The sequence below is a fragment of the Cryptomeria japonica genome, chromosome 7, assembly GCF_030272615.1.
Source record: "Cryptomeria japonica chromosome 7, Sugi_1.0, whole genome shotgun sequence".
Taxonomy (NCBI): domain Eukaryota; kingdom Viridiplantae; phylum Streptophyta; class Pinopsida; order Cupressales; family Cupressaceae; genus Cryptomeria; species Cryptomeria japonica.
In genome coordinates, this window is record NC_081411.1 from 542,369,404 (window position 1) to 542,593,803 (window position 224,400).

The 224,400-nt window shown below is 36.9% G+C and overlaps 1 protein-coding gene across 2 annotated transcripts; it reads right to left on the reverse strand.

Annotated features, from left to right (window-relative positions):
- Window positions 1-96,673: 96,673 nt before the first annotated feature.
- LOC131031148 (elongator complex protein 5) lies at window positions 96,674-203,858 on the reverse strand. Of its 2 annotated transcripts, XM_057962188.2 has the most exons (10): window positions 203,820-203,858; window positions 203,569-203,718; window positions 203,390-203,479; window positions 189,208-189,395; window positions 188,961-189,010; window positions 99,418-99,487; window positions 98,151-98,386; window positions 97,978-98,070; window positions 97,589-97,664; window positions 96,674-97,396 (listed from the first exon to the last, which is right to left on the reverse strand). In XM_057962188.2, exons 3-10 carry the CDS (start codon window positions 203,467-203,469, stop codon window positions 97,179-97,181), a joined length of 1,011 nt encoding a protein of 336 aa, XP_057818171.1. In that variant the 5' UTR covers window positions 203,470-203,479; window positions 203,569-203,718; window positions 203,820-203,858; the 3' UTR covers window positions 96,674-97,178. The 2 variants fall into 2 exon arrangements, with proteins under 2 accessions (XP_057818171.1, XP_057818170.1); XM_057962187.2 differs by lacking the exon at window positions 203,820-203,858 and having other exon boundaries at window positions 203,569-203,813.
- Window positions 203,859-224,400: the final 20,542 nt, after the last annotated feature.

Consider the following 224,400-nt stretch of genomic DNA (forward strand, 5'->3'; position numbering starts at 1 on the left):
TTCTTCACCGCTTCTGGAAGCTAACAACCCATCACGTGCTCTCCACTGTTTACTAAGATTTTGCACATTCTTGAGGTAGATAGAATCAATCTTCTCATGCAAGATCCTCAAGGAAATCCTTCACGCACACAAGGCTGACATGGCAACGTGATCTATTCTTTATTTCAATGCTAACTCATCACAGGATGTCGTCGGTCAAATCACATAGACTTGGAATGCATCAACCAGAAACCCTGAAGCTGAGACTACCAACCGGTAGTCATATCAAGTGAAACCCCGATACAAACTTTGCATATACCGGTTCACTTGCCAGTTTACTTACTTCAACATACCGGTTCACACTTCAACATATTGACATCAATGACACCATACATTATCATCATGTCATCAAACTCTGCACATATGCCAACAAAGGTTTCCCACCGTGGTTTTTCCCCTTATAGGGTTTCCACATAAAAATATTTGTGTCATGTGTTGTGGATTTTGTTTCTCTTTCTGTTTCATGCATTAAGTTGTACCGGTAATACTATAACTACTAATCTATTTTACCGACACTTAGTTTTAAGTTGGAATAATTTGTTTTGGGTTATAATTTATTAACAGCTAATTCACCCCCCTCTCATTTGTCCTTCCTGGTTCCTAACAAGGTATACTTCACATTCCTCTCTTCTATAGTGTTTTCAAAATCAAAATACTTCTCCATCTCCAAGATCCAATCCATCAATTCATCTAAATCTAACTTCCCATCATATTTCGGTGGGGTAAAATGAGGTTTAGTGTTCGCCCTACTCAAAAACCTTAAAAACCTTTCCTCCTCTGGATCAACTGCCGGTAGGTTCACTTGTTCTGCCGGGGCTTCTTTTCCTTCATCTTCGCTCACATCCTCAACATGTCAACCTCTTCTCTGGTTTTTCTCCATGGCTTCTAACCAGACTGCTATTCCTCACAACATCTCCATTACAACAGGGTCTGCATTCCCACACGCTCCAGCATTCCTAGTTCTTCTTCACACCATTGATCCATGCTAGTCCTCTGCAATTGTAGGTTGAATCTGCAATCTGCCACCCTACAACAAGATTCGGGACACACAACATCTAGAACGTAATTCACTCTGATACCACTTGGTGCAGTCATCGACGAAGAGGGACCTCAGGGAGATCAATCCAAATCGGTCAACAAGAGTAAACACAATGAAACACACAGATATGATGGAGGTAATGCATAACAGATAGTTTTATTGCATGAAATTTAATTACATCCAACCGGTAACAACCAGGTTACAACATACCGACACACAGGCTTGGTAGAATAGGTCACATCGGGACCTTGAATCAAAAGATCTATCTTCTAGGCACAATCTATCTATCTGATACTCTCTGATTCTCTGATTGATTAAATTCTAAAACATGATTACAAATATATATATATCGATCCAAAGGATCTGGTCAGTCCAAAAAGGATTAAAACTTGAAGAACAAGACCTAACGTGCAAAATGAACAAGGTCGGCCTCCACCAAGATATTCCTCCGGAAAATCCAAAGAATGAAATGTAGAAGGTCAGTCACATGCCAAGAAACATCGAGATCAACATCCAAGGCTCTGCAAGCTTCAGAATGGGTTCCAGTAGATCACTAGAATAGGTCTCAGGCAACCAATAACAAGAAACTATCAAGGATACCAGTAGCGATATCTTGTTGGAAAGTGATCCACATGAGATGTGGTTTGAAAGAAAGATAAATGATCAAGTCTTCAAGTAGAATCAAACTCCACAGGAATCGGTGAGCCAAAACCGGGACACATAGAAAGGAAAATTGAAACTACAAATAGAAAACAAAACATAAAAGAAAATGTTTTTGGTTGATGCAAGATTGTTGTGAACCAGGGATGCTCCTACATCGGTTATGTTCTTCCTTTCCACAACACCATTCTACTGAGGTGTCTGGGGTGTAGACAACTATCTCCTTATCCCATGGTTCTCACAATAACTATTAAATTCACCGAATGTGAATTCACCACCCTGATCTGACCTTAAGATCTTAATCTTCAACCTTGTCTTTGTCTCAACTTTAGCTTTAAAGATCTCAAACTTTTCAAAAGCTTCATATTTATCCCTTAGAAAAGTTATCCACATCATTCTAGAATAGTCATCAATGATTAGCATGAAATATCTATCACCTTGAAAACTCTTTATTCTAGCAGGACCACATAAATTAGTATAAATAAGATCAAGACCATCATTAGATTTGTCTTGTACACTCTTAAAAGAAGTTTTGACTTGCTTTCCCATTTGACATTCCTTACATACTGGATTATAGGGCTTCACAATCTTAGGTATATCTCTAATAGCCTTAGTTGAACTGATCTTTACAATGTAATCAAAATTCACATGACACAACATCTTATGCCATCGCCAACTCTCATCAACTTGTGCAATCAAACATGTCTTCTCACCGGAGTTCAAATGAAAGATATTGCCTTTAGTATGTGTATCGATTGCAATCTCCAATCCCGATCTGTTAATGATTTTGTATTTTCCATTCTTGAACTGTAATTGAAATCCCTTATCCACCAACTGTCCTACACTCAAAAGATTGTGCCTTAAACCTTCAACATGGTAAACATTATCAGTATTATGCTTACCATCCAATGATATAGTTCCTCTTCCTCTGATCATACATACTTTGTCCTCTCCAAATCTAACCAGTCCACCATTAAATTCTTGTAAAGATAAAAATTTCCTTTTATCTCCAGTCATATGATGTGAACATCCATTGTCTATCACCTATTCATCCTTGTCTTCAATTTTAGCAGCAAGGGCCTTTTCCTCATTTTGAATAATAGGTGTTCGAGCATCTTCCTTGATAGCCAAAAATACCCATTCCTTTCCATTGTCGGATCCACTAGCCGAGTCTTGTGTCGGTTCATCATCAGAATCAGTCACACCTTCCTCATCTGCATAGTAACATGATTTGTCTTTGTTTCTCATGTACTTATGCTTGTTCTGGTAATCATGGTTAGGCCTAAAAGATCTTCTAGCTTTCTCTTCAAATCTTGAATTCATTTCAAGACATGTAGATGCAAAATGACCTATCTTATTACACACAAAAAATTTAAAAGGTGATTTTCCTTCATACTTACTTCCCGCAGGACCTTTAGGTACTTTTCTAGGAAATAGGGCCTTTAAGTTTCTCAAACTCATCATCTTCTTTCCTCATTTCCTCCAGTTCCTTTACATATAAAGATTTCCAATCGCTCTTGCCGGTTGATGATGCAGATGTATGAAAAACAGATTCAGTCTTTGCAACTCCTTGAGGACAAAATTCTTCAAGCTCAAAAGCGGATAATTTTTCAACTAAAGTATCCCTGTTAATAGAAGTGTTAGCCATTGTTCTTAGCTCATTAATTACAGTAGCTTTCATCTTTTAAGCCAGTGGAAAATCTCTTAGTACTTTAGAGACAATCTCACCTTCGCTCAGAGATCCACCACAACACTGAATTCCCATAAGAATTTCATTAACTCTTTACATAAAAGCAGTAATCCTTTCATCTTCTTCCATCTTCAGATTCTCATACCTTACCCGGTAACCATCAAGTTTAGCAATTTTAACAATAGGGTCACCTTCGTTCAAAGCCTCCAACTTATCCCATATAGCCTTCACAGATGATTGGTCAGTTAATCTCATAATTTGTTGATCAAAAAATTTGCTTAAGAGTGCTTCTCTAACTTTACAATCATTCTCAATGTCCTTATCCAAAGTTGCCAAAGGAGGATTTCCAGATGTCAGATTATGAGGAGTATAGCCTTTCTCCATGACCTCCCAAATCTCTTTCCCAATACATCTCAAATGAGTTTCCATTTGAATCTTCCATACCCTATAATTTGTCGAATCAAGCTTAGGGGTTTCTCTCTAGAAAATAGATGTGCTCTGATACCAATTGTTAGGATAACCAGTGGACAATTGAGGGGGGGGGGGGGAATTAGTTGTCAACAGATTATAAAACTTTAAACACATAAAACCTTTTACCGAAATAACTGATAAAACAATTAAGAATAAACATAAATCAAAGAACAATTACCAACCATCCATAACATAGAACACCATGATTTATACTTGGAAAACCCGGTAAAGGGAAAAACCACGGTGAGAAGCCTACCCACAGTCAGATAATACTTATGTAGCAAGTATGTGAATACAATAAGAGGGACCTGCACATGCAGGAAGGCCAATAGCTGAGAGCACACTGCTCATCACAAAAGGAGCCTCACTGACTACAAAATAAATCCAGACTACAATCCAGAAAGATGAATGAAATGCAAGAATATCATCTCCTATGCCTGAGTAGTGTTCTAGTTAAGCTCAACACCAGAGGTTATAAACCTCTTTTACAAATCCAATTAGATCACCTATGATTGACCAAACCCTCTGCATATGATTACAACTCTATTCACACACAAATAATCCCATAACCTTTTTCTACCACATATATGATCTACAAAGAGATCTTACATCATATTTATACCAACCCGAGACCTAAACAATTAAGTCAACCACCTAAAATATAATACAATAGATCCGTTACATAATCCCATAAACCAATGATAAACCAAGTCGGCCTAAGACTGAAACAACATAAACCAAACAATAAATCCAACCAGTGATGCATCAGGAGCATCAACCAGCACGTTAGATAAACCGGTTCATAACCTAACAGAATAACCACTAGACCCAAAATAGGTTGCCATAAGACAAATGAAACACCATGATCATCTGGAACACAAACATGATAATCATCAACATCCTAATAACCTTCTAGAAGTCACACCAACACCACTTATCAGATTCATCAAAAAATCTTCAACAAAGCGTTGTCGGTAAAACCCTTTCTAGTACCCAAAAGGCTTACTAGAACATATGATAGCATCCAGATCATCAAATCCTAAACCAACTCAATGTGATACACATCAGGAACACATGAATAACCAATCCAAACCAATTCCAACAGTCGGACCAAACTCAGAGACAAATCTCCAGATCAACATGATAATCCAACCACTCTACTGAAAGTCGGTAGACAACAAAACAACTAGTGTTGACATTAATGATACACATCAATGCAACACATAATCAATTCCTCCAAATTGCTAACATATAATTCATTAAATATTACATAACTAAAAATATATATACAAGTAGATATCAATTGTAATGTCTAATTATAAAGTTCATCTAAAGATTGAATAATTGCATAACCATAGGGAAACAATGAATCCTTATCAATCAACCAATATATCCTATCCCTACACATAGCCACAAGGTTAAAGTATGAATGATTGATGACTTTCACACATAACAACTTAAGTATATTTTTTACAATATTACTAAAGAGCATAAATTACTGAAAATTCCAATCACCTAAAACATTTGACAACAACAATAAGATAAGACATTAATACCACAATCATGATTGTATCATAGTCATGTTCAATTTACATTCAGTTTATATCATTAATAATGATATTGGTCAATCTAAACAAGCAATATCACTATACTATTAAGTTTATGTTTTGACTAAAATGATAAAAGGTTTATAGTAATACATATAACAACAATAAAATCATCTAATAAAGGCCTCAAAGGGCTACGCATTTATTGAAGTTTCTTTTCATTGTGTTGGAAATATTTTTCTCAATGATGCTCCTTTGGTTATGGATATCATGGGAGATTTTGTGAATGGCTCTAATAGATGCTTTAATGGAGGTATATTGGCTATACACACACACACACACACACACACACACACACACACACACACACACACACACACACACACACACACACATGCCTAATTATGCTTCATTAGGCTTTAGCCATGACTTGTATGGGGGCTCTTACCGATTCTATTTACATACATCAACATGTTAAATTGTGGCCCCTTCTATTGGATATTAGAGTTGTTGGAATGTGTTGTTGTCATTGATGTCAACATATTCATGTGTTCTTGTGTTTCGATATTGCTGAGAGTTGGTTTGGTTGGTATATTTCAGATATGCTGATGTGGGTTTAAGGATTCAAATATTAGTATCTTCAGATGATTCAACATGAATTTCAGTATTCTGGAAGGTGATTTGATCGAGTTATGTGGTTCGGTGTGATGACTAGTTTTTCTATTGGTTCTACATTGAAGAGTTGTGATTTCTGGTTTGTATTGCTCTGAAATTGATTCATTATGTTGAGAGGATTTTGGAGAGTTTTTGGGACATTCATGTGTGTCCTCAGTCTGAGTGGTTCATGATTTGAAACTTCACAATCGTATCTTTCACTTTGCTAGTAAGTTATGTTGATGTTCCTGAGCTCTGGGAGAGAGATGATGATGATTCTTGTAATTTGAGTTATCACGGTTGTTGCGGTGGAATTCATGTTTCTTGTTGGTGTTTCCAGATTGTGTTCTATCTGTGTTGTTAGTCTGCATTGATTCTTGTCCACATTATTGAATTTTTTATTGGTTCGATGGTATTCTTCGTGTTACACAACTTTTTGGTTGATCTAATGGTTCTTGCATGTTGCGTATGATCTTGGTGAGATATTTAGTGGTGTTGCATGTTCAAGGATTTGATTTAGGTCCATGCTATGTCCTTGTCAACATTGTATTGGTCTGTACATTGATTTATGTATCATGTGATGTAATTTTGTAATTAGGTCTTATGAGTTGAGCCAACCTTGAAATTAAGGTTGATGATTTGTATAAATAAGAATAATAATCATGTAAGATGTGTGTCTATGTTCTTTGAGAGTGTTGCATGTAAAAACAAGAGAATTGATCTTTCAATAGTGCAAAGAAGAGAAGAGGAGTGTTGCAGAGTAGACAATTTGCTTAACTAGAACTGTGATCAGGCATTTGGAGATGCTATTCTTTCAGTTCTTGTAATCTAGATTGGTGTTCGATCTTTGTAAGATAGTGGGCCTTCCCAGGGTTGTATCCCTTTGTTGATTTCTAGTAGTGATCTCTAGGTACTGTACTTGAATGCATGTGCATTCCCCATTGATGCAGGAGAATCCCTGATTCTTGGCAATCTTGCATCAACCAAAAACATTTCCTTTCCAGTTTGTTTTTCAATTTTGTAGTTTCAACATTTCTTTCTATATTTTCTTAAATTTTCTCATCGAATCTTACGGAGTTGGATTTTCCTTGAGGACATGATAATATTCCTTATTCCTAAACCGCAAAGCATTTGGATCATTTTCTAGCAAATTATCGATTTCGGATTCTGAGACAGTTTTTTGGCTTAGGACATTGGAACCGCTTGGACTTATTTGCTATTGGTGAATCTTGCGGCTCCTTTCTGTAGCTTGCGGAACCCCACTTCATGGATTCCAATGTTCCTTGGCATGTGGCTGACCTTCCCTTTGATACACACTTCATCCTTTGGATTTTCTAGAGGAATCTCTTTGGCGGATGCTGGCCTGTTGGTTTTACATGTTTGATTTTGTTCTTCATCATTCAATCCCTTTTGAGATGACCGGATCTCACCGGATCATATAAATCATTATAATTGAGAATTATAATTTATTCCGGAGAAGTTAGAAGATAGATATTAAGATTTAGAGGTCTGGAGTTGACCAATTCTATAATTGAGCATGTATGTGGCAGGCCAGTGAGCCAAATCTTGTAACCCGGATGTTACCGGTTATCTGTAATCAATTTTTATGATCTAATTCATTCAGTTCTGCATTCCCTCCATCATATCCTCTTATTTCTATTGTGTTTACTCTTGTTGCTCAGTCTAGATTGATCTGTTTGAGGTCCCTCCTAATCGTTGATTGCACCAAATGGTATCAGAGTGAGATTTCATTTTAGAGATTGCGTTGTCCTGATAATCTTGTTGTGGGGTGGCAGACTGTGGATCTGACCTGCAGCTACAGAGGACTAGCGTGAAGATGGTTCAAAGAGGAAATATGAATGGTGGAGCGCATGGGAATGCAAACCCTGCTATGATGGAAATGTTTGAGAGGAATTGCATCCCGATTGGAATCCGTTGAGACAACCCAAAGAACACACCAACATATTGAAGATGTGAGTGAAGATGAGGTGGAAGAAGCTCCAACAAAACAAGTGGAAAATCCATCGGCAATCGATCAGAAGAAGAGAAGTTCTTGAGGGTTTTGAGTAGGGCGAACACTAAACAACATTTCACCCCACCGGAGTATGATGGAAAGTTGGATTCAGATGAACTAATGGATTGGATCTCGAAGATAGAGAAGTATTTTGATTTTGAGAACACCGCAGAAGAAAGAAAGGTGAAATATGCATGTACCCAGTTGAAAGGTCATGCATCTCTTTGGTGGGAACATTTGCAGGTTGATAGACAAAGAAGATGTAAAGAGAAGATTAAATCATGGGAGCGAATGGTTGCCAAGTTAAAATCAAAGTTTATGCCAGTTGATTATCAAATAAATTAGTTCTGAAAGTTGCAGAACTTGAAGCAGAAAGAATCTAGTGTAAAGGAGTATACCGAAGCATTCTACAAGTTGAATATCAGATCCAGACATGTCGATGATGAGGTTAAACAAGTTGCAAGATATTTGAATGGATTACAGATGTCTATACAGGATGAACTCAATTTGATCAAGTTGTAGAGTGTTGAAGAAGCTTACCAATATGCCCTGAAAGCATAAGAGAAGTTGAATAAAAGACATGAGAAGAGACAAAGAGGTAGAGGTAGAAGGTTTTCCAAAGGAATATTTCAAGGAGGAAGAGGATATTTTGGAGAAAGAGGAACTTGTATGGATTAGAACAAGGAAAAGGAAGTAGGCAAAGAAGGTAATTCATACTGAAAGGATGACATAAATTTCTACCGGAGGAGTGAACCTGATGGCTACCAGAATGAGAGTCTTGGAAAAGATGATAGAAGAAAAGACAAGAGAGTGTTTAGAGGAACTTTCTTTAAGTGTGGAGGAGAAGGACATCGTTCTTTCGAATGTAAGAAGACAAAGAACACTGGGAAAACAACACTAGTAGAATAAAGCCCCACCGGATCAGCTAACAAACTGGAAGATGGAGAACTGTTGATGATGAGAAGAGCCTTGTGTCATACTAGAGAAGATGAGGAACCCTTGTAGAGAAGAAATTTTTTCAAGACTAGATGTAAGGTATCCGGTAATTGCTGTAAAGTTTTTTTTTATTACGGGAAAAACAGGTTTTGAAGGGATCTCGAAACCCTTTACAATAGATCCTTAAAAGATAAGAGCATTAAGAAACAAGAAAAGACATTCCACAAAAAAAACCAGCATTAAGTGTTGTAAAGTTGGTATTGATAGTGGTATTTTGGATAATCTTGTTTTAGAAGAAATGGTGAATAAATTGAAGTTGAAAAGATTGAAACACCCTAAGCCTTATCGGATACCATGGATTCAAGATGATCATAAGTTGTGTGAGGCCCCACCTCGACTCAGTCTGACATTTCAGTGGTTTTTATATTGAGACTATTAGAGATACTTTATTTTGATGCATTTTGGAATTTAGAACTTATATGATTTCATGACATTGCTATATATGGATGATTTATTTATATGCTTTATGAGATAGAACACTACATGATTTTTGAATAAGATGAATTTGCGGTGATAAATGTCGTTATTGAAATTGCAGGACTTTACTATGATAATAGAATTATGATGTATGTTTAAGTATGGATCAACGTTATGAGAATTAGGATGAATTGCTTATGTGAAATTGCTTGGATAAAAGATGCATTTAAATTGTTCAGATGTAAATTGTATGCAAGTGATGATGTGTATTATTATTCCTGTAATTTATATTATTTGTGGATATTTGAAAGTTACTAATGTGTAAATTGAGATGCGCAGGAAGTTATCCATGTGACCATGGAAATATTACGGAGAACCAAACCTAGACTTATGTATGTTCGTAAGCCAGGGTTTGTCTATTTGGAGAGAGAACACCCCATTTGTGTTGTATTTTATTCATAATAGTATATGATGCATGTGTGTTAAGTGTTATTTAATTGATTCGTGTAAAATCCACAAGAGACGATTTCATGTATTAAATTGTAAAAGTGTTTTCTTGTGTCACTTGACACGTGTGGATTTAAGTTTGAATTTTTATTTTTGTCTCTTGGTGGGAAAGTGTTTAACTATAGCTTTTTCAATTAATGTAATGTGATGTCATAAATGCCTTGGGTAAAGAATCTTTGAGATGGTCAACATTGGTTTGACCCGAAAATAAACTTCAGAGGGGTTTAAAAAGGGTTAAATGGACACCTAGGGGTAGTTTAATAGGGTTTCCTAAAGCCCATAAGGTATACCTAAGGGTTAGGGGTAATTTAAGGCAAGTTTCTACTCCCAAGTGACCTTTTAGACACCCTAAAAATTGACTTTTCTGAGTTGTGCGAAAATTGAAATTAGAAGATTTGAACCTAGTTGTAAACTTTCCTTTTCGAATGAGAGTTCCCTTTCCCATTCTATCTTACTTTCCTCTTTAGTTTTTAGAAACTTGTGAGAACTCTCACAATGGGCTTCTTAAGCAAGAATTAGAAAATTTGTGGGTAATCACCCACTCTCCATTTTTGGAGACAAGAGAAATTTTGAAAAGAATAGGCTAGATTTTGAATAGAGAATTTTGGCTAAGGGTGGAAGGAGAAGAACCGTGGAATTGGGCTGCTCATCCTCAACAAAACTAACCTACCTTTGGGCAGATTAAGGTTGGTTGCATTTTTCTTAAAATGGTTTTTTGTTTGCATGTGTTTGAAAGTAATGTTGGTGTAAAAGATTTGCTTCTTTACATGTTCTTTTGGGAATTTCATTTGGTATTTTGTGTTATGTATTGTATGTGTTTTTGGGAGTCATCAAGACCTCTTGCTCTTGGGAGAGAGGAGGATCTTGTGGGTGGTAGCAGTGACAGCCCTCGAGCGAGAGACTCTCATTATGAGAGCGATCACAAGGGATTTTGTGTGACCCTTGTTGCATGGCTTGTTTGTGCAATGGGGGTCATAAGGAGGGAAATAAGGCATGAATGCCTTGGGGGGCATAAGGATTTAAGGGGTTGCTATACTTGATGTATTTGGTTTGCCATGAGGTGGCTACATGTTCTTCTTCATACTTGTAGTTCTCCTCATGGTAATTGGTCCACTACCACCCTTAAAAAGGTCATCACCAAGGTGTGGTGTAGTGTAGCCGGGATGGGAGTGTTTTTTGTATTTGTGTGCATTCCGTCCTTTGTGTTTGCATGTTTGTTTCCCATCTAGGGCTTGGTTCTTCGAGCTCGGGGGTGGCTACCAGTTAGCCTAGGCTGGGAGGTGAGCACTCCATGGTCATATCCTTGATCTTATTTGCAGGTTGTTGAAAGAAAGGGGTTGGGACAAGTGGGAGTTTGATGGAATTATTTGTTGCAGAATCTATTTGGAAATATGTAATATTCTAATTTAAAATGTCCTCATTTGAGTGACCTATTTGTAAAATGTCTATAGTGACTTTTAAAGTAATTCGTAGAAATGTAATAGTTTAGTTGCTATATTGCAAAAGCGGAAATGAATAAATCTGGATTCAGTTTTCTAAAGTGTTGTTTTCTGAATTTTAATGATTGTTGTGCATATTATAAATGTGGGAAAGCAACTGAATTTATTTTACCCCTATATGCTTGTGAAATAAATCCAAGGAATAAAGAAAGAATATTAATGATTGTATGCATGTTGCTTTGAATGTGAATATTGCAGTTTATTCTTCCAAATTGCATGATCCAAGTTTATGGATTCTAGATAATTATAGTTGCAGAAAATAAAATTTCATAATTAATTGCAGAAATAAAATCTAAAGTATTTCTTTTCTTTTTCTATAGTTTTAATTTAATAAATTCTAGATTTATTAAGTTGCTATTAAATTTATTGTTTTCTGGAATTTACTTAGTTGCAGAAATAGAAATCTAGAGTAAATAGATAATTGATTTAAATAGTTTCATAGTCATATAATTGCTGTTTTAAGTTCAATAAATTATGTTAATTACTTTTGTGTAGAAAGTGAATCTGAAGTTAAATAGGCTATCTATTTTTAAAAAAAACAATATTTATATAGTGCGGTATAAATTTATTTAAATCTGCCATTATTTAATTGTAGGAAATAAACCTATAGTTATCTACTTTTTTTTTTTTTTCTATCTCAGATTTTAGCAAAATCATATTCATGCCTAAAATAATAAACAGTGATCAAAATCTGGATACTTAAATTAATTTGTCTCAAGTTTTGTTTTGTAAATGTTTATAGCTTTAATATATATTCGCAGGAAAAATTTGGTCTGAGCATTATACATGCATTATATATATATTCATGCCTAAAATAATAAACAGTGATCAAAATCTGGATACTTAAATTAATTTGTCTCAAGTTTTGTTTTGTAAATGTTTATAGCTTTAATATATATTCGCAGGAAAAATTTGGTCTGAGCATTATACATGCATTATATATATATATATATATATATATATATATATATACATATATATATATATATGTATATGTATATATATATAAATGTATATATATATATATGTATATTTATATATATATATAAATATACATATATATATATATATTTATATATATTATATATAATATAAATATATAATAAAATAAATAAATAAATAAATAATAAATAAACTAAAAAAATATATATAAAAAAAAAATCACAGAGGTATATTACCTCGGCCGAACCCACTGTGCTTTGCACAGGGGTCGGCGGTGCCTCCCCACTGTGTGTTACACAGTGGTAAGCGACGCCTCCCACTGTGCAATGCACAGTGGTCGGCGGGGCCGAGGCCACTGTGTATTTCACGGTGGAAGGCGTCGGTCACGCCGCCCTCCCCCCACTTCAAACTACCTTCCTCCTCTGCCATGGCCGCCTAGCCCGAGGATGCATGGTTCGGCCCTGTGGAAAAAAAAAAGGGAGTTAACAAAAAAATATAATAGGAAGCCCTAACCCAAAACTTGGGGTTAGGGCAAGCAAAATATGATAAGGGTTAATAATAAAATATCATAAGGGAAGCCTTATTTTTATATTTAAAAAAAAGGGGGTTTTTTTGAAATGGGTATTTTATTAGATAGGGTTTGCATGGGTAAAACCCTAGGAAATTATATATATATATATATATATATATATATATATATATATATATATATATATATATATATATATATAAGGTTGTATTTATATAATTATGTTTTATATAAATATAAATAGGTAGAAATGGTTTAAGTTAAATTGTTATGAAATTAATATTTGATTTTGAATAGGTTGAAATGATGAAGATTAAATATTTACGAAGTTAATATTTATTTTAATTTTAATAGTTTGAGAAGTTTTAAATTAAAATTAAATATTTCTAGATTAACTATTTATGAGAACTTGAATTTAAAAGTTAGGAAATTTAACTCGATTATAACTTAGGTTGTCTATGGGGACATATTTAATCTATTGACTAGGTTTCTTGAGAAAATAAATTTAAGTTGTTTAGTATTCCGCAAATAAATTTTAAATTAATTACGTTACTTGCTTTAATATCAGAATTAGCTCGAATATAGTTTTGACAAAACACATTAGTGCTTGTCGTGTTAGCGAACTTTTTGTTATATAGTTATTATTTTTTTTAAAAATTATCCCGTTTTTGCCCTAAATTTTGGGCATGACAAGTTGTTAGTAAGTGAGCAATGTTTGGTGAAATTGAAAATTGGGAATTATCATGATGAAGTTTTGTGTGATATTATTCCTATGGACATTTGTCACCTTTTGTTGGGTAGACCTTGGCAGTTTGATAGATAGGAAATACATGATCGGAGAAAGAACATATACACTATTGTAGCGAATGGGATGAAACAGACCTTGTCACCCTTGGAGGAGCCTTTGAAGAGTGAAGTTTGTATGAATGCTAGAATCTGTTTGGTGGATGGAAGGAAATTCCTGCATGGAATGAGACATGAGAATGTGTGTTTTTCCTTAGTTCCTAAGAAGACTAAGAACCTGAAGAATGAAAAAAAACAACCAGAGGAGATAAAGGAGTTGCTGACAGAGTATGGGGACATCATTTCAGATAATGTGCCTGATGGATTACCACCTGCGAGGAGTATCAATCATTGCATGGACCTAATTCCTGGAGCTAGTTTGCCTAACAAAGTTGCACACTGAATGACATCGACAGAGAATGAAGAGTTGAATAGACAAGAGCAGGAATTGTTGAAGAAAGGTCTGATCAAAGAAAGTTTGAGTCCCTGTGCAATACCAGCAGTGTTAGCACCTAAGAAGAATGGATAATGGAGGATGTGTACTAATTTCAAAGCAATAAACATGATCACAGTGAAGGATCAGTTTCCTTTACCTAGGATGTATGATATAATGGACTGTTTGAGTGGAGCCAAATACTACATAAATGCATACTTAAAGAGTGGATACCATCAGATCTGAATTAGAGAAGGAGATGAGTGGAAGACAACATTCAAGACAAATGAAGGATTGTACGAATGGTTGGTGATGTCTTTTGGGTTGACTAATGCACCAAGTACTTTCATGAGATTGATGAATGAGGTATTGAAGAAATTCTTGGGTAAGTTTGTTATTGTATATTTGGATGACATTCTGATTTTCAGTAAGACAAAAGAAGAGCATTTGGTGCATTTAAGACAAGGTTTGCAAAGGTTAAGAGAAGAAAAGTTGCTGATAAACCTAAAAAAGTGCACTTTCATGAAAGAAGAGTTAGTCTATTTGGGATTTGTGATATCTGCAGATGGATTGAAGATGGACCCCGAGAAGGTAAGAGCGATTGTTGAATGGCCTACTCCAGAAAGCATTGGAGAGGTTAGATCATTTCATGGATTGGCTAGTTTCTACTGGAAGTTTATCAGAAATTGCAGTTCAGTTTGTAGTCCTATGATTGAGCCAATGAGAGGAGATAGGAAAGGATTCAAGTTGACAACCAGAGAAATAAAAGTTTTGAATTGCTGAAGTAGAAGGTCACTGAACAACCTGTGTTAGCTTTACCAGATTTCAACAAAGTATTTCAAGTGGATTGTGATGCAAGTGGGAATGCAATTGGAGCAGTATTGAGTCAAGAAGGGAGAGCAGTAGCTTATTTCAGTGAGAAGTTGAATGATATCAAGAGGAGATATTCAGTGTATGGTCAGAAATTTTATGCCATAGTTCAAGCCTTGAAGAAATGGAGACATTACCTGTTATCTAAGGAGTTTGTGTTGTATATTGATCATCAAGCCTTTTAGTATTTGAACAGTCAGAGTAAGTTGAATCAGAGACATATGAGATGGGTAGAATTTTTGCAGAGTTACACCTTTGTGTTGAAGCATAGAAGTCAGAAGTCAAACAAAGTTGTTGATGCATTGAGTAGAGGGAGGAATTTGTTGACAGAGATGAGAGTGACAATATTAGGATTTGAAGAGTTGAAGACCTTGTATGATGATAACCTAGATTTTGCAAAACCTTGGAAAGTATGTAGAGCACTGGTTATGGTAGATATAAGCAAATTGTTGGAATATTTCATTCAGGATAGGATGTTATTCAGAGGAATTCAACTGTGTATACCTAAGAGTTATATGAGGGAGAATTTGATAAAGGAGAAGCATAGTGGAGGATTTCTGGACACTTTGGTATTGGAAAAATAGGAACATTGGTGAGTGAACATTACTTTTGGCCTTTGATTCATAATGATGTTAGGAAATTTGTGCAGAGTTGTAGAGTTTGTCAAGTTGCAAAAGGTGGTAGTCAGAATGTGGGATTGTATAAACCTTTGACAGTACCGAAAATACCTTGGGAAGACAAGCATGGATTTCATACTTGGATTGCCTAAGACACAGAGAGGAAATGATTCTATATTTGTGGTCGTGGATGGATTCTCGAAGATGGCTCATTTTATACCCTGTAAGAAGACATCAGATGCAGTACATGTAGCTGACTTATCCTTCAAGTAAGTGGTGAGATTGCATGGATTACCTCATAGTATAGTTTCAAACATAGATACTAAGTTTTTTGGTTATTTTTGGAGAACACTTTGGAAGAAGATGAAGACAGATTTGAAGTTTAGATCTACTTTTTGCCCACAAACTGATGGACAGACAGAGGTATAAAAAAGGAGCTTGGTAAATTTATTGAAAGCCTTAGTTAGAGAGAAAAATGGAAGTTGGGATTTGATTCTTGCACAAGTAGAGTTTGCTTACAATAATTCATTAAACAGGAGTACCCGAAGAACGCCTTTTCAGATTATTACTAGAGCACACCCTAGAGGTCTATCAGAATTGAGAGATATTAGTAATGAAGACAAGCAGAGTGCAGAGGCAGAAGAATTTGCTCACATGAAGGCTTTACATATTCAGGTTAAACATTTGGAGGATATGAACAACAAGTATAAGGATAAAGAAGATGAGAAGAGAAGACGTAAGGGATTTGAAGTTAGAAATAAAGTGATGGTGTATCTGAGAAAAGAAATATTTCCAGTTGGAACCTATAACAAGTTGCAGATGAGGAAGTTTGGACCTTGTAAGATCTTGAGGAAGTTCAGTTCCAAAAATGCATATGAAGTAGAATTACTAGATAGTTTAAGTATTTCACCTATATTCAACATTTCAGATCTACATCAGTATCATGAATCAGAATTCAGTGAAGATGGTATTGAAGACTTGGAGAAACAGTTGCCCTGGAAGGAACCAAAGAAGATTGAAGACATTTTGGACAGTATGATTGGGCGTAGTACCCAGATAAGTCAGTACATGGAGTATCTTGTGAAATGGAAGGATATACCAATTGAAGATTCATCTTGGATTTCTTAGGAAGAGGTAGACCACCTTGGTTTTTCTCTGACCCCAGCAAAGTGAGAGACTCATTTTTTTTAGCAACCCTAGATGTTTGATATAAAAGCATCCCCAGTTCTTAGCAATCTTGCATCAACCAAAAACATTTCCTTTCCAGTTTGTTTTCTGTTTTGCAATTTCAACATTTCTTTTTGTATTTTCTTGCATTTGCTCACTAAATCTTGCGGAGTTGGATTTTTCTTGAGGCCATGATCATCTTCCTTATTCCTAAACCATGGAGCATTTAGATCATTTTCTAGCAAGTTATCGATTCAAAATTCTAAGACAACTTTTTGGCTTAGGACATCGGAACCGCTTGTACCTATTTGCTATTGGTGAACCTTGTGGTTCCTTTCTGTAGCTTTTCAAGCCATGGTTCATGGATTCCAATGTTCCTTGGCATTTGGCTAACCTTCCCTTTGATCCACACTTTATCCTTTGGATTTTCCAGAGGAATCTCTTTGGCAGAGGCCGACCTGTTGGTTTTACACATTTGATCTTGTTCTTCGGCATTTGATCCCTTTTGGGCCAACCAAATCTCCCTGGATCATACAAACCATTGTAATTGAGCATTAGAATTTATTCCAAAGAAGTTAGAAGATAGATCTTAAGATTTAGAGGTTTGGAGTTGACCAATTTTGTAATTGAGTATGTATGTGGCAAGCCAGTGAGCCAAATCTTGTAATCAGTTTTCATGATGTAATTCATTCAGTTCTGTATTGCCTCGACCATATCCTCTTTTTTCCATTGTGTTTAATCTTGCTGCCCGATCTGGATATATCTCTTTAAGGTCCCTCCTAACTGTTGACTACACCACCCATTGTAATATTTACACATACTACTGCAGAGTATTATCATATTTTGGGTAGGTTCCCATCGTGGTTTTTCCCTTAACTGGGTTTTCCATGTTAAAATATGTGTGTTATGTGTGTTGTTGATATGGTGTTTATTTTTGTTATTGTTGTTCTTGATCGGATCTTAAGTTGAGGTTAATTTGTTTAATTTTGGTGAAAATAGATTCACCCCCTCTTGGTTTTCCTGCATTGTTGTTGCCAACAATTGGTATTAGAGATAGATCCTTTGGAAGAAGGTCGATCGCTTAAGGAGATATGGGATGGAAACTGTTGTTTTCAAGATGGAGAGTCCGATATTTGGTGGAACTAATTACACCATATGAAAGAACTGGATGGAGTGTCATTTGAAATGTCTTGGAGAAGATTATTGGAAGATCACAAAGAATGTCTACAATGTTTCTCATAATGGTCCTACTACTGCAAATGAGATCAAGGATGTTGAACATAACATAAGAGGCAAAGAAGCATTGTTGAGTGCCCCGATTGATTCAGAGATGACTAATGTGATGGGATTACAACTGCTCATGAGATTTGGGAGAAGTTAGAAACCTTTTATGAAGGAGACAAACATGTGAAAATTGATAAATTGAATAGCTTGAAAGGAAAGTATGAGTTGTTGAGAATGGGAGAAGATGAGAATATTTCATCCTTTATGGTTAAAGTGAATGATCTTGTACTGAACATCAAATGTGTTGGTGAAATCATTGAAGAAGATGAGATTGTGGCTAAAGTGTTGAGATCCTTTCCTCCTACTTATAAACACAAAGTTGCTGCTATTGATGAGATCTGGATTGTGACAACTGTGGCAAGAGACGTGCTAGTTGGTAGGCTTGTTGCTTTTGAATTAAGTGAACTTGGAGAATCACATGGAAAAATTGAGACTGCATTTAAAGCTACTATATCTGAGAAGTAGAAGTATGATCCGGGAGAGAGTTCAACTAGGGTTTCCAGATATGAAAGGGAAATGAGAGAGATGGAAGAACATGAAAGAGAATTGGAGGAGCTTGAAGCACTTATTGCCATAAGATTGCCTAAGGGATTCGGTAAGTATGAAGGGAAGTTACCTTTGAAATGTTTTTCATGCAATAAGATAGGACATTTTTCTTCTAGGTATTCACAAAGAGAAGAAAGAGTGTCAAATTATGATAAGCCTTACAAGCCTAAACACAAGTATATATATCAGAAGAAGTGTTATTATGTTGTTGATGAAGGTGTGACAAACGATGAGTTTTAGAAAGGGAATTGAGAAGATGAATTTGTATTTATTGCTATCAAGGAAGATGATCCAATACCTATTGTTTCTACAAGTTGCATTGTTGAAGAGAAAGACTTAGCTACTAAGATTGAAGAGAAAGATGAATGGGTGATTGACAGTGATTTTTTACATCACATGACAGGTGATAAAGGTAAATTTGTGAATATGGAGAAGTATGACGGTGGTGTAGTAAGATTTGGAGACAACAAAGCTTGTGTGATGCATGGTAGAGGTTCTATTTCTCTTGATGATGTTTTATATGTTGAGGGTTTGAAGCAAAATCTTTTGAGTGTTGGACATATGGCTGATAAGGGATATGATCTACAGTTTAAGAATGGAAAATGTAAAATCTTGAAAAGCTCTAGTATAGAAATTGCATCATGAACTAAAAATAAAGGTAATATCTTTCATCTGAATGCTAATGAGAAAAGTTTTTTAATTGCTCAGATTGATGAAATTTAGTTGTGGAATAGGAGGACGTGTCATGTTAATTTTAACTACATGGTTAAGATAAGTTCTATTCAAGTTGTTAGAGATCTGCCTAAGATAGTGAAGCCTACTAGTTCGATGTGTAAAGAATGCCAATTGGGAAAGCAAACAAGAATTTCATTCAAGAGAAAATATTATACAGATACATGGGATATTAGATCTTATGCATATTGATTTATGTGGTCCTTCTAGGGTGAGAATATTGCAGGGTGACAGATACGTTATCTTGTTGATTGATGACTATTCTAGAATGATGTGGGTCACGTTTCTAAGGGAGAAATTTGAAGCACTGAAGAAATTTAAAATGTTCAAAGTTAAGGTGGAGACAAAGACAAGATTGAAGGTGAAGTGTCTAAGATCTGATAGAGGAGGATAATTCACTTTCAGTGATCTTAAATCCTTTTGTGAAGAGCATGTAATTAGGAGATAGTTATCTGCTCCACGAACCACTCAACAAAATGGAGTTGTTGAAAGGAAGAACATAACTATTTTAATTTGGATGCTTCTAGGACTATGATGATTGAAGGAAATGTTCTGCATATCTATTGGAAAGAATTTTTTAGCACTTCTATGTACACATTCAATCAAGTGCATATAAAAGGTGATTCCAATAAGACCCCTTATGAGTTATAGTTTGGTCATGTTCCTACAGTTAAATATTTCAGAATCTTTGGAAGTAAATGCTATATTAAAAGAGATGAGGATATAGGAAAATTTGATGCAAGATGTGACCAAGGAATATTTTGGGATATTTTACTAAGAGCAAGGCCTACTAAAATTACAACAAAAGACTGAGAAAAATAGTGGTAAGTGCAAATGTGAAGGTTGATGAGTGCCATGAGAAACAAACCAGAGCATGTAGATATGAATCTGATGACCAGGATGTTAGTTCAAAGAAAGTGCAGACTCAGAGCATAAAATAAAGTGATATGGAAGAATTAGTAAATCCAGATGTTGTTGGCGGTGAATAAGTTGAAGAGACTGAAAATCAGAACAATCAAAAGACCCCCAGATATGTAAGATTAAATCATTCAGAGAATCAAATTATTGGTGATAAAAATAAAGGTGTAATGACTAGGAGAAGATTTTTTGTTGAATAGACATGTTTGATTTCCAAGATTGAGCCAAAAAGATGTTGAAGCGTGTAAATATGAAAATTGGGTAAAAGCTATGGAAGAAGAGTTAAATCAGATTGAGAAGAACAATACATGGGAACTTTTTCCAAGACCTAAAGACAAGAATGTAATCTTTACTAAATGGGTATTCAAGAATCAACTGAATGAAGATGGAGAAAATGTTAGAAACAAAGAAAGATTGGTATGTAAAGGATGTTCACAAATGGAAGGTATTGATTTTGATTAGACTTTTTCTCCAGTAGCCAAAATTGAAACTGTTAGATTATTTCTCGCATATGTTGCTTATAATAATTTCAAGGTATATCAGATGGATGTGAAGTCAGCCTTTTTGAATGGTGAGTTGGAAGAAGTCTACATTGAACAACTGGATGGATTTTTATTGACAGATGAAGAAGAAATGGTATGCAGATTGAAGAAAGCCTTGTATGGACTTAAACAAGCCCCTAGTGCTTGGTATGCCAGATTGGACTGATATTTGATGAAGTTGGGATTCTATAAAGGTACTTCTGATAGTAATTTATACTTCAAGATTAATAATGATAACATTTTGATTGTTGAAGTTTTTGTTGATGACATTATTTTTGGAGGAGATGATTTGAGAAAGAAGTTTGCTGATGATATGCAAAAAGAGTTTGAGATGTTTATGATAGGTGAGATGAAATTATTTTTAGGACTACAAATTACACAACCTAATAAAGACATTTTCATATCTCAATCAAAGTATGTGAAGGAATTGTTGAAGAAGTTTGGGTTAGGTGATTCTAAACCTGTTGGAACTCCCATGGTAACTGGATGCAATGTGACAAAAGATGATGAATCTCAAAAGGCTAAACAAACTTTGTATAGATCTATGATCGGTGGGTTTCTATATTTGACACAAACTAGACCAAACATCATGAATGATGCATGTCTTGTTCTAATATTCTAGGCTAATCCTAAGGAAAATCATCTTACTACTGTGAAAAGGATATTCAGATGTTTGAAGGGAACAATTGATTGTGATTTGTGGTATCCGAACAATGATGATTTCATTTTGAATGCTTACATAGGTGCTGATCGGGCAAGTGATGTTGATGACCAGAAGAGAACTACAAGTGGTGCATTCTTTTTGGGAAAGAAGTTGGTTGCTTGGGAAAGTAAGAAGCAAGATGCTATTTCATTATCTATTGTAGAAGTTGAATACATTGTTGCTGCTAGAAATTGTACTCAAGTAATTTGGATGAAGCAGATGTTGAAGGATATTAGAATTATTTATAATGAGCCTACTCCTATATATTGTGACAATTCAAGTGCTATCAATATTTCTAAGAATTTGGTGTTGCATTCTAAGACAAAGCATATACCAATCAAGTTTCATTTCTTGAGAGAGAAGGTGAATGAGAAAGAAGTCAGAATGGAGTATGTATCTACAAAGGAATAGATTGCAGATATCTTTACGAAGCCTTTGTCTGTAAATAAATTTGTATATCTTAGAGAGAATTAGGGGTGATTTCCCCTTTTGATGTGAACTAGATGCATTGAGGTGCATCAATCCGATGGACTTCATAGTCTTATCTTGATATCTAGATTAATGAGTGGGTGTTGCTACTCAGGGGGAGTAGTCAGTGTTGTCGTTCAGGTATTCATATTTGAGATTATTTGGTAAGGGTGAGAGAATAATGTTTTGCTTAAGTTCCTTTTGCATTGATGTCAAAGGGGGAGAGAGAAGCATGTGAAAAACTATCTTTTCTATCTAAGGTAGAGAGCCATGTGTGTATGATCTCAGGGGGAGACTATTGGAGTTGATTTCTTTCTTTGCATTGATTGTTTTTCACATTCAGATATTTCCATCAATGCTAAAGGGGGAGATTGTTGGATATTAGAGTTGTTGGAATGTGTTGTTGTCATTGATGTCATCATATTCATGTGTTCTTGTGCTTCAATGTTGCTGAGAGTTGGTTTGGTTGGTGTATTGTAGATATGTTGATGTGGATTTAAGGATTCAGAGTTTAGTATCTTTAGTTGATTTAGCATGAGTTTCAGTGTTACGGAAGGTAATTTGATCAAGTTATGTGGTCCAGTATGATGATTGGTTTTTATGTTGGTTCTGCATTGTAGAGTTGTCATTTTTGGTTTGTATTGCTCTGGAATTGATTCATTATGTTGAGTGAATTTTGAAGAGTGTTTGGAATGTTCATGTGTTTCCTCAGTTTGTGTGGTTCATGATTTTAAACTTCACAAGCGTATCTTTCAGTTTGTTAGTAAGTTATGTTGATGTTCCTAAGGTTCAGGAGAGAGATGATGATTCTTGTAATCTAAGTTGTTGCATTTGTTGTGGTGGAATTCCTATTTCTTTTTGGTGTTTCTAGATTGTGTTATGTATGTTTTGTTGGTCTGCATTGATCGTTGTGTATGTTATTGAAGTTTTTATTGGGTCGATGGTATTCTTCGTGTTATACAACTTTTGAGTCAATCCGATGGTTCTTGTGTGTTGCGTTTGATCTTGGCGATATATTCAATGTGTTGAGTGTTTGAAGATTTTACTTAGGTCCATGATATGTCCTTGTCGATATTGTATTGGTCCACATATTTATTTATGTATCGTGTGATGTAATTTTGTAATTAGGTCTTATGAGTTGAACTGACCTTGAAATTAAGGTTGATGATTTGTATAAATAAGAGTAATAATCATGTAAGATGTGTGTCTACATTCTTTGAGAGTGTTGTATGTGCAAAAAAGCAAATTGATCTTTCGGTAGTGTGAAGAAGAGTAGAGGAGTGTTGCAGAGTAGACAATATGCTTAACCAAAATTGTGATAAGGCATTTGGAGATGCTATTCTTTCAATTCATGTAATTTGAATTGGTGTCTGATCTTTGTAAGGAAGTGAGCCATCCTAGGGTTGTAGACATTTGTTGTTTTTGAGCAATGAGCTCTAGGCAGTGTGCTTGAATACATGTGCATTCTTCATTGTAATATTTACATATACTATTGCAAAGTATTATCATATTGTGGGTAGGTTCCCACCATGGTTTTTCCCTTAACCAGGTTTTCCATGTCAAAATTTGTGTGTTGTTGATATGGTGTTTATCTTTGTTATTGTTGTTCTTGATTAGATCTTAAGTTGAGGTTAATTTGTTTAAGTTTGGTGAAAACTGATTGACCCCCCCTCTCAATTTTCCTGCATTGTTGTTGCCAACACCTTCCTTGTTCACAATCCTCCCCTATCATGATTTGTGAGTTGGATGTGATTTATAATGGGTCTTATTTTACTCATCAAAGTCTAATTTTTAGATTGAATTGCTTATGGTTTTCTCTTTCATACTTGCATAAGTAGGTTTTGAAGTCTTTGAGCCTCTCACTAATGGTGTAATCAATCCTTTTCCTTATGCTAAGGGTTTCTTTATTTAATTCTTTCAAACTCTAGAGGACATGAATTTGGTGCTGGATGGTCAATGGTTGATGCGAATTGAGTATTTCCTCTCTTTAAAACTATGGTTCCCTTATTTCAACCCTATGATTAGATTTCTCAATATTATGTCATTTTTGCAAGGTTGGCTAATCTTCCTCTCCAATTCTAGAAAGGTTCATACTTTTAGAATATCAACAACACTAATGTTTTTTTTTTAAAGGTGGATTCTATCATGTCCAACTTTCATCTCTTTAGTTGTTAGTATTTTGATAGACATTAACATTTCTAAGGCACTTCATTAAGATATTGTATTGATGATTGAGAATAGGAAATGGTTTCAATTTCTTGACTATGATAGCCTATCATTCCATTTAAATAATTCTTTGTTATTGGACATCTTTATTTTGAATGTCCCCATTCTCATCATAGGAACACAAAATATTCTATATGGTGATGAAATTACCTCCCTAATCCTATGTATATGGATGTTCCTATTATTCTTGATTCTGGTGGATGAGTCTCTTTATCCCACAGCCATTGGTAGATCATGATGTGATCTTAGAGGCTCCTTCTAAGGTAGATACTCTTAGGGTTGGTGTGGTTTAGGAAATTTTGTGACTCCCTATGAGGACTTTACCTTCTAAATTGATTCAAGTATCTCGTGTCTGATTCTATAGCCCATTTGGTAGACTGGGGGGGTATTTTAGCTCTTTCTTGGTCTACAAAATGTATGCAACATATGACATCTATTGGAATCAAGAATCACTAAGAGGGGGGGGGGAGTGAATCAGTGATCTATCGGTTAGCAAATTTTCAAACTTAACTTTAAACCACCAGATGCAAACACTTAATACTGAAATATAGAAACATTAAACAAACAACCACAAGATTATAACACCAGTATTTTTATGAGGAAACCCAAATGGGAAAAACCACGGTGAGATTTGAACCCACAATATTATTCCACTATGAGCAGTACCAAAACAATATTACAAAATGGGAATGCACAGGCATTTAGGAACACTACCTAGAGCTCACTGATCAATTACAATAACCTGGAAGGCTACAACCCTCAGGGAAGTTACAATAGCTCAAAAGGCTACAACCCTCAAGGAAGTCTCACTAACTTACAAGATAGTTACAGTGATGAGTTACAATGTATTAACTCTGAAATAACATTTATTATGCCTGGATGAGTTTGGGTTGAGTGCTAAATACACTGAGTGGAGCACCGTCTCTGCGTTGCCCTATTCTCAGTCTCAGTCAGCTACCGGATCAAGAATGTGCACGTGAAACTTTACCAAAATAGATTCTTGATTACCTCTCGCTTGCATACAATCACATCATATATCAAAAAGATCATCCACATCAAACTTATATACTAGCAACCACAAAATAGGTCACACATCATGTCGACCTGCTAGTGTAATGTGTAGTCACACGTCGGATTGACCAAATCACAAAGGTTAAATGTGGATCACCAAAACAATAATAAAATGATGTGTCTAAGTCAGCCCAATTATCCAAACACACTCCAATACACCACAATCATTGGAAAGCTTTGAAACCCAAAACTGCCCTGTTCTCCCTGAAATACCAGTTAACACTTGCTTCCAGATAAGAAGAATCACGACCACCGTATCGAATCTATATGATGAGTTGCCATGAATGACAACCCTAAACTAGTAATTAGCCACCAGAAACCACCAAAAATCACTAGATGAGTGTCAATTGCCAACAACATCCTTAATTAAAATTTCTTCCTCATTGCATGAGGTGAATTTGGTTGATTTTGTTGAGGATTCCTTCCTTTATCCATTATCAAAGGATTTAGATAATGGTGTGTTTTGGATGATTTCTCGATGAAGGAAGAGAGATTTTTCTAAGTTTGTTTCAAAATCCCATCTCTAGGTTAAGGGTGTGTAGGTTACAAAGGATAAAGCATAGCGTAAGTTGGTTTTTTTTTTTTTCCAACAATAGCTTGGTTTCAATTGTTTTGTAGAATAGTTATTTTTGGTACCAATTATGTTACCCACATTTATGGTCCCAAGTCCTATTCAATCATGACCTTTAACTCTTTTTTGTTTTCAATTGTTGGTTGGTTGTTTTTCTATTGATGTGTTGTAATAAGGTTTTACAAGCCTGATAAAACCTATTTACCTTTTAATAAATAGGTAATCATAAAACCCATGAATAACACAATTTATGGTCACTGCTCAAAATGATATTTAATATCAAAACATGATAGAGTTATAGGCAACTCCTATATCAATAAGTTCTCAAGTAAAAACTCAATTCATTTAAAAATAAGTTCATAGTGAAAAGTTCAAATAAGACCTAGGCCAATAATCACACCAAGCCATTTGCATACAAGATTGTTACCATAGTGAAACCAAACCTTAATTCATATGACCAAGATATCACATAGTATGTGAAGCAGACACCAGTTAGGAGGGACATCAAAGAGATCAATCTGGACCGGTCAAGAAGAGGAAAAACAACAAAAACAAAAAGATATGATGGAGGCAATGCAGAACAGATTGTTTTATTTCATGAAAACCGATTACAACCAACAAGTAAGAATTGAGTTACAGAAACCGGCTCATAGGCCTACTAAAACATGCTCAAAGTACATAATAGGTCACAATCGGGACCTCCAATCTCAAGATCTATCTTCTACGCTTAGTCTAACTACATTATTACATTTTAATGCTCAATTACAATGATTTATGCAATACAAGGGGATCCAGTCAGACCAAAAAAGGGATCAAAACCTGAAGAACAAGACCTAACGTGCAAAGCCAACAAGGTCAACCTCCACCAAAGAAATTCATTTAGAAAATCCAAAGGACGAAGTGTAGATCATGGGAAAAGGTCGGCCACACTCCAAGGAACATCAGAATCAATGCTCAGGGTTGTGCAAGCTTTAGAAGGGGTCTAGTAGATCACCAAAGCAAATAGGTCCAGGCAACCGGTAACATGAAACTATCATGGAAACCGATAGCGCTAACTTGCTAGAAAAAAGATCCAAATGCTCCATGGTTTGGGAATAAGGAAGATGATCAAGTCTTCAAATATAATCCAACTCCACAGGATATGGTGAGCCAAATCCAAGACAAATAGAAAGAAATGCAGAAATTGCAAACAGAAAGGAAAATAGTTTTAGTTGATGCAAGATTTCTATGAACCGGGGATTCTCCTACATTGGTATACCACTCATATACATCATTACCAAAAGCATAATTTGAAGCAATGAATTCTCAATCAAACTCAAAAATATAGTATAATCACTGCACACTATCCATCTAATTAACTTAAGCTAATGCATAATAGTATAAAAAATTAATTAAAAAAAGTGACTGAAATAATCAGTAGTATCAACCTATTTGACAATAGAACTTAATATGCAAGTAAGTAGACAACTCACATTACAAACACTTCACATAATCATAAAACATTTGGATGAAAAAACATAGAACCCAAAAATCAACATAGCTTATATAAAAAAATATTGAGCTGACTAAATATACAAGCACAAAATGTAAATTAATATAACCAATAATTATAAGAATCTCTTAGATTTTATTAGGTACTTTGTGAAAAAGTGATTAAATGATACTTGGGTCAATCAAAATGACATCTTCTTCCACAAAACTTTAATAGTATCAATAGAATCCTCTTTCTTAGTAAAACGCATTCCTCTATACTGTTGGCAACAACAAGAAGGAAAACTATGAGGGGGGGGGGGTATGAATCAATTTTCATCAGATTAAATCAATTAAGCACAATCTCAAATCGGATCAACTCTAGTAGAAAGAAAGATAACAACAACACACATAACACCAATATTTTTTATGTCGAAAACATGGTTAAGAGAAAAACCACGGTGAGAACCTACCCACAATAAGATGATACTTTGCAGTAGTGTTTGTAAATATTACAATGGGGAATGCACATGCATTCAGGAACACTGCCTAAAGCTCACTACTCAAATTAAAATGATCCGGAAGGCTCCAACCCTCAAGGAAGGTTCACTACCTTACAAAAAGATTCGGACTACAATCTAGAAAGAATGAACTACAAAAATAACATTTGCTAATGCTTGATGACAGTTTCAGTTAAGCTCAAATGTTTTTCCTTCACCTATCTCTTCTCAACACACCACACCAAAAGATTAATTCACTTTTTCACACATACACCACTCTCTGATAATACAGACTCAACACCTATCATCCTAAATTACATGAATATTACACCCATTTATACAAATCAACCTTGACTACAAGGTTGGCCAAACCCATAGCACCTAATTACAGAATTATATCACACGATACATAAATCAACCACCAGACCAATACAATTCCATAGACAACATAGCATGGACCTAAACAAACTTCTCAAATACACACCACCACACGAAATCTCGCCAAGAATAACAACAACACGTTACACCACCAAAACGCTGCATAACACTAAGAATATCACTAGACCATGAAGATCATCAAGAACTCGCACAATAATCAATGTGGAGCACCAAGAAAAATAGGGCATGATTAGGAAACACCAACAAGAATGTTAGAACAATCTGCAATAGCTGCACCAACACCACTTATGCAAATCTTCATCAATCAACACACTAATGTTCAAGAACACTCAACAACAACAACTTGGATAAGAAAGGTAGCTTCTAGAGCACCAAATCATGAACCACTTGAAATGAAGATACACATGAACATCCAAAACATTCTCCCAAAACTGCAATACAAGATATGATCATACCGGAGCTCACTGGATCAAAAACTAGACTCTGCCAACCACTGAACAGAAAGACCAAAACTTCAAATACAATCACTGGATAACCAAAACAATTATTTGCAATACCAAAACATAGGAATATGTTGGCATCAATGACAACAACATATCCTAGAAGAAACAATGTCCAACATATACATGTGTCTCCTTTATAACACAACGATGGCTTTATCTAGATCCAACTAAATTCTTTCAAAAATAATAGAAGATTCCAAGATATTGTTGGTTGAAAACTTGAAATGCCAAAAGAGATTTCAAAGTTAACAACATGAAAAATACTACCAGAACATAATACCATTACAAAAAAACATAGTTACAATTAATAAAAAATATATGTTGCATGATTAAGACCCAAGGATAACTCTATAACACAAAACAAATACTTAACATTACCCACAACTTTAGTCCTCAAGGACTAGTACATTGATTCTTAGTTCACTATTGCTACCAAAACCATTTTTAGATCTTTTAAACCTTAAATCAATTGAACCTACAACCTAGGGATTGTAATGGCTTCAATTTATTACTCAAGAAATTAATTAATTAATTATCTAAATGTATATGTATATGTATATGTATGTATGTGTGTATATGTTATGCATATATATTTTATATATATATATACATACATAACATACACACACATACACATACACATACACATAAACATAAACATACATATACATATGCATATGTATGTATATATATGTATGTTTATGTGTATATATGTGTGTATGTATGTGTGTATATTATATATATAAACACATACATACATTAGAATATCTACAATATATAATTTATATATAGCTATAATCACATACATATGTAATCGCTTTTGCAATGAATAATTATAATGATTGCATAAAACACATACAGTAGATGGACAATTGTGGAATAACCTGTTTGCATCTACATTTATTTTTTCCTAATTAAAAATTCTTTCAATATTTATCTTATAATTTTAATTTCATTATAATACTAGCGCAGTCACCGGTTAGGAGGGACCTCAAAGAGATCAATCTGGACCGGTCAGAAAGATTAAACACAATAGAAACACAAGGATATGATGGACGTAATGTAGAACAAAATTAATTATATCATGAAAACTGATTACAATCAAGCGGTAACAATCGGGTTACAAAAACTGGCTCACTGGCCTGCTAAACATGCTCAATTACAGAACAGGTCACAACCAGGACCTCAAATTTTAAGATCTAGCTTCTATGTTTTGTCTGTCACTTCTATCTAAATTCTAATTCTTAATTACAATGATATATATGATCCAAGGGATCCGTTCAGCCCAAAAAGTGATCAAATGATGAAGAACAAGACCTAACATGTAAAAATAACAAGGTCGGCCTCTGCAAAAGAAATTCCTCTGGAAAATCCAAAGGATTAAGTGTAGATCAAAGGGAAGGGCGACCACATGCCAAGTAACATTGGAATAAATTCTCAGGGCTCTGCAAGCTATGGAAGGGATCCGATAGATCACAAATGCAAATAGGTCTAGGCAACTGATACTAGAAAACTGTCTCGGAAACCGGTAGTGTTAACTTGTCAAAAAATTATCCAAATTCTCTGTGGTTTGGGAATAAGGTAAGTCCTCAAGAAAAAATCCAACTCCTCAAGATCCAATGAGCCAATGCTATAAAATGTAGAATGAAATGTTGAAACTGCAAAATAGAAAGGAAATAGTTTTGGTTGATGCAAGATTGCCAAGAACCGAGGATGCTCCTGCATCAGACATCTGGGGTTGTTGAAAAAGTGAGCCTCTCACTTTGCTAGGGTTAGAGGAAAACCAAGGCAGTCTACCTCTTCATGAGAATTCCAAGATGAATCTTCAATGGGTCTATCCTTCCACTTTACTAGATACTCCTTATACTGACTGCTTCGGGTACTACGCCCAATCCTACTATCCAAAATGTCTTCAATCTTAACTGGTTCCTTCCATGGCAACTGTTTCTCCAAGTCTGCAATACTATCCTCATTGAATTCTAGTTCATGATACTGAACTTTCTCAAAATCTTGCAAGGTCCAAACTTCCTCATCTGCAACTTGTTATAAGTTCCAACCAGGAATCTTTTTTTTCTCAAATACACCATCACTTTATCGCCCACTTCAAATTCCTTATGTCTCCTCTTCTCATCCGCTTTCTCCTTATACTTTTTGTTCATGTCCTCCAAATGCTACTTAACTTGAATATGCAAGGCTATCACGTGGTCTGCAAAGTCTTCTGCTTCTAAACTTCTTAGGTCTTCACTGCTAATATCTCTTAATTCTGATATACCTCTATGGTCTGTAAGAATCTCACAAGGTGTAGGCAAACTTTGCTTGTGCAAGAATCAAATCCCAACTTCTAGTTTTGTCTCCAACTAAGCATCTTAAAAAATTTCCCAAGCTCTAGTTAACTACTTCTATCTGTCCATTAGTCTGTGGGTGAAAAGTAGAACTGGACTTCAAATCCATTTTCATCTTCTTCCAAAGTGCTCTCCAAAAATAACCAGCAAACTTAGTATCTCCGTCTGAAATTTTGCTCTTAGGTAATCCATGCAATCTCACCCTTCCTTGAAAAATAGGTCAGCTATATGCACTGCATCTGATGTCTTCTTACAAGGTATGAAATGAGCCATCTTTGAGAATCTATCCACTACCACAAATATTGAATCATTCCCTCTTTGTGTTTTAGGCAATCCAAGTATGAAATCCATGCTTATATCTTCCCAAGGTCTCTTTGATACTATCAAAGGCTTATACAATCCCACATTCTAACTACTACCCTTTGCAACTTGACAAACTCTACAACTTTGCACATATTTCCTAACATCCTTATGAATTTGGGGCCAAAAGTAATTCTCACTCACCAATGCTACTGTTTTATCAACACCAAAGTGTCTGGCTAATACTCCACTAGGTTTCTCCTTTATTGAATTCTCCCTCATAGAACTCTTAGGTATGAACAACTGAACTCCTCTGAACAACATTCCATCTTGAATGAAGTAATCCAACCACTTTCTTCTATCTACCATAACTGGTTCTCTACATTCTCTCCAAGGTCTTGTGAAATCCATCATCATCATACAAGGTCTTCAACTCCTCAAATCCTAATATTGTCACTCTCATCTTTGTCAACAACTTTGCTAGATTTCCCACTTCTAAGCTTCAACACAAAGGTGTAACTCTACAAAAATTCTACCCATCTCATATGTCTCTGATTCAACTTACTCTGACTATTCAAATACTACAAAGCTTGATGATCTGTATACAACACAAACTCCTTAGGCAGCAAGTAATGTCTCCACTTCTTCAAGGCTTGAACTATGGCATAAAATTCCTGATCATGCACTAAATATCTCCTTTGGGAATCATTCAACTTCTCACTGAAATAAGCTACTGCTCTCCCTTCCCGACTCAAGGTTGCTCCCATTGTTGTTCTACTTGAAACACTTTGTTGAAATCTGGTAAACTTAACACAGGCTGCTTAATCATTTTCTGCTTCAGTAATTCAAAAAATTTGTTTGATCCGGTGGTCCACTGGAATTCCTTCTTACCTCCCCTCATTGTCTCAGTCATAGGGTTACAAATAGAACTGAAATTTATGATAAACTTCTGGTAGAAACTAGACAATCCATGAAATGATCTTACCTCTCCAATTCTTTCTGGTGTAGGCCATTAAACAATTGCTTTTACTTTCTTAGGGTCCATCTTCAAACCATCCTCAGATATCACAAATCCCAAATAGCCTGCACAAGGACTCAAACTTTCTCTAATCAAACCTTTCTTCAACGGCTCATGCACTTGTCTATTCAACTCTTCATTCTCTGTCAATGTCATCTGATGTGCATCTTTGTTAGCCAAACTAGCTCTAGAATCCTTGGGATCCAGTTCCATGCAATGACTGATACTTCTCACATGTGGTAATCCATCAGGCACATTATTTGATATGATATCTTCATACTCTATCAGCAACTCTTTTATCTCTTCTGATTGTTCTTCTCCATGCTCCGAATTCTCAGTCTTTTTAGGAACTAAGAAAAAAAACACATTCTCATGTCTCATCCTATTTAGTAATTTCCTTCCATCTACCAAACAGATTCTAGCATTCATACAAACTTCAGTCTTGAAAGGCTCCTCCAAGGGCAACAAGGTTTGCTTCATCATATTGGCCATAATAGTGTATATATTCTTTCTCCCATCATGTATTGCTTGTCTATCAAACTACAAGGTCTACCCAACAAAAGGTGACAAATATCCATAGGCATAATATCACATAAGACTTCATCATGATAATTCCCAATTTTTAATTTCACCAAATATTGCTCACTTACCAACAACTTATGTTCATCCCGAATCCATGTTATCTGATAAGGCTTAGGGTGTTTCAATCTTTTCAAATTCAACTTATTCACCATCTCTTCTGAAATAAGATTATCCAAACTGCCACTATCACTAACAACTTTACAACACTTACTAGATACCTTACATATGGTCTTGAACAATTTTTTCCTTTGCAAGGGCTCCTCATCTTCTCCAGTATAACACAAAGATCTCTACATCATTAACAGTTCTCCATCTTCCAGTTTGTTAGTTGATCTAGTGGGGATTATTTCCACCATTTTTGTTCTCCTGGTATTCTTTGTCTTCTTACATTTGAAAGAACGATGTCCTTCTCCTCCACACTTAAAGAAAGTTCCTTTGAACACTCTCTTGTCTTGTCTTCTGTTTCCAAAATTTTCATTTCGGTAGCCATCCGGTTCTCTCCTCTGGTAGAAATTTCTTAATCCTTCCATTATTAATTACCTTCTTTGCTTACTTCCTTGTCCTTGTTATGATCTGCATAGGTTCCTCTTCCTTCGGTGAATCCTCTTGCTCCTTGAAATCTTCCTTCAAAAAACCTTCCACCTCTACCTCTCTATCTCTGCTCATGTCTTTTGTTTAGCTTCTCTTATGCTTTCAAGGCATATTGATAAGCCTCCTCAACACTCTGCAATTTGATAAAAATGAGTTCATCTTGTATACACATCCACAATCCATTCAAATATCTTGCAACTTGTTCAACTTCATCATCAACATGTCTGGATCTGATATTCAACTTGTAGAATTCTTTGGTATACTCCTTCACACTAGATTCCTTCTGCTTCAAATTCTGCAACTTCTGGAATAGATTCACTTGATAATCAGCTGGCATAAATTTTGATTTCAACTTAGAAACCATCTGATCCCATGTCTTGATCTTCTCTTTACCTCTTCTCTGTCTATCAACCTGCAAATCCTCCCACCAAAGAGATCTGTGTCCTTTCGACCGGATACAAGAATATTTCACCTTCCTTTCCTCTACAATGTTCTCAAAATCAAATTATTTCTCCATCTCCGAGATCCAATCCATCAATTCATCTGAATCCAACTTTCCATCATATTATGGTCAGGTAAAATGTGGTTTAGTATTCACCCTACTCAAAACCCTATAAAACCTCTCTTCATCTGGATCAATCGTCAGTGGGTTTTCTTGTTATGTTGGGGCTTCTTCCCCTTCATCTTCACTCACATATTCAATATGTCAACCTCTTCTTTGTGTTGTATAAACGGCTTCCAACCGGGCTGCAATTCCTCTCAACATTTCCATCACAACAGGGTTTTCATTCCCACATGCTCCACCATTCCTATTTCCTCTTCACGCCATCTTCACCAGTCCTTTGCAATTGCAGGTCAGATCCATAGTCCACCACCCTACAACAAAATTATCAGAACAACACAATCTCTAGAATGAAAGCTTTCTCTAATACCACTTGGTGTAGTCAGTGGTTAGGAGGGACCTCAAAGAGATCAATCCAGACTGGTTAGCAAGAGTACACACAACAGAAACCCAAGGATATGATGGAGGCAATGCATAACATAATGAATTATATCATGAAAACTGATTACAATCAACTAGTAACAATCGGGTTACAGAAATCAGCTCACTGGCCTGCTAAAACATGCTCAATCACAGAACATATCACAATTGAGACCTCAAATATTACGATATAGCTTCTATGTTTTGTCTATCACTTATATCTGAATTCTAATTCTTAATTGCAATGATATATACAATCTAAGGGGCCCGGTCGGCCCAAAAAGGGATCAAATGCTGAAGAACAAGACCTAACGTGTAAAAATAACAAGGTCAGCCTCCGCCAAAGAAATTCCTTTGGAAAATCCAAAGGATGAACTGTAGATCAAAGGGAAGGTTGACCACATGCCAAGGAACATCGAAATCAACGCTTAGGGCTCCGCAAGCTATGAAAGGGTTTCGGTAGATCACAAATGCAAATAGGTCTAGGCAACAAGTAGCGATAACTTCCCAGAAAATGATCCAAATGCTCCACGGTTTGGGAATAAGGTAGATGATCGAGTCCTCAAGAAAAAATCCAACTCCTCAAGATCTGGTGAGCCAATGCCAGAAAATGCAGAATGAAATGCTAAAACTACAAAATAGAAAGGAAATATTTTTGGTTGATGCAAAATTGCCAAGAACCGGGGATGCTCCTACATCAAATACTCATCTAATAAGTTCATCCCAACCATTATTTGATTCTCAAGATCATACAAATTGAGAGGCATTTTACACTTCCTACCATAAGTTCCTTGACTGGTGTCATCTTGATGCCAAATTATAAGAATTATTGAATATGAACTATACTATATGAAGACAATTCTCCCACTTAGTAGACCGATCTATCATATACATTCTTAGGATGTCCTATGAGACTTGGTTAACTTGTCAATTTGACCATCAACTTTTAGATGATCAGAAGAACTAAAGTTTAGTCTAGTCCAAACACTAAAATTGATAATCTAAACAATTTATCAAGACTTAAAATATTAGATCTTGTGCTACATTTAGATCAATTATTTTATTTTGATATTTTCATCCACTTGGATTTGTTGTTTCTCTTTGCTTGGGATCTATATGGCTTCTTTGTTTCTCTTTTGACTCTCGTAATCATTTTTTCATTCGGATTCATTTCAAATCCTCTATATGATTTTAATTCTAATTTTACTTGGATTCTTTGATTTATATGACTCATGATCTTATTGGTCCCAATCAACAAGTTTAGGATGTTGGAAGCGATCAATCTATTCCATACACAATCGAAACCAATTATTTATGATGTGTTGTGTCAATTCCTTCCTTAACCTAATGAGATGGTGGGCTCAACAAAAAAATAGATGGGAGAAGAACTCCTCATCTAAAGATATCATTATCATGGATACAAGCATATTGATGTTGCAAAGAAAACAAGTGGATTGGATTGAGATTGATGGTATAGATAGAGGTGGAAATAAAAGGATGGGTGGCAGCAAAATTTTCATAGCGACTATAGATGGTCTCTATTTTAATAATTTTATTGGACAAAGTTACCCCAACAAGCATCAATATATCACTAACATCATTAAATTACTAATTAGAAAAAGTGTCTAGTGCCTTTATGACTATAAACACTTATAAAATTTCTAGGATGCCTTGCTCATGAAGGCCTAATCCTTTGCCTTGATATTTCATAATTCAACATATTTGATGTGTGATAAAAAATACTTGTTATTTTGAAAACATAACATGATTACATCCTTGGGTTTAGTGTGCAAATTATCCAATATGTGGTCCTCTCTTCATGATCTATACAAATGGGTCTTGGATTCTTGGAGGCCTCTTGTGATGAGTAAGATTGAACTCATCCCATGTGCTAAAGGTTTTTCATCTCCTTCTTTGCCTCCTCTGAGGATAAAAATTTAGTGTTGGGAATGTTGTCACTGAGGATTGCACCCATGATGCTAAGTTCGAAAACAAGCAATCCTATGAAACATGGAAACACCTTCAAGTCTATGGGTTGCTCAAAGTGAAGGTGAATCTCCAAAGATCAGGCCAACTTCCTGTTCTGATGGACCTCCTACACTAACTTCTTGTGGGAAAAGGGTAAAAGTCTTACATGTAATGAAAAACCTATCCTAATGGAGGTGATACACCAAAAATATTATCTGAGATCTACAACCTGCCTAACTCACAAAAAACCTTCAACAAATAACCTTGATTACTTCATAACTCAACTGAACATGTAGGTGCATAAAAAATTCCTGGAAAGGGATGAATTTAATGCACGCATGAAGGAAACAACAAGTTTTCACAGCTTCAAGCAATTAAAACCAACTAACACAAACTAGAACCTGCAACTAACATGTATCTCCTTGCACCACAAATTGACTGAAGGAGACAAATTAGAGGATAAAAATCATAGGAAAATATCAAATCATTCATTCACTAGATAATACAAGAAGTGCCAAGAAGGAAATCTGCTGCTATATTATTGAAAAATAAAGGAGTGTTGTTGTTACAAAAAATCAAAATACTGCTGAGCTACAATGCCTTTTTGACTCAAAGAACCAGGGGGAAAAAAGGAGAGAAGGAATATATAGAAATCATAATGAATCCCCTTCAAAACCCTCAAGTGACTGCATGAGAAAAGCCTTGGGCGAATTTGCCCCAAAATGGCATAAAAACTCATGCATCATACTGTAAAATAATAATATTTTTGCTCAAAAAGATTGCCACTGATCCCGCATGAAGGGAAACCCTCATTACTGAATGTGGAATTGCCAGTCTCACCCTGAATAGCTCCATTGAAAAAACAAACCTCCTGTTTTAAAAAAATATTGGCAACTGCTCTCCGTGTTGAAGCTTCTGTTAAAAAAGATTGAAAAAATGCATCTCTTTATTTTGTGAGCTTTCCAAAGGTATGTAACATTTGCATGTTCTGACAATAAATAAGCATCTGCATTATACTCTATGCAAAAATTCATCTCCATGCTTGGTGGGCTTTTCACCGTTCAAACAACCAATTCTGAGTCTATCGTGCAATTTTTATTTGCCAGCCATTGGATTGCCTCCATGAACCATGGTCGCTTGCATTTAAATTTTTTGTTTACTTCTTAGCGAGCCCCACCTTTTGTCGCCAAGTCGCTATGATTATCCATCGAGCATTTTTATCTTGCAGTATAGCGATGACCATTGATTTGTTAGGAACCTGCTTGCCTTTTAGTCTGCTTGTTTTCGTTTATCTTCCTAGGCCCATGGGAACAAGAAATGCTAATGAACTTTGAACTATTGAACCATTTAGAAATGGTGATCCACTTTGAACTGGTGAACCACTTTGAACTGGTGAACCACTAAACTTTTAGCCATTGAACCATTTTGAAGCCTTGAACCAATTTGAACCAATTCAAGTTCAAGGTTGACTTAGACATCTACTCATCTGTAGACTTTTTCCATGTGTCAGCCTCTGATTTGCTCTCAGGTCCACTTTGTCTTCCATCTGGAATACCATTTGGACTGGACCCACCTTGTCGCCAAGTTGTATCAATAACCTGGTGTGCAACTTTCATTAGCGCCTTAGCGACCACCGTCTGATCTTTTACCTAACCATTGGATGTGATTAGTCTTCTCGATCTTTACTCTTGGTCTGCCCATGGTTCTTCATCTTCTCTCTACCAGGTGGCACATCCTCATTTTCTCTTAGCCCACCTAGACGGTCACCTGGATGGCCACATCATCAGTCACCAAGTCACATGAGTTAACCAATGAGCATTTTTATCTTGCGGTATAGCGATGACCATTGATCTATCCTCAAACTGCTCGATCTTTAGCAGCTCTTAGCCGCTCACCTCCCCTTTTCCTTTTCCGCATGTTCTTAGTCACCAAGTTGCTATGATAACTGGCAAGCTTCTTTCTATAGCCGTATAGCGATGATCGTTGATCCTTCGGATTATCATTGATCTTTCTTGAACTTGCTCAACCTTTAACCCCAGCTGATCTTCTCTCTTGTGCCGCGTGTCAATGTGTGTCACCCTCTGATTGGCTCATGAGATTTGCTTGGGAACCACCTATCTATCAGGCCTACCATGCGTCCTACTCTGTCAGATCTCACTCTTTCAGCCAGAGTATTTCTTCGGCGAGCTGCTTACCAGTTTCATCGAACCTATAGTTTCATTGATATTATTATGTCGATGAAACTGAGCCTTCAGTGACACTTTTTCGGGACTCATCGTGGCCAAGATTTGCTCAATGTCGCCCATCCATGCCATGTCACTAGCCACTAGACCACCACCTATCTTGCCACATGTCACCACGTGTCAACTTGTGACTTTCTCAGAGTCTACCTCGGCACCACCTGGCCTGCCACCTATCACGGGGATATTCATTTCGGGCACTTCATAATTGCGGTATAGTGATAGTCATGGATAGCCTCAGAATGTCACTCCGTTGTTCGATCTCTCTTGATCTGATGGTCAATCTTTACTCTTTGTTCTGCCATGTCATCAATTGCCAAGTCGCAGCAATAATCCGGTGTGCATCTTTTCATTGCAACATAGTGACAACCGTTAGATCTCTGCAATCACTATTGATCTTTCTTGAACTTGCTCGCTCTTTAGTCTCTTCCTGCCAACTGGTCACAAAATTAGGATGCCTTGAGATGCGTACACATGGGGTCCACCAGGTCACAAGCTACCTCTTCTTGCCAAAAGCACGTAAGCTTTGACACTATAGTAATATGTGACGTTATATTTAAATATGATAAACTCCCTCCGCGCAGCCAATGTGGGATAAAAGGTCCTCCTGCCTGGCAACTGAAAATCGCTTGGAAACTCTAAGGCCTTTTAAAATCCTCTTTGGCGCCCAAGAAAAACTTTACACAGGCCGACTGCATTTCGCTATGAGCTTCTTTTGGCATTAAGGTTTTAATAGCCACACAATTTCATCTGCAATGGAGCATATATGTTTATGTGATCTACAACATAGATTTTTTTGTGATCTATAGCATGCTATGCTCAACCCTTGTGGGAGCCACATTTAACCCACATTCTATTTTAGTTTCTTGTATCTGCACATGAAGCAAACAAGTTAGAAGAAAAAAATAGTACATTTCTTCCTGGTTCATGATTTGGACCTTTTCAAAATGAATGCAAGGCTTCATTAAGGCACCAAATTTGGCATTGTGCAAAATTTTGGTAACAAGGAAATTTGTTGAATTAGGAGGAGAACTCTTTCTTTGTTAAGCCTTGGTCCACCTCCTTTAATACTCTTTTTGAGCCACTAAATATGCGCTTAGTGTGGGTTAGACTTTCAAACCTCCCTTTACAATTTTGGGAGCCTTCTTGCTATGAGGCCTGTTATCACTGTTTTAAAAATGGATGTTCTCAGTCCATAATTGGCTAGGTTTTTGAAAATTTTGAGTCTGGTATGCCCTAGTTGCTTCGAAATTGTTTTAAGTTCTAAGGAGTTCAGGGTTTTAGGTTTTAAGTCGCTTCAATATTTGAGAAAAAAAACTTTGGTTTCTAATCTTGCGTTACTTTATTCACTTAAGTGATGGGTCCTCTTGTTGTGCAAAGTGTTCCCCCCATTGCTATTTACCTAGGCGGTCCCTTTAAATGTTTTAAATTTTATTCGCCTTTAAATCTGCCTTTTCTAATGTTCGTCGGGCCTTGTAAAAGTCGATCAACTCTTAGTCAATCGGACGGCCCACGTGGATTCGTGAGATCAACATACCCGAAAGTTACCTATTGTGAAATAGCAAAAATGTTTGGTGGGACCTAGCTATGAGGACTTCTCCCTTGGCTAAAGGGCGATCAGTTTGCAAAGAGATCAATGGCCCGTGTTGATTCACAACCTAAAGATGCTCGTGGTTTACAAGTTGCGAAATGGCGAAAAGATGGTGGGCCCAGGTGAAGTGGTTAGTAGAAAGAGTAACAACAGTGCAAGTCTCTGAGATCGGACGACCCACGTTATTTTGTGAGATAAAGATGATCAAAGATTACTTATTGCGAAGTAGCAAAAGGTTTTGGTGGGCCTGACGTCCAAGCTTAGACTGAAGATTAAAGACCGGTCATGTTCTATCTGATCAGATGGCCCTCGTTATTTTGTGAGATCAAAGTGCACATATTTTAACTATTGCGAAATAGCGAAAGGTTGTGGCGGGTCCCAGAAGCCGGCGGGTTTTCTGATGAGTAAAGAGTGAGTGGTTCAGAGAATAATCAATAGCCTGCGTTGATTCGCAACCCAAAGATGCTCGAGAGTTAGTTTTCGTGAAATGGTGAAATGACATGGCATTCCAAGTGAGCAGTCCAGGAGGTAGGGATCATGAATCAAAAGGTTACACGTGTCCTCTAGATCACGTAAATCAAAGAACAAACTTGGTGACCAAGTGGTAGGCCCAACAAACAGAATGACGTAAACTAAAGACAAAGAGGATATATGTCAGGCACAGGTGGCAATGAAAGAAGTGGATCCCGCTGAAGTCTTTCAGTGAGAAAGAGGTTGACACGTTAGTCCAAAAGGGATCAAATGCCAAAGTGGAAAGCACTGATTCAGAGGGCCCATGTCTGTAGGTTCTAACAGTTTGATAAGGGATGAGCATCTCAAGAAATACTGATGGTAGGCGTTATTTCGCAACCCAAAGATGCGATCTTGTTACCATTTGCGAAATGGTGAAAATGGTTAGCGGTAACCGATTTGAGCACGGTTAGTAATATAAACTACCACGTTAAGATAAAGTAAAGACCGATCAAGTTTCAGTTGATCGGATGGCTAGCACAGTTTCGCGAGGCCAAGATGCAAGAAAGTTACCTATCGCGAAATAGCGAAAAGGTTTTTCAGTCTGTTGCCAATGAGGAAAAGTAAAAAGCTAAAAGTCGATCAAGTTTCAGTTGATCGGACGGTCAGCGTGATTTCGTTAGATGAACCTGCAAGTGCTTTACGCTTTGCGAAACAACAAAAGAAGAAAAAGAAAAAATACTCAAAGCTGCTCTAACCCGTTGGAGCCAAATTTTTGAATTCTTGCATGAATTCAATTCTGAAGGGACGGTCGAAGCATGCAGTGTTAATGCTACAGTTAAGGAGCCAAATTGCCGTATATGTTCCTGGATCAATTGAATGAGGATATCATTCCATAGAAGTAGTTGCAAAGAGAACTGGTGTAGAGCAGAGTTGCTTCAAGCTAAAATTAGGTTCCCTTGTTCTTTGTTTACCCTTTGCTTAAAGATTGTTGAATTGTGGTCATGTGCTGTTAGAAAATTGTTTTGATTGATAATTGGCTCAGTCGCATACTTTAAAATGGGACCTAGAAGAGAATTAATAGGGAAGGTAAATTACCAAGACCAAAATATTTGAGATGATTTTCTTGAGCAGTTAACCATGTTGACCAATGTCGGGGCTAGAGATAAGGAATTAGTACCAAAGAACCCTCGTCTGAAAATTGGGGATGGTTTATATGATAAAGGAAATTGGTTGAGGGACCCTGAAATAGGGATATCCAGTCTCAGTTTGTTTAAAGTGGGTTTTGGTCAGAGACATGCCTCTTCCCCTATGAATAGTATCTGGGATTTAGATGTGGGAAAACTTGTGGTCCCTGGTGTGTTCATGGATGTTGATTTGTTGACCTTAATAGCACAAAGTTATGACCCTGCTGCTAGATGCATCAGAAACATAAAGGGATCAGCCCTTGTTGAAATCAAGGATGAAGAATTTAGAAATGTTTTCAAGCTTAGTGAAGCTTCCATCTATCTTGAGCCTATTGATTTTGAGGCATTAACCCAAGTTTACAATGCCCAAAGAGATCATCTTAGGAGTGGCCCATTGAGAGAATTTTTTGTCAAAATAGGGGGATTAGCAGTTGTAGGCCCTAGCACAATGGAGCCATTTTCCTTGAATCTGTTTACCTTGAGAGCTAAGGGTATGTACTGGATACTGTGTCAAATTTTTGGGGAAGATGCCAAGAAAAATATGCCAGTCCATTATATGTTAATGATTGCCCAAATTTTGAACCCTTCCCTAGCCATAACATTTGACTTTGCTCCTTTCCTCACTGATGCTATCCATGCAGGCCTAGTAGGAATTAAGAATGGTAAGGTAGACAAGCCATTTGGATGGTATTCCTTGTTGATGCATATGTTTCTATTCAAAGGGGCTGATTATTTTGCAAAAGAGATGGACCTGGTTAAGGTCAAGGATAAAGAGGAGATGCTAGTACAATTGTGGAGTACTGTTCTATCTTGGAATAGAGAGGATGCAAGTTATTTGAAGTTTGATAGATGCTTTGCATTTAAAATTAGAGTTCTCTTGTGTGCAGAAAACCCTATGATTCCCAAGGCTCTTTTGGAATTCCTTAGGCCCAAAGAGTTTGCAGAGGATATCAAGATTGTTCATAACTAGGGAGATATGCATCTAAATCCTGTTTCTATTGTTTTGAGAGTATATGGTTTTAGAGGAACCCCTTATCTACTACCCTATCAGGTTCCATTAAAGATAGGGATTGCAGAAGTATTAAGACAGATTGGAGGAGTGCAGGAGGCCAAGTTAACTAACAGGGGTAAAGGGACAATTTTCCCAACCATCACAATGGCTCATCACTTTGTAATAACCAAACGTTGATGGAAGTGCTTTGAAGAATTCTTCAAGTCGTACATGTTATCAACTACAGTATCTAGGTGTGCAGACCCTGAAGATTTTTTCAACAGTATGTTCAAGAAGAGGGCAGTTTGTAAGATCAGGCCTCACCAATTCCAATTACCTAAAGATCTAATCAGGAATGAATTCAGTCTAGATGAGCAGGAGCTAAGGAAGGAGAAGTGGATTTCCTACAAGAGAGCCCTTGACTTCATCCACCAATTTGATTCTAGCTATGATCCTCTTTCTAGTTTTACCCCATTTGAGGAAAAGATTAAATTCTTGATTCTTTATTTTGAGGATTTAATGCAAACTCTGAAGGAGAAGAGAGAGGCCATAATGCAGAATGATCCTGATAGGGCTAAATTGCTCCTATCCAAGCCTTCCTTTGTCAAGGTTGTTCCACCAAGTAACAATATAATGTAGAAAAAATCTAAATACACTGTGATGATGCCAGTGTCAGGTGAACCTTCTACTTCCAAAGGGAAGAGGGCCATTGAAGATATTGTAGAGATTCAAGATTCACCAAAAAGGTAGAGGGTAGGAAAAGAAATTGAAACCGATGACCCTCAGTACTCTCCCTCTCAATCCCCAATTCATATAGGAGATGAGAAAGCTGTGGCCGAGCAATTATTACAATTAGGGAGTCTAGGTGAAATTGTATACACCTACAATGAGACTCAAGAAGGAATGATAGAGGAGCCACCCAGTGCTGAAATGGACATAACTGATGGTGAGCCACAAGGAAAAGAGTTGAACATCACTGTCAAGCAAGCTAGTGAAGAATTCCTAGCTGACAACAATTTTGTTGCATCAGGTGCTTTCATGCACTTTCTATGGAAACAAAATATTGATCAGTTCAAGATCAGATGTGCAAAAAGATGTGCAAAGAGAATAAGTGAACAACCTCATAAAGATACAAATTCAATAGAAGAAGAGGTCAAACAAGAAATGATGGCTGAATTGAAAGCCATCACTCCTGAGGTTGGAAGGGAAATGGTTTCAAAAGCCAGTGTACTAATTCTCCCTGAATGGGATATAGCTGATGCATTGGTCCTAGAAGTGGTCAGAAAGGAAACCAAGCCAATGAAAGGAGTGGTATTTACCAAAGATGATGCCTCCCTGGTAATGTGGTCCCTTAAAAAAGACGAGGGTAGAAGAAGGAAGGACACCTCAGAGTCTAGTTTCTTAGGAGGAATGATAGTCAGGAGAGTCCAGGATATAGGGGTGGTGGAAGCAGCTAGTACTGTTTTAGAGACTGCTAAATTCAATGTAGCAGTAGCAGAGAAGGAAGAAAAGAAAAGGATGATCTTCAAATTAAATTGGAGATAGTTCTAAAGGCTTATAATGAAGCAAATAAAGAGGTAGCCAGTAGGGACAGTACAACTGCCAAGCTTCAAAGTCAGCTGATGGGACAATACCAAGGAGGTGAGTCCTCTACCTTGGAAATCTCTTCATCTCCAGCAAGACCTCCTTCTACTAGTACCATCATAGAATTCCCTCCTTCTCCTATGCCTTCTGGTTTTCAACCAGCTGAGACTTATCAACATGAATTGGAGAAGATGAAACACAATCAGGCCTTATTTGCAAGCAAATATGAGGAGAAGATAAAGGCTACAATTTTGAGTTTTACTGATAAAGTTGATGCTCACACAGTACACATAAATATGAAGAGGATCTTGGACACTCTTAGTGAGTTAAATGAGGACAAGGCTATTTTAGAGCCCATTCTGAATAAATGGTTGCCCAAAGAAGTGGACCTAGAACTGATGTGTGCATCATATGATGAAGCTAGGTTTGATGCTATTATTAAGTCCACATGTGAGTTGACCAAGCATTTGACAAAGGTGGTAGAAGGAAGAGCTAATGTGGAGAGGAAGGCCAACTTGTATAGGAAAGAGTATACCGAGCATAAATTTGCATTGTTTCCTAGAGGTTTTGTTAATCAAAATCAGTTGAAAGATAAATAGGTATGGCTGGATGAGTTAGGGGCTAATTTATCCTTAAGGGTAAATGAAATAATTAATAAAGATGACACCTCACTATTTGTTAAAACAATTGAGGAAATAGAGAAGATCAAATCACATTATGGGTTTTTGGAGTCAGAGGTAAGGAAAGTGAGGAACGCTTGGAAAAAGATTATTGGCTACTCATGGCCTATCGATGATGTTTTTCAAGAGTGGTCCAAGAAATATGCGGTGCAAGAAGAAGATGCTCCAAGATAGTTAGAGGGTATTGCAGAAGAATTACCAACTGAAAAGGCCGCTGAGTCAGAAAGAGACTTGTAACTATTTTTTGAACAAAGTATAGTTGTAACAAATTTTCCTAGGGAAGTCCGAAGCTTTGTATGCATCCATGTTGTTATAAATGGATACCAGGACTATGGAAAAAGAGATCGCAATTAATTGTAAGGAAATGCTGCAGAAATTTATTTGAGCTTTTTTTCTAAGTCTTATGGAGAACATTCAAGTGTTTTTGTAATATTTTTTGTATTAATATCAATACATAGACCATCAGCTTTGAGCTTAGAATTTGTGTTGTCTTCAAGTGTGCTCACAAATATTTACTGTTTTCAATTTGAGTAATCTAGGGTTATTCATTTGAGTATGGGTTGTAAGGCAATCTTAAATAGATGCATTTCTTAGCTTTTCTCTTCAAGAGGGGAATAAATATGCAGGAATCATTTCTATCAAAAAATTCCTTGTGGGAGACTTTGAATTTGATGAATGCTATCTAGTTTGATGAGGGTAAATTCTTATGTATGTCAGGCATATGTAGGGTTTATGAAAGCCGAGGTGATGGGATGTATGGAGATGTTTAATTGTGAGATTATTGTTTAAACTTAGATGACTTTGTGGCCTGGATAAGGCACTGGTATCTATTGTGGTTATCTTTTACATATCTTGTAGGTCGATATTGAACATGAGCATAAGCTTTCTTTCTTTGTTTCAGTTAGTTTTGAGGCAATAAGATTCATTGGTTTTTGGACCGGTTTACTGTGGATCTATTTTAAAAGGTGTGAAGTCAATTCACATAAGTTATACCTGCCTGAACTTTGGATAAGTTTGAAGTGTAGAAGGTTCATCAAACCTTGTCATATGTTTCTCTAAAGTTTCCTTCTCCTTGCTTTCTCTTCTGCAGACAATGTTTATTATTTTATTATAAGGGATTTTAGGGGGAATCAGAATTTGGGACCAACAAGGCCATTGCTAACTCTATTGGTCACTTTTTGATAGTTGATGATTCTACTTTCATGGGACACTCTACTTTTGCTCATATTTTGGTGGATGTTGACATCTTTAAGACCCTTGGACTCAACCCCTTGATTATGAGGGTCTCCCCTTTTGATGTCGACAATTCTTCTCCATTGATCACCTGGCTACAAATTGTCCTTTCTCACACTGCAAGGGCTCTATTATGTAGTGGAAGGATGCTATTGATGACCATTTAATTATCAATGCTTCTAATTCATCAAGTGACTCAAATGATGATGTGTCTCTTGCTTCTGATGATGCTCATTTGAACCTATTGTCCCTCTTGTATAGACTAAGCTTCCTTGAAAATCTCACCACTATTCCTCTTGTAGTGTGCTTACTAGTTCATCTTCTACTACGAGTGTGCTTCCCCTCTCAGGTGCAACCACATATTCTTATTTATAGGATATTGATGAACCTTTTGTTGTTGGTGTGACCTCTTCATTCATCTTGGCCCATATTGGTAAACCTCCTCCCTGATGTGTGTACCCTACTTTTCCTACTACTTTTGTTCAATGTCAACCTTTGGTGGAGGATTTTCTCCCTCTTCCATACTTTCCTTCTTTTGCTGGTAGGCTCTCTATGAGGGTTTTCCCTCATGCTTCCCATTGTAATGGTGTTCTTGATGATAGTATTGCTCAGACTATTGTTAATTGATGAAGGAAAAGGTCTTTCTCCCTCTTTCCAAATGATTCCTCAAGTAGTGGGCAAAATTCATGCCCTCTTAATGTGGGTTATCTGTTTCCTATTAAAAGAGGTATGTTCATGGCTTGGGACATGTTGTTAGTGATTTGTTAATGACCTATGAAATGTTGTGAGTGGCTTATATTTGGACTACGAATCAAGACCAAAAGAATGTTGCAAACAACTTACAAGGTTCAATTCAACATTCCGTAGGTCATTAACATTCCTCGTGAAGAAAATAACACATATAAAAAAAAAAAAAGGAACGTTGCAAATAAATTGTAAGCAATTTGTTAATGACCTATGGAATGTTGTAAGTGTTGGCTTTGGCATGTTTGTCATTGATATCAATAAGTGTGCTTGTAGAAAAAGGTATGAAAGTGACTGGATAATATTAAAGATAGTAATATGAGTTTGTTATTGATGTTACAAGGTGACAAAGGAAAGGCATAAATACATGTTGATAGCCCTTCATTCTACTTCATTATGATTGCATCATTCAATTATGACAGTATGAATAGAAGTCTCATGGTGTAAGTTGTATTTGTATTTGAGATAGTGAAGTGTATTGTGGTTATCATCTTCTAACAATATCAATTTTAATCATTTTTAAAGCATGTGAGCATGACGATTAGTTTGTGAATGTTGTCTAGAACGTACACTAATAGTTTTATGTTTTGCCTTCACGATGACATAAACTTGAATCTGCAATCAGTTTTGATCCTATTATAGACTAAGAAGTTGAGGATTGTAAATGGATAATCATCATAGTGCACAACATACTTTATAACATATTCTTTTGAAGTTATTTTGTGGAAACATGTTAACATTGTTTTATCTTCTATTACTCAGGCGACAAGAAAAAGAAAAACTAGTGACAAGAAAACAAATGACAATAATTTTTTGAAACAATTGAAGAAGTTTAGTGTCTTAGCAAGTGATAATCATTTGTTATCAAAAGATATTTGAAGACTGTTATTAAATTCTATTGCTTAGACCATTCTATGCTCGGGTTTAAAAGATAGTTTAAACGTTTAATGACTAGTGGTTTCCTTGTCAACAGTTTTGTAACTATTCTCTCCTTCATCCAGATAGTAAAATCTATGTCGTGTTCAAATTGTATTGGAAAAAAGTTGAAAAACCAAGAGAGAAATGAGTGAGGATAGATAATATGATCTAAGGGATATGATGAATGTCATTTTTTAATGAAACAAAAAAAATTTCTTTACTACTGCAGAAGTTGATTATGAAAACCAGAGTAGTTCAAAGAGAATGAAAAGATGGTTGATCTATGAATATGATAAGAAGTGAAGTAATCTGCATAAGTTATCATTGTCAATGTTGCTTCTGATTTCATAATGAAATAATATTTACTGATGCAATGAGGGTTTGATAATGTCAATGAGCGAAGATTTTTGTTTTCAGTCAAGTACTATATACTTTGACATTTTTTATTGGTTGCAGAGTTTCTCATGAAGATAGGGTTTTTGTAAAAAGTATTCTTGAAGGGAAATTTATCAATGTGAAATTTACAAAACAAAGACTTGATCTCTGAGACAATTGGACTATGGATAGTTTGAAGAATGACAGTTTTACATAGAAACAGGGTAATCCTCTGAGATGTTCATTTTGTGAATGTGTAAGGAGTCGGTGCTTCTTCACTTTGGAGTTGGTGCTCCTAGAATTGCAAGGGGTTTATGCTCCTAGGATAGGTGTCCTGAATTTAGCTAGCGAGTCTTGGTGTTGGTGCTCCTAATTTGTAACCAGTGAAGTTTGGTCAGTGAGGGCTAATATAAATCTTGTTTATAGTTTTTTTCACCCTTTAAGGGTTTTCTACTCAAATATTGGTGTCATCGTGTTATACTTGTGTCTTGAATATTTTGATTGATTTATTCTTCTTTGTCAATACTGCCTTATGTTCTGCAACAATTGTTAATCTTATTATAATAAGGTTTTTGAATGTATAATAGTGAATTGTTATATAGATCACTGATTCACTCCCCCCCTCTCAATGATCCTAGTATTCCAACAAGTGGTATCATAGCAGTAGGTTCCTTGTAGAGGTTTAACAACCTAAGGTTGGTCTTAATAGTGGAATATTGATAGCCATGGCACAAGAAGATTCTTTGGTTGCTAAAGCCCCCTTGTTTGGTGGAAATGATTACGCCTTTTGAAAAGTGAGAATGCAAACCTATTTGGTTTCCCTAGGAGTATATGTTTGGTGTTCAATTGTAAATGGTTATAATGTTCCCGACACTATACCCATTGATATTGATGGTAAAAGGTAGTATAAGACCAATGCAAGAGAAAGCATTCCATACAATGTGGATTATCGAAAGATGTGTTTATAAAAGTTATGCATTGTAAGTCTTTGCAAGAAGTATGAGACAAATTAATTAGTATTTATCATGGAAACAATAGGGTTAAGCAAGCCAAGATCCAAAGTCTTAGAGGAAGGTTTGAGGAATTAAAGACGAATGATGAAGAAAAGGTAGAAAATTATCTTCTTAGGGTTGATGAAACAATGAATGCCATTCGTGGTCTTGTAGATGAGATGGAAGATAAAGTCATTGTAAAGAAGGTTTTAAGGTCTTTACCATCCTAATTTGAGTCTAAAATATCTGTCATAAAAGAAGCAAGAGACATAGATAAGTATTCCATAGATGATCTACATGGAGAATTTACAACATATGAAATGAGGACTTGTAGAGAAGAATCCTCAAGTAGAGAGGCAGCATCCAAGGCCGATAAAAAGAGTAAGGCACCTTCAAATTCTGAAGATTTTGAAGTCATAGAATCTCAACTTGCAAGAAAACTAGAGAAGGGTTCAGGGAAGTAGAAAGGTAAACTTCCATTCAAATGTTTTAACTATGGGAGAATAGGACACTTTACAACCAAATGTTCTTATGGTGATTCCAATGATGATGAAGACAACAATGATAGACAAGTTAAAAACAAGTTCTTTAATAATATAAGAAATTTATCTCCAAAAAGAAAGAGTTTATTTGTAGATGTTTTTTATAATGACTCTAAAGATTTTCCAAGTGAGGAAGGAGAGGTTTTGTTTGTGGCTATAGAAAGTTTTGATGCTGATCAGGAGGTTGAATGTAGTACCCCTGCCCTAATCAAATTTTAAAACCCGGTTTGACCTTGGTTGACTTTTTAAGTGATCTTCTTGGATGGTTGATTTACCATGTAGTAATGTTATAGTTAGATATTATGATTGTTGTGCGTACCTGTAAACATTATTTTCACACCAATTCTTATGTAAGATTATTTGTTCTTTTGTTTCATGTTATTAATCTCGGGCTAACACTTTCATTTAATATATATGTATGCATGTGTGGTTCATGGTTCCAGGAGATTGCATGTACAGTACCACATAGGTACGAGATTCGTCTCCACCTGGATTCGCAGGTTTGAGTGTACCTCATCGGTCCTAAGGAATTGGATTAGGTATTCATAAGACCCTCATCCTACTCTAGTTGTGCTCAAGTGAGTGTCGTTAGTTGTCTGTCATTTTCCCCTTTGGTTGGGTATATGGATTGTGTATTTGTTTGTCTTTCTTGGGTTGTGTGTTGTGCGTGTGGTAAAATTGATTTATTTAATCCCAAGTATTTAAATTAGATTAAATATGTTTTTACGCATTAGTAACTTAAAGGGAATAAATTAAATAGGACCCCTTTGTGTGATTAATCAATAATTAGATTTGCTCAATTCATGTTTGTAGCAAGTTTGATTAAATAGTTATTTTTAAATGATGAAGTTATTTAGTATATGCATTTTGGAAGGAAAGGTTAAATAGTATTCAAAAATAGAAATATTTTACCCTCTTTGGCATTTTGAAATAGAAATGTTAGTTTTAATTAATTTAAGAAAATCAATTATAGAAGAAAAAAGAAAGTTTTTGCATATTTAAATTGTTTGGGAAAAATGATTTTCAATTTTTTATTTGGAAGAAAATATTTTAAATCCAAAATAATGATTTTTGGTCAAACAATTTTCCCTTTTAACCTAGGTTTTGAAAAATATTTTGGGAGACTTATTTTTGGAATGGAAATTTTGGGCATTTGGGGGAGAATGATTTTCTTGAGCTTGCAGGTTGGGGTCTTCATCAAACCATTCCCAGGATTGCTGAATAACGTTGGATTCTTGTTTCTCTCTTTGGTTTTATTGTTTAAAGAGATTATTTTGATTTAGAAGAAATTTGGTTTGTGCTTGTTGAAAAACTCATATATTTTTGTGGAATAAGGAAGAGTTGTAGTTAAATCTCAAATTTAAACCCTCCTTGCTTTCTTTCCAACATCTAGATCAAATTTTGGTTGCTCAAATTGATTTCAAAATAAAAAAATTGGGGTTGGATGTTCATAATAAAATTTTGTTAAAACTCCAAATGAATGTTTTCAGATTCAAGTTTTAAATTGGGAAAATAGTTTGTGTTTGGCAAATTAGTTGGATAAATGTGTGTAAATTAATTCTATTTGCCCAAATATGGTATTTGGATGGAGAGATTTGCCCAATTTTATCTATTCTAGGTCTGGTTATTCAAAAAATTTAATATGTGAAAACCATGGCAATTCTAGAAATTTATTTCTTTTTTTGGTCTATGTCTGAGACTCTGCAAAAATTGGGATTTTCTTATGTTTTCAAGAAATAACTTTAAAAATATATATATAAATTACCACCCACGTGGTAGGGTATACCCCCACCACGTGGGATGGTAGCAGTGCTACCAAGGGTAGAGAATTGCTACCATATGGTAGCAGTGCTACCCAAGGTAGCGCCTGCTATCATTTGGTAGCAGCGCTACCCAAGGTAGCGACCTGCTACCATTGGGTAGCAGCGCTACCAATGGTAGTGTCTACCACCAAGAAGGCCCTTGGGGAAAGGGGGGGCCCATGTGGGTGTCCACGTGGGTCTACCCCATAATATTTGTTTCTTGGTTTTTACAAACAAAGAAATAATAATATAATTTAAAATAAAATAAAAATTAATATTATTTAACTCAGATTATTAAATAATATTTGGTTTTATTTAATTTATTAATTAATGTATATAATTAGATATATGTTAATTAATATTTAAGTTTGTTTTTATTTTTATGCAAAGAAATTTTGTTTCTTTGGGAAAAAGATTGTCAATTTTGGTTTCCTTTAAATGTATATTTTCATTTTTGGAAAGTATATATTTGTTTGCGAAGATGAGAATAGTTTATTTATTTCAAAAAAAAAATGGGAATGATGTTTTATTTTGAAAAATAAATATCATGTTTTAGTGGATTAATGTATATTTGATTATATCTCTGTATGTTTTGCATATAATTATAATTATATTAATGTGTCTTTGGTTTGAAAACTCATGAGGAAGTATTTATATTATTTTATGATGCAAAATGAATTATAGTGAGTTAGTAAACCATGGGCGACATGTACCTAGACAAGGTAGACAAATCGCAATCAAATTAGATCTATTAGAAAATTGGATCTATGGTAATGTTTAAACAATATGGAAGAAGATTGTCATTTGTGATTTATGTCTATGCATGTTTAATTTTATGTATTCGCATTTGATTAAGAAATGGAAATTTTTTTATTGTGATTGGTGGCTATTGTCATATGTTTATTTCGGTACCTGCTTAGGTCCTTGATCTCGAGGTTTGCATGGTTTTCTTGTGATTGTTTGTATCTAGTCATGTCCTTTATGTGAGTGGTGGGTGTTGTTATGTGGTTGACTGTAGCTGGTCATGTCTCTAGTCAGAGAACTATCAGTCAATGCACCTCATATGAAGACTTGTTTGGCCAAGTGGGTATTCCTACCATATTGAACTTTGTATGCTTGTCTTGGTGTATTCCTTGGTTTAGGAGTTCGTTTGATTATATGTAGTGTCATATGAGAGGGCGACTTTCGAGTGTGGGTCGTGCCCAAAGTGGTTGCAGGGTAACCCATTGAAAGTGTGTCTAAATAAGTGATAACCTAATAGCATATTAGAGAGATTAGTTAATGAAAACACTAAGTAAGATAATTGTTCCTCATGCATGGGATGAGGGCTAGTACAGACTCGACATGCAGTGAGAAGGCCTGAAATGGCAAACCAATAACCTTGTCTTCACAAAAGGATGTGTTGGTTCCACATGAAACTTGGATGGGTCGGAGGTTCAAGAAAGGCTGCCAGGGTAACCCAGTAGATGGGGTCAAGACCTATGGAGGCCTACCAAGGTAACCATACCAATTAATGTGATGACACTTGTCCCTTATGTTCACTAGGGTGCAGTTTGTGTTGTCTTTGCTAGGAGCATTGTTGTGGAGTCATATTTGGTTGTTTATGCCCTTGTGAGAACCTGATATTCATGTTAGACCACGAGTTGCTTATGATGGGTTGCGAGGACTTAGTTTCGCGGGTGCTCCAGTTGTTCTTTTGAGATTGCTTCTTATCATGTTTCAGATGGATCCTTTTTCTTCTTCTGGGATCATTCATGTATCTTCGGACCGATGTGGTTGTATGTATTATTGGTTTATGTACACCTTGATGGGAGGATGTAAATGATGTGAGCCATATGTATTCTTCACCCTATTATTTATTAGAGGGGTCTTGCAGTTGAGCAGACCCAAAGATGTAGCCCACTAGGGGTGAACTCTGATATCATTTCGATGTTATGTGGCATTTGTGTTCTTTTGTTTCCTTTTTATTTAGCATGTATGGATGGCATTATGGTTTAAAATGTATAATATGGATTAGATGATGTTAATCATGAATGCATGTATGTATTTATCTTATTAAATGCAGTAATATGGATCATGAAGAATGTAGGTTGGTAAAATGGAAAGTATTCATTAGTTTTTAATGCAATTAAAGTATGCATGGAAATTAGATGCATGACATATGTTTTATTGTAAGATTGAACATAATGTATGGTTAAATGGTAATGGATGAACTTAATCATGTTATCTATATTTTTAACCCATTGAATGAAATTATCCTTTGTTTAAAGTTTTATCATGTCATTAAGATAATCGACTTAATTGGATTAATTAATTAGCATGAGTTGAGTTAAGTGTTGAATCAAGTAATCACGGTTGGAAACTCTTTAGGTGTTATTTAAGTCTTCCGTTGTGTAATTCTGAGCTTAATGTTAACTCAATGTATCTTTGATTTTGTTTTAACTTCAAAAAAAAATAATTGCACTCTATTCTTGTGTTTTAGCTTTATCCCTTCGAGCTTTCCTGGTGGGGCATTACATTTGGTATCAGAGCCAATGTTGCAAATAGTGGGATATGTGGTGTCGCTTGTGCCCTTAGTTGGTGTGAGGTGTATAGACCTTGTGTTGTATGCTTGCCCTTCTATTGTATGCTTGTGATTGAGGCATATGATCAAGATCTTAAGGACTCGTTCTCTGTTCTTTTTGTGTATTCTTTCGAGCAAACCTTAATTGTGTCTAACATGTGTGTTCACACCTTGCTTTCACCTTCCTAATGTTGGTTCTTTTGAGTGAATATATGTTCTTTGTTTGCATATTAGATATCTTGGTCTATGATTACTCTTATTCAAAGAGAGATTCGTATGTACCTCCCTTTTTTATTGTTGTACTCTTTAGACTAATCCATAGGGTTGGTCAGTGCTTGTTTTGAATCTAAAAGTACGAAATGAGCTTGTATTAAGATTATGATATAGCTTAGTGTTGTTAATTTGAAGGATTTGTATGGTAGATGTTGGGTTCTTATATGTAGCGAAGTGAATGTTTATCATCCTTCCTTCTCTTTCCCTCTAGAAATTAAAATGTTTGTTATATGTGTATTTATCACTTATGTAAGTTTTCTAATTGCAAGAGAAAGGTTATGACTTCTTGAACCCTTGTGTGAGCCTAATTATGCTTCTGTGTATTTAGATAATAAGAGGGCTTTGGGTTTAAAAGATCATGATGTTATTGGGAGGAAATTGTATGTTTCATACAAGAATTCACCATGTGTATTGTAGGAGTAACATAATGAATTTCTATCTTAAGTAATGTGTTATTTTGTACGAATAGTGGATATGTGAAACTGCCTTGTTTGTAATAAGATGTGTAAAAAGGGAACATGTTATAGTGGATAAGAGTGTGTTAATGTGTTCCATGAAAGATCTCTTTATGTGTTTCATAATATTGACTCAATTGAGGACCTATTTTAACAATGCTATATTGAACTTGCTTTTGGATATATATAATTGACTTAGTATGAATAGAAAGTGCAAAAGAAAATCTTGTTTGATGTGCATGCATAAATATGTATTATTTAGTTGATAGCTCTTCGTTTACCTTCTTATTGTACTTTGATTTTTGATCAAAAGTTTCAGATTATGATATATTTTGTATTAATTAAGAGTAGTGAGTGTTTGCAAGAGGTCTTGCATTATCGAAAGATTGTCTGTCTTGATTTTTTTTTGGAAATTAGGACATTCAGTTGCAACCATAGTATATTGGAAATGTCATGTTAGGCCAATTGGCATTCTTCTAATTGGTAGTGAAATGAAAACCATACAATTAAGATGATAGACTTATAGTGAGAAATTTTAGCATGATTATGTGATCTTGTTAATTTTGTGCATATGTATGAAATGGGTTGACTATTAAATTCTCTTCCCCTTCTCTTTACCTATATTATAAGATTTTAGAAACGCTAGTAAAGAATGCATTGAATTAAATAGAATGTATTTAAAGCATATGAAATTGTATTTTTGCATTTTGGCTTCATATTGAAAGATGGAAGTCTTACGCTTTGGAAAGAAAATTTGCATGGTTAGTATTGTGATTATGAATTTTGAATGGTATTAGTGAAAGATATAGGAATGACATTACTTATGTAATTTTGAATTGTAAATTAATTTCAGTACTTGTACCTAGAATAAATTCTATTCAGTTATTCATGTGGGAAGCATAATTAAAACCTTCCTTGAGTAGATGATAGGGTACTAAAAAGTATTCCCCATAAATGTGAATAAACCAGTACTGGTGCTTTCATTGTGTATTGTAAGAAACCAGTGCTTGCTATATGTGCCCATGGGACGGTGAAGTAATCAACCACAAAGGATATGTTTACTTATGAGTATGGGAAACCATATTGTTTATGTGATGTTGCTTATTTGTTACCCTACTGAGTACCAAACCATGATTTGTTGGTACCTCAGTATGTAAAGGGGTAGTATTAGGAGTCACCATTCCCTGAATAGTATTTTCAGCGTACGAGTAATGCTGGTGCAAAGTGACTTTAGCTTCTCTATTTTGAGGAAAAATATAATTATGTTATGAAGCTATATTAAAGGTGTACTCAATACTTTCCCTTTTTGATGAACCAACTTATAAGGTTTATGTGTGTCGGCCTATTCCTCTCTTTTATTTGAACATTTTGATGGCAGTTCTTGAGCATAGAGATGATGTATCTTGGAGAATCTTTTGCCTTGTCTTTATGAAAGGTATGTTATTTACACATGAGCTGCTAGTTAGCAGGTGTTAGTAGACATGTGGGTGGACCTTAGCCATGTGTACCCCTGGCTTATGGCGAGTAGCATGAGAGGTACGTCGCTATGCGGGATGTGACCCACGCATGCCTTTTTTCGTGAGGTACACTACCATGCGGGATATGTCTATTGCATGTCTTCTTCGCTTGGAGTATTGCCATGCCACGTGATGATGTGATGCAGGGTGATGTCGAGGTGTACACTGCCATGTCATGTGAATGTGTGACTAGGCTGCACCACACGATGAGCTACTGTGATAGCTAGACGATTGTTCCCTCCTTCCTTGTTGGTAGCTAGATACTAGTCACATAGTGATGTTATGTGCAATTATGATATTCTTATTTATTTCTTTGTGGACCAGTAATTTATTCTATTTTAACTTTGAAGGTTTAGCCACGATCTTGTGATCTTTTGCTTACTTGATTTGGTGTTGCAATTCCAGAATTTTCTTGCCTTGCTATTGGAATTGATGATTTATTATCTTTATTCATCTATATTTTGGGTGGCTAAACTAGTTTATCCTTATTGTTTTCATATGTTGGTCTTGTGTTGAAATGTGAATTCCTCTCCAAGGATGCATGAGGCGGTCTTGGTTGAGTGTATACAAGGAAGTAGACGTAGGGAACCTTGAGGATGGGGGTATGTGAGGTTGTGATGCAGCGAGGATCCACTACCTACTTATGTGTGGTGACTATCTCTTGAAGGCTAATCACCTTACTCAACAAGGGATGGTCACGAGGGTCTTGTATGGAAGGTAGCACCACTATGGTGTGCCCTAGCACCATCAAGCCCTTGAGTGAGATGTTGGATATTTATGATCATGTTATTTGTTCTGAGATCAGGCATAGAGATGTTGATTGTGCATGTTATATATGACCGAGCATTAGACATGCTCACATGTGGCCTTTTGAGTTGTACATTCCAATTATATGGGTGGATATTATGTGTAAGCATGAAGTATAATGTGTTATTTTGTCACTATGTTATGGGACATAGTCATTGGAAATGTTTTTATATGCTTGGAAAGTGTAAAAAATTGTGTTCTTTATGTTGCTCTTATTTCATAGAAGTTAACTTGGTTGTATAGTTTGAAATTTGAAGGTAGTTCTATGCGATAAGATTCTATGAAAAGGTTGGATTGGTAAAAGAAATTGATCATGATGGCATGGTTTGTCATATTTGGTAGATGAGTATGGTAATTGTTGTTTACCTCTATTAATGCATTAATTTGGTGTGATTAAATGAAGAAAATTCTTGAGAGCGGGGGAGTCAAGCCAATGTGGGGAGCAGCAGAGGGGGAAGGGAAGAGGAGCGGTGGGTTGTAAGTGGGTTCAGGCTACGCGGCTTGGCCGATTTTCCATGTAGGCAGCGAGTTCTAGCGGGACTGTGGGCTATGGGTGGACCTCCATCCCGGGTGTGTTGGGGAGGGGTGGCTTGTTGGGGTGTTTTTTAATCTTTCGAGCCCCTTTGGGGTTTAGGGTGTCGACCGTCTCAAGCTTTATGGTGAGTATTAGTGGGGAGGCCTCAAAGGCTCAGCCAGTCATGGATTTTCATGCCGCGGTGGGCTCAAAACCCTCATCACAAAGCATGAAGACTTTCAATAATGACTTTTTTTCATCAGACTCGGGGTCTGGTAGTGTCGGTAGCTCTCGTATTTCAAAGATTAATGGTTGCTTGGAGAGATGCAGTGAGAGGCCAAAACTGGTTATTCCTCCTGAGATGATAGCGGAAGACGTCGAATATTTTTCAAAACACTCGCTATATTGCAAGTTTTTGGGAATGAGGGTTTCTTTGCAGTTCTTGGAAAATTGGGTGCTAAGGACTTGGGCTTCGGAGGGGGAAATGGAGATTATGTTGCTAGCAAATAACTACTTTATGGTTACCTTTAATTTCATGGAGGACCGCAATAGGGTCTTTGAAGGTGGTCCGTATTTTTACAACCAGGTGGGGTTGTTCATCAAACCTTGGCATGCAAGGTTTAACCCCTTGGAGGAACTCCGGAATAGCATTCCTATGTGGGTCTATTTACCATGTTTTCTTGTGAAATGCTATCAGTAAGATGTGCTTCGGATGCTAGCCGCTCTGCTTGGGAAGCTAGTGGGATCCTCTATGCAAACCCTGGGGAGAAAGGTAATGACCTTTGCGCGTATTTGTGTTGAAATTGATCTTAGTAAACCTTTGCCAGATGCTATAGATATGTGTGCAGGCTCTTATTCTTGGGTTCAACAGTTAGATTATGAGACTTTACCTTTTCGTTGTCATTTTGTGTCATGAGTATGGTCATTTACAGTAAGTGTCCTAGATATAAACCAGTGGTGCACCAACCTCAGCAGTTGGAACCGAGACAAGATAGGGCTGAAAAAGGGAAAGCTGCTATGTCTATTGAGGTTGGGGGAACTAGTGGTTTTGTCCCAGTTAAGACTAAGAATAGGAACCGAGGACAAAAGAGGCCTTCATAGGAGAGACAGGAGGAGGATACCTTTAATAGATTTGAGACCTTAGATGACCTTTGCCACCAGGAAGTTAATCTGGGGTTAACCCCACTGGATCAAGGTGCATTAGGGGGGGCTCCAAAAAGAGCACTTGAGGACCCTATCTAGGCCCTACTAGTGGTTGGAAGCCACCAAATGGAGATGGATCAACCAGTAGGGGTTCAATTGGGACTCTCTTCTGGGGTTGAGGTGAATTTGGTTGAGAGGGAGGGATCTCCAATAGCTTTGAAACTGGAACCGGCTGGGGCCAAAAGCAGTAAGACCCCCACTCATCTAGGTTTGCATTAGAAAGATATTAAGAAAAGTGCGTCAGAGAAGAGCTCGAAGGTTGGCAGAAAGAAGGATTTGGACAAGATCAAATTGATGGGGGATACTTTGGTTGAGTCAAGGTCGGTAAAGACTTTGGATTCTCACTTTTCCAATCCTCCAAAATGATTGTGCTTTCATGGAATGTGAGGGGCATGAACAACGGCCCCAGACAAAAAGTTGTTCGGGAGTTGATTAGGAATCATTCGCCTGATGTCTTATTTCTACAAGAAACTAAACTTACAGTGGAGAGTATGATGGGTCTGGTGCTGAAGTTGTGGGCTCGAGGAGAGTGTCAGTGTGTTGGGGCAAATAGTTCCTCTAGAGGGGTGGCCTGTATTTGGAACCCCTTGAAGTTTCGCTCGATCAAGTGGGTGGCCTCTCGATCTTCATTATCCGGTGTTATCTCTAGTCTCGAGACTAGAGAATTCATTTTGTTTTCCAACATTTATGCCCCTATTGATCTTCAGGGGAAGCAAATATTATGGTCTCATATTTCCTGTATGCGAAGGCTAGCCCCTTTACATCCTTGGATTATGGCAGGAGACTTCAATGCCATCCTAGAGCTGAGTGAAAAGAAGGGGGGGGGGGGGGGGGGGGGTGATGCGGTTGGAATCCTCTTCTTTCCTTTTTCAAGATAATATTTCCTTGCTACAACTCATTGATATTAAACCTGGTAATGACTTATTCACCTGGAACAATAGGAGGGTGGGAGAGTATTGGATTGCAGAGAGGTTGGATCGCTTCTTGGTTTCTAATTTTTGGATTGGTGGGGGGTGGTCCACTAGTTCGGAGATTCTTGACTGAAGAGGGTCGAATCACTGGCCCATCAAGATGGTTTCTTCTTTGGCTTGGGTTGCTCACTCACCTTCACTTAAATTCTAACTGATGTGGCTTTGAGATCCTTCTTTGCAAGCTTTGGTAGCGGAGTGGTGGAGGAAAGGGAGGCCGGCCTTTGGCACTGCCATGTACTCTTTTGCCAAGAAGCTGCAATTTGTTAAGTTTCAACTCAAACAGTGGAACTGACAGGGCTTTAGGAACATTTTTCATGCCAAAAAAGCTTCTCTAATTGTGCTGAATGGGATCACCAGCAAAATCAGAGAGAAAGGTTTGTCTGAGGACTTGCTCAAGGAGGAATATAGGGCTATCAAGGTGGTTGAGGAATGGGAGCTTAGGGAAGAAATTTACTGGAAGCAGAGGGCTCGTATTGATTGGCTGAAGGAGGGGGACAAGAACACTGCTTTCTTCTTCAACTCAGTGAAAGCTAGAAGGCATGGAAACTCCATCCCGATTCTGGTTAATGACAAAGGTGAACAATGCTTATCCTTGCAGGAGATATCTAGGGAGGCATCTCAGTATTTCTAGTCCCTTTTCAAGGAGGACTCGTAGGGGGAAATGGGGGAGGAGAACTAGGTTCTCGCTTGCATTCCCTCTCTTGTCATGGAGGAGATGAATGAGAAGCTTTTGTGTCCTATTTTGTTGGAAGAGCTTGAGAGGATTGTCTTCCACATAAGGAAAGGAAAAGCTCTTGGACTGGATGGGTTCCCAGTAGAATTCTTTCAAGAATTCTGGGATGTTGTCAAGCTGGATTTACTGGAGGTGGTGCAGGAGTCCCAGAGGAATAAGAACATGCTTCAGGCATTGAATGTGACTTTCATTGCTCTTATCCCCAAATGTGAGGGGGTTGACCAGTTAGGCCAGTTCTGCCCCATCTCTCTCTACAATGTGATTTATAAGATCATCTCTAAGCTGATAGCAGATAGATTAAAGAAGTTCCTGGGGAATCTTATCTCTGAGGAGCAGAGTGGGTTTGTGGAAGGGCGTCAAATTTTGGATGGGGTAGTCATTGCCATGGAGACCATTCATTCTATGGCAACTTCCAAGGAAAAAGCTATGTTTATCAAGATGGACATGGCTAAGGCATACGACAGAGTTCGGTGGTCCTTCCTTCAAAAGATCCTCAAGGAGTTTGGTTTTGCTGATGAGTGGATTCAGTGGGTTATGAGCTATGTTACGACTACTTCTTTCTCTATGCTCATCAGTGGAGATCATACTGAGTTGTTTGGTGCGTCTAGGGGTCTCCGTCAGGGGGACCCCCTCTCCCCTTATCTATTCATTCTTCTGGATGAGGGTTTGGGGAGGCTGATTAAGCATAATGTGGGTCTGGGGATTATTTAGGGTTGGAGATGGGGTAATGACTTGCAGCCGCAGTCTCATCTGCAGTTTGTGGATGACACGACTCTTATGGGGCTTGCTCGGATCAGAGAAACTAATAATCTGCATATGGTCTTGGATGTTTATCTTGCGCTGTCAGGCTAGCTGATCAATGAGGATAAATATTCTATCCTCTTTTTCAACACTCTTGAATCTATTCAATGGAGGATTGCTCTTATCTTGAGATTCCAAGTTGGCTCCTTGCCATTGATTTATTTGGGTATCCCTATCTCTCCTGGTAACCCTCCTAGGGAGTCTTGGTAGGGTATTTTGGATAAATTTAGTTTGAAATTTGAACATTGGACTCATAGATGGCTATCCTTTGCTAGGAGGGTTCAGTTGATTTATTTGGTGGTTCAGGCTCTTCCGATCTATCGATGTATGCTTCATGTGGCTCTTGAAGGGTCTGGACTCTCTGGCTAGGCAATTCTTATGGGCATGCAATCTTTCCTCTTCAAAATGGAGTCTTGTCAATTGGGACTTGGTTTGTAGCCTGAAGTAGTCAGGGGGGCTTGGTTTAAGGTAGTCTATTCCTTTTGGGGAGGTGTTGGCAGGTAAATTGTATTGGAGGTGGTGTGTGGAGCAAGATCGGGGATGGGCCAGGATTTTGGCCAAAAAATATATGCAGAGGATCTCAATGGAGGAAATCCCTAGATATCCACTTGAGGGAAAGGGATCTTTGATCTGGTATACTCTCAAGAGGGGGGCTTCTCTCATTAAGGAATGACTCTTTTGGATTTGTAGGAGGAGGGAAGAGGTCCTTTTCTGGAACGACTCCTAGGATGGCTACCCTCCCATTCTTGATCAATTCCCTAACCTTGGGAATCTGTGCCAGAGGTTTTTGGAGGCTGGATGGTCAAGGGTGAGTGACTTCAAGGTTGTTTATAGGTGTGGACATCTGGAGTTGGAGAGGTGGAAGTCTCATGTTGAGTGGCTAGTTGCTGGGATGGAGGAAGAGTGTGCGGAGTTGCAGGGCATTTTGGCAAATAGACACTGTAGCTCCCTCAAGGGTAGGGATGGGCTGGCTTGGTCTCCCAATCCTATGGGCGTGTTTATGGTGGCTAGTGGATATCGAGAATCGATGTACCGAAGACTTGAGGGAAGAGAGGTGAACTGGTGGAAACGGGTGTGGAGTAATGTGTCTTGGCCAAAGTGTAATTGCTTTGCTTGGACTTTGGCTTTGAATAGATGTCTAACCTGGGACACTATCCTCAAGCGGGGATTTATGGGGCCCTCTATCTGTGTTTTGTGTGGAAATGGGGAGGAAGATTCCTCACACCTATTCTTCAGATGTCCCTTCTCTCAGCTTATTTGGCATTATTGGTGGGGGGTGTGGAAGCATCCTTGTATCCATGTGGATTCTTTGGTGGAGTTTTGGAGTAGTTTGGGCAAACCTCCTATCTTGTCCTTCCTTTAGACTGTATGGTATATTGGGCCCATCTTCATTCTATGGCAGATATGGCTCGAGAGGAACAGGAGAATCTTTCATGAGGTCAGACTGTTAGTTCAACAAGTTTGGAATAGAATCATTGCAATGATCTGGGAGACGGTGGAAGCAAAATGTGAGGTCAAATTTCCTTTGGGTAGGGATGAGACTAATATTGTGAGTAGGCTTGGTCTGCAAGAGTTGTCTCCGGCCTCAGCTTGTGTCAGGAGAGGTAGATGGGCCATGAAGATGGTGCAAAGGATGGGAAGGTGGATACCCCCTTAGGATGAGTTTATCAAGATTAACACTGATGGCTCATCTAGGGGTAACCCAGGCCCTGCTAGAGTTGGTGGTGTTGGCAGGAATATCATGGGGGAGGTTGTTTTCCTATTTTCGATGCATAAACGGTGGCAGTCTAATAACTTTATGGAGGGATTGGCGATTCTCTATGCCCTTGAATGTGCTTGGGAACTGGGTCGAAGGAAGGTGATTTGTGAATCGGACTCACAGATTGTTGTTAACTTGTTGACGGAGCAGAAGGTGAGTGGGATTCAGTGGTAGTTGGTAGGGATTATTCAGCAGATTCTCCAAATTAGTTCTTTAATGGATCAGGTCTCTTTCATCCACATCCCTCGTGAATGGAATAGAGCTACTGATTGTTTGGCCAATTGGGCCTCGGAACATGGTAGTGATTGGAAAGTTGAAGGTTGGGAGCATCTCTCCAGAGATTACTGTCAGGACTTGTAGAAGATTTTTACTGAGGACATGGTTGGGTATGAAGTTGGATGATCTGGGGATGGTTTGGTGGTTCTTTCTTGGAGCTTTGGGGCTCTGGGTTTCTATGTAATTCTTATCTCTAATTTTCAAATAAAGTTTTTACCCCTTTTATTCTAAATGAAGAAAATTCTTGTTCACTGCTATGATTGTAGATAGTTCCTAGAATTTTATTAGAAATGTAGGAGTTTGGATGTATCTTACCATTGGACAATGGCATTCGTAAAGGATTTAGCAATAATGTTTCATTTATTTGTGAAAAGATGCATTTGTGTAATTTGATATTTGTTAAATAATTTTCAGGGCTAATGTGTGTTGCATGCTTTCCTTCTAGCCTTACGACTTCCAAGAGTAAGTCAGAATCTAAGGGGGAGGATGTAGTACCCCTGCCCTAATAAGATTTTTAAACCCGGTTTGACCTTGGTTGAATTTTTAAGTGACCTTCTTGGATGGTTGACTTACCATGTAGTAATGTTATAGTTAGATATTATGATTATTGTGCATACCTATAAATGTTGTTTTCACATCAATTTTTATATAAGATTATTTGTTCTTCTGTTTCATGTTATTAATCTCAGGCTAACACTTTCATTCAATATATATGTATGCATGTGTGGTTCATGGTTGCCAAAGATTATAGGTAAGAGGTTCGTCTCCACCTAGATTCGCATGTTTGAGTGTACCTCATCGGTCCTAAGGAATTGGATTAGGTAGTCGTAAGACCCTCGTCCTACCCTAGTCATGCTCAAGTGAGCGTCGCCAGTCGTCTATCAGTTTCCCCTTTGGCTAGGTATGCGGATCGTGTATTTGTTTGGCTTTCTTGGGTTGTGTGTTGTGCGTGTGGTAAAATTAATTATTTAATCCCAAGTATTTAAAGTAGATTAAATGTGTTTTTATGCATTAGTAAATTAAAGGGACTAAATTAAATAGGACCCCTTTGTGTGATTAATCAATAATTAGATTTGCCTAATTCATGTTTGTAGCAAGTTTGATTAAATAGTTATTTTTAAATGATGGAGTTATTTAGTATATGCATTTTGGAAGGAAAGGTTAAATAGTATTTGAAAATAGAAATATTTTACCCTCTTTGACATTTTGAACTAGAAATGTTAATTTTAATTAATTTAAGAAAATCAATTTTAGAAGAAAAAAGCAAGGTTTTGCATATTTGAATTGTTTGGGAAAAATGATTTTCATTTTTTTATTTGGAAGAAAATCTTTTAAATCCAAAAAAATGATTTTTTGTCAAACAATTTTCCCTTTTAACCTAGGTTTTGAAAAATATTTTGGGAGACTTATTTTTGGAATGGAAATTTTGGGCATTTGGGGGAGAAGGATTTTCTTGAGCTTGCAGGTTGGGATCTTCATCAAACCATTCCCAGGATTGCTGAATAAGGTTGGATTCTTGTTTCTCTCTTTGGTTTTATTGTTTAAAGAGATTATTTTGATTTAGAAGAAATCTGGTTTGTGCTTGTTGAAAATCTCATATATTTTTGTGGAATAAGGAAGAGTTGTAGTTAAATCTCAAATTTAAACTCTCCTTGCTTTCTTTCCAACCTCCAGATCAAATTTTGGTTGCTCAAATTGATTTCAAAATTAAAAAATTGGGGTTGGTTGTTCATAATAAAATTTTGTTAAAACTCCAAATGAATGTTTTCAAATTCAAGTTTTAAATTGGGAAAATAGTTTGTGTTTGGCAAATTAGTTGGATAAATGTGTGTAAATTAATTCTATTTGCCCAAATATGGTATTTGAATGGAGAGATTTGCCCAATTTTATCTATTCTGGGTTTGGTTATTCAAAAAATTTAATATGTGAAAACCATTGTAATTCTAGAAATTTATTTCTTTTTTTGTTCTCTGTCCAAGACTCTGCAGAAATTGGGGGTTTCTTCTGTTTTAAAGAAACAACTTAAAAAATATATATATAAATTACCACCCACATGGCAGGGTATACCCCCACCACGTGGGATGGTAGCAATGCTACCAAGGGTAGTGAATTGTTGCCATATGGTAGCAGTGCTACCCAAGGTAGCAACCTGCTACCATATGGTAGCAGCCCTACCCAAGGTAGTGACCTGCTACCTGTTAACAAATTTTGCACATGCCAAATATAGTGCCCTAATGAAGCCTTGCATTCATTCACTTTAAAAAGATTAAATCATGAACCAAGAAGAAATGCACTGTTTTTGTCTAACTTGTTTTCTTCATGTGCAGATACAGGAAAGTAAGACAACATGTGGGTTAAAATGTGGCTCCCATGAGGGTTGAGCTCAGCATGCTGTAGATCACAGAGACATTTATGCTCCATTGCAGGTGAAATTGTGTGGCCTATTAAAACCTTCAAGAAAATTCATGTTGGCAAGTGTATCGCCGAATTCCCTATGTAGTTGATGAAAGGCCAAAAGAAACTCAAAGCAAATGTAATCGTCCAGTGTAAAGTTTTTACTTGGGCACCAAAGAAGGTTTTAAAAGGCTAGAGAAACTTCCAAGCGTTTTCAGTTGCTAGGCATGAAGAACATTTATCTCACATTGGTCGTGGGGAGCAGAATTTTTGTATTTAAAACTGAAGTCACATATAACTATAGTATCAAAGCTTACGAGCTTTTGACAAGAAGTGGCTCGTCGCCCAGTGGACCCCACATGCGCTCACATCTCAAGGCATCCTAATTTTGTGATTGGTTGGTGGGAAGAGACTAAAGAGAAAGCAAGTAAGGAAGATCGGACGCAGATTGCGGTGATCCAATGACTGTTGCTATGTCGCGATGGTTAGATGCTCGCCAGATATCATTGCGACTTGGCGATTGATGACATGGTGGAGCAGAGGGTATAAGACCAAGGATAGGTGGTGGTCCAATGGCTGGTGACATGGCATGGATGGGTGACTTATCAAGCAGATTTTGGCCGTGATGAGTCCCGAAAAGGTTTCACCGAAAGCTCAGTTCCATCGACATCGAGCAGACCTTGGCTGCGATGAGTCCCCGAAAAGGTTTCACCAAAATCTCAGTTCCATCGACATAGGGTATATCGAAGAAATCAGAAGCAGTCTCGCCAAAAGAATAAAGATACTGATGAAACTGCAGGTTTGATGAGACTGGTAAACGGCTTGCCGAGGGAGTAGTTTGGCTGGAAGAAAGATATTTGATAGAGCAAGACGCGTGGTAGGCCCGACAGACAGGTGGTACCTAGGCGGATCCCCAAAGCCAATCAGGGGGTGACACATGTTGACATACGGCACAAGAGCGAAGATCAATCAGGATTAAAGGTCAAGCATATCAAGGAAGATCAATGGTAGTACGAAAGATCTAAGGGCTATCACTATACCACTATAAAAAGAAGCCCACCAGTAGGGTGAGTGCCTATGTGAGATAAGGATCATGCAAGTCCAAAAGATCCAACGGCTATCGCTAAGGCGCAAGGAAAAGTTGCATGCCCAGTTATCGCTGCAACTTAATGACAAGGTGGGTCCAGGTCTAGTGGTGGTTAAGATGGCAGTCCAGATGGTAGACAAGGTGGACCTATGAGTGAATCAAAGGTTGACACATGGCATAGACAAAGAGAGCAACTCGGAAGAGATAAATACTGAACAAGTTCCTGAAGATCTAGCATTGGTTGCTATACCGCGATCGAAAGATGCGCGGTGTTTATTTGCCGTGACTGGGTGACCAAGTAGTGGGACCTGATAGAAAAGCATTCAAATGCAAGCATATCATCAACCATCAGAATAATTGTTTCAGTACTAACCCGATGACTCGATGAAGAAAGCAATGCTAGTTACAGTTAGAAGTCGAAAGTGGTGGCAAGCAAGGTAGCGTCCAGGGATCCATACGAAATGAGAGAAGAAGTCATTAGGTAGTTTGTGATCCATGCAAAACAAGAAGAAGTCATCCAGTTAATGCAGGTGATTAAACTTGAGAGAAAGTTTGAATGATTTTTTCTCATAATCTTGAGGTGATAAGGCTTGATGTTCAGCGCCACATGGGTCAACCTTTAGTTGACTAAGAAATTGAATTGAATTACCCAGTTCAGAGCAAGTTTGCATGAGTTCTTTTTGCATGTTTTGGAGCCTATTTTGGTGGTTTTTATTTCTACGAGAGGATCATTTTTTAGAAGAGATATTTTCAGTGTGAGTTCATCTTCACTCATTCTGGAGTTATCTTTCCTCTACTTTTTGGAAGGTTTTTGTATAAAGGGAAACAAGTTTTTATCTTTCTTCCCTAGTTCTTGATCATTCTCTTGCTAGTTTTAGCAGAGAATACATTCTTGTAGCTCATATGCAGTTTTATGACAAAATTCTTAATAAAAAATTATCAGCTTATGCCTTATGTCTTTACAGTTCATTTTCTTATTCATGATTGAGAATTAGTTTATTGTGTTATTGTTTAAATAACCTTTAAATTTTTTGTCTCATTTATAACTCACAGGTTGTGCATTGTGATAAATTGGTTCATTTGGTTGGTTGTGAAAGTTCTCTTTCCTTTCAATTTCTTGAAGTTTAAATCCTTTGCATAAAATATTTATGTGCTATGAACCAGAAGTCTATTTGTGCAGATTGGTGTTTTTAGGGTTGTATCTCTGTCATTTTGAGATATCTTATTGATGCTTCACCTTCGTTTAGCATTTGCAAGTCATTCTATTTTCATTCTTATTTTCCCTATCCCTTTTCTTAGTAAAAAATTTAGAGTTATTCACAGGGAACCAACCCTTCATCTGGAGGTTAAATTTTCACTATAGGCAACCCACAGGCCTGAGAATTATCTCGTGTGTCACCAAGTTGCTTGAGCTTTCAGCTTGTGCATTATGGGTGCAATTTGAGTGACAACACTACCATTTGAGAGCAGCGCTACCAATGGTAGCATCTACTGCCAAGTAAGCCCTTGGGGAAAAGGGGGGCCCACGTGGGTCTTTCTCGTAATATTTTTTTTTTTGTTTTTACAAAAAAAATAATAATAATATAATTTAAATAAAGTTTTTTTTTAATATTATTTAATTCATAGATTATTAAATAAGATTTGGTTTTATTTAATTTATTAATTAATGTATATAATTAGATATATGCTAATTAATATTTAAGTTTGATTTTATTTTTATGCAAGGAAATTTTGTTCCTTTGGGAAAAAGATTGTCAATTTTGATTTCCTTTAAATGTATATTTCCATTTTTGGAAAGTATATATTTGTTTGCAAAGATGAGAATAGTTTATTTATTTCAAAAAAAATGGGAATGATGTTTTATTTTGAAAAATAAATATCATATTTTAGTGGATTAATGTATATTTGATTATATCTCTGTATGTTCTGCATATAATTATAATTATATTAATGTGTCTTTGGTTTGAAAACTCATGAGGAAGTATTTATGTTATTTTATGATGCAAAATAAATTATAGTGAGTTAGTAAACCATGGGTGACATGTACCTAGACAAGGTAGACAAAACACAATCAAATTAGATCTATTAGAAAACTGGATCGATGGTAATGTTTAAACGATATGGAAGACGATTGTCATTTCCGATTTATGTCTATGCATGTTTAATTTTATGTATTCACATTTGATTAAGAAATGGCAAGTCCTTGATTGTGATTGATGGATATTGTCATATGTTTATTTTGGTACCTTCTTAGGTCCTTGATCTCGAGTTTTGGACTATTTTCTTGTGATTGTTTGTATCTGGTCATGTCCTTTATGCGAGTGTTGGGTGTTGTTATATTGTTGACTGTAGCTGGTCATGTCTCTAGTCTAAGAACCGTCAGTCTAACACCTTGTATGAAGACTTGTTTGGCCAAGTGGGTATTCCTACCGTTTGATTATGGTCTAGTGTCATATGGGAGAGTGGCTTTCGAGTGGGGGCCGCACCCAAAGTGGTTGGAGGGTAACCCATCGAAAGTGTGTCTAAATAAGTGATAACCTAATAGCATATTAGAGAATTTAGTTAATTAAAACACTAAGTAAGATAATTGTGCCTCACGCATGGGATGAGGGCTAGTACAGACTCAACATGCAATGAGAAGGCCTGAAATGGCAAACCAACAACCTTGTCTTCACGAAAGGATGTGTTAGGTCCACATAAGACTTGGATGGGCCGAAGGTTCGGGAAAGGTTGTCAAGGTAACCCAGCAGATGGGGCGGGACCTATGGAGGCCTGCCAGGGTAACCATACAAAGTTATGTGATGGCACTTGTCCCTTATGTTCACTAGAGTGCATATTCATGTTAGACCATGGGTTTCTTATGATGGGTTGCGAGGATTTAGTTTTGCAGGTGCTCTAGTTATTCTTTTGAGATTGCTTCTTATCATGTTTCAGATGGATCCTTTTCCTTCTTCTAGGATCATTCATGTATCTTTGGACCAATGTGGTCATATGTATTATTCATTTATGTACACCTTGATGGCAGGATGTAAATGATGTGAACCTTATGTATTCTTCACCCTATTATTTATTAGAAGGGTCTTGCAGTTTAGCAAACTCGAAGATGTAGCCCACTAGGGGTGAACTCTGATATCATTTCGGTGTTATGTGGTGTTTGTGTTCTTTTGTTTCCTTTTTATTTAGCTTGTATGGATGGTATTATGGTTTAAAATGTATAATGTGGATTAGATGATGTTAATCTTAAATGCATGTATGTAGTTATCTTATTAAATGTAGTAATATGGATCATGAAGAATGTAGGTTGGTAAAATGGAAAGTATTCATTAGTCTTTAATGCAATTAAAGTATGCATGGAAATTAGATGAATGACATATGTTTTAATGTAAGATTGAACGTAATATATGGTTAAATGGTAATGGATGAACTTAATCATGTTATCTATATTTTTAACCTATCGAATGAATTTATCCTTTGTTTAAATTTTTATCATGTCATTAAGTTAATCGACTTAATTGGATTAATTAGCGTGAGTTGAGTTAAGTGTTGAATCAAGTAATCATGTTGGGAAAATCTTTAGGCATTATTTAAGTCTTCTGTTGTGTAATTTTGAGCTTAATGTTAACTCATTGTATCTTTGATTTTGTTTTAACTTCAAAAAAAAATATTTGCACTCTATTCTTGTGTTTTAGCTTTATCCCTTCGGGGTTTCCTGGTGGGGCATTACATTGAATATGAAACATAAAGTGAATCAAATTTGATAGATGTTGATCTTGAGGGTGAATTACTTTGTGCACTCAAAGAGATTAAAAGATTAAAGGAGGCAAGCATTCAAAAATACCAAGCTTTGAAAGAGAATGAGAGCTTGATTAACAAAACCAAAATTATGAAATAGTTGGTTGCTGATTTGAAACTACAACTTGAAGAGAAAAATAAAATGGTAGAAGTAACAAAGTCTGATTTGACACCCAAGGATGAAGAGTGTAAAAAATTGGAGGCTAAAACTGTAAAGTTTAGAAAGAAACTAGAAAATATGAAAACACTGTATTAGAAGACATGTTGAGCAAACAAAGGAGACTTGATAATGTGACTGGTGTGGGTTTTGAAGTTGGACATAGTTCAAATACTTGTGATGATAAATCACTATATAACATATTCAAATCTAAAAACAAAAATGTAGATTTAGATGGTCAAGTAAAGGACAACAAAACTTCTCAAAATCCTTCAAAGTCTAATTAGAAACCCTCATTTAAAAGGATAGATTCAAATATGCATGCAAAAGGTTTCCTTTTAGATTTAACTCATATTTTGTTGATTATTTCTTCTATTGTAATCATTTTGGACATAGAATGAATGATTGTAAAATTTCTTTGAGAAGGTGTTCTAGATTTGATTTTGGTAATTTTTTTTATAGGATGAATAATATAAGATGTTTCAAATGCAATAACATTGGTCATGTGAGGAAAGATTGTAAACATATGGTTGGAAAGCAAAATGAGAAGCATATTGTTGATAGTGAGAAAAGTGTGAAATCTCAAAATTTGATACAAAGGCAAACAAAGTTTGGAAACCAAAAATGATGAAAAATATTGGTGTGTCTTTGTTTGTTCAAGCTTCCTTACATATAGAGAATAAAGATCTATGGGTGATAGACAGTGGTTGTTCAAACCACATGACTGGTGATAGGAAGAAATTTACTAAATTGGATAGTTATGAAAGTGGTTTTGTGAGTTTTGGTGATGATTCCTCTAGACAGATTAAATGTGTGGGATCTCTATTGTTGAATGAAAATATTCCTATCCATGATGTACAATTTGTTGAAAGTCTAAAAAATAATCTTCTAAGTGTTAGCCAAATTTGTGATAACAGTTACAATTTGTTGTTTAATGATCAAGGCTGTGAATTAAAAAGAAAATCAAGGATTTTGGTTGCAGTAGGGAAAAGAACTAAGGGAAATGTTTATAATCTAAAGGATGTCACAAGTACTAATGATTATGACAATATTTGTCTTATGGGACAAGTAGAGGAAGGATGGTTATGGAACAAAAGACTTGGGCACTTGAATTTTGACAATCTAGTCAAGGTAATCAAGCATCACAATGTGAGAGGTATGCCACTCATTCATAAACTAGAAAATAGTGTTTGTGAGGGATGTCAACATGGAAAACAAACAAAGATAAGTTTTTCTTCAAAAGAACATTCGTCTACTAGACCTTTACAACTTGTTCATACAGATTTATGTGGTCCTACTAGAACTAGGTCAATTAATGGAGAAAATTATTTTATTTTTTTGTAGATGATTATACCATAATGACTTGGGTGACATTCTTGAGACATAATTTGAAGCCAAATGACAGATTTAAGGTGTTTAGAAAAATGGTGGAGAAAGAATCTACTTTGAAGATAAAGTGCTTGAGATCAGATAAGGGTGGAGAGTATATTTCAAAAGAAACGGAGGATTATTGTGAACAACATGGGATCAAAAGACAATATGCTACTACAAAAACACCTCAACAAAATGGGTGGTAGAGAGGAAGAATAGGATAGTAAAGGAGATGGCAAGAACAATGTTGGATGAGGACAAGTTACTTGATATGTATTGGAAGGAAGTTGTTCATATAGTAGTATACGCATTGAATAAGGCTCAATTGAGGGTCAAAACCAAGTATACTCCATATGAGTTATGGTTTGGTAAGTCTGCATCTGTTAAGCAATTTAGAATTTTTGGTAGCAAATGCTTTATTAAGAGAAATGATGAAAACTAGGGAAGTTTTGAATCATGATGTGATGAGAGTATATTTTTAGGATATTCCTCACATAGTAAGGCATATAGGTGCTTTACAAAAGATTGAAAAGAATTATTGAAAGTGCTTATGTTAAAGTCGATGAGAAGGTGCAGGTTGATCAAGAAATGAAGGTTGATAAAATTAATATTGAATAAGTTAATAAAAAAAATTGAATCAAAATCTGAAGTTGAAATAGAAGCAACTTAAGAAGAAGAAGGGACAACAAGTGAGTCATTGGAGACAACAAGCAAACTAGTTCCTATCGCAGAAAATAAGGGACAAAAACTCCATCAAAGACATTGATAGAGTACCATCCACAAGAACAAATTATTGGAGACAAAGAGGCAAGTATACAAACAAGGAGAAGGGTTGCAAAATTAGGTGAGAAGGCTGACTTATGTTTATTATCAACAGTAGAACCTAAAAACTATATTGACGCTAATAATGATGATTTTTGGATTAAGTCTAAGGAAGAAGAGCTAGGAAAAATTGAAAAGAATAAAACATGGGAATTAGTCCCTAGGCCTGAAGATAAAAATGTAATGGGGGCAATATGGGTGTTTAGAAACAAGATGAATGAAAATGGTGAATTTGTGAAAAATAAAGCTGGACTTGTCTGTAAAGGGTACTCCCAAATTTAAGGTATTGATTTCAATGAAACTTTTGCACTTGTGGCTAGACTTGAGGCCACAATCTTCTTAGCATTCTCAGTTTATAAGAAGAATTTTAAAATGTATCAAATGGATGTTAAGACAACTTTTCTTAATGGTTATCTTGATGAAGAACTTTACATGGAGCAGCCTAAAGGTTTCATATGTAAAGAAAATCTCAATTATGTTTATAGGCTGAAAAAGGCTTTGTATGGCTCAAAACAAGCCCCCAGAGCATGGTACTCTAGGTTAGGCAAGTACCTTGTGACAAATGGTTTTACAAGAGGAGGTGTGGACAACAATATTTATGTCAGAGTGGAAGGTGATGGTGTGCTTGTAGTAGTCGTTTATGTAGATGACATTGTGTTTGGTTGTGATAATGATGGCATGAGCAAAATATTTTCAAATCTTATGCAATCTGAGTTTGAAATGCCTATTCTAGGAGAGTTGTCATATTTCCTTGGATTATAGGTCTCCCAGTTGGATAAATGTGTATTTCTATCTTAGACCAAGTATGCAAAAAAAATGCTCAAAATTTTTCATATGGAAGAGTGTAAACTAGTTGGCACACCAATGGTGACAGGATGCAAGTTAAGTAAGTTTGATGAATCACCAAATGTGGATCAAATTGAATATAGATCAATGATTGGTAGTTTACTTTACCTCATAGCATCCAAGTCTGATATTATGCAGGTTGTAGGTTTAGTTGCAAGCTATCATTCCTCTTCTAAAGAGTCATGTTAATGCAATCAAAAGGATCTTTAGGTATATCAAAGGAACATTAGATTATGGACTCTGGTATCCTAGGCATAATGATTTCACTCTCATTGCTTATATTGATGCTGATTGGGCATGGTGTCTTGGTGATAGAAAGAGTACTACAAGTGTAGCATTCTTTTTGCGCAATAGACTTGTGTGTTGGCAGAGTAAAAAACAAGAATCAATATCTTTGTCAACAACAGAGGCAGAATATATTGTTGCTTGTTCTTGTTGCACTCAAGTGCTTTGGATGATACAAACATCATCGAATATGAAGGTAAAAGTACCAAAACAAATTTCTATTTTGTGTGACAACACCAGTGCAATCAGTATTTCCAAACGTTCAGTTATGCACTCAAGAACCAAACATAAAGATATAGACATCATTTATTGAGAGAGCGTGTGTTAAATGGTGATGTTGCTTTAGAATATGTTGCCACTACTAATCTGTTAGTAGATATTTTTACAAAACCTTTGCCAAAGGATGTGTTTGAAAGATTAAGACAAATATTAGGGGTCATACCCCTCTCCTCTATCAATTAGTTCATTAGAAAGAGGATTGGTTTTAGGGGGGGTCTTCAATGCTTTATTATTTCTACTTTCATGAAACCTCATGCTTCTCCCCATTGTCATTAATCTCAGAGCGAGAGATGAGGATAGTAATTGTTGTGAAGCTAAAGAAGTTGTTGATTCAGTGGTAATTCTTGTGGAGCTCAAGTAGTTGTTGATTTAGTGGCAGATCTTAGTTCTTGAAAGATGATATATCTTGGTTCTTGAAAGATATTTGTTTCCTAGTTGCAGCTATTATGTTGTTTGGTATTAGTTTGCAGCTATTGGCATTGGTTTGAGGTTGTGGCTTGTTTGTAGTTTGTGTGGATAGACTGCTTGACAGAGTGTTGACAAATGTTTTGAATAGTAGTACAACAGTGTGTATATGATATTCTTTGACAAATGATTGAAGGCAGGTGGTTGAAGGTAGGAGGAGTCCAGGTATACATATTTACTACAAATATTGACATCAATACCAAAGGGAGAATTTGTTGCATTTGGCATGTTTGTCATTGATGTCAATAAGAGTGCATGTAGAGAAAGGTATGTAAGTGTTAGGATAATATTAAAGACATAGAAATATGAGTTTGTTGTTGATGTTACAAGGTGACAAAGGAAAGGCATGAATACATGTTGATAGCACTTCAATCTACTTCATTCTGATTGCATCAATCAATTATGACAGTATGAATAGAAGTCTCATGGTGTAAGTTGTGTTTGTATTTGAGATAGTGAAGTGTATTGTGGTTATCATCTTTGGTTATCATCTTCTAACAATATCAATGCTTAATAATTTGTAAAGAACACAAACATGAATATTAATTTATGAATGTTGTCTAGAATCTATAATAAGATTTTTATGCTCTGCCTTCACAATGACGGAAACCTGAATCTACAATGTTTTGATCTTGTTATAGACTGAGAAGTTGAGGATTGTAAATGGATAATCAGTGCACAACATAATTTATAACACATTCTTTTGAAGTTATCTTGTGAGGACATGTTAACGTTGCTTTATCTTTTGTTACTCAAGCGACAGGAAAAACATAAACTAGTGATAGGAGAACAAATGACAAGAATCTATTGAAACAATTGAAGAAGTTTAAAAATGTCTTAATAAGTGATAGTCATTTGTTATCAAAATAAATTTGAAGACTATTATTAAAGTCAAATGCTTAGACCATACTATGTTCGGTCTTAAAAGATAGTTTAAACGTTTAATGGCTAGTGCTTTCCTTGTCAATAGTTTTGTAACTATTCTCTTCTTCAACCTGATAATAAAATATATGTTGTGTTCAGATTGTATTGGAAAAAAATTGGAAAAACGAGAAAGAAATGAGTGAGGATAGATAATATGATTTGAGGAATATGATGAATGTTAGTTTTTAAATGAAACATAACATTTTGTTTTACTGTTGTAGAAGTTGATTATGAAAAGCAGAGTAGTTCAAAGAGAATGAGAAGATGGTTGATCTATGAATATGATCAGAAGTGAAGTAACTTGCATAAGTTATCATTGTCAATACTGCTTCTGATTTCATAATGAAATAATATTTACTAATGCAGTGAGGGTTTGATAATGTCAGTGAGCGAAGGTTTTTGTTTTCAACCAGGCACTATATACTTTGACATTTTTTATTGGTTGCAAAGTTGGTCATGAAGATAAGGTTTTTGTAAGTTTGTTAATGTGCAAAGTTGCAAAACAAAGACCTGATCTCTGAGACAATTGGATTGTGGATAGTTTGTAGAATGACAGTTTTACATAGAAACAAAGTAATCCTCTGAGATATTCATTTTGTGAATGTGTAAGGAGTGGATTCTTCTTCACTTTGGAGTTGGTTCTCCTAAAATTGCAAGGGGTTGGTGCTCTTAGGATAGGTGTCCTGAATTTAGCTAGTGATGCTTGGAGTTGGTGCTCCTAATTTGTAACCGATGAAGTTTGGCTAGTGAGGCCTAATATAAATCTTTTTTATATTGGTTTTTCACCCTTTAAGGGTTTTCCACTCAAACATTGGTGTTATGGTGTTATACTTGTGTCTTTAATCTTTTGACTGATTTATTCTTGTTTGTCAATATTGCCTTATGTTCTGCAACAACTGTTAATCTCATTATGATAATGTTTTTGAATGTATAAGAGTGAATTGTTATATAGTTCATTGATTCATTCCCCCCCTCTCAGTGATCCTAGTATTCCAATAGTAAGTTTGTTGCTTAATTAATAAAAATAATAATTTCATCCTTAGCCAAAAATTGTAGAAACTTTAAATTTTCTTATCTACAAGAAGACTAGATTGAACAAGGGTGGTTGGACAAATCTGATAAGTTTTATGTCCTCGAATAGTATCAATGTGGGTGCTTTGACCTCGATTTGCTTGTGTAAAATTTTGATCATTCTTTGGACAAGGACCTTGATGTATCCTTAAGTTGTGATTTTGTGATGTACTTGCACTATCTTCAAGATTATTGTCTTCTCTATCGATTAGATATTGGATATAGTTCTTTAGCTTGAAGTTTTAATGAGTGGAATGTCTTTTTATTTTTGTGACTCTTGTCGATGTTGGATCTTATGCATCTTATGAATTTCCTTCATGTAGCTTCTTGTGGTTCAACATGTGGGAATGTAAATGCTAGGAGGACCTTGGGCAACCTAAATGGGTTTGGAATCAACAATTCTGTCAATATCATGTTTATGATTGCTAAAGAACGATAAATTTTGAGAAGAGGTGTGGAACAACTCCTTTATTTTTTTCTTTATGATTATTCCTCACTTGTAGTCCTTAGAAAACATCCTTCATATCCAAGTTGGGTTGATTGAATTGATTGGATTGTCAATTAGGCTATGAAGGTTGGGGTGATGAAGGACTCACATGAGAAGCTAAGGTGCTTATTGTTTATTTAAGGTTTAGAGTCGTTCAAACACTTCTTGGTTTTGGCTTTATTTTTTATGCAAAGTATCCTCCTATGGTAGATTAATTTCTCCCTTGTGAAGTTTAACATGTGAATTGTTTAGATTAGAAGACTCAATGGATAATAGATTAGGATCTACATGTTTAACTCAAGTTCAACTTTTATTCTTATGAGGGACCTACCTACCCATGGCATCTTTGTCTTTAAGTAGGTGATCTAGTTGGGCATGACCTTATTCAATTTTACACAAGCCATATTTAGCATCACTTTATTTGCTTGATTGTACAAGGCTAGCATGGTCAACATGCTCAAAAGGGTTTTTGGCTTGATCTAGATAAAGGGGCTCATAAAAGTGAAATGAATTCATGATTTTTGTGTTGCTTTGATCGGGAATAGGCTTCACACAAAGAGGAAAATAAAGAAAACAACTTATATTAACCATGTGGGTGTGTTTCTCTTGTGAGCTCACCAATATATTTTACTTGGTCATAAATAGTGTCAGCTCAATATCTCATAAAGCTAATTAAAAAGGGTTAGGAATGTAACTATAGCTTACTATAATGTCCTCAAAAGTATAAGGTAACTTCAAAAAGCCAATCACTTATTGGTGCATCACCAAGTGTCAAATGGTCAATGGCTTCATATGCTAGGCTTAAATAAGACTCACCATGGGAGTCCTTGATATAACCAAAAGTATTGAAGCCCAAGTCCTTGAGTTAGAGATGTTATTTGATGGTGTGGCTCATGAGGGAAACCCCTCTCTTCCTTAAATTGGAAACCTGTAAAGGAGAATCCAACTCAACCCAAAACGTATAGCCCATCAAAACACAAGCTTTGGTTGGTAATTAAATCTCATTTCCAAGGTCACTAGAGCCCCTAGAAATAGAAAAAAGAAAAAAAAAAGTTCATTTATTATCCTTAATATCACACATAGCATAAGAAGAGAGCATACACAAACTAACATTACAATACACAAGTTAAGAGCTACTTTTTGTCCTCAAGATTGCATTAGGTGCAAAACGAGAGCATGCGCAACTAATCACAACTAAAAACAAAAGATGAGCAACATGATTGTTTTTTTCCCCAAGATGCATTAAGTGGAAACCTTGCAAAATAATGCACAAACATTACACAAGCCAAAATTTGAGAAACAAATGCTAAAAAAATTCAAAGGTTATAAAAATGCTAATTAGACACAAACATTGCAACATGACACAAACATTGAGCTAAACATTGACCAAAAATATACAAAATCAAGCCTTTAAAAACCTACAAAACCAATGGTAGATTAGGACAAAAGGTCTTACTAAGTGTGCTAGAAATGTATACATTATATTTGGAGTAAAACATGAAAGAAAATATACAAATTATAGGATACCTACTCCAAACCCAAGAATAACTCAAATTAAGCTAAAAATGCAAAGCCAACAAATACTCAAAGAAAATTTACCTTCTTGTTGAATGGACATGCTCTCAAATGTTGGTCATGTGTTGTCCAAGATTCAAATTTGTGCACCTATGTTGTTGATGATTTAATGAGAATTTGATGAAAATTCTTTTGACATTTCAGTAGCATGTACCTACAAATTGTAAATCCATCAAAATAAGTTTGGTGATGGATGATAGTATATTTGTGTTGATATAAAGATGGATGACCTAGATTTGATTGAAATGAAGGGTTGAGAGTGGTTAGGTAAACCTTGTTGTCTTCTAAGAAAATTTATGAGACTTTGATTTGATGTGGACTCAGTGAAGGTGACTCTAGAAAAAAAAAACACATACTAAGTGAAAAATCCAAGAAATTTAGAGATTTTTAAGGATTTAAAACTTGTTTCACGCACCCTTTATTAAATAAACCTTATAGACACAATAAAATAATCAAATAGAAGCTAATTTGATCACATGCACAAGTATACATCGATCACATAAGTATAAACACAAATTGTAGCAGAAAGAAATAATACACTTAGATATATAAGTATTGTCAAACGTATACAAAACTCATGGAATATGAAATCTATGACATCAAATGTTCCAAACAAATATTAAAACAATCAGATCTATGGCTTAGAGGAGCCTACATCCCTCCTGCGAAGACCTCTAAGGTAGGTCCTAGATGATGCAACAACCATAACCTCTGTCTGTGACTCCATGCCACCCTCACCAACGTCAGTTGTGCCTGTGTCTACTCACGTTCTATCTTCCTCTACCATGGCTACAACCTCAACCTCTCTATTTGACTACTCAACCCAAATCAAGGTCCTTGTCACTCAAGATAGGATTTGTAGCCTTAGTGATCCACTAAGATTCTTAATCAACCTCCTCTAGATTGATCGGGGTGGAGTCATGGTAAAAAACATATCTATGTCTAATATTAAGGTTGAAATGAATATAGACTAGATCATTCAACCTCTCCACAAATAGTCTATTGCGCCTCTTGGAGTGTATGTGCTTAAACATACTCCAACTATGCTCACAGCCCGAAGCACTATGTGGTTGGCTCAAAATGTGAATGGCAATCCTCTAACGGTTTGCTGCTCAAACAATTACCACAATCTATCTAAGATGAGAAAAAGAGAAAAATGAATCATGTTTCCAACTTTAAGTTTCAAGTTTCAACATTTAATAATAATATAAAAAGAGGATAGTTATGCCCTTAAATATATTTGTACCTGGCTATAATGTTGTCCTACTATCTTTGCATATTTGATGAGAAAAGAGCTCTCCTTGTACATTATTAAAGGCCTCTATCTCATGGAATATATGGCTGGTATCACCGGGTGATATTCGCTCTATCACTGAGCAGAGCCCGTTAAAAACCTCCTCATCCACTTTAAAATTGGAGTGGAATTGGAATGTTGAATTGAGGAAATAAGTGGCTACGTGGAGTGTCTTGTGAAGCTAGAGGTTCCATCTCCTATCAATGGTCTTACAAAGGAGACGATACTTACCCTCAACTCCCTCATAGATGGATCTAATAGCCTCCTTAACCCTATCCATGCCCTTATATATGTAGCCCATTGTGGACTTCTCCTTATCAACAACTCATAGGAGAACTACCAAAGGCTCGATGAAACACAAATATTGTTAAACATTAACTTAAGTGTGAACGAAAATAAGAAAATAAAATAAAAATATGAATAAAAATTAAAACATAATGTAGAATTAAATTTTCCTTTCATAATATTTGCACAAGGTGCCCAAAAGCTTAGCTCATAAAAATAACAATTTGTCACATCAATCCTTGCAGTGGTCATAGCATAGGATGAGGAGGTTCACTCCTCACCAACAAACATATGCTTCAAGTTTCCTTTGATTAAATCAAGGATTGTGATGAGATTAAATTAGTAGCAAATGTACTGATGTAAGGATGGGCCAACTCCCTCCACCTCGTGTATTGCCTCGTTAAGAAAAGGACCCATGTGTGATTGTATACAAATTTGCAAATACTTTTGGTCCTATCCACACATGTTTTGATCCATGGAAGCTTGCCAAGATCCTCCAATATGAGGTCAAGGAAATGGATGGCACATGCAATCCAAAATATTGTTGGGTGCCTCTCCATCAATAATCTACCTACAACAACATAATTTGTTGCATTATCAGTCACCACTTGAACCACATTATCCTCGCCCACCTCAAGTAGGACTTCCTCTAAAGCCTCACAAATGAATGTGGCATTTGTTGTATGTCCTGAAACATTAATTGACTAGATGAACACGATGCCACCTGAAAAAGGAGCAAAAGCAATGATTCAATAAAGCATAAATTAAAACTATTAATCACTGAATCAAATTCAGATTATTCACTGCATTGAAAAAATTACAATCACCTGTGGAAGAGACAACTTAATTTAGCATGTCATATTTCTTCTATTGATACAACCATTAGTCATAATGGTACAACCGATCTTGCTCCATACCAAGAATTGCTCCTCTATTGTGACTTTTATGCCTTTTGTGTCAAAATTGGGTCCTTTAAGTCATTTTCAATGTGGGCTTTCAACCCCACCCCACAAAGAGCTATTGCATCAACCATGTTTTGCCAACAAGGGGACTTAACACATGTAACAAATAAAATAAATAAGTATTGTAAAATTGAGAGTTTAAATTTGAATTTGACATACATGTAAACATAAAAGTTCATGAGACAAATCAAACTATAAATTTTAAAACAATCTGTTGGTAAACAGATTTGTCACTAGGGTCGTTTACCTAAAACTAGCCCTGATTGCCCGATAAGCAGTGACAAATGTTCCAACAGTTGGAGAGATTGTTCTGTGAAACACGATCTTCCTCTGCATTTGAGAGGGGCAGCGCCCTCGTATGATAGGGGTTTTTAGGATTTTTGTGTACTTTTAACCTAAAAATACATAAAGGATAAAACATAGAACTTAAACAAGAAATAAAGATAGAAACCCCAACAATAGACATACGATCATCAACTGAGATTTCTCAACATTGCAACAAATTACAAAGGGGAGTTTATAACCTAATATGATTAGCCATGAGATGATGATAAATAAGAATGACAAATCTCAACATATGCAGAGATAAGATACTTCGACACATTCAAACTGAGATACCAAAGTTTTCTTGTGCATCATCACATCAATTATACAAATCACATATGCATAAAAGACTACCAATTTGACATACGAGAAATTGGCAATGATAACATGTGAATACATTTAGAACACACGAACTAAGACGTATCCTTCATTATCCTTTTGGAAATATACACGTCCAAAATCCTTTCTATACATAGTGCAAATCAAAATATCATTAGAAGATTCTCCTAGAATTCCAACCGAGTTTTTCCCTCTGTCCAAAGTCTCCCACTACATTACAAATAGCCTTGTATTTATAGGCTTCCCAAAATAACCACCTTAGTAACTAACTTTATTCCTGGGTTAATAACTAACTCTTTTCTGCGTGAATTTCAAAGAGTTAATAACTTACACACTTATGCACAGAAAATGTCAACTTCCTAACCTTTAGCTACAATAAGTGAGTTAAATCACTTTTACAAATGAGAATTTGAAACCTTTAGCTTTGATGAATAACCAAGTAATAAGTTATGTTGAGGTACTTCTTTGTCTACATCCACTTCATTTGGACTTTCAATATGTCTTTCCATTATTGTGTGTTATGTAGTATACTATCCAACGCTCCACATAATGCCATGTTTTATGTCAAACAAATATGCACAGTGCCTATGCATTGCAATCTGCATCTATGAGTACCAGAGTAGCTGCAGTTATAACCATGCTCTAATAAATTGCCATTCACCAATCGTGGAATTCGGGTTTACACTTGCCACTACATGTCTTTGGAGAATCCTATCATATAATTTCACGTGCCTTGTGTGAACTTACGAATTTGCAACCTCATCTACCAGAGCGGTTGTGACCACAACACCTACGCAATTCTTCCATTATTATGCATAGATGGATGTCTATTGGCAATTTGGGTATATCCTGCGATTATTGTATTTGGAGAGATCTCATTTATTCCCCTCACTTGCTACGTTAATGCCTCCATGGTCTGCATTCGTTGGGAGACAGAGTTCTTTGAGGCGGATTGTCAAACATTTCACGTGCATTGTCTATTCTTCCACGGTGCATTCATGTTTGCCACGATATTCTGTCAAACAGTTCACGTGCCACATCAAGGCTTCCATGGTTTGCATTTGTTGAGGGACACATTTCCTTGAGGCGGTTTGTCAAACTGTTAAATGCCTTGTCTATGCCATTAACTATTGCCAAACACTCTACGTGCATTGTCTTTTGATGGATGTAATACCCCATTCCATTTTGTGGATAGCGTGCAACCATCACATTTCCTAAGACCACATTGCTGGAAGCAACGCATGTCAGGAAAGAACATTTTTGAAAAATTCAGTCATGTACGTTGCCTGTCACTTGATTCACATTCCTTGGAGGAATTATGTCGAATAGTTCACATGCATTGTCTGTGCATCACTGCATGTCATGAGACCACATCTCTGGGATTAACGCCTGCCAAAGAGACATTTCTTTGAGAGATCATGTCAAATAGTTCACATGCGTTGTCCGTGCATCCATAATCTGTAGCATATGTGGTATTATTGTCAAGCATCTCATGGATATTGTCTATTCTTCCCCATTCTGTAACATTCAAACATGTTACGTGTATTGTCTATCAGAGTCGTTGCACTTTGACAAAACAACTAACGATTCTATCATACATTTATAGTTTGCAGCTATTCAAACATATGATTCGAGGCAAATCACGACTTGAGATATGGTTCCATGGTTTGCATTCATAAGCACGTCGTGTATTGTTTACCAGAGCAGGTGCAACTACAACATTTGACGCGATTCCTTTATCCTCTTATGCCTTGATGAATATCGTGTCATATTAACTCAACCTCAGCTAAAGGCATTCATTCATTTTGACAATCTACGCATTCCACACTTCGCATCCATACTCCATTTCAGGTATGTCCATGCTTCTTTCAGTGCATTGATGATGTTCATAATCCTGCTATTTGAAGCTTTCTTTTCCTCTCTTTTTTTTAAAAATTCTTATGAAAAAGGGTTAAGAATGCTCATTTTTTTAGCATTTCTAACCTTTCTGACAAAGTGGGACCCGAAAGGTTAAGAAATGAGGTTAGAAATGCTCAAAAGGTGAGCATTTCTAAGCTTTTCATTAAAAGTTAGAAATATGGGTTAGAAATGCTCAAGTTTTTTAGCATTTCTAACCTTTTTGACAAAAGGTTGAGAAACGAGGTTAAGAATGCTCAAAAAGTGAGCATTTCTAACCTTGTGCTTCAACGAGCTATCCTTTACACCTTGGAAACCATTTTTCATTGAGAATGAATCAAGGAAGAATGCCATCGATGTTTGAAGACAATTTTCTATCGCAATTGACCAGACATATTGAAATAATTTAAAATATTAAATTATTATTTGAGAAATAATTTAAATATTTTAAATTTATTGCTTTGGCTGGAGAAAATGACATAACTTTCAAACGGTAGGGAGTTAGGTCCTGAAATTAGAACTACGTGGCAATGGAAGGGAAATAGGTCCACATGATTATTTACACCTCATGATGAAGCCTAGGATGAGATATTTTAATCATTTTGGGGCAACAGACACCAAAAATTGAAAGTTTAAAATATGACAAAGTATGAACTGGGTTCAAGTGAAAGTTGGCCACATGATACAAAATGACACTTAGATCCTAACTGACAATTTATTTCCCTCAATTTGAGATGATTCTCAAAAATCTTCCATTTTTCATATTTTGACTAGTAATGACCTTGGACAACGCGCTCATTACTTACGCATAAACACTCATTGGACCTTTACTCGGCATTGAGATCGATTTGAAATTTAAATTTTAGGTATGCCAAATGTGGGGGCAACAGCTGGCTCTGACTGGGGACAAGGACTGCAAAGGACGCAGGATGGACCCAAATCTCTGGTTTGTAGGCTAGTGCACTACTCATTGGGCAACAGTCTCACAGAGAAAACAACATAGGGAAAAGCTGGAGAAACCAGACACAAACCAAAAATGGGATGAACACAACAAAACTTCTAACTAAATTATGTACATGGTAGGCAAAGCCCACCTAAACGCTCTCCATGATTATCATACAAAACCATTCACCGGCTAAGAGAAATAGACACATTTGCGGAACAGTGGAGTACATCCATGTGATACCTGTAAGCTCAGCAGGCTGGCAAGATCAACATGTAGAAGATGAGAAATATCTTTGAGCAATGAACCAAACAACCATCTCTCGTCATAAATCTGCAGACTCTCTTGAAAGATTTGGGTACCATTTTGAACATTATTGGGAATTTGTGGCATATTCTCAAGCCTACCTATATCCTCTATCTGGAGATCCCTCTGATAGTCTGGTTTGCAACAAATTAACCCATGAATTGGAAAACCTTCATATAATCTATAATGTGAAGAAACTTGAGTTGACATAACCATTGAATATTGTTCTTGAGTATCAACTTGAAAATCACTTTTAGAAATACACTCATCTGAAATCAAAGGATTGAGGTACACACTTTTACCATAGGAGAAGTCATCACTTGAAGCCTTCAAACACCAATCTAGAATATAAACATGATGAGAATTAACTTCATGGGCTTCCTTCATTAGATCATCCATTACCTCATTTATCTCTACATTTTTGGTACAGTTCCCAGAAGGGGTGTCTTCTTGATTTAAAGATTCGAAAGGATGATTGCTTTGAACCTTGAATACTTCATAAGGTGTAGATTGCAATTCCATCAAGATAGGGACATTTGTTGTTATTCCTACATGGATTTCATCTTCAACTTGCTCATAGACATTTGTATTACTTTTTGTGTTCTCTTGTCCCAATGATTCCTCTTCATCACACTCTTCATGGAATTTGAAAACTTCATACTCATGCGGCATGTATGATAAAGAGTGAATGCTTGATGGTTCAACTTCTTTCACTTGAGACTGATCTAGGAGTGTAGTAAAAGTATCCATTTTTGAAGATAAGGAATATGTTTGCAAAAAAATACCTATGGGTGCTTCTCCATTGGTCATATCCATACAAGGTTGTCCATTAGGTATCATACCTTTGATTTCCTTGGGAAAGTTTTCATCTTCAACTGTTAGTGATGGATGAATGAGAATATCTTCTCCACATAGGAAGTCATCGTCAGAGGAATTGAGACACCAAGTTGGAATGAGAACTATAGGAGATTCTTCTTTATCCCTCTCCTCTTCAACATTTTCTTGAAGCTTGGGTAGTATGCATGTCTAGACAGAATTTGATTCATCATCTTCAAGCTCTTTATTTTCAAGTTGATAGAAGACTTTTTCTTTGGTATGACGATCCTCATAGTGCTCATGGCATTTTTCAATTCAATCTTCTTTCTCTATCTCACTCACCTTTAGATCTTTCTCTTGACATGTGTTCTTACAAGTAGATGTGACTTCATCTTCTTCTACATATACACACTCTAATGAGCTCCTTTCATTACTTTTCTCATAGGAATTTATATCAGTGAGAAAAAGATTCTCATTCTCATCTTTTCATTCAATCTTTTGCAATGTTTGAAGTAGAGAAGGATGCACTTTATCATGATCAAGTTTCCTATTTCCATAGAAGCCTTTCAAAAACTTGATATGTGAATCATTGAGAAATTGATTTTCTTGAGAAATAAGTGGAGGAGAATGAGCATCATCATTATTATCCATTGTTGATTCAAGAATACAATCACTAGCAAAAATGTGGTTCTCCCTTCCATCTTTTTCCTCAATCTTTTGTAGAGTCTGGAGTAGAGAAGGATTAATTTTATGAGGATCAAGTTTCTTTCCACTGTTGAAACTCTTCAAGAAGTTGATATGTTCGGGTTCATCATGACTTTGATTCAGTTGAACAATTTGTACAGAAGAAATGTCACTTTTGTCTTCATCTTTCTTGATTGTTGATTTGGGTAAATGATCATAAGCAACAAAATCGATCTCCTTTCCATCCTTTTTTTTCAATATTTTGCAACACTTGACATAAAGAGGGATGAATATTATCAGGAGTAAATTGCATTATTCATAAAATTTCTTCAAGAAGTCGACTTGTATGGGCTCATCAGGAACTTGCCTCTTTGGATATATATAATCTTCATCATCACTTTCACTATCACTTTCCAACTTTCCTTTGTACCAAACCATTATTCTAAATTCGATCTTTCAGACAGAGTCGCCAACCTTCATTCTGAAGAAGGTACCTTGAAATTTCCGAGGAACAAAGCACACTGGTAGCTCACTCCCTAGCAGAGCCGCCAAAAATCTGTTGGTCAACAAATTTGTCACTGTGGCCGTTTACCTAAAACTAACCATGTTTGCCCAATAAGCAATGACAAACATTCCAACAGTTGGAGAGATCATTTTGTGAACACGATCTTCCTCTGCGTTTGAGAGGGGCAACTCCCTTGTATGATAGGGGTGTTTAGGATTTTCGTGTACTTTTAACCTGAAAGTACATAAAGGATAAAACATAGAACTTAAACAAGAAATAAAGATAGAAACCCCAACAATAGCCATACGATCATCAACTGAGATTTCTCAACATTGCAACAAATTACAAAGGGGAGTTTATAACGTAATATGCTTAGCCATGAGATGACGATAAAGAAGAATGACAAATCTCAACATACGCAGAGATAAGATACTTCGACACATTCAAACTGAGATACCAAAGTTTGCTTGTGCATCATCACATCAATTATACAAATCACATATGCATAAAAAGACTACCAATTTGACATACGAGAAATTGGCAATGATAACATGTGAATACATTTAGAACACACGAACTAAGACGTATCCTTCATTATCCTTTTGGAAATATACAAGTCCAAAATCCTTTCTATACATAGTGCAAATCAAAATATCATTACAAGATTCTCCTAGAATTCCAACCGAGTTTTTCCCTCTTTCCAAAGTCTCCCACTACATTACAAATAGCCTTGTATTTATAGGCTTCCCAAAATAACCACCTTAGTAACTAACTTTATTCCTGGGTTAATAACTAACTCTTTTCTGCGTGAATTTCAAAGAGTTAATAACTTACACACTTATGCGCAGAAAAGGTCAACTTCCTAACCTTTAGTTACAATAAGTGAGTTAAATCACTTTTACAAATGAGAATTTGAAACTTTTAGCTTTGATGAATAACCAAGTAATAAGTTATGTTGAGGTACTTCTTTGTCTACATCCACTTCATTTGGACTTTCAATATGTCTTTCCATTATTGCGTGTTATGTAGTATACTATCCAACGCTCCACATAATGCCATGTTTTATGTCAAACAAATATGCACGGTGCCTATGCATTGCAATCTGCATCTATGAATACCAGAGTAGCTGCAATTATAACCATGCTCTAATAAATCACCATTCACCAATCGTGGAATTCGAGTTTACACTTGCCACTACATGTCTTTGGAGCACCCTGTCATATAATTTCACGTGTCTTGTGTGAACTTACGGATTTGCAACCTCATCTACCAGAGCAGTTGTGACTACAACACCTACGCAATTCTTCCATTATTATGCGTAGATGGATGTCTATTGGCAATTTGGGTATATCCAGCGATTATTGTATTTGGAGAGATCTCATTTATTCCCCTCACGTGCTACGTTAATGCCTCCATGGTCTACATTCGTTGGGAGACAAAGTTCTTTTGAGGCGGATTGTCAAACATTTCACGTACATTGTATGTTCTTCCATGGTGCATTCATGTCTGCCACGATATTCTGTCAAACATTTCATGTGCCACGTCAAGGCTTCCATGGTTTGCATTTGTCGAGGGACACATTTCCTTGAGGCAGTTTGTCAAACTGTTAAATGCCTTGTCTATGTCATTAACTACTGCCAAACACTCTACGTGCATTGTCTTTTGATGGATGTAATACCCCATTCCATTTTGTGGATAGCCTGCAACCATCGCATTTCCTAAGACCACATTGCTGGAAGCAACGCATGTCAGGAAAGAACATGTTTGAAGAATTCAATCATGTGTGTTGTCTGTCACTTGATTCACATTCCTTGGAGGAATTCTGTCGAACAGTTCACATGCGTTGTCTGTGCATCACCGCATGTCATGAAACCACATCTCTGGGATTAACGCCTGCCAAAGAGATGTTTCTTTGAGAGATTATGTCAAACAGTTTACATGTGTTGTCTGTGCATCCATAATCTGCAGCATACATGGTATTCTTGTCAAGCATCTCATGGATATTGTCTATTCTTCCCCATTCTGCAACATTCAAACATGTTACGTGTATTGTCTATCAGAGCCATTGCACTTTGACAAAACAACTAACCGCTTTATCATACATTTACGGTTTGCAGTTATTCAAACATATGATTCGAGGCAAATCACAACTTGAACTATGGTTCCATGGTTTGCATTCATAGCATGATGTGTATTGTTTACCAAAGTAGATGCGACTACAACATCTGACGCGATTCCTTTATCCTCTTATGCCTTGATGAATATTGTGTCAGATTAACTCAACCTCAGCTAAAGGCATTCATTCATTTTGACAATCTACGCCTTCCACACATCGCATCCATACTCCATTTCAGGTATGTCCATGCTTCTTTCAGTGCATTGATGATGTTCATAATCCTTCTATTTGAATCTTTCTTTTCCTCTCTTTTTTTAAAAAATTCTTATGAAAAAGGGTTAAGAATGCTCATTTTTTAGCATTTCTAACCTTTCTGACAAAGTGGGACCCGAAAGGTTAAGAAATGAGGTTAGAAATGCTCAAAAAGTGAGCATTTCTTACTTTTTCATTAAAAGTTAGAAATATGGGTTAGAAATGCTACCTTTTTGACAAAAGGTTGAGAAACGAGGTTAAGAATGCTAAAAAAGTGAGCATTTCTAACCTTGTGCTTCAATGAGCTATCGTTTACACCTTGGAAACCATTTTTCATTGAGAATGAATCAAGGAAGAATGCCACCGATTTCTGAAGACGATTTTCTATCGCAATTGACCAGACATATTGAAATAATTTAAAATATTAAATTATTATTTGAGAAATAATTTAAATATTTTAAATTTATCGCTTTGGCTGGAGAAAATGACATAACTTTCAAACGGTAGGGAGTTAGACCCTGAAATTCAAACTACGCGTCAATGGAAGGGAAATAGGTCGACATGATTATTTACACCTCATGACGAAGCCTAGGATGAGATATTTTAATCATTTTGGGGTAACAGACACCAAAAATTGAAAGTTTAAAATATGACGAAGTATGAACTGGGTTCAAATGAAAGTTGGCCATGTGATACAAAATGACGCTTAGATCCTAACTGTCAACTGATTTTCCTCAATTTATGATAATTCTCAAAAATCTTCCATTTTTCATATTTTGACTAGTAATGACCTTGGACAACGTGCGCATTACTTACGCATAAACACTCATTGGACCTTTACTCGACATTGAGATAGATTTGAAATTTAAATTTTAGGTATGCCAAATGTGGGGGCAACACAATCAAACAAAAAAGAATTACTTAATTGCATAGAATGAAATGGTGCAATAGTACCAAAGTCTCCAATTGCACATCTAGTTGCATTATGTACCTTTTTTTTCCAACTCATGCTCTCAAGCCATGGTTGGAAACTAGGAGTAATGCATGACACAAAATATGAATCCATCCTAGATTTAGGGACTCTAGGACCAATGCTAATACTCATACTAGCACCAACACTAACAAAAGCACTAGCACTGAGACAAAATGGGGGCATGGAAGAAGCCTCTCCAACACCACCAATACACGCCAACTCCTCCTTGTGCCTTTTTTTCAAAAAAAAAAAATTGCATTTCAAATGTTTATAATTGCACTTGCACCTCACAAATAACCCTAAGAGGTGGATCACATCCCACAGCATCATGGGTGGGTATGTGGGCAAGATGGTATTTCAATCTATTAATGCCTCCATGAAAAATTGTTCTACAATATATACATTTTGTCTCCCCCTTTTTTTTGCCTAGGAACAATTTCAACATGTTTCCAAGCCGTGGGATTCTAAAAGTAGACATTGTGAAAACTATCATATGAAAAGCTCAAAGTTGCTCCAATAACACAATTACAAAAAAATGAACATATATAAATTGCCATTTATAATTATTAAACTAATATGAAAAAATGAATGGTTTTCTCCAAAAAATAATGTAGGCTTTGTTCCAAAAAGAATTGAAATGTTAAAAAAACAGTGGAGTTTTTACTTTAAAAACACAAAATAAATCAAACTTACCTCATAGATCAAAATTGAAATGAAATGCAAACTCCTTCCAATTGTGGTAGAGAGCTCTTGATGCACCAAATGTGAGTATAAGTTGAACGAATGTGATTTGTTGATAGATTTTTCGTCTACCTCCTTGCTAGTTGCCCTACAATGCACTCTTATTTTTCCTCACAACTCTTTTTTCTCTTATTTTGCCAACAAAATGAAATGAAGTTAATTTTAGGGATATAAAGGAAATATAAGTAGAAAAAAGCAAGTTAAAACTTAATTTTTTGTGTTTTTTTTTTCATATTTGTGTTTGACTTTTTGGGTCAAATCCATCCCAAGGGACTCGATGAGTCCACCAGACTCCCCCCAAGACTCGTCGAGGGTGACTTGACTTAGGACTCGCCAAGTCGAGGAGAGTCCAAACAAGTCCCATGCTATCCAACGCTCCACATAATGCCATGTTTTATGTCAAACAAATATGCACGGTGCCTATGCATTGCAATCTGCATCTATGAATACCAGAGTAGCTGCAATTATAACCATGCTCTAATAAATCACCATTCACCAATCGTGGAATTCGAGTTTACACTTGCCACTACATGTCTTTGGAGCACCCTGTCATATAATTTCACGTGTCTTGTGTGAACTTACGGATTTGCAACCTCATCTACCAGAGCAGTTGTGACTACAACACCTACGCAATTCTTCCATTATTATGCGTAGATGGATGTCTATTGGCAATTTGGGTATATCCAGCGATTATTGTATTTGGAGAGATCTCATTTATTCCCCTCACGTGCTACGTTAATGCCTCCATGGTCTACATTCGTTGGGAGACAAAGTTCTTTTGAGGCGGATTGTCAAACATTTCACGTACATTGTATGTTCTTCCATGGTGCATTCATGTCTGCCACGATATTCTGTCAAACATTTCATGTGCCACGTCAAGGCTTCCATGGTTTGCATTTGTCGAGGGACACATTTCCTTGAGGCAGTTTGTCAAACTGTTAAATGCCTTGTCTATGTCATTAACTACTGCCAAACACTCTACGTGCATTGTCTTTTGATGGATGTAATACCCCATTCCATTTTGTGGATAGCCTGCAACCATCGCATTTCCTAAGACCACATTGCTGGAAGCAACGCATGTCAGGAAAGAACATGTTTGAAGAATTCAATCATGTGTGTTGTCTGTCACTTGATTCACATTCCTTGGAGGAATTCTGTCGAACAGTTCACATGCGTTGTCTGTGCATCACCGCATGTCATGAAACCACATCTCTGGGATTAACGCCTGCCAAAGAGATGTTTCTTTGAGAGATTATGTCAAACAGTTTACATGTGTTGTCTGTGCATCCATAATCTGCAGCATACATGGTATTCTTGTCAAGCATCTCATGGATATTGTCTATTCTTCCCCATTCTGCAACATTCAAACATGTTACGTGTATTGTCTATCAGAGCCATTGCACTTTGACAAAACAACTAACCGCTTTATCATACATTTACGGTTTGCAGTTATTCAAACATATGATTCGAGGCAAATCACAACTTGAACTATGGTTCCATGGTTTGCATTCATAGCATGATGTGTATTGTTTACCAAAGTAGATGCGACTACAACATCTGACGCGATTCCTTTATCCTCTTATGCCTTGATGAATATTGTGTCAGATTAACTCAACCTCAGCTAAAGGCATTCATTCATTTTGACAATCTACGCCTTCCACACATCGCATCCATACTCCATTTCAGGTATGTCCATGCTTCTTTCAGTGCATTGATGATGTTCATAATCCTTCTATTTGAATCTTTCTTTTCCTCTCTTTTTTTAAAAAATTCTTATGAAAAAGGGTTAAGAATGCTCATTTTTTAGCATTTCTAACCTTTCTGACAAAGTGGGACCCGAAAGGTTAAGAAATGAGGTTAGAAATGCTCAAAAAGTGAGCATTTCTTACTTTTTCATTAAAAGTTAGAAATATGGGTTAGAAATGCTACCTTTTTGACAAAAGGTTGAGAAACGAGGTTAAGAATGCTAAAAAAGTGAGCATTTCTAACCTTGTGCTTCAATGAGCTATCGTTTACACCTTGGAAACCATTTTTCATTGAGAATGAATCAAGGAAGAATGCCACCGATTTCTGAAGACGATTTTCTATCGCAATTGACCAGACATATTGAAATAATTTAAAATATTAAATTATTATTTGAGAAATAATTTAAATATTTTAAATTTATCGCTTTGGCTGGAGAAAATGACATAACTTTCAAACGGTAGGGAGTTAGACCCTGAAATTCAAACTACGCGTCAATGGAAGGGAAATAGGTCGACATGATTATTTACACCTCATGACGAAGCCTAGGATGAGATATTTTAATCATTTTGGGGTAACAGACACCAAAAATTGAAAGTTTAAAATATGACGAAGTATGAACTGGGTTCAAATGAAAGTTGGCCATGTGATACAAAATGACGCTTAGATCCTAACTGTCAACTGATTTTCCTCAATTTATGATAATTCTCAAAAATCTTCCATTTTTCATATTTTGACTAGTAATGACCTTGGACAACGTGCGCATTACTTACGCATAAACACTCATTGGACCTTTACTCGACATTGAGATAGATTTGAAATTTAAATTTTAGGTATGCCAAATGTGGGGGCAACACAATCAAACAAAAAAGAATTACTTAATTGCATAGAATGAAATGGTGCAATAGTACCAAAGTCTCCAATTGCACATCTAGTTGCATTATGTACCTTTTTTTTCCAACTCATGCTCTCAAGCCATGGTTGGAAACTAGGAGTAATGCATGACACAAAATATGAATCCATCCTAGATTTAGGGACTCTAGGACCAATGCTAATACTCATACTAGCACCAACACTAACAAAAGCACTAGCACTGAGACAAAATGGGGGCATGGAAGAAGCCTCTCCAACACCACCAATACACGCCAACTCCTCCTTGTGCCTTTTTTTCAAAAAAAAAAAATTGCATTTCAAATGTTTATAATTGCACTTGCACCTCACAAATAACCCTAAGAGGTGGATCACATCCCACAGCATCATGGGTGGGTATGTGGGCAAGATGGTATTTCAATCTATTAATGCCTCCATGAAAAATTGTTCTACAATATATACATTTTGTCTCCCCCTTTTTTTTGCCTAGGAACAATTTCAACATGTTTCCAAGCCGTGGGATTCTAAAAGTAGACATTGTGAAAACTATCATATGAAAAGCTCAAAGTTGCTCCAATAACACAATTACAAAAAAATGAACATATATAAATTGCCATTTATAATTATTAAACTAATATGAAAAAATGAATGGTTTTCTCCAAAAAATAATGTAGGCTTTGTTCCAAAAAGAATTGAAATGTTAAAAAAACAGTGGAGTTTTTACTTTAAAAACACAAAATAAATCAAACTTACCTCATAGATCAAAATTGAAATGAAATGCAAACTCCTTCCAATTGTGGTAGAGAGCTCTTGATGCACCAAATGTGAGTATAAGTTGAACGAATGTGATTTGTTGATAGATTTTTCGTCTACCTCCTTGCTAGTTGCCCTACAATGCACTCTTATTTTTCCTCACAACTCTTTTTTCTCTTATTTTGCCAACAAAATGAAATGAAGTTAATTTTAGGGATATAAAGGAAATATAAGTAGAAAAAAGCAAGTTAAAACTTAATTTTTTGTGTTTTTTTTTTCATATTTGTGTTTGACTTTTTGGGTCAAATCCATCCCAAGGGACTCGATGAGTCCACCAGACTCCCCCCAAGACTCGTCGAGGGTGACTTGACTTAGGACTCGCCAAGTCGAGGAGAGTCCAAACAAGTCCCATTTCTTTGCATCTAAGGCAAGTTAAGAGGATGAACAATTGAGATTGCATATGAAGTGTTAAAATTGAGTGTCTTGTTAAAATAATTGGTGTGGCAAGATGGAGGGGTGTAATTATCTTATTCAAATGAATGTATGTGATGTAAAAGTAGTTTGAATTCTGAATAAGTTTCTAGATTCAATGAACCTCAACAATTTTGTAAAAGTAGATGATGAAGTATAATTTCTTAATTTTAATTATGGGTGCACAGAGGAAAATGGGTTTTGACTTATTTAGTAAATAACAAAGTGGGAATTAGACTAGAGAAATGGATTTAGTTATTTATTAAGTGATGAAGTTGGACTTAAGACTAATACTCAATTAATAATATTATTTAATTAATTGGTGATACAGAGAGACAAAAATTAGTTTAATTAAATAAATATAATTTATTTAATTAATTTGAAAATTTGAGAATGAGATAATATGAGCATGTGGTTATATTTAACTAAGATGTTGTCAAAGCTAGCGGCTAATCTCCACACAAAATAGCACTATAAAAAAACTCTCAAATCTGCAAATCACGGTGTTTTTTAACCCGATTTTTTGTGGTTTTACAGCAATGGGGATGCAGATCATGAAGATTTAGCTACTGAAAATTTGGCGAAAATCTATTGTGTTTTGTAGATTTTAGAAAAGTACTGCTGTGTGTGGAGATTAGCCACGTCCGGTCTCAAAAGTGCCAAAATTGGTAAATTAGTGTAGTGATAATATCGACATAAAATTAGAGTATTGTTCGGATGCAATGTTAGGTGTGATGTCAAAGATGTGATATTCATGTACCTATAATTTAGGTCGATGAGAGATTTGTTTGACATTTATTCAAACTATTTCAAGTTGCCGAATCACTTGTTGCATATTTTCAGGTTCAAATTGGCTTTAATCAAATATTAGGTGCACCTTAGGAGTACTAGAATTTGCAACTAGAAATAGCCTTCGAAGTAGCTCACGCTTAACTCCAAAACGTATGGCAATTGGGGTAATCGGTTAGTAATCATGGGCACCAAGATTCAAATTATTATAATGCTATACAAGCTTCAAAGCAGAAGGCCTTGGCACCATCAACTTTCTAGCCTCAAACCAAAATTCATTCCCTGTACTCAATTTGAAAGATCATAACAGTATATCAGCCCTTTTGCCAATTTTTAATCAGGTTTACACGATAAGTTACATTTCCTTTATTGCTTTTGAAAGCAAGTTTGTAAATTCACAATAATTATTTAATCATTTTCTTCCTTCAAGATTATGATCTCCTATCACACCAAAACCTGCAAACCAATAAACTACATAGTTCTTGACGAAATTTTCTCACGCACAATTTGCTCTGCAAGGAAGAAAATATGCACGTTTTTGCCATTAACATTGAATTGAAAAGATAGGGTAGGGTACACATCCCACGATCCTATCTTCCCTGGCTGGTTTTCTCAATGATTTGGCATCGTGGTGTAAAAATGAAACCCTTTATCTTAGGACCCAACACTAAAAGGGGTCTCTACACTGAGCCTTCTCTGACCTGATCAATCAAAAATTACTAATATCGAATCTCAAAATATCAAAACTATTTTTTGTTTTCTTTTGATCTTCAGATATCCAAATCATCATCAGGATCTTCATCAGAATCAGGTGCCTCATCATCTGAATCTCGCACATAATGTATCTCACCTCTTCCCCCTTCCTTTGATGTAACAGATGAAGCAATAACTGAATTCCTAGTAGCTTCTTGAGAATCTGAAACAGGTGAAGCTTTCCATTCAGTACTTCCTTTTCTTCCATCATAGATATGTATCTCCTTGCCATTTCCTAAATACAACACACGCCATTGAGTACAAATAGCATCCCACATCAGAAAATACACAAGGAGATCTAAACAAAAAATCTGATGTATTTCATCCTTTAAAAGTGAATCTCTAGTAAAAAGAGAGAACAGTTCCGCTAAAAGATTATTTTCTACCATGACCATTAATGTTAAAGTGCACACATCCCCCACCCTACCTTGGTGCTCAAATGGAAGAGTAACTTTTGCACGGTCCTGACGTTCCCTCTCTGTCAATTGAAGATTGAATTGGACCTGCCATATTGTTTGCACTTAGTTTTTAGCTCAAGAATAATATTTACCATGCAAATGGAGAACCTTTGCAAAATAATGAAGGATAATCACACCATCTGGATTGATTTCCACTCTAATGCTGCAAGGTTCCTTCTAGAAAGGCATAGATACAATTGGTAGCATTGAACTAAATTTAAGAAAGGTAAGCAAGATCAGATAAACTGCCTTGTGCAGATTGAAAGCTACAACTAAAGGAAGTAGCGGCAATACTAACAACTCAATAACATTAAACAATGTGTGCTTCTTAAAGAGGCATGGTGCAAACACAACTAACCTGTGGAATATTACTACTTCCTCTAAGAACCAAATTCCCATGTGTAATTGGTGAAAACTTCACATCTGCCTGCTCCAGCATAAATTCTTCTATCTGAATCCAGAAGATTGGACAACTCACCAACTATGTACATATTAGAATTAAAGACAGTATCACTAAATTAAGAAGCTGACCTGTTCTTGAACTCTCCCATTTCGGCGTTTCATACGTAAACGAAACCTCCCTCTTTTTAAGTTTTCTTCTAAGGCAGCCAGATTGTAAGGATGGCTTTTCAATTCAGGTGAATCTCTAGGTAGAGGAGCAATTGGCTCTATAAAAGCTACCATAGTGGACATGTATTCAAGAGCCATTGAGGTCCTGAGGTTGTGTACATCAGAGTGAATCAACAATAAGACACATGAGATTTGATCTGCATGCCAAGTCAAAAATTGACATAAGAGACCCCTGTGCCAATCCATTTAAATTCAAATACTGTCTTGATCTGCAAATAATCACAATCAACTAAAGCCTCAAGAATTCAGTATAAAAATATTATCCAAAACCACAATTTTAGGATGGGTTTGTTACTTTGTATTCATTCATAACATCATTAGATTCTGCTATTAATGTTAGCCAGTAAGGTTACTTGGAAATTAACGATAAATCAAAACAGAAGAAATATCAATATTATCCATATTCTAAACCCATTATTCTAGGATGGGTTTACTCAAAATACATTTAGATGCTGCTGTTATCATAAGCCAGTAAGTTTAGATGGAAATCATTGATGACTCTCAATTGGATATTAATACTAGATAAAGTGCTCCTATGTCACATATACAAGGAAAACATGGCATTATGCATTTGAAACAACTATCATACAGTTTGTGAGTGCATAGGGCTATAATGTGAGAACTTGGTCCTTAATTTAATCAGCTTGCATTTGGACTTGGAGGGCCGATTACAGGATATTCCTTTTGGGAAAGACTTGGCATCATATTTGATTGGACTTGGAGGGTTGATTACAGGAAATGCATATAGGGAAAGACTTGCATAATGCACGTCTACTTATCCCACCTGCAATTATCTGCTTATCCATGTCTTATTTCTATTTTCTGTATTTCTCATTACATGTGCTTATTGCAATAGAGTAACAATTCTAATTATAAAAACATAAAAAGGAAAAAATGCATGGGTAAAGGATGGTGCAAAGTTGTTTTTCCTACTGCACGGCAAGATTCATATGTGCTTGTCTTGTGAAAGAGAGAGTTTCTGCATATAGAATTGATATCCTAGAGCTCCATACAGGTCAGAGCTGGACACAAGCAAAATTCATGCTTCTCATCTTATATTGGTTTCAGATAACTGCATCATGTGTTAAAAACTAACTCCATATTTGTAGTAGTCTGTCGTGTACATAATATATATACCAATGAAAAAATAAGGAAAGAAAAAACAAACCATGACAACGAAGGTTATTTATGAGGCTTGCTACCGAGGGCAATGATAGATGTCTCATCATGATGCTTACCTGCACAGTACAGTAATAATTTTCAAAAGACATTAACAGTATCCATAAACCAGTCTTGATTGACTGTTCTTCTGTGTGTGTAAGAATGTATAAACCCAAAGCATGAACATGCAAAAACCAATTATTTTCAAGTTGTATAATTGATAAAAAAACGACCAAGGCTATTTTTTTCCAAGACAATATGTCATTGAAGTTTTGCTTCCTTGGTATTAAAAAACATGTTTTTTAATAGTTTGGAATGGGTCTTTACCCTCCCTGCCTCTTGCTCTATTAACTAAAGAAAAAGCATTCAAAACTGTAGTTACCAGATGTGTGAAACACCATCTGCAACACAAACAGTCATTTCAATGATCTCCTGCAGTGTTTACAGTTTTATGCTTCCAGATTGGAAACACATTTCTCTCCTTTTGCTGCTTGATTTTAAACACATTCAAGGCTTCAATGGCTTCTCATTTCTTTTGTAAAACCCAACTTAATTTTTTCACATGGACTATTATAATTATAGAGCATGCTGCTTATCATGCAGAAGCCATGTGGCTGTTTTATCACATGATGCAAAGTGGTGTAGATCTGGATAGGTTTAAGGCATCTTCTGGAATAGTGTATATAGAGTAACAAGATTCATGGTTTTGTAATTAGGAATGGTTTCATGTCTGATTTTTTAATCTTCTAGTGTAGCTATGTATGGGATTTTAGAGCCAGACTATGCATACCAAGTGTTTCACTGTGATGTCCCAGATTAGAGCTACTGAGTCGACCTTGCTATTTTTGCTAAGATTTTTAATTAAATAAATAAATTGTTAAAATTATGAATAGTTTTTCCCTAGGCCAACTTGCACGGTGGAATTAAATAAATGTAATTATTAATAATTTTTCCAAGGGCCGACTTGTCTTGTTATAACAACTTTCCCCAAGCTGGCCTTGTGGCAATTTTACTTGGGCCGAACTTGGATTGTGTGTGCGTGTGTGTGTGCTGTGGTAGGGGAAAGCAACGAAGATTTTATTGTTTCATGCATTAAAACGAATGCAGTCAGATATTCCGACACAACCCTTAGTACTTTTCGCCTGGAGAGATGAAATCCCTGCCAGCCTCTATTTAGTATGGCAATCAGCTGATTTATTTCTTGTGTCAGGAACCCTAATGTCAATGCTAGTGGTTGAATGTATAATCGAGAGACAGTTTATTCAAGGTACTTCCTATTGCGACCATCATATGCTTGCTTGTGCCTCTAAACACAAGGAAGGAAGTGCTATCGGTTCACCGCTGCTGGGCTATAGTATCGTGTAAGAGAAGATTTCAGATAGTATGCTTGCTTCAGTTCATGTATGCAGCCTGTGGCTATTGGAGTATGTAATGTAGTTGGTTAATGAATGATATCTCAGATAAGCATTATCTGTGGTCACTTTTAATGAATATTTTCAGTTTATCTATTGACTCAAGAGTGCTGTACAAAGTATTTCCTATAGATCTGTTTATTGTAAATGTAGAAGCATTCATGTTACATTTAATAGATTGAATCTGGGTTACCAAAGCTTTAATTTGTTCTCTAAAAATATCATTATGGATTTACTGTTCTATTGAGAAATACAAGCTGGTATCTTTCAGTGGTATCAGAGCCACCTTTCTGCCAGCCTGTGGATTGATGAGTGACAAGGATCAGTGATATATACAATCAAAGGGAAAAGAAGAAGGCAATGGGTGATAGGGAAGAGGCAAATCCCCAAGATTTCATTAGGGAGATTAGAGAAATTAATACCAGCATGAGGGATGCCATGAGGGAGATGGTTCAACTTTTAAGAGAAATGAGACAACAACTAAGTATTGATAGGCCTGCTCAGAATGATGTTGAAGGCAGCGGTCCGGGTGGAATAAAATCTTCAGTTGGTGGTGAAAAAGCTTCAGCTAATGGTGGGAGAGCTTCAATTAATACCATGGCCTTCAGGGCTGAATTTCTTGACAAGGAAACACCTGAAGGTATTGGGGAAGAACAACCTAATCTAGAGGAAGAAACGACAAGATTTTATGATGCATCCTATGCTCTAAGCCTTGTTATAAATGTAGATCTGACTTTCAGGGACTATTATGAGATGAAGAAAGCAACTAGGCATGGGAGGAAAGGGTATAAAGAAAGAAAGGACATCCAACACCAATTGGGGAAGATTACCATCCCAATTTTTGATGGATCTCAAAGCTCATCAGTAAGAGCTTGGTTGCAAAAACTAGATACATATTTCTCATTGAATTCAATGCTCGAGGAAGACGCTTTCAAATTTTCCACCTTGTATCTGGAGGGTGTGGCTCATGAATGGTGGTACCATGGCCCGGTAAACCATGGGCATGATTCAATCACTACCTTGGAAGACTTTAGCCAAAGATTGTTGGAGAGGTTTGATAGGAAGGATCCATAAACTCATTTTAGAGAGTTAGCACAGCTGAAGCAAGAGGGTAAGTAAGATAGAAGACTATGCAGCACAATTTCAGAGGCTAGCAGTAATAATTTCTGATGTGTCAAAGAAAAGGCTTATATTCTTCTTTATAGAAGGCCTAATTGAACCCCTCAAAGGGTTAGTAAGAGCATTTAATCCAAGCACCTTACAAGAATTCATCAATAGGGGTTTGAGTTTTGAAGATTCATTAACTAAAAATAAACAATTCCTATGCCATCAAAGAAGTCTCCTCAAAAGAACATGATACCACCTAAGACAAATACAGTGGAGATGTCTAAAAATGAGCTGTGAAAAAAAAGGTTATGTTTCACATGCAAAGAATCATGGCAACTAAGTCATAGGTGTTAAGGAAAAGGATAAATTCACTATGTAGTAGTCTATGATGAGGATATTCAAGATGCAACGTGGGAAAGCATGGAAGCCGGACATCCAAGTTGGACGAATGGACTATGATGTCCCCGATTAGAGCTACTAAGTCGACCTTGCATTTTTGCTAAATTTTTAATTAAATAAATAAATTATTAAAATAATGAATAGTTTTCCCTAGGCCGACTTGCACAGTGGAATTAAATAAATGTAATTATTAATAATTTTTCCAAGGGTTGATTTATCTTGTTACAATGGTTTTCCCCAAGCCAACCTTGTGGCGATTTTACTTGGGCCAAACTTGGATAAGTTCTATATACTATATCTGTGTTGTGGTAGGGGAAAGCAACGAAGATTTTATTGTTTCATATAGGGGCAAAGCTGTTATTGCATGTTTTGGTCCTCACTCTATAACAGGACAGCAAGCTGGCAGCAAAGTTATAGCAACAAATTCCTTAGCAGAGAGTAGAGGTGCAAGGTCATCATGGACAAATGTGGTTGAAGACCCAATTTTGGGTCGTGCATGTCAATATGAATAGCAATTAGCGCCTACCCAGGATTCCTTGAGTTTGGTTTGTTGGAACCTGCAGAGGTTATCCGTCGAGACGTGGACCTTGGTTAGGGCCTATTGCGGAGGGGAGAGACATCATTTGTCACACTGAGACACATGAGCACGAAGAGTGTATGACCCCTTTGTTTAAGGGTTACTCAAAGATGGCGGTTTGGAACAAGGCAGCAGGAAATGGCAAAGGTCATGGAGGTATAATGGTTTTAGTGAAAGAAAGAGAAGGTTGTCTAATTCAGCTAGAAAGAGAAGACACAAACAAACAATTTTTATGGTTCAAAATTTCTGAAAATGGAAACCTCATTAGGATTGCAGCGTGTTATTTTGCCCCACAAGTCTTAAAAACATACAAAAACTATGGTTTGGACCACAAAGATCCCTTTGCTGCCTTGAAAAAAGACATTGCAATTTATGCTCAACAAGGCAAGATCCTCCTTGTTGGAGATTTTAATGCTAGGACTGCAAGTGAGAAAGCTTGCATGCTTTGTAGTAGAGATGATTGCAATCCTCTATGGCTCACGGACTCACGGAAGTCAAAGACCATTAGTGGACAAGAGTATTTGAAGACAAAAGCTACAATCGCTTTGGGGAAGAATTACTTACTATTTGTGGTGCTTTTGATTGAGTCATCTGCAACGGTGTAAGTACATGGGCAAAATCTGGCAATTTCACCTATAGCACCTACAATGGGGCAAGTGTTGTGGATTATGCAATTTGTTCTCATAGCCTATGTGAGAAAATGGAGGTAATGATAGTCAGTAAACAACTCTGGGACTTAAATCTGACCATAGGCCGTTCTATTTAAGCTTTTCATGGGCAGATCAAAAGCGTCAAGAGGTGAAAACTCAATGTACTCCGCATTCTTCAAATAAAGGGAGAGTTCTTTTAACCCAAAACAACTGCAATATTTTCAAGGTTGCACTTGAGAAACTTGCTAGGAAGGTGAGAATTCCGTTCCATGGTCTCCACAGCCATGAACTCACAAATCTAATCCATAGGGCATTGATGGAGTGCAAAAGGGCCAAGAATAAGAAATCTGAAACAAATTGCTTCCCGGTAAATGTTTGGTTTGATGAAGAATGTAAAATTGCAAGGAGGAATTTGAGAGATCTGCACAAGGAAGAGATCAACATAAAGGTAAGCAGATTTTAAAACAGAAAAAAGCTGATTTTGTGCTCACAAGGCAAGAAGAATTAATTTTCCTTTGTAAAAATAACCCCAAGTCTTTTTGGAAGGAGCTACAATCCAAGAAAAAGAAAACGGAAAACAACATTAGCTAAACAACTTTATGAGCAGGATGTTGGGGTGGAATCGCCTCCGATTTTCAACACTAATTCAGATCTTTTTACAAAGCAAGAAATTGAAAGGGGTATAAAAAAGTTGGGTGTTGGAAGCTAAAGACTTGGTTGATCTTCAAGTGGAATATTTGAAGTGGGGTTTGAAATCTTTGGCGCCACACATTATGAAAATTTTTAACAACATCATACAGCAGGGTTTTCCTAAAGATTGGACTACTAGTCTTGCCATTCCTCTTTTTAAGAGAGGAGATGTCAATAATCCCTCTAATTACAGGACCATTATGATTAACCCTTTGTTCGCAAAGTTATTTGGCAGCATGATAGAGAATAGAATTAGCAAGTGGGCGGAAGAGAATGGTAAGTGAGCAAAATGGCAAGTTGGTTTCAGACCTAAGCATTCCATAGTTGATCATGGTATCACTTTGAGACATTTAATTGAAAAAAGATGGGAAGAGAAAGAAGAGATCTTCTGTTGTTTTGTTGATTTCAAAAAGGCTTTTGACACAGTTCCTAGGGTTAAACTTTGGAAAAGAATGGAAGATCTTGGAATTCCCATAAATCTTAGACCTGCTGTCCATAGGCTTTATGAGGAGGTTAAAGTCAAAATCAGAACCTCTGATGGTCTCTCCAAAAGCTTTAGAAGCGATATCGGGGTCAAGCAAGGGTGTCCATTATCTCCTACGCTATTTGGTTTATACATTGACAAGTTGGAAGAGTGGTTAAACTCTCAGGATGGTGATGGTGTTCCTCTAGGTGAATTTGTGATAAAACTTTTGATTTATGCGGATGACCTCATTCTTATTGCTAAAACGGCTCTTGGTTTGCAAGAGCATTTGTATGCTTTGGAGCACTTTTGCAGAACGGTCGGGATGCAAGTCAATATCAGCAAGACAAAAATCATGGTTTTCTTTAATAAGCGGAAACGAAACCAACATAAGTTCTGCTTTGAAGGCAGTATTCTTGAAGAAGTTTCACACTATAAATATCTTGGGATTGACTTCAACAAAAATCTAAATTGGGATGGTTGCAGGAAGAAGAGAATCCTAGGTGGTTGGAAAACTTGGTATGCTCTTCAGAATAGATGTAGAGAAGCGGAGCTTTGGGATTGGAAGGCCTCCCGAACTCCTTTTGGGCTTTTAGTTCTTCCTGTTATTCTCTATGGTTGTGAATTATGGGCCAACAACACTTCAGGTACACAGTGGAAGCAGATCGAGCAAATCCAAAAGCGCTTGATAACAAACAAGTTCAAGATTAAAAATACAATTCCTTATGATATTATGTTGAGTGAGACTGGGGCTGCTCCTATTGAAGCTATTGCTATGGTCCGTCTCATTAGGTATCTCAAAAGAATTGGGCAAATGGAGGAAGGCAGATGGCCTAAAGTGGTTTTCAATGACACCTTGTGCAAAAGAAAGAAGACTTGGATCCAACAAAACATCAAATGGTTGAGTAAATGGAATATCTAGCTAAATTCATGCCCCACAAATAGTAAAGAGATAAAGGCTTTTGTTATGGATAAGTTTCACAAGTGGGCTTGGGGTAATGAGTTAGAGAGAAAGAAAAATATTATATCACGGAGTTCAATCCTACTTTTGATCATCATCAAAAAGCTTATATAAGGGCTAATATTTCGTGGAAAGCTAAGTGTATTATTGGTCAATTAAGAACTAACTCTCATCAGCTCCGTAGTGAAACTGGTCATTGGAAAAGACCAAAAGAAACTTGGGAGGAAAGAGTGTGTATTTTTTGCACATCTGGGAAAGTTGAAACTGAAAAACACTTCATTTTAGAGTGTGACGCCTTCAAAAATGTTAGGGACAAGTATAATAAATTATTGACTGAGGGATCTTGGTATGATTTTTTCAGCGAGGATTTTGTCGAGAGGTTGGGGCCACTTGTCAGCATTTTACACAGAAAGCGGGTAGATTTGCAAAAATCGGTTAGATCTGATGTGCTGTCCCATAGACTTTGTTAAGTCTCGTGGACATTAAAATAAATTTCTTTCTTTCTTTATATTAAAATGAATGTAGTCAGATATTCAGATGCAACCCTGAGTATCTTTGGCCTCGTGGGATGAAATCCCTGCCAGCCTCTATTTAGTATTGCAATCAGCTGATTTATTTCTTGCGTCCAGAACCCTAGTGTCAGTGCTAGTGGTTGTATGTGTAATCAAAAGACAGTTTATGCAGGGTACTTCCTATTGCAGCCATCATATACTTACTTGTGAATCTAAATGCAAGCAAGGAAGTGCTAACGGTTCACCACTACCGGGCTATAGTATTGTGTAAGAGAAGGTTTCAGATACCGGATAAGTATGGAGTTTCTGTTTCAGTTCATTTATGCAATCCGTGGCTATTGGAGCATGTAATGTAATTGGTTAATGAATGATATCTTAGAAAAGCATTATTTGTAGTCACTTTTAATGAATATTTTTAGTTTATCTGTTGACTTGAGTGCTATGCAAATTATTTCCTGTAGATCTGTTTATTGTAAATGTAGAAGCATTGATGTTACATTTAATAGACTGAATCTGAGTTACCAAAGCTTTAATTTGTTCTATAAAAATATCATTGTGAATTTACTGTTCTATTGAAAAATATAGGCTGGTATCTTTCATTCACAAAATGTCAAAGATAAGTTATTTCTCAAAGCTCAATTGTAGGAGTGTATTCTTCTTTAAATGTTTGTATAACATTTTTTTGTTCATGTTTCATTGTAGCTATGTATGTGGATTTTACAATAAGACTATGCATGCCAAGTGTTTCACAAAATCTCTCAAATAAGTAATTTATCAGAGCTCACTTGTAGGATTCCATTTATTCTCTCAATGTTTCTATTTATGTTGTTGCACTTTCTTTGTATCTGTCCTACACGTCCCAACATCAACTTTTCTAGAAAGTAAATTATGTCTTGACCGTATTCAACCTGCTTTTTTTTTGGTATTAAGCCTGAACTTACTATAATATGTTGACACGTAATTAACATCTCATATTTAATAAAAGAGTTGATATTAACATATTATATAAAATTATTCAAATGGCTTCAATGGCTCCCGCCTTTGCAACAACGACTCCTTCTCCCCTCTCAGCGCCCTCAATTGGCATTGGCCCTACTCTGCCCGTCGTCTCCCCTGCTACATGTGCGTGGGATGTCGCTGCTTTGTGTGCATTTGGGGCTTCCTCTATCGTGGCGTCTGTTCCTTCTTCCTTTGCGGCGCCGGTGGCCCCTACGTCTTGGCTTGCTGTGGGGGAGGTGGATGTTCTGCCCGACGATTTTGCTCCTCACACTATGGGCACTCCTCCACTCGTGGATTCTGTGCAGGTAGGCTTGGATGTTGCTAGTGCTATGGGCGTTGGTAATGATGTGGGCACTAGAGTTGTGGTGGCTCCGTCTGTTGCAACAAGAGATTCTGTTGCTGGTGCTATGGGCGTTGGTAATGATGTGGGCACTAGAGTTGTGGTGGCTCCGTCTATTACAACAGGAGATTCTATTGCCGGTGCTAACTCTTTGGGTGATGGTTTTCAGCCGGTTGCTACTGATGTTGTGGGTGCTAAGGTCCCACCCAAACCTTCTTTTTCTAGCAGGCGTAGCTTCGCCCGTGTGGCCAAATCTGCTATCCAGCGCTCCAAAGGGGTTCGTCCTCTTCCCTGTACCAAGTCCTCCCCTATGGTGGTTTGTGGACCAGATGTGGTGGACAACATCGGGTTCTACCAAAACTGTGCTTTAGTGTGTAGATTCTCTGGGCTCTGGCCTTCACTTCCGGACCTCCATCACTAGGTAAGTGACTCTTCGAGGCCTTTGGTGGCTCATGATATTGAGCTTTTTCCTTGTGCTGAAGGCTTTTTAATTGCTTCTTTTACATCTTCGATTGATCGAGACTTGGTTTTGGGCAAGTTGTGGGCTTGGGGTGTGCACTCCCTCTCTATTTAGCCTTGGACAACTTCCTATAACCCTCTCACTGAACCGCTTAACATGCGTCCAGTTTGGGTTTGCCTTCCGAATCTCCCTCTTCATTTTTGGGAGCATTCATGCTATTAGGCTATCGGTAACTCTATTGGTCGTTTTTTAAAGGTTGACGATGCTACGTCTTCAATGGACCACACTACCTTTGCCCATATCCTAGTTGACATTGACGTCTCCTCGCCTCTCCCGGGAGACACTGTTCTCATGGTTGGGGATTGGCCTATTTGACCATCCACGCTGTTGATCTTGATTTGGATGGCTCCTCACGGGAGGTTGAGGTGCCTCTTTCTGTTGTTGATGTTGTGGTCAATTCTACTGAATTGATCACCCTAGTGGATTCAACTCCTATCGCCTCTGACTTGTAGCTTCGCTCTACACCTACTAGTTCTGCTCCTAATGCCGCTTCTTCGCAGCTCACTGTTGTTGTTCCCCCTCCTATTCTGCAGCAGCGCTCTGTTGACTCTACTAATGGTATCCAAATGGGATCCTTACCGCTTGATCATTCTCTTGTGCATCCCAATGACAGTATCGCCTAGACTATGGTTTGTCGCAGGTGGAAGGGGAAGTCCTGCCCGCCCCTCCAAACCCCTCTTTGTCAAGGCACAGGTGTCCATTCCCCTCCTTGAGTTGGGTTTGAGTTGTTGAAGGTCTGACAAGTTCTTTTGTCCGACCTTGTCTTTCTGGGGCTTGCCCCCATGAGTTGTCTTTTTTTTCTACCTGAGGGCTTTTCTTTCGATAGTCTATGACTATGTTAAGGGTCGACACCCTAGTTAACGCTGCTTTTGTAATCAAAAACATATTATGTAAAATTCATTTCTTATGTGCAGCCCTTCCAACCTTGCTTCTCATCACATTGTGATGTGATTGTCATTTCCCACTTTCTTGTTTCTGGTAATCATGTGCAAACATAAGCACAAAATTCCATTACACATTTAGTACACAAAATTGAAAGCACTGCCTAGCTCTCACTACATTTCCCATAATCAATAGTTATCTTGCAAGAATGCTTCAATTATGCCTTTAAAAAATTAAAAAACATATATCTTCTAAGGAACACTATTAGAAAAAATCAATATATCCCTTTTCTTGATGGTAACTAGCCAATATCCACAAAGTTACAGTATCTGTTGATGTCTTAACTTTCTAGCCAAAAGCATTAAGATCTTAATATAATTTAAATCCAACCAACCTGTTGTGAGGTATTCACACATCGCCCCATTGCAAATGGGGACCCCCACTTTTTCGCTTTCTAGGTTAATTGTCTTAGCTTAAGTTGGTTGTTGTCGAGTCTTTGTTGTTAACCTTTTGTTCGCAGTTGCTCAGGACCTAGCCAAATCTTTCTCTTTTGGAGATGAAGTGAGGTTTAACATTCCCTTTGCCCAACCAAAGCATAATCCCTTCCACTTCTCTCGATCCTGTCAGTTGGTGCCCAAACCTAATCACTCCCATTTCCATTTCCTTCCATTTCCACCTCCCCTAACACTCTTCCCTTCCTTACCATACCTTCTAACTCACCTACCTTCCTATCCTCTATCCTCCATCCACCTTTCATACCCCATGCCTTAACCTCCTTCACATCTCTACATAACCTACCACTTCCATGTCCCTTACCTTACATCCCATCTTCTAACCTATACCTTTACCTGCCTAACCCTCTCCCCATCCTAGTATACTCATCCACTACCCTTCATCTACATTTACACCTACCTTTGCCCACACCTACATCTTCCACCCTCCTATCTCCATACCCCTTAGCCTACAACATCCTAACCTCCTTACCTACTTAATTAATCCCATTTCCCACCTTTATTCCTAATTACCTTCTTCCTACCCACACTTTTCCACTTTATCACCTACCCCATCCTAGCCTACCCATATCCTATCCCTATTCTAACCTACCACCCTACCCCTTACCCTTTTTCCTTGCCCCTTATAACTCCCATTATAACCTACATCCTCTTTACCCTTTCATTACCCCCTTATACCTCCCATTACATTTTATTCCCCAACCTCCCCTAACTCCATCCACTACCACTTATACCTCCTAACCCCACGCATCTCCTACTTCCATCATTTATATCCCTTATGTCCCCCTTTCCTCCAACATCCCATTTCCCCTCTTTCTCCACGTAGCAGCTTCCCTTACCACTCCCCCCTCATATTTCTCTCCACCGTATCATATCATCCTTTTGGGTCCCACACACTCAAAAATGGAGAATCAAATAAGATTGTTAAGGACCTTCCTTGCTGGGACCCACCGAGCTTTAGCCTGGGGATTTTAAGTGTATTTTAATTACCATGCCACATATTGCTTGGGCCCCACAAAATCTGAAATGGAGATTTTAAAAGCTTGTTTTAAGGCATAGTATTTCCTTTGACTTTCTTTACCACCGTAGCCTTGATCGGGCCCCACCAAACTCTAAGGTGAAGGAAAAAGTTTTTAAGACATTTTATTTTTATTTGTTTAAAAGGAAAGCAGCCACCTCATCATTTCTTTGACCCCTAATATCCCCAGCATGAGCCACGATGAAACACAATGTAAGGTGTGGCAATTAGGAATAAACAAGCTGGCCTTTGAAGGGAAAGATGTGTCACATAAACAAAACATTGGGGGGGATTTAAATTCAAAATCAAATCATAGGGCAGGCCCGAATATGATCTACAGCAGAAGAGCATAAAACTCTCAATTTGAACAAGGCAGATATAAAGGTAGTTAACTTCCAGCATGGGGGAAAGGTGAATCAGACTTATTTTGAAGGTAATCTCAATCATGTTGATGTGAATTTCACCAAGTGTCATCTTTCAGAGTCCAATCTGATGGAAGGTGAAGAATATTAGAATTCAAGACAGTAGAACCGAGAGATAATTCATTTCCAGATTGATAAAGCTAATAATGTTGTTAAGTTTTGTTTGATTCTTCTTAATTGAAATTGTCTTTTTTTTTTTACTTTCAGGTGAAAAAATAAAAGACTCGGGCAAATCAGAGCAGATCAGACCTAAATGAATTCAGGAAGCAAGATTCAAAAGGAGCAGACATAATTAGATGCAAGCCATCATTATCGTCCAACACTAAATTTACAATCAGACCTGATTTGAGGCCAATTTCTGCTTGAGATGAAGCAAAAGCAACTTGTTTGAAGCCTAATTCTGTGCTTAATTCATGGTTGAGGCAGAAGGATCTTAATTTGAATAAAGAAGAGCAGATTGGGGGTATTTCTACAGACCTGGTCCATATTAGATTCAAGTTGGATTTCATCAATCTGAAAGTGACAGATTTATGGGAAAAGGAAACCTGAATTTTACAAGGAAGAAGTGAATTCAACACAATCTAGGACAATTTCTTTAAGCACAACTACTTGTGCAAATGAGGACAAAATCACTGGTTTTCCTAAGACTTGAGCGTGTAAAATTGGAGAAAATTGGAGACCCCTGGGCTAGATTATCAAATTTCGCTCCTGACCCTTCCAAGGGTACATGAGCGAATTCTCTTTAGGCTCCCTTTGCCCCCCTATTTGGATCGAAGACTTCACTTTAAGGCTTTGTTTGATACGAATTCCATTCATTTCCCTTTGAGGAGCAAGGTCATGAGGTTTAGATATGAAGATTTGAAGAAAGAGATGAGAATTTGAGCTAGAGCATCAAATTCGCTCCTGACCCTTCCAAAGGTACAAGAGCGAATTCTTCTTAGGCTCTCTTTGTGCTTCTAATTTGGATGGAAATCTCACTTTAGAGTGTTGATTGGAGAGGAATCAAATTGAACTTACCTTTGGGTAGAATTTAAACAAGCTTGAACTTAGAAATTTGGAGAAGAAGTTAAGAATTTGAGCACAAGCATAAAATTCACTCTTCACCCTTCCAAAGGTATAGGAGCGAATTTTACTAGACCTCCCCTCTTCCTTCTCATTTGGTTCAAATTCATGCTTTTAGGCCTTGAGTGAAGGGGAGATGATTCTTTTATGCCTTTGAAGTACATTGAAATGAAGTTGAATGGCAAAAGGTTAAGGATTTGAGCTATCAAGCAAATTTCGCTCCTAACCCTTCCAAAGGTACAGGAGCGAATTTTCCTAAGGGTCCCGTACCTCTCTAAGGTACACAAGCGAAAAAGTTAAGACATGTTTTTGATCCAACATTTTGAGCAAGTAAGCCTTAAAGGTGACTTCTTAGTATGCCTCAATACCATAGCAACGTGGATAAAGGAGAAGAGTGAGTTTTTGATCAGCATCTAAGCCTCATGTTCCTAATTCGCTCCTGACCCTTCCAAAGGTACAGGAGCAAAATTCTTGAAAGGCTTCATTTTTCACCTAAGGCTTTGAATAGATCTCATCCTAAGCAAAATTGAAGACAAATTAACATGGTCATGATGAGAAAAGAAGCATGAATTGAGCTAAAAAGCCAAATTCGCTCCTGACCCTTGAGCAATTTTGAAGGCAGAGTGACATGACTTTCATGAAAGAAGGATTGAGAGACAAAGTTCTAAGCAAAATGAAGGTATAAATTGAGCAAAAGGCTAATTCGCTCATGTACCTCTCAGAGGGACAGGAGCGAATTGTCTTAGAAGTGGGTACCTTGCAAATGAAAACGTTTGAAAACTTTCTTGGACATGATTCAAACATTCAAACATTATAAGCCTCCTAAAAATAATTCCACACGAGCTAGTTTTCATCAATTTGTGTTCAAATTATGTGCATTATTGAAAATCGCTCATGTACCTCTCAAGGGTATAGGAGCGAATCAATGAGAAACCATGTACCTTCCGAAGGTACAAGAGCGAATTCATGCTAAAGGCACATACATTGCCCTCAAGACAAAGTGAATTCATCAAATTGTAAGCAATTTGGCACCAAAATAATCCAAAGTTTAGTCTCAAAAAAGGGAAATTTTAAAGCAGATCAGTCACTTTAAGGGGCGGAGTACATCCTAACAGCAGCATAATTCAAAAAAGGAAGGACTGAATTCATCATAGCAAGAGCAAATTTGCTCAAGCAAAGGACAATCTCCCCTAAACCTGCACCTATCAGACCTGCAAATCAAATAAAATCAGAGATTATATCAAATTAAGAGATTGTATAAGCTATATATCGTATGTGTTTGATGTTCATTTGTTTGTTTTGCAGCAAGAAAAGAAAGAGATCAGAAGGACCAGGTTGGAGGGAGATCGGAACGAGGACCTCAAGAAGAATATTTCAACATTAAGGTTAAAGGAAGACCTCTTCAAGAGGATCTCATAGGAAAACACAAGGGAGTCAAGGAAAGGTACACCATTCATCAAGTATACCAAGGATGAAGGAGGATTAACCAAGGTCATCGCAAGGGTACGTTGAACATGGTCGAAGAGGCAGATAGTTTCAAAAGAGTTAATCAAAGACCTCTTCTCATCATCATCACATTGAGTATCAAGAGATATTGCTCAACGTTCCTTGACCAAGCACAAACGCAAGACAAGGTGGCATCCAAGTCATTGTTCCTCTAGTCAGAAAGGTCCACATCAGCATGTCCAGATTTAATTAACCATGCTTATACATGAAGGCACAAACTCCGATGTACCTACTCCTATTTCCTATTGGTTCACAAACATTGAATGTAATTTTCTCATTGGCTAAGAGAGTTTGTTGTAACAAACCCTAATTAGGGTTTCCATCTTATAATCCTAGCCATTGATTGTAAATCAATCTGAGCCATTGAATTGTAATGAGTTCTCTATATAAATCTCTGGCTCTTCATTTGTAAAGGTTAATAGTCAATAGTTGATAGGCAATGAATAGCCAGTAGAAAAGAAATAGTGAATAGAATAGAAATTAGAGTAGAGTAGGAAGAGAAGGCAAGAAATTGTTGCCTTGGTTGTAAAAGATTCCACTTTCATTGAAGATATGGTGAAATATGTCATTTCTTTGCAATGTGCATGGTTTCTTGTTGAATCTTCATATTAGATGGTAGGTAATTAGATTGAATGGAGAAAAATTGTTGAATGCACTCATGTGGAATCCACCTAGTCCATACCACTAGCCTCTTACTAATTGTAAGCCCTGCATGGTCAACTGGCATTGAATAAGCTTAATCTCGAATTGTTATGCATCTATTGTTCATGCATTAACTTGAATGATGATCAGTGTCTGATGGTGTAACGATTTGAACATATTTGAAGCATCCCTTAGAAGATTGCACTGAGTTGGTGTCGAATTGTTCAGTTTGATGGTGAGACCTAGCCCAGTAGGACTCCACCTAGTCATTCATCTATCTTCTTGCATTCTAGGTCTTAGAGTAGACTTCCTGAACCCTCGATCTTTTGCCTTTTTTTTATCTCTCAGCTAGTAGGTAGGACTTACGTTCTAGTATATCAAAGCGTTCAGGCAATCAAATGTAAGTCCCCTTGTGAATCCAGCATAACCACATCACACCAACAGAGCTTATCCACACGTAGAGACCCTACATACCAGAACCTTGGAGTTATTTCGATTGATCCTTAGGCAAATCTTCAGCATTCAAATAACTTTGTTCAAGAGAGGATAAGATACCTTGGTATTTTATTCTGTGTTCGCATGTACATAAAAAACACATCAACACAACCATACACGTACAGAGAAATCAGAGCAGCTGATTGAAAAACTAAAACTATATCATTAACTAAATGCAATTAACTAATAACAAAATACATTAACCGCATAAAAGAGGAGATGCAGTGAAGAGGCAAAGATTGATAAGACTAACTTGTTGTACACATTAGTTAGCTTACTAGCATGTTGTTTGAATGAATTACAAATTAATTACTCTCGGAGAGAACAGAGGAAAGACAAAAAGCTAATGTTGTAGATCCATTATCCACGGAGAGAACAAATAAATGATCATACAAAATGATAGCAAATGACATGCAAACTGACGCTAACACCCCCCCTTAAGTCTAACTAAGGAGACAGAAAAGATGAAAGAAAAGAGGAAAGGGGGAAAACCCAGTGAGAACAAAAACCCCCCTCAAAATAGATGCTAACTAAGCATGACAACTATTGTGTTGCAATGTCCTTCACCCCAAGAAGGTCTCGAAGAGAATGAAACTTCCGCTCAGTGAACATCTTCATGAAGATGTCAGCAATCTGGTGAGAAGTGGGACAGGCTATTATTCCAACATAGCCCTATATACTTACAAGTTAACATGTCAGCAGGAGCAGGGTGTGTTAATTCAGACCTTAGAAGCATATATGCTTACCCCATAGCCTGGCAACCCAATAACAACAGTCTTGCTAAAAGTTAAGGTAGAACCATCAATGATGCTCCCCAATGAAGCCATTTTGACAAGATTAACAAACTAGTATATAGTGAATTGTTTGGCATGCATGTGGCAAGGTCATTGATTGGTTCTTCAAAAGAATTGGCATCATATCCAATGACATGGCTAAGATCCTACGAATTTATCATGGCATGTGTAATGTCTTGCAGAACTCAAATTACAATTGCACTGGAGAGGATGATCTTTTCTAGCTCCCATATAATCATGACTAGAATGAATGCAAGAGAAACTAGAAAGTGTGGAGAGATTTCTCCTTTCCATCACCTCATACCTGTTTGCATGATCTTCTTACCTGTTCATCCCTTGCCCTCTCTCAGCTAATCCCATTTGGGTGTGTTTCTCCTTGTCACTCCCTTTGCAGCTTGAAAGACACATGGACAGTTTTGCGGACAATGCTCATAGGGTTGTAAGTGTGTGATGTCTCCTTTTGGGATGTTCTTAAACCTTGCCCTAAAACCACCAATTCAATAAAAATAAGAAATATAGTACATTCAAAATACAAACTTACCAATTAACAATTTCCTTTCCAACATAAACTTTGTCTTAAACCTTGCAATAATGTTAGTCAACATTTGAAATGTAATTCATAAGACCAATTATTTCCACAAAGGTTAGGGATCCAACAACATATAAATGCATATATATTAATAGTCCTCTATAACGTCCCCAAATTTATTTATAAATAGGATTCTATAATAAATCATGTAATAGCATTCCTCATTGGGATCTAATCTATAGTTTCATTTCCAAGAATTAACCATAGTAGGGATTAGAGAGTAAGCACAATAGAGTGCTCGGAACCATTCGCCACAACTAAGCCCAAGGGCACAGAGCATCCAACCAAGACAACTCGACTTCTTGGCCCACAAGTGGTAGGAACTCTCATCAAAACAACTTGGGGTGGTCTACTTAGAGGGGGAACCCGTATTTTCTCTCTCAATCATGGCTCCACAATAGGGCACTCGAAACGTTTGCCACAACTAATCCCAAGGGCACGAAGCATCCAACCGAGACAACTTGACCCTTTGGCCCACAAGCGGCAAGAACATCCAACCAAGATAATTCCATCCAACTTGGGGTGGTGTACTTAGAAGGGGACCTCGTATCTGCCCTCCCTATTGAGGTCCCTTCACTTCCCACAACCAACCATCATGGTGATTGGAAAGGATAATACAAAGGGTGCTCAGAGACTATTCAATACAATTAAGCCCAAGGGCATGGAACATCTAACCAAGACAATTCAAACCCTTGGCACACAAGTGGCAAGAACATCCAACCAAGACACTTCCATCCACTTGTGGTGGCCTACTTAATTTGTGGGAACTAGTCTACTGCCTCTCCCAATCATGTCTTTTATCTCACCCATGCAGTGATTGTTTATAGGGAAACAATAGATAGATTTAATCAACAATGTAAGAGACTAAGAAGATTAGCTATTCCCAGTAATGATCATGTCTATGATATGTAAGGAACTACACATTTAGATAGTGTACTTCATACCAGTTATTCAAAGTCTAGACAATGCACCTAAACATGTTCGCATACCAAATATTCTGCTACTTCACTAGCAATCTTTGTGCCGAGTACAATATAGATACGTGAATGTATATTCAATCTCCACTTGATCGATTTCTTATACTTATTCTATTCTCTTTATTGATATATCATTATTTCTATTCCATAGATTTGTAAGTGTATGTATGGTATTTATGGTACCTGTGTGACGTTTTCACACATTGCCCCATTGCAAATGGGAACCCCCACTTTTTTTCTGCTTTCTAGATTAGTTGTAGTCTCTTTTGCTATTGGTCTTTCATTTGGAAGAGGTGTAGTATCTTAGGTGGCTAAGAGGTAATCAAGTCAAGTCTCTTTCTTTGAGTTGGAGTAAGGTCAGTTAATTTTCAAGGCTTAGGGAATGAATGATTTACAATGATCATTTCATTTGATCATCTTTTTCTTGCAAAGTTAGAGTTGAAGTGCTAAAATTTGGCTAAGGAAAATTGTTTTCAACGCTTGGAAAGATAGGCTAGAAGTCCGAATCACCGTGAAAAAGGCTCAAGGAGAAATGATTAAGTTATCAAAGTTGAGATTTTGAGGTCACTTCTGGTGGAGCCCTGTTGATGTGTGTTTTACGCACACAACATTACAGAATAAATTACCAAGATAATTTACCCTCTCTTGAACAAAATCACCTCAGATGCTAAGAATGAGATCAACTAAAATGATTGAAAGGTTTCTACATGTCAGGTCTTGATGAGTGGGTAACTCTATGGTCGAAGTGAATTGTTGTGTTCACTTGGGGACTTACGCAAATGTTTGGATTATCATGAATGATGTGGAATAGGTGTGCTGACAACTTAAGATTTATCAATATGGCTCTGGATTTACTTCTTACTAAAAAATGGGAATAGGATTCAGGACATCTATTCTAAGCCTAGGAATGTAGGAAATGATGAATGGATCTAGTGGAATCAAACCAGGCAAGGTCTCACAATTAGGTATTGACACAAGCTTAGTGCAATCGTCTAAGGTATACTTAAAGATTTTCAGGCTATCACCATCAAATGTTGACACCATCGAAGTTGATGCTTGTCAAGGGACGCGTAATAGTTGAAGTTAAGCTTACTTAAAATTCCAGTTGACCACACAAGGCACACTTACCAGCGGCAAGAGGCTAGTGGTATGGATGAAGGATTCCACACAAATGAATTCAACAAATCTTCCACTCAATCTAACATACATGAAAATAAATTCTAATCTAAAATTCTAATCTAACTTGGAGGAATTGAGAACCATGAATGCAAATACAACACTTGAAGAGCAAACTCACCAACAATTGAACAATGATTATGATTCAAATAGCTACAGCATATACCAACAATTCTACAAAAACTCTCTCTTACAAATGAGAGACAAGGAGGCATATATAGAGTCTCTTACAAAATGGATGGCCCAAATTGATCCAAGATCAACGACCGAGATCATGCCAACAACACCCTAGAATTGCCCTAATTAGGGTTTACATAAAAAATGGTGACACCAACATATGGCCGAATGAAAAGATACCTAGTCATCAAATAGGGAATCTTCTAGAAGATTCCTCCCTGTATCTCTCTCTCTCCTAGCATACTCCAAGAATCTAGCCAATACCGAATCTAACTCCTCCATGGAAATGCTAGGCAAGGTATACTGTTGTAAATCAATCACGTCCAGTGAATCCGAGCAAGCATCCAAAGTGTTCTCCCATTCTGGCATGAGCTTCTGCGAACTATGAACATGAATCAACAAAGAGACCAAGTTATCTATTTGACTCTTCTTCAAAGAGTCCAACTGGCAAAAATACATAAATTTCATCTTGTCTCTTAATTCGGCTAAGTGTAAACCACTAGCATCACTAACATCAACACCCAATAATTCCTCAATCGAGGCAAGGATCTTCATCTGAATGTCCTGAATCAACCCTTCCATCTCCATACAACTCGACTGGGCATTCTCATAAGTTGATTTCTTCACGACTATTGAACAATACCAGCCATGGAAATCAAATTTGACTCCACTGTGCACAATGTTCTCGCTGACCAAGGTGGAATTAGGAATCTTCTTCAAAGCTTGGAGGTGTGGAATAGTCTTGTCTTGAATAGGCCGGAATTCTTCCCAAATTCCCTCCAAATACTAGATTCTGAATACAAGCCCTGTTGTCCTATCATATGCATGGACAAACTGGGTAAGGAAATCATCTGCCTGCTTTCTTGCGCTCTCAATCTACTTTTCCACCTTCGAGAGTGTACCTCTCGCTGCCTCATAGTGTGAATGCATTCCATGGTCAACTGTAATAGGGGAAATAAGGATGGGATCTTCACGCCTTATCCCTGCAATATACTCTCTAAGTCTGACATTCTCTTCTCTGTACCTTCCTTTCTCCGCAATCTCTCTGTCTAATCTTGCATCGATTGCCTCGAGGTTTTCACCAACCTCCTGAAATTCTTGCTTTTTGGATGTACGACCAAGGGCAACTGAAGTGATCTGGAAATCCATAGGAGTAGCAATGTCTGCCGTCACGCCTGCAATAGGAACAACAATCTGCGCAATCCGCATTCTTGTCTTATCTCTATCTATGTGCGACAAAATCTCCGCTCTCTTGGGCTCTTTCTCCTTAGCACTCCTAGCTAGGTAGTCATCAATGTCGTCAATAGGTTGTACCTCTATCATTTGTTTACTTTTCTCCATACTTTTCATCAGGCATTCAGGAATAGCAGCCATCTCCATACCATCATCGAGACATATTTCTCGATCAAGTCCTCTCAATGCCGAGATAACATCATCATTATCATCAAGATTATTCTTGGTCCAATCATATACCTCATTTCCCAAACTAACTTCCACAAGGACAGTAAGGGATCCCGGCTGATCATCATTCTCATTAGGGGGTGCAGGTGTCGCTGTGGCATGAAATTCCTGAGTATTCCCTGGTAGTATCACTATGTTGGAACACTACTGAGTCTCCTTGTTATGTTTTGTTACTTCAATCACTTCGATTGATGAGACACTGAGAGCGGGTGAAGGAATGATAAGTGGAGGAATGATAGTCTTTTGTTTCTTCTTCACCTCCTCAATCTTCTTCCCTCTGGCCTTGACTTCTCCTGACGTATTTTTCCTTCTCTTGGGAGCTTGACTCTCTTCGTCTACATGAATCTTGACATCACTGATAGTCCTCTGATCATCCTCGGAAGTAGACTCTTCCGACTTCATCCTTTCATAAGTGAAGGGAACACCCATATCAACTAACTTATTCATCTGTATATCTACCCATGCATGGGAGAAACTAAAGACCTCTCTCATCAATACATTCAAGTCAATCTCTTCTGACTCTGACCAATTAGGCAATAGGATTGCCTTCTTCATTTCACTCTCATACTGTGGATGTGTATGATCTCTATCATCTAACACTTGATCAGGAATGAGGAAAAGTCCACACTTCCTCATAAAATCCACTGACATTATGGACCACTTTCTTCTCTTCACTGCTTGCTCGTCCATTAGGTTAGCCCAATAATCTTCTATGTCAACTTTGTGAATGAACTTCTCTCCCCTGATCCTTCCTACTTTCTTGTCTGGATTGAATCTTTCTCTTTTCTTGTATGTAGCAAATCGATAGAATGCAAACTCCTCACTTGCAGTGCTGGCGGCTATGGCAGACTGGCAAACCTCTGATGTCTTCCCAACTGAAATAGGGAATGTCATGCCTGTCCTGTGCTTCTCTCTCTGAATGACATCGAACTCTAGAAGCTGTCTCACCACTTCCAACAAGATCATTCTGTTGGTCGGATACCTAGGAAGTTTGTAGGGTTCAGATTGAAACCCATGAATCCTAAGGTATGTGAAAGTGGGAAACTAAATATACCACAATCCATATTTTTCTATTAACTTTGTTGCCTCCTTGGACAATCTTCTGTGGATTCTGCCTTGCAGCATCCGTGTGATATACATAGTGAATGCATCATTCACTCTCTTATAGTCTTCAATTCTATACATGCTCAGCTGGGGGTAGCACTCATGACTCCTAAATTGTCCTTGCCCACTCCCGACTTCACCTTTGCATATTAATCCTCTGTATGAAACAAACCGTGCAAGCAGGTATACCAGGTAAGAAGTTATGGCGAATGACTTGGACCGCTCTACATTCCTCAACTGAAAGTCCAGATTGTCACTTATAATCTTAGACCAATTTACTAATGTTCCTCTAAGACAATCCTGGATGAAGTAGAACATCCATCCATCGAATATTGCTCCCTACGGCCTCCCCATCACTCTGTTGAGTAGGAATATCAAATCACTATACTCCTCCTTGAAGTCTACGCACATGAGTGTCTTGGGAGCCTTGGAATGATGAGACTTAGGCACAATCATCCACTCTTTGTTTATCGAATTCTTGCATACACCCATCTTTTTCGTGTATCTTTTTTCATATTCATCCTTGGTCACATCCTTCATGTCTGTTCTGCGTGGAATCCCAAACACCTCTACAATAGCATCCTTAGCAAGGTAGGCAATGACAACGCCCTTAGGATTCTTGATCATTCTTGTGAGAGGATCATAACACCGTGCACACTCCAGGATAAGCTCACTGCACTGTATGGACTGTGGAAATCCAATGGCATGAAAATAACCACTCTTCATAATGTTCACATATGCTGGGGAAGGAACTTGATCTCCGACTCCGAACATCCGCCGTTGCATCTGGTCGTAGTCTAGGAAATGCATGTTTGTATCTGTGATCTCTTTCCATCTAGATGAAATCTTAAGCTCTGGATAAAATTCCTGACTTTCTAAAGATTTTAGCTAATTAGTGCATAAAGTTAGGAGAATAATCCATACACTTGGTAAATTTTGACAATTAGATTCAAAGTGTGACAACACTAAGGCATGGAAAACCTCTGTAAAATCCATTAATACCTCCTTATGCTTAGAAAATATGCAAGCTAAAATGAAAAGGAGTATACCAGATTAATGATGACTAAGGAAAGGTGTGAAAGGTTGTGTTTTCACACAACGTATGTCTGAAAACACCTTCCGCAGTCAACAATGGAGGTCAACAATTCTGAAGACAACCCGAAAATCAGGCTTTTAAAACATGTTGTAATCTTCAAAAATGTGCCTAAACTCGATAAAAATCAGTTTTAATGATGAAAACAATCATTTTCAGGAATGTAAGTGTGGCTGGTAAAAAAAAAATTTCTGAGGACAAGTCTGAAAAATTGATTACTTCAGACTTACCAGCAACTTGCAAAGTAGTTAAAAATCCCTGAAAATGATGGAAAATAGCTAAGGAATCAACTCCAAGCAAAATCGCCAAAGTGGTTAGGTGGCTGGAAATGAAAATTTCTGAGGACAACCGCCTAACAATGGAGTTTTTCAGACCTGCAACAGCGATAAAATGGTCTGAAAATGCACAAAAAACTCCACAAAACACCTCCAAATGCAAATCGCCTAAGTTGCAATTGGCTGGGCAAAAAAGATTGAAGTCTGAAAATTGATGGGCAGCCATTAATGGAGGTCAAATCTGAAGACAAACCTCAGATCTGAAGCGAATCAGCAAGCTTGGAATGATGGCAGCCACCAAGCATGCATGGAAAATCACCAAAATGTGGCACCAAACCTCTCCAAAACCAAAATCGAAATTTCTCCAACTATAGCGCCATTTTTTAAATTCTGAAAATGTCATTAATGGTAGCTTAGATCTGCAACAATGGAGGTCGAATAGCAAGCAAAAACTGGAGGAGAAAATCGCCAACTTTCCAGACACAAAAAACGCCACCTTTCACCAAAAATCGCCAAGTTTGAAAAAATCGTCAAACTTGGAAAAATCGAAAATTTGGAAATGGTCTTCAATGGTAGCAAGGGAATGGATCAGCAAGCTGGGAAAAATGGAGGAGAAAAGAATCCTCAACCCAACACTTCACTTCAGCAATTTGCAAAAATTCGCCAATAAGGGAAAGAAATCACCTTTCATGGAGACACCTGACAAATTTAATAATAAAATAATGTTGGAAAACTCCTCTCTTATACTTGCTTTTACCTCTTACTTTCACCACACAAGCAATGTGGGATAAAACACTTGCTTAAATACTTGTTTGGTAAAAAACTAACTTGCTTCTAGAAGGTTTAAATATTAAATGCTTATTGCAAGTTATTTAATTTTACTTTTAAAATTCTAAATAATCATTAATCATTATTTAAAAGCAATTAAAATGGGCTCATTTATTAAATATTTCTATTTAAGTCCAAATTGAGCCTCCAAGGGAAAATCGACTTTAGCTTGGATAAAAATCCATGCAAAATTTCATCAAAATGCACATAAACACTCCAGGGGAAAATCGATGGCAGTTTGGACACAAAATCCACAGTCCAAATTCACTTTACTTGCAAAAATCACTCCTTGGTGGAAAATTGACCTCAGTCTGGATGAAAATCCGGACTCAAAACTCACTAAAATGCTCTCAATGGAAAATCGACTTGGGTCTGGACTGAGAGTGCACAAAAATCCTCACTAACTCGTCATAAAACATCCTGGTGGAAAATCGACCCAGGCATGGAATCATCCTTAACGTAATCCGCACTATAATCCGCACTCTAGTCCGCACTCCTGGTGGAAAATCGATGGCAGTCTGGAAAAATCCTGACACTTAGCCAAATTTTAGCACTTCCAGGGGAAAATCGACCCAGGTATGGATAAACAGTGGTGGAAAATAATAGCCAGTATGGATTTTAGGAGAAACCCATGTGTAGTGTGGATTTTGAGTGGGGGAAAAGGGTGGGTAGTCTGGAATGTGAGAGGAAAAGCACCTCTAGCATGGAATTTGACCTTCTAACCCTTGGAATATGGATTTCCCTTAGGAATTTGACATTTTAACCACTCAAAATCACTTAGAAACTTCAAAATTAGACTGGACTTAGGCAAATTTTCCAAAAAGATGAGCAAAACGCAAGGAAAACATTGGGATAAAGTGAGAAATCAATTTAAATAATACCTTAGGAGCGAGAAAACAACTCCAAAAGGTCTTGGAATACCTTGGCACTTTAAAATCATTGATGTGCGTGTTTAAAAACACGTTAACGCTCAAATGGTCAACACAGACAAAACTTAGGATCATTGAAATATCAACGCTTGCAACTTGATCCTATAACTTCAAAAACCCTGGACGGCACTAGGCATGATAAAAACTCCGAGACTCGGGCACGGGAAATGCAAAATTGCCCACTATGCAGCCAAAACCCTAACCTAACAACGCAAAAAGAAGGAAAAGAGGGGGTCCCCGTTAGCAATGGGGCGATGTGTGAAAAGGTCACAACATTTTGTTATCAAAGTTGACATTTTGAGGTCACTTCTGGTGGAGCCCCAAAAGCACGACCTAAGCTCTTCACTTCCTATGACCCCCCAAATGTGCGACCTAAGGCATAATCACTTCTACTTCTCCCAGCACTGTCAGTAGGTGCTCAAACCCAATCACTCCCATTTCCATCCCCTATCCATTCCACCCTTCTATCCACCCTCAATTTCCATTTCCATTTTTTTCCATCTTTTCTTCACCTTCTTTCCCCTCATCCATCCTTCCTTTGGCATTCATCACTCCACTTCTCCTTCATTGTGCCACCTTTCCTTCCTTCCACCCTTAGCACATGCTTCATTTTCCCCCGCTTCCACTTCCATCTCCTCTCATTTTCATTCCCTACCATTGCCATCTCTCTTTCACCTTTCCATCTTTCTTTTCACCCTTCACCACATTCTTCACCTTCTCCCATCCTCCATCTGCCCTTCCATTTCTACTTTCCCTCACCTCCTTCCTTGATTGTTATATATAGCATAAATGAAACAATTATTATTATTAATTAATATAATTACCAACAAATAATTATTTGAAATTTATTTATTTATTAAATATTATTATTTAATAATATTTATTTCTAATAATATTCTTGAATATTCAAATGAGAGTAAATTAATATTATATTACAAACATAATTTATATATATTATAAATTATAAACATAATTTACATATTTTTAATTGTAACACAATTTATACATATTTAAAATAACAAATATATAATTTATATAACTGATGCTATACTCCATTAATTGGTGAAGAGATAGGAAGCAGCGACTTCTTTAATTGGAGACTTCCTTAATGGGCAGTCCACTTCATGAATAAGTTATTGGGCTTTCACGTTACTCAATGAACCATTTAATTAGAACATAAATCATTATTAAGGGCAAGAATTGTGTGTGGGGAGGGATGCGATCTTGGTAAAGATCGTATTAATCAATAAGCGATATTATTACCAACAAATTGTATTACACGATTCTTCAAGGAGAAGAGGCACGATTAGGTGAGGGGTTCCCACGTCTCTCCAAAGGGGCACACCGATGTATAAAATACATCTCAATTCCATTTGCATGAGGAGAGGAGGACGGGAAGATAGGAGATATTAATAGTCAACAAGATTGTCCAGATCAGAGGAGGATATCATCTGCAATCATCGAATAGATGGGAAATGAGTATAGTCTGTGCTCATAAAAGGACAAACAATAACACCTTTGTTCTTGGGGTTATTTTTCTGAGTTTGGAGCAGACTTTGGGGAATAAGACAAGGGAGGACAGCAAAGATAAAGTGCTGACAGAATCAGAAACTGTCAGAATGTTACAGACAGTAACATCCCTGCTCACCGTAATATGTGTGGGTATCACTTCAGCAATGTGTGGGATGCACTTAATTGGTATGTTTAATATAAGAAGCCTAATGAAATAAAATATTAATAAATTATAATAAACAAATAAACAGATACCGATAATAATATAATAATTATAATAAATAAATACTGATAATAGTATAATAATTATAATAAATACTGATAGTAGTATACTAGTTATTATTATTATAATATTGACTGAGAAATGTTTTGCAGATGAATATAACAATAATATATAAAATAATGTTTGGTCAGGCAAATAAATATTAGAATATAAATCAGAAGAATCCTTAATATGCTTGTCTGTTACAACTGCCTGTGTTTAAGAAGTTGGGAAAGGAGATGTTCCTAATAGGGGACATTACAATTGGCTTGATACTTACATTAAGAACTATGGATGTTTGAGAGATGAACAATTTATTTATTTAATTGATTGAATTGTGGACTATCACTGATTTGATATATGTTAAGGTGGAATTGTCTCCTAATATATTCAGTTTGAGTCATAAGTCTATTGAAATTGATTAATTATGGTTAAAGAATGCCTAGACCCATGAGGGGACATTACAAGTGGTATCAGAGCATAATTCTGCCAGCCTGAGGGACATTACACACTGTCAGTAGGTGCTCAAACCCAATCACTCCCATTTCCATCCCCTATCCATTCCACCCTTCTATCCACCCTCACTTTCCATTTCCATTTTTTTCCATCTTTTCTTCACCTCCTTTCCCCTCATCCATCCTTCCTTTGGCATTCATCACTCCACTTCTCCTTCATTGTGCCACCTTTCCTTCCTTCCACCCTTAGCACATGCTTCAATTTCCCCCACTTCCACTTCCATCTCCTCTCATTTTCATTCCCTACCATTGCCATCTCCCTTTCACCGTTCCATCTTTCTTTTCACCCTTCACCACATTCTTTACCTTCTCCCATCCTCCATCTCCCCTTCCATTTCTACTTCCCCTCACCTCCTTCCATTCACCTTCTACTTCCTACCTTCCACTCCCATCTTCTTCCACTACCTTTCTTTCCCTTCATCCTTTAGCATTCACTTTCCACTCAACCTTCTCCTTCCATCATCTTTACTTCCCTTCCCTACAACCACCCTTCCTTTCATCTTTACTTCCTCTCACTTTCACCCCCACTTCCTACCTTTCCTCCATCCCTTATACCTCCCAACTTCCCTTTGTTTCACTCTCTAACCCACATCCCACATTCCTTACCCCTTACCTTAGCATACCCTTCCACTGCCTCAATCCTATCCTAACCCGCCTTCCTTTCTACCCTTCATAACCCGATCATATCCTAACCTACCCCATGTTGTGACCTTTTCACACATCGCCCCATTGCAAACAGGGACCCCCTCTTTCCTGCTTTCCACGTTTTGTTAGTTTAGGGTTTTGGCAATCAAATGGCAATGTTGAGCTTTCGGGTACCTGAGTCTCTTTTTTGGAATGATCATGCCCCAGGGGTTTCCTATGTGTTATTAGGGTTTGAATTTTGAATTTTGAAGTCAATAGGATCAAATGTTTAAAAAATGTTAAAGTGGTAAGATGATCCTAAATTTTGTCTAGGTCTTGAGGTTGCAACAAGTTTAAAATATGAACATAAAATGTGTTAAAGTGTTGCAAATTTTGTGCTAGAATGTCAAAAGTCCCTATAGGAGTCGTTTTCCCACTCCTACGAGGTGAAATTAAAGTCTAAGTGCACAAAATCCCGATGGACTCCTATTTCCCCCACTCAAATCCAATTAAAATAATGAAAGTCCCAATGGAAATAGAATTTCAACTAAGCTAAAATGCAAAATTTGACAAGTTAGGGCTTTTTCAGTGTGAAAATCACCATTGTCCCAATGGGAGACGTTTTCCCCCCACGTAATTAAGGTTAAATGGACTCAGTCCCAATGGGAGGCGTTTTTCCACTAAGTTTCAAGTGTTTTGGGGAAAATCCCAATGCATCTAGATTCTCACTGCAGTTGTCCCGATGTAGGTCGTTTTTCCACCAAGCCTTTGAGAGCAAAAGTGTACAAGGATGGTGTGTCTAGATGGACCACGTTTGTCCACCAAGAGGTAAATGACCAAGTTAAGTGCAATTCATGTGTCTAGATGAGGTTCGAATCTCCACCAAACTGGAAAACAAGTGTGGTGAAATGAAGTGTGGACAAATTTACATTGTCCCAATGAGGTTTGTTTTTCCACTGGGATGAATTGATGAAGTTTTGATGAAAATTTATTGTCCAAATGGAATTCGAATTTCCCCTAGAAAGTATGTTGATGAAAATGACAAGTTTTTTTGAGTCCAGATGAAGGACTTTTTTCCACTAGGGTATGCCTTTACATGAAACGATGAATTTTAACTATCCAGATACGTATCGATTTTCCCCTCAAGGTTGCAAGTGATGGATTAAGGAAAATTTTAATACAAATATGTGTCTAGATGAAGTTCGATTTTCCCCTAGTTGGTTGAAATTGAATTCAATGAAGTTTTAAATGACAAATGTGCCCAAATGATTTTAGTTTTGCCTTGCCACAAGCATTTAATCATCAAGTGAAATGCATTTAATGTCAAATGTGGAATCCCAACGCTAATCTTTTTTCCACCAAGCTGATTGAAGTAAAATTTTATCCCACATTGCTTGTGTAGTGAATTTGGAAGGTGAAAACAAAAATAAAGAACCCAGCCAGCATTAAAATAATATTTAAATGCCTTTGAGGTGACAGTTTAAGGGCTGATTGGAAGCATATCCTTGCTGGTTAGAGGTTCGAATTTGTCCAAGTAAGGTGTAGCGCCATTTTTTGGAGACTTTTATGTGAGTGCCATTGCTGATTGAGGCAATTGTGTGTGGCGCCACCATTTGTGGAGGGGCTGCTATTTTTGTTTGTAACTGATTGTGCCATTTTTTAGGGCAATCTTGGGCATTTTCCATGTGGCGCCATTGCTGGTGATAGGGTGATTTTGCCCACTTTTATGTTGGACGCCATTGCTGGGCGTATTTGTGACATGTAAGAGGGTAGCATTGCTGGTCTTGAATCTGAGACTTCATTCCCATCATTGTTTTTAGACTGGTACATCGTTTTCCCAGCCATCAATTTGTGTTAAGGCATTAGGATTTCAAGACTTTGAAGGGGAGATCGACTTGAATGTGGGGGTGCACCATGAATGTGTTTGCTCCCAGCCATTGAGGTGTGGCTTTACTTGTGTTCTCAGACCTCAAAGGAGACAAATTCAGACCTGAGACTTGTTGGAGCAGCAAAGATATTACATTTTCAGACCTATGAAGGCTGTATTCAGACTTTAATTTCTGAAAATCAGGAATTATACACCATTTTCTAAGTGTTTTCAGACCTGGAAACACATTTTGGGCACCAAATACCACCATTTTCTGAATTTGCAGGGTGTCCTCAGACTTACTTATTGTGATCAGACTTGAATTAAGTCTGAAAATCAGGTTTATAGAGGGGCTGTGAGCTCCATTTTGATCAGAGTTAATTCTATTTTCAGAGTTTATGTTACTTATCATTGAAATTTCTGATTTTGAGCCTTTAAATGTGACAAAATCATTAAAAATCAAAACTTTGAGAATTCTGAAAATAAGTTATTAGAGATTTTTATCATGATATTAACTTCCAACTTCGTACAGGTCCCATGTCTAAGTCAGGGATATCGGCAAGGAAGAACCAATTGAAGATCATGCAAGAGGGCTTCTATCCGGAGTCACAGATGCCATCCTGGTGGGAGAAGGTCGCGCATACGAACATGGAGTACCTAGACATGAAGCAGATGAGGCGGGGAATGTTTGGAACAAAGAATCATCTTCCTTCCACCTTGTCAGCTAATATCATGAAGATTGGACTTTACCATGCAGCTGGCTTTCCACCATCCATCCAGTGCAGTGAACTTGTAATTGAGTGTGCAAAGCATTATGATCCGTTAACCAGAATGATCAAGTTTGTCACAACCCTTAATTATCTAAATTTTATTTAATTGATTTTATCTTATTTAATAATTGCAAATAAACATTAATTATTTTAAATAGACAAATTAATATTAATAATGTACTTAAGGAATGATTTTGTATTTTTTTTTTTAAATTGAAATGAAGAGTTTTCCAAAAAGAATTTGGTTAAGGCATGAAAGAAAGCGAGGAAGATATTACATAAGGAGATGACTGGTAATTATGAGGAGAGGGGTGCACGTATGTAGGGGATGGCCAACCATTAATGAGGCATGGTGTTCATGTCTTTCACGTTATTCCATATGACAGATCTGGTGGAAAAGAAAAGAGGGTGTGACAGCTCTTAAGAATGGCACGAACCCTCCACAATGGGGGATACAAGTCTGGACAAAAGGGGGGGAGGATTATGCTCCTCACTAGTAGCAACAATCAGGGAGATATTTTTTTAACGGATCTTTGATCTCATAAAAGGGAGGAGGAAGAAAAATTTTAAAAATCCATTCTCTGCAGAATTGGAAAACAGAGTATTCTCAACCTTAGTGGTTCCTGAAACCTACGTATTCATTTCAGCCCGTGAGATATCTCCTTGAGACATTCTGCCAAAGTCTAGTTTTGATGGCCTGTGCATTGTAATAGAGGATTGAAGAAACTAGAGAACATAGGAGATGAAGATGGAAGTAACGAAGCTATGGGAGCCAAAATCGGGTATGTACGCACCCCCAACTGTAGTCCCTAGCATGCTGAGAATTATATCTCAAACTTTCCATGAATCTGTATTGGCTTATAAATCTTTTATTTTTCCCTTTCATTAATTTCAATAACAATCTCCTTCATATCCATTCTCTGCAAATCTTGTGACCAGAGTGATCTGTGTGATCTTCCTCATAGTGTTATGTAGATCGAAGTTTTCACCTTATCCAACTGAGTGCCTGGGGTTCATGGTGTTAGCTAATGGTTGAATCATAGAAAGCATCAGCCTCATTGTTGAATGCTTCCTAGGATAGAGCGTATCGATAAAACTTTTAAAATGTTGTTAGTCCACAAAGATAATGTCGCTTATTTTTTTATTATGCTGTGATGAATGTTCTTTCCTTTCTGTTGCTAGACATCTAATGTTGTGCGCATTCTTGTAGCACAATTCCTCTTTACTGATCATTTTGTTTAGCATATAACGAAAAAAAATACCCCTATGAGCTGGCATCGTTCTTGAGTCATTTTGTCAAACAGATCAGGTACCTTGTTTGTGCTTCCATTTTTACATTTATATCTGCCATCACATTTCCAATTCCGAAATTTAAAAAAATCAACTTCTTTTATGCTATGATAGATGTCCCTTTCTATTTACTGGTTATCTGAATCGGTGTGCAGTCTTGTAGCACAAGCCTATTTTTAGATTGTTTCATTTAGCATCACCAGTACGCTCCACAAGAACATTGTCTGTGTTTAAGAGATGGTAACAATATGTACATCTCTGAGAACAATGTTCTGCATTTCCTCATGCTTATGCCTGAACACAAATTTTAATTCGCAACTAATACTTTCATTTAAAGGGCTGCAGAAATCTTGTCCCGAACTCGAGAGTCTAGTAACTCTAAACCCCTATTATTGTAGATCTATTGTTAGCTTATAGCAGCCCTAAGATAGAAGCAACAACTGTAGAGAGACCAACTTCGTTCATCTCTTTCCAAAACTCGTGAAGTCATAGATTTAGCTTTGAACTTCAAAAGTTGAGGGTGAAATTTGTAAATCTGCAAGCTGTAGCTGTCAAAGTTATTCTTAAAATCTATAATTAATGATCTTCATCACTAAGCCAAGGCCCAAGACACACTATTGAGATGTAATTATGAAAGTATTGAATAGTACGTAGCATAATTATAAACACTCACACCTTGAACGCTGCATAACACCTCAAATTAACCAAAGATATTCTTGCTCTTTGTTCTGTATAGCACAGCAAGAAAGAATATGAACAATTTTACGGTGAGCTTGTCTTACCTGATTTGCATTATTCTTAGATTAAGGATCCCATTAACATGATCCTTTCCTATTCACGCAGCCCCCAAGGCAGCTCTTAGTTGAATACACCAAATTTATTCAAACTTATTTTTTTAAGGGGTTTCACGTGAAAGGATGAGCACTTAACTAAAATCATGGGAAGGGACAAGGAATCATTCCCACGTCTTCCTTCTTGCTATTATCATTCTTTCTTATAAATTTAAATCACTGGTCTATCTTTAAATTTACTTCCTTGTCTCCTTAAAATATGGTTAGTACAAATAATCCAAGGTTCTCCCATAGTTAGAAGAGATGGTACTTTAAATATTTTGTAAATGCCATATATAGCTATTTTCAAGGGCAAGGAATAAAGAAAAACATAGTGAATAAATAAAGTATATTTGTTTAAAATCTAAGGTGTGGAGAGTAGGGGCCCACCCAAAATTTAAATAAGCGAAATCTAACTTACTAAAACTTAACCTTTTGTTATAAGAAGTTAGGTAATATTGTAAGCCTAAATTAAGAAAGAAAAATATTAAATGAGAATATGGGATTAATATTTATTTGCTAAGAAATTAGTAATTTTAATATAAAAGAGATCATTTTCAATTTATCTTATTTTATAGTAGATTTATAGTTCTGAATGTAGTGTATTTATTTTATAGAGAATCTATTGTTTTGAATGCAGTGTTTTCATTGTCTCAATGTAAGCAAGTAGTATATTTATTGTTCTGAACATTAGTTGTTGTTTGGAAAACTACAGAGATATCGATTACTTAAAATCATTAAAGAAAGTATTTTCTTTATAAATTCTCATGTATACGATTCTCATTGATCAAGGAAATTATAGCACAAGAACTAGATGTGAAATAGACGGAAACAATGGAATGATGATTCTTTCAAAATAGATTTATTTGCCATAATCAATTTATGGGATTGTATAAATAGATACTGTATACCTGAAATGAGGGTTAGCCAATAAACAACATAGACAAGCAAGTATACCAATGAAACATAACAAAACAAAGATCTAAATGACAAAACAAGTTAATCATCCATCTCCTAAGATTGTTCCATTGTTCTCTATCTCCAAGGATCCTTCAAATCAAGGTGGCTCTCAGCTTGGATGAGCACTTGATCTCTAGGATGACCACTCAGAATGAGGGATAGTTTGATAAAAGATCTACATGCTATGCAGCTAAGATCTTAGTGAATGATCTTGATATGAAACTAGATAATGATATTTTGCAAGGATAATGATATTGATATGAAACTAAATTAGCATGAAAATGAGATTAAGATGATATTAAGCTAGCATGAAAATGATATTAAGATGATATACTACTAGCATGATATGCTATGATATGCTAAACATGATTATTCTAAGATTATAATGCTACTAAAATGATCTAATTACTATTATCTAGAGTATCAAAACTCGCCACGAGTCAGGCGAGTTTCCCGAGTTGGTGAGTCGAGTGAAGCTCGGCGAGTTTTGGTAGCTCGTGACTTGGACTCGGCAAGTTTTTCGCATAAATCGCATGACTCGCGAGTCGGGTGAGTTATGGACAAACTCGCTGAGTCTAAGCTCCAAGACTCGCACCATGGCAGGTCACGTTTTGATTCGACCAGACAGATTTTGGTCACTGACTCCTCTTCGATCACTCTAGCGGAGATCGATCCAAAGTCTGAGTGGATCACTGATTCTACCGATCCCGTCTTCACTGAGGAGGACCATGAGTGGGTTGACCAGGCAGACAGAGAGGCTTGTGGCTATGGCAGAGGAGGAGGATAGAGCACAATCCGACACAGGCACAACTGATGTTGATCATTGTGGCACCTCATAGGCGGAGACTATGGCTACTCAGTCATCCAGGACCTACCTTAGATGCCTTTGTAGGAGGCAAACAGACTACTCTGAGGCTAAGGCTGAGGATGAGCTAGAGCCTGAGCCATAGACTTATTTTTGTTTACAGTTACATATATATTTGGGAATATTTGATGTCATGGATTTTATATACATTTGACAACATTTATAACTCTATATATCTATGTTTTCTATTTCCTTCAGCTACAATTTACATTTATACGCATGTGATGGATGTATGTTTATGTATGTGATCAAACTAGCTTCTATTTGATGATGTTACAGTGTCTTTAAGCTTTATTCAATAATGGGTGCATGAAACAAGTTTTAAATCGTTAAAAATCTCTCAATTTCAAGGGTTTTTTTATTTTGTCGAGTCATAGCCGAGTCACGAGTCGAGTAGGCCTTGCCGAGTTCGAGTCTGGGAACTTTGCTATTATCAAAGAGAAGCTAAAATGCTTGATGAAATGAGACCATAAATTAGATGCATGAAGACTTGGATTGATTGATAATGAAGGAAATGAAGCCTATTTATAGAAGAAATGGGCAATTGGAGCGTTAAGATTGAGTAATCTTAACAAGGGTTAGGATTGAATGATCTTCAATCCTTGTGAGATTTTCAAACCAATCCTAGGTTGACAAGTGTCAACATGAGGAGGCTTGAGAGGAGATGTAAGAGGCATTAAATAGCTGAGAAGACATGGTGGTTACTTTAGGAGGAAAGGTTAGGGTTGAGTTATTGGATAATGCCTTTACCCAAAGGATAAACTCTTGTGCAAGAGTTAATGGATAACCATGGTCAAAGCAATGAATGCTTGAAGAGACCTGTTGATGTGTTTTTTACGCACATGCGAACACATAATAAAATACCATAAGCATCTTATCACAATAATGTTAATTTTCTCTCAAATCTGCTCAAAACAAGATCCATTCAATGCTTTAGGTGAAGTATTATGTCCTTCCAAGAAGTTCGCTCATGTACCTTTGGAAGGGACATGAGCGAATTAGGAGCATGAGGCTTAGATGCTGATCAAAAACCCACTCTTCACCTTTGCTTGCGATGCTATGCTTAGAAGTCACCTTTAAGGTTTGCTTGCTCAAAATTTTGGATCAAAGACAAGCCTTGACAAATTCGCTTGTGTACCTTAGAGAGGTACGGGAGCAAACTTCTTGAAAGGACCTAATACTTCATCTAAAGCATTGAATGGATCTTGTTTTGAGCAGATTTGAGAGCAAATTAACATGATTTTGATGAATGAAGGATCAAAGGTCAAGTCTAAGGCAAGTGATGAGAAAAGAAGCATGAATTGAGCTAAGAAACAAATTCGCTCTTGACCCTTCCAAAGGTACAGGAGCAAACTTCTTCAAGAGACCTTGTACCTTGCTTAAACCCTTGAACAAACCCATTCCTAAGCAATTTTGAAGGCAAATGACTTGATTTTGATGAGGAAAAAGTTGAGAGATGAAGTTCTATGAAGGAAGAATTGAGCAAAAAGCCAAATTTGCTCCTAACCTTTCCAAAGGTACATGAGCAAATTTCTCTAAACCACATAAGCAACACCTAAGTTAGATGAATTCTTCCTCCCAAGCTCTTTTCTAGGGTTGAAATGACTTATCTATGCCTTGAGGAAGCACAATTATGAAGTTGAAAGCCTTGAAGAGTGAGTGATCATAAGAAATTAAGTGGAAATTGAGTAAAATGCCAAATTCGCTCCTGACCCTTCCAAAGGTACAGGAGCGAATTCTTTCAAAGTCTACATCTCACCTCTAGTTTGGGTAGAATCTTTAATCCAAGAACTTTGCATAGGGAAGAATGACCTCATCCAAGCCTTAAGGACCTACAATCATGGTTTGAGCTAGTAGAAATGAGTAAGTTTGAAGAATTTAAACACAAGTGTCAAATTCGCTCATTTCCCTTCCAAGGGTACAGGAGCAAATTTCTCCTAAAGTGCACCCCTTTCCTCTCAATTTCAAGCAAAATGGGTTTAAGTGTCTTCTTATTGATGATATGAAATGAGAAATATCATGTTAAGATGAATATATCATATGTGCTTAACCATCTTTTGTTTTCTTTGTAGATCAAGAAGACCAGAATAGAGGAAGAATGGACAAAGACAGGAAGGACTTCTTCAAGCTTCATCTGCATTAAGGATGCCTTAGATACATGAGAGAGGACCCAAGGTGCTGCTAGGGTGAAAGGACTTCGAATGATCAACAATTGCAAGCAATGGAGCTAGCCATCCTCAAGGACCTCATTCTATCATAGAGAAATCACAAGATATCAGAAGAAGGATCATACAAGCCTTTCAAGGCAAGATGAGCTTCCAGAGAAGAAGGAATGACTTGATCGTGAAGAAGCCTCATCAAACACAAGAGAGCCAAGGAAAGGTACATCATTCCTCAAGCACATCAAGGACGATGGAGGATCGACCAACGGCATCACAGAGAAAGTACCAGACAAGGTGGCATCCTAGTCACTATTCCTCCAATCTGAAGGGTTCACATCAGCGTGTCCAAATTCGATGAACCACACTTATGCACGAAGGCACAAACTCTAATGTACCTACTCTCGACCTTCATTGGTCCACAAACCAGAGTTACCCGGGGACGCGTCCCCGACCTGAAAACCCCCATCCCCGTCCCGGGGACTTGGGGACGGCCAGGGGACATTTCCCCCTGTCCCCAAATTGTCCTACATTTTGAGGGGACGTCCCGAAACGGGGGGACGCCTGCCCTAGCTCTAGGGGACGTCCGTACGTCCCGGGGATGACTGGGGACGACTGGGAGCGCGCAAGGGGCGCTGCCCCTTGACCCCCGTTGAAAAATATGGGGGGAAACTACATCGATAGAAGTAGGGAAAATTTAACCTCTTTGTTTTGACATTTTGTATGTTATTTCTTTAATATCTATAATGATATGCATATTGACAATGTGAATGAATTGAAATTCTACTTTATGAATGCATAATTGCATATTGTCTATTGAGTATTAACAATGTTGTATGTTCAGAATTTACATTCTAAAATGTTTTCAACTTTTCATAGTATCATACACATGCTATATCCACGTTTTATTGTTTTCATATGAATATAATGTATGTATGCATGCTTTATCCATGTTTTCATATGAACATTTAGAATTTTGAAATTTTCCTATATATTTTAAATTTTTCCTATATTTTATATAGCCCTCCCCTTTGCCGTCCCCCGCCATCCCCAAATTTGGCGAAAAAATTTGTCGTCCCGGAAACGCGTCTCACCGTCCCTGTCCCGGAAACTCGGGGTAACTTTGACATAAACTAAATGTGATTTTCTCATTGGTTAAAGGAGTTTGTTATAACAAACCCTAATTAGGGTTTTCATCCAGAAATCCTAGCCATTCATTGTAAATTAATCAGAGCCATTAAAATGTAAAGAGCTCTCTATATAAAGCTTTGGCTCTTCATTTGTAAAGGTTAATAGTTAATAGTCAAGAGTTAGTAGTTATAGAATAGTCAATAGTCAGTTGATAGGTACATAATAGCTAGAGTAGAGTAGGAGAATGCCAAAGATTGTTGCCCAAAATTGTAAATAAACTTCATTTTTCATTGAAGTTAGGGTGAAATGTGTTGTTTCTTGCAATATGCATGGTTTCTTGTTGGATCTTCAAGTTAGATGGTAAATGATTAGATTGAATGAAGGAAATTGTTGAATGCACTCGTGTGGAATCTGTCTAGTCCATACCACTAGCCTATTACTGATTGTAAGTGCGCCCTCCATGGTCAACTGGCATTGAATGAGCTTAATTTCAAATTGTTATACGTCCATTGTTCATGCATTAACTTGGATGGTGATTAGTATTTGATGGAAATGATTTGAACATATCTAAAACGTCCCTTAGAAGATTGCACTGAGCCGGTGTCGAACTGTTCAATCTAATCTTGAGACCTAGCCCAGCAGGACTCCACCTAGTCATTCGTCTATCTTCTTGCATTCTAGGTCTTAGAGTAGACTTCCTGAACCCTCAATCTTTTGCTCTTTTTTATCTCCCAACTAGTAGATAGGACTCAAGTTCTAGCATATCAAGCATTCGGGCAATCGAATGTAAGTCCCCTTGTGAATCCAGCATAATCACATCAACCATTAAGCTTATCCACACGTAGTGACCCTACATTCAGGAACCTTGGAGTCTTCTCGAATGATCCTTAAGCAAATCTTCAGCATCCGAGAGATTTTGTTCAAGAGAGGATAAGATACTTATGGTATTTTATTCTATGTTCGCATGTGCGTAGAAAAAACATGAACAGAATTGGCGCTAGAGGGAGGGCATGATCGCGATGAACGCCTGAGCAACTGAAATCCATATTCTATCAATTCATGTTTGCGGAAGTAATCATAAGGACTTTCTTTTTACCCTTCTCCCACACTCAACAGAATTAGGAGGACATGATAGCGAATGCAAACTCTTTGAATAGGTGAATCCAAGGAAGATCAGTGGAGAGTCATCTCAACGCCCGACAGAATTGAAGTACAAGAAAAGCATGATTGTGGAGACATGAGCGAAGCAGTTAATGTTGCAAGTCACCCTTTGGTAGACTTGCGAATCAAGGAAGCACTTCGTGCAGCTGGAACTAGTTGAGCTTTCAAAGATAAATTTGAGATTTGCAAGATCTCTCTTATTCCAAAAAAATCCAAAAAATAAAAGTGAAAAAACAAAAAATCAAAAAAAATCAAAAATCAAAAATCAAAAAATCAAAAAAAAAAAAAAGAAAGATTTTTCAATGGAGCGACAACAGTTTCATGATGAGCAAAATGTTGATTTTTCTCAACTTAGGTGGAGATTAAATGCACATCTTTATCCACGCCGTTTGGAAGGGACAGGAACGAATTTAGCTTGATAGCTCAAATTCTTAACTTTTTGCCATTCAATCTTGTTTCAATTCACTTTCAAGGCATGCATACATCATTTCCTCTTCAATCATGCCATAGGAGCAAGGTTTTGATCCAAATTAGAAGCAATAGAGGGATCTAGGAAAAATTCGCTCACGTACATTTGAAAGGGATAGGAGCAAATTTGACAATATTGTTCAAATTCTCCAGGCTTTGTCATTTGACTTGGTTTAATTGGACTTCAAGGGCATATATAGATCATTTCCTTTTCAATCATGGCTAAAAAACATGAATTTGATCCAAATGAGAGGGAAGAGGGGTGGTTTAGGAGAGTTTGCTCCTGTACCTTTGGGAGGTCAGGAGCGAATTCTATGCTTGTGTTCAAATTCTTGATTTCCTCTCCAAACTTTCAAGTCTAAAATGGCTCAAATTCACTTTCAAAAGCGAGTTCAAGCTGGTTTCCTTCCAATTCAAGCCTGCGAGTGAGATTCCATCCAAATTAGGAGGGCAAAGGGAGCCTAAAGAGAATTCGCTCCTATACCTTTGGAAGGGTTAGGAGCGAATTGGATGATCTAGCTCAGGGTCTCCAATTTTCTCCAAGTTTTCATGCTCAAGTCTCATGTGCCTTGCTCCTCAAAGGGAAATTAATGGAATTTGCATCAAACAAGGCTCTAAGGTGAAGTCCCCTATACAAATGAAGGCAATAGTCTCTCTTCTTCAAGGAATTCGCTCATGTACCTTTGGAAAGATCAGGAGCGAAATTGATCTTATCAATCAAATTGCCCTCATTTACCTTCATTCTTCATGGTCGCACTTGATCTTGGCTCCATCTTCCAACAAAACAATCAACTTAGACTTGAAAATGGGAGTCTTTGACGATACTTGTTCTAACGATTCATTCCTAGATACCAATTCCTGACTCATTTCAATTCTCAATCTCTTAAATCTCAAAGGCAAGACTTATGCTAAGATTTACACCTAGACTCTTGGCATGATGCAATGACCACCTTATCTCCAATCAAGACTTAAACCTAAGACAAGCCCATGGAGTGATCAAGAGGAAGATTTCAAAAGAGACCTTGACCTGGACCACCTATTGACCCACTTTAACTCAAGGAGACCATCCTATCCTAATGAGCCTTCTGGAAAATCTTCAATGCAAAGATTAATAGCAAAGACCTAAACGACTACGCTCGGAAGACTAACCCTAGAAAGCAAAAAGTAGGGGTCCCCATTTGCAATGGGGCGATGTGTGAATACATCACAACAAGACCCATGGGTTAGATAAGGGTTAAGTTAGAGAGAAAATCTCTAACCAAGGGTTGAGGTTGAGTTAACCATCAATGGTTATTAAAGACTTATGAGGTTAACTTGTTGGAAGGTAGATAACCTTCAAGACTTTTGTAAGAGCCTTACAAATTTGGGGAACTCAACAAGTTAACTTGTTGAAAAAGATAAAGTCTTAAATGCATCTAGAAGACTTTCTTCCAAATTTGGAGAAGTGACTTCCCCAAATTTAGGGATGTGACATGATTAGAAGAAATTAGGCTAGTTAAGTGTGATTTGAGATGTTCTAGAAGAATTTTTTAGGATGCAAGTGGGATATGTAGGAGAATGCAAGTGGGAGAAAATAGGATTTTAATTAAAATAAAATGTTTTATTTCAACTAAAAATGGATGCAACTTGCATTTGTAGGGAAACACAAGTGGTAGGATAATTTATAAATAAATATTGATTTATTTATTTTAGAAGATGATTTTAATTAAATGTAAATTCAATTAAATGTGGAAAAGGGATTTATTCAATTAATAGAAGAAAGGTTAATTAATCAAATATTAAATTTGATTAATATCTGAATAGAAGAAAGGAGACATTAATTAAAGCTTAATTAATTAATAATTGGATAAATGATAATTAAACAAATAAAATTTATTTAATTAAGTGGACAAAAATAGGTGTCTACAGATACTATTTCATATTCATTAGAGAATTCAAGTGGATATTATAACTATCACTTGTTAGTTCAAGGTCCATTAATATTTAGTAAAAAAGAGTGTATTTACGAATTATGCCTTAAGAGATAAGTGACAAGTGTTTTTGGCCTTCTTAATGATACAGCAATAAAAAGGTTATAGATATGCTATAGCTAATGGCAATAGAAAATAACTCAATACTCAGGGGAGCCTTCAAGTGTAATGTCCCCTTTTCTGCTCTAGTTTGTTTTGGGGTTTGTTGGCCAATTCTAAGACCCGTTGGTCAGTCAAAGGCAAAATTAGGGTTAACTATTTTCTAGGAGGATGTTTTGGCAATTTTGGTGCCTTGCATGTTGGAATTTTACAGTTTTGATTCTGGATTCCTTCTAGGTTTTCAGAGAGCTTTGCGATGGTGTGACATGCAACTGAATCCGAGGATTTTTCCAAACTTACTATTTTTAGTAAGTGGGGTGAGAACTTATTTTTCTGGGTTTTTCTGGGTTTTCAAAGACCCTCGCGATGGTGTGACATGCAAACGAATCCAAAGACTTTTTTCAGACTCACTATTTTTAGTAAGTGCGACGACTGCTGAGAATGTGGTTAAAATCACTTTGGAAACACTTACTATTTTTAGTAAGTACTATTTTTTCGCAGTTTTATTTTTAGCAGGATGTCAGCAGGCCTGTTCAAATGGCTATTTCCAGTAGGTCAATTTAAGTAGCTGGTCTTGCAGCATTTTTGGTGCTATTCTTGGCAAGGGTTCTTCAGCTCAGTTTAGTGACTATTTTTGGCAGGGCAATTCTCTCAGCTTGTTTCCCCATATCCTTGGAGCTTGTTTTGGCAGCTTCGATATTTGATGAAAAAATGGTGTTTTAAATTAAATTATAACTTAGGGCAAAGGTTGGATGATTTATTTAAAAGGGATTGCTTAAGTTATATTGATATCTAAGTCATTTCCTTAATTATATGTGGGCGATTTTTGGTTGAGGAAAATATTTTATAAGTGAATTATTGTTAAGGCAAGATGGACACCTATTGATGTGTCTTTTATACACGATCAAACACAAAATAAAATACCCAAAGGTACCTTATCCTCTCTTGAACAAAGCTTCCCCGAATGCTGAAAATTTCGCCTAAGGATCAATCAAGGCAACTCCAAGGTTCTAATGTGTAGGTTCTCTACTTGTGGATAAGCAACCAGTGTTCGTTGTGTTTGTTGTTTCATCAAGGGGACTTACATTTGACTGCCTGAGCATGTGATTTGCTAGAAATTGAGTCCTATCTACTGGCTAGAAGATAAAGAAATGACAAAAGATACAGGGTTCAAGAAGTCTACTCTAAGACCTAGAATGCATGAAGATCGATGAACGACTAGGTGGAGTCCTACTAGGTTGGGTCTCACCATCAGGTTGAACAATCCGACACCAACTCAGTGCGATCTTCTAAGGGATGCTTCAAATATATTCAAATCGTACACCATCAGACACTGAACACCATTCGAATTAATGCATGAACAACAGATGTATAACGACTCGAGATTAAGCTCATTTGATGTCAGTTGACCACGCAAGGCACACTTACAATCAGCAAGAGGCTAGTGGTTTGGACTAGGTCGATTCCACACGAATGCATTCAATAACTTCCTTCATTCAATCTAATTAACCATCATCTAAAATAAAGATTCAACAAGAGACCATGCATATTGCAAAGAAACTACACATTTCACCATAACTTCAATGAAAATGGAGTTCATTTACAATCAAGGCAACAATTTCTTGCCTTCTCTTCCTAATCTAATCTAATTGCTATTCTATTCACTATTCTAGCTACTAACTCCTATTAGCTAACTCTTAATTATTAACCTTTACAAATGAAGAGCAAGAGCCTTATATAGGGAGCCCTTTACAATTTGATGGCTCTGATTGATTTACAATCAATGGCTAGGATTACAAGATAGAAACCCTAATTAGGGTTTGTTATAACAAACTCCTTTAGCCAATTAGAAAATTACATTTCATGAGTGTGGACCAATAGATGACAGGGGTAGGTGCCTCAAAGTTTGTGCCATCACTGGTGAGTCAGGTACATTGAATCTGGACATGCTGAGGTGGAGCTATCTAACTGAAGGAATAGTGACTAGGATGCCACCTTGTCTGGTACTTGCCTTGGTTGATCTTCTTATGTCCTTGATGTACTTATGAATGACGTACCTCTCCTTCACCCTCATGTGTTTGATGAAGCCCCTTTATGGTCAAATCACTCCTTAGTAGCCCACTTCACCTTGAAATGCTTACAAAATCTTTCCTCTGACATTATGTGATCTCTTAATGTGGTAGGATGAGGTCCTTGAGGATGGTTTGGTCTATTACTTGCAACCCTCTGAACACTTGAAGTCCTTAACACTTTGAGTCTTCTTTTATGTGCTTGAAGTGTCCTTGATGAATAATGGAACTGGAAAAGGTCGCCCCTGTCCTGCCCTGATCTCCCTCGAACTTGATTTTGTTGATCTGCAAAATAAACAAAAGATGATTAAGTATACATAACATATTTATTCTAATATAGCATTTCTCATCTTAAATCTTCAACAGGAAGGCATTAGAATCAACATCGCTTTAGAACCTCTAGAAGGACAGGACCAATAATAAAATGCGCTCCGGATCCTCTCTAGGGACGGAACCTATAATGTGATTTTCGCTCTGGATCCTTCTCTCATGAAGACATCACATATTTGACCCTCAAGATGGCCTAAAAGAAGGATTTCTCTTTGGACCTTGGCCAAGGACAGGACCTATAATAAAATTTGCTCTAGATCCTCTCCAAGGACAGGCCCAATAAAGAAATTCGCTCTGGACGCTTTGGAAGGGTCAGGAGCGAAATTGACATTTAAGGACAAATCTTTCACATTTTGTGATCACAACTCACTCAAATGCATGCCTAGGGATACCTCCAAGTTCAATCAACCTCCATCAACGTTAGGCTTGACACAAAATTGGGAGCAAAAGAGATTTCAAAAAAATTCGCTCTGGACCCTTTGGAAGGGTCAGGAGCGAAATTTGTGATTTAGCCTCAATTCTATCACTTCATTGCCTCAAATCACTTTTCAAGGGCAAGTACATATCAATTATTTCCCAACCATGCCTTAGGAATCAAGATCTTGATCTCAAACATGAGCAGAATAGAGGTTTTAGGAATTTCGCTCTAGACCCTTTGGAAGGGTCAGGAGTGAAATTTGCATTTTTGGCCTAAATCTTCCACCCTTTCACCCCTCACTCGCTTCCAAGGCAAGATGACATCCTAGCTAAGGCTTCAAGGCACAAAATTAGTTCAAAAATGAAGCAAAGAGAGGATTCTATGAAAATTTGCTCTGGACCCTTTGGAAGGGTCAGGAGCGAATTTTGTCTTTTAGGCTTAAATCCATCATTTCCTTCACTTTCATTCACTTCTTAAGGCAAGAATATATCAATCCTCCCCCAACCATGTCCTAGGAACAAAGATCTTGGTTTGAACAAGGAGGAAAAGAGTGTTTTTAAGAAATTTCGCTTTGGACCCTTTGGAAGGGTCAGGAGCGAAATTCTCCCTTAGGCTCATTTCACACTTCTTTTCCTCTCAACTCACCTCAAACTTGACTTATCAAATCTCCTCTTACCATAATCAAGTCAATTCGCTATCTATTTAGCTCAAAACAAGGTCCTTTTAGTGTATTAGGCAAAATAGAGAGTCTAGTTAAGGATTTCGCTCTGGACCATTTGGAAGGGTCAGGAGTGAAAAATTGCATTTTCAGGCTTAATTCTCATTCAAGTTGCCTAGGACTTGTTCATTTCCCCTTTATCTTGTCATATTCAAGCCAACTTGCTATCAAAGTGGTGAGGAAAAAAGGTTTTCTAAGAATTTCGCTTTGGACCCTTTGGAAGGGTTAGGAGCGAAATTGATGTTTTAGGCTCAAATTGACTTCATTGACTTCATTTCCAACCTTTCCCTATCAAAACAAGGTGCTTTGCTTTCAAAAATGTATGGGAAAAGGATTAGTTCATAGGTTTGAGCAAGGTAGAATGCTTTATGAAGAAATTCGCTTTGGACCCTTTGGAAGGGTCAGGAGCGAATTTCTTCTTTTTGGCTCAATTTTTATCCTTTTTCACTCATCTTGCTTTAGACTTGTCTTCTTGAATCCTCTCCTTGCCATATATGTCTACTATTTGATGTCCTTAGTGAAGAAATAGGTCTTTTGGGGAATTTCGCTCTCGACCCTTCGGAAGGGTCAGGAGCGAAATTCATGTTTTAGGCTAAAATTCCCACCTCTCATTACTTCACTTAGTTTCACACATCAATTCTCTCTTCATAACGTCTTAAGGACAAGGTTTATGAGGCAAATTAAGACCAAGAAGGCAGTGTTGGTTGAAAATTTTGTACACTTGAGGAAATATACAAAATTGTGGTTTCAACCACAGCACACGAGTAAAAACTCTCCTAATTAAGGGAAGGCTCCCCCTATCTAACTACAACTTGGAAAGTAAAATGGGATGGGACAGCAATCTTTCTTCTTTTTTCAAGAAAGACAATATCCTTTTCTCTTCACAGAAAAGGATAGCGATTGAATAACAGCAGTAACCACTTTAAAGTGAAATAAGAGAAAGGAAATGAAGTTTCCTGAAAGCGTAAAGACTTCCGTCACTTCCTTCGGGATGGGACAGCAATATCAAGCTCAAAGACTTGACTATTGGAAGTCCTATCTACCTTTTGCTATACTAAATTTTACAATGAATAAAAGACAACAGCTCAAAGACTGGAATAATTTATTCTTTTAACACAAAGACAAGAACTAATGCAAGCTCAAAGACTTGCTGCTATTTCTTATCAAACAGTAACTTTTCCTCAAGAATAGACGCAAGCTCAAAGACTTGCTGCTCCTTCTAGAAATTTTCCTATTTTAATTAATCTTCTCTACTTGCAGCTCAAAGACTTCAAATCAGATTGGACTAAGTTCCTTTAGAAATACTTTGCATAGAAGAAATAAAAAGATTCAAACTCAAACGTGTAACTCAAAGACTCAAAACTTGAGTAATCCTTCTTTATTATTCTTCCAAAACCTTTCAATCCACATACATAAGCTCAAAGACTTCTTGCTATAAATTTGGCAGAGTTTTTGCTTGCTTTCCAAAAGATATATTTACAATGGACCTCTCAAGTATTTATAGAGGAGGAGCCTTGAGAAAAAGGTGGGAGGATCCTAACTAACTTGAGAGATTCTCTCAACCACCAAGACTCATTCAATAAATAACTGAGACTTCATTAATTAACTAAGAGTTACTCTAACTAACTAAGACTTATTCCAACTACAATCCTAATTGGACACAACTTGTAGTTGCCTTACATGTAATTACAAAAGTGCAAGTAATGTGTAACTTGCGTTTTACAAAAATACTTTTACATGTAACTTGTCAAAACAAAATTACAACTAAAGATTACAAAAGAGGGAAAATTTCCTGAAGACACGAATCTTTGAAATTTCCGGATGCTTGCTTGTAGTTCCTCGGGATTCGGTTCATGGGTGTTCTTAGCAACAACCATAGTCTTCACAATAGTGTTGTGACAGCGGAGGAGTGCGGAATTGTCTTTATCCAGGATAGACTAGATCTCATGCGAAAAGGCTTGGTGTTTCGTCAATATTTGAATTGAAGCTACCGAGAATTGTTCACTCCTCCATTCATTATGAATCCTCATCTGTAAATCAGCAAGAACCTCTTCTTCTGGAATCAGCTCTCCATCCTGACTTACTATATTGCAAGAGGCCCTTTCACAATGTGAGACAATACCTCGATAGACTTCATCCCGGAATCTCCTTGCATCACTAATCTCCTCAATGAGGGATTTAAGAACAAGGGTCTTGTTTTCCATGAGTTCCTCAAATTCCAAGTACATGACCCTGGAAGAGATGATGGCGTGCTCCTGCAAAATACTCAACTGTTGTTGGGGCATGGTACGCCAAATTGCTAGACTTTTCTCAACACTTTCCAGATTCTTTTTGAAAGTGTTAGAAGTCTGATCCAGTTTCTCCTCAATGGTTTCCAACTTAGACATTATTTGAAAAATGTCTTTTACCACTTGTATACATTGATCATGAAGCTGATCAACCCAGGAATCTAGTGCTTGTACTTTCTAAGCAGCCCTTTCCACTCCACGAATCGATTCTTGGGAACCAGAAGAACCTATGGAGTTACTCCCTTCAGCAGCAGGTTTTGTGATTTTATGCATGGCTGCCATGAGTTGTCAGTTTTCTTCTTCTAGCTTGTCTTTCTTTGCAAGAAGATCGTCACACCTTTGCACTAGTGAAGCAACAGAAAACTGAGCATCATGTTTAATGACCTCATGTGTTTGCTTGCCCAATTCTACCCTTGTAACCTTATAATCAGCAGCTGACATTTCATCAAGTGGTTTATCTGCAATAGGTTCCACAATTTCAGCTACTTTCATCTTGTTGCTATCAACAGTTACCCTAGAGATAGTCTTCGCCTTCTTAGCAACTTTGGATCTGGACTGTTTGAGTTGCTGGTAGTCAAAGGCATCAGGTGAGATCTCTTGCTTCTTTCTTTTCGAGGTGAAAGAACTAAGCCATGGAGGCAAAGTCATCAACTCACTTCCAGTAGCAGCCGTAGGCAAAGGAGAAGCAGTTTTTGTTTGAATTACTGTGGTCACCCTGGGAGGAATATCTGTTTGAATAGCGACCACGGTTTGCTCAGTTACCAATGGACATGAAGATTGCCTCATGAATTCTTCAAAACCAGAAGTAGAAGTATCAATTTCTGATAACTGAATGCAAGTGGGATTATCTTCAGGAACTTTCAACACACTTTCTCGTTGTTGATCAGGAGAAGGCTCGTATGCTGAAATGGGAACTGCATTCTGAGGAGACTCATCTACGAGCAAATCGGGAGGAGAAAGAGGCGTCTCAATGGAAACCGGAGGAATGACCTCGTGAGGCGAGTCTGAAACTAGAGACTTAGGGGCATCGTCAGATTGCTGCCCCTCTTCTGGATTATCCAGATCGATCACCCAAACATGGAACCGCAATTTCTCCTTCCCACGAGTAGTCGTCTCCTCAGGAGGAAGCACTACTGCACGACTAACTCGTAACTTGATCCTTGTGCCTCAAGATGAAGCACCCTCTTTGTTATCAATCTGAATCTCAGACTTCTGTCCAAGAGGCCCTGTAGAATCATCTTCTTTACCAACCTTGATTTTGATAAGTCTAACAGCATTACTTTTCAGCCATGTGTTAGTGTTGGCCAAGATAGGCTGAAATCTATCAAGGATGGAGACGCACTCCTTGTGTGACCATTGGATCAAAGGAAGTGGAGCTTCCTCAACCCTTCGTGAAATGTATTCAGGATCAAGTATATGCCCGTCATCGATCATCCCTTGTGGTATCCGCCAAGTTCAAGTCAACAATTTGCTCAACAGTGAGCCTGCAGTAATCCATCTTCAGAACTTTGGCTTCTGTGCGGAGATCTACCCAGATGTCTTCAATGCGATGAACATGCACAAAGGATTTCTTGATCTTCTCCTTCATACCTCTATAATCAAAATCAGCTCTAGGTTTGAACCTCTTAAGCTTGATTTCCTGCAATTCAGCCTCCATGGCCTTAGCCTTCACAGATGTGACAAGGGAGTATCGACCAATTTTCAATGGGTTTGTGCTAGAGATCCCCATTCCAACCTTGTGTCTAGCAGACTGAAAAGTATGAACAGCCATGATCTGTCTTCCCAACTCCATAAGAATTATCTTATCGGTTGGGTATCGATACTCAGGCCACCATAATAAACTCCAACGGCATCATCATATGGTGCGAAAAACCTCTCACGCTCCACGCCTTAGTAGGAAAGGACAAAACGATTTAGGAGTGTGCAAATTTATGAAGTAAAAAGCGCCCAAAATGTGGGTTTAAAGAACCACGTTTTTGCTGATTTAGCTCCAAAAACCAGTCAATATAACCTCCATTTGGCATGAAAGATGTTGATGATTGCATGAAAATAGGATAGAAGTAAAAACGCCTTTCCTCCCTAAAAAATCTCCACAAAAAATTGCTTTGAAATCTTCAACAAATCAATTTTTCATGCAAATCGGGTTTTGGGAGACACATGACAAGTTCGATTTGTCCAAAATGAGGCAAATCGGGTTTTAGACAGAAAATAACAAGTTTTATTTTCACTTATCCCATTTTCATGCCAAAATCGGGTTTTTAAGACAAATAGCAAGTTTAATTTTTCACTTTTTCACTCATCAAGCCAAAATCGGGTTTTTTTGGACAAATGACAAGTTTAAAATTGTCAAAAATGCATTTGTAAGGCAAAATCGGGTTTTTTGGAGCACACTGCAAGTTAAAAAATACTTGTAAAAGGGAAATAAAATCCCTACAACAAGTTAAAAACACTTGCACATATGTAATGGGGATTTAAAATCCCTATTACATGCAAAAACCATTAAAGTAGGGGTTTTTGAACAAACTGCAAGTTTACTTGCAGTTGAGCCAAAAAATCCCTATTTTAACTAAAAATGAACAAAAAACAATAAAAAGATAAAAACATTAAAGGGGAAACTTAAAATAAATTACAAGTGACATATTTAAAATAAAAGTGCACATGTAATTGATCAAAAATTCCCCTACAAAGACCATAACAATGAATATCATTAAAACTTGCAGTTTGAAGAAAATTCTCCACCTGCAGTCTGAGTTTTAAAACCCGAAATTGAAGGAAAGGCATAGCAAACGAACCCAGAATTGGACGAAATTCGAAACGTAGTTCGAGAATGGGCTGAAGATCAAGCCAATCCAAGGATTAGTCGAAATTCTGCCTCGGGAAGCGTGCCATAGAGTAAAAATTTCAATTTTTTCATAAAAATTTCACCGTAGTGGTCCTTCATTTTTGAAAACAAAAATGAGAACAATAGGCAGATATTAGGAAATTCGCTCTGGACCCTTTGGAAGGGTCAAGAGCGAATTTGAAGAATTAGCCTTAGATATCACCCAAACACTCAAACTTCACCCTCATTCATGTTGTTCTTAGCTCAAGACAGGCTGAAAAACCACCTTAAAGGAGTTCCTGGCTCAAAAGTTGGATTACAAGGACATCTTAACCATTTCACCTAGGTACCTTTGGAAGGACAGGACCTATACAAGAATTTCGCTCTGGACCCTTTGGAAGGGTCAGGAGCAAAATTCATGTTTTAGGCTAAATTTCTTCATTTTCCCCTAAACTTTAGACTTGGTTTTTAGATCCTTCCTTCATCTTAATCAAGTCCATTTGCCTTCAAGATGATGTCAATTCAATGCTTTTGATGACAAATTAGGTCTTTCTAAGGATTTTGCTCTAGACCCTTTGGAGGGAAATTTATCCTTTAGGCTCAAATCTTGACCTTTTCATCAAATTCCTAGGTCTAGACCTAATCATTAGGCGTTTCTCAAGGATAAATAGGTCAGCTTCACATCAATCAATGCCTAGAACTTCATCATTCATCAACTGGACCAATCTCAAACCCTCAAAGATGATATTCACTCACAAAGCTTCATTGACTTCCTCAAACTCAAACAAGACATAACCTAGCAACAAGAGCAAAGCCTGACCTAGAGAAGGCTTTCAAAGAGAGCCTGACCTGGACCATCTACTAACCAATTAGAACTCAAGCAAACCCTGCTATCCTAATGATCTTTCTGACAACTCTCCAATGCAAAGGCTGATAGCCAAGACCAGACAACCAAGCAAAGAAAACTAACCCTAGAACACAAAAAGTAAGGGTCCCCATTTGCAATGGGGCGATGTGTGAATACGTCACAACAACACCTTAGGAGGAAAAAGAAGACAATTTATGATATAATTCACTTTATTCTTTAAACGCCATAATTCACTTTATCAATGTATTTTTTATAAAGTGTATTTGCCACCAAGTAATGGGCAATTTTGGAAAAATGAAATGAAATGCAAATTAAGGAAATTGGAATGTGGTTGTTTAGTCCCATATTGGAGGGAAAAGAAGTTCAACTTGAGGAGGAAGTTATAAATATGTGCCTTGGCCTTCATTTGGGACTATCCAAGAACAATTTTATAACAAAATGTTGCCGAAATGTAGAGTGAAAGCTTCGGGGAACGCTTACCTCCTAGCCATAGCTTGATTTCTTGCTTGCAATATAGCAACTAGTCGAGCCAGAGACTGCTTTTCATTCAGAGGAGTGGATTGAAGATAATGTTGCAGATTTATGTATTAGTTTTCTGATTCTGGAGTGTTGTGTGTGGATTTTCAATTTGCTGGTTTTGGTGTGGCTGTAGCATGTTTTAGTTCATAACTCTTAGTTCGTGTGTCAGATCATTTAGGGTACTTGCTCATTCATTTCCTATGCCTTGGGTGATTCATCCTGTAAGTTTTTTTTAAATATCTTGGTGTATTGGATTTTATATAGCAAGTCGAACCTTTCAGCTGTAGGCGTCTTTGCTGGGAGGTGTTGGGGTTGTGTGTTATGCTGATTCTGATTTGTTGGTGCCATTTTCTTAAGTGTAGCCTTAGTCGCCTTAAGCCTAGGGCTTTTGAAGTGTGTTTAGAGACAATTTGAGTGTGTGGGGAGTGATTTAGAAGTGTTTGTGAGGATTTTAATGTAGCTGGTCTGTATTTCCAGCCTGTTGTTCATTCATATCAGATTTAGTTTTTTGAGGTTGAAGTTGGTTTTCAGGTGTGTGAGTCTATTGGTGTGGTGTGAAGAGTCTTGGTAATAAGTATTAGAATAATATCTTTCTCTTTGTGTTATTAATGGTCATTTAAGTTGTTTCTAATTTCGCCTCTAGTTAATGATTGTTTCTTTTAGAAACATCATCTTTGTAACTCTATTTAAAGGAGTTGTCTCCTTGATTAATTGGACAACATCGATTCTTTGAAATCCATATGCTTTTGCATCTGTATTATGGTATCAGAGCAAAAAGGAAAATTTTGTTTTTTCTAAAAATTTTTGAATGAAATTTTTCATCACTGAAAAAACAAATCTAGGGCCTGTGATTTTTTTAGAATTCGAAATTCAAATTTTTTTTCTGAAGGGTTTTCTTTCAGGAGGTTTTTTCTACTGTTCTTCGTGTTTTCTGTGGCGGATTTCTTTTTAACCAAACCTTCATCCCGCAATGACATTAATCCTTTGCGCGTGACGTGATTTTTTCCACATGAAAATTTTTTTTCTGCCTTTTTTGGATGGAAATCTGCATTTTCGATTAGGGATTTTACCCTTCAAATCAGGTCAAAAAAAATTTCTGATTGCAGATTCTTGGTGGGTTTTTCGAGAGCTCAACTGGATTGTTTTCAGAATTGTGGGTGCATCGTTTTCCATGCCTCGAATTTCGTGCCAACGAATTTCAATTCTGATTTCAGATTCTTTCTGGGTTTTTCGCAAGGATTTTTGGGTTGTCTTCAGATTTTTTCAGGCCAGCCGTAAAATTTTCTCAAAATCTGTGCCAATCGTACTTCATCTGTTTTTTGAAGTTTGTACCTGCATCTGCCTCTATTTTTTGTATTGGAATTTGTGTCTGACTTGTCTCAATGCATTGAACCTCGTACCTCAGGTTTTGTGCACTTAGCATCTTCTCAGTACTTCGTTTTTCGTGCCTCGAAAAGCATGAAGATGGCTTATGGGCGTCGATGTTTGTTTCAGTTTTTAATTATTTTTTACCAGAAAAAAATTCTGATGGGTTTTAATATTTTTTTCCCTTAAAAAAGTCTCTGGGTTTTTCAATATTTTTTGTCCTTATAAAAAAAATCATGGGAGGGTTTATGATTTTTTCCTCAAAAATTGTACTTTGTTGCATTCTGTTTTTAGTCACACCTGGAATTGTTGTGCGAACATCTGCACTAGTCTCTTATTTGCAGTATATTTTCGGGCATCTTGCTCATCTACAATAGTTTGGAGGGTTTGCCGATTTTTTCCTCAAAATCGTGACAACTGTTCTTGGTGTGTCTCTAGTTATAGGGAGGAACAGTTCTCCAACATCAGGTTGGACGGTTGGTGTTGTTTTGGGTATCTCCTGAAGTTCTGCAGTTTCTGGGAGGGTTGGTGGCAGACTCATCTCAAGTGGCAGAGTTAGTGGCAGGCTCTTGTCTTCTGTTGCAGCATGTTCTAAGAAGAAGGGGGCAACCTTCTCTGTTATTTCTCTTGGTAGTTAGGACGATGACCATTAAGGGAGGGTATTAGAATAATATCTTTCTCTTTGTGTTATTAATGGTCATTTAAGTTGTTTCTAATTTCGCCTCTAGTTAATGATTGTTTCTTTTAGAAACATCATCTTTGTAACTCTATTTAAAGGAGCTTTGTCTCCTTGATTAATTGAACAACATCGATTCTTTGGAATCCATATGCTTTTGCATCTATATTAATAAGTTGCGGTTGTTAGTTTGGGTTTTGGCATTTGAATATCCATGATGAACCATATTGTAATGCTAGTTAGTAGTACTAACAGCAATTTATTTGAACTCTCTTAGTCCCACTGCATAAGTGGAAGAGGCTGGCCTTGCCGCCTATCTTTTGGATAGTGATTTCTCTTAATTTGTAATCCATATTGTGCATTGTAAAGCTAGTTAGTAATACTAACAGCTATCTATTTGGATTGTTGCTCTTTGTCCCACTGCATGGTGTTGAATGCACTCATGTGCTTCCAAAGGAAGAGCAAATTAAGATTGAAGAAGATACTCTCATTGAGATTATAGAACCAGCTATGATAGATCAGCCACAAGGAGGTCTGAATTCTTTTGGTTCCCCTCTAATTGAGTCAAGCATTGTTTCATCACCTTCACCTCATCCTAGCAAGGAGTCAAACCATAGTTTGGGATTTGTTGAGTATGATGACATTCACCAATTAGCTAAAAATGATGATGAGACGAGCTTTGAAGAGGAGGTACATGAGACTTGGGGCAGCCATGTAGTCACTGCTGAAAGGTATGACAAAGATTCTAATTTTGGTATTCATCATATCAGCATGGAAAATCAGTTTGTGGTTTCCAATGATAACCATTGTTTGAGATGGGTATAGAGAAGACATATGACAATCCAGTTTTTGAGTGGGAAAATGGAACATCACTTGGTTCCAACATTGCACTTGGTGAAAATAACAATGTGTGGAAACCAAGAGAAGATTCAAGATCTAAGTTGGATGATACTTGGAGCTATGGTGAGCACTTTTTAACTGAGCAAAGTAATCAGCCTTTTAGTATTTGGGATCCAGGTGTGAAGGCGGATAAGGACGACTAGGAGACCGTGTGAAATGAATTTCCCTTTGATCCTGATGAGGCTCAAAAAACAGATTGTGTTGTAGAGTTAGAGGACCATATGGTTCTTAATGATGGAAAGTTTAAAGAGGTTCTGAAATACAAATCTGATTTACCTATTCATGAAGTTGGTGGCAAGCAAAAACTTGAAGATTTCATAGAAGTTGATCCTCTTTATGATATTGAGCAATTGCAGCTAGTGGGTGGTGAAGAAAAGGAGTCTTGGAGTAACTTTGAGGGCAATGAAGACAAGGAACAAAGTTTTGATTTTCAGTTACAGCCAATCACCAGTACACCACCTTTGCATGTTCACGAGTGGAAGGATAAATTCATGAGGTCCTTTGAGAATGAGAAAGTTCTATTTGGGTTTGACCATACACATAGTTTGATAGAAGAACTCTATTGGAAGGCTCAAATTGAAGAGAGACGAAAGGGAGTTAAGGATGAAGTTGCTCTCCCTAATTTGCAACTCATGAAAGACTTTGGAGACATTGAAATCAAAGTGCATACAATTGATCATAGATCGTGATTATGCCATCGGATCTGCAAAGAAGATCCTTAGTGCTTTCCAAGGAAAAGAGAGTAAAGTTGAAGAGCTTACTCTTGAGATTGAGTCAACAAAGGACATGTTAGAAAAGACTCAGTTGGTTCTAATGGAGGTAGAAGATCAGTTTGTTGATTTCAAACTTTTCAGGGAGCAAGAGAATGCACAAAGAGCTGAAGAAATCGAGCAAGTAATTGGTGAGCTTGATAGTCTTCGAGAAGAGTTTGATCTTGAGAACTTCACAAGTAAAACAAAAGTTGCATGTGCAAATTCGGATCAGCAAGATGGAAGTGAGCAAGAGGAAAGGGATGGCTTCCAAGTTCTTGATAACCCTCTCTTTGAAGTGGGTATCGAGGAAAGTTATGAAAACCCTCTCTTTGTGATGGATGATAAAACATGTGGTAAAGTGATCGAACATGAGACTGAGTATGGTTTCCAGTGTATGGATGATTTCAACATCTTTGGCATCAAGGTGTTGTCTAAACACAGTTCAGTAGTCGTCCAAGGTTTCATTGCAGCAGCAAAGAGTGAAGATTTCAGACTTGTTACTCATGAAGTAGGGGAGAAAGGACTAGAACGTGGTGATTGCATGCTTGATAACCTATTCCTTAGGTTGAACGACAATAAGGCTCATACAAGTCCATTTTGGGAGTTGGATTTGAGGACAACATTTGTTCCATACTCCAATGTTGTCGAAGCTTTCATGGTTAGGCTTCAAGGGTTTGCTAGAGGAGACATCAATTTCTTAAGTTTGCACATGGTCCTTACTAGCACTTGGGGATGTGTTAAGTTTTTCTTTCAGTGTGTTGAAGGTCACTTTCAGTTGGTTATCCAGGCTCGAGATCGTCAACATGATCTGATGGAGCTTATTACATGTGGAAAGAAGGATCTTTGGAGGGATAAGGAACAAATTTTCAGTCTGATGGTGTTGTTCCCTTCTTTACTAACCATTTGATGGTTCCTTTTGCTCATCAACTAGTGGATTGGGAAGATATTTTGAGCAAAGGATGGTTCTATGTGGAGTTGGAGTCAGTAGAGAGGAAATTTCCAGCCTTGGATGTGAGCAGATGTGTTGTTTTAGATGACGATTTCCTTTGTTGCAGTAGTTGTTCGTCTTCTTGGATGCTGATTTTCCTAAAATCAGATCTCAAGTCAATCATTTTAGTCTTGGTGGGTTGTTGGTGTACTCTTTTTCAGACTTCACAGTCTCCTGACAGGGCAAGTTTATGGTCTCAGATGAGAGGTATGGCGAGTTGGGGCAATCAGTATCTATGTATGGTAAGTGTTCAAGCTCTAACTAGTGGTTATTCTTATGCCCTCTCTTTTACTTATGACTGGGGCAGTGTTGACGTGTATTTTATACACAATCATACACAGAATAAAATACCAATAGGTATCTTATCCTCTCTTGAGAAAATAGTCTCTAACTGCTGAAGATCTGCAAAAAGGATCAGTTAGATGGACTCCAAGGTTCTTTTAGTGGGGTCTCCACGTGTGGACAAGCTTTTTTAGTGGTATGATGTGATTTGCTGTTTCCTCCAAGGGGTCTTACGTATTCAAAGCGCGAAGATTTTACTAAACTAAAAGGAACTTTTAAAAAATAGCAAAAGGATAGGGTTTAAGGAGGTCTAATCTAGCCTAACCCTATGAATGACTTAGCATGGATGAGACTTGGCAAGATTCAACCAACTTCAATTTTGCCATAAGATAACAACTCAATTGAAATTAGTGCGATCTTCTAAGGTAATATAATGATGTTCAATGCATCAAAGACCAAGGACACTACTATGAAGGTACATATCCAAGACACAATGATAATTGAAGATTAAGGACTCAAAGTGTTCTCCAGTCGACCACGCAAGGCGTTCCTACAATCAGCAAGAAGCTAGTGGTTTGGATTGCGAATCCTACCAAATATCAAATCTCACACTTAGTCTTTCAAATTAACAATCTACTTCGATTGAGCATGATTCAAGTATGCCAAACAACCATGAAGATAACTCAAGAAATTTGCAACAAAACACCATAACTTCAATATTTTATTGATTTCAAAGTCATCATGTACAACAATTGCTTGAATTTCTCTCTTCAAGACTCAATCTTGCTACAAAAATAAAATTGCTTCTAACTCTAATCTCTCTTACATCAACTATTTCACTATTACTCTATTGACTATTCGACTATTACTAAATGAAATGAAAAATGGGGGTATAAATAGCATCCCCAGTTACAATGAAAGGTCCAGATTGAAAACAAATCAATGGACAAGATCATGACACCTAAACCCTAATTAGGGTTTGTTACAAATGACCTCCTTTTTACTGCACAATATTAAATACATAGCCAAATATTAAATTCGGCACAAAAATCTAGGAGGTATCAACCAATGAGAAATGAGATGTCATGTCATCTGTAACAACCTTTCATCTAGAATCTTATTCCCTTTCCAATTCTCTTTCTTAGCATATGCAATGAATTTTGTCACGATTCCTTCGATTTCTGTGATTGGAATCTCGGGAAGATTCTTGATACTCTCTTCTAAGTGGATAATCTGATCGAATGCATCTAGAAGAGCTGCGTCCCAAGTAGATTCAAGTTCCTTCGTTCTATCAATCAGGAGCATGGTGGCATACATCTGATCATACTGCTCATCTGTAACATCTGCGTCCTTGCGAAAGATGATCTTGATTCTATCCTCAAATTCTTGCATATCCACATCTGTCTCGACCTCGATCCTTCTGCCAAGAATGGTACGAAGTACCTCAGATACTCTGTCCTGGATCGGATTGATCACCTCCTCAACTTGACCACATCTAACACTGATGTCCTCGAAGAGAACACTCTTTATATGGAGTAAGGTTGACCACTGAAATAAACTGTGAGAATCACCTTCCAAGATCCTCTCTTGCGCTAAAATTCTTCTGGATGTGTGTCTTATAACTTTCAAGACAGGGATGGTAACGTCCTTGGTATGGGCAAATGCAGCTACTGTTGCCATCAATCTGTGGATAATCTCAAGAACTTGGATAGCCTGATGAATGATCTTCGTCATCCTTGTAACAAACTCTATGGCCACTGTATGAGATCTATCCATCCAACTACATGTACGCTGGACCAGGTTCCTGAATCTTTCTGCTTCATTGATTGATTGAAGGGGCAATGCCTGCACTGGTGATCTAACTGGATCCTGACGTCCCAAAGGTTCGTTGATGTGACTGAAATACGTCCTCCATGCACCGACCTCTCTCTCAAGCTTTCTATTCTTTTCCACTTCTTCTCTAAGCTTGTCCTTCAATGCTTCAAATGTGTCGGTAGCATCATCCATTGTCTGCTCTGCAATGGATGGTCCTAACTCAATAGTCTGTATATGATAGTCCTCTGCTAGGATCTCACCCTCATATTTATCTGCTGCCGGTGTAGCTATCTGCAGTTTTCTGGATCCAGTCTCATCTCGAATCATCTTGGACATCTTTGTAGCCTTCTTCTTCTCTGTTGCTTCATGTGAACGTCCAACAAGGCTCTCTAAATCAATTGCACTGCCTTCGTCCTCTACGACGATCACCTTAGTCAATCTTTCCTTCAACCAATCTGGAATATTCGATCTTGTTTCTTGAACTTGAATTTCTTTATGTACTATTTCTTCTTGTCTGGGAGGAGATGTTATTTCATTATCTTCTTCTAAATCATAGTCTTGGAGAGATCCATTTGATGAAACATGTTGTGCTTGTCCTTCCTCCTGCCTGTCATTCTGTACCATCGACTCCATGGACTCTTCCACTCGAATTGTTCTATCCTCTTGCCTGGAAGAAGTACCTGGTGTTTGATCTTTGTTGGCACCTTTCTTTTTCTTGGAAGGCTCTTTCTTTTCTGATCTTTCCTTTCTCTTCGAACCTCTCGGATGGAGATTGCCCTCACTGGCACATCGAAGGTTACCTTCACCTGAATTCCTAGGATTAGGATTGCCTTCACTCACACTGGCTCCACCTTCGGCTGGTTTCTCTTCCAAAGTAAAAGACATAGCTATGCCTTGTTCTCTCAACTTTTGATGCTGAACGTCTACCCATCTGCGAGTACAAGACAAGACTGGTGCCATCAAATCATCTAAACCCACGACCTCGGGCTCATTCCAATCCAACCTTATTGTTTTGCTTTCTCTATCATAGGAAGACTGAATGTGCCTGCCATTGTCCTGAGCTTGGTCGACCACTCTGTAAATCCTGCATTTCCTGATGAAATCCAAAGGCAATCTAGAATGTATCTTTCGTTTCACTTCAAGATCATCTAGGAGGTTCATCATAAAATCTTCAATTTGGTGCTCATGTTTAAATCTTCTACCGACCGTCTCCTCTAAATGTCCATGTGGATCAAAACTATTTCTCCAAGCAAAAGATGAAAAAGAATACAAGGCTAACTCCTTCTCTGCGTCATCCATGGCTAAGACATTAGGACATACCTCAACCGAATTACCCAAAATAATAGGTACCTGAACTCCATTCTGATGTCTATGTCTGAATGCCTTCACATACCCTGCCAACTGCCTTGTTACCTCAAGTAACACAATTCTGTCTGTCGGATACCTTGGCAACATGTATGGAGGTAAAGGACATCCATGCACTCTAATGTAAGTGAATTTGGGAAACTGAATGAACCAAGCACCGTACCTCTTGACGAATTCCTGGGCATCCTGAGATAATCTATTGTGAATCCCTCCTTGCAACGTCCTTGTGATGTTCATCGTGAAAGTATCATTGACTAACTTGTAGTTCTTCCCTGGCGGATGATGCAAGTAGGTATAGGATTCACAAGCTCTGACCTCGCCGGGTCCTCTTCCAATCACTCCTCTGTGAGGTAGTCCTGCGTACTCAACGCTCCTGATTAAGGCATAGATGACATATGAACTCATGTGGAAGGACTTAGTAGCCCTGAGTCTCCTCAACTGTACGTCTAAGCAATGGCTAATTATCCTAGCCCAATGTATTGTACCCTTTCCTTGAACAATCACCTGGATGAAGTAAAACATCCACTTCTCAAAATAGAAGGCATGAGGTGCTCCTGTAACTCTGTTGAGCATGGTAATCAAATCTCTGTACTCCTCCTGGAAATCAATCCGATGCGGTGTGTTCGGTACCTTGCTTAGACGGGGACGACTCTTAAGTAGCCAGTTCTTATTGATTATGCTTAGGCAAGCATCTGGATCATCATCGTACACTGATCTGGCTCCTTCAATGCTCTTGTATATCATGTCCCTGTGCTCTGGAAGATGGAAGGCTTCACTTATGGCTTCCTCTGAAAGGTACGCCAAAGTGTTTCCCTCATTGGACACAATTGTCCTGGACTGTGGATTGTAGTGACGGGCACACTCGATCATCAACTCGTGGCACTGAATAGCTGGAGGAAAACCGGCCGCCTTGATGATGCCACTCTCTATTATTCTCCGGGCGACAGGTGATGGCTTGCCAATGTAAGGGACCTCTCGAAATTTCTTCGTGCTAAAGTTCCCCAAGTTGGTATCTCCAATGTTGCTCCACCTTGACACGATCTTGGTCTCCACTTCTTCGGTCTTCTGATCTTCTTTCATGAGAGCTGAGCGGCTGGTGGATGCTCCCGCCTTTGGGGTCGCCATACCTACACAACATTTCATTATAAGAACTTGATTTTGCAATGAATAGCATTGATTAGAGAGATAAAGTTTTTAGGAAACCTCATGTTAAGTCCTTAGAGTTATCATTTCCTAAAAAACAACGATTGAGCTTAGAAAATCAAAATTCAAAACTTCAAAATTTAAAATATGGCGATGAATGAATAAAGCAATAAAAATAAATCGCCATACCTCAAATCGAGAGCTAACTCTAGAATGCAAAATAAGGAAAATTCGCCTAGGCAACAAGATCGAGAATATATAGTCTTCAACGTGATCTCTTTCCTCAAAATATCAATTTCGCCACCCTTTTGTCCTTGACGTGATTCTCTAACACCTTAGCAAATTCGCTCAAATAGATCTTCAAGTTCGCACAAATGAATCTCCAAATTTCGCACCACCTTGAATGATATTAGCGCCACCTTTGGATTAAAATTCGCACTCCACACTTGAAATACTTCGCACTTCTTTCCTTCTCCTCAAGATCGCATGTAGAAAGCAAGAAATGATTATGTGAAAATGATTGTTTTCACCCTCCATATATAGCGCTTGCACCTTTTCATCCCTTAGGCCGACTTGAGGATATGAAACGATTTTTAAAATAAAATAACAAGGCCGACCTCCTTAAATGAGCGCTTGAAATCGATTTTATATTAATTAATTAATTAATTATTAATGCCTTACGTTTTTTATTTGCAAATTTCGATTTTAATAAAGGCAAAAATAATTAATAAAAGATCAACACCATATTAAATGCTAGTTTAAATAGGATTTCAATTTTTTATCGAACTTAGCATTTAAGGAAATTTGAATTTGTTTATTTGGCGCCAAAACTATGAAAACAAAGGGACGTACCTCATCGCTCTGGTCCCTTGGAGAGGGACAGGAGCGATCCATGATTTTGTCTTGATTTTTGCATTTTTTTACGTCCAACTCCTTCATCTCCACGTTCAACATTGATCATTTTGATGGTCCTTCGAATTTGATTGCCTTGTGTGCGTTCATGGGTCCCTTTTGGATGTTCATCGCCCTGGTCCTTGTCCAAAGGACAGGAGCGATCTTCATTTTTTCACGTTCAATTTGCATCTTTTATCTTCGATCTTTCATTGTTGGCGAATAACATCTTTTGCTCGTTCCTTTTGCGCTTTATTCATTTGCTCGCATGAGGTATTTGAATGTTTTGAGGGATCATCGCCCTTGTCCCTTGGAGAGGGACAGGAGCGATCCACGTTTTTCTCCTTAACGTTGGCAACTTTGTACTTCGATCTTCATTGTGATATCTTTCGAACACCATCCTTCACCTTATTCATCCTCGCCTAGCTTTGATCTTGAAGGAATATACATGCTTTTGATAGGATCGCCCTGGTCCTTGTCCAAAGGACAGGAGCGATGTGAGCTTTTTACCTTGATTAGCAATGTTTGGACGTTCAAAACTCTTGTATGTTATCCTCAAACGATGCCTTAGACCTTATATAGCCTTATGAAGCCTTGACTTAGCACGAACTTGGGGCAAAATTGAGAATCCAAAGCAAATCGCCCTGGTCCCTTGGAGAGGGACAGGAGCGATATGGTCCCTAGGTCCATTTTGGTGATTATTTAACGTTTGAAATCTTCATGCATCACCTTTCTACCTTTCCGTGGACCCACTAAGACCTTGCAAAATCTTGTCCTTACGTAAATCTTGCACACAATGACCAATATATCTAACATCGCCCTGGTCCCTTCCTGAGGGACAGGAGCGAACTAGGTCCTAGGGTGCAAATCTCTTCATTATAACGACCTTTGAGTGCTTGTGCATGATGAAGACACTCTGAAATGTCCTTTGCCACCTTGTCTTGACTTGGATCGATCTTGAACTTAGGGAGGAACGACCTTGAACTCGCATAAGAAGCAACATCACCACTGTATCGCCCTGGTCCCTTGGAGAGGGACAGGAGCGATCCTCCTTTTGTGGCTCTTATTTTACTTTGTCAAGTTCCAAATTTATATTCAACGGACTCGTCATGCCCCACTCCATTCGTCCATGCCCTGACATTATCTGCAACTTGGCCAAAAAAATCAATTACAACAAAAATCGCTCTGGTCCCTTCCTGAGGGACAGGAGCGAACTGGGTCTTAGCACTCTTGTGGACGTCTAAAAAATCTTCAATTTGTATACAATGCGTTCATCTCATGTTTTCCTTTGCCTTTGTACGTAAACTTGCCTTGATTTTAGCTTGGATCTTGCCTAATGAAGGAAATCGCTCTGGTCCCTGGGAGAGGGACGAGAGCTACAAGGTACCTCGCCCTGGTCCCTTGGAGAGGGACAGGAGCGATTTTAGCATTCTAGGTCATTCTCCTTCATTTTTGCATCTCAAATTATATTCATTTGGCAAAGCATCTTCCTTTGGACCCTTTCAAATTGTTAAGTCATCGAAATCTCGCAAGGACAAGGCGAAATTGAATTTGTAGCTCCGGTCCTTCACTGAGGGACAGGAGCGATTTTTCTCCTGGAGGCATTTCTGTGCTCATGAAAATCTTCAATTTATATTCAATGGAAAGATATCGCCGTTCTCCATCACTTCCAACTCGAAATTTGTCCAGACTCTGCAGGAGTAGTGAGATATTTGAAAATGAGCTCCCGTCCTTCACTGAGGGACAGGAGCGATTTTGCTCCTACAGGCCAAAATAACATGATTTTTCACATTTTAACACTTCACGAGGCGAAAACAAATCAATTCCAATGCCCAGGATCAAAATCAAAAAAGGTTAAAATTTGGTCAAAATATTCAATCGGACAAAAAAAATTCACATTTGGCTCTCAACACTTAGACAAGTTTAAGCTCTGCATCAACATTCCAATTGAAAATTAGACCATTTTGGCGAATTCATTGCATTCAAAATTTGCATCCTAGAAAGGAAGCTCAAAAACTCTCAAAAATGACTGGATTCTGACCTGAAAAGACAAAATTTAAAACCCTAAGGCTTGACCCTAAATCTAGACGACTAACTGACTAACAAAATCCTAAAAACGAAAGCAAAAACGAGCGAAAAACAAGCAAAAAGAGGGGGTCCCCATTTGCGATGGGGCGATGTGTGAAATGGTCACAACAGGCAGCGAACCTTTGCTTTCTATGGTTCATCATTCTGAGGTGCTAGAAGTGGGAACTATAAGAGATTTCAGAAGTCTCCATGGTTGTATCAGAATAATTCAATTGAGGCCTAGTAGATTCATGTGGAGTTATGAGAATAGGTTTGTTGAGCTCCTGCAAAGGATTGTTTTCCTCCTTGCAGGAAGATTTGGAGAAGTCACATTTACAGTCATGGCTCTGCATGACACCTTGGGGAGATATGTTGTGGAGTTTGATCGTGAGTTGAGTAGACTTTATTTTCTATTTCCCAAGCTTGTGATAGACAGTGGCATTGTTGATATTGATTACTTCGAGCTTTATGGGCATGATATTGATTTCAGTCCTTCAAGATTTTTCAGTTTGAGTATCATGGATGGTAACATTTTGGAGTCACAAGGGAGGATAGTGCAATTTGGCATGATGTTTTCACTGATGTGATCGGAGTGGCACAGCATCGAAAAGGCGGGTTGTTCCTAAGACGGTCATGGGACCTTGGGATTGTACTTGCTTGGGTGTGGATCAGTTTGAAATTTTCTAGAGTGTGGTGGCATTGTTGGAGGACAAGCAATTTTGGGAAGGGCGAATTGTAATGTCCCCTATTCCACTCTAGTTTGTTTTGGGGTCTGTTGGCCAATTCTGAGACCCGTTGGTTAGTCAGAGGCAAAATTAGGGTTTCCTATTTTCTAGAAGGATGTTTTGGCAGTTTTGGTGGCTTGCATGTTGGAATCTTATAGTTTTGATTTTGGATTCCTTCTGGGTTTTCAGAGAGATTCGCGATGGTCTGACATGCAACTGAATCCAAGGACTTTTCCGAACTTACTATTTTTAGTAAGTGGGGGCGAGTACAACTTTTTTTTTTGGGTTTTCAGAGAGCCTCTCGATGGCGTAACCATAGATGGACTACTCGCCGAAAAACTTGGCGAGTAGTAAAAACTCGACGGGTTTTTGGGTCAGGCAAGTAGTTACCACTTCTACTCGTCGAGTTTTTTGGCAAAAACTAGGCAAGTCAGAGCCAAAAACTCAGCCGCACCAACACAAAACAAAAATATGTCAAAAAGTTCATTGCATTTCATTTTTTGAGCTGCGTTTTTTGGTGAGAAGGGGGAAGAGTGACCAGCAAGGAGATTTCAAACTATTCTTGCTCATTTCAAATGGATTTGAAGGGGATTTTTCAAGGAAAATCAGATTCCCAAGTTAGTTTTTTTTTTTTTTTATATGCTTTTTTAAAACAATTTGTTTATTTTTTGTTGCATTTAGATGAATTAGAAATGATTCCTAGGTAGTCTAAATCCTTTCTAAGTTATTTGTACAAGATTTAACACTAGATTTGACAAGTTTTGTTGAGTTTTTCACATTTTTTTTGAAGAATCTCAGCTCAAAAAAAAATTCAAACCCTAATATTTTTTTTTTTAAACTTTGAATGATGTCTAAATTTATTTAAACTAATGTAGATAGTTTGCTAAATTGTTTAACTAAAATGTTAACTTTATCTTTCACTTTGTATGTGCAGGTTAAGTAAGCATTAATCATGGCAAGGGAGGAATGGCCACTAGATCCATGCCCATCTGGATATATAGGCACCTATCCTAAAGGTGCTAGAGATGGGGCATGGAGGTATGCCTATGAGGGACTCGATCCTGGATCAGTTATATGCATAAAGTGTGAGAAAATACTTCATGGAGGCATCAACCACCTCAAATACCACCTTGCAGGAATAGACAGGCATGATGCTAGAGCATGCTCTAGGACCAATGAAGAAATAAAAAGACAAATGAATGCCCTACTTGCAGCTGGGGAAGAGAAAAAATTGCAAAAGGAGAGGGAAAAGCTAGCCATGAGATCACCCATAGTTGAATCTCAAGGTGTTTCTATTGACATTGAAGAGGAACAAGACGCACTTGAGGGCATAGTGGGCTCTCGGCGTGGCCCACGTATCCGCAAACCCACCACCACCTCGCCCATCGCTTCTGCTTCCTCTAGTAGAGTACCTGGCGTTGTTGCATCATCACGATCAAGGTCATGTTGATGTGTTTTTCACGCACATGCGAACACAGAATAAAATACCCAAAGGTACCTTATCCTCTCTTGAACAAAGCTTCCCCGAATGGTGAAGATTTCGCCTAAGGATCAATCGAGGCAACTCCAAGGTTCTAATATGTAGGTTCTCTACTTGTGGATAAGCACCAGTGTTTGTTGTTTCATAAAGGGGCCTTACGTACTTTCTATGAAAGTTGGTTCTTGCAACTACTTAACCAATGAGGAACTGGGTTTTCCTAATACTAACCAATGTTTCAAGAAAGGGCAAAAGATAAGGGATTAGAGAGGGCTATGCTAAACTAGGCCTATGAATGACTAAATGGAGGGTAATCTTAGTGAAACTCTACCAATCTCAGTATTGCCATAGAACAACAACTCTACTGGGATTGGTGCGATCTTCTAAGGGAATTCAAAGATTTCTGAATCATTAATGAACATAGATACTATCAATAGGATACATATCAGTATTCAAGTAATGATTGAACCCTAAACAATTTCAATATCTCCAGATGACCACACAGGGCACACTTACAATCAGTAAGAGGCTAGTGGTTTGGACTATGAGCTTCACTAAAAGATCAGGCACAACATTTAACATTCAATCTAACTCTAACATCTAAATGCTATTTTCAATAAGAGTGATTCAAGAAGATAAACAACCATGTAAGAAGCCACAAAGATTGCAATAAAACACCATAACTTCAATATTTCATTGATCTCATAGCAAAATATAACAACAATTGTTCAACTTTCTCTCTTCACCAAATTTGTATTCTTTATGAATAACTACTCTTCTTCTCTGCTGCTAATAAACTTATTTCTCTTCTTCTTAACCTTACAAAATAAATTGAGTCAAAGCTCATATAGCACTCTCAAATACAATAAATGGCCCAGATTTAAAGAAGATCAAGGGCTGAGATTTTGACACCTAAACCCTAATTAAGGTTTGCTACAAAAATAACCCTATTTAGATAAGCATTATCAAGACATGGCCAATAGAAATTGGCACAAATAACGAGAAAGCATCGTCCAATGGGGATTGAATTGCCACATCATTTCATAACAACTTTTCATCTAGAATTTTGTTCCCTTTTCCCTGTTCCTTTCTGGCATATTCAATGAATTTGGACGTAATCCCCTCAATCTCTGCAATGGGAATCTGAGGCATGTTCTTCATTCGCTCTTCCAAGTGAAGGACCTCATCAAAAGCCGCAAGAAGAGTCATCTCCCATCCGTGCTCCAACTCTTTTGTTTTCTCAATCGGGAACATAGTAGTATACATCTGATCTCGCTGCTCTTTTGTGATTATGCTATCTTCTCTACAAAAGATGACCTTGATCCTGTCCTCCAATTCTTGGACGTCCACATCTGTTTCAATCTCTATCCTTCTATCAAGGATTGCACACAATACATCAAACACCTTATCCTGAATAGGATGGATAGTGTCCTCAACTCGGCTGCACCTACTATTGATGTCCTTGAATAGAACTTCCTTCATTTGGAGCAAAGTTGACCATTGTAGGAGATTATGGGTTCCTCCATCAATTATCCTTTCTTGTGCTAAAACATGTCTTGATGTCCTTCTTACCACTTGCAATACTGGGATGATAATGTCTCTAGTGTGAGTGAATGCATCGACAATTACCACAAGATTATGAATGATCTCAAGGACTTGGATGGCCCTGTGGACTGTTTTCATCATTCTTCCTATAAATTCCTTGGCTACCATGTAGGATCTATCAATCCATGTATCCATGAGTCAGGTTGAGTTCTTCATCTTTTCTGCCTGATTTATTGACTCAAGAGGGAGTGCCTGCAAGGGTGAGACTACTGGATCTTGTCGCCTTAATGGCTCATTAAGGTGGCTAAAATAATTCCTCCAAGCATTAATCTCCTTTTCCAGCCTTTTGTTCTTTTCTATTTCTTCTTTTAGTTTATCATTGACTGCCCTCACTGAATCAGTCGCATCTTCCATGGCTTGTTCGGAGGTAAGTGGGCCAAGATCAAGTGTCTCTAAATCATATTCTTCTGCCATGATCTCATCATCATACTTGTCCACTACTGGTGTAGCTATCTGTATCTTTTTGGATCCTGTATCATCTCTGATTACCTTAGACATCTTTGTAGCTTTCTTCTTTTCAATCTCCTCTTGAGAATTGCCTAGAAGGCTTTCCAAATCAAATACTTGCTCCTCATCTTCAACCACAACTACCCTCGTAAGTCTTTCTCTAAGCCAATCTGGAATGGAAGACTTTCCTTCTCTTACTTGCACTTCCTCAGGCAATGGCCTCTCGCCTCTAAAAGGAGATGTCGCTTCATCATCATTTCTTTCTCCTTGTTGCTCATTAACATCAACTTGGAGAGGAAGAGACTGACTTGATGAGTGTTGAGGTGTCCTTCCTTTGTCTTGTTTATCATTCTGTATCATGGACTCCATGGACTCATCTATCTCATAGACCTTCTCTCTTTGATCCTCTCCTTGACTTATCTCTTTTTCATGTCTAGAAGAAGCACTCGAGGGATGATCAGGATTTACTCTTTGTTTCTTCTTGGATGATTCTCTCTTTTCAGGTCCCTCCTTTCTCTTCAACCCCTTAGAATGAGAAGTGTTCTCACTTGCACTCGCCTCTCCTTCTTCCGCTCTTGTTTCTAAGTTGAATGTCATAGCTATGTTTTGTTCCTTCAACTTTGGATGCTGGACATCCACCCATCTGCGAGTACAACTCAAGACTGGATCCATCAATGCTCTCAAGTCCGCGACCTCTTGCTCATCCCAATCAATCTTCACTTCTTTCTCCTCTTTCTCATAGGAAGATTGAAGATATCTGCCACTGTCTTGTGCTTGATCTGCTACTCTATAAACTTTGCATTTCCTGATAAGATCTAAAGGCAATCGAGAGTGCATCTTTCTTTTTACCTCTACATCATCCTGAACATTCATCCAGAAGTCCTCTACTTGAAATACATGCTTGTACTTCTTCCCAACTGTTTCTTCCATATGACCATTAGGATCAAAATTTTCTCTCGAGGCAAAAGATGTGAATGAGTAGAGAGATAGCTCATTTTTTGCATCTTCAGCTGCTTGAGAATTAGGACATACTTCAATTGAATTTCCAAGTGAAATAGGTATAGGGATACCATTCCCATGCTTATGTCTTGATGTCTTAGCACAAGCTGCCAACTGTCTAGTCACTTCAAGTAGTACTACTCTATCCGTAGGATACCTCAGCAACATATAAGGTGGAGAAGGACATCCATGGATTCTAACGTAGGTGAATTTAGGAAATTGAATGAACCATGCACCATGTTTCTTCGCGAGCTCTTGTGCTTCTAGAGACAATCTTTGATGGATTCCTCCTTGTAGTGTCCTGGTGATATGCATTGTGAAAGTATCGTTGACTAGCTTGTAGTAATTCTTAGGCGAATGATGCAATTGAGCATAAAAATCACATACTCTTATCTCTTCGGGCCCTCTCCCAACAACTCTTCTGTGTGGTAGTCCTGCATACTCAAAACAGCTGGCCAAAGAATATATAACATATGAACTCATGTGGAATGACTTAGTAGGGACTAGCCTCCTCAACTGCATATCTAGATTGTTACTGATAATCCTGGCCCAATTGAACATTCCTTTCCCTTGAACGATCACTTGTATAAAGAAGAACATCCACCTGTCGAAAAAGAAGGCTTGAGAGGCACCTACAATTCAATTAAGCATGGTTATCAAGTCTCTGAATTCTTCTTGGAAATCAATTATGTGAGGTGTATTGGGTATCTTATTTAGGCGAGGCCTACTCTTGAGTAACCAATTCTTATTGATGAAGACAGGTATCAGGATCATCTTTGTAGATAGACTTGGCTCCTTCTAGGCTCTTGTAAATCATATCCCTCTGCTCTGGAAGATGAAAAGCTTCACTTACAGCTCCCTCTGAGAGATAGGCGAGGATAGTTCCATCCTTGGCCACAATTGTCCTTGAATGTGAATCATAGCGCTTGGCACATTCGATCATTAGCTCATGACATCTGACTACGGGACGGAAGCCTGCGGCCTTGATGATCCCACTCTCAATTATCTTCTTGGCTATGGGTGATGGCTTGCCGATGTAGAGTGCTTCTCGAAACTTCTTCACATTGAAGTTTCCTAAGTTGGTGTCTCCAATATTGCTCCATTTGGATACGATCCTCGTCTCCAAGTCGTCACCCCTTTGATCTTCTTTAATGAGGGCTTGTCGGGTAGAGGATCCACTTGCCTTGGGGGCCGCCATTTGTTACCTATAAAAAGGGGTTTAAGTTAGGTTTTAGGTATAGTCACAAAGATAGGCGATTGAAGACCTTAAAAAGAACAATTGAACTTCAATTTGAACTTAAATGAATAAGCATTGAAATTTACAAATTGAAATTACAAATGAATCAATCTAAATCATGAAGACTTAACTCCTCAAAAATAATTGATATTGAACTGAATCAGATCTTCATTAAAACTCCTTCAAATAAACCAGATTGCACATACCTTAATTTTGATTTTAGTTATCAACCTGAAAAAGATGGGTAAAAGGGTAAATTGTTGTTGGACTCGCCTTCTTTCCAAGTGATGCTTTCACAAGATAGCCTCCTTAATGATTCAGACCTGCAATCTAAATATGTGAGAATCTCCTTAGAAGGATCGGTATTCCCTCAATTCACCTTCTTAAATCTAAATTTTATTCATTGCTCCTTGAATTCGCACTATGGAGAATTAAATCCAGGTTTGAAGATTGATGGATTCACCTTGACCAGTCTTCTTAAGTCTTGAAATCCGCCTACTATCTGCTGGAATTCGCTTCTCCAAGTCTGTTCTTTGAATTCGCTAAGGAAGAATGATTAATGGTTTTAAGATCCACTTTCCTTTATAGGCGCTTTCACCCTTCCTCTAAAAAGGCCGACCTTGCTTATAAAAAATTTTTATAATTCCCTCTCCAAGCTGACCAATTTTTCATTAAAGTTTAAAAATAATGTTTTGGTGCCAAAGGGTGAACATTTGAAGTTTTGAATTTAATAAGTTTTTTAATTAAGCGAATTCGCTTCCTTAGTTGCTCATGTTAACTTGTCCTCAATTTTGCTCAAAATGATATTCTCTCAAGCCGACCTCCCAATGCAAAGCGCTTGTTCTTCACCTGATTTCACTCTTGTACCTTAGAGAGGGACATGAGCGAAATTCCCTTCTTCAATGCATTTCGCTTTGGACCCTTTGGAAGGGTCAGGAGCGATTTTTGTCTTTTAGACCCAAATCTTCCACTTTCTCATCCTTCAATTGCTTCCAAGGCATGATAACGTCTTAGCTAAGGCTCCAAGGCACAAAATTGGTCCAAATTCGAAGCAAAAGGGAGGATTCTATGAAAATTCGCTCTGGATCCTCTCCAAGGACAAGCCCTATAATAAAATTCGCTATGGATCCTCTCCAAGGTTCAGGAGTGAATTAGCAATTTTGCTCAATTTACCTCACATTTTAATCATTTCTCAGCCTTGAACTTAACCTTTCAAACCCCCTTCAATCATGATTATGCAACTAGCCTCCATCCTAGCTCGAAACAAGGTGAAAATAGGGAGTCCTAAGGATTTCGCTCTGGACCCTTTGGAAGGGTCAAGAGCGAAATTTGTGATTAAGTCTCAATTTTATCATTTCCTTTGCTCCAAATCACTTCTCAAGGCAAGTGCACATCAATCTTCTCTCAACCATGTCATAGGAACAAAGATCTTGGTCTTCAAACAAGGAATAAAGAGAGGTTTAATAAATTTCGCTATGGACCCTTTGGAAGGGTCAAGAGCGAAATTCTTCCTTAGGCTCATTTTACACTTCCTTTTCTCTTAAATCACCTTAAACTTGTCGTATCAAACCTCCTCTTACCATGATCAAGTCAATTTGCCATCAAAACAAGGGCACTACAATGCTCATTTTTACTTTTTCCTTCACTTCTTCATATGTTCCATACCTCATCTCGGTAGCATGCCTTGGTAATGTAAGAAAAGCATCTATCTGCTGTTGTGTGATGTCAAAATCAATCTCATAACCCATAGGTGGCAAAGATTGAGTTCTCGGTTCCACAGCATTAACATAGCAATAATCAGTGTCCACTTCAAAACATATGTCATCCTTGTATCTCTCCACTAACTTGGGTGGAATTATATATCTGTTATGCATCTTCTCCTGAAACTTGCTGAAATAATCATCCATAATATCATTAAAATTATCACCTAGCTTCTTGATGAAGTCATTGATTTGATGGGTGATTGGTCGGTGTAGCTCCCAAACAACTTTACCAACTGATGGAAAGAATTTCTCAAAATAGAAAAACATGCATACCAGAAGTGATCCAAATTTTAGTGTATTAGCCGAATTGTTCTTCTTTGGCTTCCTTATGGTATTGAGATTCTCAAACAGGTTTTTCAACAATACCTCACATAAATCAATTTTCATGCCTTTCTTCACAATTTTATATGCTAAGTCGACTGCTGCACAGGGTACACTGTTTTCCCTTGCCGATTGGAAGAAACAATAACCTATTACTCTAATGGCAAATTTTAGCTCTGCATCTGTGACATTGTTCAATTTCAGTCCCCTGCAATCAGATTCTATTCCGGTTAAACTGATTAATTCCTTTTGTGATATCATTTTTTGAGCTCGGGCATGATCATAAATAGGGTAGTCGGTGATCAAATGAATGATTTCCTTGGTGATCTTAAACGGTTGCTCTTCTAGCCACATGAAGTCATCATGAACTCTGCTCAGAACAAACTTGACCCATTGGGGTTTGAATACACAAGGATAGGTTAGGGCTTCGGTCAATCCCTTGATTTTGATGTGTTCATATTTGCTATCCATTTTACCATCGGTACACAATTCATCATATGTGTCTTTGATCTCAACATGACCTAGTTCCTCAACTCGACACTTAGTGAAGAATCTCACATCCTCGACTAATAAAACTCTATCCGGAATGAGTGAAAATGCAGTTTTGTCATCCGGTTCAGATGTAATTTTGGGAGTTAAAGAGTATTTCAGTGAGGGCTTTTAAATGTTCTCAACAACAACGGGCTTCTGGATCTTAGGTGCCATTGCAGATTTCAGATAAATACTAACAAAAGATCCTTAGGGTTTGAAGACTTTCAAACGGCAGACGCTTTCTACTTAGCAAATAATAACAACTTGATATGATCGGTAAACTATCTTGATAATTCGTTGTGATTGATGTAAATACCTTTGAATTTGATCGCCTTTGATTCACTTTGCTCTGCTTTCTTGAAAACTTGGTGAGTGAAAAATGACCCTGCAATAGCTTTAAGTATACAATATACCTTATCGGGCTTCATGCAGTTAGGTCAGAAAACATTAAATTCACTCAGTACCACTACTTTTTATGCTTTTACCGAGTAGCCAGACTTCCTGCATTTACCGACTTGACAGGCTTCCAAAAGACTTTGATAAAATTTCAAATTTTCTAATGCATCTTTAATTATGCAGATTTTGAATTAAGTACAAGATGAAATAGGAACTCTTAAGATTTGACCTTTGAGAGAATGCAGTCCCTTCATACCTTTACCGATTAATTTGGAATAGGTGCACCTAGCTCAGTAGATAAGGTGCTTTCTTCATTTGACACAATTTCCTTCTTTCTCCAAATCATTTGTAATTTGCCTTTTATTTCCTCAGTGTCTCCTCTAGGTTGATCTCTGCAATCTCTAGCCAAGTGTCCAACTTTGTGACAATGAAAACATGCCATACCAGGATTTCTCCATGATCTTCGGTTGTTCATTCTAAACCTTATAAAGCAGTTGGCACTTATATGTCCATATCTTCCACAACATTCACACCATATCCTTGTATTGTAATCCCATGGTACTGCAGAATACTGTCAGTAAGGATCTGTGTGAGTTCGGTAGCCTCTAGTATTTGTTCGGTGTGTAGACCACATATAGTTTTTCTGCTTAAACCAACACTCCTCAGTACTATGTCCATATCTATTGCAGTTTTTACAAAACCCTCTGAATTTTGCCTTCTTATAATTGCTAGTAGACTTTGTCCTACATTGGTTAGATGTGTGACCATATTTGTTGCAATTGTTACAATAACCATTAGACCTAGTGACATTCGGTTGCTTACCTTTTCTGATTTGGCACATGTTAGCAGTGTGACCTTGTTTTCCACAGTAGTTGCAAACAGGCTTCTTTCCTTTGATATTCTTCTTATTTCCAGCTTGCTTTGATGATTCTCCTCTCTCGGTTGTATGAATTCCCTTCTCAGTAGAGTCTTTTCCTTTGTAACCGAGTCCTGCTTCTTTGTTGGGTCTTCTTGTATTCAGTTGCTCATCCAACATCTTTGATGGTTCATAACTCTTTTTCAGTGTTTCCTTGGATTTCTTCTCTGTTTCAAGTTCATCGGTCAACCTTGATACTTCAAGTTTCAATGCTTGATTCTCATCATCTTTCAGATTTGCTTCATGATGTGCATAGCCCAATTGATCTGACCGATTACTTTGTATTCCAATCATCCTAGTGATTTCATCATTCTTTTCAGATACTAATGCTTCAAGCTGTTGTTTTTCTCTTTCTAGATTTCTTACTTTATCTTCAGCTGTCCTCAATGCATCAAGATTCTCAGTCATCTTTGTGCTGAAATGTTCATGTCCTCTTTTCATTGCTTTTAGCTGATCAGTCAGTGCTTTGTTCTTCTCCTTCAGTTCTTCAATCATCTCTTCAGTCTCTTCAGATATACTGTTCTCAGATGATGTTTCAATTTGTTCCACTAACTCTTGAGAGTCCTGCAAATCATCAGATAATCTCCTTCTAACTTTCAATGATTTTTGCATTTGTCTTTGCATGTCTGCAATCACTTGATTAGCATGATCCAACTCTTCTTGCAGATACACAATTTTCCGAGATTGTTTATAGCCTTCCATTGATAAGATCTTTCTCTTTAGGTTGTTAAACCTTTTTCCAAGATTCAAGCTCTGATACCAATTGTTAGGCCCAATATGGAAAGCTAATGTACTGAGAGGGGAGGGGTGAATCAGTACTACAAATCCTTTCTTCAAAAATATCTTCACTGATATGCATAAACCACAAACTGCTGTAACATAACATAAAGCTAAAACAAATAAATAACAATCATACATGATTCACTCCCTAACACATATATTGGTTACGCAGAAACTCTTGGTTAGAGAGAAAAACTGCGATGGGGATGGCACCCACAACTTCACTACTGCAATAATAAAGGTTGCTCAGTTAGAGCTACATGTTCAGCTATTTCTAATAGCTTACCCTGTTAGGAGTATCAAGATCGTTAGATCTACCTTGCTAAAGGATTTTACAACATTTATTCTAAATGATGCACCTAGTTAAAGGCTTTACAATTTATAGACTTTGTTAGAGTATTTTACCCTGTTAAAGGTTTCTCTTGCAACTTCAAATATTACAATAAAATCTTTACAAATATCTGCAACTTTACATCTGGAATGTTATAGCAGATTCTATGTGCTCAAAATGAGATTACCTTGCTTATAGCATACCTCGGTAACCCATAAAGTAACTCGGTAAACCCTTCTGTTTACTCTGTACCTTGACTGTTCTCTGAAATGCTTCTCGGTGACCTCTGTGTCTTTGACAGTCGCATTACTCAGTGCTTCCTTATCTGTCACATGTGTCTTGCTTCACACACATTCATCTCTTCTTTTTTCTTCTCATATTTTTTGATCCTCAATTCATGTTGTATAAATAGATATCTTATGTCGGTGATCAGGTTCATTGCTTCGATCTTACAAACATGATTTATCAAATGAATAACCATACAAAATATTTCATTGGATAGATGACCTCGAAATCATACAAAATCTTTAAGTGCAATTTCCAATGTAATAACGGTTCTATGTTCCTCGATCTTGTAACACGTTTTCCCATGTGTGTCTAGATTCAATGAATCTGGTAACACGATTCACTCGGTGTATCATTGTTTCTGCTCGGTAGACATGGAATGTTACTCGGTAGACAGCTCGGTGTATATTGGGCTCTGTGACTACTTTCTTCTATAACCGACTGCTCTGTGCATACCGACTGAATGCTTCGGTAGTAGGTTACTACTAGAGTATATAGAATGACTTTGGATATAAAACTAATGGCAACTATAATAAGTAGTAACAGGAACAATTAGAAGCAGAAAGATCAAATTTGCATTTCATAATTCTAAATCTTTTCAATGTTAAATGTAGTGTTTTAGCAGAAACCTTAAATTGTTACTTATGGGCATCTGTCTACAAGCTTTCTTTTTCCAGTTAGAGTCTTTTTGAGTTTATCAATAAAAGGCTTGTGGGAAATAACTATTTTAATCATGTCCATTAATATATCTATGTAGATATCGGTTACTGTACAATCTGCTGGCAAAATATTGTTGTGTGGGTATGTCCACCTTTATCATCAAGGTCTTTGCATTTTTTTCTAAATACACATTTCTTTATGACTGGATCTTGGCTTGAGGATATGCCCTTTTTTCAAGGTTCAACTTCATATTAGTCATGGTACCATGTATATGAATTTTGTTTTGGGAATGGAGGTTATTCTTGGACCATGTATATTCAAAATCCTTGTATTTAAACTTTAAAGTGCAACACTGTGTGTTTCAGGTGTGATACAAGTAGTTTTTAACTGGTGCTTTACATCTAAGAAGAGTTTTACCCTCACTATTCTCAATAATAATTCACTTTATGGAGTGAATCTGCCTCCTTGTTTGTCCTTCATAAAGCATTTAAAGTCAAATGCAAAGTATTTTGCCATTTGTGGCTCTATTGGTTATGCTGTTACTTGTGTATTATCAAGTACCATATTTATAATAAGAGTGCACACCTGGGCAACAACACCTAAGCCAGTGAACTGGGCTGCCCAAAGGCATACCTTCAATATCGTAAGATGGTTCCTAATTGGAGTAAGTTTTGTGCAGCCATTATACAGTGCTTAAGAAAGTGAAGCATCGTCTCCAATACAACCAGAACTTAACAAGTATCGTGTATTGTTGTTGGAAGCTTCCTTTTGAAGTGTGTCCTTGACAATGCAATGGTAAAAGTGGTGAGAGGAAAGGTTATATTCCTGTAGAAACATGAGATTGGTGACTAGCAGTTCTTCAAAGGAGCCTATCTGTAAACCTTATGGAGTGGCAAAATGATTTGCCTCTTAATAATGACATGATGTCAAATCCTGCCCAAGGAAAATGGGTGCAGCAAAGTTCTTTATGGATCCTTCAAAGACGACAAAGATTGGTAATTGTCTATAATTGGCTTGTATGATTACCGTTAATATCTCCAAGGAAAATACATGAAAAAAGTGAGGTCCCTGATTCTTCTACCTGCCAGTCAGGTAAGGAGTAGCAATTGCTTATCTTTTCATCACTTTGGACCATGAAACTCTTTTAACTTTGGCATTATCTGGTACATTTCAACTTCAAACTGAAATACAAAGTACTACAAAGCTTGACATCATTTGAGACTTACCTCTCTCTTGTAAATATGCTTTACAATACATACCAAACATAATGCATAGTGTTTAAACAATCACCAGCTGAGATTTCACAGCGAATGATGACCTAAAGAAATGTTTCTTCACAACTATTGCAGATACAAACTGCCATGTCCCTTTTTTCAAGCAAAGTCAATTGGAAGACTCTCTTCCAATTATTTTATTTCTCATAAGTTATTGGGGTGATATAAGGGAAATAATTTAGTAAATTAACTTAACTTGTCCAAAAAGTAACTTTATGTTGTATTCATAAAGGCAACTAATGTTTTATTATTAAAAAGTTGTTTTGAAAAGAGGGTCAATAAAGTGGGTAATGGCTATGCAGCATTATATTTAGCACCCAATGTATTTTTCGGTTTTTTTTCGTGTTTTTCAAAATGAAGATTAAAAACGCATGGTTATTCAAAATCAGTTGTTCAAAAACACATCACATTCAAAAAACCATTTTTGAAAAACCGTTTGTATTTTAATCTTCATTTTGAAAAACGTGAAAAAAAACTGAAAAATATATCGAGTGCTAAATATAATGCTACATGGCCGGCACCAAGAAAGTATTGCTAGGATTGGGAGCCAAAAGTAATGTTTATTTAAAAGATCTATCCAGACACCACTCAAATAAGTTTTTGAGGGAAAGGGGAAAAAGGAAATCATTCACTTATTTTCCCTCAATAAGTCTATTAAAAGAGGGTTGGGCATAGATGAGTTATATCTATTGTATTTTGAACAAACCTCCATTTTTCTAAGATTTAACCTGTGTTCATCTTTCTGCCTAATGACAAAAAAACCTTTTGGGCATTAAAATTTGGGGGAACGAAAACCCTCTAGATTTCCAGTCTTGTGTTGGAGGACAAAAACCCTCTGATTCAATTGGAGTGATTCATTTATAGATTACAGATGAGCTGAGCAGTTTGCAAATATTTTCTGATTCTAGTTTGGTGATTTTAGATTTTTGTGAGTTTATGAATTTTTTACATTTGATATCAATTTGTGATGATTCTATAAAGCTTATTTAATATTTCATTTAATACGGGTCATTTCATTTTGGGCTGATTATATTATCATTGAAGAGTGTCATACTGGTTGAAGACACATTATATTATTTGTTTGTTATCCGTACCTTCTATTTTTTATCACAGCTTTGTTAGAAATGCCACACATAATGGGAAGTGATATTAAGGATAACATTGAAGCTGTATCATATATGGCAATATATATTTAAAGCAGAAATGTTTGTTATTGCCATACCTCTTTATTATCAAATTTTTGTTAGTTGTACCAATAACATATGAATAGTATCTCTTAGATAGATTCATACACCTGTCATACTATTGAGAGAGTGAGTAATATTTGCTAAGGGGGCATGCATTTCAAAAGGAATAAATGCTTCTTATTAGGTTGTCGTACCTTAATAAAAGAGAATTGCGACAATTATAAATTGTAACAAATCAGTTCTTGAGTGGCTCTACAAACAAATTCAAGATTGAAATTTCCTTTGTTAGATGCACAAGTGGCAGCATTATTAATAATCTTAATAATTTCTTTTCTGCTATTTTGCATCAGCTATACAGAGGTTTTATAAAAACAACCATCATCTGATATTTACCTACTTCCAGTCTTGTTCATTGGAATTATTTTCGAATCATTCTATGCTGGTTATATTACTGATTTACAGCAGTCAGACATTCATCACAGCATTGCTTCATAAAATTACTATGTGTGGTTCTGCATTGCTTCAGATCTGAGTTTGGATTTATAATTATTGCTGAACACTTGCCACCAGATCTAAGTTGGGATTTATAATTATTCTAGAAAGCTTGCTTCAAGAATTTGTTCCCAATTATTTTCAGTTACAGAATTTGTATTATGTTTGATAAGGCTTGCCGCTAGAACCAATATTGTAACGATTTCGGATTATATTTGCATGCATTGTAAGTTGTGCAACTTGCCAACAAACATATTAATGTGATATTATTCTATCCCTTTCATCATATGCTCTCACCCTGCCCACATTAGGGTCTTGGTGATTGTGAAATTGCAAAAAAAAATAATTAAAAAATGATTCAGGCCATTACAATGGTATTAGCACAGTGATCTTGTCAATTTGTAGGGAACCTAACTTTGATGTAAATTACATCACATGCATACCAATATGAAAGATTGAAAAATGAAGACATTTCGAGAATCTATGTCAGAAATGTTACAAACTTTGCCAAATATGAATAAGGAATGAATCGTTTCATCATTGCCTCCTATCCCAAGTACCCATACCAAAAAAGAAATATATCTCATGACGTGCTTGCACATTTAATATTTTTGTAACCAAGCTTGAAACCAAGGTCTTCCATTTTTCCTTGGGTTCTATTACATCTACTAGTAAAGTTGGAGCCCTGTGAGCTAGAGAAGGATCTAAGAAAACATACTTGTAATTCATAGATGTTGGAGTTGATAGTGAATGCCACATCTCCCAAGAACCACTTGCAACCAAAACGCCTATCACATCTAGAGAGAAAAAGTATTGATTGTGCACTATGCAACCTTGAGAAAAGGTTTGATCCAAAAAAGCAACATGATGGAGCTTATGTATTTAATAAACAATTGGATTGAATGGATGATTACAATAATCAACAATCAATACTTATAAAAGCAAAAAAAAAAAAAAACTAGAGATGAAACCCTAGGTGAGGATTAAGTTAGATCATTACGAGTGTCCTCATCCTATGCTATGAGATATGCGACCTAAATATAGAGAAGCACTTCAAAGTTTAACTAAAGTGAATAAAGTAAAAGAGGACCTAATTAATTAGGTGTTATGTCTATTTTACTTTAACACCCCCCTTAAGTTGTACTTAAGGAGAAGCTAAAACCCTAATGATGACTGAAGGATGGACGCATGAATGGGTACCACTGCTAAAAGATATTCATATACAAACAAATGAATCTCTCATAACCAGAGAAAAAGAGAAAACCTCATGGGAAAAACTCCTCCAAAAGAGCAAAAAATAAAATAAATGCACTAGTGAAGAAAGGAAAGGAGGAGGACTTAATATGACCTCCCAAGGATTGCTTCTATCACATAAGTACAATGAATGTGCCCCCAGTAAGAGAGAGAACACAAGACTATGAATAACCCCATAAAGAAGTAGCTCTTATATTAAGGATGAAATCCTAAATACAGAACATGATCCATTGCTTGCAAACAACATTTCTCCCCTTAGAAACAAATTCATTGGTGATTGGAGAAACCATTCCCATAAGCTAGAGGAATAGAGAATCCAAATCCAAAAGATGTGTGCCTCTAAAATCTGCTCAAATATGATGGAATAAGATGATGTCAATCTAGAATCTTGTGAAGATTGATGTAGAACAAGCTCCAAAGATAATGATGACGATAGGCTAAAAACGATGATGTGGCTATTAGGAAAGAGAAGATGAATGTCCTCAATATAACTCTCCAAATCTGCACTATGAGAATCCACAAACAAGGATGATATGTTTGCAAAATAAAAATCTCAAATAGCTATGTTTGGAAGACGATGAATGTCCGGCTGCACTCAATCAATAAGGGCCATGGATGTGGCAGTACTAATCTGATTAGAAACAACAAAAGATGGAAATTGGATCTTGATATCAGTAGGAAGAAAGAGACAAGCCTTTGATCCATCAAAACATGCAAGACTTATGATATACTCAAGCTCCTCTAAAGTATCATCATTCAAGGGCATGATATCTGCATCATTGAAGGGAATGAGACAAGCTGCAATAGGATCATCTAGCTAGTCCAGCATGTGTAGAGACAATTAACGTCTGATACAGAAAACATAGTGTCATAATCAACACTAGAACAAATTGCTCCTACAAAATGATCAGTGATATTACCCCATGTTGATCTACTCCTTTGTCTATCTAGTTCAAGTATTAGTAAATAAAGATAGGGCAAAAAATTAAGCCACCTAAATACATCAGGATGCCATTTTGTCAAAACTCAAAATTATCCTTTTCCAAAATTACCATACAAAGATTAATATAAAAAACTCATGATAACTCCTCAAATGATGAAATTAGAGACCAATAACCTCAATGCATGTAAAGTAGATCAAATGAAGTCATTTCATGCAAACAAAATATCCAGGTGCCAAGATGTCCAAGTAATTAATCAGAATGTGAAATAACGACAAACTAAATAAAATATACTTGGGGCATATTTTGGAAAAAAGTGCATGGATAGATCTAAAGAGCTCTATACATTTCCAGCACCACAAGAATCGTGAAAATTGAAGATGCAAGCAAAAAGCTCATGAGCTTGAAAGAAGGAAATAATGATAACTTCAACTAGTGATAAACTATAGCAATAGCAAACTCTAATGATGAGACCTGCATCACTAGAAAGTACCTGGAACCATCTTTTTGAGGATATCTTGTTTGCAAAAAACCAATTCTATTTGCTCAAGTTATGGCAAAAAGAAAAAAACCCTTTTGAAATGAGAAGAGGGGACTAGTGATTGGCTGGTGACAATATGGTTGTGATTGGGTGATTGAAGGGCGGAGCTGCTTGGTTTGGTGGCAACTTAGCGAAGAAATGACATAAATAGAGGGTTAGCGATGGCCCAGCGGAGTGGAAGTGACTGATTGACAAAGAAACAATGATGAAATCAATGACACTGGGTATTTTTGTCTCCAATGAGTATTGGGAATATTCCCAGCAACCATCGACAAAACAGGACTGTCAAGAAACTTTAATGATGTTGGTAAATTTCAAAATATGTCAAAAATCAATGATGTCACCTCTCCTGCATGCTTGAACATGTAGTACGCACCTAGAAAATTCGTGCACCGACAACAAAAATGTTTGTTGTAAAATTTAAAAGCTTGCTACTACATATTAAAATCTGCCAGATTTATTTTTCATTGAATTGATTGTTGATTTTCAGACCTCTTGTTTTAACAATGGCTACTTGTAAGGCCGTCCATATGGAATTCATAAACTATATGGAAATTTATGCCAAAAAAATTGACCTTTTTTTTCAACTGCTCAGATTTAAACATTTAGACAAACATTTTTTAGGTTTTTGGCAGTTAGACTTAACAATGATGCCTATTTTGCTCCAGGATAAGCAAATTTTCCCTCAAGGCTTGATCTCTAAAAAACATAGGAAATCACATATTTGGTGCTCTAATATCATGTTGGAGTAGGCAGAGAACCCCATAGCTCCCATGAATCACCTACAAACAAAACACCTATCACATCTAGAGAGAAAAAGAAATGATTGTGTGCTATGCAACCTTGAGAAAAGATTTGATCCAGAAAAGCAATATGATGGAGCCTCTATATTTGAAGTAACACTTGAATTAAACGAATAATTACAATGTACAATAATGAATGTTTATAAAAGCAAAAAGCAAACCCTAGGTGAGGATTAAGTTAGATCATGACAAGTGTCCTCATCCTATGCTATGAGACAACATGACCTAAGAACTCCTAAGCATGTGATTGTGTGTCCTTGTATGTGATTGTATAAGACTCACTACCTCCTATATATACCCTATTTATGCCTAGTAATCACCTTGGTTGGCCTAAATACTTACATATGACTCCTAGGATGACCTAAATACCTCTATATGATTATAATAATAATTATAAAACTTATTTAAAAGTTAAATTAGCCACAAGCTGACTACGCAGAATACAATACACGCTATAGGGTTAGGGACATAACACATGATATTGAGGTTAGCTACATATAACAAACAATTAAACTTTAGACTCCAGTCAAGGTTTTTGTTGTGACATTTTCACACATTGCCCCATTGAAAATGGGGACCCCCGCTTTTTGCTTTGTCGCATAGTTGTTTTAGCCTAGTCATCCAGCTTGGCAATAGTTCGAGTCTTTAGCCTTTGCTTATGAAAAAGGATTTGGTTTTGCTAGTCCAAGGTGGAGTGAATCTTAGGAGTCTCAAGCAGTCTAGCATCAATCAGATCTTCCGAGAGGCTAGTTTAGAGATCACTCAACTTTATTACTCAAGTGTTAGATAAGAGTTGTGATCTTCATGAGAGGTGATTCGCAATGCAACCCATAGGTTAAGTCATGAGATAAGTTTTATGAATGATGAGCAACCCTCAAGCAAGGAGAGCGCTTAAAGGACAGGATGAGGAAGAAAGAATCGATCAAAGTGGATGAACAATGAATGTCAAAAAATTGCGAGTGTGGATGAAAATGAATTTTTCCTCGAAGCCAAGGAATCCAGGACTTGGAAGTCTTGAGGTCGAGTAAGAGCTACGTTATCATTTTTATCCGTCAAGCTAGGTGAGAGCTAAAATGGGCGAATCTATCCATGAATTCATGATCAAATGTAAAGATACAAGACTTGAGAGAGCTATTTGCCTTGAGTGCTCAAATTCCTTGACCTCAAGGAATTTGTTGGAGATGCCCATTTTTGCCCTAAGTCCTTGTTTGTTTGATTCTTTTAGGGTTTTAAGTTTCTACATATCGATAAACCCCCTAAAATCCTTAAACCCTAAACCTTGGAGATTTGTTTGTGAGCGCTCTCTTTGTCTTGTTTTAATTCATCGTTGACCTCTTATCCCGAGTTCCTGGTCATCTAAGTTGTCAATTATGTCCCTTAAGTCGTTGCGACCAACCCCTCGTGTTAGGATTGTCAATCTCTTTCTTGGCCTTTATATATTTTCCTCGTGCAGCTTTGTACATGTGTAGGGTCAGGATCCTCACGCTGTTGCGAATTTATCTTCATCATGTATCATGGTCTAACTCTGCAAGGGTGATGGTCAGCAAGTCAGACGAATGATTGGACTTGTGCATCTTTGTTTCCATGAACGGTTTAGATCATCGCGCACCTACGCGATTAAGTCAGCATGCACGGTAGACCTAACTCCATAGCCCCGCAAAGCTAATGTGATAGGATGGCCCACAACCTTGCCACTTCATCTAAACTAGGCCAATCAGAATGTGCCATGTACTAAAAGCAAAAGTAGTGAGCCAATGGACCCCGCGTACAGTATAGCTAAGCCATGATTTTAAAGGATATCCTCATGTCACATCCCATTCAACTAGCCTAACTCAATCATTAAATAATTGCATTAATTGCTTAATATCAAGCAATTAGGAAAGACAATTTGATTGAGTATGATACTACTTAAAGGATAAAATAAGGACGATTATGACGATAATGAATACTTATGTGTTCTATTTTTATAAGCGTGATAGGAACGAACAACATTCTTTCAAGTTGGAGAGGGAGAGTGTAATCATGGAAAAAGGTTCTAGCTGGTGGAGGTAAACTGTTGTGATGGAATCTATGCACCCACACACTTAAAGTCATATAGGTAGGTTGCATGTATGAATAAAATTAAGAACTTTGAGTTTGAATATTAAATATTTATATTAATATATAAATGGCGCCTATATACAATTGTATAAGAAAACAACTTCTTTATATAAATCTAGGCTAATTAATAATCGAGAGAGCTCATACCAGTATTGGTTCATGAGCCAAACTTTGCACAAGAAGGTGCTACTCGGTTGTTATGTAGTAGTATTCTGATATTCCATCAAATAGGCCCGAACTAATGGGAATCACCATGAGAGTGCAAATCACTTTTTTTTTTTGCTTATTTTTATTTATTGTTGAATAAATAACATTAAATTTTAATATTAATACTACTATAATAAAGAGATGATTAATATTAAAATTTATTATTACCTTTACATATTGGTATTGTAAATATGATTACTTTATTTAGAAGTAAGAAAGAAAGAAAATATTAATAATCTAAAGTCATTGTGCATAACAACTTTTCAGTGAAGTATTTATATTAAAATCACAAGGGATAAAATTTCAGAAGAGTTAAAACTCTAGTTATTTCTCCTCCACGTGCCTTGCTGATGCTTTCTCAATTTGAATGCTTGTCTTCGTGGATACATGCTGGAAGGGTTGAGGGAAAATTGTTTTACACCTGCCAGATGCATTTGTTTAAAGGTGGAGGAAAAGAAGAATTTTGGTCTGTGCTGGGGGTTGCAGTTGGAGGTACAGGCCTGAGGAAGAAAAAGAGGCCATATTCCCTTACCCTCCTTGTCTATTCTTGGCTTATAAATGTATGAACCATTGGATACTTCCAAAATGGCAATCCTACTTGGCCTTCCAACATTTCTGTCATAGAAGAAACTCATGTGCATAGCAGGTATTGCAGCTCCCCAATGGGTTTGCATAATTTCATTCTTCTCAGATCTCTTCATGGCAAAATAGGAGAATTGGTTTGATTGTTACATAAATCACTAGACAATGTGAGTAGTACCTCTGGAAGTTGGGGTGCCAATTCAAGATTAGGGGTGCCTCCTTGTGTCAGTGACATTGTCTAGCTTCCAGTAGCTTGCAAAACAATTGAATATTGGAAAGATTGTGGAAATAGGTATAACACATGCCAAATGCATCTACATGTGAGTTCTAAGTCTTTTTCTACAAATTATATTGTGCACTTCCTACAATCTATGAATTCATGTGAGTAATGCTTTGAGTGATTTTGTCAAATAGTTTCAACGCCTGGTCTATGCTTCCACATTTGCTTGGCAGTTAAAATTCATTTATTCATATCCTCCAATCACTACATATTCTTAGGGGCATTCTGTCAGACAGTATTGATCTGGTTGTGTAGAGATTCCAATAGAAAAAATTATCGAAACCATGGCAGTTGACTTAATCCAAAATTCTGCACAAAATGTGTCTTGCAGTCAACAATATCCATGAACAAAAAAAGAGCAGAGCTTGAAAAAAGAAGAATAAGAGAATCACAACAAAATAGATTAAAAGAAATATAAATAAATTGAAACAAAGCAACATGTCTACAACTGCTGCTTCAATCTATCCAAAATAAACAAAAGTAGATCAGAAAAAATATTGGGATTTTAGAGGTATTAGCTGATTCTTGAGCTTTTTCAGCCTCTTAATGAAAATATTGGATGCATGTTAAAATTTGTTTTCAGGCATATGGTGAGCAATGTTTCTAGTGCCTGAAAGATGTTTTTTCCAATGTGAGATAGCTTATGGGTGAAAGCTATGATAAAATATTTATGATAAAGCTTAAAAAAAGAGACCAAAAAGTGTGGCAATCTATTAAGAGCATAAAGGTGAGGAGTTTTATTAAACACTGCAGTAGCTGTTGCACTTTCCATGTATGTTAATTGCTTGATATTGGGGTTGTATGCAAAGCACCAATGGAAACTGTGAACTGTGAACATGGATCATGAACTGTTTGACAATATAGCTCATGAAATATTGATCCAGAGGTAAAGCATATGAGTCATTTGACCAAGTTGCTTGAGGAAAATTGCTAATAGCAGCAGCTTTAAAATAGAGCATGGACATATTATGTGAACTACTTATTAGAATGATTGTTAAAAACTAAATTCTACAACTTGTGTAAATATTATTCCAGTATATTACAGGAGTAATGATAAGTTTAATACAAACTTTACAAACACCTTGTTGAATTAGCACAACTCATATAGTAATAGGTTCAATAAATAGGCCAATGGATTGGATTGATTTTATAAGATAAGGTGATGAGATTTTGGATCCATGGTTGCAAGTGGAACCTGATTAATTAGCTTGAAGATATTAAGGTTCTCCTTTTATCCATTCGCTGTTATGGGAAGAAAAGATAAAACTGCTCATAAGTGGTTGAGGTTATTAAGAAAATGTTTCTGGGTTTTATTCCTTGTTTCCCCTTTCCGAAACATATTAAAGTTTTAAATTTGGTTAAAAGAAGTAAAAGTTATGACCATTTGAACACTGCCCTTTTAGCTGCAATTTGCAAGTTGGTAACTAATAGTGATTTATAGATTGCAATCACACGAGTTTAAGTGATAAGTTATTATCATCTAAAGGTATGATTAGAAATGAGTCAAAATTATTAATGATTACAATCCTTTGGTGGTTATCTTGCATGTATATCGAGTAATAACCTACTAACAATTGGATAATAAGGGGAAGAAGACCCTCTATTTCCTATATCATCTAAAATTGAATGGATATTGCTTGTTGGCTTAACTTTCTTGGAAAATAAAGAGAAGAAATTAATACCCTTGAACATACTTGAGTTAAATTAAGGAGTTGAATGTTGGATACAGGCTTGCCTTCTGAATATTATTTTATCCATTAAGTAGAATGTCAAAGATATCATAATGAGATGCTTGTGATGTTTTTCCTTGTAAGGATATAAAAACATTGACTACTTCCATAAGTGTATTGCTTGAGTTGATTAACTCACTTCCATAACATGTCATAAATGGATGGCATCCCTAGGAATCCATTGCATGAGCATGTTGATATGCTAGCTTGTTAGCAATTTACATAGATAGTTAGATTCCATCATGCATGTTGGCCACAACATTCTAGATCCTTGTGATGGGTCGGGCTTCTCCATTGGAGTAGCACGGGTAAGCTTGATGCTTCGTGGTAGGGTGGATATCACCTTGATGATGCTCTCTCTCTGCTTCAGGCTACAGGAAAGGAACTAGTTGAGGGTTGTAATGCAAGTGATAATATGTCATTTGTCTTGTTTCTTGCTAATTGAGATAAGCGACTCTTACTTGATTGCATATTTTTTTGTCATTTCTACTACTATAGCTGGAATTTTTATGAAAGAGCACAACTGATATAATTAGTTTTGAACTTTTGGTTGTATTTTCTTAGTGGACTTATGTTAATAGTGCTGCTTGTAGATTTATTATCTATGTTGGACAAAAAAAAATTTGTCTGTTTGTTCTTATTTCCAGTCAACATTATGTCCAGTTTATTTCTTAATTTCCATATCTTAGTAAGTGATTGAGGAGTTGTTATACCTCATCTCAGGTAATCAACAGTGCAGACTGTTTGCGCACTTGCACAACTAATGAAATTTGCTCAGAGGAGCTAACTCCACAAGGCCGCAACAAGGAAAAATAGTGGAACTTATGAAATAGTAATCTAATTGGTGATCAACGGACACAATCTGCACACTATTGCACGGCTAGTCAAAGGTGCTCATTGGAACTAAGCCCGTTGTAGCGCTTGACTGGGCCCATGTGATGACGTGTTATGATTTCATTCGCTGCCGACTGAAAAGGGTTTTTAGCTGTTAAGAGCTCAAACATTCAAAATTGATAATTAACGGCTAGTTCGTGCCAACACAGAGAATATGTGCCTGCATTTACTTGATCAAATTGCACCATTATGAGCTGATTTCATGTATAAATCGATTTTTCATAATCCCTACATGCTCATTTATGCTTTTACAATTGCTCTATGCTTTCTTTGCAATTCAAATTTGAAAAATCAGGGTTTATTTTTGTGCTTTGTGAAAGCCATTTCTGCGAACCTGAAGCTTCAATTTCTGCACTCTGCCATCTTGCTCATAGGTTCTTAGCCCTCCCATACTAAAATTGAGCTCTCCAAAATGCTCCTAGGGTAAAATTGATAGTGAATTCTAAAGCCCTAGTGGATTATTTCTTGCTCTCTTAAACCCTAGCCTCAAATTTACAATGGCTGAATCCTCTACTATTCAAGCAAAGAAGAAATTCACTAAGGAAGTTATTCTTCAACTTCCTGGATCATCTGATACTCAGAAGAGAGTGAAGGCTGGTAGCAGGCCAGAGGCTTTTTTAATTGATTTAAATGCAGGGTGTAGAGACCCTATCATTGAACCCTGGGGGTTCCATCTGTGGAGAAGATGCTACAACAAGAAGAAAGATGATATTCCAGTCAGTAATATATGGAATCTAATATTGGGAAGGTTATTTGTTCCTAACGCATTTGTGAACATTAACCTTATGAGGGCCATTGCAGGAAGATATAGAGAAGGGACAAGAGAGATAGATGAACTGGCTAGGGAATTCAAATCCCATGAGAGGCTCTATAGAAGCAGAATAAGCCTAAGCATTTGAGTAGGGATGAAAAGGCCATGACTCCTAGGAATCAACCTCCATATAGTATTGATTTGTTTGCTAGATATTTTAAGTACAAATATTATGCTCTGCATCAGGTGTTTGGTATGGATGTTGAGACCTTTATCCCAAATCGGATGATTGTTTAATATTGTTGTATCTTGATGATCAAGCATGACAGACCAATATCAACAAAATTTTGCTGTAAAATTAATTAGTTCCACCATCAAGTCATCAAACTTGTTTCTAAGGTTCTCAAACATTAAATTTCTAAGAGTAGGTCTTTTCTGAATTTTTAAGTGATTTTTTTGTGATTAATACTGAAGTTGAAAAGAATCGAGTAGATATACGCATTAAACAAACCTCCAATTCTCATATTTATAGTCAATAATGACAAGACAGGAACAGAAGAAGATATGCAATACAGAGATCAAAATAAATATTTGTCTTTGCCTTTTTTTGAGACATGGCATTTTTTCAGAAAAAAAACTGATTATCAGAAACCAAATAAATAAGCATACAAAGAACTAGAGTTGTGACCAGGAAAGGAAACAAGAAACTACCAAATCAATGGCAACAGAAAAACGAGCTTTGCACTGATTCCCAATTAATCCTGCAGTCAAAAGAACCTAAATCAAGGATAAAGCAGTAGTAAACAGTGAATATAATGTATCTAACATATGCATCTCTCAGTAGATAATATTCACCCTTAAATAACCTCTCCATCTTAGGCTGCAAGTTTGAATGCTTTCTAGTCAAAGCAGTTCAAGGAAAAAAAGACTGTTCTAAAGAGACTTGACAATGCTGTACCTCCACCTGATGATATGATAGCAGACATCAAGCCATCCACATTTCCTACATCCCTATAAACAGTAAAGCCTGCATGTGTTACTTGTTCCTGCTGTATCTCAGAGGTCTCTGAATTATGAGGTTTTAAATTATCAAGAACCTTTTTCTTCCATCCAAGTGGATCAGTGAAACAGTCTAATACCTGAAACCTTTGTCACCAGCAGAGAACAGTAAGTGCTATATTATTGACAAAACATTGATGCAAATATCAGTAACTAAATCTTCAAGAAGCAATCAAGTTAATGCTATTTCTAGCAGGCAAGAAGTGAAGTAAGAACCTTTAACAGACATCTATAGCAGTTTATGTAAACAAATCCAATCTCAAAACAAAATTCATAAACGATTTCTGAATTTTCAATCCCAAATATGATTTTTAAATGAACTTCCGACCTGTTGTGATGTTTTCACACATCGTCGCATCGCAAATGGGTACCCCCTACTTTTTAGGTCCTCTTGGTCTTTTGGTCTTTTGGTTTTGGTTCTTTGGGTCTTTTCGCGGCAATCTCCTCGGTCTCTAAAGTTTGCAAATGTTTTGGGGTGAATTTGATCAAGTATGCAAGTCGTTTGAGGGAATTGGCTAAGTAAGAAATTTTTCTCTCTCCAGAGCTCAGAACAAGACAAAATTCCTTAAGCACGAAAAAATGGTCAGTGGTCAGGAAAACCTTCCTTCAGGATGAAGTATGAACTAGAATGCAGAAAATTTCCTTTAGGACAAAAAATTCTCTCTTCAAGAATTTTCTCTCTCCAAGAATTCCAAATGTGCAGGATTCCTACAGGAGCGAATAAATCTGTCAAATTTTTTCCAAGGCAAGAAAATCTTCCAAAATGTCTTTTGTGAGCCCAAAATGGAAAGATTCTTGTAAAGGATGAGTTGGCAACATGCAAAGAGAATATTTCGTATTAATGAAGCACAACCAAGAAAATTATAAATGACGGCGGGGTACATTTGCATGGCGAGAATCTATCAAGTACATGAAGACATAGTGGCGCATTCATTGCTGGAATATTTGACCAAGGTTGTTGAGACATGGACCAGCTAGGACTCGAACCTAGGACCTTCCATAAGCTGTTGGAGTGCTCTACCACTGAGCTACTGGCCCCTCTTGGACCAGTCCATCGTCAGTCCGGGTGTGGCTTATTCCCAACACCAACACCCCCCCTTAAGCCACACCTCTCGTGTGCTTGGGGCTCCTAGCTTGGACCTGGCTCTGATACCATGTTGAGACATGGACCAGCTAGGACTCGAACCTACGACCTTCCATACGTTGCTGGAGTGCTCTACCACTGAGCTACTAGCTGTAAAAGTATTGCAATTTCCAATTTAATGGACAAGTTATATGCAGGATGGTGTATTTTCGTTTTGATATTATGATTATGACACTAATATTGTTATATTTCTTTTACTGCAGGTAAGGAGAATAAACATGTATCGATTTCAATGTCATCTCCTTTAATTTGGATGATGTATAAATAGTAAGATAGCCCCGATCAAGTGGCACCTTGATCGGACATGTCTTTTAGACATGTCCGACCAAGATGTCACTTGGTCATGACTCTTACAACCATCAACCGATCCATAATGATAACTAATCGGTGCTATAAACATACCCGATAATGAATCGGTATCATAGTTAATGGTAACAGATCTATAAGCATACCCGATAATGAATCGGTATCATTGTTAATGGTAACAGATCTATAAGCATACCCGATAATGAATCGGTATCAAAGCAAATGATAATGGATCAATATAAACACACCGATAATGAATCAGTTAAAGTAAACAATAACAATAACTGTTAGCATTATATGCTATCGAGTTAATACCCCGATAGTATATTAATGCCGATTCATATATGAATCGACATTAATATGCTATCGGGTTAATAGCCCGATAGCATTTAGATTGACGCTTAACATAGTTAAGTAGGTCGTCAATCTAATCCATCATCATCCAATATCAATATCATAATTATGATCAATGTTATAGTCTGATAAACATAAAGCATGAATGAGTAAACTAATAACAGAATAGAGGAGATTAATGAGTTAGGAGAGTCTTATCTTGCAAAAGCTACTAATGCATTAACACTAGCCCCTCTTGGACCAGTCCATCGTCGGTCCGGGTGTGGCTTATTTCCAACACCAACAAAGGTGGCGGCTAATTCATGCATGGCAGCTGTCATATTTAATGCAGTGGTGGAGCATCTTTTGCATGTAACCGATTTTGGAAGTGACGGTGCATTCAATGCACATTGGGCGAATTTGAAAGAAATGGTGCATTTAATGCATAGTGAACGCCATTTTTGGCAGGAATGTAATTAATTGATAATGGGCATAGTGGGTCATTTAATGTTTATTCCCACCTTGTTGCTGTTGATGATAGAATAGCTACAGTCAGAATCTATTAGGACCGACAGAGACAAAGTAATTGTCTAATTGGCCTATCGGCCTTAGACAATTACGTATACCAGCTATTAATGAAAACCAATATTAAATGCCTAATTTATTAAACAATATTAAAATCGATATTAGTTAATGTCTATATATATAATCAATATGAAAAACATTAGCAAACGACTGCTGTCAATATGTATAATCGACAATCGATATCTATATTACATTATCGATTTTTATTATCACCATATTGTCTAATTAACAGTGATGTGTGTTATTGCATATAACTGATTATGTTTAAAATTGGTTTAGTTATAAATACCAATTACATTAATGTGTTGGTTTGCCTCCAAAGGTATCATGTCCCTATGTGTAGAGTCACGACCTCGGGTATCCTATATCATACAATGCAATTCCTTTGGGAGGAATATATATAGGATACGATAAGGCGGAGATATAATAAGCAGACAGCGATATATACATGATACGATAAGGTGGAGATATAATCAGCAGCTAGCAATAAATACACTGTTCGTATAGAGAACTATAAGCAATAAAAGGTGGATACATATACAGCAGTCTTTGACATATACACATTTAGTTTGTGATATTTTGCAGTGAATTCGATATACATTCTGCAGATTGGATCTCCATCGTATATAGTTTGAATTGACATCAAGCGGAGATTAAAGTTCAAATAAAATTTAAAATTACCTACCTATTATAATCTGATCAAAACTTAACATGGTATCAAAGCCAGCATAAGAAAAAGATCAGATCAGATTTATATAGGCGAGACTATTCTCTATATATCCTCGAATTCTTCTACTCCCTTCTATACATCAAAATGATGAATGGTGTTAGATTTGAGGATCGACTTGAAGGAGCATTAAACTTTGTATCTTGGAAGTTTAGAGTTATGCTTGCCTTGGGGGAAATTGAATTAGACGAATTCATGAAAGATGCCATACCGGAACCAAAAGAAGAGGATGAGAAGCTTCAATGGAAGATAAAGAACAACAAAGCAATGAAAATGTTGGTTGACTCTGTGAAAGATCATATTGTACCATTTACCTCAAAATTGGAAATGGCCTATGACATGTTCAAATCATTAGAAAGTATGTATGAGATAAATAACACTAGTAGAGCTCTTGCATTAAAGAAACAGCTCCATCATGTAAAAATGATCAAGGGCAAATCTATCACCTCATACTTCATGAGGATAATAGAACTGAGATACCAGCTCTCCACCATTGGTCACACAAATGAAAGTAAAGAGTTAACCATGTTGGCCCTCAATAGTCTTCCTTCTTCTTGGGAATCATTCATTCAAGGGATAAGTGCACGATCTAAACTTCCTAAGTTTGATCAATTGAAGACAGACTGCATTCAAGAAGAGTCAAGATTGGCTACAAGAGGTATTGGTCAAAGCTCCACAAATGAAGATATTCATGTTCTTGCCACACACTCCTCAAAGAAGAAGGGTAAGAAAGGACACTCCAAAAGAAAGAAATATGAGGAATCAAATGGTGCTCCTACGCGCATAAGAAGGAAGGACACTTTAGAAATCCAATGCTTTAGATGTGACAAATATGGTCACTACGCAATGAAATGTCCAACCAGGACTATGCCTCAAGCCTCCATTGCGGATGTTGGTGAGACTATTCCACAAAAGGATTCAAATGGATTCATATTCTCATTTGAAAGAGATAAGTTTTTTTTTTGGTTGAATAGTGTTCATGAATTTAATATGTAGTCTTTTTTTGTTAATTCATGCAATTACATTATGCGTGTTATTTGTGAAACAACTTTATTAGTAGATGTTCGCTTACGACAAGCTGCATTTGGATATCTTGTGTTTTAAATTTCTTCAATTTACTATGAGAAATTTGTCCCTTACATTTAGGACATCTTTAGAATCACAAGTTTGTTTCTTTTCAAGCTATAGAGTTTTGAAATTCTATTTGCCATGAAGAGATTAAAATTCAAGAGGAATATGCAGAGGACTTTAGTGAAGAATCTGAGATTTTGCAATTCCATTTTTTAATAAAACAAATATCTACCTGCAGAGGTGCAACAGTTCACTTGTGAAAGCCATAGAGGCACTTGTGCTAGTAATGATAGCATCTAGGGTTATATTGTGACGTATTCACACATCGTCCCATTGCAAATGGGGACCCCTACTTTTTTGCTTTCTAGGGTTTGCTTTCTAGGTTTTTAGGGTTTTGTCTGTTAGCCTTTGCATTTTCAGTGTCGCCAAGGGGATCACTAGGGTGGCAGGCTCTGCTTGAGCCATGGGGAATCAGCAGGTGCTCCAGGTTAGGGTCATCTTTGAAAGTCTTCCTTAGGACAAAGTTTTGCTCTTGTTGCTAATTGTGTCTTGTTTGAGTTTGAGGAGGTCAATGAAGCTTGGTGAGTGAATATCATCTTTGAAGGTCTGAGTTAAGTCAAATTGGTGAGTGATGAAGTGTGGAATGTCATCCTGATCCTCAAATGTCCTGAAATTTGGCTGTCTGCAATGTCATCCTGATCCTGAAATTTGACTAAGTCTGGAAAATTGAAGAATCCTCCAAAAACTAGATTTTGCATTATAACTCCTGGAGGTCCGAAACCACTCTCAAACATCTTGACAGTATATATGGAATACAACTTAAAGTATAAGAATTCCTTATATCTTTCTTCTTTCTTATACTTAAATGTTATATTCCATATATGATTCCTGACGGAGAGACCAAAATGTCAAATTTCGCTTCTTACCCTTCCAAAGGGTCCAAAGCGAATTTCAATTTCGCTCCTGACCCTTCAGAGGGTCCAGAGCGAATTCCTCTATAGGACATTCTACTTTGATCCAAACTTAGAACTAACTCATTCCCAGGCATTATTGAGGGCAAAACACTTATTTGGAGTGAAGAAATATGAAAATGAAGTCAGGATTTGAGCATAAGGAGGACTTTTGCTCCTGACCCTTCCAAAGGGTCCAGAGCGAAATCCATACAAGACCCTTTTTTCTTCACAAAACCTTGAAGTGAATGCTAACTTCGACTGGAGGATGATCAGGAGAAGCTTAATGAGTTATATCCAAGCCAAAGAAGGGAGGAAAAAAGTGAAAATGAGCCTAGAAGGAAAATTTCGCTCCTAACCCTTCCAAAGGGTCTAGAGCGAAATTCATTTTTTCTCTATTTTGCTCTTTAACTTGACCGAGTTTGGAGCTTCTATGGAATGATTTGGGGGACTTGGATGCATATTTGCCTTGGAGAGAAGGTTTGAAGCAATAAAATGATGAAAATCAACTTGGAAGGAAAATTTCGCTCCTAACCCTTCCAAAGGGTCCAGAGCGAAATCCTCCATTGGACCTTCTTTTTTGCCTTAAGCCCTAGGTTGGCCTTGTCTGGAGCTAGTTTGATGGTGGATTGCCTTGATTAGAGTGGAAGGAAGTTGAATTGATCACATTTGAGGAAGAATTGGATGAATGAAGAGGAAAATTAACCAAGAATGAGGATTTAGCTCCTGACCCTTCCAAAGGGTCCAGAGCGAAAATCCCCATAGCTCTCATTTCCTTCCTAGTTTTTGCCAAGTGTTGGTTTCTAAGGCATGTTGGAAGGTGGATTGATATGTTCTTGCCTTGAGAAGTGGTTGAAAGCATTGAAAGATGAAGATTTTGCCTAATGGATGAATTTCACTCCTGACCCTGTTTTAGTTTTGACTCTTCATCTTTTCAACTCCAATCTTCTCTGCAAGACAAAAATACATCACTCTTTACCCAAGGAACAAGGTTTGTAGTCTAAGCAAGGGAGCAAATGAGGTTTATAAAGAATTTCGCTCTGGACCAAATTCTTTATAAACCTCATTTGCTCCCTTGCTTAGACTACAAACCTTGTTCCTTGGGTAAAGAGTGATGTATTTTTGCCTTGCAGAGAAGATTGGAGTTGAAAAGATGAAGAGTCAAAACTAGAATTTCGCTCCTGACCCTTCCAAAGGGTCCAGAGCGAAATTCTTAAGAGCATCTATTTCCCTTTCAAAACAAGTCAAGTTCTTGGTTTTTATGGCCTGGATAGGAATAGATTGATATGTCCTTGCCCTTTTGAGGTGAATTGAAGTGGAAAAATGATGAAATAAGCTCAAAAACATGGATTTCGCTCCTAACCCTTCCAAAGGGTCCAGAGCGAAATTCCTAAAATCCACCTTTTCCTTTCATTTTTGTGTCAAGCTAAGTGTGGATCAAGGTAGATTGAGCTTGGAAGGACCCCTAGGCATGCCTTGGAATGGATTGTGGCCACCAATGGCCAAGATTTTGAGCTAGGACAAGGATTTCGCTCCTGACCCTTCCAAAGGGTCCAAGGCGAAATCCTAAATGGGTCCTGTCCCTGGCCATGACTTTTTAGCGAAATTCTCCTTTCTAGCTATTTTGAGGGTCAAGTGTTGCATGTATGGGAGAGGGATCCAACAATGAGAGTCCAAGTATAGAGAGTGAAAAGGATAGACCTTGGTGAAGGAAAACAAGCGAGTCATGGATTTCGCTCCTGACCCTTCCAAAGGGTCCAGAGCGAAATTATCAATTTCACCTAATTTGCTCATGATGAAGGTCAAGAGATGGATTCCCAAGCCTTGGTGGAGAGAAGACTAGTGTATGCTTGCCTTGGAAGACATTTTGGAGTGGAGAAGTGATAGAACTTGAGCTTAAACCAGAATTTCGCTCCTGACCCTTCGAGAGGGTCCAAAGCGAAATCCTTAAAGATTCCATGTTGCTCCAATTTTACCTCAAACTTGGTATTGGTTGAGATTAAAGGGATCCTTAGGCATGCATCTAAGCAAGCATGGTCACAAAGTGTGAAGAATTTAGGCCAGGAATGCAAATTTCACTCCTGACCCTTCCAAAGGGTCCAAAGCGAAATTCTTATAGGGCCTGTCCCTGGGGAGAATCTTGAGCAAACTTCATTTTAATGTCTTCTTGTTGATAGTGAGAGAATAGGAAATAGTTAGAGATATAGTCAATAATTAGTAGCTCAATAGTATATAGCATTTTAGAGTAGAGTAGAAAGAGAAGGCAAAGATTGTTGCCAAGACATCGTTGCAAAAGACATGTAAACTTCATTGAAGGAATGGTGAATTCTATGTGTCAATTCTACAATTTGCATGGTCTCTATACTTCTCAAATTTAATTTTATGCTATTAGATGAATGGAAGAAATTTGTATGACCATTGGTGAAATTTGTATATCCATACTACTAGCAGTTTGTTGATTGCAAACTTGCCTTGCATAGTCAACTGGAATCATTCAGCTTAAGCTTAACTTCAATTATCGCTTCTTCATTGATATGCATCAACCTGACGGTGTCCATGCTTGTAGCGGTGATCTAAACATCATACAGCTTTCCTCAGAAGATCGCACTAATCTTGTGGAGATGATCCTAGGATGTCAAAGCAAGACTTAGTTAGAATTTCATCAAAGGTCATTCATTGCTCTTACGTTCTTAGTGTTAGGAATAGATCCGGTTCCAACCCTTATCCGTTTTCCTTATTTCAAAATCAAGGGTCGGTGAAATTCCACGTTCCAGTAATATCCAAAGCAAATCAAACGTTTAGGTCGTCGAAAGTAAGTCCCCTTGTGATTCCAGCAAAATCGCATTGTACCGCAAAGAGCTTATCCACACGTAGAGAACCTACATATCAGAACCTTGGAGTTACTCCAACTGATCCTTCGGCAAGATATTCAGCAGTCGAGAAGCTTTGTTCAAGAGAGGATAACGTACCTTTCGGTATTTTATTATGTGTTTGGTCGTGTACAAAAAACACATCAACAGGTTACAAAGCCAAGATTGAGACAAGAGTGATCTCTCAGTGAGAGGGAGCATATCGAAAGGGGATTTTGTTCTAAATCTCAAGATGATCATATTCCTGCCTAGGGCTTGATCTTATAATAGTAGATCCATGGTGGTTTTGGATCTAGCACTTCCAACCGTAGGAGAATCATACCAGATGATGAGAGTCTCCTAAAGAAAGATATCTTCCATGAGTGGGACAATGTGAGCAGGGGATGCTTCCGTGACAAAGGGAGCAGCTAAGAGGATGTGCTTCTATCGATATCTGAGGATCTTGGTTATATTGGTTCAGAGGGAGTGGACAATGTTAAGATGGTTTCTCTAGTGATAAGTCAAAGGACTATGATTCATGAGATGGAGACCCATTCATGTAGGCTGGAAGGCCTGTATGCTGACTTCTAGGTCATGATATTCCTGGATAGATGAATACTTGGTGAGCTTGGAATACACCAAGAGTGATGAAGACTCCAAGCTTGTATTTCATGAAAGGTCAAAGCATGTGGAGATCAAGTATCACTATGTTAGAGACATGGTGGAAAGGTATGCTATTCACTAATGTATTCTTCTTTTCAAAAGATGTTTTAAAGTGTAAACTCTTGTGATTGCATTTCTCTTTGAGAGAGACTTAAGGTGAAAGCCCTTATCTACACCCTCTGATATAGTTCATGGTGGATGTCATGTGTGTGATGCCATGACAAACATCACGTGAGAGAGTCCGTGATGATTTTCTTGTACTTGTGTGTTTACCCTTTGGATGAGCCATGGTGAATATCATTGATGAACACTTGTAAATCTCACCACTATTGTGAAGTGACGATCTCACAATAATGGTTGATATCACATGAGGTGATATCTATGGATAAACCATAATGGTGGATGTCACGTGAGGTGATATCTATGATATGCCATAATGGTTGATAGCTTGAGAGGTAATATCTATGGATATGCCATAATAGTGGATATCATGTGAGGTGATATCCGTGGACAAGCCATAATGGTGGATATTACATAAGGAGATATCTATCGTGGATATCATGAGAAGTGATATCCATGGATATGTCATAATGCTTGATATCACTATGAGGTGATGTCTTTCTCTTCCACAAATAGTTGTAGCTATTGTGATATATCATCACAAGAGGTGATGCAACTTATAAAAGTTAAGAAGGATTCCTCCCTAGCTAAGAGGGAGTGTTGATGATAGAATAACTACAGTCATAATCTATTAGGACCGACAGAGACAACGTAATTGTCTAATTGGCCTATTGGCCTTAGACAAGTACGTATACCAGCTATTAATGAAAACCGATATTAAATGCCTAATATATTAAACAATATTAAAATCGATATTATTTAATGTCTATTTATATAATCAATATGAAAAAACATTAGCAAATGACTGTTGTCGATATGTATAATCGACTATCGATATCTATATTACATTATCGATCTTTATTATCACCGTATTGTCTAATTATCGGTAATGTGTGTTATTGCACATAACTGATTATGTTTAAAATTGGTTTAGTTATAAATACCGATTACATTAATGTATTGGTTTGCCTCCAAAGGTATCATGTCCCTATGTGTAGAGTCATGACCTCGGGTATCCTATATCATACAATGCAATTCCTTTGGGAGGAATATATATAGGATACGATAAGGCAGAGATATAATAAGCAGACAGCGATATATACATGATACGATAAGGCGGAGATATACTCAGCAGCTAGCAATAAATATACTGTTCGCATAGAGAACTATAAGCAATAAAAGGTGGATACATATACAGAAGTCTTTGACATATACACATTTAGTTTGTGATATTCACTTGCAGTGAATTCGATATACATTCTGTAGGTTGGATCTCCATCGTATATAGTTTGAATTGACATCAAACGGAGATTAAAGTTCAAATAAAATTTAAAATTACCTACCTATATAATCTGATCAAAACTTAAAAGTTGCATCTTGTGTGTGGAATCTTTTGGGTCAAACCCTAATTAGGGTTTTCATGCAATCAAGGTTGAAGGCCCTATATAAAGGGGTGATCCCCTCATTTGTAAAGCAGGAAGATTTGTATGAAATTGTTGCGATAAGTTATTGAGATAATAACCGTGATGCATTGTTCTCTGATGGTGTTCACTTAAGTTGTTTTTCAAAAACTTACATGGTTTCACCTTCCTCACTTAGAGTAGAAGTAGAGTAGTGCTTTGATTTCAATAGAGAATGTAATGGTGTTTGATGAATTTCCACGGTTCATACTTCTTGCATCTTGTTGATTATAAGTTGCAGTGTAAAGTTAGCCTGAGCCACTAAATTTGTGCTAAGTTCAATTGTGAATATTTGTTTGGATTGCGCTGTTTTGGGTATTCAAATGCACTTTCTCGATGTGAAAATCCTTCAACATCCTTGGAAGATTGCACCAATTCTTGTGGAGTTGTAGTTAATCTTGGCAAAACAGAATTTGGTTTATTTGGAATTCGTCCCTTAGAGCACTATCTATTGATATCATTGATATCATTGCCCTTAGGAGTAGATTTCGATCCTTCTAACCCTTTCCCCCTTAATTTCAGTCCATTCCCGTTCAGTTCATTCAAAGCAGAAGCATCACAAAATTGCTATATCCGATGATGAAGTTCCAGCCACAGCAAAGAAGTGAAAGAAGGATCCAAACGTAAGTCCCCTTGGATTACCAACATATCACATCAAGCCAACTAAGTCATGTCCATTGCATAATCGGAACCTTGGAGTCAATTGTTTGAGCTTGTCGCAATCTTAGCATACAATTGAACTTTGATCAAGAGAGAGTAAAGTGACCATTGGAAAACTTTATTCTGTGTTGCGTATGGTCACAAAACGCACGTCAAAACGACCATAAAAGAAAAATAGCTTTAATTTAAATTTTCCACTGTGAAAAAACAACAAAAAGCCATTCTCGTGCCACCAACGTACAAAAACCATATCTCTCAGGCGGGCCACTCCAATAGCAAAGACAAATCAATCTTCAATATATTCTTTGCCGGTCCATCTAGATCACAGAATCTTGCAAAGAAATAAGTAATAAATACTTATTACATTAAGTCCTGCCATGCTTATAAACAAGAAAGCCTCTCTAAAAACAACTCTATCTTTTCTTTATACTTCTCAAGCAATTATTTTGCCTTATTCATTTAAAAGCATGTGATTTGTCAATTTTCTAAGACTTGCACTCCTTTAACTCTAATCAGTTGATATCCTTCCTCAAGTTTCATATACAACTTATCAAAATCATTTGGAATTCTTGTGAGGCCTTACAACCACTAAACCCCCATGACTAAACCAGCCCCTACTAAGGCTTCAACATAAAATTTAGAAATCAATTCATCAGGATCAAGCTACAATTTCAGCCCTTTAATTGTTCCATTTCCAGTCCACCATAGTGGCATTGACCACTGAAGAATGGAAATTCTTGGGGCCTTGGATGTGACCAACTTTGAGTCTGAGTAAGTTATGAGTATTGCCAGAATTAAAAGGGTGACACTGTTCTAATTTCTTCCCTTTGTGTTGCTCTTAATCTGATTAAATCAATATTAACTTTTAAGTGATTCCAAATATGGCAGCAATGGAGACAGTGGGGTTTTCTTGTTGGTTTTCATCCTTCACAACGGTGTTTTACTCCCCCATTTCTGTTGCTCCTCTAATATCATTTCACCTATCTTCTCTTACCTTCATCTACAAACTTGGGGAGTGAAATTTCAAATAAGTGCAAGATGGTTTTGAGTGCAGACAATAGAGCTATGAGAAAGTACATGCATTAGTTGTGATTACATATCAAGGAATTCAATTGTTCCTACAAATGGAAACACTTTGAAAAGTTAAGCAACAATTTGACCAAAACTCAGTTTATAGGGCAAGGAACAATTACAGTAGGCAAATCATGATGTAAAAGACTCCAATAAAGCAATTAAGAAATTAGAGGTTCAAGAAAAAAGTGAATGCATGAAAAGTTGCATTCTAACATAGGAAAGGTTGCATTGAAGAAATTTAAAGCATTTAGAGCTTAGTCAGCTGCTCAAGTTTAACTTGAAAGTAGAAGATTGAATTCGAGATTTTGGCAGGTAATAGTTCTACAATAAAGTCTAAAATGTTGTGGCATGATGGCAGAGGTTCATTCATATGAGAGTGACCTAGGATGAAATCCCCACACCACAATAAAGAATCTATAACCCAAAGGCTATTTCACAGAGGTTGTGGAGCATTCAAACAATATGTTGAGTACTGAAAGTGGGGTATTCAAAAATGTGCAACCCAGGTCCAACTTCATATCACAATATGGAAGCACACAATCTCACCCTCACACAGCAATAAGGTGTTCCACAGTCTCAATGACAAGCCCTTAGTAACTGAAAATTATATCATAATAAAATATGACATGAAGTTCAAGAAAGAGAAATAACTACATTTGGTTAGAATTTAATTTTATTAAAAAACTAACTAAACAAATATGCAGGATGAAGCTGTTAGGCCATTTTTCTATATCACCGACACGGTGAAACTATGATTAAGGTCCAGCTTGTCTGTTTGCAACAGGAGTTTTTCTCTGTAACTTCCAATTTTTAAAATTTACGTACCATGGTCGATCAATGATAACTTTAACTCTTTAAAGTTAGAATCTCTGGCCAGTAAGTTGGGTTACCAACTGGCCACTTAAATCAGTGATTCCCACTTATCTTAATTGGACGCATTGAAGTCGGTCAAAAACCTTACGATTTTATAATATTTCAATTGCAAAACATCAAAGCAAGTGACATGGAATCACGTATGCTTGTTCAGGTGCCAAATATGACAAAAATTAAGAAAAGAGACCCTAGATAATGGAAAAGGTTGGAAACCTTGTCAACCGTCAGCAACCAAAGATTGTCTCAAAACTTTAATATAGGAAAAAAAAGGCGATTTTTCTGAGATCATGTTCCCACAATGAAAACAATAAACAGTGATGTTGTGAAAGCACATGTAAATAAAATTGCACTTGCAAGAGAAAAAACAGCAAGTCTGCTGAAGGCATGAAGAAGATTTGCAAAGAAACTGATGGCTGGGAACCCAAAGTACAAATAAGTCCAGAAATAAATGTTAAAAAAAAGAAATATTAAAGGCGCATAAAGGTTATCCTGGCACTAATAACTAAGAAGACAATATAGAAAAGGGAATAATCAAGTGAGTAATGTTGCGCCAAGTTACTGGCGCTGTGGAAACATGCTTGTATGATCACACCAAAGGGTGGGTTTGAAGCTAAATAAACAGGTCTACACGAGTAAAACCAACCCTGATGAGGGAGATTACCAAGGGGTTCCTTTGAGCTGCAGAAGACAACGATTGCCAAAGTGGTCTTTCACCATGGGATTTTACACCTGTAATTGAGCTGAAGTTACAAGAATGAAATGGTCAAGCAGATATTCTTAGAAGTATGACTGCCAATAGTTGCATACTCTCTTCTCATCTAGGCAGAATTCAACTCTCTCTTGATGGCTCGATTTGTTTAAATCGTTACTAACACAACGCCATTTAGCTCAAAATTCATCATTGAGGGCTGATTGTAAGGTAAATATAAAGACAAAAACCATCGACTAAAGCCCTTCGTTTGAAAATACACTCTTGTGAGACTAAGCTACTAAGAGCGAGGTGAAGAATTAAATAAGAACGGTCAAATATATCACGGAGCACAATTATGCAGATAGGAAATAGTTTAAGGTTAGCTAACGGAAGAGTTTTACTGGATAAATGTATTTTTGTATGCGCCTATCGTCTCTCTTCTGCAAGTATATTACAAGGTAAATTCTTCAGAATCCCTAAGATTTTTCTCATCATACTACAAATTACGAGTTCCCGACATTCAAGAATACTTTCTGGTTCACAAAAAGAAAAAACAGGAAGCCTAAGTGGCTAACCAGCTATTCAGTCCTCTGTCCAGGCCAGCGGATGTCAATAATTTCATGTAGAAATCAGGAGTGCGATTGTAAGCCACCATGACCAGACCCCTGCAAATTATAAACCATGAATTCAGAGTAGAGGACTTGCAAGCAAGAGAATGAAAGGTTTCGGAAAATGAAGGTTTAATAATCATTACTTTGCTTGAGATCGGGAAGAGGTAATGTTGGATGCAAGTGAACGCACGAAGTAGTGAAAAATAGAGGGGCCTGCAATCGAATTTCCATTTGCATCCGATATGAGAAGAACTGGTGCGAGCTCTCCCTCAAGCACGCCGTCTCTGAGTTTTCTGCATGCAGAATCCGCCATTATGGTGAAATGGGATGATTTCTCCAAACCCAAAACCCCTGTAACCAGCTTTTTCTTTTCTATGTATTCCTGATTACCTACCAGATGCTCGCCATATCAGCCTAGTTTTGTTTTTCTTTTAAGAAAATGGCTTAATATATTTATGTATCTATAAATAATATAATTTATATAAAATGGGACTATTTTTTTCATATTATTATTTTTCTATTTATATATATTTTTTCATATCTTATTTCTACTTTATCTATATTTCATTTTCATCTTGATTTTCCTATTTTTTGTTTTATTGTCTAAAAGATATTTGTGTATTGGTTTCATCAAAAAATTTAAATTATAACTCGAAATTGTAATTTTATTATGTGTTGGTAGTAGAACAACAAAATATTACTTGTGTTGTTCTAAAATTTCTCATACTCGTAATTTTGACTTTTAACATTTTAAAATTCAAATTCAATTTTTTGATTAACTCCTATCTATTAGTTTTCTAGTTTAAGACATGTTTGTGTGATTTATTGTTGTTTGGTGGTATTTAAAGACATTCAATACATTCATTTGAATGTCATTCACATTATAAGGAATAATGATTTAGTTTAGTATCCTAAAATGAACCCAGATCTACACATTCATCCTAGAAGCATTTACACAATTGAAAATTGTTGTCCTTTGATCTATTCCCAAAGTGAATTGAGGAATGATCTTGTAGATAAGCTATTAATACTTTAAGATTGCCAAATAAATTAAAGAAACATATATGTGACTTCTATTCAAGAATGAAAAAGATGGGTTTACAAAGAGGAAAGATGAGAATCTATTAATGCCTCTTCTACTTTATAAAATGTACAACTTGTAATTATTTATACAAATGAATCATCAACTATGTTTTGTAGATATGTTAACAAGTATCACGTCCATACGGTGTGCTAACTATGTGGATGGGATGATGACAGTTATAACCTTGTATCCTATCAGTTGTATTGTAAGGACATGAGGCATATGTTCAAATGTGTGTGGTGTCAATTGTAGGATCATGTTATATGGCACAAAGGCTACTAGATTGATGTCGATAACAGAATATCATGTAGATGAAAATGCTTCATGTGACACAAATGACTTGACTGCGCATTGGCATGTGTAGTTATGTATAGTGTCATGTCTGCATTTTCAATGACACAACTCCAAAATAAATTGTTTGGTTATTTCTCTTTAGGGGCCATAGAACTTTTATTTTTTTTTAAATTAGGGTTGTGACATTGTTCACAAGTGTCAAAATATGGGCATGGCATACAGGGCCACAATATTCATGTGACCAATAATGTGTGATGACATGCAAGAACTATACAAAAAGGCATGAGTATAGTGTTGTTCATAGGTGTGTGAGTATTGTGTTGCCATCAAGTGACACTTTGTGTGCAAATGATACTACTAAACCGGGTGCATGAGGTTGAGCATAGATAATTTGTCTCAATCGAAAGAGAAATGGTCCTCATGTGTCAACAATGAGGAGATGAAGTTGTCCTCATGGTTATTGTAGAATGTACCTATAAACATCTAAAATAGTCCTTTGATTAAATAAATATTTATTATTTATTTAATTATTTTATCCTAATGTCTTCTATTAATTAAATAAATATTTTTTATTTGTTTATTTAATTCATTAGCCTTAAATACTATTAATTAAATAAATACTTTAAATTTATTTAATTAATTCACTAAGCCTCTTCTTTCTAATCTAAATAAATATTTATTATTTATTTAATCACATTCTCTCTTTTCCAAATTAAATAAATATTTTATTTATTTAATTTATGTGGTCCTTCTATTAATTAAATAAATAGTTTTAAGTATTTATTTAATTAATTAATTTACTTTTTTCTTCTTATCCACATGACAACACATCTTTCTAAATACCTACTCCTCAATCCTATCTCTTCATTCATCATTTAACATCTTAATCCTAACCCTCCATTTTTAGGATGTTCGTTATACAAGATCCTTCGTCCTCTCCTATTCCATATAACATACTTGGAGCATACTTACATTCTATTGAAATTATCCTAGCATACACCATATTTGCATCATAAATATACATCATCACAACCACATCCATTCTTCCTTGAGCTCTTGTGCAAGTGCAAAACAAATCTGAGAGCAACCATATCAAATACAAGATCATGGAGGATAAGAGAACAATGGAGACAAGCCTACTTTGTGTGTGAATGGTATAATCTTTGTTTTTTAATTATTATTTGCATGCATGGTAGTTCTTTATTGATGTTGTGTTGAATTAATTTGTAGATCTAGGGTTTAGTGGTTGGATATTTAGGGTTGACAAATAGGATTCAAATTTGACATAAACATTTTGGGATGCTTGGTGGGACTCTTGTCCATTATTTCTAACATTGTTGCTTGAGTATTAGGCATTTTTATATTTTGTAGGTCGTATTTTTTTACAATTTCATATTTATTGTGTGCACAAACATTTTTAGCATGTATTTGGTCTTCCTTTTCATGTATACAACCAATCCTGCCATGTATCTAATTATTAGGGTTTTTTTGCATAATTGAGAGTTTTCTATTTTAGTACATTTGTGGTTCATATTTTTGCTTCTATAGTTGTTATTAATGCGTCTCTAGTAGTCTAGGATACATGTTTGGTTAATTAGGATTTTTTTTAATATAGTTCTATTTTGTTGTGTATATGGTTCACATAGCCTCGTTTGTGGTTGTTCCTAATGCCTCTCTGGTAGATAGTGTTGTGTCTCTAGTTTTTATGGGGTTTTATTTTTGTAGGGTGACAATCAATTTTATCCATGTTTCTAGGAGGTATAACAATGTCTCTAGTTTCTGCCATTTCATCTATTGCATTTTCAAATTTGGCATTCATTTGGCTAACCCTTGTTGGTACTAACGAAGTGGTGCAACTTGTCCATTAGTTGTAGAAGGCCCCTCTCTTGGAATATTACTAATCATTTCTTACAGGATCTAAAGGGGTTATTTTTGAAACTGCTAATTCATTCTTTACATGGGTAGCTAGTTGAGTGTTTGTAATTTCTTAGATTAACTCACATTTGGATTCGGTGCTCTAGAAAGAACTCTTGTTTGTCATGTGTTGTGCACGTGCACACTTTGTGTTTAGTACCCTAAGGTGTTGTGAAAGTATCCTATCCTCTCACCTTTGTGGACCTTGGGTGTAAGAGAAATCATGATATCTTATTTTTCTTTTTGTAGAGAGCCTACCTTTAGAGAAGTGATCACTCAATGGGGAATGACTCAAAGGGATTTTTCCTTTGGCCCGCTATATAAATGGTAAAGGTGAAAAATAGACTTGGAGGTGTAGGTCAGTAGTGTCAATTTGGGGGTGGACTAAGAGTCACACGGGGTTGACTAAAGCCTTGAGTGGCTTGCTATCGATATCCCCACATTCAAGTCTCCCAAATAGTGAGTAGAAACCTTATTTTAGAGGCCCACCTTTTTTATTGAGATTGTTGGTGTCTTGCTCAGTGCAATGGTGCAGCATCACACCATGAAGTTACTCACCATATTTCTCCCTTGAGTTGAGATGAAAATCCCCTACTTTGCATAAGCTATACGTAACTTTTCAGGGAGAGGGTGATTGAGTCATCCTTACAGTCTTGGAGGCCCCTACCTATCCTTCTCTCGCAAAGGAAAGACTGCAAAGCACTCCTTAAGATGTTGTACATTTGATTTGAAGGAGATTCCAAGTGTGGGCCTCAATTTTGTTGTCATTGGCCTTGACCTTAGGCATAGGAAGTGTTTGGCATGTCTTCTTTTGTGATAAGACCAATGGAAATTTGGGCTTTGAAGAGCCTAGGCCATACCCTTATTATTATAATCACATCAACAACCATTGTATCTTCTTGTTTGCATTGTTTTCTTGCCACAATAATCACCAAACATTTAAATTTGATCACTTTTGATACATGGAACAAACTTAGACAAACATTAGGCAAACATTTCACTAGAACCATGTATATAAATTATATTACCATGCGTTTGGCACTTTTCCATGCATATCCGAGCATTTTTGTTGTGTGTCTGGCACCTATAATCATGTTTGTGTTTTTGAAACTACATGTCTAAGGCATATTCTTGCATATCTAAACTATATTATTGCATGCCCGGCACTTTTCGATGCGTATCTGAGACATTCATGCCATGTGCCTAGTAGTTTATCTTGCATATTTGGTTAAAAAATTCATGAGCTTCCTAGAAGAATCCCTAGGATTCTCGGTTAGTCATCATCAATTTCACCATAGTTGCCTTTTCATTTTCACTCCTTTCAGACTTTCATCCATAAACCTAATCTTACAGAATTCAAACAAGTTGCCTTGTTTGTCCTTACTATATTGCATCAACCTTGATATCACTAAGTGGTCTCTTACTTAGATCTATCATCTTTCATGGTAGGATATTGTATTGGTTGGCAAAATTAAGGTTTCACTAATTAAGATAATAAAACCACTAGTTATGTTATTAAAAGGACCAAAACATTAAAAGAGGGTTAAGTCCAATAGATCTAGCCACATTTCAATTTTAAAAATGGCTAAAATGCTTAATAGATTTACTTGTTTGTTTGTCACCCCCTTTTAGTTGAAATTGGATTTAAATTGTATGATTTAGGATGAAGCAATAGATAATTGGAGTGAAACAATAATGACAAACTATGAGTAGGCAGGAGAAGAGGATCAGAACTTGTTCCTGAAAGTTCAGGTTGAATTGTCAAGATCAGGATGGTGGCTCGCCCCAATCCTTTAACTCTAAGATAGGTAAGTTGGATCTATTTCAAATTAGGGAGATGCATTGGATCGACTTTCAGAAGCTTGGACAAAATTTTTGGGATCAGGATGGTAGGTCACCCTAGTCCTTCACTTTTCGCTCCCTCGAAATTTGAACTTGCTATTGGAATCTTTGGTTACAACTCTTGAGTTTATCCCTTGCACACAGAAAGAAAGGAAAAGGGTTATGGATAGGGGTTTTCCTTAGGTCAAACACTAGTTTAGGAATTAACGTTGAATTGAATGATGTAAATACTGAAGTAAATGTTGTAAGATATACCTCAAATCTGTAATGGTAGATAAGAAGATTGATGATGCAATGCTCTTAAGATATGATCACAGATGTTGGGTGTAATAACATGACAAAGACACAAACATGGATGACCTAATCAAACACACATGCTTACATGAAAATTAATGTAACTTTTCTCCATGATTCTTGAAGGATATGGTGGGATGAAATGTTGCCTTGAATGCTTAAGAGTGCTTGAAAATGGATGTGTGAATGCTATGGATGGAAAGTGGATGTCAAAATGAATTGAAAGGATGTCTTTATATAGGGTTCCCTAGGTAAATTACTAATTAGATCAACATCCAATGGTCACATTAGAGCATGAGGACCAAAATCCATCAGGGAGGGGGAGAGCCCACCCAAATTTGAATTGGGTCTTGTTTAAGGGGGACCAGGGCGATGGGGTGCCCTAGTTCGGACCAAGGAACCACCACAGCCTAATCCTCCAAAAATAGGACCAACCAATCAGCCAATAGGGGAGGACAACTCCGAGATGGGGCCCAATCAGTGGTGTCAATAGGTGATATCAGGTTTGGAGTAAAAAGGGGCCAAAATGGGCCTAGGGGAATGAGGATAGGACACACTAAAGTAGGAGCACAAATATGAGGTATGAATTATACTGGTTACAATTTACGACACTATATTTAGCCCCCACTTTAATATGAATATGAGCTTATTCAAATACTCATGGTAAAAGTAGAAAGATAAGGAAGAGAGAGGTGAGAAACTAGGATTGAGATCACAAAGAGATAAGAGATCGCTAATTTTGAGGAACCAAGCCCCTAATATTAAGATCTTAACCCATCCAATCACATTCAATGACATAGAAAACAAGACAAAGACAAAAAAGCCAAAGAAAGATGAAATACAATTAACACAAGAGGGTTAGTACTAAAAACAAAAAACCTCCATGACAACTAGTCGAAGAGATCTCGATAGTCAAATGTCTCAGCCACAAATATCATTCTTAGAATGATATTACAAGAACACGAGTGGTGACATGAAAATAGAAAGAGCATGCATCAAGTGATGAACCATGATCCAACAAGTAGCAAAGCTATGAGCTCATGGAGAGGAGAAAGGAGAGAACATGGATGCTTGTGTTATGCTAGGTGATCCATGAGAAGAAGAACAAGAGAGATTGTGGAATCCATAGGCTAGCAAGCTATGTTATGCTAGGTGATCCACAAGAACATGAATACTCATGGGACAACAAGTTGTGTTATGTTGTGTGATTCATGTAGAGAAGGAGAGTCAAAATAGTCAAGCAAGTTGTGTTATTCTAGTTCCACTCATCTCAAAAATGTTGCACAAGGAGGGTTGAACAGTCTAGCAAGATGTGTTATGATAGTCAACCTACCTTAAAGAAGTCGAAAAAGGAAGAGTTGGAAGGTCTAGCAAGTTGCATTATGCTAGTCAACTCACCCTGCTACATATGTCGCCATCTGGTTTCAAGAGTTAAACATCTCGTCTAAGAGTTAGGCCTAGTTTTGAGAATGCAACAACCTATATAAAACTTACAATTAAAAAAAAAATTGTTTGGTTTTGGGAACATCTCATTTAAGAGTTAGGTCTAGTTTCGAGCATGTATGGCTTGTATAAGACATACAAAAAGGATTGTGTCTGGTTTTGGGGATGAAATTTCTCGTCTAAGAGTTAGGTCTGGTTTTGAGAATGCAACGATCCGTATAAGACATACAAAATGAAAAATATGGTACAAGGAGGGCGTGATGTATGCCCCTCGCCTCCAAGATGTTAACATAGCAATGTGTTGATGTCTTAAGGAAACTAGAAACAAGGATACACAAAGAGGGGCAAATGTAGACACCTAAAAATGTCTCATTAATCACACACTAATTATTCGTCTTATTAATTAAGTAGTTCTTTAATTATTTAATTAAGTTAATTAATTCTTCTTACTAATTCAAATCATCGCTTTCTACATTACTAATCATTCAATTTCTATTTATTAATCAATTCATCATTAATCTCTTTTTTCAAATATTAATTAAATATTAATTATTTAATTAATTACGATTTATTCTTTAATTAAATAATCTTTATTATTTAATCAATCCTATTTCTAATGATTGAATAATTTCATTTAAATTATTTAATTAATTAACTTACTCCTCCAATTCCCCAAATTCCAATTTCAACTAATTCCATCTAATTTCATTTTCTCAAATTCACATTTCACCAAATCTGAATTTCAATAAATTTCAGCAAATCTCATGTGCATTTCATCATTCAAAAATGTAAATTCAAATAAAAATAAAAATGAAATGAATTTCAATTCAATCTCCTACAACACATGTTGAAAATCATAACTAATTCATCAAATCGATTAACTAATCAGTTAACTCTCCAATCTCCCCTTTTCACTCCAAATCACCTTTTCTGACTAATCAATCAAATAGGTCATCTCTCCAATCAATTCAATCTTCTAGTCAATTAATTGAGTCAACTATCCAATCAATCTTGTTAACAGATCAATCAATTCACTTAACTGATCAATCAAAATCAGTTATCTATCAATTAGAACTTCAGTTCCAAATCTCACCCCATCTCACCTAAAAATCTATAAATTGAACCTCATTTCCCAATTTCAATCTAGAATCACTATCTTCAAAGTAATTGTGTCTATCATATGCAAGAATCCTAGTGCAACACCTGAGAGCCACCTATCACACAATTTGGAGAAGAGCAATGGAAGCCTATTTGGATCAATTGAGGGAGTTTCATTTTATTATTATTTGATATTCAATTAGTTCGATATTATTTCATTGTAATTTAGGAGTTAATTCAATTGGATTTAGATTTTTGATTCACTCTTTTAAATTTGATTATTTTATGATTAATTTTACCCCTGAAAACAATAGTGAACCCAATGTGAAACTTACAAATTTCTAGCCTTCTAGGATGTCTTTTTCATGATTTGCAGGTTCTATACAAATGCTAGAAAAAGTGCTACACATTTGTCTACACAAAAATTCGCAAATGTTCATAATAGTTTGCATGTGCTCACATAGTAGTTCACATCTGTTCACGCAGAAATTCACATTTGTCTAAACTTATTTGCATTTGCAGGGGTCATTCAAATTTTCAATTTTGATTGCCATTTCTATTTCTAATCCATTTGTGCTACTAACCCAATAATCTTTTTGAATTCTGGAAAATTTATATTTTGTGCATAAAATGTGTCTAACCCCATGGTAGGAAAGGTAAGATTCAAGATTTCAAGTGCCAGGAAGAGAACTGAAGATAGAAGACAATAAAGAGCTCAGCGATGGCTAAAAAGAGCAAAGAAAAGATTCCAAGATCTTGAAGAATTGGCTACCTTATCCCGATACTATCATATTGTGCAAAAATACCTAGAAAGATTTGATGTATTTGATGACATTGAGGTCATGCGCAACATGATAATGGATCAAACCCGTGTCATTTAAAAACTTCTATTTTGTCTTTTTCTTTCTATGTTTAACTAGTTCACACCTATTCAGACATCAATTTGCATCTGTGCAAACAAAAATTTGCATTTGTGCAAACATAAATTCGCATCTGTCTTGACAAAAACTCCACATGTCCTAATTTTGCACAAGTCCTCACCACATACTTAGGAATTAAGGTCAACTATTCACATCCAAATAGTATTTGCAAAATCAACATTTATATCTCTCATAGGGTAGAATCAATCTTGCACACTTCAATAGGTTGCCACCAAATCCATCATCCCAATTCTTGCATTATCATCATTTGCATCAGTCGTAGTCTATCACCCTTAGAAATCTTAAGAGCATTTCACTTGCATGGGTCTACTAGGGGATGGAGAATTTCCATTTAAGCGACCAAACCTTGGACCAGATAATGATCAATTAGAAATAATTGATGTTTTAGACAATATTGCTTGGGAATTAAGAATTGACCTCCCACAATATGAAGAGATTGAGGTTGTCTTAGATAATGAAGTTCATAAGTCAGTCTGAATCCAAAGGCAAGCTGAATAAGAAATCTAGAAACAAAGAGAACAAGAAATTGTTCGACAACTTGCCAGACTTACCATCAAAGAACAAATCCCTCAGTAGTAGAGAGTCCTCATTGTAGTTTAAGTTTGCATATATAATCTCATAGTCAATTGATCAAAGTCTTGCATATCAGTTGTCCAAGTCCCTCATTTTCCTTTTAGGTGCATCATAGAGAATCAAGATCACTTTGAAGTTACATTCATGTCATTAACACGATCTCAAAAGGCAAAACACCAAATGGATCAAAATAGTGACCCCTATTACAATCTTGCTTAGAATATGAGTCCACATACAAGCTCAAATTCACAACCAAGAGGGGGAGCTACTTTACCTACAAACACAAATAAACTACCCACAATTGAGGAGCTACAGGTCAGATTAACACAAGAAGAAATTGAGGCTACTCAACAAGACCCTCAAGTACTAACAATCCTCAAAGCTCTCATCAATAACAACAAAGATAGGTATCTCTCTCTTTTGATCCAAAATGGAGCAAAGTTACCCCTGAATGTTAGATCTAGTGCATACTGACTTATGTGGTCCTACAAGAGTGAGAAGCATGCAAGGTGACAAATATTTCATGTTGCTAATCGATTACTATTCTAGGATGATGTGGGTTACCTTTCTAAGGGAGAAATCAAAAGCATTGGAGAAATTCAAAATATTCAAAGCTAGAGTGGAGACTAAGACATGATCGAGGCTGAAATGTCTGAGATCTGACAAAGGAGGAGAATTTAAATCGGGAGAGTTTAATACGTTTTGTGAGAGAAATAGAATCAGAAGACAATTATATGCTCCTCGAACCCCTCAGCAGAATGGAATTGTTGAAAGGAAGAACATAACTATCTTGGATGCTCCCAGGACTATGCTGATTGAAGGAAATGTTGCCCAAAACTTTTGGAGGGAAGTTATTAGCACTATTGTTTACACATTCAATCGGGTGCATATTAAAGGTGATTCTGGTAAGACTCCTTATGAGTTATGGTTTGGTCACGTTCCTACAGTTAGATATTTCAGAGTTTTTGGAAGTAAACGTTATATCAAGAGAGATGAGGATATAGGAAAGTTTCATGCAAGATGTGACAAAGGAATCTTCTTGGGATATTCTACTAACAACAAGGCCTACCAGTGTTACAATAAGAGACTGAAGAAGATAGTGGAGAGTGCAAATATGAAGGTGGATGAATGTCTTGGAAAGTATATCAGAGCATGCAGTTATGAAGTTGATGATGAAGATGTTGTTCCTAAGCCTATGCAGACTAAGATCTTGAAGCAGAATGATCCAGTGGAGACAGGTAATCCAGATATTGTTGTTGTCGATGAAGAAGTGCAAGGGCCTGAGAATTGGAATAATCAAAAGACTCCGAGGTATGTAAGATTGAATCATTCAGAAAATTAGATTATTGGTGATAAGAATAAAGGTGTGATGACTAGGAGAAGGATTGTTGTTGAAGAGATATGCTTAATTTCAAAGAATGAGCCCAAAGATGTTGCAGAAGCATGTAAAGATGAAAATTGGATAAAAGCAATGGAAGAAGAGTTGAATTAGATTGAGAAGAACAACACTTGGGTGCTTGTTACAAGACCTAAAGATAAGAATGTAATTGGTACTAAATGGGTGTTCTGGAATAAACTGAATGAAGCTGGTGAAGTTGTCAAAAACAAGGCAAGATTGGTATGTAAAGGGTGTTCTCAAATGGAAGGAATTGACTATGAGGAGACTTTTTCTCCAATGGCTAGAATTGAAGTTGTTAGATTGGTGCTTACAAGAAATTCAAGGTATATCAGATGGATGTCAATTCAACCTTTTTGAATGGTGATCTTGAAGAGGAAGTCTACATTGAGCAACCAAATGGATTTTCTTTATCAGATAAAGGAGATATGGTATGCAAATTGAAGAAAGCACTGTATGGGCTTAAGCAAGCCCCTAGAGCATGGTATGCTAGATTAGACAAATACTTGACGAAGTTGGGATTTTGTAAATGTACTGTTGATAGTAATTTATACTTTAAGATTGAGAATGATAATAGTTTGATTGTTGAAGTCTTTGTTGATGATATCATTTTTGGAGGAGATGATGATTTGTATGAAGTTTGTTGATGATATGTAAAAGGAATTTGAGATTTCTATGATAGGTGAAATGAAATTCTTCTTAGGATTGCAAATTACTCAGACCAATAAAGGTATTTTCATTTCTCAATCTAAGTATGTGAAGGAATTGTTGAAGAAGTTTGGGTTAGCTAATTCTAAACCTGTTGGAACTCCTATGGTGACTGGATGCAAATTGTCTAAGAATGACGAATCTCATAAAGTTAATCAGACTTTGTATAGATCTATGGTTGGTGGATTGTTGTACTTAACTCAGACTAGATCAGATATTATGCATGTTGTTTGTCTTTGTGCTAGATTTCAAGTTGATCATAAAGAGACTCATGTTATTGTTGTAAAGAGGATTTTCAGATATTAAGGGAACTGTTGACTATGGTTTATGGTATCCGAAGAATGATGATTTCCTACTATGTGCCTAAACTGATGTTGATTGGGCAGGTGATGTTGATTACCGAACAAACACTATCAGTGGAGCTTTGTTTTTAGGAAAGAATTTGATTTCATGGTCCAGTGAGAAGCAAGATGTTGTATCTCTATCTATTGTTGAAGCTAAATACATTATTGCTGCTAGCAACTATAATCGGGTAGTTTGGATGAAGTAGATGTTGAAGGATATTAGAGTGATGCATATTGTTATTTATTGTGATAATTCAAGTGCTATCAATGTTTCCAAGAATCCGATACTACATTCTAAAACAAAGCATGTATCAATTAAGTATCATTTATTGAGGGAGAAGGTCAGTGATGAAGAAGTCAGATTGGAATATGTATCTACAAAGGATCAGATTACAGATATTTTCACTAAGCCTTTTCCTGCAGATACATTAATCTATTTGAGAGACAATTTAGGGGTCTATGCTCCTCTTGACGAGAGCTAGATGCATGGAGTTGCATCAATCCGGTGGATTTCAAAGTCTTATATATTTATCCGGGTTGATGAGTTGGTGCTGCTACTCAGCCAAAGTAGTCAGTATGTGTTCACTTGCAAGTTTATCCTAAGGGGGAGAAATTTTCCTTCTTGAAGGATGAGTTTTGGGGAGAGAAGTATGATCTGTATTTTGTCTTTGGCATTGTTGTCAAAGGGGGAGAGAGGCATGTGAAAAACCTGCTCTATCTTTGAAGCTTTGTTTGCGTGATCTTAGGGGGAGTTTGTTGGGGATTATTGGTGTTGATTCATTCCTTTGCATTGAGTGTTTTTCATATTCATATGTTTCCATCAATGCCAAAGGGGGAGATCGTTGGATATTGTTGCTGCTAGATATGTTGTTGTCATTGATGTCAACATATTTATGTGTTCTGGTGTTGCAGAGAGTTGTTTGGTGTTTTGGTGATTGCATTGAGTTGACCTGGTTGGTTTATTTGTTTGGGATGATGAATCAACTAGAGATATCTTATTCCTTATTGATTCCATGAAGCTGTGTGGTGATCTAGTCGAGTTATGGATTCTGGTATGAAGATTGTTCTTTTGTGTTCAGTGGTTGGTTGAGTTTAGTATTTGATCCATTGTGCTCCAGTATGATTATATATTTGGTTACGGATTTGGGAGAATGTTTTGGATGTTCATGGGTATCTTTATTTCAAATGGTTCATGATTTGGGGCTCCATAAGTTATCTTTCTAGTCTAAATTGTTGTTCTTGAGTATTCTTGAGAGTTAGCATGTTGATCAATGAAGATTTGAATAAGTGGTGTTGGTGTAGGTATTGAGGATGATTCTAATGTGCTTGTTGGTGTTTCTAGATTGCGTCCTATTTGTTTTGTCGGTCCGTATTGATCCTTGTGCACGGTATTGACGATTTTGTTGATTCGGTGATATTCTTTGTGTTATGTGATATTTCCGATGGTGTAACATGTTGTGGTTGATCTTGGCAAGATTTTTGATGGTGATGCATGTTTGGAAAGTTGATTTAGGTCCATGCTATGTCATCTATGATCCTATATTAGTCTGGTGATTAATTTATGTATCGTGTGATGTAATTTTGTAATTAAGGGTTGAGGGTTTGGCTGACCTTGTAGTCAAGGTTGATGAATTATATAAATAGGTGTTAGATTCATGTAATTTGGGTGTCTATGTGATGTCTACATTATTAGAGAGTGGTGTATGTGCACATAAGCAAATTTATCTTTTGGTGTGGTGTATTGAGTAGAGATTATTGTAGAGCAGACAAATGAGCTGAACGAGAACTGTCATCAAGTATTAGTAGATGTTATTTTTATAGTTCATGTAATATGGATTGTAGTCTGATCATTATTGTAAGGTATTGAACCTTCCTTGAGGGTTGGAGCCTTTTGGGTCATTATATCTTGAGCAATGAGCTCTAGGCAGTGTGCCTGAATGCATGTGCATTCCCCATTGTAATATTTACACATACTATTGTAGAGTATCATCTTATTGTGGGTAGGTTCCCACAGTTGTTTTTCCCTTCATCGGGTTTTCTACGTCAAAAATCTTGGTGTTATGTGTGATGGTGTTATTGTCCTTATCTTTATTCTTGCTGCAATTGACCAAATATGAGATTGTGCTTAATTGGTTTAATCCGGTGAAAACTAATTCACCCTCTCAATTTTCCTTCATTGTTGTTGCCAACAATAGGGCGAGGAGAAACATAATAAGGTGAATAGAGTGCTAAGGCACTGCCTCTTCACCAAGAAAAAATGCAAGATTAGTTGTAACAGTTATGTGAGCTCGATCATATTGGTCTTGAAAAAATTCTTTAAAAGCTTTACAATTTCCAAGAGAATGAGAATAACAATGATGAAAAAGATCATCAACTTCTTTGTTCTTTTTATTATATTTAGTGAAAGGAGATACAACATGCTTATCATACTTCAATCTTCAAAAGATTCTTGTAGCTAATTTTTCTGGATTGTCAACATGGCTAGAACTTGTCTCTAGAAATGTAGGACAAGGTTTTCTAGTTGAAGGAGAAGGATTGTTTTCTTGAGGCAAAAAAATTGGTAAAGAAGAAGGAGGATTACTTGATGTAGAAGCATGTTTGGCTAGGTGATAATTTCTCTGTCTTGCAAAATACTCCTTAAGAATTTGAACCTTATGAACATCCTCCATAGATGTTTGAGAATTGGGATATCCTAGGCCTTCTTTAAAAAATTGTGTCTGAGAGTCTATAGGGATCTTAATTCCTTGTTCATGTTTTCCAAGTCCTTGTCCTTTATAGCATTGTTTTGAAATAATGTTATATCCCACTTCATAAGATGTTCTTAATTGAGAAGGAGGAAGGTTTTTTATTTTGAATTTCTTTGATATTTGTAGTGTAAGCACACATAGAAGGGTCAAAGGGAGAATTATATGAAGAATAAATATCCTTTGTAGGGATAATATCCTTTCTATCATCATTATTCATGTCCTCTTTGATTGGTTGAGAAGAAAGGTCCTTATTATCTAAGGCTTCATCTTTACTTAATGTTATGTTAGGAGAAAGATCATGAATAAAATGCAGAACATCATCTTCCCTACAAATATGTTGACAATTAAGATAAGCTCTAGGAGAATAAGGAGGATCTAGAGAGATTGATGCACCCATAATTTGGCCTTGTTGACCTTGCACTAGAGTATGTGTATGAAAAGAAGATGGTGTCATGTTGCTCTTCAATGCTTGCTCTCCATTAGTGAAATAATTGATAGGAGTATTTACTCATTATTCACTCTCATGAGAAACCCTAAGAGAGGCATAAGTATTGACCTTTTTAATATTATCTCTTGGATTATCATTGTCTACAAAATCTTTTATGTGATCTATATACGCAATGCATTTTATTAAGATCGTCATCATCAAACAACATACAACATGAATAAAAGCTTTGAGAGATGGTTTGCAAGTAGGAAATATTTTAGAAATTCTAATGATGCCATATTGAAGAGTACTATGAATGAAAAGAAGTAATGTAAAGTGAAAGAAACCATTATCCAACACACAATTTTGGTAAATGTAACTAAGAAGCAATGTAATCACATGTGAAATAGCAAACCAATTAGATTTAGTAAATTCTGTTATGAAAAACCCCCAATTCATATTTGAAGACACAATTGAAAGATTATGCAACCCACAAGTCAATTTTAGAAGAATAAATTAGGGCTTTTTATGAATTAACCTCTAAATTTATGTAATTCAATTGTATGAGTGTAAATATCAATGTTAAAGTGCATACAAATCAAATATGAGACCACAAATCAGAAATTGGTATTAAAGAAGTTGGGTTCACCAAAATGTGTTGGTTGGTAAAATTAGGGTTTCACTAATTAAGATAATAAAACCACTAATATTACTAAGGGAACAAACATTAAAAGAGGGGTAAATCCAATAAATCTAGCCACAATTCAATTCGAAAAAAGGGTTGAAATCTGATTAGATATACTTGTTTTTTTGCCACCCTCTTTTAGTTAAAATTGGATTTGAATCGTATGATTTAGGATGAAGCAATGGATAATTGGAGTGAAATAGTAATAATAAAATATCAGACAGAGCCACAAATTGAGATTTGGGCAAGAGAAGAGGATCATAACTTGTTCCTAAAAGTTTAGTTTGAATTGTTGAAACCAAGATGGAGGTCACCTTGGTCCTTTAACTCTAAGATAGGTAAGTGGGATCTTTTCCAGATTAGGGAGACAAATTGGATCCATTGTTGGAAGCTTGGGCAGAATTCTCAGGATTGAGATGGTAGGTCACCCTAGTCCTCTACTTTCCACTCAATTGAAATCTAAACCCATTCATCATCATCAACTATACCAGAACCTCTGATTATGGCTCTTGATTCAATACCCTACACACAGAAAGAAAGGAAAAGGGTTATGGATAGGGGTTTTCCTTAGGTCAAACACTAGTTTAGGAATTAACGTTGAATTGAATGATGTAAATACTGAAGTAAATGTTGTAAGATATACCTCAAATCTGTAATGGTAGATAAGAAGATTGATGATGCAATTATCTTTAGATATGATCACAAGTGTTCGATATAATAACATGACAAAGACATGAACATGGATGACCTAATCAAACACACATGCTTGCATGAAAGTTGATGTAACTTTTCTCCATGATACTTGAAGGATATGGTGGGATGAAATGTTGCCTCGAATGCTTGAGAGTGCTTAATAATAATAAACACATGAATGCCATGGATGGATAGTGGATGTCAAAATGAATTGATATGATGTATTTATATAGTGTTCCCTGGGTAAATTATCGATTAGGCCAACCTCCAACGATCACATTGAAGCACGGGACCAAATTCCACCAGGGAGGGGGAGAGCCTTCCCAAATTCAAATTGGGTCCTATTTAAGGGGCTCCAAGGTGATGGGGTGCTCTTGTTTGGACCAGGGTGCTACCATACCTTGGTCCTCCAAAAATAGGACCAAAAAATTAGCTAATGGAGGAGGAAAACTCCAAGATGGGGCCCAATCAGCAGTGTCAATAGGTGAAATCAAGTTTGGAGTAAAAAGGGGCCAAAAAAAGCCTAGAGGGAATGAGAATAAGACACGCTAAAGTAGGAGCACAAATATGAGGTTTGAATTGTATCAATTACAATTTATGATTCTTCATATACCATCTCAATCTCTTGGGTTCAGTCAGCTTACCTTTGGAATTTATCATCTCCTAAGAAGCCATACCTTGCTTGAGTTATCGATTTGTGGCTATCAATCATAGTTACAATCTTGTCATCATTTAAGTCTCATATTAGGAATTTGCAAGACAAATTTTGACCTTTTGTCATCACATTACCTTATTCTAGTCTCCACCATCCTCCTTGTCACTTTGTCACTTCATTCTTTCCATCAAACCTTTCCTTTGTATGGTTGAAACTAGAGATTAAAGACTTAGAAGAGAATACCAAGAAACTCAAGAGTCTCATAATACAAATACCTTTTCTTTCAACGAGGAAGAGTTCTACAACACTAGGTTCATTCAAAACCAAGGCTATAATAGTGGTTCAGAGGATGATTCACCAACCCCAGGACAAATTCAAGATTTTATGGCTGATTCTAAATGCCATAAGAAGTTTGATGCTATATTGCACCAAGATCCTCAATGCTTCTTTCTTATGCTAGCTTAAAGTGGCATCAAATTACCTCATGATTTTAATGTGTTTACACTTAAGGGGGCTAAACAAGATGATGCTACCACTAGTAGACATGGATTCAAATATTTCCCCATGCTTGAGTGACCCTCATCTCTTTTTTAAATACCAACCATTTCCACAAGATACCCATATGCATACCCAACAAGACCAAAGTGGACCTCATTTTAATACCCTTCGCCTACATGGTAAAAAAAGTAATCATTTACATACCAATAGTCAACCTCATGGTGAAAATAATGGTCATGCCTCTACCAATCAACATGGCCTATCCAAAGAGCAAAACCATAATTGTGCTTTCAATACCAACCATACTCATGATTATAATACCAACCAAAACCACCAACAATATCATACTTATGTCCCTCCCCCATGTGGTCATCACAATAATTATATTCCTCTTGATGATCAACACAACGACTATGTTCCCCCACCTAGTGGCTAACATCATGCTTATATCCTTCCTCTCAGTGGTCATTACAATCATTACATTCCTCTTACAATCATTACATTCCTCCTCCTCCTGTACCCAATGGCTTAGGCATAGGGATGACTCAAAGGGACATGGCATAATCCAATGAGGATTTGTAACAACAAATACAAGAATTACAACAACAATTGGTTAGCATGTGAATAGGCACTCCTATCAAGAATTACACACTTTAGGATATATGTCCATATCCTTTTGATAGATTTATGCCCATGCCACTTTTTCCTCCCAATTTTGATGTGCTTAAATTTGACAAGTACAAGAGAAAAGGTGATCCTAAGGAGCATATTAGAGAGTTATTTATTGTTTGTATAGAGGTGTCTCATGATGATTCTTATCTTGTGCACCTCTTTCCACATAGCCTTGGTGGACAAGCTATCAAATGGTTTTCACAATTTTCTCTCAGGGTTAGATCTTGGGGTGAGTTGGTCGAGAAATTCATGACACACTTCTATACTATTGAGTATGAGGTCTCCATGACAACCTTACATAACACCAAATGACATAATGGAGAATCATTTTCATCCTTCTTGCAAAGATACATAAGTTTGGCTAGTTGTTTCTCTTGTCATGTTCCACAAAAATAAAAGGTTGAGATGTTCACACAAAACCCGAATCGTGAGATTGGATTTGAGCTTCGTAAACTATGTTTGACCATATTTTAATAGGTCATTGAAAAGACCCTCATTAAGAAAGTTACCATTAAAATCTACAAAGATAACATGGATGACCCTAATTCAGGTAATAAGGGAAAACATCGCTTTTGGAACAAGAAAAAGAACACCATTAATGATGGGGTTGTGAATGCAAACATGGTTAAAATGAATCATCCTTTGATAAGCTTTCTAGGAGCTAGTGTATCAAATAATCAAGTTAATACCCAAAGGGTAACAAAGCCCATGTCGCAAAGAAAGTTTACACCTTTGGGAAAACCCATTGAGTTAGCATTGCAAAAGCTTGTCATTAATAAGCTCATCACAATTCCAGAATCTAAACTATTTGAACCTAGAGTCAAGCCTTCATGGTGGAGTGGCAATAAGTATTGTGAGTATCATTATAACAAAGGGAATAAGACTAGCTACCATAAGCTTAAGAAACCCATTAAAGTTCTCATTGAGAGTGGTGCAATTGAAGTTGAAGGTCATTCATCCAAAAAAGAACATGTGTTGTTTAAGGATCCCTTGCCTAAAAATGATAAAGGAAAAGTTCCCAAGATCACCTCTGATGCCAATACCAATTATGCCAATGTCTCCTATGAGTACACTATTAACTATATTTATGATATGGACCATCATATTTCTATCATAACTATAAAAAATAAAGCCCCTAAATGCAATGTAACAATCTAACAAGGTAAAGTGACCTTGCAAGGTACCATGTCCAAACCTACTTCCTCACCCAACCAATATTACCTTGTTGAGAAACTTGGCAAAACACTTGCTCATATATCCATTCTATAGCTATTACACATATCTCCTTCACATAAGGCTATCCTAGACAAAGCATTGCTAGAATTTTTTGTACCTATTGACTTACATGTGGATCAATTTCAAGCCATGGTGGGACCCCTCTCTTCACCTCATCACCTTACATTAATTGAACAAGATTATACGTCTCCCCACCAACCTTACAACACATCTCTCCACATTAAATATTTCATCCATAGACATCGAATAAAGTGAGTCTTGATAGATGGATGAGCGGATCTAAACATTTGTACCTTGAAGTTAGTTCCTGCATTAGGATTATCTAAAGGGGTTGTAGATTCAAAGAAAAAGATAACAATCAAAGCCTACGATGATGAAGAGAACTCATCCAAAGGAACAATCACCTTACCAATCAGAGTTGGACCAGTAGTACAAGATGTGGTTTGCAAAGTCTTAGACCTTGATATCACTTATAACATTCTTTTGGGGCATCCTTGGATCCATTCTATGTGAGCAGTTCCTTCTACATAGCACCAATGCATTAAGTTTCCACATAAAAACATAAAAGTTACCATTCTTGTTGATCCAAATCCATATCTCTATTGCAATAATATTCTTCCTAAGCCCAAAGCTATTGGGAAATGTATTGTTAGTGTTCACATAATGTGAGTTGTTAACACAACTCACATAGCTATTTGTGATTATTTGTTGAGGTTTGTTTGTTTGTTGAGTTATTAGATCAACTCTAATTATTAGTGAGTTGTTCCTATAATGTAAGAACTAAAACTCCTGTAAGTATGTAATCCATTAAACAAATGAAAGTATTATTTTGGTTTTGATTATTCTAGCTTCTATCTTTGCCATATTTCATATATGGTGTCAGAGCATATGCAGATCCCTTGCCTATTACTTTGTGATCTTTTTCCATTGTGAGCACTCCAATATTTGGTTTTGTTACGAGGATCCAAAGCTGCATGTGAATATTGAAGTCTATCTTCATCGAAGGATTTCATTCTCGGGCAGGTGGCACATTCTTTGGATGTTCATTTTATTGCAAAAGCCAACAATAATTGGAAGGAGATCTCTTGTCATCACTCTTTCGATTCTCCCATTCAGATGGCAATGCTCTTGTCACAGGTAGCTTAGATTTGCAGTCTACATCATTATCATACATTGGAAGATCCATTTGTTGATTGACTGATTCATATCTTGATAGTCAATTGATAGCGAAAGCATGATGGGCGGATTTCCTATGTGGTTAACGAGGCTTGGTGGTTTTCATTCTGTGTTATTGGATCCTCTCCATATTTTAGACATGATTGACTGTTTTCATTGCATTTTCGGTAGATAAAACACCATCCAATAATGAGCGCCTTGAAAAAATTCTTTCAAAGCATTTTGAAACTTGAGAAGCCAATTGCTGCAGTTAAT

What these genes read in the sequence shown, in the direction of transcription:
- LOC131031148 (XM_057962187.2), bottom strand. Translation starts at nt 203,738, where the DNA reads ATGGCGGATTCTGCATGCAGAAAACTCAGAGACGGCGTGCTTGAGGGA. An exon ending in TTTCTGTTGCCATTGATTTG is followed by an intron (nt 99,488 to 188,960) that starts GTAGTTTCTTGT and finishes TGTACTGTGCAG; the next exon opens with GTAAGCATCATGATGAGACA. An exon ending in GAAGTAGTAATATTCCACAG is followed by an intron (nt 97,665 to 97,977) that starts GTTAGTTGTGTT and finishes ACAATATGGCAG; the next exon opens with GTCCAATTCAATCTTCAATT.